This window comes from Rhinoraja longicauda, chromosome 3, assembly GCF_053455715.1.
Source record: "Rhinoraja longicauda isolate Sanriku21f chromosome 3, sRhiLon1.1, whole genome shotgun sequence".
Lineage (NCBI taxonomy): Eukaryota > Metazoa > Chordata > Chondrichthyes > Rajiformes > Arhynchobatidae > Rhinoraja > Rhinoraja longicauda.
In genome coordinates this window covers 100,382,767-100,671,124 of record NC_135955.1, presented here as the reverse complement: position 1 = coordinate 100,671,124, position 288,358 = coordinate 100,382,767, and the positions used below count along the sequence as shown (strand labels likewise).

The following is a 288,358-nucleotide window of genomic DNA, read 5'->3' as shown; positions in this document are numbered from 1 at the left end:
TGACACCTGTGTACTGCCTAGGTCTGCCCACCAGACCTCGCCTCGGCCTCTGTCCGCTCCCCGGCCCTCCTCTGACCCCAACCCCCACCTTTGTCGTGTCTTCACCACCCCCCCTGACCTCCCCCTTTCCGATGCGGAACGGTCCGTCCTCAACAGAGGCCCCGCCTTCGTTCCCCTCCACCCCCCACCTCAACGAGTTCCGGGTCCGCCACGACGTAGAGCTTTTCTTCCGTGGCAGCGTGAGGTATAAATGGAGTCAATGGAAGGGAGGTTGGTTTGTGCGATGGTCTGGGCTGTGTCCACAATTCGCTGCAATTTCTTGCAGTCGTGGGTGGAACTGTTTCTAAACCAAGCTGTGATGCATCCCGATAAACTGCGTCGTGGAAGATGTCAAATGTGCATCGTTGCAGGTCCCCTGGCTGGCACTAACTATCTCCTGAATGAAGCAGTACAGGTTGATGAGGATGTTGGTGAATACATCCTTCCTTGAGACCTTCCAATTACCAAAATTTTGTTATTTTTAAATACACATTGTTCAGTACTGCTCCTTCATTCATTTGAAAGAAGGCACAGAGCAATTGGGCGAAATGACTGGTTTCAGAGCAACAGTTCAACTCAGAGTCATAGAGTGATACAGTGTGGAAACAGGCTCTTCGGCCCAACTTGCCCACACCGGCCAACGATGTCCCAGCTACACTAGTTCCACTTGCCTGCGCCTGGTCCATATCCCTCCAAACCTGTCTTATCCTTTTACCTGTTTAACTGTTTCTTAAACGATGGGATAGTCCCAGCCTCAACTACCATCTCTGGCAGCTTGTTCCATACACCCACCACCCTTTGTGTGAAAAAGTTACCCCTCGGATTCCTATTACATTTTTTCCCCTACACCTTGAACCTATGTCCTCTGGTCCTCTATTCCCCTACTCTGGGCAGGAAACTCTGTGCATCTACCCGATCTATTCCTCTCATGATTTTATACACCTCTATAAGATCACCCCTCGTCCTCCTGTGCTCCATGGAATAGAGACCCAGCCTACTCAACCTCTCACTATAGCTCACACACCCTCTAGTCCTGGCAACATTCTCGTAAAACTTCAATTGGCACCATAAAGAATGCCTGTGATAGTGAACTGAACTTGAAGCAAGAAGAGACACAAAGTGCTAGAGTAACTCAGCGTGTCAGGCAGCATCTCTGGAGAACATGCACAGGTGACTTTTGAGTTAGGACCCTTCCTCACAGCACTGGGATCCTGATCTCGGGTGCTCTCTGTGGAGTTTATAAATGTGAGGTTATCCACTTTGGCGGCAAGAACAGGAAAGCAGAGTATTACCTGAATGGTGACCGATTGGGAGAAGGGGAGATGCAACGTGACCTGGGTGTCATGGTGCACCAGTCATTGAAAGCAAGCATGCAGGTGCAGCAGGCAGTGAAGAAAGCGAATGGTATGTTGGCATTCATAGCAAGAGGATTTGAGTTTAGGAGCAGGGAGGTTCTGCTGCAGTTGTACAGGGCCTTGGTGAGACCGCACCTGGAGTATTGTGTGCAGTTTTGGTCTCCTAACCTGAGGAAAGACGTTCTTGCCTTAGAGGGAGTACAGAGAAGGTTCACCAGATTGATCCCTGGGATGGCGGGACTTACATATGAGGAAAGACTGGATAGACTGGGCTTGTACTCGCTGGAATTTAGAAGACTGAGGGGGGATCTTATAGAAACATATAAAATTCTTAAGGGGTTGGAAAGGCTAGATGCGGGAAGATTGTTCCCGATGTTGGGGGAGTCCAGAACCAGGGGTCACAGCTTAAGGATAAGGGGGAAGTCTTTTAGGACCGAGATGAGAAAACATTTCTTCACACAGAGAGTGGTGAGTCTGTGGAATTCTCTGCCACAGAAGGTAGTTGAGGCCAGTTCATTGGCTATATTTAAGAGGGAGTTAGATGTGGCCCTTTTTGCTAAAGGGATCAGGGGGTATGGAGAGAAGGCAGGTACAGGTTGCTGAGCTGGATGATCAGCCATGATCATATTGAATGGCGGTGCAGGCTCGAAGGGCCGAATGGCCTACTCCTGCACCTATTTTCTATGTTTCTATGTTCTCCCAGTGACCACGTGGGTTTCTTCCAGGTGCTCCCGTTTACTCCCACATCACAAAGATGTGTGGGTTTGTAGATTGATCGGCCTCTGTAAATAGTCCCTGGTGTGCAGGGGGTGGATGAGAAAGTGGGATAACATAGAACTATTGTGAATGGGTGACCAAAGGTTGCGTGGTGGGCAGAAGGGGATGTTTCCATGCTGTATCTCTGAACTAAACAAAACTAAACCTCAGGCGTTGCCTATCCATGTCCTTCAGACCTCCTGGCCCACTGAGTTACTCCAGCACTTTGTGTCTTTTTTTGTAATCCAGCATCTGCAGTTCCTTGTTACACACGCCTGAAGCAAGCTACGTAAAATGCAGCAATAGTGAACCGTAAGATACAGTTTCTTAAGTATTAATAATTCCCATCAATCTTAAAAAGACCATTGCACTTAAGAGCCATGGCATGGAACTCCCTGGCCAGATTTTAGAAACATAGATAATAGGTGCAGGAGGAGGTCATTTGGCCTTTCGAGCCTGTACGCACCGCCATTCACTGTGATCATGGCTGATCATCCAGTGACCTGTGCCTGCCTTCTCCCCATATCCCCTGATTCCGCTAGCCCCTAGAGCTCTATCTAACAATTTTCTTTGAGTTTATCCTGGTAAAATGTTGGGTCATGAGTGAGAACCAACTTGCTGCCCTGTTATTTGATGGAAAAAGTCCAGCCCTGGTCGATGATTGAGAATTCAAGCTGCTGTGACTTTCCTCGCCCAATTCTGCTCATTTGAGAGCTTCACCAAGCCTGCGTTCACTGGCATACCCTGAAAGGCCCGGATAGAATGGATGTTTCCACTAGTGGGAGAGTCTAGGACCAAAGGCCATAGCCTCAGAATAAAAGCACATACCTTCAGAAAGGAGATGGGGAGGAGTGTGTTTAGTCAGAGGCTGCTGAATCTGTGTAATCTATTGCCACAAATGACTGTGGACGCCAAGTCAATGGATATTTTTAAGGCGGACATTGAATATTCTTACATCGGCGAAACCAAGCGCAGGCTCGGCGATCGCTTCGCTGAACACCTGCGCTCGGTCCGCATTAACCAAACTGATCTCCCGGTGGCCGAACACTTCAACTCCCCCTCCCATTCCCAGTCTGACCTTTCTGTCACGGGCCTCCTCCAGTGCCATAGTGAGGCCCACCGGAAATTGGAGGAACAGCACCTCATATTTCGCCTGGGCAGTTTGCAGCCCAGTGGCATGAACATCGACTTCTCCAACTTTAGATAGTTCCTCTGTCCCTCCCTTCCCCTTCTCCTTCCCAGATCTCCCTCTATCTTCCTGTCTCCACCTAAATCCTTCCTTTGTCCTGCCCCCCTGACATCAGTCTGAAGAAGGGTCTCGACCCGAAACGTCACCCACTCCTTCTCTCCCGAGATGCTGCCTGACCTGCTGAGTTACTCCAGCATTTTGTGAATAAATTGACATATTCTTGATTGGTATGGGTGTCAGGGGTTATGGGGAGAAGACAGGAGAATGCGGTTGAGGGAAAGACAGATCAACCATGATTGAATGGCGCAGTCGACATGATAGGCTGAATAGCCTGATTTTGCTCCTACAACTTATGAATGTGTGCTTAAACTGTGGGCCTTCCCTTTCACTACGCATTTATATTCAGATTTCTTTCCAAATGTCCGGTGATCTAATAAGATGTTCATAGAAACATAGAAACTAGGTGCAGGAGGAGGCTATTTGGCTCTTCGAGCAAGCACCGCCATTCATTGTGATCATGGCTGATCATCCACAATCATTAACCCGTGCCTGCCTTCTCCCCATATCCCTTGATTCCACTAGCCCCTAGAGCTCTATTTAACTCGCTCTTAAATTCATCCAGTGATTTGGCCGCCACTGCCCTCTGTGGCAGAGAATTCCACAAATTCACAACCCTCTGGGTGAAAAAGATCCTTCTCACCTCAGTTTTAAATGGCCTCCCCGTTATTCTAAGACTGTGGCCCCTGGTTCTGGACTCCCCCAACACTGGGAACATTTTTCCTGCATCCAGCTTGCCAGTGAAGTGGAATTTTATTACTATTCAATGTTGCATGATATTTCTTGGGTGCTGGTGGTTTATCATACTGCTCTGCACATGTTTTACAAGACTGTATCTAGTACCTCTGCGTTGTGGTGCCAAATGTACCAAATGGACGCGATTCCGTTGAAACAGCAATGACATGGCAATGAGGTGCGAATTGATTCATCCAGCAGCATCTTCAGCTGTTTCCTGGAAGTACTCTGCAGGATTAACTGCAAGAGTGCCATTCTACTTCATACGGCACCATTTTTCCTCACTGCTTAATGTCAAGGACATGACATGTGATAGTTGTGTAGTCTGGTTTAGAAATGAGTGTTGCAGACTGACTCCCTCCCCCTGCCCTTTCTTTTGGTTTCTCGGTCAGTGAACCCTCAGTTAGACAACCGGTCTGCGGCTCTGGCCATTTTGTTGCACCTTCCAATGTCTGTTCCGCAAAGAATATGTGAGAATAATCAACGATGTCCTTGAATTCAAGAGTCAAGAGAGTTTAGTTTGGGGATACGGCATCTAGTGATCGCCTATCCTACACACTTCGGGGCAACTTACAGAAGCCAATTAACCTACAAACCGAAGGTAGGCACAAATTGCTGGAGGAACTCAGCGGGACAGGCAGCATCTCTGGAGAGAAGGAATGGATGACGTTTCGGGTCGAGACCCTTCTTCAGTCTGAAAAAGGGTCTCGACTCAAAACGTCATCCATTCCTTCTATTCAGAGATGCTGCCTGTCCCGCTGAGTTACTCCAGCATTTTGTGTCTATTTGCAGTTTAAACCAGCATCTGCAGTTCCTTCCTGCAGCCTACAAACCTACACGTCTTTGGAATGTAGGAGGAAACCAGAGCACCCGGAGGAAACCCACATGGTCACAAGGCGAATGTACAAACTCCATACAGACAGCAACCAAGGCCAGGATTGAACCTGGGCCTCTGGTGCTATTGCTGCTCCACCGGTTTAATTGTCATATGTACCGAAAACGGAACAGCAACATTGCAGGTCTGCAAACACAATACCCAAAGATAATAATAAAACATAAAATCATAATAATAAACAAATAAAAGTTCAATTAAAAAAAAATATATATTACTGCAACCAAGATAGTTTGTAGTTCACGGTGTAGTTGGTGTTTGCAGTGTTGGGGCCTGAAGGTTGTTGGGAGGAAGCTGCTCCTGAACCTGGAGGTCATGGTTTTACAGATTCCTGTACCTTCTCCCCGATGGCAAGAGTGAAATGAAAGTGTGGTGTGGGTCTTTAATGATGCAGGCTGCCTTCATAAGGCAGTGCCTCCTAGAGCTACCCTTTGATGGTCAGTTCCTGTGATGGACCGGATGGTGTCTACCACTTTTTGTAATCCCCTTCATTCCTGGACGTTTGAGTTGCCGAACCAGGCTATGATGTAACCAGTCAATATGCTCTTGACCCTACACCTGTGCCCATGAGGTTTAAGCGAATATTCGTCAACATACCGAATCTTCTGAGGAAGTATAGACATCGATGGGCTCTCTGTATGATTGCATCAATGTGCTGGGCCTAGGAGAGCTCTTCAGAGATATCCATGCCCAGGAACCTGAAGTTGTTGACCTTCACCTCCAAAACAGTCGATGAAGACGATACAAAAGTGGGTGGTTTTGCAGATAGAGAAGATGGTTGTGAAAGATTGCAGCAGGATCTGGATCGATTGGCCCGGTGGGTTGAGGAATGGTTGATGGAATTTAATACAGAGAAGTGTGAGGTGTTGCCTTTTGGAATGTCGAACAAGGGCAGGACCTGCACAGTAAATGGTAGGCCTCTGGGTAGTGTTGTAGAGCAGAGGGAATCTTGGAGCATGGTTCTCTGAAAGTTGAGTCGCAAATAGATAAGGTGGTCAAAAATACTTTTGGCACATTGGCCTTCATCAGTCCGAGTATTGAGTGTGGAAGTTGGGAGGTCATGTTGCAGTTGTATAAGACGTTGGTGAGACCGCATTTAGAAATATTGTGTTCAGTTCTGTGCACCATGTTATAGGAAAGATATTGTCAAGCTTGAAAGGTTCAGAGAAGATTTACGAGGATGCTGCCATAGGGTGTGGGCTATAGGGAGAGGTTGAGTACGCTGGGCCTCTATTTCTTGGAGCGCAGGAGGGTGAGGGGTGATCTTATAGAGGTGTATAAAATCTTGAGAGAAATAGATCGGGTAGATGCACAGAGTCTCTTGCCCAGAGTTGGGGAATCGGGACCAGAGGTCATAGGTTCATGGTGAAGGGGAAAAGATTTAATAGGAATCTGAGGGGTAACTTTTTCACACAAAGGGTGGTGGGTGTGTGGAACAAGCTGCCAGATGAAGTAGTTGAAGCTGGGACTATCCCAATGTTTAAGAATCAGTTATACAGGTACATGGAAAGGACAGGTTTGGAGGGATGTGGACCAAGTGCAGGCAGGTGGGACTAGTATATCTGGGACGTGTTGGCCAGTGTGGGCAAGTTGGGCCGAAGGGCCTGTTTCCACACTGTATCACTCTATCACTCTAAGACAGGTTTGTGGATCTGTAGCCTCCCTCTTCTAAAGTCAACCATCAGCTCCTTAGTCTTGTGTAGGAAGGAACTGCAGATGCTGGTTTAAACCGAAGATAGACACAAAATGGTTGAGTAACAATGGGACAGGCAGCATCTCTGGAGAGAAGGAATGGGTGATGTTTCAGGTTGAAACCCTTCTTCAGACTTCTCCTTAGTCTTGTTGATGTTGAGCTCAAGGTGTTGTTCGGGCACCATTGAATCACATGATCGATCTCCCTCCTGCACTTTAACCCATAATTCGTCCAATCCGTCCGGCTCCACAGTCATGGGTACAGAGTGAGTAGGGATCTGAGAACACAGCTTTAAGGTGTAACTGTTCTAATGGTTATTGAGGAGGAAGTGTTCATAAAGTCATGAGGTCATAAGTGATAGGAGTAGAATTAGGCCATTTGGCCCATCGTCTACTCCGCCATTCAATCATGGCTGATCTATCTCTCCCTCCTAACCCCATTCTCCTGCTTTCTCCCCATAACCTCTGACACCTGTACTAATCAAAAATCTATCTATCTCTGCCTTTAAAATAGCCACTGATTTGGCCTCCACTACCTTCTGTGGCAAAGAATTCCACAGATTTACCACCCGCCGACTAAATAAATTTCTCCTCATCTCCTTCTTAAAAAAATGTCCTTTAATTCTGAGGCTATGACCTCAAGTCCGAGCCTTTACCACAAGTGGAAACATCCTCGCCACATCCACTCTATCCAAACCTTTCACTATTCTGTACGTTTCAATGAGGTCTCCCCTCATTCTTCTAAACTCCAGCGAGTACAGGCCCAGTGCTGACAAACACTCATCATAAGTTAACCTACCCATTCCTGAGATCATTCTTGTAAACCTCCTCTGGATCCTCTCCAGAGCCAGCATATCGTTCCTCAGACATGGGGCCCAAAATTGCTCACAATATTCCAAAAGCAGCCTTACCAGCGCCTTATAGAGCCTCAACATTACATCCCTGTTTTTGTATACAAGCCCTCTTGAAATGGAAACTCCAGCATTGTGTTTGCTTTCATTACTACCATTAGATTGTTCCTACCGATTCCTACAGATTGTGTTCTGATGGCGAGGAAATAAAGGATCTAGTTGCAGATTATTTTAACAAACAGCAAAAAATGAACGATAAGTCAGTTAGCTGACAACTGTTCCACTTGCATGTTCCCTGCGACAAGTTTATGAACTTGGATAAAAGTTGCTCCACGAGCACTTATTCCAAAATGGGAGCTGTTTAAGACTACCAGTGATAAAATTAGAGTTCATTAGGTTTTGCCAAAAGTTGCAAAACAGTTGTGTTTGGATGTGTTTCACTGATAACAATCCTCCCTCTGAATTGGATAGGTCAGCCTTTATTTCGGACATGAGCACATAAAACTGGACTGACAGCTAAGTGAATTATGGAACGAATGAGGCCTTGGAGTAGAAATTCATTCGTGCATTAAAAATATGCACTGATGTGATGCTGTGTGAAGCTTGCACCAATTTGACCTGATGCCACAGGGAAAATATTTTTGGTGAAACCTGCAAAAAGTTTTGCTTTCATTATCACTATGTGCCATCTGTAGTTGTGCACATTAACTATTGGTATTTTCAGAAGACACAAGGGGCGGCACTGTGGCGCAGCGGTAGAGTTGCTGCCTTACAGCGCCGGAGATCCTGGTTTGATCCTGACTATGGGCGCTGTCTGTGCGGAGTTTGTACGTTCTACCCCGTGACCTGCGTGGGTTTTCTCCGAGATCGTTGCTTTCCTCCCACACTCCAAAGACGTACAGGTTTGTAGGGTTAATTGGCTTGCAGTCAATGTAACATTGGTCTCTAGTGTGTGTAGGGCAGTGTTAATGGGTGGGGATCGCTGGTCAGTGCAACTAGGTGGGCTGTATCTCTAAACTAAACTGGACTCAAGTGTCGCAATAAGTTTAAAATAAGCTGCTGGACATCTACTAAGAGTCACAGCCACTGTCGGAAGTCATTTGGTACTTTGGGGTGCAATAATTAAAACAATAGACAATAGAATAGACAATAGACAATAGGTGCAGGAGGAGGCCATTCGGCCCTTCGAGCCAGCACCGCCATTCAATGTGATCATGGCTGATCACTCTCAATCAGTACCCCGTTCCTGCCTTCTCCCCATACCCCCTGACTCCACTATCCTTAAGAGCTCTATCTAGCTCTCTCTTGAATGCATTCAGAGAATTGGCCTCCACTGCCTTCTGAGGCAGAATTCCACAGATTCACAACTCTCTGACTGAAAAGTTTTTCCAAATCACAGTTCTAAATGGCCTACCCCTTATTCTTAAACTGTGGCCCCTTGTTCTGGAATCCCCCAACATTGAGAACATGTTTCCTGCCTCTAACGTGTCCAACCCCTTAATAATCTTACACGTTTCGATAAGATCTCCTCTCATCCTTCTAAGTTCCAGTGTATACAAGCCTAGTCGCTCCAGTCTTTCAACATTTCAACAATGCCAAGATAAAGACCCACTGACACCTTGTTTCTCTAAAGCTAATCTTGATACTGTCGAGGAATAGTTAAACAACCAGAAAATGCATCCATTCATTTTGGAGTCACCATTTGGCTGAAAAATTAACAGTTGTTCCATCACAGTGGTTGAGCTGACCCCATCGATGTTTCAGCTAATGATTCCTCAGCAAATGCAAGCAATAGAGTCATAGAGCCGTACAGCATGAGAACAGGCCCTTTGGCCCAACTTGTCCATGCCAACCCAGATGCCCCATCTGCACTAGTCTTGCCTGCCTGCGTGCGTTTGGCTCATATCCCTCTAAACCTTACTGATCCATGTACCTGTCCATACAGAAACATCGAAACATAGAAAATAGGTGCAGGAGTAGGCCATTCAGCCCTTCAAGCCAGCACCGCCATTCTATATGATCATGGCTGATCATCCAAAATCAGTACCCCATTCCTGCTTTTTCCCCATATCCCTTGATTCCTTAGGGCCTCAGAACTAAATCTAACTCTCTCTTGAAAACATCCAGTGAATTGGTCTCCACTGCCTTCTGTGTCACTACTCTCTGGGTGAATTTTTTTTTTCCTCGTGGTGACTGAGTGTTGACCCACAAAAGAAGATGAACCCACCCACCAGTCTGAGAAAGAATCCACATATCACCATTTTGGTAAAAGTGGAACCTTGTGCCAACTAAAAAATACCCAGAGTGCTGGAGTAACTCAGCGGGCCAGGCAGCATTTCTGGAGAACATGTACAGGCAATATTTCAAGTTGGGACCCTTCCTGGGTCAACAACATCGTCTACACTCCTGATTGACTCCATCGCATACTGAAAATCTGGATCAATACCATTGACCATGGACATCCTGGACAAAGCAGTCACCCAATCTGCATGTGGTTTCTCCCGTGTAGTGGAGATCACATGGTGGTTACCAAGTACTGAACACTAGAGAAGTGTGAGGTGTTGCATTTAGGGACGTCTAACAAGGGCAGGACCTACACAGTGGATGGTAGGCCTCTGGGGAGTGTTGTAGAGCAGGGGGGTCTAGGAGTGCAGGTGAATGGGTCCTTGAAGGTTGAGTTGCAGGTAGATAAGGTGGTCAAAAAGGCTTTTGGCACATTGGCCTTCATTAGTCAGAGTACTGAGTATAGAAGTTGGGAGGTCATGTTGCAGTTGTATAAGACGTTGGTGAGACCACATTTAGAATATTGTGTTCAGTTCTGGGCACCATGTTACAGGAAAAATATTGTCAAGCTTGAAAGGGTTCAGGAAATATTTACGAGGATGTTGCCAGGACTAGACTATGTGAGCTATGGGGAGAGGTTGAGTAGGCTGGGTCTCTATTCCATGGAGCGCAGGAGGATGAGGGGTGATCTTATAGATGTGAACAAAATCATGAGAGAAATAGATCAGATAGATGCACAGAGTCTGTTGCCCAGAGTAGGGGAATCGAGGACCAGAGGACATAGGTTCAAGGCGAAGGGGAAAAGATTTAATAGGAATCTGAGGGGTAACTTTTCCACACAAATTATGGTGGGTGGAAACGAGTCTTGTATGGTACACCTATTCTTTTAGCTTTTTGTGGTTTTAGAGATACAGCACGCAAATAGTCCCTTCAGCCCACCGAGTCCACACCGACCAGCAATTCCCCGCACATTAACACTATCCTACACACACTAGAGACAATTTTACAATTACACCAAGCCAATTAACCTACAAACCTGTACGTCTTTGGAGTGTGGGAGGAAACCGAAGATCTTGGAGAAAACCTACGTGGGTCATGGGGGAGAACGTACAGACAGCACCTGTAGTCGAGATCGAACCTGGGTCTCTGGCGCTGTAAGCTCTGTAAAGCAGCAACACTAACACTGGGGCACTGTGCCGACCCTGTTTGAATAGCCTGTTTGAATAGGTAGATGCACAGAGTCTCTTGCCCAGAGTAGGGGAATCGAGGACCAGAGGACATAGGTTCAAGGTGAAGGGGGAAAGATTTAATAGGAATCTGAGCGGTAACTTTTCCACACAAATGATGGTGGGTGTGTGGACAAACTGCCAGAGGAAGTAGTTGAGGCTGGGACTATTGCAACGTTTAAGAACCAGTTTGGCAGGTACATGGATAGGACAGGTTTGGAGGGATATGGACCAAGGCCAGGCAAGTGGGACTAGTGTAACTGGGACAAGTTGACCGGTGTGGGCAAGTTGGGCCGAAGGGCCTGTTTCCACACGGTATCACTCTATGATGCTATGACACTATGACTAGATTGGAAGAGGTGCAACTGTTTTGCTGCTTCTCCTGGGAGGTCAGTTTGAGGCCCTTGGGCGGTGGGAAGGGAAGAGGTAAAAGAGCAGATGTCTTAGCCACTTTCAGGTGGATTGGATTACCAGGTACATCATCCTCTCCCCTGCTCCTTCAGCATTCTGCTCTGCCCAAGACAGCAAGAAATTGCAGAGAGTTGTGAATGCAGCCTAGTCGATCATGGAAACGAGTCTTGTATGGTACACCTATTCTTTTAGCTTTTTGTAGTTTTAGAGATACAGCACGGAATTAGTCCCCTCAGCCCACCGAGTCCACACCGACCAGCAATTCCCCGCACACTAACACTATCCTACACACACTAGGGACAATTTTACAATTACACCAAGCCAATTAACCTACAAACCCGTACGTCTTTGGAGTGTGGGAGGAAACCGAAGATCTTGGAGAAAACCTACGCGGGTCATGGGGGAGAACCTGTAGTCGAGATCGAACCTGGGTCTCTGGCGCTTTAAGCTCTAACGCTGGGGCACTGTGCCGACCCTGTTTGAATAGCCTGCCAAACACAGCTTTTCACTGTACCTTCGAACACATGACAATAATAAACCTCAACCTAAACCAGCCAGTCGCTGGGCATGTCCTGTGGGTGGGAAGATTGCTACCTTCTGTCTGCTTTCCTGTACTTGCTCTCACAGAATTTAGCTGTCGTATTGGCTCTTGCTATAGAGATGTCAAACAAAGATAGACACAAAACGCTGGAGGAACTCAGCGAGGCAGGCAGCATCTCTGGAGAAAAAGGACGGGGGACATTTCTTCAGACTCAACAACTCATGACACAATGACTGATTTTGCTGCTGTGTTTCCTTCATTCTTCACAGGTATTAGTGTGTTGTACATCCAGTATAGTGTGAGTGCAAAGCACAATCTGAATGTGCACATAAAAGTGCACAAAGAGTGAGCTTGCTAGTGAAGTACCATCCTGAGTGTCATTTAGATTTTTTTTTAGATTTAGAGATACAGCGCAGAAACAGGCCCTTCGGCCCACCGGGTCCGCGCCGCCCAGCGATCCCCGCACACTAACACTATCCTACACCCACTAGGGTCAATTTTTACATTTTGCCCAGCCAATTAACCTACATACCTGTACGTCTTTGGAGTGTGGGAGGGAACAGAAGATCTCGGAGAAAACCCACGCAGGTCACGGGGAGAACGTACAAACTCCGTACAGACGGCACCCGTAGTCAGGATCGAACCTGAGTCTCCGGCGCTGCATTCGCTGTAAGGCAGCAACTCTACCGCTGCGCCACCGTGCCGCCCTTTTAATGAGATGAGATTTGAATGAGATGGCAAGTAAAGTTTTTGTCTGGAGACACAAAGAACTGCAGATGCTGGAATATTGAGCAAAACACAAAATGCTGGAGTAACTCAACTGATCAGGAAGCAGCTGTAAAGGGAATGGATGGGTGATGTTGTGGGTCGGGACCCTTCTTCAGACTGAGCGTAGAAGCGGAGAGAAAGCTGGAAACGGGGCGTGGGCCGAATACTTGGCAAGTGATTGGGGGGGATAGAAGTGAGGGGGGATTAAGGGGCATAGGGGTGGAGTAAGTGAAAAGGACTCAAAAGGGTGTCAGATAAGTTGCAGAGTGAAATGTAAATCCAGAGGGAGGCATATGGGTGGCGAAGAAGGGCAGGATAGTGGGAGAAATGGGATGTCTATTTTTCTTGAAGTATATGTGATCCCATAGCAATCTTTTAAGAAGAGTTATGGAGAATTTATGGTCTCTTAGTTGGCATTTATGCTTTTAACGACCAGTTGCAAAATCAGTTTAACTGGTTAACTGCTGCTTTTATTTAGAATATATAGGTAACTATTTTTCAAAGGTAATTCATCAGGACTGATAGACACAAAATGCTGGAGTAACTCAGCGGGACAGGCAGCATCCCTGGAAAGAAGGAATGGATGACGTTTCGGGTCGAGACCCTTCTTCAGACTGATGTCAAGGGAGTGGGCGGTATAGAGATAAAATGTAGTTGGAGACAGTAATCATCAGGATTGGGATGCAAAACATCTCAATTTTTACTGCAGTAAGCATAAAATATTTACTTGTTCATTTTCAGGCAGTTCCTTGCTTGGGAACCAATTCAATAATGCATCAGGTCCCAGGTGACACTGTTGAGCTTTTGTTCGTACAGAATCATGGAAAGCAAATGGATAAAAAAGTTTTCCAACTTCCTAGCTGTGTTGCCATTGTGTTGTCATCGTCTGAATCTTGCTCCCATGCTCAGATGTGTCTGCAGTGATTAATTTGGAACAAAATATCCTTGCTGAGGTATTTTAAGGTCTTGCTGGAGGCCAGTTGCAAAGAAGTCTTCAGAGTTTTGCAAGGGGAGTAAAGTAAGTGAAATGCAACCGTGATCTCACAACAGCCTTGAGATTTAGTTACATAAAGATTTGGCACGATCTCGCTATATATACATATATATTTGGAAAGAATTAAAAGACCGACTGGCAAAAAATAACGTGATTATTTTAGGCTGACATTTTTTCGGTTCCAAAAGAAAAATTGTCGTTCCGCAGTGAGAAGGGATCTGGAGCATCCATCAGCGGTATGTTTCAGATGATTTTCGTGATGGAAAATCACTGCTTTTGCAGATCCACAAAGGAGATTAATTTCAGGACACAGCGGGAGAGTTGCTGCCTTGCGGCACCAGAGATCCGGGTTCGAACCTGACTACTGGTGCTGTCTGTACGGAGTTTGTACGTTCTTCCCTTGACCCTCGTGGGTTTTCCCCGGGTGCACCGGTTACCTCCCACATTCCAAAAACATGCAGGTTTGTAGGTTAATTGGCTTCTGTAAATTATAAATTGTCCCTAGTGTGTGTAGCACAGTGCTAGCATACAGGGATGGCTGGTCAACATGGCCTTGATGGGCTGAAGGGCCTGTTTCTGTGATGTTTCTCTAAAATAAAATAAACTAAACTGAAGGTCAACCCTACTTACTGTAGCTATTACTGATCAATTCAGGAAAGAAATCCATCATTGATCCCTGATTAGCCAACACTTAACCAGAACCATCCTTAAACGGTAGAGTTGCTGCTTTACAGCGAATGCAGCGTCGGAGACTCAGGTTCGATCCTGACTACGGGTGCTGCACTGTAAGGAGTTTGTACGTTCTCCCCGTGACCTGCGTGGGTTTTCTCCGAGATCTTCGGTTTCCTCCCACACTCCAAAGACGTACAGGTATGTAGGTTAATTGGCTGGGTAAATGTAAAAATTGTCCCTAGTGGGTGTAGGATAGTGTTAATGTACGGGGATCACTGGGCGGCACGGACTTGGAGGGCCGAAAAGGCCTGTTTTCGGCTGTATATATATGATATGATATGATAAATTCTCTATAGAATTTATATCTCTATATAACTGGCTAGCAAGCCATTCAGTTATAGCATTGCTGCTATGTTCAAGCACAATGATAATTAAACAGGACAGATATTTCTGCTATTAACTGAGACACTAACTTTGGATATGGTAACATTGCATCGTCCAGTTGACTTTGCAAAGTACTTTTTACAAACATCTTGAGGTCGAGTGTCCATGATAAGACAATAGGCAATAGACGCAGGAGGAGGCCATTCGGCCCTTCGAGCCATCACCGCCATTCAATGTGATCATGGCTGATCATTCTCAATCAGTACCCTGTTCCTGCCTTCTCCCCATACCCCCTGACTCCGCTATCCTTAAGAGCTCTATCCAGCTCTCTCTTGAATGCATTCAGAGAATTGGCCTCCACTGCCTTCTGAGGCAGAGAATTCCACAGATTCACAACTCTCTGAGAGTTGGCCCTATGACTCATAAGTTGATAAGTGATAGGAGCAGAATTAGGCGTTTCGCCCCTTCAAGTCTACTCCGCTATTCAATCATGGCTAACCTATCTTTCCTTCTCAACCCCATTCTCCTGCCTTTTCCCCATAACCCTTGACACCCTTACTAATCAAGAACCTGTCAATCTGCGCCTTAAAAATACCGATTGACTTGGCCTCCACAGCAAACTATGGCGATGAATTCCACAAATTCACCACCCTCTGACTCAAGAAATTCCTCTTCATCTTTCTGAAGGCAAGTCCTTTTATTCTGAGGCTATGGCCTCTGGTCCCAGACTTTCCCAATATTGGAAGCATCCACTCTATCCAGGCCTCAAGCCTTTGTTTGTCACGGCCCAACAGCAGAACAGACCCGTCAAAGAATGTGATGTGGTGATATAACGGCAGGAGTGAGGAGGGCTTGGAGTCCACTACATAAATTCCAGACCCTGCAAAGTCCCATGGGCAAAGATCCTCATCCTGATTGCAAGCCATCATTCTCTGGTGAATCAGTGCTCCTTCATGTTCAACAACACATTTAAGATGTACTGAAAGTGGCGATCACATAGAATGTGCTCTGGGTGGGGGACTTCAATGTCTATTTATTATTGTCACGTGTACCGAGGTATAGTAAAAAGCATATATTATAAGAAAATAACTGCAGATGCTGGTACAAATCGAAGGTATTTATTCACAAAATGCTGGAGTAACTCAGCAGGTCAGGCAGCATCTCAGGAGAGAAGGAATGGGTGACGTTTCGGGTCAAGACCCTTCTTCAGACTGATGTCAGGGGAGCGGGACAAAGGAAGGATATAGGTGGAGACAGGAAGATAGAGGGAGATCTGGGAAGGAGGAGGGGAAGAGAGGGACAGAGGAACTATCTAAAATTGGAGAAATCGATGTTCATACCACTGGGCTGCAAGCTGCCCAGGCGAAATATGAGGTGCTGTTCCTCCAATTTCCGGTGGGCCTCACTATGGCACTGGAGGAGGCCCGTGACAGAAAGGTCAGAATGGGAATGGGAGGGGGAGTTGAAGTGCTCAGCCACCGGGAGATCAGGTTGGTCAATGCGGACCGAGCGCAGGTGTTGAGCGAAGCGATCGCCGAGCCTGCGCTTGGTTTCGCCGACGTAAATAAGTTGACATCTAGAGCAGCGGATGCAATAGATGAGGTGGGAGGAGGTGCAGGTGAACCTTTGTCTCACCCGGAAAGACCTAAAAAGCATTGTTCTTCATGTTATCCAATTAAGTCCGATTATACTAAACATTAAAACAATCAGTCCATACACAAGTACCATAGGTTGAGCGAATAGAAAGACACAGAATGCAGACTCTGGTAGCAAAGAAGCAAAGGCCAATATCCGCAATGAGGTCGTGGAGAATCAGACAGTACTCTAGCTTGTGGATGGATCACACACTGGGGAACAAACTGTCCCGGAGTCTGGTGGTGCACTCTTTCAAGCTGTTGTATTTTCTGCCTGACGGGAGCAGGGAGAAAAGGGAATGACCGGGGTGGAACAAGTTTTGATTAAGTTGATCGCTTTCCCGTGGCAGTGTGAAGTGTTGATGGGGCCAATGGTGGGAAGTATGATGGATTGGGTTAACATCCGCAACTCTTGGCAATTTCTTGCAGTCTTGGCAGAGCCAAGCTGTGATGCATCTTGGTACACAAACCAAGCTGTGATGCATCCCGACAGTATGGTTTCTATGTTCAAGTTTGTAAGAGTTATTGGAGACATACCAAATTTCCCCAGTCTCTTGAGGATGTAGAAGTGTGTTGCTTTCTTGGCTGTTACTTCAATGTAGTTGAAGTTCCAGATCATCGGAAATATTAGCACCTAGGAACACGAGGCTCTCCACCATTTCCACTTGGGCACCATTGATGCTGATTGGGGCATGTACTCCACCATGCTGGCAGTACCACCATTGCTGAGCTGGCCAAACGCTGATGAAGGGCAGAGCTGATGGATTTGGTTTGGGACAAATAATGAGTGATTAAAATATTTTGGCTCATTATCACCAACCTTCCTGTGGCATTATCACCAACCAACCTTCCTGTGGCATTATCACCAACCTGTGGCATGTGCATCTGCCTGTTGATAGCATTGGTAGAAGCAATCACATGCAGTCCTTGTGGAGACAGAGTTCTGCCTATGCTTCAAGTTCTTCCTCCACTCTCTTGTGTGGCACTATCACCATGATGAGTGAGATGGAACCAGTAGTCTTGGGATGCATGAGATGCAATAAACCTTCAGCTGTTGCAAATATTCTTGTTATTGAGGGCGTGCAGCGTAGGTTTACTAGGTTAATTCCCGGAATGGCGGGACTATCATATGTTGAAAGACTGGAGCGACTAGGTTTGTATACACTGGAATTTAGAAGGATGAGAGGAGATCTTATCGAAACTTATAAGATTATTAAGGGGTTGGACACGTTAGAGGCAGGAAACATGTTCCCAATGTTGGGGGAGTCCAGAACAAGGGGCCACAGTTTAAGAATAAGGGGTAAGCCATTTAGAACTGAGATGAGGAAAAACTTTTTCAGTCAGAGAGTTGTGAATCTGTGGAATTCTCTGCCTCAGAAGGCAGTGGAGGCCAATTCTCTGAATGCATTCAAGAGAGAGCTGGATAGAGCTCTTAAGGATAGCGGAGTCAGAGGGTATGGGGAGAAGGCAGGAACGGGGTACTGATTGAGAATGATCAGCCATGATCACATTGAATGGTGGTGCTGGCACGAGGGGCCGAATGGCCTCCTCCTGCACCTATTGTCTATTGTCTATTGTCTAAAGCACCCCACTGCACCTGTAAACTTGCATTCCTCAGATCACCATTACAATCGAGCATGGAGATCAACCCAGGTTTACTGCAGAAGGACTTGCTGGGATCAAACAAAAAGAGGTGCTCATGTTTTGAAGCTCTAGTGCAGAACTGCTTGCATGCCTCCCAGCTCCGGTGGCTTGGGTTTGATCCTCCCAGCTCCGGTGGCTTGGGTTTGATCCTGAGCCCAGACGCTTCTTCTGCAGGTTTCCTACAGGTGTTCCATTTTCTTCTCCAAAGATGGGTTAATTGATTGCTGAAGTCTTTGCAGCTTAATGACACCCGTCCTCTAGCAGGGTGGCCGAAACTGAGCACAATACTCACCAACGTGTTGTACAATTGTAACATAACATCCCAACTTCTATGCTCAATGCACTGATTGATGAAGGCCATTGTACCAAAAGCTTTCCTCATTACTCTATCTACCTGCGTCACCATTTTCACGAAACTATATACCTGTGCTCCGAGATTCCTCTGCTCTACCACACCATTCACTGTGAAGGTCCTACCCTGGTGAGAGCTTTCTTCCATCTCCCCTGATTTAGTTTAGTTTATCGAGGTACAATGAAAAGCTTTTAATGTAGCGTGCTATCCAGTCAGCGGAAGGACTGTGCATGATTACAATCAAGCTGTCCATGGTGAACAGATACAGGATAAAGGGAATAATGTTTCGTGTAAGATAAAGTTATGAAGTGTGAAAATGCACACCTCCAGTATCTTCCCAGCTGTTGTCAGGCAATTCTATCATCCCACCACAACCAGAGAGCAGTGCTGAACTACTATCTACCTCTTTGGTGACCCTCAGACTATCCTTGATCGGACCTTGCTGGCTTTACCTTGCACTAAACGCTATTCCTTTATCGTGTGATTTAAAACTGAGGTGAGAAGAAAACGTTTTCACCCAGTGAATTCTCTGCCACAGAAGGCAGTGGAGGCCAATACACTGGATGAATGTAAAAGAGAATTGGATAGAGCTCTAGGGGCTAGCAGAATCAAGGGATGTGGGGAGAAGGCAGGCACAGGTTACTGATTGTGGATGATCACAATGAATGGCGGGGCTGACAAAATGGCCTCCTCCTGCACCTATTTTCCATGTTTCTATGTATCTGTGCAGTAAATGGCTCCATTGTGATCATGTATTGTCTTTTGCTGACTGGGTAGCACGCAACAAAAGTCTTTTCACTGTGCCTCTGTATACGTGACAATAAACTAAACTGAGCTGAAGTCTGATTAAGGACTGAAGTCTGAGGGTTTCCAATGAGGTAGATGGTAGGTCAGGACTAATCTCTAGTTGGTGAGAATTGCCTGATAACAGCTGGGAAGAAACTGTCCCTGGATCTGGAATATAAAGGGTCCCTTTACCACAAGGCCTGAAATTATGCCATTTGTGGCAGTCCTTCCTTCTTGTTTTTTGCCTATTATTAATTGTGAAAAAGTAGAAAAAGCTGCTGCAGAGTAGCTTTTCACCCAGTTTTCTGCAGACGTTCCTTGTGGGCATATCAGTCGCTGCCAGAGTTGCTGTCTCCTGATTTCTCTACCAAGTCATGCTTTGATGGTTTGAATTTCCTGAAGTCATTGTGATTAATCAATGAGCTTATGTTTAAAACAAATTTGGTAAAAATGTCTTATGGGATTCAACATTCATTGAGCAACAAAAAAAACAAACAGATCAGTTACATCGACACAAAATGCTGGGGTAACTCAGTGGGTCAGACAGCAGCTCTGGAGGAAAAGGATGGGTGATGTTTCGGATCGGGATTCTTCTTCAGACCCGATCCGAAATGTCACCAATCCTTTTTCTCCAGAGATGCTGCCTGACCCGTTGAGTTACTCCAGCACTTTGTGTCTATCTTTGGTACATTCCAGCATCTGCAATCCCTTTCTACACAGTCAGATAAGTAAGCCAGGTTGAAACTACTTTGGGAATAGGATTTGGGTACATTAATTGAAAAAAATATATTCATGTCGATTGTAGAGGTGCGGTATTCAAACTTTTGGTAATATTTTAAAATGCGCTGTTATGCCATGAGGATGGATAGTCATAATGTACCATTGTGGGAGTAGGTGGCACGGTGGCACAGCGGTAGAGTTGCTGCCTTACAGCGCCCAGAGTCCCAGGTTCGATCCTGACTACGGGTGCTGTCTGTGTGGGGTTTTACCTTCTCCCTGTAACCTGCATGGGTTTTCTCCGGGATCTCCGGTTTCCTCCCACTCTCCAAAGACGTACAGGTTTGTAGGTTAATTAGCTTGGTAAAATTGTCAATTGTCCCTGGTGTGTGAAGGATAGTGTAAGTGTGCAAAATCGCTGGTCGGCACGGACTCGGTGGGGAAAAAAGGGCCTGTTTCCAAGCTGTATCTCAACACTAAACAAAATGTAACTAAAATTAAGTTAGGCTGAGAAAATCAGCTTAATTTTAATGTGGGAATAAATAGGGTAATATTTCATATAAATAAGAAACATGAAGTCTATGAACAACCTGGAGTCTATTAACAAAGGTGAGTATTGATCTTTAACTGAAACAGCCCAACTGAAGTGAAGCCGCTGTCAGTAAAGCAGGCGGAGTTCTGGGATGTATTTTGAACGGTGACTTTGTGCTATCAGTGGGGAACCTTGAACATCAAAAGCATTCAACACAAATTTGATTTGGCAGGGTGTGGGAGCTGTGAGTTCTTTAATCCCAAGGCTTGAATCTCTGAGGTATGAAGAGAGTGCTAAAGACAACAATGTTTCCACTGATTGTGAGAAGAAAATTAAGACTATTTATTTCCAGGGTGGGGAAAGAAGGTTGATGATCTTATTTAGTAACATATAAAATTCTGGGGATCTTATAGAAACACATAAAATTCTGGGGATCTTAGAGAAACATATACATTTTGTTTTAAAGGATTGGACAGGCGAGATGCAGGAAAAATGTTCTCGATGTTGGGGGAGTCCAGAACCAGGAGGCAGTTTAAGAATAAGGGGTCGGCCATTTAGAACGTAGATGAGGAAAAACTTTTTCACCCAGAGAGTTGTGAATCTGTGGAATTCTCTGCCACGGAAGGCAGTGGAGGCCAATTCACTGGGTGTTTTTAAGAGAGAGTTAGATTTAGCTCTTAAGGCTGACGGAATCAAGGGATATGGGGAAAAAGCAGGAACGGGCTACAGATTTTGGATGATCAGGCATGATCATATTGAATGGCGGTGCTGGCTCGAAGGGCCGAATGGCCTCATCCTGCACTTATTTTTCTATGCTTTCTATGTTTTCTAGTTACGATCAGACAGCTACAAGGGCCCTTGTTATTCCAAAATGGAGCACTCCTACTCCTGGTGTGAAATGTAGTGAACCTTATGTCGGCAAAGGGAGTAGCACAGATACAGCTGGCAATGCCCTGCCAAGGGTAGACAGGCTCGGGGACCTGGGGTGGAAGATATTGCACCGAGGAGTCCCCTGCAACCTGTTCCTCGCGCGGTTCACAGACTCGCCAGCCGCCTGCCACTTTTGCGGGTTGGAAGAGTCTGTGTACCACTTGTACATGGAGTGTGTGAGGTTGCAGCCCCTGTTCCAACATCTAAAGGAGCTGCTCCTTGCTTTTTGGCTGCACCTTTCACCCACCATCCTCACCCTTTGGACACCCTGTGCGTAGGGGAGAGGGTGGGGCCGAAGATGTCCTGGTTGGGTTGCTCCTGGTCCTGGCCAAGCTGGCCATCCGCGAGTCACGGCGCCAGGCGGAAGAGGGCTCTGCCCGAGCCAGCTGCCTACCCCTTTTCCGGGGTTACATCCTCGCCCGGGTGGTGTTAGAGAGGGACTACGCGCTGTCCACGGGCACCCTGGAGGATTTCCAGGACCGCTGGGCACCGCGGGGGGTTGGATGTGTCCTGGATGGGGATTGTAATATAATTGTAAAATAGTTTCAACTGGTATATTTGTTTGTATAATATTCTGGTGGTGGGTTCTGTTTTGGTTTTATTGTATTGTACATATTATTTTAATATTTAAATAAATATTTTTGATTAAAAAAATTTTTTTTTAAAAAAAGGGGTAGACAGGCAGAAGAAGCTTTTTCCCCAGATAGCAAAATCAAATACTAGAGGACATAGCTTTAAGTTGAGTTAACTTTAGTTTATTGTCACGTGTATCGTACAGGTACAGTGAAAAGCTTTTGTTGCGTTCTGACCAGTCAGCGGAAAGACAATGCATGATTGCAAACAAGTCATCCACAGATGAAAGGGGCAAAGTTTAAGTGAGATGTGTGGGGCATGCTTTTTACACAGAGAGTGATGAGTGCCTGGAACGCACTGCTGGGCTGGTGGTGGAAGCAGATATGATAGTGGCATTTAAGCGACTTTTGGATAGACACATGAATATGCAGGGGATGGAGGGATATGGATTATGTGCAGGCAGATGAGAGTTGGTGTTGGTGTACATTTAACACAGACATTGCGAGCCGAAGGGCCTGTCCTTATTCGGCACTGTTCTATGTTCTAAGAACATTGTTGCTAGCCATGCTGATCCAATGATTCCAAGCAGTGCTCCGTATTGACAATACAACTCTTGTTGAATGCTCTGTTACCATTCAGTACTACGGCTGTTCATTTTAATGCAGGTTGTTGTTTTTAGATTTTTAGATTTAGATTTAGAGATACAGCGTGGAAACAGGCCCTTCGGCCCACCGAGTGCGCGCCGCCCAGCGGTCCCCGCACATCAACACTATCCTACACACACTAGGGACAATTTTTACATTTACCATGTCAATTAACCTACATACCTGTACGTCTTTGGAGTGTGGGAGGAAACCGAAGATCTCGGAGAAAACCCATGCAGGTCACGGGGAGAACGTACAAACTCCGTACAGACGGCGCCCGTAGTCAGGATCGAACCTGAGTCTCCGGCGCTGCATTCGCTGTAAGGCAGCAACTCTACCGCTGCGCCACCGTGCCGGTTTATTCTGCTATTGTATAACCTAAAACTTGGACTTCATCCATCTTTGCTGGGCTAAATGGGTGCTGACTTTTTGCCCTAAAACCAAACAGCAAGTAACTTGGTACATCCTCACTGTTCGGAAATCGCCATTATAGGTTTCCCTCGCATATGAGGAGTGCAGAATAATTGTGTGTCCACAAATGGCAGCTGCTTCCTGGGTTTGCAAATGCTGTCTCGTTTGTGTTTGCTGTGAAGATGAGGGAAGATGGGGGTTAGGGAGAGTTTTCGGGAACAGGGCTATGGTGCAGCACGATCGGGTCAGAACTCTGACTGAACGACTGTCATAAGAATCTACAGAATGAATGAATGAATGAATGTTTATTGGCCAAGTTTGTGCATATACAAGGAATGTGCCTTGGTGCTCCGCTCACAAATGACAACACAAACATACAGTTAACAATTAAGAATAAAGCATAAACACATCAAAACAATAAGGATACAACATTACGGTCTAAACTTGTGGGTGAAAATAAACCAGAGCAAAAAAGGAAACTACAGACTTTGGTTATTGAGTAGAACTACCACTCGTGGGAAAAGAGCTATTTTTATGTCTGGCTGTGGCTGCTTTGACAGTCCGGAGTCGCCTTCCTGATTTGCTAGGTATCCCAGGTTTGCTAGGAAGTGCTTCAAAGAGTTTGGATCACAGTTTGTAGCATTGAGTGCACAGATCAGTGTGCACGTTTGCAAAAGGGCACAAACAGCAGTCACTCAGAGGGAATAGACTCAAAGTGCTGGAGTAACTCAGCGGGACAGGCAGCATCTCTGGAGAGAAGGAATGGGTGACGTTTCAGGTCGGAACCCTTCTTCGGACCGGAAGTCTGAAGTCTGAAGAAGAGTTCCAACCTGAAATATCCTTTTCTCTGGAGATGCTGCCTGACCCGCTGAGTTACTGCAGAATTTTGTGTCTATCTTCAGTATGAACCAAATCTGCATCTGCGGTTCCTTCCTACACGTTCATGGGAAAGGTCCTGCCCTGGTTTGACTTCCCAAAATGCAACACTTCACACTTGTCTGAATTAAACTCCATTAGCCCTTTCTCAGCTCATTTACAAACTAATCAGCATCCCGCTATCTTCTTTGTCTACGATTCTCCCTATTTTAGTATCATCTGCAAACTTTCTAATCATGGGACTAGTTTAGATGGGGCATTTTGGTTGGCACGGACTAGTTGGGCCGAAGGGCCTGTTTCCGTGCTGTTTGACTCTGTGGCTTTATGACCCTATGCCGGAGAAGCATTGATAAGCGTGGGAATTTTGCGATGTTTCCGAAGACAGTGTAATCTCGACCTGACTCGGCGTTGTCGTGGTCATTGTCGTCGGGTAAAATAAGATTTCGGTGATCTGCTACGACTTTGACAGTCGCCGGCAGTTGGCTAAAGAATCGCCTAAGTGGGACAGGCCCTTAAGGCTCAGGCTAGCTGTCGCTATACAAAACAACTACCCCATTCCTTTCAGTGGGTTTGCTGAACTTGCGGCAGGAGTTAAGTGCATGGGTTATCTCAGTGTTTGCAATTGTTTGTTAATATTTCAAGGTGCCTAATTAAATGGTGTCATTTTGCATTGTGTTATTTAGCTTTATCATAGAAACCACAGAATCTTTTGACTTTAGAAGCGGGAGGGTAAGGATCTGATGTCTGAAGAAGGGTCTCGACCCAAAACATCACCTGATCCTTCTCTCCAGAGATGCCGCCTGTCCCGCTGAGTTGCTAAAGCTTTTTGTGTCTATCTAAGGATCCACAAACCTGTCTTCATCGACGGGTCAGTGGTGGAGAATGTCAACAACTTTAAGTTCCTGGCCACGCATTTCTCTGAAGATCTGTCCTGGAGTCAAAGAAAGCCCGCCGGTACCTCTACTTCCTCAGAAGTACGAGGACATTCACTGAATACTCAACCAAACCTCTATAACTGTATGGGGGGGAGAGCATACTAACTGGTTGGACTGCAGTCTGGCACTCCATTTTCCTCCCATATTCCAAAGACATACAGGGTTGAAGGTTAAAAAACTGCAGATGCTGGTTTAAATCGAAGGTAGACATAAAATGCTGGAGTAACTCAGCGGGTCAGGCAGCATCTCGGGAGAGAAGGAATGGGTGACGTTTTAGGCCGAGACCCTTCTTCAGTCTGAAGAAGGGTCTCGACCCGAAACATCACCCATTCCCTCTCTCCTAGATGCTGCCTGACTCGCTGAGTTACTCCAGCATTTTGTGTCTACCAGGTTTGTAGGTTAATTGGTAAAGATTGTAAATTATCCCGAGTGTGTGGGATAGTGCTAGTATACGGGGATCGCTCGTCTGCACGGACTTGGCGGGCTGAAAGGCCTGATTCCACGCTATATCGCTGAAGTAAACTATAGTTTCTAATGTAGAATGACATTACATCCTCATCAGCTAGTGCATTAGTAATGACACTGAGCTTCCTGCTGATGCCTGTAGTTGCTGACAATAGACAATAGGCAATAGGCAATAGGTGCAAGAGTAGGCTATTCGGCCCTTCGAGCCAGCACCACCATTCAATGTGATCATGGGTGATCATTCACAATCAGTACCCCGTTCCTGCCTTCTCCCCATACCCCCTGACTCCGCTATCTATAAGAGCTCTATCTAGCTCTCTCTTGAAAGCATCCAGAGAATTGGCCTCCACTGCTGCATGGTGTAGAATGCACAAGCTGCATGTAATAATCATTATAGTGAAAAAGCAGGACAACGTTGGCATGCTGCTTGCACCAGATTCAATGGCAAGGGTCATTTGTGACTTTTCAACGGATGGTTGAACTGAACATCGCCAGAACTCTGCAACTTTTGATTTGAGTTAAAAATGTAGAATTGAGGATACGATTACAGAATGAATAAGCCTGCAGCAAGGTCAGAAATGAAAGGTGTGTGCTATGTGGTATAGACTACGTGCTAGAGTGCAGCTACACTGTCATCTTCTGGTTACCCTGAAGGTATAAAATATCTTGGCTGCTGCATTGAATATGGTTGGGAACACGATGAAAGAGTTTGGCCACAACTGCTGACAAAATTATTCAGAGATCCCATTTAACACAATTGGTAACATTAATGAAGGTAAAGAATATTGAGCTGTTCTGGGTATTTAAGCACTGAAGGGAAACTGCATAATCCTCATCGGGACAATAATTAGAATCATTCAGTGTGGAATCAGGCCCTTCAGTCCAACTTGCCCACACCAACTAACATGTCCCATCTACTCTAGTCCCACATGCCTGCGGTTGGCACAAATCCCTTTAAACCTATCCTATCCAGGTACCTAAATGTTTCTTAAATGTTGTGATAGTACCTGCCTCAAATACCTTCACCTGCAGCTCGTTCCATATACCTGCCACCCTTTGTGTGTAATAGGTTCCTATTAAATCTTTCCCCCCTCACCTTAAACCTATGTCCTCTGGTTCTTGATTCCCCTACTCTGAGCATGAGACTCGATTCCTCTCATAGTTTTTGACACCTCTATAAGATCACTTCTCATCTGCACTCCATAGAATAGAGTCCTAGCTTGCTCAACCTCTTCCTAAAGCTTAGACCTCAAGTCCTGGAAACATCCTCGTAAATCTTCTCTGCCATAAACTAAACACAATCCTCTAAGCAGTTATCATGGGTGACTTTAATCTACATATAGATTGGCCAACCAAATTGGTAACAGTGCTGAGGTGGAGGACAATTTCCTAGGATTTTTTAAACCAATATGTAGAAAAATCGACTAGAGGGCAGGCCATCCTAGCCTGGGTATTTTTTTAGATTTAGATTTAGAGATGCAGCGCGGAAACAGGCCCTTCAGCCCACCGGGTCCGCGCCGCCCAGCGATCCCCGCACATTAACACTATCCTACACACACTAGGGACAATTTTTTAAAAACATTTGCCCAGCCAATTAACCTACAAACCTGTACGTCTTTGGAGTGTGGGAGGAAACCAAAGATCTCGGAGGAAACCCACGCAGGTCACGGGGAGAACGTACAAACTCCGTACAGACGGCGCCCGTAGTCAGGATCGAACCTGAGTCTCCGGCGTTGCATTCATTGTAAGGCAGCAACTCTATCGCTGCGCCACCGTGCCGCAGGATTAGTTAGCGATCTTGTTGTGCGAAGCCCCGTGGGCAATAATGACCATAATATGGTGGAATTCTGCATTGGGATGGAGTGTGACACGGTTAATTCAGAGATTAGGTTCCTGAACTTAAAGAAAGGAGACTTTGAAGGTATGAGACGGAAATTGGCTAGGATAGACTGGCAAATTAACTTAAAGGGTTGACGGTGGAGATGCAATGGCAAAGATTTAAAGACCACATGGATGAACTCCAAACATTGTTCATCCCTGTCTGGTGAAAAAATAAAACGGGGAAGGCAACTCAACCGTGGCTAACAAGGGAAATCAAGGATAGTGTTAAATCCAAGGAAAAGGCATATAAATTGACCAGAGGAGGCAGCAAACCGGAGGACTGGGAGAAATTTAGAACTCAACAGAGGAGGACAAAAGCGGTTAATTAAGAGAGGGAAAAGAGAGCATGAACGAAAGCTTGCTGGGAAAATAAAAACTGACTGTGAAAGCTTTTTAAAATATGTAAAAAGGAAAAGATTAGTGAAGCCAAATGAGGGTCCCTCATAGTCAGAGGCAGGTGAATTTATAATGGGAAACAAGGAAATGGCAGAACAGTTAAACGAGTACTTTGTTTGTGTCTTACTTAGTGAAGACAGAACCAATCTCCCAGAAATACTAGGGGACTGAGGATCTAGTGGGAGGGAGGGACTGAAGGCAGATAAATTGCCAGGGCCTGATAGTCTGCATCCCAGAGTACTCAGGGAGGTGGCCCTAGAAATAATGGATGCATTGATGATCATTTTCCAATGTTCTCTCGACTCTGGATCAGTTCCTGTGGACTGGAGGGTAGCCAAAGTAACTCCACTTTTTAAGAAAGGAGGGAGAGAGAAAATGGGGAATTATAGACCAGTTGGCCTTACATCGGTGGCGGGGAAGATGCTTGAGTCGATTATTAAAGATGTTATAGCAGTGCATTTGGAAAGCAGTGACAGGATCGGTCAAAGTCAGCATGGATTTATCAAGGGGAAGTCATGCTTGACTAATCTTCTGGAATTTTTCAAGTAACATCCAAGAGGATGTAACAAGTAGATTGGATAAGGGAGAGCCAGTGGATGTGGTGTATCTGGACTTTCAAAAAACCTTTGACAAGGTCCCACACAAGAGATTAGTGTGCAGAATTAGGGCACATGATATTGGGGGGAGGGTATTGACATGGATAGAGAACTGGTTGGCAGACAGGAAGCAAAGAGTAGTAATTAATGGGTCTTTTTCAGAATGGCAGGCAGCGACAAGTGGGGTGTCGCAAGGCTCGGTGCTGGGACCCCAGTTATTTACAATATGTATTAATGATTTTGACGAGGGAATTAAATGTGACATTTCCAAGTTTGCGGATGACACAAAGCTGGGTGGCAGTGTGAGCTGTGATGAGGATGCTTTGAGGCTGCAGGGTGACTTGGATAAGTTGGGTAAATGGGCAGATGCATGGCAGAAGCAGTATAATGTGGATAAATGTGAGGTTATTCACTTTGATGGCAAGAACAGGAAGGCAGATTATTATCTAGATGGTGTCAGATTAGGAAAAGGGGAGGTGCAATGAGACCTGGGTTTGCTTGTACATCAGTCACTGAAAGTAAGCATGCAGGTACAGCAGGCAGTGAAGAAATTTAATGGCATGTTGGCCTTCATTTCGAGAGGATTTGAGTTCAGGGGCAAGGAGGTCCTACTGCAGTTGTACAGGGCCCTGGTGAGATCACACCTGGAGTATTGTGTGCACTTTTGGTCTCCTAATTTGAGGAAGGACATTATTGGTATTGAGGGAGTGCAGCGTAGGTTTACCAATCCCGGGATGGCGGGACTGACATATGATGAAAGAATGTATCACAAAAACCTGGAATAACTCAGCGGGTCAGGCAGCATCTCAGGAGAGAAGGAATGAGTGACGTTTCGGGTCGAGACCCTTCTTCAGATGAAAGAATGGGTCGACTGGGCTTGTATTCACTGGAATTTTGAAGGATGAGAGAGGATCTTATAGAAAAATATAAAATCCTTAATGGATTGGACAGGCTAGATGCAGGAAAAATGTTCCCGATGTTGGGGGAGTCTAGAACCAGGGGTCACAGTTTACGAATAAAAGGTAGGCCATTTAGGACTGAGATGAGGAAAACCTTTTTCACTCAGAGAGTTATAAATCTGTGGAATTCTCTGCCATAGAAGGCAGTGGAGGCCAATTCACTGGATGTTTTCAAGAGAGAGTTAGATTTAGCTGTTAGGGCTAAAGGAATCAAGGGATATGAGGAAAAAGCAGGAACAGGGTACTGATTTCAGATGATCAGCCATGATCATATTCATTGGCAGTGCTGGCTCGAAGGGCCGAATGGCCTACTCCTGCACCTATTTTCTATGTTTCTATGTTTCAATGTTTCTAAATGTGGCCTCACCAACGTCTCTGAATGCTTTCAAGAGAGAGCTAGATAGAGCTCTTAAGGATAGCGGAGTCAGGGGGTATGGGGAGAAGGCAGGAACGGGGTACTGATTGAGAATGATCAGCCATGATCACATTGAATGGTGGTGCTGGCTCGAAGGGCCGAATGGCCTACTGCTGCACCTATTGCCTATTGTCTATTATATAACTGCACCATGACCTCACAACCTCTGTACTCAATACTCTAACTGATTAAGGCCAATGTGCCGAAAGCCTTTTTGACTACCCAATCTACCTGTGGCGCCACTCTCAAAGAACAATGTACCTACACTCTTAGATTCCTCTGCACTACAACACTCCCCAGAGCCTTTACATTCACTGTGTAGGTCCTGCCCATGTTAAACTATCCAAAATGCAACACTTCACATTTCTCTGTATTAAATTCCATCAACCATTCCTCAGCCCACCTGCCCAGAGCTACTTCCTTGGTTTTACTGACTTTGAGAGCAAGGTAGTTGTTCTGGCACTGTTTGGTCAATAGATCGATCTCCTTCCTATGGCTCTGACTCATCGTAAGTCTGAAGAAGGGTCTCGACCCGAAACGTCACCCATTCCTTCGATCCAGAGATGCTGCCTGTCCCGCTGAGTTATTCCAGCTTTTTGGATCTATCTTCTGACTCATTGTAAGATGTAATTCGTCTGACTACAGTGGTATCATCAATGAATTTGAGGATGGAGTTGGAACTGTATCCAGCTATGCAAACATGAGTATAGAGCAGGGGCCTGAGCACACAGTCCTGAGGTGCTCTTGTGCTGATAGTTATTGAGGAGGAAGTGTTTAGCATGGTTTTAGTTCAGTTTAGTTTGGTTTAGACATGCAGCACAGAAACTTCGGCCCACCGAGTCCGGGCCAACCAGCGATCCCCACATATTAACACGACCCTACACACACTAGGGACAATTTACAATCATACCATGCCAATTAACCTACAAACCTGTACGTTTTTGGAGGGTGGGATGAAACCGGAGCACTCGGGGGAAAAGCCATGCAGGTCGCAGGGAGAACATACAAACTCCGTACAGACAGCACCCGCAGTCAGGATCAAAATCGGGTCTCTGGCGCTGGAAGGCAGCAGCTCTACCACTGCGCCACCGTGCCGCCCTCGTTGTTGTCAATCCTTACAGTTTGGGGTCTGTTGATGAGGAAGTCAAGGATCCAGTTGCAGAGGGATGAGCAGAGACCCAGTTCAGTGAGCTTGGTAGCTACAGCAGCTTGGAGGGGATGGTGGTGTTCAAAGCCGAGCTGGCGTCTATAAACAACAGCCTGATGTATGGCTTTTTATTGTGGTCCACTGCAGAGTGGAGAGCCAATGAGATCGCATCCTCCATTGACCTGTTGTGGCGGTAGGTAAATTGTAGTGGGTCCAGATTCTTGTTGAGGTTGGAGTTAACATGCGCCAACCTCTCAAAGCACTTCATCACCACTGACGTTAGTGCCACTGGTCAATAGTCATTGAGGCTATGGCCTCTGATCCTAGACTCTGTCACTAGTGGAAACATCCTCTCCACATTTATGGGCGGAACGGTGGCGCAGGGGTAGAGTTGCTGCCTTACAGCGCTTGCAGCGCCGGAGACCTGGGTTCAATCCTGACTACGGGCGCTGTCTGTACGGAGTTTGTACTTTCTCCCCGTGACCACGTGGGTTTTCTCTGAGATCTTCAGTTTCCTCCCACACTCCAAAGATGTACAGGCTTGTAGGTTAATTGGCTTGGTATAAGTGTAAATTGTCCCTAGTCTGTAGGATAGTGCAAGTGTGCGGGGATTGCTGGTCGGTGCTAACTCAGTGGGCCGAAGGGCCTGTTTCGGCACTGTATCTCTAAAAGACATTCACCCTTTTACAAGTTCATTCAACTGGTTCCTTTTTTGCTTGATCAATTTGTGGATGCATTGTGACGGTTAAAATTATACACTCGACCACTCGATCAGTTGATGGCTGGCTGAAGAATGGGATGAGTTTTGAATCTTACCATAATTTGTCACAGTTATAATTGTTGTGTTGTTTTAATTCGATGGCCCCGGTAAGAGGGACTGAAAGGAAGATTGGGTGTGCCTATTTAGCAGAGCAGCCAATTTAGTGAATAGATATGACATTAAATATTCGTTTGACAAACTGCAAATGAAGTTGAGAATGGAAAAATTTGCCTTTATTGTCAAACCATGATATTCCGTTTGAAGGACAGGAGATGCTTATTATTTTCAGAAAACCAACCGGGCAGCAAAAGAGAGTTACCATGGTGATGAGTATTTTTGTCAAGAGAGAAAATGTTGCTTTTGGTTTATCGGGGGATGATGAGAGGAATCTGGTTTATTTCTGAGGCAAGGGAGCAAAATGTCATCTCTCTCGTGTGTCAAACGACAACTAGTGCGGCACGGTGGCGCAGCGGCAGAGTTGCTGCCTGACAGTGCCAGGGACCCGGCTTCACGGGTGCGGAGTTTGTACGTTCTCCACCTGACCTGCGTGGGTTTTCTCCGGTTTCCTCCCACGCTCCAAAGATATACATGATAGACAATAGGTGCAGGAGGAGGCCATTCGGCCCTTCGAGCCAGCACCGCCATTCAATGTGATCATGGCTGATCATTCTCAATCAGTACCCCGTTCCTGCCTTCTCCCCATACCCCCTGACTCCGCTATCCTTAAGAGCTCTATCTAGCTCTCTCTTGAATGCATTCAGAGAATTGGCCTCCACTGCCTTCTGAGGCAGAGAATTCCACAGATTCACAACTCTATGACTGAAAAAGTTTTTCCAAATCTCAGTTCTAAATGGCCTACCCCTTATTCTTAAACTGTGGCCCCTTGTTCTGGACTCCCCCAACATTGGGAACATGTTTCCTGCCTCTAACGTCTCCAACCCCTTAATAATCGTATACGTTTCGATAAGATCTCCTCTCATCCTTCTAAATTCCAGTGTATACAAACCTAGTCGCTCCAGTCTTTCAACATATGATAGTCCCGCCATTCCGGGAATTAACCTAGTAAACCTACGCTGCACGCCCTCAATAGCAAGAATATCCTTCCTCAAATTTGGAGACCAAAACTGCACACAGTACTCCAGGTGCGGTGGCACAGTTTGGTTCAATTCAGACCACAGGTGCTGTCTGTGTGCCGTTTGCATGTTTTCCCTGTGACTGTAAGTGTTTCCTCCAGGTGTTTCGGTTTCCTCCCACATCCCAAAGACGTGTGTGGTTGTAGGTTAATTGGCCTTTTGTAAATTGCCCCATATGTTCGGGAGTGGATGAGAATGTGGGATAAGATAGAACTAGTGTGAACTAGTGTGAAGTGTGGTTGGTGTAGACTCAGTGGGTCGAAGGGCCTGGCATAAGGAGCTGACAGTTGAATCTTGTTTTCTCAGAATTGTTGCCAATAACGTGTCTTCCTGACATATTCGACACTGAAAGCAGAGTTTTCTGTCAATTCACTTTGCAGTCACATTTGTGTATCTCTGAACTAAGCAAAACTTAACTAAACCACAGAGTAGTCTTCCCGGTATTGTCTACGGGGAAATACCCTCCTGGACAACTGCCATGATGCAGATTCCATCTATCAAGGAACTGTCGGAGCAGTGAGGTTTTGAGTTTGATAACATTCATATAATTAAAGAAACAAGGACCTAAAAGCGCTGTTGCGTAATACATTTGGGATAGATTACACAGCATTAGCCATTTATTCACAAAATGCTGGAGTAACTCAGCAGGTCATGCAGCATCTCGGGAGAGAAAGAATGGGTGACGTTTCGGGTCGAGACCCTTCTTCAGACTGAATAAACGTCACCCATTCCTTCTCTCCCGAGGTGCTGCCTGACCTGCTGAGTTACTCCAGCATTTTGTGAATAAATCGATTTGTACCAGCATCTGCAGTTATTTTCTTATTCTTACACAGCATTAGCCAGCAGCATTGCAAGTCTATCACACTGCTCAATCCTGCACTGGGTGAAATTTAGTTCTTTGAATTGTGCAATAAACTGTGTAATAGGCTTGAGCAAATCAAAGTGCTGGAGAAACTCAGCAGGCCAGGCAGCATCTCTGAAGGAAATAGACAGACAACACTTTAGTTCAGGACCCTTCTTCAGACTGGAGGCTGACTGAATATTGCCTGACTCGCCGAGTTCCACCGACACTTTGTGTTTTGCTCACGTTTATAGCACCTGCAGTCTCTGTGTGAAATATAATCCAAAGACGTACAGGTATGTAGGTTAATTGACTGGGTAAAAAAATGTTTAAAAAATTGTCCCTAGTGTGTGTAGGATAGTGTTAATGTGCGGGGATCGCTGGGTGGCGCGGACTCGGTGGACCGAAGGGCCTATTTCCGCGCTGTATCTCTAAATCTCTAAATCTAAAAAAATCTAAAAATAATATGGAGAAATGTGAGGTATTGCATTTTAGAAAGTGACCATGGGCGGGTCCTACACAGTGAATGGTTGGGCTCTGGGGAGTGTTGTAGAGCAGAGGGATCTAGGAGTGCAGGTACATAGTTCCTTGAAGGGGGCATCTCAGGTAGATAGGGTGGCCAAGCATGCTTCTTCAGTAAGAGTATTGAGTATGGACGTTGGGAGGTCATGTTACAGGTATAAAATAAGTTGGTGAGGCCGCATTTAGAGAATTGTATTCAGTTCCTATCGCCATGTTATAGGAAAGATGTTGTAAAGCAGGAAAGGGTACAGAAAAGATTTACAGGGATGTTGCTAGGATTCTGGGGGGGGGGGGGCTGATCTGAGCTATAGGGAGAGGTTGAGCAGGCTGGGACTCTATACCTTGGAGAGCAGGAGGATGAGGGGGTCATCTTATAGATGAGTTTAAAATCGTCAGAAGAATAGATTGGGTAAATGCACAGAGTCTCTTGCCCAGAGTAGAGGAATCAAAAACCAGAGGACATAGGTTTAAGGTGAGGGGGGGGGGGGGGAATATTCAACAGGAACCTGAGGGGTAACTTCCTCACACAAAGGGTAGTGGGTGTATGGAATGAGCTGCTGGATGAGGTAGTTGAGACAGGGACTTTTGCAACGTTCGAGAAACATGTAGACAGGTGCATGGATGGGACAGGTTTGGAGGGATATGGGCCAAATGCAGGCAGGTGGGACTAGTGTACATGTGATATGTTGGTCAGTGTGGACAAGTTGGGCCGAAGGGCCTGACAATAGACAATAGGTGCAGGTGTAGGCCATTCGGCCCTTCGCGCCGGCACCGCCATTCACTGTGATCATGGCTGATCATCCACAATCAGTACCCCGTTCCTGCCTTCTCCCCATATCCCTTGACTCCGCTATCTTTAAGAGCTCTATCTAACTCTCTCTTGAAAGCATCCAGAGAATTGGCCTTCTGAGGCAGAGAGAATTCCACAGATTCACAACTCTCTGGGTGAAAATTGGACCATCCGGCCCATCGAGTCCATCCACCATTCGGTCATGGCTGATCTATCTTTCTCTCTCAACCCCGTTCCTTTGCCTTCTCCCAAACCGATTCTAGAAGTGTGCTTGTTGAAGAGAGGGCAAATGCATTCATTCCTGTTAGCCTTCTGCCGAGAACTTGCCTCAGTTGAAGTATTGTTTTCAAGAACAGTCTGCCTGGTTCACAGAAACCAGAAGGCGTCTTTAGTCTTAGTTTAGTTTGGAGATACCAACTTTGTAGCAGGCTCTTTGGCCCACCAGGTACACACCAACCAGCGATCCCCGCACATTAACAATATCCTGCACACATTAGGGACAAATTACAATTATACCAAGCCAATTAACCTACAAATCTAAACGCCTTTGGAATGTGTGAGGAAACCAGAAAACCCACGTGGTCACGGGTGGTCGCACAAACTCCGTACAGACAGCACCCGTAGTCAGTTGTGCCACCCTTCTGAAATTGTTCATAGACTTCAATTCATAGACTTCGATTCTTCATTGAATCGAGGACCAGAGGACATAGATTTAATCGGAATCTGAGATGTTACCTTTTTCCACACAAAGGGTGGTGGGTGTATGGGACAAGCTGCCGGAGGAGGTAGTTGAGGCAGGGACTATCCCAACAGTTAGACAGGCACATGGATAGGACAGGTTTTGAGGGATATGGACCAAACTAGCGTAGCTGGGACATGTTGGCTGGTGTGGGCAGGCTGGGCTGAAGGGCCTGTTTCCACGCTGTATCACTCTATGACTAACTCAAAAGGACATTGCCAAGCTCAGTTTCCTTAACAGGAGGTAGTGTCAGTCTCGGATTGATCGACCGCCAACTAGTTGAGTGTTAAGCAGAGTGTTTGATTGCTGGGGGCTGTGATATTTTAATAGGCAGCAGCATAAACAGTCCCTTGGTAACATCCTGTCTGCAAGAGCAGTTTTTAGAAACTCTGGTGCTGGCTCCAGCAGGCGTTCTTCATAGTCCTCCAGCTTTCAGAACCGTGCAGTTTCTGAGGAATGTACACTGAATTGATAAACTAATGGCTCGACTTCTAAAGGAAAATTTTGCCCAGAAAAGCTCCGGCGAAGAGCTCTGAGCTTCCAGCGCAGGGAGGTCAATTAAAAGATCACAAGGAACCAATTGGTCTACTTTCTTAGCAAATGTCTCGCAACTAAACGTGAAATATAGAAATCATGTGTTGAAAATGGGTTCATTCTGCAAAGAGAGGGGAAAAAAAACCCTTTAACACAGGAGGGCTGTGGTTACTTTGAGCTTCCAGTCCGTGAACAAACTCAGAAATTCAGTCCCGAGGATGTTCAAAGATCTCTCGCTAATGGTTTTAAATAATGGAAAATAAAAGGCGAGGAATTAAATAGTATTTATGTAACATAGAAACATAGAAAATAGGTGCAGGAGTAGGCCATTCGGCCCTTCGAGCCTGCACCGCCATTCAATATGATCATGGCTGATCATCCAGCTCAGTAACCTGTACCTGCCTTCTCTCCATACCCCCTGATCCCTTTAGCCACAAGGGCCACATCTAACTCCCTCTTAAATATAGCCAATGAACTGGCCTCAACTACCTTCTGTGGCAGAGAATTCCACAGACTCACCACTCTCTGTGTGAAGAAATGTTTTCTCATCTCGGTCCTAAAAGACTTCCCCCTTATCCTTAAACTGTGACCACTGGTTCTGGACTTCCCCAACATCGGGAACAATCTTCCCGCATCTAGCCTCTCCAACCCCTTAAGAATTTTATATGTTTCAATAAGATTCCTCCTCAGTCTTCTAAATTCCAGCGAGTATAAGCCTAGTCTATCCAGTCTTTCTTCATATGAAAGTCCTGCCATCCCAGGGATCAATCTGGGGCAAGCTGTCATGCTGTTGTGTTAACATCTGTCATGGGGCAAGCTGAAATGCTGTTGTGTCAACAAAGAACTTTTTACAAGATTATCTAAATATTTAGAGATCGGAATTATGGTGTGTTTGTTCCTTCCACAAAAGTAAAATCCATGAGCATCTTCTGGGCTGGAGAAGAACTGAGAGAGTGGAAGGGGGAGGATCCATTTGTCATGGTCTGCGTAGACAGCAACAACAGTGGCACAGCTGGTAGAACTGCTGCCTCACTGCGCCAGAGACCCGGGTTCGATCCCGAGCTCGGGTGCTGTCCGTGTGGAGTTTGCCTCTGACCGTGTGGGTTTTCCTCCAGGTACTCCGGTTTCCTCCCACATCCCGAAGCTGTGCGTGTCTGTAGGTTAATTGGCTGCTGTAAATTGCCTCTCGTGTGAGGCAAGTGGACATGTCAGTGGGATAACATGGAGCTAGTGTGAAGGGTGAAGAATGGTCGGCGTGGACTCGGTAGGCCGGAGGGCCTGTTTCCATGCTGTATCTTTATGTAAGTAACGTACATAGGACTAGAGAGGAGGTTCTGCAATGAGGGATTGCAAAGACCTCAGGCACAAATGGAAAGCAGAACCACCAGGGTGATAATCTCGGGAATTTTACCTAAACCACGTGTAAATTGGCAAAGGGTTTAGTTTAGAGATACACCACGGAAGCAGGCCCTTCGGCCCACCGAGTCCGCACCGACCAGCGATCCCCACTCATTAACACTATCCTACACACACTCGGGACAATTTTACACATACACCAAGCCAATTAACCCACAAACCTGTACTTCTTTGGAGGAAACCGAAGATCTCGGGGGGAAAACCCACGAGTTCACGGGGAGAACGTACAAACTCCGTACAGACAGCACCCGTAGTCGGGATCAAACCCGGGTCTCCGGCGCTGCAAGCGCTGTTAGGCAGCAACTCTACCACTGTGCCACCGTGGCCGGTAAATAGGATTAGGGAGGTAAATACATGATTCAAAGCATGCTGCGATTGAATGAGGTTCTGATTTGTCGTACGGTGGCTTCAGTACTGGGGAAGGAGAGAGCTCTTCCTTTGAGATGAGTTTCACCTGAACTGTGGTGGGACTCTGGCAAACTGCATTAAGAGGATTGCAGACAAGGCTTCAAACTAAAACATGAGGCGGACGGCTGCAACAATGGGATGTTTAATAAATCAAGGGGAACGGAGAAAGAGATGGCACGGGATAGCGAGGGGACAATTGACAAGCAATGTGTGACAGACCAGGGCCAGAAAATGTTGCACAATATTGTGCAGCGTTAGTAAAGCTATAAAGAAAATCAAAGCAACATGGTTTTATTTGAATGCATGTAGATTACACTTAGACAAGTTGACAGCACAGGGAGTGACTCTGATCTAATTAGCTCAGGGGGCAGCACGGTGGCGCAGCAGTAGAGTTGCTTTCTTACGACGCCAGGGACCCAGGTTCGATCCTGACTACGGATCAAACAGAGTTTTTACATTCTGTCCGTGATCGCGTGTGCTTTCTCCGGGTGGCTTCCCACAATGCAAAGACATACAGGTTTGTAGGTTAATTGGCTATGGTTATAATTGTAAACTGTCCCCAGTGTGTAGGATAGTGCTAGTGTACGGGGATCGCTGGTCAGCATTAGTGCTGGGACTTCTTGATTGTGGTATCTGCGAATGATTTGGATGCAAAAAAGGTGCAGTTTTGGACTGTCGTTAAAGGGCACAGTAGGATATGGATGAGTTAGATGAACGGAGAAATGACTGATGGAGGTTAATCCGGACACGTGTTAGGAGGTCAAGTGGAAGAGGAAAGTACACAAGAAATGCCACCAGGTGCATTGATGTACCGAGGAATGATCACAGTGAATGGCGGTGCTGGCTCTAAGGGCCGAATGGCCTATTCCTGCACCTATTGTCTATTGTCTTAGGGTGTGAGTCCATCGCTCCCTGGAGGTGACAATGCACACAGATAGGGCGGTGAAGACGGTGTATGGCTTCTCTTCATCAGTATGGTGCCTCCATTGTAACTCCCCTCCCATTCCCACACTGACCTTTCTGCCCTGGGATTCCTCCATTGCACTGTAAGGCAACATAAATGCTGGAGGAACAGCATCTCGTATTGTACCTGTGTAGCTTCCAACCCAACGTTATGATCATTGAATTCTCCAATTTTTGTAACCAACCTACAAACAACCCCTCCCGTCCCCTCCTCCACTTCCCCCCTCTCTTTCCTGGTCTCCACCCGGATGTGCACCCCCTCCCCCCCCCTTCCCTCCCCAATCCCCTTCCACCTATATTCATTCATCTGGCTTCACATTTCAAACCTTTCAATTCATAACTCCTATCTCACACTTTTAGCCTTTGTCCACCCACCTGACAGTAAAAAAAGCACCCCTCACCCCTATCCACTTGTAACTGGCCCAGGCTTTGTCCTGCCCCACTTCTCTTCCAAATTTCTCCTACAATGGTCTGAAGAAGGGTCCTGACCCGAAACATCACCCATCCATGTTTTCCAGAGATCCATTCACCAGAATGTTGAGCAAACCCAAACTGCTGGAGGAACTCAGTGGGTCAGGCAACATCTGTAGAGGAGAATGGACAGATAATGTTTTGGGACGACACCCTGGGTAATACATTTATTGATTTAATGGGAGAGATTACAGCTTTGAAAATAAATGCATTGACCATGGGCCATTTTGGGAGTCATGAGAACATCATTCAGTGCTGCATTGTTGCAGGTTTTCTCTGACTAATACCAGTTTATAACTGTCCACTTGTTCTTCTACAGCAAGCACTTTTCATAATACAAGGTTTCTCAGAAAATGGAGTCCAGCAGCATGATTGCCAGCATCTAATTCCACAAAAAAATTGCGGAGAATCATGGACACAGCCCAGACCATCACACAAACCAACCCCCCTACCATTGACTACATTTACAACTCACTCTGCCTCGGCAAGGCCAGCAGCATAATCAAGGACCAGTCTCAATAGACAATAGACAATAGGTGCAGGAGGAGACCATTCGGCCCCTTCGAGCCAGCACCGCCATTCAATGTGATCATGGCTGATCATTCTCAATCAGTACCCCGTTCCTGCCTTCTCCCCATACCCCCTGACTCCACTATCCTTAAGAGCTCTATCTAGCTCTATCTATCAAGTCTCACCCTGGCCACTCCCTCATCTCCCCTCTCTCATCAGGCAAGCAGTACAGAAGTGGGAAAACACACACCACCAGATTCAGAGACAGTTTCTTCCCAGCTGTTTTCAGGCGACTGAACCATCCTACCACAACCAGAGAGCGGTCCTGAACTACTATCTACCTCATTGGAGACCCTCGGTCTATATTAGATTGGACTTAACCTGCACTAAACATTATTCACGTTTTTCCCTTATCACTGTGGACGGCTCGATTGTAATCATGTATTGTCTTTCCGCTGACCGGTGAGCACACAGCAAAAGCTTTTCACTGTACCTCGTTACATGGGAAATAAACTCAACTCAACTAATTTAAGAGCCACAGGTAGTCTTAAGTTTTGTGAGAGCAAACCTTTTGTTGGTTTGCTGTGCAGGGTTGAAAAGAACCAGGCTGATTCAGTTTAGTTTAGTTTAGAAATCCAGCATGGAAACAGGCCCTTCGGCCCACCATGTCCGCAATGATCAGCGACCCCCGCACACTATCACTATCCTACACACACAAGGGACAATTTTTACTTTTACATCAAGCCAATTATCCTACAAACCTGTTTGTCTTTGGAGTGTGGGAGGAAACCAAAGATCTCGGAGAAAACCTACGCGGTCACGGAGAGAACGTACAAACTCCATACAGACATCCACCCGTGGTCAGGTTCGAACCCGGTTTCTGGCGCCGTAAGCGCCGTAATCTTACCCATTAATAGGACGTCACGGTGATGCAGCGGTAGAGTTGCTGCCTTACAGCGCCAGAAGCCCGGGTTCGATCCTGATTATGGGTGCTGTCTGTACGGAGATTGTACGTTCTCCCCGTGACCTCTGTGGGTTTTCACCGGGTGCTCTCCCACACTCCAAAGACGTACAGGTTTGTAGGTTAATTGGCTTGGTTAAATTGTCCCGAGTGTGTGTAGGATAGTGTTAATGTACGGGGATCGCTGGTCGGCGCGGATTCAGTGGGCCAAAGGGCCGGTATCCGTGCTATATCTCTAAACTGAAACTAAACTAAACAATGGTACTGGACAACAAAAACCCTAAAACAGATGTCCATATGGGTTTAATGCTCCCAATTGATCCACTATCACGTGCTTCCCTTGCTTGCAGACTTGCATTTCAACTTGATTAAGTACCATTGTAAATAACTGATGGGGACCTGCAGAATCTGGTCTAATATTTGGCAGCTACTCTTTAAACTTGAGTAGAATTGGGCTTGTCTGTGACAGGAGATGAATTCCTTCACCCACTCTGCAAACATCTTGAACCGTAATGTTCCCATCACCATCCATCACCTCCTCTCAACCATTGCTCCCAACCTAAGGAGTTTGAATGAAAGAGATACAGCTGGCAAACAGGTTTTTTTGGTTCACCAAGTCCATGCTGGACATCAATCATCCATTCACACTAGAGTCATAGAGTGATACAGCGTAGAAACAGGCTCTATTGCCCAACTTGCCGACCAACATGTCCAACATGTCCCATCTGCACGAGTCCCACCTGCCTACATGTCCCATCTACACAAGTCCCACCTGCCTGCGTTTGGCCTATACTCCTCGAAACCTGTCCTATCCAAGTACCTGTCTAATTGTTTGTTAAATATTGCACTAGTTCTATGCTATCCTATGTTATCCCTTTGCACGGGGCAATTTACAAAGGCCAATTAATCTACAAACCCGCACGTCTTTGGGGTGAGGGAGGAAACCAGAGCACGCAGAGGAAACACACACAGAGAGAACCCGCCCTTGGGTCGGCCCGCCGCGGACCCTTCACCGTCCGGCGCGGCCTGGAACGTGGCAACGACACCAGCCTGGCCGCGGGAGAAGACGGCAGGGGAAGGGAGAAGACATTGTGGGCTTCCATCACAGTGAGGAGGTGACTGGAGGAGACTCACTGTGATGGATGTTTCTTTTTTTTTGTGTGTTGGTTGGGGTTGTGTAATTTGCTTGTTTTATTGCTTTTATTATTGGACTGTGGGTGACTAAATTTCGTCCAAAAAACTTGTTTTTTGGATGACAAATAAAGATATCTTGAATCTTGAATCTTGAACATGGAGACTCCACACAATCAGCACCCGAAGTTCAGGATTGAACTCTGGTCTCCAGCGCTGTGAGGCAGCAGCTCCACCATTGAAATGAACCCATGCACTGTTACAGCTGACTGACAGTCAGATTAGATTTATAGACGTGGCTGTTGATTATCAGCCCTTAAGATTCTGCATCGAAAACAATGTTGTCCCTGGAAACTGCAGCTACATTGCTTGGATTAATGACTGACTCAGTGAATAGGGTTAATGTATGTCAGACACATCTTGAGGAAAACAGAAAATTTAGTTTAGTTTAGTTTAAAAAGTGAGAGAGTTGTTAATATGTTATTATCTTTACTATGGTAAATTGTTGGATTTTTTTCTCCAGATTTATGATTTGCATGAATGTGTGAAGTAAAATTCATGTTTCATACAAGAATATATGGATATTATTATGTGTAAGCAAACTATCTGCTGCAGGGGTCTCAACAGGTCAGACAGCATCATTGGTTGGGAAAGGAAGAGTCAATGATTTGGGTTGAAATCCTCCATCAGAACTAAGAGTGGAGATGGTCAACTGAAAGGAGGCCAGCATTCAAGAACTTCATACAGGTCCACTGCCGATTTTCCAGCAACTGATGGTCTGGCACCTCCTTTAATCCGGACAAAATCACGAGAGCCCACTCGAAATTCACTGGGCGGCCACAGATGGCGCTGTGTGTGGTGTGGGCCTATGCCCCGAAAGAGCTATTTGTTCACATTTGCAGTTGGAGGTGGTGATCCCCCAGTTTAGTGCAATTCGTAGCTTATTTTGCTTTCATTTAACCCTAGTTATTGGCTTCGAAGCAAGGTCCAAGTGACAGTCATGATGCCAAGCACATCTCATTTACATTTAATCTTTGTATTATTTAAGTTTCTAGCTGTCCATTGTGCTTTAGAGACACCGGAGGGCTAGAATTAGTGGGTCCGAGGTGTACTGTTGTGTCATTATCACATGACTCTGTTGTGTCATTATTGCATGACTCTGTTGGTCTGGCAAAATGGATAATCCTGCAAGGCCTTGAACCAAGGGTGCTGGAAGATAAGTGGTGGACCAGTCGTAGCAAGAGAGTAGCTGTTCCTGAACCCGGCCATACGTGATTTTAGTCTGTAACCTCCTGCACGATGGTAGCAGCAAAAAGAGGATATGGCCCTAAATGATAGATGCAGCCTTTTTGAGGCAGTGCCTCGTGTAAATACTTTCAGTGGTAGCGAGGGCTATGGTTAGGGTTGCCAACTATCTCACCGACAAGGTGACGTCACCGCCTCGCGCCCCACCTGACCTCACCCAGCCAGCGGCCACGTGCTCCCACTCCACCAATGGGGGCTGCCCGGGCCGGGAGGCGGGTTGCTACGCAACCTCAGTTAGGCGAACAGACTCGGCCCCGCTCCGCGAACACACTCCGCTAGCCTACACTGTCCCGGCCTACAACGGCCCGCGGGCCGCTGACAGCCCCTGGGCCGCTGTAGGATGGGACAGTGTAGGCTAACGGAGTGTGTTCGGGGAGCGGGGCCGAGTGCTGCTGCAACCTCCATTAGGCGAACACACTCGGCCCCGCTCCCCGAACGCACTCCGTTAGCCTACAGCGGCCCGCGGGCCTAATACGGGACAAGGGCGGGCCCGTACGGGACAAACCAATTTAATCCAAAATACGGGATGTCCCGGCTAATACGGGACAGTTGGCAGCCCTAGCAATGGCTGTGATGGACCAGGCTGAGTCTACCATTCTCTGCAGCCATTTGCATTCCTGTGTGTTGGAATTGCCATACCAGGCCACGATGCAACCTGTCAGGCTAGTTTCTACAGTACAGTTGTGGACATTTTTTTTTTTAGATTTAGATTTTTAGATTTAGAGATACAGCGCAGAAACAAGCCCTTCGGCCCACCGAGTCTGCGCCGCCCAGCGATCCCCGCATATTAACACTATCCTACACACACTAGGGACAATTTTTACATTTACCCAGTCAATTAACCTACAAACCTGTATGTCTTTGGAGTGTGGGAGGAAACCGAAGATCTCGGAGAAAACCCACGCAGGTCACGGGGAGAACGTACAAACTCCGTACAGACGGCGCCCGTAGTCAGGATCGAACCTGAGTCTCCGTCGCTGAATTCGCTGTAAGGCAGCAACTCTACCGCTGCGCCACCGTACGTTGAGGTATTTGTGAGATGGTGTATTTCCTTAAACTTCTAAGGAAGTATAGGATCTGGCACACCTTCTTCATGATTGCGCCCACGTGCTGGGCGCAGCACAGGTCATCTGAGATGGTAACGTCCAGGAATTTGTAGCTATTAATTCTTCCAACCTCCGACCCACATAAAAAAACTGTCACAGGGTCTCCCCTACATGCCTACAAACGGGTCCTGATGACCCTGTGATCTCCCCCGTCTGAAGTTAAGGGTTAATTCCATGGATCTGTGGATGTTGAGCGAGAGGTTGATGTTATGCATACACATCCACGTGTTTTATTTATTTCTAGAAACATAGAAAATAGGTGCCGGAGTAGGCAATTCAGACCTTCGTGCCGGCACCGCCATTGAATATGATCATGGCTGATCATGCAGAATCAGTACCCTGTTCCTGCCTTTTCCCCATATCCCTTGGTTCCGTTAGCCCCAAGAGCTAAATCTAACTCTCTCTTGAAAACGTCCAGTGAATTGGCCTCCACTGCCTTCTGTGGCAGAGAATTCCACAGATTCACAACTCTCTGGGTTAAAAGGTTTTTCCTCATCTCAGTCCTAAATGGCCAATCCCTTATTCTTAAACTGTGACCCCTGGTTCTGGACTCCCCCAACACGGGGAACATTTTTCCTGCATCTAGCCTGTCCAATCCCTTAATAATTTGAAATGTTTCTGCAGGATTCCCTCTCATCCTTCTAAATTCCAGTGAATACAAGCCCAGTCAACCCATTCTATGGCTTATCTATCTCTCTCCCTTCTAACTCCCTTCTCCTGCCTTCCCCCATAACCTCCAGCACACGTACTAATCAAGAACCTATTTATCTCTGCCTTAAAAATATACACTGACTTGGCCTCCACAGCCTTCAGTGGCAAAGAATTCCACAGATTCGCCAGTCTCTAACTAAAGAAATTCCTCCTCCTCGTTTAATTCTGAAGCTATGACCTCTAGTCCGAGACTCTCCCACTAGTGGAAACATCCTCTCCACAGCCAAGTCTACATAGGTCTATGACTATATGACCATTGCACATTGATAACAACGTGAGACAGTTTCCCTTTAAATACTGTCCTTTCAGACTGGAAGTGCCCCTCCTCTTCCGGTGCATTATGACAGCTTCTTCACTGTCTGGATAACAACATGCACAGTGTGTATGCATTAATGTTATTCAGTCGCTCCTAGACCATTCGTTGCTGAGCTGATCTAATTCTGAGGCAGAATTTCGGTGCGATGTTCATTCAGCACGTTTGATATGATCAGGACCATTTAAACAAGGGTGCATTTTGCAGCATTTGGATGGATATCAGAGTGAATAATGCAATTAGCTGTCCACCTTCGGCTGCTATTTTGGTGAAACGCTTGCTTTAAATAAGACTTGGCATCCGGCACAGTCGTAACAACCTACCCGGCTGCTAATTATTTGGTCTTTTGGATTTGCACAAAAGCCATGTCAGCTCGTTACTTGGAGCGCGAGGAACAGTGAGTAGCGCCACTGCGATCAGACGCGATGGGGGGCACGAAAGACCGGTCTACCTGATCCAGCCCTTGTACAACAGTGACAGGTAACCAAGACAGGACACCCCGAGGATGTTGCTAACGGGAAATCAGGATGGCCTCTGAGACCAGGTCAAAGGTCGAGGACTCTACCCACGTCACAAATAAGCCAATGAATGAATGAATGAATGAATTACAATCGCAGCTTCTGATGGAAGCATCGTGTTGAAATAAGAAGACCAGATGATTATTCACATGATTCATAGGGATTTTAAAGAGACATCTTCTCCCTCTTGTGGAATATTATCACAGTCATCTCTGCTGGGAAGCAAAGCAGAAGATCGATGTGAGTGTGATCTGGTGGTAAACAGCCACTGAATGATGACAAATTAATTTTCTGGGATGATATTGCTGCAAACCGGTTTGGCGATCGATTAAAGATGCACGGACAAGCCTTCGGGGCCACACGGAATTTTAATTATGTAGACGGGTTATTTGTTCACAGAGGGCACAGGAGAGGGGGGGGAAAGTGACGGGCAGAGGCAGGGAAAGGAAGTGAAAAGGAAGGGCGGTTGAAAAGACATCATAATAGATAAAAGGGAAAACCGTAGAAGACAGGGGGGAAAAAAAGTAACAGTAAGGATCAAGGTGTGTTAGTGGCGAAGAAAGGGTGGTAGATTAACTGAAAGAAGTGTGGCAATAAGGAAAGGGGATAGACATAGAGAGAGGGGGGAGAGGGAGAGAGAGAGAGAGAGAAAGAGAAAGAGAGAGAGAAAGAGAGAGAGAGAGGGAATGCAGTCCAGCTGGTGGCTGGAGCTACACTGAGAGTGATGGGCTGTGCTCCCAGTATCCATGTCTCTCAAAGCGGAGTGATTTACTGCAGAGATTCGGATGAATCAAACTCTCCACATCAGACCACCACCATTTCCCAAGGCACGGCAACAGTCCACGGCTTCTTCATCAAGGCAGATGCAGCTGAATCGCTGCCCTCTGTCCTGGCATACCAGAGTTGTGCAACACGTACCTCCTCACGCCGAGAGAAGAGGGAGAACAGCAACTGCATTGAAGCTGAGACCCAAACCAGCCACACCAGTGTGAAGGTAACGAGCCCTGTTTATTGCATTCGACAATGCCTATTCCTTTCTCAAACGCAGACGGCTCATCACAATGCTTTCCTTTCTTCTATTATCTGTTACAACTTCCATTTATAAACGTAGATTATTGACCTGGAATAATAAATGTGTGTGGGTTTTTTTTTCCTCGTGCTTATAGGTGTATACTGCATGTAATGGGAGGTTATTCCAGTTGCTTTTGGCTAATGCTGCTTTCTTGCAATTATGAGGAAAATTTGGCTGACTTTTGCCTTCAGGGAAGTGATGATGAATTTGTACAGCATTCTGCAACGGGAAAATTAAAGTGAGAACTACTGAGTATTTTGCTTGTACCAAGATGGAGGGGAAGCTTGAAGTCAAAACCCCATCAGAGTGGGGATTAAATCAGATCAACCACGACTAGTTGCAGAGAATTCTCTGCCACAGAGTGGAATCCTCTGCCACAGAAGGCAGTGGAGGAGGCCAATTCGCTGGATGTATTCAAGAGAGATTGGATAGAGCTCCCAGTGCTAACGGAATCAAGGGATATGGGGAGAAAGCAGGAACAGGGTACTGACTCTGGATGATCGGCCATGATCACATTGAACGGCAGTGTTGGCTCGAAGGACCGAATGGCCTACTCCTGCACTCCTTTCTATGTTTCCTTGTTTCTATGTCTTTTTAACCCCGTTTGCCGATCCCATCTCAAAGCCTTGCGCGTTTAGGAGGATCCTTTTGATGACTACCAGGGCTGGTGAAGATAGATATTATACAGAGAGTGGTGGGGGTACTGGAATGCACTGCCAGGGGTGGTGATGGTGACAGATAGTGGCGTTAAAGAGGCTTTTAGATAGTTACATGGATGTGCAGGGAATAGAGGGATGTGGATCATGTTCAGGCAGATGAGATCAGTTTGACTTGCCATCTTGTTCGGAATGAACATTGTGGGCCGAAGGGCCCGTTCCAGTGCTGTACTGTTCTACAGTATGTTCTCTGGTACGATAGTGGCATTTATGAGACTTTTAGATAGGCACATGAATATGGAGGGGTATGGATCATGTGCAGGCAAAGGAGATTAGTTTAACTTGGTGGGAAAATTGTGGGCTGATAGGCCTGTTCCTGTTCTGTGCCATTCTATGGCCTATGATACATAGGCGCCGCTCTCGGTAGGGTTGCCAACTGTCCCGTATTAGCCAGGACATCCCGTATATTGGTTTGTCCCATACGGGACCGCCCTTATCCCGTATTCGGCCCGGGGGGCGCTGTTAGCCCGGACACTGTAGGCCCGGACACTGTAGGCCCGGACACTGTAGGCCCCGACACTGTAGGCCTGGGGGCCTCTGTAGGCCCAGACAGTGTAGGTTCGCAGGCCCGGGGCGCTGCGAAACGGAGGTTGCATAGCAACCTGCCTCCCAGCCCGGGCGGCCGCCATTGGTGGAGCGGGAGCAGGTGGCAGCTGGCTGGGTGAGGTCACGTGGGGCGTGGGGCGGTGACGTCACCTTTTGTCCATTATTTGAAAGTGAGAAAGTCGGCAACCATAATGATACATGAGGCTAGAAGTCGTATTTCGCCATGTGAATATGTGGTGAAAATCTATGTGTTACTTGCAGTGCACAGGCCCAATTAGACCCGCTCACAAAAATATGTGAGGTTGAGCAGGAATATTTGTAGCAGCATGCAAAGAATCATACGTTACAATGGGGTACATTACAGTCTCCTTTGATGGGTGTTTGGACATTTGTGGCGTTATTGCCATTCCTATCATGAGCAAACGGTGTCAGACCCTAGAGGAACTGCTCCCACTGCAGCTGCCCTCCATGTTACTATGGAGATGATTTAAAACATCGTGTGTCTGACTATCCACTAACCAGTCAGCGGATAGACAATACATGTATTTACAGTGCATAAGCACATGATAAGCGAATAACGTACAGTGCAAGGTAAAGCCAGCAAGGGGAAGGTAAAACCATCTGAGGAAGTGCAGTGGTACAGCAATAATGCAGTTTCGTTTATTCGTTTATTGTCACGTGTACCGAGTTACAGTGAAAAGCTTATGTTGCGTGCCAACGAGTCAGCGGAAAGCCAATACATGATTACAATCGAGATACATGACAAGGGAATAAGGTTTATTGCAAGGTGAAGCTGGGAAAGCCCGACAGTGCCAGAGACCCGGCTTCGATTCCAACTGCGGGTGCTGACTGTATGGAGTTTGCACGTTCTCCCCGTGACCGCGTGGGTTTGCCCTGAGTGCTCCACTTTCCTCGCACTCTCCGAGGACATGCAGGTTTGGAGGTTAATTAATTGGTCTCGGTAAAATTGTAAGTAGTCGCTCGTGTGTAGGATAGTGCTGGTGATCGTTGGTCGGCATGGGCACGGTGGGCTGAAGGATCTGTTTCCGCGATGTATAGAAACATAGAAACATAGAAACAGAGAAAATAGGTGCAGGAGTAGGCCACATCTAACTCCCTCTTAAATATAGCCAATGAACTGGCCTCAACTACCTTCTGTGGCAGAGAATTCCACAGACTCACCACTCTCTGTGTGAAGAAATGTTTTCTCATCTCGGTCCTAAAAGACTTCCCCCTTATCCTTAAGCTGTGACCCCTGGTTCTGGACTCCCCCAACATCGGGAACAATCTTCCCGCATCTAGCCTCTCCAACCCCTTAAGAATTTTATATGTTTCTATAAGATCCCCCCTCAGTCTTCTAAATTCCAGCGAGTACAAGCCCAGTCTATCTAGTCTTTCCTCATATGTAAGTCCCGCCATCCCAGGGATCAATCGAGTCCAACGTAAAGTCTGATGGTTTTCCCCAATTAGATCCTGTGTTGGGGATTGGTCCATTGCTACCACGAGATGCAAGATAATGGAAGAGGCAGAGATCACAATATGTAACTTGATCACCCTGTTTTCAGAAGGATGTCCTTAGGATGGATAAAATACAGAGAAGATTTACGAGGAAGTTGCCGGGTCTCGAGGGGCCTGGACTATAGTGAGGGATTGTGCAGGCTAGGAGCGCAGGGGGCTGAGGGGTGATCTTATAGAGGTGTATAATTCTTGCTATTGAGGGCGTGCAGCGTAGGTTTACTAGGTTAATTCCCGGAATGGCGGGACTGTCATATGTTGAAAGACTGGAGCGACTAGGCTTGTAAACACTGGAATTTAGAAGGATGAGAGGAGATCTTATCGAAACGTATAAGTTATTAAGGGGTTGGACACGTTAGAGGCAGGAAACATGTTCCCAATGTTGGGGGAGTCCAGAACAAGGGGCTACAGTTTAAGAATAAGGGGTAGGCCATTTAGAACGGAGATGAGGAAAAACTTTTTCAGTCAGAGAGTTGTGAATCTGTGCAGTTCTCTGCCTCAGAAGGCAATGGAGGCCAATTCTCTGAATGCATTCAAGAGAGAGCTAGATAGAGCTCTTAAGGATAGCGGAGTCAGGGGTATGGGGAGAAGGCAGGAACGGGGTACTGATTGAGAATGATCAGCCATGATCACATTGAATGGCGGTGCTGGCTCAAAGGGCCGAATGGCCTCCTCCTGCACCTATTGTCTATTGTCTATAAAAGCATGAGGTGGATATATTGGGAGAATCCACTGAGTCTTTTATTCAAGGTAGGGAAATTAAGAACTGAAGCACGTAGATTTAAGGTGAGAGGGGCAAGATTTAACAGCACATTTGACGGCACTGGGCCTGTACAGGCTGGAGTTTAGAAGGGTGAGGGGGGATCTCATAGAAACTTACCGACTAATGAAAGGCCTGGATAGAGTGGATGTGGAGAGGATGTTTCCACTAGTGGGAGAGGACGTTCCTTTAGGAAGGGGATGAGGAGGAATTTCTTTCGTCAGAGGGTGGTGAATCTGTGAAATTCATTGCTGCAGAATGCTGTGGAGCCAAGTCAATGGATATATTTAAGGGAGAGATAGATATATTGTTGATTAGCACGGGTATCGGGGCTGATGGGGAGAAGGCAGGAGAACGGGATTAGGAGGGAGAGATAGATCAGCCATGATTGAATGGCAGAGTATTGATGGGCCAAATGGCCTAATTCTGCTCCTATCACTTATGAACTTTGGAATCTGAGGAGCAACTTTTCAGACAGATGGGGGTGGGTATATGGCATGAGTTGGCAGGAGAGGTAGTTGAGGCAGGTACTGTAACAGCATTTAAAATGGGCAGGTACATGGATAGGAAAGAGAGTGGATTATGGGCTAAATGCAGGCAAACTAGGTCAGATAGGGTATCTTGTTTGGCACGGACGAGTTGGTTTGAAGGGTCTGTTTCTGTGTGGTATGGTTTTATGTGATTTGTTTAAGAAGACCTTGAATATCAAAGAGACGAGGAGTGATGTCTTATTTTCATAATTCTGAGCACTGGACACTGAGGCTGGGAGAGAGAGACACAAGGAACTGCAGTGGCTGTTTAAAAAAAAAAAACACTACATGCTGGAGTAACACAGTGGGTCAGTCTGAAGAAGGGTCTCGACCCGAAACGTCACCCATTCCTTCTCTCCTGAGATGCTGCCTGACCTGCTGAGTTACTCCAGCAATTTGTGAATAAATACCTTCGACAGTGGGTCAGGCAGCATCTATGGAAAACGTGGCTAGGTAACGCTTTGAATCATGGTCCTTCTTCAGACATAAGGTCCCCACCCAACATGCCACCTATCCATAGATAGATACAAAAAGCTGGAGTAACTCAGCGGGACAGGCAGCATCTCTGGAGAGAAGGAATGGGTGACGTTTCGGGTCGAGACCCTTCTTCAGACCCTATCCATGTTCCCTATAGATGCTACATGTGCAAGCTGTGGATCTTTCTATGTAGACCCTTAAATTGTTCTCACTGCTGATCCTAGAGTCATAGAATGATACAGTGTGGAAACAGGCCCCAGAGCCCAACTTGTCCACACCGGCCAACAATGTCCCAGCTACACTAGTCCCACTTGCCTGTGTTTGGCCAATATCCCTCTAAACATGTCCTTTCCATGTACCTGCCTAAATGTTTTTTAAACATTGCGATATTAACTGCCTCAACTATCTCCTCCGGCAGCTCATTCCACAAACCCACCACTCTTTGTGTGAAATAAGTTACCCCTCAGGTTCCTATTAAATCTTTCTTCCCTCACCTTAAACCTATGTCCTCTAACTCGCGATTCCCCTACACTGGGCAAGAGATTCTGTGTGTCTACCCGATCTATTCCTTCCTCTCGTGATTTTATACACCTCCCATAAGAATACCTCTCATCCTCCTGCGCTCCAAGGAATAGAGTCCCAGCCTATTCAACCTCTCCCTATAGCTCAGACCCTCTAGCCCTGGCAACATCGTCGTAAATCTTCTCTGTGCCCTTTCCAGCTTGACAACATTGTTTCTTTACTGACAACCATCGATGGGCCCAGAAGCTTCCTTGTCTGCTGACTGTGGAGAAGTGTGGCTCGCAACCGACACAGCTTGAATGTCAGATGCCTCAGGGTACCTGGCACATGGGCAATGTCAGGGCCAATGAGCCTGACTTGAACTAAAAATGATTGCAAGCATAGTGCGCGTGAGATAAAAAACGCTTTTGTACACAATCTGCACGTAAAACATAGGCAATTTTGGTTGCCATTTTATAAGGTCGGAATTTTTGCAGGAGTTCCCAGTGTAGGTAGGCTATGAAGGTAGAATCACATACCTTCTACATACACTTCACCTCATATGTAAAAAAGACATGTCGAATAGTATATTCAATGGATTTTTTTTTAATAACCGATGAGTGCAAGGCCTGGATAGAGTGGATGTGGAGAGGATGTTTCCACTGGTGGGAGAGTCTCGGACCAGAGGCCATAGCTGAAGAATAAAAGGACGTTCCTTTAGGAAGGAAATGAGGAGGAATTTCTTCAGTCAGAGGGTGGTGAATCTGTGGAATTCATTGCCACAGAAGGCTGTGGAGGCCAAGTCATTGCTTTTTTTTAAGGTGCAGATTGATAGATTCTTGATAGACAATAGACAATAGGTGCAGGAGGAGGCCATTCGGCCCTTCGAACCAGCACCACCATTCAATTGATCATGGCTGATCATTCTCAATCAGTACCCCGTTCCTGTCTTCTCCCCATACCCCCTGACTCCGCTATCCTTAAGAGCTCTATCTAGCTCTCTCTTGAATGCATTCAGAGAATTGGCCTCCACTGCCTTCTGAGGCAGAGAATTCCACAGATTCACAACTCTCTGACTGAAAAAGTTTTTCCTCATCTCAGTTCTAAATGGCCTACCCCTTATTCTCAAACTGTGGCCCCTCGTTCTGGACTCCCCCAACATTGGGAACATGTTTCCTGCCTCTAACGTGTCCAACCCCTTAATAACCTTATACGTTTCGATAAGATCTCCTCTCATCCTTCTAAATTCCAGTGTATACAAGCCTAGTCGCTTGATTAGTACGGGTGTCAGGGGTTATGGGGAGAAGGCAGGAGAACGGGGTTAGGCGGGAGAGATAGATCAGCCATGATTGAATGGCGGAGTGGACTTGATGGGCCAAATGGCCTAATTCCGCTCCTATAACCTATGAACATTATGAACAGCACTGTTCATTCTTCAGTGTGCAAGGCCTTAAACAACGTACATAGAGTCGTACAGCATGGAAATGGGCTTTTCTGCTCAGTTTAGTGAAGTTAAAAAGTCTTGCATTTACTTTGCATCCTTCTTATCCCTTGCAGGACCTACCAGAGCACATTACAGCCAATAAAGTACTTCTGACCTATCTGTTTAATAGAGAAAGCATGGTAGCCGATTTGCAAATAGCATTGTGACAGTGATTATGTAAAGACTTTTTCTTTAACTAACATTGAATTCAGGATGGGCTGCGATAACATAGAACAACACAGGAACAGCCCCCGCTTGACCTGCAGTCTGTGCTGAACATGATGCCAAGACTGATTCTATCTGCCTAAACATAATCCATATCCCACCATTCCCTGCATATCCACGTGCCTCTCCAAATGTCTCTTAAATGCCACTGTGGTATCTGCCTCCGGGAGGTTAATTGGCCTCTCTAAATTGCTCCTCACATCTGCCGCCACCACTGCCCTCAGTAGCGCGTTCTGACATCCGTTCCGAGCCCCTTTTCCCATTAAGCAATGCCATTTCCTATCATTAATCCGAGAGAGCAGTTTTAACGTCCCATTAGAGAGATAGCATCTCAGACAAATCGGTGGAATGCTGTTGTTCCATCAGCTGTAGACTTTTGTCCTTGGCTCATTGCAGTGGGATTTAAATCGAGAACTTTATTACCCAGAGGCACAGAATAGAACATTTTGCTGAATCAATAAACTATGTTGATATCATGTGTAGGAAGGAACTGCAGATGCTAGTTTAAACCGAAGATGGACGCAAAATGCTGGAGTAACTCAGCGGGACAGGCAGCATCTCTGGAGAGAAGGAATGGGTGACGTTTCATAGAAACATAGAAAATAGGTGCAGGAGTAGGCCATTCAGCCCTTCGAGCCAGCACCGCCATACAATACAATCATGGCTGATCATCCAGAATCAGTACCCTGTTCCTGCTTTCTCCCCATATCCCTTGATTCCGTTTTGGGACGATACCCTTCTTCAGACTGGTTTAGACTTATTTGATGTTTATATCATTGTCTATACCTCTCATTTCCCTTTTCCTGAACTAGTCTGAAGAAGGGTCTCGATCCGAAACATCACCCATTCCCTCTCTCCAGAGATGCTGCCTGACCCGCTGAGTTACTCCAGCTTTTTGTGTCTATAAATGAGGTTTAGTTTGTGGCTGAGAATATACAGTGGGGGTGTACCGATCAAAGGAAAGCCTATTGCAGTTCGGCAGGTAGATAAGAACCCAGCAGAGACATCCTGTTGCATTGGTTAGGTTACTGTAAAACAGAGGCTTGGACCAACAGTCTCAGAGAGCTGAGTTCAAATCCCATCACGGCCGCTGCGAAATTTAAATTTGATTAATCTGGAATTTAAAATAAATTTGTAATTTTTATTCAATCGAATTTCCAAGAAGTTGCCTTTTCATTCTGTGTTGTCAGATAAATTTTCTTATAAAATGTGGGTCATTGGGAGGTCGGGAGAGGGAGCTGCCAGTTGTCATTGAAAACCCATTATGTCTTTCAAAAGGTGGCAATGTGCCAGCTTTATATGTGACTCCTAACCCATCAAAGTAGTTATCTTCCAAAACGGCAGCTCAGGCACTTCGATGGAAATTAATCCAGAACCAGGGGGTCACAGTTAAAGAATAAGGGGTAGGCCATTTAGAACTGAGATGAGAAAAATACCTTTTCACCCAGAGAGTTGTGAAACTGTGGGATTCTGTGGAGGCCAATTCACTGGATGTTTTCGAAAGAGAGTTAGATACAGCTCTTAGGGCTAACGGAATCAAGGGATATGGGGAAAAAAGCAGGAACGGGGTACTGATTTTGGATGATCAGCCATGATCATATTGAATGGTGGTGCTGGCTCGAAGGGCCGAATGGCCTACTCCTGCACCTATTTTTCTATGTTTCTACCAAGCCAGAGATATCACAGCCCGCAAACTAAAAACAAAGCACGCACTACCAGACTCGGGAACAACATCCACTGGAAAACAGCTTGTGAACAGTCCTTCCATAAGCTAGAGTACTGTCCGATTCACCTCTACCCCATTGTAGACATTGGACTTTGTGGAACCGATGCGCTACAATGCTGAGAACTATATTCTGCACTCAGTATCTTCCCCTTTACTCTACCTATTGTAGTTGAGTTTGATTTGGTTTTATTTTTAATAGCATTATCTAATCTGCTTGGATAACATGCATAACAAGGTTTTTCGGTACACATGACAATAATAAACCTAAAGCTAAACCTAAAAACAGGAACGGTGCTGAACAGTGTGTCTATGTTTGCGCTGATTTTGGAGCAATGAATTAACAGCTCCATGATGCTGGGGTTAACTATTTGCCGTGAAGATAGACACAAAATGCTGGAGTAACTCAGCGGGACAGGCAGCACCTCTGGCGAGAAGGAATGGGCGACGTTTCGAGTCGAGACCCTTCTTCGGACTGGGAGACGCAGAGATAATGAAGGGTAAGGTGTGAAAACAAGACATCAAAGGAGGTGCAGCTCCAGCACAATGTGGAATAGATCGTTGTTAGAAGGTGAGAACAGAGCATACAGAGATTGCATTTTAATCAGGGGGACTTTCATTTGGCAGTACCCGGACAGTGTGGTTGGCATGACTTTTCCAGGATCTGCATGATGGGGTTTATTTACTGGGGAACATCTGGGATGGAGAATGGTAGAGGATGGTAGTGATTTATTTCCATGGAGTTTTTGCTGATTTTACCTGATGAGTTTCTTTGAAGAAACTGAGCGAACTTGCACTGATTATATTTTCATCCAGGTGTTTGTTCTCTCTTTAACAAGGCTAGCTGTGTTTCTAGCTGACATAGACCACTGAGAGCCGATAACAAATTGACTTGTGTTGAAACTGTATGAACAAAATCCATTGTGGCTACGTGGAACAGCTACATGCCTTCATTTACAGCACTTTCAATGTAGAAGATTTGATGGTTGTGTTTAGTTTAGAAATACAGCGTGGAAACAGGGCCCTTCATCCCACCGAGTCTGCACCAACAAGCAATCCTCGCACATTAACACAAGCCTACACACATTAGGGACAATTTACACAGACCAAGAAGACAAACCTAACCCACAAAACCTTGTACGTCTTTGGAGCGTGAGAGGAAACCAAAGATCTCGGAGAAACCCCGCGTGGTCACGGGGAAAACGTACAAACTCCATACAGACAAGCACCCATAGTCGGGATCAAACCCAGGTCTCTGGCGCTGCAAGCGCTGTAAGGCAGCAACTCTACCGCTGCGTCACCGTGTCGCACGTGGTGTTCCTATTAGAATGAAAGAAAGTCATTGATTCAAAGTATCTAGGAATGTTGCAGCATCTAGAATTAGAACTGCAGTTCATGAGGCATAAACATCTAAGAACTCTTTTCCATATTGTAACTTTTAAGCTACTAAATATCTTAATGGAAGAGTGTTATGTTCATAATGGAACATAGCAGAGTGGTGCAACTGGTAATAATAATAATAATAATAATACATTTTATTTATATAGCGCTTTTCATATACTCAAAGACGCTTTACAGAGATTTTGAGAACATAGGGAAATGAATAAATAGATAAATAAGTAAATAAATAAATGAACAGAGAAAGGAGACAGAAGGTGAGGTGACCTTCAGTGGTTGAAGGCAGTACTGAACAGGTGAGACTTCAGCGATGTTTTGAATGTGGTGAGTGTGGGGGAGTCTCTAACGGTTTGGGGTAGTGAGTTCCATAGGGTGGGAGCAGCGATGGAGAAAGCCCTGTCCCCCCAGGATCTGAGTTTAGTCCGGATGTGGGGGGATAGGAGATTGGCAGCGGCAGAGCGGAGGGTGCAGGTGGGAGTGTGCCTGTGGAGGAGGTCGGTCAGTTAGGATGGGGCCAGGTTATGGAGGGCTTTGTAGGTTATGAGGAGGATTTTGTACTGGATTCTCTGGGGGATGGGGAGCCAGTGGAGTTTATAAAGGACGGGGGTGATATGGTCACGGATCGAGGTGTGTGTGAGTAGACGGGCAGCGGAGTTTTGAATGTATTGAAGTTTATTGATGATTTGTGAGGGTGCGCCATAGAGGAGGCTGTTGCAGTAGTCCAGACGGGAGGTGATGAAGGCGTGGATGAGGGTTTCTGCAGCTGTGGAGGAGAGGGATGGACGGAGACGGGCAATGTTTTTGAGGTGGAAGAAGGCTGTCTTTGTGATGTGTTTGATGTGTTTGTCGAAGGAGAGGGTTTGATCAAGGATGATTCCAAGATTCCGGATGTGAGGTGAGGTGGATACTGGGAGACCATCAATGTTGAGGATGAAGTTTTGGGTGGATTTGGTGAGCATTTTTGGACCGATGATGATGATTTCAGATTTGTTGCAATTGAGTTTGAGGAAGTTTGATTGAAGCCAAGATTTTATTTCAGTAATGCAGTTTGTCAGTGTAGAGTGTGTGGTGGAGGAGATTGACTTGGTGGAGATGAGGAGCTGGATATCATCGGCGAAGCAGTGGCAGTTGAGACCATGACGGCGGATTAATTGACCAAGGGGGAACAGGTAGAGGATGAAGAGGAGGGGGCCAAGGACTGAGCCTTGGGGGACACCTTGGGGGAGGGGAGCGGTGGGGGATTTACAGTTGTTAATGGAGATGAACTGGTGTCTGTCAGAGAGGTAAGATTTGAACCAGGATAGGGCTGTGCCGGTGATGTTAAGGGAGGTTTCAAGTCGGGTGAGGAGAATGGAGACGTTGAATGGTAGAGTTGCTGCCTCACAGTTGCTGCCTCACAGCACCAGAGGCCCGGGTTCAATCCTGACCTCTGGTGCTGCCGATGTGGAGTTTGGGCGTTATCCCTGTCACTTGGAGGCCCTCGAGTCCTGGCAACATCCTCATAAATCCTTCCCACAGCAGGGTGACTGAATCTGAACACAATACTCCAAATGAGGCCTCACCAACCTGTTGTACAACTGCAACATAACAATAGACAATAGGTGCAGGAGGAGGCCATTCGGCCCTTCGAGCCAGCACCGCCATTCAATGTGATCATGGCTGATCATTCTCAATCAGTACCCCGTTCCTGCCTTCTCCCCATACCCCCTGACTCCGCTATCCTTAAGAGATCTATCAAGGTTTCTCTTGAATGCATTCAGAAAATTGGTCTCCACTGCCTTCTGAGGCAGAGAATTCCACAGATTTACAACTCTCTGACTGAAAAAGTTTTTCCTCATCTCAGTTCTAAATGGCCTACCCCTTATTCTTAAACTGTGGCCCCTTGTTCTGGACTCCCCCAACATTGGGAACATGTTTCCTGCCTCTAACGTGTCCAACCCCTTAATAATCTTATACGTTTCGATAAGATCTCCTCTCATCCTTCTAAATTCCAGTGTATACAAGCCTAGTTGCTCCAGTCTTTCAACATATGACAGTCCTGGCAACATCCTTATAAATCCTTCCCACAGCAGGGTGACTGAATCTAAACACAATACTCCAAATGAGGCCTCACCAACCTGTTGTACAACTGCAACATAACATCCCAAGATAGACACAAAAAGCTGGAGTAACTCAGCGGGACAGGCAGCATCTCCGGAGAGAAGGAATGGGTGACGTTTTGGGTCAACACCGTTCTTCAGACCCTTCACGACCCGAAACGGCACCCATTAATTCTCTCCAGAAATGCTGCCTGTCCTGCTGAGTTACTCCAGCTTTTTGTGTCTATCTTCAGTTTAAACCAGCATCTGCAGTTCCGACACAATTATCAACACAATGTGCTGGAGTAACTCAGCGCGTCAGGCAGCATGTAGAGAGAAAAACGATAGTTGACCTTTCAGGACAGGACCCGTCTTTGGACCGGAAACAAAACGTCACCCAGGCTTTTTCACCGGTGATGCTGCATGACCCGTGGAGTTACTCCAGCACTTTGTGTCTCTCTTTGGTTTAAACAAGCATCTGCAGTTCCTTGTTTTTACATTCTCTACTCAATACCCTGACTGATAAAGGCTAATGTACCAAAACCCTACTTGACCACCCTATCTACCTGTGACACCACTTTCGGGGAACTATGCACCTACATGTCTGAATCCCTCTGCTCCACAACACTCTCCAGGACCTTACCATTCACTGTGAAGGGCCTGCCCTGCCATGGTTTGACTGCCCAAGCTGCAACACCTTGCATTTATCTGCATTAATCCATCAATGATTCAATAAGAGAACAGCTGTGACTGCAAGAAATAGGGTGAGAATGCACCAAAGCCTAGTAGCTCATGTTTTATGACTGAGAAACCACCACCCTACCACTCTGAGCGGGGAGGGAGACTCTGGGGTGATGTAAATCAAGGCCTCAACACTAATTCCACAAACCTGACTTTATCTGTGCAAGGTGTGTGGACAGAATAATAAGTACCAGCAATTAAACGGCAGCTCGGAATTGCCTAAACCTCAATGCTGCTTTCATTTTTCAAGTTATCCCTTAAGTGCTTTTAAAAGACATGTGCTGATATTATTAGAACGTCAGAAACTGAAGCATGTGTGCACCATTTCGCCCCTCTCCCGACTTCATCATTCAGTCTAATTATGGCTGGTTATTTACCTCAGCATGTCTTTCCTGTACTGGAAAAAGGAATATAGGTGGGGTGGTGGAGGGGGGGAGAGAGGAATTGATACGAGTCCAGGTGAGGTACAGTGGGAGGGGGGATTGGGGGAGGAGGTGGAGAAAGGCAGTGGAGGGAAGAAGGGGGGGAAGGGTTTTGTAGTTGCCTAAAATTGGAGAATTCAATCTTCATACCATTGGATCGTAAGTAGTGGTGCCAATTATCTCTCTCCCAAATAAGGGACAAGGTGACGCCACCGCCCCGCACCCCACATGACCTCTCCCAGTCAGCGGCCATGTGCTCCCGCTCCACCAATGGCGGCTGCCCGGGCCGGGAGGCGGGTTGCTATGCAACCTCCAGTCGGAAGGCTTGGGCCTCCGGACCTACACTGTCCGAACCTACAGCGGCCCCCGGGCTACACTGTCCGGACCTACACTGTCCGGGCCCACGCTGTCCGGGCCTAAGCTGTCCGGGCCTACAGCACCACCCCCCCCCTCCCCCCGGACCTAGTATGGGACAAGGGCGGTCCGGTACGGGACAAACCAATTAAGAGAGGGACAGAGGAACTATCTAAAGTTGGAGAAGTCGATGTTCATACCGCTGGGCTGCAAGCTGCCCAAGCGAAATATGAGGTGCTGTTCCTCCAATTTCCAGTGGGCCTCACTATGGCACTGGAGGAGGCCCATGACAGAAAGGTCAGACTGGGAGTGGGAGGGGGAGTTGAAGTGCTGAGCCACCGGGAGATCAGGTTGGTTAAGGCGGACTGAGCGAAGGTGTTGAGCGAAACGATCGCCGAGCCTGCGTTTGGTTTCGCCGATGTAAAGAAGTTGACATCTAGAGCAGCGGATACAATAGATGAGGTTGGAGGAGGTGCAGGTCAACCTCTCTTCCCCTCCCCCTTCCCAGATCTCCCTCTATCTTCCTGTCTCCACCTATATCCTTCCTTTGTCCCGCCCCCCTGACATCAGTCTGAAGAAGGGTCTCGACCCGAAGCGTCACCCATTCCTTCTCTCCTGAGATGCTGCCTGACCCGCTGAGTTACTCCAGCATTTTGTGAAATAAAGGACATTTACCTACACACCTGTATGTCTTTGGAGTGTGGGAGGAAACCGAAAATCTCGGAAAAAAACCTATGCAATCATGGGGAGAGTGGACAAACTCCGTACAGACAAATACCCATCATCAGGATCGAACCCGGGTCTCCGGCGCTGCAAGCGCTGTAAGGCAGCAACTCTACCGCTGTGCTACAGGTGCCGCCCATGTCTTGGGACTTGGGAAGAAACGCAAGCGTCCAGAGGAAACCATGGAGAGAAGATGTAAATTCCATGTGGACTGCACCCAAGGTCAAGGTCGAAACTGTGTCCCTGGAGCTGAGAGGTGAAAGAACCAACTGCTACCATCTGTGCCTTCCTGCGATAATTTGTGCTATTTTGGGAGCCACCATCAATGTATCTTCTTGAATTCTGCAGATGCAAGCCTGGAAATCTCTTAGACAGACACAAAATGCTGGAGTAACTCAGCGGGACAGGCTGCGTCTCTGGGGAGAAGGAACGGGTGGCGTCTCGGGTCGCGACCCTTCTTCAGACTGGAAATCTCTTGACTGTCTCCAACCCTGGCAGATGATTATTTTGTGTGTAAATCACCACACGGATTCTGCCCTCGGAAGTTCTTAAACTCTGCAAGGACCTGACACATACAGGAGAACTTCCTTGGGAAGTTGGATACATCTGCAAGGGTATCTAAAAAACGTGCAGTATATCTGGTCTGTGTAACTAAAGTAGGTACGACAATGTTGCCTTGCATGCAAACAAACTTTGTGTTCTTTAAAATTCCTCTTATTACAATGGCGCAGTCCATGGGCAATTTGATCCCACAAAACTGCTGCTATTCACTGCAAATCTGCTATTGTAAGTCTCTAAAGGCAGGCTGGTAGAATCATAGAACATAGAAAATTGAATGTAGAGCAGTGTGGCACAGGAACAGGCCCTTCGGCCCACAATATCTGTACTAAACATGATGCCAGGAACAATTCTTATCTGCCTGCATGTAATTCATACGCCCTCAAAGGAGATGTGTGGGGGCAAGTTTTGTACACAGAGTTTGGTGGCTGCCTACAATGTGCTGCCAACAGTGGTGGTGGAGGCAGAGAGGTGGCGGTGTTTAAGAGACTTTTTGATAGGTATATGGAGTGATATGGATCACAATAGACAATAGACAATAGGTGAAGGAGTAGGCCATTCGGCCCTTCGAGCCAGCACCACCATTCAATGTGATCATGGCTGATCATTCTCAATCAGTACCCCGTTCCTGCCTTCTCCCCATACCCCCTGACTCCGCTATCCTTAAGAGCTCTATCCAGCTCTCTCTTGAATGCATTCAGACCCGTTCAGACAGATTGAGTTGAGTTTATCCTGGCATCATGTTTTGGCACTGATAATGAGGGTCGAAGGACCTGTTTCTGTCCTGTACTTTTCTATGTTCCACGTTCTATGTAATATGGAATAGTTTCAGTTTTTATAGTATTTCCGTTAGTTCTTTACTCACTAAGAGGACAGCGTGGTGGCGCAGCGGTAGAGTTGCTGCCTTACAGTGCTGACAGCGTCGGAGACCCGGGTTCGATCCTGCCTATGGGTGCTGTCTGCACGGAGTTTGCACGTTCTCCCCGCGACCGCGTGGGTTTCCTCCGACATCTTCGGTTTCCCCCCACACTCCAAAGACGTACGGGTTTGTAGGTTAATCGGCTTGGTATAAATGTAAAAATTGTCACCAGTGTGTGTAGGATAGTGTTAATGTGCAGGGTACGCTAGTCGGTGTGGACACGGTGGGCCAAGGGGCCTGTTTCTGTGCTGTATCTCTAAACTAAACTAAAGTAGAATAGAAGAAGAAAATAGAATAGAAGAAAAGAAGAAGGGTCTCGACCCGAAACGTCACCCATTCCTTCTCTCCTGATATGCTGCCTGACCTGCTGAGTTACTCCAGCATTTTGTGAAATAAATACCTTTGATAAAGTAGAATAGATGTCTTGGTGGATGGCAGAAACAAATTACCGGGTGATATACAGTATCTTACTGCTGTTTTGTATGTGCTTTCACTTTTGCAAATTGGCCATTCTTTTCCACTGCTCTATGAGAGTGAATAAACAGTTAATGGTGTGATTATCGCATTGCAAATCCTGAGATATGCTGGTCGAACATAAGCCTGGGAACTTGCTCGTGATGCTTTGGACTTTGGACCATGAGTGAGCCATGTTGCTACTTCCACTATTCTGTTAGCCCGTAACTAATTTGTGATGATTCTCTAAATATTTGACTTAGCCCTGCGCCCTTCAAACATAATCTCTTGCAGCCTTTCGCTTGGAATTAACTGTTAGTATCATTAACAACAGTCCCCTGTGCAAAATAGTTCCAAGCATGGTGAAATAGCTCCTAACTTAACTCGTGAAAGCCTGGCTTTAAATTTTAGACTGTGACTTTAGTCCCAGAAAACAGTCCTAATTCCACCCCAAATTACAAAAAAATGTTTTCATGCACATGTATCATATCAGTTCTCCTCAGAACTTTAAACGTCTGATCAAATCCTTCATAGAAAGATAGAAACATCAAAAATAGGTGCAGGTGTAGGCCATTCGGCCCATTGTGCCAGCAACGCCATTCAATATGATCAATGGCTGATCATCCTAAATCAGTACCCCGTTCCTGCTTTCTCCCCATATCCCTTGATTCTTGAGCTAAATCTAACTCTCTCTTGAAAACTTCCAGTGCCTCCACTGCCTCCTGCGGCAGAGAATTCCACAGATTCACAACTCTGGGTGAAAATTGTTTTCCTCATCTCAGTACTAAATGGCCTACCCCTTATTCTTACACTGTGAAGCCTGGTTCTGGACTCCCGCAACATCGGGAACATTTTTCCTGCATCTAGCCTGTCCAATCCCTTAAGAATTTTACATGTTTCTATGAGATCCTCTCTCATCCTTCTGAATTCCAATGAATATAAGCCCAGTCGATGTATTCTTTAATTCTTTCATGCTTTGGCACACACCCTCCAGTTATAGTAATAGAGTCATAGAGCATAGAAACAGGCCCTTCGGCCCAACTTGCTCATGCTGTCCAAGATGCCCCATCTACACTAGTACGACCAGCCTGTGTTTTGTCCATATCCCTCTAATCCTTTCCTATCAATGTAGCTGTCCAAATGTGTAGAGTATTGCACAATATAATTTTTGTTTTCGAAAGCCAGTCTCGTGCTGCCTAATAACCAGATATGTTTGGAAGGGGTACTTGACAGAGAAGCACAAAATAATCTAAAGAAAAAGAAGAGAAAGTTTAGAAATAAACGATGCCAATGTAGGCTTCAAAGCCAAGAGTCAAATTGGAGATTGTGTCTTAGGAATCTGCGACTTTTGAAGTAACTAAAAAAGGTTCATAAGATCATAAGTGATAGGAATAGAATTAGGCCATACCCTCATCTGTTTGCGATGTGGGAAGAAGCGTTTTAAAATGTTGTTATAGTAGCTGCCATTCGGCCCATCATGTCTACTCTGCCATTCAATTATGGCTGATCTATCTCTCCCTCCTAACCCCATTCTCCTGCCTTCTCCCCATAATCTCTGTCACCTCTGTGTTGACTGAGGAAAAGCCATAGCCATTGTGTATATGGACTTTAGCAAGGCATTTGATAAGGTTCCTCTGCTCTGGAAGGTTATATTGCATGGGAGTCAGGAAGAGCTAGCTGACTGGATAAAGAATTGGCTTCATGGAAGCAGAGGGTGATGGTGGAAGGTTGTTTTACAGACTGGAACCCTATGACGTGGTGTCCCTCATGGATCAGTGCTGGGCTTATTATTGTGTGTGGTTTACATGAATGATTTGGATGAGACTAAAGTGGATGGTATCATAGATTGCAAAGATGGTTATCAAAAATTCCAGCAGGATCTTGATCGGCTGGGCAAGTGGGCTGAGGAATGATTATTGGAGTTTAATGCAGATAAGTGCAAGGTGTTGCATTTTGGGGAATCAACCCAGGGCAGGACCTTCACAGTGAATGGCAGGACCTTGGGTGTGTTGTAGAGCAAAGGAACCTAGTAGTGCACTAGAAACTTGAAAGTGTTGTCACAGGTAGATAGGGTGGTGTGTACATTGGCCTTCATCAGTCAGGGTATTGAGTATAAAAGTTGGGATGCTATGTTATAATTGTACAAGATGTTGGTGAGTCCACATTTAGGGTATTGTGTTGAGTTTTGGTCACCCTACAAAAGGAAGGGTGTCATTAAGCTGCAAAGAGTGTAGTGAAGATTTATAAGGATGTTTCCAGGACTTGAGGGCCTGGGGTATAAAGAGAGGTTGGGCTGGCTAGGACTTTACACCTTGGAGCACAGAAGGCTGAGGATTATCTTATAAAGGTTATCTAAATAAATTCACGAGAGGATGAATAGGGTCAATGCAGAGTCTTTTACAGAGTAGGGGGAATCAAAAACCAGAGGACACAAGTTTAAGGTGAGAGGGGATAGATTTAATAGGAACCCAAGGGACAACCTTTTCCACACAGAGGATAGTGAATATATGGAATGAGCTGCTAGAGGAGGTAGTTGAGGCAGGTACTATAACAAAATTGAAAACGTTTCCTCCCACATCCCAAACACATGTGGATTTGTAGGTTAACATTTAAAATACATTTGGACAGGTACATGGAGAAAAAATGCTTAGAGGGATATGGGCCAAATGATCCCAGGAATGAGTAGGTTAACCCAGGATGAGCATTTGTCAACACTGGGCCTGTACTCCCTGGAGTTTAGAAGATGAGGGGGGACCTCATTGAAACATACAGAATAGTGAAAGGCTTGGATAGAGTGGATGTGGGGAGGATGTTTCCACTAGTGGGAGAGTCTAGGATGAGAGGTCATAGCTCAGAATTATACGAGGTTCTTTTATGAAGGAGATGAGGAGAAATTTCTTTAGTCAGAGGGTGGTGAATCTGTGGAATTCTTTGCCACGGTAGGCTGTGGAGGCCAAGTCAATGGAGGTTATGGGAAGAAGTCAGGAGAATGGGGTTAGGAGGGAAATATAGATCAGCCATGATTGAATGGCAGAGTAGACTTGATGGGCTGAATGGCCTAATTCTACTCCTATCACTTATGGCCTTATCACCTTATGAAAGTGGGTGCGACAAGCATAGACGGGACATCTTGGCCATCATGGACAAGTTGAGCTGAAGAGCCCATTTCCATGCTCTGTGACTCCATCACTCATTGTTCTGAATGTTATTGTGAGCTGGTGTGTCAGGAACAAGATTGCAATAGATTCTCCACCATGCTGCTAGTTGAGTTTCAGCAGGACCAAAGAGGACGACTAGATTAGAGGGCTGAGTGAGAGGTTGCTCAATCAAGAACAGCAGGCCAGAGCATGAATCAAAACTGACGAATCTAGAGCTTATCGACCATTGTCCTAAACTACTATCTGCCTCTGATGTCTAGGGTAGCCAACTTTCGCACTCCCAAATAAGGGACAAAAGGTGACGTCACCGCCCCGCGCCCCACGTGACCTCACCCAGCCAGTGGCCACGTGCTCCCGCTCCACCAATGGTGGCTGCCCGGGCCGGGAGGCTGGTTGCTACGCAATCTCCATTTGGCAGCACCCTGGCCTCCAGGCCTACACTGTCTGGGCCTACAGCGGCCCCCGGGCCAAACGTGGGACAAGGGCGGTCCCGTACGGGACAAACCAATTTAGCCCAATATAGGGGATGTGCCGGATAATACGGGACAGTTGGCAACCCTACTGATGTCCCTAAATGTTTCTTAAACGTTGCGATAGTACTTACTACATGTTGTGACAGTACCTACTAAATGTTGCTGATTGTACCTGCTAATGATGAGTTTGAACTGCACAGTGGCAGCAAGAGAATTTTAAATTCAAGTAATTTAATAAACATCAAGTTGACCAGATTAGATGGGGTACCTTGGTCAGCATGGACGAACCAGGCCAAAGCCCCTATTTCCATGCAGTGTGACTCTGTGACTCTTATTATATAATTCTGGAATTTTAAAAAAACAGAATCAACAATGCTGACAGTGAGATTACTGGATTGTTGTTTGAAAACCCATCTCGCTCATTAGTCTCCCCCAGGGAAGGAAGTTGGCATTGCATCAGCCTACATGTGACCCTGGACTATTAGCAACGTGGTTGACTCTTAGAAACATAGAAAATAGGTGCAGGAGTAGGCCATTCGGCCCTTCGAGCCAGCACCGCCATTCAATATGATCATGGCTGATCATCTAGAATCAGTACCCTGTTCCTGCTTTCTCCCCATATCCCTTGATTCCGTTAGCCCTAAGAGCTATATCCAATTCGCTCTTGAATACATCAATTAATTTAATACAACATATAATGCGTTGGTGAGACCGCATTTAGAATATTGTGTTCAGTTCTGGGCACCATGTTATAGGAAAGATATTGTCAAGCTTGAAAGGGTTCAGAAAAGGTTTATGAGGATGTTGCCAGGACTGGTGGGTGTGAGCTGTAGGGAGAGGTTGAGTAGGCTGGGTCTCTATTCCATGGAGCGTAGGAGGATGAGGGGTGATCTTATAGAGGTGTACAAAATCATGAGAGGAGTAGATCTGGTAGATGCACAGAGTTTTTTTACCCAGAGTAGGGGAATCGAGGGCCAGAGGACAGAGGTTCAAGGTGAAGGGGAAAAGATTTAATAGGAATTCGACGGGTAACTTTTTCACACAGCGGGTGGTGGATGTATGGAACAAGCTGCCAGAGGAGGTAGTTGAGGCTGGGACTATCCATCATTTAAGAAACAGTTGGACAGGTACATGGATAGGACAGGTTTGGAAGGTTATGGACCAAGCGCAGGCAAGTGGGAACTAGCTGGGACATTGTTTGCCGAGTTAGACAATAGACAATAGACAATAAACAATAGACAATAGGTGCAGGAGTAGGCCATTCGCCCTTCAAACCAGCACCACCATTCAATGTGATCATGGCTGATCATTCTCAATCAGTACCCCGTTCCTGCCTTCTCCCCATTCCCCCTGACTCCACTATCCTTAAGAGCTCTATCTAGCTCTCTCTTGAATGCATTCAGAGAATTGGCCTCCACTGCCTTCTGAGGCAGAGATTTCCACAGATATACAACTCCCTGACTGAAAAAGTTTTTCCTCATCTCCGTTCTAAATGGCCTACCCCTTATTCTTAAACTGTGGCCCCTGGTTCTGGACTCCCCCAACATTGGGAACATGTTTCCTGCCTCTAACGTGATCAACCCATTACTAATCTTATATAAGAAAATAACTGCAGATGCTGGTACAAATCGATTTATTCACAAAATGCTGGAGTAACTCAGCAGGTCAGGCAGCATCTCGGGAGAGAAGGAATGGGTGATGTTTCGGGTCGAGACCCTTCTTCAGACTGAAGAAGGGTCTTGACCCGAAACGTCACCCATTCCTTCTCTCCCGAGATGCTGCCTGACCTGCTGAGTTACTCCAGCATTTTGTGAACTAATCTTATATGTTTCGGTAAGATCCCCTCTCATCCTTCTAAATTCCAGTGTATACAAGCCTAGTCGCTCCAGTCTTTCAACATACGACAGTCCCGCCATTCCGGGAATTAACCTAGTAAACCTACGCTGCACGCCCTCAATAGGAAGAATATCCTTCCTCAAATTTGGAGACCACAACTGCACACGGTACTCCAGCAGTGGTGTCACTAGGGCCCTGTGCAACTGCAGAAGGACCTCTTTGCTCCTATACTCAACTCCTCTTGGGCCGAAGGGCCTGTTTCCACACCCTATGACTCTATGACCTCTAACATCTTAATTTCCTTCCGATCTGGGGTAATTATGGATGAGAAATAAATCTTAGCCACAGTGACCACAATGCATGAATTTTAGAAATGCAAGAAAAATGTAACAGTTAGGATACAAGATTTATATCCCAGACTCCACATTAGTCCTCGTCCTGTACCGGGTATTCTGCCTTTGCCTTTCGACTGTGCAGATTACGACCCTTGCAGTTGTAGGGTGTCCCTTCACTTTAAAATCTTACTGCACAGGAGAAGGCCATTTGACCCATCGTGCCTGTGTCAGCTATTTCTCCAAGGAGGAGCTCTTGGCTCTCTCCCAAACATTCCCGATGCCGGGCAACTTGATTAAAAGACAACTGTGCCTCATCCATCACAACAGATGTTGAAATGTGCTTGGATTGGCTTTTTCACTGGATTTGATAAATCATCCTTATGAGATGGCATCAGTACAAAATAAAATCAATTAATAGACAATAGCCAATAGGTGCAGCACCACCATTCGATGTGATCATGGCTGATCATTCTCAATCAGTACCCTGTTCCTGCCTTCTCCCCGTACCCCCTGACTCCGCTATCCTTAAGAGCTCTATCTAGCTCTCTCTTGAATGCATTCAGAGAATTGGCCTCCACTGCCTTCTGAGGCAGAGAGTTCCACAGATTTACAACTCTCTGACTGAAAAAGTTTTTCCTCATCTCCGTTCTAAATGGCCTACCCCTTATTCTTAAACCGTGGCCCCTGGTTCTGGGCTCCCCCAACATTGGGAACATGCTTCCTGCCTCTAACGTGTCCAACCCCCTTATACGTTTCGATAAGTTCCCCTCTCATCCGTCTAAATTCCAGTGTATACAAGCCTAAAATTAACATTTTTATTTGCATGAAACAAAGAGAATTCAGTTTGCCTCATGGGTTAATTTCAGGATTCCTAATTTTTAGTTTAGTTTAATGCCTAGTTTAATATAGTTTGATATTTGAATATAGTTGAATAGTTTAATATAGTTGAATTTAGTTTAATATTTAAGCAAGTAAAATATATTTCGCTAGGCCAACTTTCACCCAAAGGTATGAATATTGATTTCTCTAACTTCAAATAACCCCTGCATCCCCTATCTCTCCGTCCCTCTCCCACCCGAGTCATCATACTAGTTTCACTGTCGTCCTGTTGAGTTTCATTGTCTGTTTAACTCGTTATCACCTAACACACAGCCAACCATGGACCACTGCGGGCTTCATCTTTCCTTGATCATCATCACCCTGACCCTCATTTGAAGAAGGGTCTCGACCCCAAAACGTCACCTGTTTCTTTTTTCCAAAGATGCTGCCTGACCCCCCTGAGTTACTCCACCTTTTTGTGTCCATCTTTGGTTTAAACCAGCATCTGCAGATCTTTCTTGTAGATATAAATCCTTGTCTGATATTCATTGCCAATAAAACAACAACTGAATCGTTGTTTGCTGATTTAACCCTCCAGGTTTCAATGTTCCAAGGCTAATTTTAAAACTGTTTATAACATTGTCAGACAAGAGCATTATTGACCATGTTGTTCATTTCAGTGTCACTGGTATTTTTGAAGTTATATGTGGGGCCCTGAGGAGATGCATGTTCACTAGATTTATTTTAGTAGATTTACATGCATTAATTGCTTCAAAAAGTACATTTGGACTCTTTAATATTCTACGCTTTTCCAGTACAAGTCCAGGGCAATCGTTTCGCTGAACACCGACGCTCAGTCCGCCTTGGTCTACGTGATCTTGCGTTTGCCAAACATTTAAACTCCCCTTCCCAGTCCTCTACTGACCTTTCTGTCCTGGGCCTGCTCCACTCTCGGAGTGAGCCCACGCGCAAATTGGAGGAACAGCACCTCATGTTTCGCCTGGGCAGCTTACAACCTGGCGGTATGAATATCAATTACCCTAAGTTCAAGTAACCCTTGCTTTCCATCTTGCTCCATCCCTTCCCTCCCTAGTCGTCGTGCTCGTTTCACTGTTCGTGTCCCTTCATAATCACCTGTTCCACAGCCAACAATGGACCATTGTGGGCTCCACCTTTCCTGGGTCATCGGTGCCGGCTCAGTGCCTTTTCACACGTCTACAAACATACAAACATAGGTGCAGGAGGAGGCCAGTTGGCCCTTCGAGCCTCACCCCCCCCCCCGACTCTTAGTCTGAAGAAGGGTCTCGACCCAAAACGTCACCTATTCCTTTTCTCCAGAGATGCTGCCTGACCCGCTGAGTTACTCCAGCATTTTGTGTCTATCTCCAGTGCAAGCCAGCATCTGCAGTTCCTTCCTACACAAGTCCTGTCCAATTTGATTTGGCAAGTCCCTACGTATCGCTCACATGACTGTTTCTATTTCCGGTGGTTGATGACCATCAAGAGGTAGCAGGGGAAAGATTTAAAGGGGACCCAAGAGGCAACTTATTCACACAGAGAGTAACAGTTATGTGGAGCGAACTGCTAGTAGAAATCGCAGAGGCGGGTACAATAACAATGTTTAAACTACATTTAGACTGGTGCACAGAGAGGAAAGCCGTAGATGGATGGTGGCCAAACGCAGGCAAATGGGACCAGCACAGATAGACAACTTGGTCAGCATGCATGAGTGATGCTGAAGGGTCTGTTACCATGTGGTATGACGCTATGAGTGGCTATGGCTTATTTCAATTACTTAATGAGAGAAATTGGATGAAAAGGTCACAGCCTGGAACCTTCACAATGAACAGCAAAATGAGAGCACTGTAACGGAAAACAATGAACTGTGCAGGACCTAGAATATCTTCCCTGGAATATTGCTTTCACATTCAAAAAAAGAGATTTTAAAAATTGGGATTAATGTAGTATTAGTGTAAACCAGCATCTGCCGTTCCTTCCTATACATTTTGCCTGCTCCACTGCTAAATCTCTCACGGTGTGCCTACTTTGAAGAGGTTCTCCTCCTTCTCTCCAACAAGATTTCTGCAACACCCTCTCTTGCTGCTCCCCTTCTGTGATTATCTCTCGTTTCCCCCTCCCCTGACTCGCAGTCTGAAGAAGGCTCTCGGCCCGAATCGTCACCTGTTCCTTCTCTCCAGAGACGCTGCCTGGCCCGCTGAGTTACTCCAGCATCTTGTGTCTATCTTCGGTGTAAGCCAGCATCTGCAGTTCCTTCCTGCACATTAGTGTAAAGGGTGTTTGGCGGTCGGCACGGCCGCGGGGCCTGTTTCCGGTTGTGACCTTCTGTGCCTCTTTGATCTGTGAGCTTGATGGTTACCGCTGCTGGTGCAATTATGGAGGGCCATTCGGCCTGCTCCTTGGTTTAGTTCAGTGATACAGCGCGGAAACAGGCCCTTCGGCCCACCGAGTCCGTACCGACCAGCGACCCCCGCACGTTAACATTATCCTACACCCACTCGGGACATTTTTTACGCTTACCAAGCTAATTTACCTACAGACCTGTATGTCTTTGGAGTGTGAAAGGAAACCGAAGATCTCGGAGAAAACCCACGCAGTACAAACTCCGTACAGACAGCACCTGTAGTCGGGATCGAACCCGGGTCTGCGGCGCTGCAAGCGCTGTAAGGCAGCAACCCTACCACTGCGCCACCGTGACTGCCCTCGCTGTGCCGGTTGGAGATGTACCCTTCTTCACATCCCCATGAGCTGCCATGGAGAGGTCTCTTTAAAGGCATTGAATCATTTCCCCGTGGGCGACGCGTGACTGATGCAGTAGATGGCCTTCTCGCAGACAGACGGCATCTGTGACAGACACTGACTGCGAGACCAGACTGCCACAGTGAACACATAAAGGAAGGATGCCCCAATATTAAATTTCTCTTTTGTTTTAACTCTCAGTTTGGCTTTTGCACCAAATGGAACATCAGTTGAAGTGCACTAAAACGTCCCTGGTTCGATTCCTATGCATTACTTTCCAAGAAAAGCTTTACAATTTCAAAGGTCAAATGATATTGGTGGTGCCTTGTCATTCAGAGCCATCGGCCATTCAAACTGCTGCGTGTCCCATCTTCTGCGTGCAAGTTTTCGAAGGTGGATAGTTCAGAGGGGCTGGCAAATTCCGGGACCAGGATCTGTCAAACTGCTTTGCTGCTGAATTTCAGTGGAGACCAAGCTCGCTGGAACTTCCCCCAGTGTTTGACAGCTGATCAGAAATCACCTTCCTGATCCACCTGAGGAGTCAAATCTCCCTCAATTGCCACAGAAGGCGGCGGGCACAGATTTTGGAGGCGGATGGGAATAGAGATTTCTGAAATGACTTCACCGTTTGGTCAATGGAGCAAATTAAAACTCTAGGAATTAAATAAACTTTTTATTTTATTTTAAATTTTCCAAGAATATTGATCATTTTTATTGCAGTTAGTTACCAGAACTTCAAGAGTTTCTGAATGCTTCAAAGGCAGGAAGCTCCCTCAGCGCGCTGTGGAGCCCAATGAGAATGAACCCGGCAGCCACCGAGCATGAAGATGGGCCCACGGACGATAGCAGGCCTGGTTTGCCGCTGCGAAGAAGGGCCCGGCAGACCGCTGCCTGCACTGCCGAGGAGCTCGGAAGCCACCGTGCTCGGGCCCTGGAGACCGGAGAGTCGAGGAGGAGGAGGAGGAGGGAGGAGCTGGCAACGACGGATGCAAGAAGTGCCTTGGTAGAAGAGTATTGCTTCCAGCGCCTTCAAGATCAGCTGCAGGTGTTGGCCCCCCCTCCCCCCCCCCAGGACACAGAGGAGGTCAGTCGGTTGGGAGAGGAGAGGGATGTTGGTTCACGGGCCGAGCGGGTCAAAAGCGACGGAGGAGGCCCTGCAGCAGCCTGGGGTTGACCAGGGCCTACCTGGATCGTGGGCCGCTCCAGTACATCCAGCATCTGGACCTGACAGGCCATTTTCTTTTTCTTTTGGAAATGGCGCCAAAATATGGTTATGGGTGCAATGATTTCACTGTGCTGTGCATACGTGACAATAACGAACCATCGAGCCAACGGCTGGGCCATTCAGGGTGGCCACAGTGGCACAACGGTCGAGTCGCTGCCTTACAGCGCTTGCAGCGCCGGAGACCCTGGCTCGATCCTGCCTGGCCCACTGAGTTACTCCACCATTTTATGTTCTGCACAAGATTCCAGCATTTGCATTTCCTTGTGTTTCTTCACTGTAAAAGTTTTCCTTGGTTGGCCCAGGAAGTTGGAGAAAAAACAATCGGCTTTTTTTAATCCAAAATTATGTATTGATTTCACTTCTCCTATGAAACAACAATGATAACGGGATAAGTGTGGGAAGAAACTGCAGATGCTGGTTTATACCAAAGATGGACCTAAAATGCTGGAGTAACTCAGCGGGTCAGGTAATCTTATCGAAACGTATAAGATTATTAAGGGGTTGGACATGTTAGAGGCAGGAAACATGTTCCCAAATTTTGGGGGAGTCCAGAACAAGGGCCACAGTTTAAGAATAAGCGGTAGGCCATTTAGAACTGAGATGAGGAAAAACTTTTTCAGTCAGAGAGTTGTGAATCTGTGGAATTCTCTGCCTCAGAAGGCAGTGGAGGCCAATTCTCTGAATGCATTCAAGAGAGAGCTAGATAGAGCTCTTAAGGATAGCGGAGTCAGGGGGTATGGGGAGAAGGCAGGAACGGGGTACTGATTGAGAATGATCAGCCATGATCACATTGAATGGCGGTGCGGGCTCAAAGGGCTGAATGGCCTCCTCCTGCACCTATTGTCTATTGTCTATTGTAGCATCTCTGGAGAATAAGAATAGGTGACGTTTCGGGTCAGAACCCTACTTCAGAATGGGTAACAGTAACTGGGTAACAGTAACCGGATACTTAGATTCCCAGATTTTATTCTCTAAGGAAATATGAGTTTATAAAGTTCAGAAAGTGCCAAAATTAGAATTGTATCTTTACCCCAAATCTCATAATGAGCCAGATATGCCTTTCATAGGTTCATCAGTTCATAAATTCTATTATTTGAAGGGACTATTTCAGTTTTGTTTTAGTAAGTTTAGTTTAGAAATACAGCATGGAAACATGCCCACCGAGTTCATGGCAGCCATCGATCATCTGTTCACACTGGTTCTGTGTTATTCCACTTTCTCACCCACTGCCTGCACACTAGTGGCAATTTATAGAGGCCAATTAACTTACAAAACCGCTCGTCTTTGAGATGTGGGAGGAAATTGGAGCACCCAATTGGAAACCCACAAGTTCACAGAGAGAAGGTGTAGATTTTTTTTAGATTTTTAGAGATTCAGCGCAGAAACAGGCCCTTCGGCCCACCGGGTCCGCGCCGCCCAGCGATCCCCGCACACATTAACACTATCCTACACCCACTAGGGACAATTTCGACCCAGTCAATTAACCTACAAACCTGTACGTCTTTGGAGTGTGGGAGGAAACCGAAGATCTCGGAGAAAAGCCACGCAGGTCACGGGTAGAACGTACAAACTCCGTACACACGGCGCCCGTAGTCAGGATCGATCCTGAGTCTCCGGCGCTGCATTCGCTGTAAGGCAGCAACTCTACCGCTGCGCCACCGTGCCGCCACCGTGCCGCCACCATGCCGCCACTGTGTAAAGTCCACACAGACAGCTTCTGAGGTCAGGATCAAACCTGGGTCTCTGGCGCTGAGAGGCAGCAGCTCTACGGGCTGCACCACGCTGCCCTGAGATATTCTTTACAATTGTGACTTTACATTTGCCATCCCCCGCGAGAAGGAATTTCCCCTTGTTTCAATACCGAATAGACTACCCTTTATCTTGGGTCTCGACTCCTCAGTCAAAGAAAACGTCTTAAGATCATAAACGATAGCAGAATTAGGCCATTCGGCCCTTCATATCTACCCTACCATCCAATCATGGCTGATCCAGCTCCCCCTCCTAACCCCACTTTCCTGCCTTCTCCCCGTAACCCCTGGCACCCGTACTAATCAAGAATCTGTCTCTCTGCTTTAAATATATCCACTAACTTGGCCTCCACAGCCTTCTGTGGCAAAGGATTACACAGATTCACATCCTCTTCATCCCTATTAAGTGTTAATGAGTTCACCTCTCATGAACTCTAAAAAATTTCAGGCAGGGTCTAATCAATGTCTCCTCATGTAGCAAATCGGTTACTCCTGGAACCAATCTAATCAATCTTTGTTCACGCTCTCAACAGCAAGGACATATTTTTTTATAAGTAAGTCACAACTGTGCATAATGGCGAAGCATAAAGTGCTGGAAGAACGCAGTGGGTCCTGCAGTATCGGTGGAGGAAAATACACACTAGGGACAATTTACAATTTTTACCAAAGCCGACAAACCTGTGAGGGGTTTGGAGTGTGGGAGGAAACTGGAGATCACCTGGGGAAAACCCATGCAGTCACGGGGAGAAGGTAAAACTCCGTACAGACAGCCCCTCTACTCAGGATGGAACTCGGGTCTCTGGCGCTGTGAGGCAGCAACTCTACCACTGCGTACAACTTCCCTTCCACGAGTCAATGTTGGCTTTGGCTAACTCCATTATTATTTTCCCATCAATAACGTAATCCTTTCTGAAAAACATAAGAATCTACTTTATCTGCATGTCTTTTATATAACATGTCTTGTCAGAAAAATCTGGAGAACTCTGATGGAGAGAATGAATGGGTGACGTTTTGGGTCCAGATCTGAAGGAATAGGTGACGTCTCGACTCGAAATGTCACCCATTCCTTCTCTCCAGAGATGCTGCCTGTCCCGCTGAGTTACTCCAGCATTTTGTGTCTACCTTCGATTTAAACCAGCATCTGCAGTTCTTTCCTAAACATTCTGTTATTTTAAAGTACCGAAATAAATTGTCATGTGTTATTTTGTTCTTGCAGAAATTCTTGACTTTTATAAGCTTGGAAACAAAATGGTTGGGGGTGAATTTTACACAGTGAATATTGTTGATTAGAATAGGGGAGCAGTCAACTTGAAGCTGATTTGAACCTTGGCTTCATTTACTTACATTGCCCCATACCCCATTACACCATCAAGAAAGAACTAGCTTGAGAGCTCAGTTATGTTGGATCTGGGATTTCCACCTGTAGTTAAACCTGCCCATGTGCTGAGGCTGGATGGACATAGATAGCATAGAAAATAGATGCAGGAGGAAGCCATTCGGCCCTTCGAGCCAGCACCGCCATTCATTGTGATCCACAATCATGGCTGATCATCCACAATCAGTAACCTGTGCCTGCCTTCTCCCCATATCCCTTGATTCCACTGGCCCCTGGAGCTCTATCTAACTCTCTCTTAAATCCATCCAGTGATTTGGCTTCCACTGTTCTCTGTGGCAGAGAATTCCACCTATTCACAACTCTCTGGGTGAAAAAGTTCATTCTCATCTGGATCTGGGCAGGTGATCTCCGCTCCTCCGTCTGAATATTCATAAACCAAACGCTGACGGGAAACATCTTAACATTTGTGAGATTTGTCGTGCCGGGTTTGATAGCAAATTGATTTGCGTGATCATCTAAAAATTCGCAACCAAAATATTTCAAAGACTATATTTCAAGTCTCTCTGCTCCTCCCATCTGAATATTCCTCTCTTCCAGCTTTGTTACCCACCCAACAATCGGTCTGAAGAAGGGTCCCGACCCCAAAAAACGTCACCCACTCCTCTCCAGAGATGCTGCCTGTCCCGCTGAGTTACTCCAGCATTGTGTGTCTAAAACTAGATACATGGTGAAGTCCGGACACCAACCTGACCTTGGACAACATGAGACAAGAGGCCCCAGCTCTGGAATGGCTGATGGACATTGATAGAGGCAGTCCTGAGCCTGAGCTTTGCATTCTATCCAAGCTGTAAGGATTGTAATCAAATGATGATTCTGGCATACCAAGTCATCTAAAAGTGATTAAAACAAAGAAGTTGATTAAATAAATCATGAATTATTTTTTTTAAAAGAAAACGTTAATTATAGTCAATAGTCAATAGTCAATTTATTTGTCACATACACATAAATGTGCAGTGAAATGAAAAATTACCTGCAGTTCAACAATAAGACCAATAAAAATAAGCGATAAAAATATGCAATAACACATACAATCATAAACCAACACCAAACAAAAGAAACATCCATCACAGAAAGTCTCCTCCAGTCACCTCCTCACTGTGATGGAAGGCCAGAATGTCTCTTTCTCTTCCCCTGCCGTCTTCTCCCGCGGTCAGGCTGTTGGAGTTGCCAACAACGAGTCCTGAGCTACTATCTACCCCATTGGAGACTCTTGGACTATCTTTAATCTGACTTTACTGGACGTTATCTTGCACTAAATGTTATTCACGTTATTCCCTTTATCATGTATCTGTACACTGCGGACGGCTCGATTGTAATCATGTATTGTCTTTCCGTTGTCTGGTTAGCACACAACAAAAGCTTTTTACATGACAATAAACGAAATTTTAAAAATCTAATATGTGCAGGAACGAACCGAAGATAGACACACAATGCTGGAGTAACTCAGCGGGACAGGCAGCATCTCTGGAGAGAAGGAATGGGTGACGATTCGGGGCGAGACCCTCCCACCCCACTTCTCTTCCAGCTTTCTTACCCACCCAATAATCAGTCCGAAGAAAGGTCCCGTCCCAAAAAACGTCACCCACTCCTTCTCTCCAGAGACGCTGCCTGCTGCACTGAGTGGGAGCTTATAAAAGTCACGAATTTCTGCAAGAACAAAATAACACATGACAATTTATTTCGGTACTTTAAAATAAAGGTTAAGTAGGTCAACAAAACGGAATGTTTAGGAAAGAACTGCAGATGCTGGTTTAAATCGAAGGTAGACGCAACATGCTGGAGTAACTCAGCGGGACAGGCAGCATCTCTGGAGAGAAGGAATGGGTGACGTTTCGAGTCGAGACGTCACCTATTCCTTCAGGTCTGGACCCAAAACGCCACCCATTCATTCCCCCAGCTTTTTGTGTCTAAAAAAAACTAATAAATAATTATTCAATAATACTTAAATAATTAACATCAAGCAAAATAAAACATTTTTTACTGATCATTCTTTCCCCTTTGCTGCTCAGTAGGATGACATAAAACTCACTGATTCCCACTCAGTTTTATTTGCAATTACTGGAATATTTTTACAAGCATGCTTAAGATGAAATGAATTGTCTACAAAATCAGGAATGCATCACGTCCCTAAATGAACTCCATGGGGGGGGATAATTGCAGCTGGAGAAGCTCGATTTGTGAGGACTGTGGATGGAGAGGGCAGAAAGCTTTTGGTTTACGCAATGATAAACGTGAATTGACAGGCAGCACTCTGGAGAAAACACAGAGTGGACTGTGCAGATCACACCAACTGGAAAAGATGATTTTGGACATTAATTGATGGGGCTGCAAAACAATTAGCCATTATAATTCAAAATGATTTACAATAAAGTAACTGTTGTATTTGTTAATGAAAGCTTCCTACATTGTGCTGATCAGGACTGCGGACAATACTCCAATTTTGTGATATATAGACACAAAGTGGTGGAGTAACTCAGCAGGTCAGGCAGCATCACCTGAGAACATGGATAGGTGACGTTTCAGGTCGGGACCCTTCGTCAGACTGATTGCTGGGGGGAGGGGGTAGGAAAGCTGGCAGAACGGACAAGGCATGGCAGGTAATAGGTTGATAGAGGTGTGGAGGGTTTTTTTGATAGGCAGATGGTTGGATAAAGGCCAGAGATGAAAAGACCGAAGGCGTGAGACAAAAGGATTGAAGAGTTGTGAATTGTGACAGTGGAGGAAGGAATGTAGGTGGAAGGGGAGGAGGAGGAGAGAAATGGGTGTGGGACCAGGTGGGTCACAGGGGAGAGAGAGGGTGGGCCTGAAGGCAGAAAGGGGGGTGGTTATAGAGGGAAAGAAGAGAGAGGCGGAGGATTATGTAGCTACCTAAAATTGCAGAATTCAATTTTCATACTGTTGAGCTGTAAGCTACCCAAGCGGAATATGAGGTGTTGCTCCTCCAGTTTGCATATGGCTTCACTCTTGCAATGGAGGAGGTGCAGGACAGAATGGACAGTCTGGGAATATGAAGAGGCGTTAAAATGGTCAACAACTGAGAGATATCCAGCAAGCCTCAGTGGACTGAGCGTAACTGTTTGACAAAGCGGTCACCGAGTCTACGCTTGGTCTCGCCGATGTACAAGAGACAACATCTGGAACCCCGGATATGCTAGATGGGGGTTCGACAAGGTGCACGTAAACCCTATCTCATCTGGAAGGACTTTTGGCATCCTTGGATGGAGATGAGAGTGTCAGGTATTGGGATGGAGAGGGAGAGGGAGAGGGAACGATCTCTGTGCAAGGTGGAAATGGGTTGCGGTGGAAAGACATGACTGGTGATGGTATCACTTTGGAACTAACGTGAACCAACCACCAGTTCCTTGTTTTTAACGATTTATAACATTAGCAAAGTGTGGAGTCATGCATTTTTGGTAGTAGGAATAAAGGTGCAGACCATTTTCTAAATGGGAAGAGAATCCAGAAGTTGGAGGTGCAAAGGGGCTTTGGGGTGCTGGTCCAGGATTCCCAAAAAGTTAATCTGCAAGAAACATAGAAAACATAGAAAACATAGGTGCAGGAGTAGGCCATTCGGCCCTTCGAGTCTACACCGCCATTCAATATGATCATGGCTGATCATCCAACTCAGTATCCCGTACCTGCCTTCTCTCCATACCCCCTGATCCCTTTAGCCACAAGGGCCACATCTAATTCCCTCTTAAATATAGCCAATGAACTGGCCTCAACTACCTTCTGTGGCAGAGAATTCCACAGATTCATCACTCTCTGTGTGAAAAAAAACTTTCTCATCTCGGTCCTAAAAGACTTCCCCCTTATCCTTAAACTGTGGCCCCTTGTTCTGGACTTCTCCAACATCGGGAACAATCTTCCTGCATCTAGCCTGTCCAACCCCTTAAGAATTTTGTAAGTTTCTATAAGATCCCCCCTCAATCTTCTAAATTCCAGCGAGTACAAGCCGAGTCTATCCAGTCTTTCTTCATATGAAAGTCCTGCCATCCCAGGAATCAATCTGGTGAACCTTCTCTGTACTCCCTCTATGGCAAGAATGTCTTTCCTCAGATTAGGAGACCAAAACTGTACGCAATACTCCAGGTGTGGTCTCACCAATGCTCTGTACAACTGCAGCAGAACCTCCCTGCTCCTATACTCAAATCCCCTCGCTATGAATGCCAACATACCATTCGCTTTCTTCACTGCCTGCTGCATCGGCATGCCTACTTTTAATGACTGGTGTACCACGACACCCAGGCCTCGTTGCATCTCCCCTTCTCTTAATCGGCCACCATTCAGATAATAGTCTGCTTTCCTGTGCTTGCCACCAAAGTGGGTAACCTCACAAGTCGAATCAGTAGTAAAGAAAGCAAACTCAATGCAAGCATTTATGTCAAGAGGGCTTGTATATAAAAACAGGGGGGTAATGTTAAGGTCTGTAAGGTGCTGGTAAGGCCACATTTGGAATATTATGAGCATTTACGGGCACCATATCGGAGGAAGGATGTGCTGGCTCTGGAGAGAGTCCAGAGGAGGTTTACAAGAATGATCCCAGGAATGAGTAGGTTAACCTATGATGAACATTTGTCGGCACTGGGCCTGTACTCGCTGGAGTTTAGAATAATGAGGGGGGACCTCATTGAAATATACCGAATAGTGAAAGGCTTGGATAGAGTGGATGTGGGGAGGATGTTTCCACTAGTGGGAGAGTCTAGAACCAGAGGTCATGGCCTCAGGATTAAAGGACGTTCTTTTAGGAAGATGAGGAGAAATTTTTTTAATTAGAGGGTGGTGAATGTGTGGAATTCTTTGCCACAGAAGGCAGTGGAGGCCAAGTCAGTTCATATTGTTAAGGCAGAGATAGATTCTTAATGAGTACAGGTGTCAGAGGTTATGGGGAGAAGACAGGAGAATGGGGTTAGGAGGGATTCGTTCAGCCATGATTGAATGGTGGAGTAGACTTGATGGGCCAAATGGCCTAATTCTATTCCTATCTCTTATGACTTTATGACCTCCCAACCTGCAAAACCTCACAGTTCATGGCACAGTGGCGCAGCGGTAGAGCTACTACCTTACAGCGCCAGAGACCTGGGTTTGATCCTGACTATGGGTGCTGTCTGTACGGAGTTTGTACGTTCTCCCTGTGACCTGCGTGCGCTTTCTCCGAGATTTTCTATTTCCTCCCACACTCTAAAGACGAACAGGTATGTAGGTTAATTGGCTTGGTATAAATGTAAGTTGCTAATTGGCTTGGTATGTAGGTTAATTGGCTTGGTATAAATGTAAGTTGTCCCTCGTGTGTGTAGGATGGTGTTAATGTGCGGGGATCGCTGGTCGGTGCAGACGCGGTCTGCTGAAGAGCCTGTTTCTGTGTTGTATCTCTAAACTAACAACTGGACTAAATCTGCTTGAATTAAACTGCTACCATTTCCTGCCCGTTTCTGTAGTTGATCTTCATCCCACTGTACGCTTTGACAGCCTTCCACACGATCTGCAGTTCCAGCAATTTCTTGGTGTCATCTACAAACTTAATAATCAACCCCTCTACATTTACGTACGTGTTGTTTAAATATACCTGGTCGAGGAACGTGATTTTTCGAGAGCTGGTTCATATTTAGTGCATTGCCGACTTTATACTTATGGTTTGAGTCAGTGATTCCAGGACATAATTTCAGTTCTGTCGCGGTGGATTTTTAGCACAATTCAGACAAATGGAAGAAAATGTACAGTGCAGAATGAGATTTGGTGATCTCTTCTGCTATTTTAACAAGGAAATTGGGCTGGGAATTGGCCCAGCATACAAAATAGCTCAGACAACACCCATTCCTTCTCTCCAGAGATGCTGCCTGTCATTTTGTGTCTACGGTTTAAATCAACCACCAGTTCAGTTTAGATTAGTTTATTGTCACGTGTGCCGAGGTATAGTGAAAAGCTTTTGTTAGAAACATAGAAAACAAGTGCAGGAGTAGGCCAATCGGCCCTTCGAGCCAGCACCGCCATTCAATATAATCATGGCTGATCATCCAAAATCAGTACCCCGTTCCTGCTTTTTCCCCATAGCCCTTGATTCCGTTATATTGAGTGACTCAGTGGGCCAGGCAGCATCTCTGGAGAAAAAGGATGGGTGACGTTTCGAGACTGAGCGCACGGCCTTGAGATGCCCCTGTGCTGACGATTATTGAGGAGGGAGTGTTGCTGCCAATTGGTACCGATTGTGGTCTGTTGATGAGGAAGTCGAGGATCCAATTGCAAAGGGATGTGCAGAGACCCAGTTCCTTGAGCTTGGTCACATGTTTGGAGGGAATGATGGTGTTGAATGCCGAGCTGTGGGCGATGAACAACGGCCTGGTGTATGTGTTCTTGTTGTCCATGTGATCCAGTTCAGAGTGAAGAGCCAGCATTTGGGCGGCACGGTGGCACAGTGGTAGAATTGCTACCTTACAGTGCCAGGGACCCGGGTTCGATCCTGACTACCGGTGTTGTCTGTACGGAGTTTGCACGTTCTCCCCGTGACCTGCGTGGGTTTTCTCCAAGGTCTTCGGTTTCCTCCCACACTCAAAAGATGTACAGGATTGTAGGTTAAATGGAGGCCAATTCACTGGTGGAATCAAGGGTTATTGGGAGAAGGCAGGCACAGGTTACTGGTTGTGGAGGATCAGCCATGATCACAATAAATGGCGGTGCTGGCTCGAAGGGCCAAATGGCCTCCTCCTGCACCTATTTTCTATGTTTCTATGTTTAATAGGCTTGGTATAAATGTAAATTGTCCCTAGTGTGGGTAGGATAATGTTAATATGCGGGGATCGCTGGTCGGTGCGGACTCGGTGGGCCAAAGGGCCTGTTTCCGCGCTGAATCTCTAAAATAAACTGAACTAAACTAATTAGTGTCAAAGGTCATAGCTTTAATTTACCAGGAAACTGACAGCAGTTCTGCAATCTCCCTCACTTCTTACAATACAGAAGGGGTCTGGTTGTGGAGGATCAGCCATGATCACAATAAATGGCGGTGCTGGCTCGAAGGGCCAAATGGCCTCCTCCTGCACGTCCCATCAAATCTATGCCTGTTCCCGAAGACAACAGTCAAATGTGTTTGGCTGAAACCTTCAGGAGGGTAAACAGAAAAAAAACATTCTCACAACAGGAGCAATTTTGGGCACAATTTATCCCTGTGTGGCTGATTGTACTCAGAACAGAAATTCTAACCCCAGCTGTTTCTTAACACTGTCGTGGAGAATATTTATGAACTTGAATTCAGGTGTGGGAGAGAATACTGTTGAATCTGTGTGCTGTCGATTTTACCATCAACCCTCCTTTTACACTTAAAGGCCAAATTATCAGTTTGAGTTTCAGTTTAGTTTATTGTCATGCGTACCGAGGTACAGTGAAAAGCTTTTGTCGCGTGCTATCCAGCCAGCGGAAAGACAGTACATGGTTACAATCGAGCCGTTTACAGTGTATAGATACATGATAAGGGAATAACGTTTAGTGCAAGGTAAAGCCAGTAAAATCCAATCAAAGATAGGTCATGGGAAGAAGGCATGAGAATGGGGTCAGGAGGGAGAGATAGATCAGCCATGATTTAATGGTGGATTAGACGTGATGGGCCGAATGGCCTAATTCTGGTCCATTCACTTATGTACTTATAACAGGAGTTCTCACCGTATGTTTTGCATTGTATCTGTTCTGCATGAAGTATAGTCTCATGTGAGATTACTATATCTTTTTTTATTTTGATGAAGCTATTGTTGGAAGTAACACCACATATAGATAGGGTGGTCAAAATGGCTATTGACACATTGACCTTCATCAGTCAGAGTATTGAGTATAGAACTTGGGAGGCCATGTTGCAATTATATAATACGTTGGTGAGACCGCATTTAAAGTGCTGTGTTCTGTTCTGGGCACCATGTTATAGGAAAGATGTTGTCAAGCTGGAAAGGGTGGAAGAGAAGATTTACAAGGATCTTGCCAGGACTCGAAGGGCTGAGCTGTACAAAGTAATGAGAGCAATAGATCGGATGGACGAACAGAGTCTCTTGCTCAGAGTAGGGGAATCGAGAACCAGATGATGTAGGTTTAAAGATGAGCAGGGAATTAATAGGAACCCAAGCAGTCACTTTTTGACACAAAGGGTGGTGGATATATGGAAGGAGATGCCAGGCATTTGAAGCATCACAATCAAAACACCTCTGCTACCAGTATCTACTAAATAAAGGAAGCTGCAGACAATTAGCTCACTCTAACAAATGCTAAACACCTGCATCTTATCTTCCACTAATCCTAGCCCATCATTAAGCTTGCAACATCACAAATATCACCCTTGCATAAGACTGGGATATCACAATGTTTAAGAAACATTTAAACAGGTACATGGATAGGACAGGTTTAGAGGGATATGGGCCAAATGCAGGCAAGTGGGACTAATGTAGTTGGGACTTGTTGGTCGGCGTGGGCAATTTGGCTTCGCTCTTAAAGATAGCGGAGTTAAGGGATATGGGGAGAAGGCAGGAACGGGGTACTGATTGTGAATGATTAGCCATGATCACAGTGAATGGCGGTGCTGGCTTGAAGGGCCGAGTGGCCTCCTCCTGCACCTATTGTCTATAGTCTATTGAAGGGCCTGTTTCCACTCTCTATGACTCTATGACTCTATATCGGCATAGCCAATTGAAGCTAGACGTGCAAAGGTTGCCTGATGAATTCTGAGGTAATATGTGTTTGCAGCTTTTGTTTGGGATGATGAATGTATCAGACCAAATTATGAATAATCCATTACTCAGCCTAAGAGAAAATCTTGTGTGGGGCCTTTCTCTTATGAAGATCTCGCCTGACGATGATGAGATCTCATTTACATAAGTGGTTGCTAGGAAGCAGATCATTCAAATTTGGTGCACTAATATTTTGCTGTTGCCATGGATGCTGTGTTTCTGCAAGACCATTTCCTGATTGTTGGGTTTTTAAATATAAAACAGCAGTCAGTCAATTGTGGCAATGTACACAGATGACGAAGATTTAGTGTTGTCTATGGGCGGCATGGTGGCGCAGTGGTAGAGCTGCGGCCTCACAGCACCAGAGACCTGGGTTTGATCTTGACTGTGGGTGCTGTCTGTGTGGAATTTGTAAGTTCTCCGTTCAGTTTGAGTTGATCGTCACGTGTACCGAGGTACAGTGAAAAGCTTTTGTTGTGTGCAATCTAGTCAGTGGAAAGACAATACATGATTACAATCGAGCCATTCACGGCGCATAGATAGAAATATAGAAACATAGAAACGTAGACAATAGGTGCAGGAGTAGGCCATTCAGCCCTTCGAGCCAGCACAGCCATACAATACGATCATGGCTGATCATCCAGAATCAGTACCCTGTTCCTGCTCTCTCCCCATATCCCTTGATTCCCTTGGCCCTAAGAGCTATATCTAACTCTCTCTTGAATACATCCAGTGAATTGTTGTCCACTGCCTTCTGAGGCAGAGAATTCCACATTCACAACTTTCTGGGTGAAAAAAAAAATTCCTCATCTCAGTCTTAATGATACAGGAATAACTTTTAGTGCAAGGTAAAGCCAGTAAAGTCCGATCAAAGATAGTCCGAGGGTCCCTGATGCGGTAGATTCAAGACTGCTCTCTGGTTGTGGTAGGATGACATCCTACCAATTTTTGCATGTCCAGCACCTATTGTCTATGTTTCTATGTTTCTATATTGCCTGATAACAGCTGGGACGAAACTGTCCATGAATCTGGAGGTGTGCTTTTTCACACTTCTATACTTTTTTTTGCCAGATGGGTAAGGGGAGAAGTGACTGGGGTACGACGTCCTTGATTATGCTGCTGGCCTTGCCGAGGCAGCGTGATGTATAAATGGAGTCAATGGTATACTCTCAATATGACACCCAGTCAGATGCAAGACTGTATTGACGTATGCAGTGGGGAGAGAGAGGTGTGACAACAAGCTCAGTCGATTGTGTCTTTTTATGTAAACTAGTATCTGCAGAGCGCTTCTACTCTGGGGCTGTAGAAAGCACCTTGTCCGGGAACATCACAATCTGGTTTGGGAATAGCTCTGCCCAGGACAGGAAGGCTCTGCGGAGAGTAGTGCGTTCGGCTGAACGCACTATGGGAACTACACTCGCCCCCCTGCAGGACCTATACATCAGGAGGTGCAGATCCAGAGCCAGCAACATTATGGGGGACCCCTGCCACCCCAGTAACGGACTGTTCCAGCTGCTACGGTCAGGCAAACGCCTCCGCTGTCACGTTGTGAAAACGGAGAGGATGAGACGGAGTTTCTTCCCACAGGCCATCAGGACTGTTAACTCTCATATCACCAGGGACTAATTTAATTTACTGTGTTAATTTATTTTTTGTGTTAACATTTTTTTTTCTCTATTCTGTTTTGTAGTTTAGCACAATCCGCAGGCGTTGCCACTTTCATTTCACTGCTCATCTTGTATATGTATGTGACAAATAAACTTGACTTGATTTGATCTCCAACAAATTTAGTTTCATCAGAATATTGGCATGGACTCGGTGGGTCGAAGGGCCTGTTTCCATGCTGTATCATTCAAAGTATATTTTGTAATACATTGTTTAGATTAGTTTGTTGGGATTCGGTAGGGAAATGCTAAAGTAAGCAGATGGACGAAAGAAGATAAGACTTGATTGCCATCCATCGCAGTGAGGAATGTGGGGGATGTTTATGTTAACTTTTATGTGGTTGTGTGTCTTGTTGCATTTTTGGTATGACTGCATGGCAAATCAAATTCCTTGTATGTTTTTACATACTTGGTGAATAAATTAATTACAATGACAATTGTTGCACATTAATTAGTGGGCGGCACAGTGGTGCAGCGGTAGAGTTGCTGCCTTACAGCACCAGAGATGCGGGTTCGATCCTGACTACGGGTGCAGTCTGTATGGTGTTCCTACATTCTTCCCGTGACCGCGTGGGCTTTCTCCGGGTGCTCTGGTTTCCTCCCACACTCGAAAGACGTACAGGTTTGTGAGTTAATTAGCTTCGGTAAAATTGTAAATTGTCCCTAGTGTGTGTTAGTGTACGGCGATCGCTGGCCGGTGTGGACTCGGTGGTTTCCGCCCGTTATCTCTAAACTAAACTGTACTAAAAGTTAATTCAACTGTAAGAAGCTTGGATGGGCTTGTGAAAAGAAATGTAGCTAGTTTGGAGATGATACATCTCTAGATTTTGCTTGTTGATATGCTGGTGAAAAACTGATGCTTATAATGTTGCAAAGATGTCTTATCTTTAAAAGATAAATATTATCCTCATTCTAATAAGAATGAAGTGTACGTGGTGTGATTTCCATCTGCTGGCGTGCTAACATATGACACAGATCATATGATAAAAGCCTCGGAATTAATAGGTTCAGGGGAAGTCATCGACATTGCCCAACTAAACGGACAACCTGTGTTGGAAGGAACTGCAGATGCTGGTTTAAACCGAAGACACACACAAAAAGCTGGAGTAACTCAGCGGGTCAAGCAGCATCTGGAGAAAAGGGATAGGTATAGGTGACTTTTTGGGTCGAGACCCTTCTTCAGACTGAGTCTCAATCTGAAGAAGGGTCTTGGCACGAAAAGTCACCTAATCCTTTCTCCAGAGTTGCTGCCTGACCCGCTGAGTTACTCCAACTTTTTGTGTCTGTAAACAGGCAACTGTCCTCCCATTTAGTTATTCTTTGGTCTTAGAAGCATACAGAATGGAAACAAGCCCAACTCATCCATGCCAACCAAAATACCTCATAGTTATGTTGTAAGCTAGCCCCATGTACCAGTCCAAGCGTATTCCTTATGAAAAACAGGCCTTCCTGTAGCATCTGCAAGTATCAAGAAAACAAAAACTTAGAACTTAATTTATGTCGGAAGGATCAATTGAATTCTCTTAACCTCTTCCATTATCCCATCAGTTTTTGGCTTATCCCAATTTCATTGTTCCGGGTTCCACTATGTCCATGCGGCACGGTGATTCCCGTGGCGGCACGGTGGCGCAGTGGTAGAGTTGCTGCCTTACAGCGAATGCAGCGCCGGAGACTCGGGTTCGATCCTGACTACGGGCGCCGTCTGTACGGATTTGTACGTTCTCCCCGTGACCTGCGTGGGTTTTCTCCGAGATTTTCGGTTTCCTCCCACACTCCAAAGACGTACAGGTATGTAGGTTAATTGACTGGGTAAATGTAAAAATTGTCCCTAGTGGGTGTAGGATAGTGTTAATGTGCGGGGATCGCTGGGCGGTGCGGACTCGGTGGGCCGAAGGGCCTGTTTCCGCGCTGTATCTCTATATCTAAAAATCTAAAAATCATGCCTCGTAAGTAAAATGGTACAAATTCTAGATGGATCAAGTTGTCAATTTGGAAAGGCTACAGAGAAGATTTATGAGGATGCTGCCAGGACTAGTGGATCTTGACTGAACGGAAAGATTGATCAGGCTGGGGCACTATTCCATGTAGCGCAGGAGGATGAGGGGTGATCATATAGAGGTGTACAAAATCCTGAGGAATAGATCGGATAGACGCACAAAGTCTCTTGCCCAGAGTAGGGGAATCGAGAACGGGAGGACATAGGTTTAAGGTGAAGGGGGAAGGATTTAATAGGAATCTGAGGGGTGACTTTTTCATACAAAGGGTGGTGCGTATATGAATCTTCATTCAATGTGTCTGTTGCTGTAAGGGAGAAGGTTAGCTGATTAGAATGTGCGGACTTCCACCCAGAAGGCAGAATTTACATCACTGAATACCCCATTACCAATATCCTGGCGGTTACCATTGAGCAGAAGCTGAACTGGAGTCGCCATATAACAATGTGGCTACAAGAGCAGTTCAGGTACTAGGAATCCTGTGGCAAGTAACTCAAGGGCGGCACGGTAGCGCAGCGGTAGAGTTGCTGCTTTACAGCGAATGCAGCGCCGGAGACTCAGGTTCGATCCTGACTACGGGTGCTGCACTGTAAGGAGTTTGTACGTTCTCCCCGTGACCTGCGTGGGTTTTCTCCGAGATTTTCGATTTCCTCCCACACTCCAAAGACGTACAGGTATGTAGGTTAATTGGCTGGGTAAATGTAAAATGTTTTAAAAAATTGTCCCTAATGGGTGTAGGATAGTGTTAATGTACGGGGATCGCTGGGCGGCACGGACATGGAGGGCCGAAAAGGCCTGTTTCCGGCTGTATATATATGATATGATATGATATGATCTCCTGTCTCCCCAAAGCCAGTCCACCACCATGTCACATGAGCAGAATTGGGCCATTCGGCCCATCGAGTCTGCTCCACCATTCAATCATGGCTGATTTATCTTTCCCTCTCGACCCCATTTTCCTGGCTTCTCCCCACAACCATCGACACCCTCGCTCATCAAGAATCATCAGCTTAGCTCAGGAATATGATGAACGCCTTGATGAATGCAGCTTCTACAGCAATCAAAAGCTCGATATCGCACTGGAGATAACAGCAGCGGGCTTGATAGGGACCCGTCCACAACCATTCACTCACTCCACCACCGACCCACAGTAGCAGCAGATTGTACCTTCCAGAGGAAGCACTGTCGCAACTCATCAATAATCCTTAGTCAATATCTTCCAAACCCAAAAACTCGACCAGTTAGGAGGACCAGGGTGTTGCCAGGACTGTTGCCAGGTGTGAGCTATAGGGAGAGGTTGAGTAGGCTGGGTCTCTATTCCTTGGAGCACAGGAGGATGAGGGGTGATCTTATAGAGGTGTATAAAATCATGAAAGGAATAGATCGGGGTAGATGCACAGAGTCTCTTGCCCAGAGTAGGGGAATCAAGGACCAGAGGAGATAGGTTCAAGATTTCAAGATCTATTTATTGTCACATGTACCAATTAAGGTACAGTGAAATTTGAGTTACGACACAGCCATACTAAGTAAAAAGCAACAAGACACACAGCCACATAAAGTAAAATTTAACATCAAGTCAAGTCAAGTTTATTTGTCACATACACATACACGATGTGCAGTGAAATGAAAGTGACAATGCCTGCGGATTGTGCAAAAATGAATTAGACAATAGACAATAGGTGCAGGAGTAAACCATTCAGCCCTTCGAGCCAGCACCGCCATTCAATGCGATCATGGCTGATCACTCTCAATCAGTACCCCGTTCCTGCCTTCTCCCCATACCCCCTCACTCCGCTATCCTTAAGAGCTCTATCCAGCTCTCTCTTGAAAGCATCCAACGAACTGGCCTCCACTGCCTTCTGAGGCAGAGAATTCCACACCTTCACCACTCTCTGACTGAAAAAGTTCTTCCTCATCTCCGTTCTAAATGGCCTACCCCTTATTCTTAAACTGTGGCCCCTTGTTCTGGATTCCCCCAACATTGGGAACATGTTTCAGCTTCTGGTCAGAGTTACAGCATATAAATTAAAGTTAATACAGAGAAGACAAAATTTAGTCCCTGGAGTTATAATAGTTAACAGTTCTGATGGCTTGTGGGAAGAAACTCCGTCTCATCCTCTCCGTTTTCACAGCGTGACAGCGGAGGCGTTTGCCTGACCGTAGCATCTGGAACAGTCCGTTGCTGGGGTAGCAGGGGTCCCTCATAATCTTGCTTGCTCTGGATCTGCACCTCCTGATGTTTAGGTCCTGCAGGGGGGCGAGTGTAGTTCCCATGGTGCGTTCTGCCGAACGCACTACTCTCTGCAGGGCCATCCTGTCCTGGGCAGAGCTGTTCCCAAACCAGACTGTAATGTTGCCGGACAGGATGCTCTCTACAGCCCCAGAGTAGAAGCAATGAAGGATCCTCAGAGACACTCTGAATTCACTCAGCTGTCTAAGGTGGTAAAGGCGCTGCTTTGCCTTACCCACCAGTGCGGCAATGTGTGTTGTCCATGTCAGATCCTCTTTGATGTGGGCTCCCAGGTATTTAAAGCTGCTCACCCTATCCACAGTAGACCCATTTATCTCCAGTGGCGTGGACGTCCTTGGATGTTGAGCCCTTCAAAAGCCCACAATCAGCTCCTTAGTTTTTTTGACATTCAAGAGGAGGCTATTGTCCTGACACCAGAGTGCCAGATCAGCCACCTCCTCCCGGTAGGCTTTCTCATCGTTGTCGGAGATCCGGCCCACCACCACAGTGACATCAGCAAACTTGATGATGGAGTTTGAGCTGAACCTGGCCACACAGTCATGTACAGGGAGCACAGTAGGGGGCTAAGGATCGAGGTACACGTACACAAAGTCCAGGCCACGGCACACACAGTCCATAAGCCGCTGAAAGGCTTGCGCTGCGTTCTTAAGTCCGAATGACATACGGAGGAATTCAAACAGGCCAAATGGCGTCACGATGGCCGTCTTGGGGACGTCGTCGGGGTGGACAGGAATTTGATTGTAGCCACGCACCAGATCGACCTTGGAAAACACCGTGGCCCCAGCCAGGTGCGCATTAAAGTCCTGAATATGGGGGACCGGATACCTGTCAGCGATGGTAACATCGTTAAGCTGACGGTAGTCACCGCAAGGGCGCCAGCCACCGTCTGCCTTGGGGACCATTTGGAGCGGGGACGCCCACGAGCTGTCTGAGCGGCACGCAATACCCAGGGACTCCATAAGGCGGAACTCCTCCCGAGCGAGACGGAGCTTGTCCGGTGGAAGACGCCGCGCCCGGGCGTGCAGGGGCGGGCCAGTGGTGGGAATGTGATGCTCCACCCCGTGCTTCGGGGCGGAGGAGTGGAACTGGGGGTCGAGGAGTTCGGGGAACTCGGCCAGAATGCGCGAGAACGTAGCGTCCACAGACGACAGGGGCCCATCTGGCCGCATGACCGGGTCGCCCACGTGGAGGGAAACAGGCCGCAAGGTGACGGAGTGTACCAAACGCTGCCGCTTGACGTCCGCGAGCAGGGAATGTGCCCGTAGAAAGTCCACACCCAGCAACAGCTGGGACACATCCGCAATGACGAATGGCCAGGAGAAGGGGCCCTCTCCGAAGTTGAGGGAGAGCGTGCGCACCCTATACGAGCGGATTGGTGTCCCGTTTGCCGCGGCGAGGAGGGGGCCGCATTTACCACGGCGGAGGTCAGCATTCGAAGGGGGAAGAACGCTCGCCTCGGCCCCTGTGTCCACAAGGAAACGAGCTCCTGTGCGGCGATCCCATGCAAAAACGCGATGAATCTGGCCGGCCGCCAAAGCAATCACTGACGGCCGGCCCCTGCATTTCCCGGGAACGAGCAGGGCTGCTGGCATTGACGGGCTGAAGGCCCCCAGCAGCGGTCAACGTAGCACCAGCCCCCTCTGCTGGCGTCTGTGGAAACGGGCTGATCCGACCACCAATGACCTCCGGTGGCGTGCGGAGGAACTGAAGGCAGGCTGCGCGGGAAAGACGTGCTGCCGGCTGGGTGTGCCGTTGCAGCCAGCTCCCGCCGCGAAGGACGACGAGGAACGGTGGAGACGCGGTCGATCGAGGCACCGACCTGCAGATCGTCGACGGACATCGGAGGAACGGCCAACGTGTTGAGGACCGGCTGACGGGCCATCCAGAGTTCATCGGCGCGCTCGCCCACCGCCTGCATGTCGGTGAACGGGTCGTTGGTGAGCTGCTGGTGGAGATCGGACGGCAGCTGCTGCAGGTAAGCATGTTTAAATAATAGGCAGGGCTCGTGGTCGCCCATCAGGGCCAACTTATCGCCCAGCAGTACCGACGGGCGGCGGTCACCCAGGCCAGTCATCCGTAGGATCTGGGTCGCCCGCTCGGCCTCGCTGAGGCTGAACTTCTGGAGGAGAGAGGCCTCGAGGCCCTCATACTTATTACCCGCCGGGGGGGACACGGAGGAAAGGTCGGACCCGTCGCGCGGTGGCCTGGTCGAGGGCAACGATAACATAAAGTACGGTGGCGTCGGCTGTCACGTCCCACAGTGCAAACTGCGCCTCGGGCCGGGCCAAACCAGAAATCAGGGTCGGCGGTCCAAAGGGGAGGCAGCTTGAACGCCACGGCGTGGAGAGCGGCGCGGTTGGCAGGGTCCACGGGGTGGGGTCTGGCAGCGTCCAGGGGGTGGGGTCGGCAGCGTCCAGAGGCGGCTGACCGGCAGGGCCGGGTAGTGCGTGTTGAGGAACGTTCGTGTACATCGCGAATTATAGACAATAGACAAAAGGTGCAGGAGGAGGACATTCGGCCCTTCGAGCCAGCACCGCCATTCAATGTGATCATGGCTGATCATTCTCAATCAGTACCCCGTTCCTGCCTTCTCCCCATACCCCCTGACTCCGCTATCCTTAAGAGCTCTATCTAGTTCTCTCTTGAATGCATTCAGAGAATTGGCCTCCACTGCCTTCTGAGGCAGAGAATTCCACAGATTCACAACTCTCTGACTGAAAAAGTTTTTCCTCATCTCAGTTCTAAATGGCCTACCCCTTATTCTTAAACTGTGGCCCCTTGTTCTGGACTCCCCCAACATTGGGAACATGTTTCCTGCCTCTAACGTGTCTTATATGTTTCGATAAGATCTCCTCTCATCATTCTAAATTCCAGTGTATACAAGCCTAGTCGCTCCAGTCTTTCAACATATGATAGTCCCGCCATTCCGGGAATTAACCTAGTAAACCTACGCTGCACGCCCTTGCGAGGAAATGTCGAGGGTCACCAGTGTAGTGGGTCTGGATGCAGTAGGAATCAGGCAAGACGCCAGGTAGGTATTAACAGTAATTTTAATGCAGCAACTGAACATCCACACTCCCTTTAGTCTCAAGCACGAGTTATCTATCTAGCCCCTTCAGGCAAACCCCGTAGCAGTAGTCCCTTCCCCAGCCCTGTCCAACCCTTGCCGAGGGGAATGATCCAGGGAGTGGCCTAATCCCCAGGTACCACCACAATGGTACTCTTTAAACAATATAATAAACAAACAAAAAAATCAGTATATACATATATATATTCTTATTTTTCTTTATTATATTGTTTACAGAGTACCGTGTTTATATATTGTGTTGTGCTGCTGCAAGTATTATACACACATATATATATACACACATATATACACACACATGCCAAACCTTTTTATACATTCACACATACACACACAGACACACGCACACACACGCACACACACGCACACACACGCACACACACACACACACACACACACACACACACACACACACACACGCACACACACGCACACACACGCACACACACACACACACACACACACACACACACACACACACACACACACACACACACACACACGTACATATATGCACATCATACAAACAATAATAGTGCAAAAAGACAAAACCATTGCCCTCAATTCTATGTAGTGCTCGTTTATTAGGTGGTTGTCATGTTTAATCGCCTATTGGTTATAGGGAAGAAGCTGTTCCTGATCCTGGATGTTACAGTTTCCAGGCTCCTGTACCTTGCTCCCGATGGCAGGGGTGAAATGAGTGCATGGCCAAGGTGGTGTGGGTCTCTGATGATGCTGGCTGCCTTTTTCAGACAGTGATTCCTGCAGATCCCTTCTATGGTGGGGATGGCGGTCAAAGTTGCAAATCTGCAAACTCTAGGAGCTGAGAAGCTTTGTAGCGGGTGTAAATAGGTGCGATATCACTGCTTGAAGAACTTGGTCTTAAGTGTTTAATAGTCTGAACGTGCACAGCAGAGAAATGAACTTCAGATGGGATACATCTTTAGAGTTCTCTTTTCACTGCATATTGCGTTGCATGATCTGTACATTACTTTCGGTATAGATCAGGAACTAACATTACAGGATAGACACAAAATGCTGGATGCTGCCTGTCCCGCTGAGTTACTCTGGCATTTTGTGTCTTTTTTCGGTGTAAACCAAAGATACTAGAGGAACAAGATAGACCACTCGACCCTAAAAACCGTAGTACATCATTGCGCCATTTTAGTAGGCAGAAACTTGCATAGGGGATCTTACAGAAACATATAAAATTCTTAAGGGGTTGGAGAGGCTAGATGCGGGAAGATTGTTCCCGATGTTGGGGGAGTCCAGAACCAGGGGTCACAGCTTAAGGATAAGGGGGAAGTCTTTTAGGACCGAGATGAGAAAACATTTCTTCACACAGAGAGTGGTGAGTCTGTGGAATTCTCTGCCACAGAAGGTAGTTGAGGCCAGTTCATTGGCTATATTTAAGAGGGAGTTAGATGTGGCCCTTGTGGCTAAAGGGATCAGGGGGTATGGAGAGAAGGCAGGTACAGGTTACTGAGCTGGATGATCAGCCATGATCATATTGAATGGCGGTGCGGGCTCGAAGGGCCGAATGGCCTACTCCTGCACCTATTTCCTATGTTTCTATATTTCTATGTAGAAACATTTAAAAAGAAAAATAACAAAAATCCGTGAATTGATAGATAAGATATATTCTGCATTTTAATGGTATCATCACACATACTGTTCCCCCAAAACACTGATTACACTGCGAGAGGCATAGTGAACGGCGGGTTTTGCCTACTAAAATGGCGGACGTTACGCTCCTTTGCGTACCACGCTTCAGTATAGGCGATTTCAACGGAGTGGTCCATCTTGTTCCTCTAGTATCTTTGGTGTAAACCAGCATCTGTAGTCCCTTCCTACATACTAACATTGCAGTGTTTTTGACAATGCAGTCAATAAAAGATGTGCAGGATATTCTAGTCAAGTCAAGTCAAGTCAAGTTTATTTGTCACATACACGTACACGATGTGCAGTGAAATGAAAGTGGCAATGCCTGCGGATTGTGCACAAAAAAGAATTACAGTTACAGCATATAAATAAAGTTAATAAAGTTAATATAGAGAAGACAAAATTTAGTCCCTGGAGTTATAAAAGTTAACAGTCCTGATGGCCTGTGGGAAGAAACTCCGTCTCATCCTCTCCGTTTTCACAGCGTGACAGCGGAGGCGTTTGCCTGACCGTAGCATCTGGAACAGTCCGTTGCTGGGGTGGCAGGGGTCCCTCATGATCTTACTTGCTCTGGATCTGCACCTCCTGATGTATAGGTCCTGCAGGGGGACGAGTGTAGTTCCCATGGTGCGTTCTGCCGAGCGCACTACTCTCTGCAGGGCCATCCTGTCCTGGGCAGAGCTGTTCCCAAACCAGACTGTAATGTTGCCGGACAGGATGCTCTCTACAGCCCCAGAGTAGAAGCAGTGAAGGATCCTCAGAGACACTCTGAATTTCCTCAGCTGTCTAAGGTGGTAAAGGCGCTGCTTTGCCTTACCCACCAGTATTGGGTTTTATACAGTAAGGTAACATGATAAAACCCAGTGTCCGGCACACTTTCTGCAGACGTTGGAGGTGATGCTGTGGACGGTCCCAATTGACCTTAGTTACCTTGAAGTCGGTGTGCTTGCAGCCTCTATTCTTGAAGGTTGATTTTAATTAGATCAGTCCAATGACATCCCCCTTTTACGGTGTTGGCGTGAGGCCCAGGCAAGGCTAGTTTAATTTCTGGGTCTAATTAACATTTATAGGATGAACTTGGGGGGGAGTGTCAGTAGTTGGAACAGTTTCTCAATCCTGCACCAATTTCAGGCAGAGATTGACAGATTCATGGTTAGTAAGGGGGTCCGTGATTATGGGGCGAAGGCAGGAGTATGAGGTGGTAAATGGAACCAGCTGCCAGAGGAGTTCGTTGAGGCAGATATTATCCCTTGCCTTCATTGTTTATAACCTTATACCTATCATGATGCAAACGAGACCATTTGGCCCATCAGATTAATGCTAGCTCCGAGGAGACAATCCCATTAGTCACCATGCAACTTATTCTTTCGCCACCTGCCCATCAACTTCATTTTGAACTTTCTTTTACCCATGAACGCTGTCTTAGGATGGCGGGACTGTCATATGTAGAAAGAATGGAGTGACTGGGCTTGTATACACTGGAATTTAGAAGGATGAGATAGGATAAAAACATAGAAACATAGAAAATAGGTGCAGGAGGAGGCCATTCAGCCCTTTGAGCCAGCACCCCCATTCACAGTGATCATGGCTGATCGTCCCCAATCAATAACCCGTGCCTGCCTTTTCCCCATTTCCCTCGAATCCACTAGACCCTAGAGCTCTATCTAACTCTCTCTTAAATCCATCCAGTGATTTGGCTGCCACTGCCCTCTGTGGCAGAGAATTCCACAAATTCATAACTCTCTGGGTGAAAAAGTTTTTTCTCACCTCAGTTTTAAATGGCCTCCCCTTTATTCTAAGACTGTGTCCCCTGGTTCTGGATTCGCCCAACATTGGAAACATTTTTCCTGAATCTAGCTTGTCCAGTCCTTTTATAATTTTATATGTTTCTATAAGATCCCCTCTTGTCCTTCTAAACTCCAGTGAATACAAACCTAGTCTTTTTAATCTTTCCTCATATGACAGTCCTGCCATCCCAGGGATCAATCTCGTGAACCTACGCTGCACTGCCTCACTTACAAGGATGTCCTTCCTCAAATTAGGAGACCAAAACTGTACACAATACTCCAGATGTGGTCTTACCAGGGCCCTATACAACTGCAGAAGAACCTCTTTACTCATATACTGAAATCCTCTTGTTATGAAGGCCAACATTCCATTAGTTTTCTTCACTGCCTGCTGTACCTGCACGCCAACTTTCAGTGACTGGTGTACAAGGACACCCAGGTCTCGCTGCACCTCCCCCTTACCTAACCTGACACCATTGAGAAAATAATCTGCCTCCTTGTTTTTGCCGCCAAAGTGGATAACCTCACATTTATCTATATTATACTGCATCTGCCACGCATCTGCCTACTCACTCAACCTGTCCAGGTCACCCTGCAACCTCCTAACATCCTCTTCACAGTTTACACTGCCACCCAGCTTTGTGTCATCTGCAAATTTGATAGTGTTGCTTCTAATTCCCTCTTCCAAATCATTAATATATATGGTAAACAGTTGCGACCCCAACACCGAGCCTTGCGGCACTCCACTCGCCACTGCCTGCCATTCTGAAAAGGACCCCTTTACTCCTACTCTCGTACTTCATCTTTTCAGCCCGTATTGCCCGTTTTGTTACCTTCTGTTGTCCTATGAAAGTTTCCTAATCCTCTGGCTTCCGGCTATTCTTTGCTGTGTTATACATCTTTTCTTTTAGTTTTATTCCATCCCTAACTTCCCTTGTCAACCACTGTTGCCTCCTATTCCCCTTAGAATCTTTCTTCCTGTTTGGAATGAAATGATCCTGCGTCTTCCGGATTATGCCCAGAAATGCCTGCCATTGCTGTTCCACCATCATTCCTGCTAGGATCCCTTTCCAGTCGACCTTGGCCGGCTCCTCTCTCATGCCTTCCTAGTCCCCTTTGTTCAACTTCGACACTGACACTCCGATTTAACCTTCTCCTTCTCAAATTGCAGTTTAAAACTAATCATATTATGATCACTACCTCCAAGCGGTTCCTTTACCTCGAGTTCTCTTATTCTCTTATCAAATCCGGATCTTATTGACATATAAGATTATTCAGGGATTAGACACGCTAGAGGCAGGAAACATGTTCCCGAGGTTGGGGGAGTCCAGAACCAAGGGCCACAGTTCAAGAATAAGGAGTAGGCATTTTAGAACGGAGATGAGGAAAAACTTTTTCACCCAGAGAGTTGTGAATCTGTGGAATTCTCTTTCTTAGAAGGCAGTGGAGGCCGATTCTTTGGATGCTTTCAAGAAAGAGTTCGATAGAGCTCTTGAAGACAGCGGAGTCAAGGAATATGGGGAGAAGGCAGGAACGAGGTACTGATTGTGGATGATCAGCCATGATCACAGTGAATGGCGGTGCTGGCTCGAAGGGCCGAATGGCCTACTCCTGCACCTATTGTCTATTGTCATAGCCATTCTTTTAGCCCCCCCTGGATGGGCTTTTTAAATCTATATTTTTTTAAAAGCAGGTACTATAACAACATTTAATAGACATTTGAACAGGTACATGGATAGGAAAGATTTAGGGTGAGATGGGGCTAAAGTGGCAGGTGGGACTCGTGTAGATGGAGCATCTTGGTCGGCGTGGACGTAGGGCCAAGGGGCATGTTTTCTTGCTGTCTCACTCTATGAGTCTTGCAGAGTCATGCGTATTGTAGCAAACACCAAGCCACAGCGTTCATACCCACACCACAGCATTCATAGTATTAAAGACACTAAAGGGGAATCTACCACTGCCCATTCATCTACCACTGTGGTTTTGGTGGTCGTGAAATGGAAGTCGAGAGGTGGGAAACCCACGCAGTCAAGGACTTCATCGAGGGTGGAAGCTCGTCCATGGGGAAGCAGCACTAACTGCCGTGTAACTGTGCGGTTCATTATTGACTAACCTTAACCCTAACCCTAGCCTCGTCACAGTAAGGATGTGGAGGCTTTGGAGAGGGTGGATATCTGGAGATGACATAAAGGTCCACATGACTGGTAGTCAAGAGTTGCCCACATGCAAAGGTCTATTTAATGGTGCCTGCTTGGGGGAGTTGTTAGACAGCCAGCATCAGTACCCATAGCAGGGGGGCCGGGGAGGGTGGTCTTGTGATCTTGCCTCCAGCTGTGCATTCCAACAGATCTCGCAACTCCAGCTGTGGCGAAGGGGGGGAACGGCAAGAAAAGATTGAGACGAAAACACAACTTGCCCTTCACACGGCAGCCACCTCTGTCAACTGAGATTAAGGATCCCTAGAAAGATCTGTAAAAGACTGTGGAAAGGCATGTGGGGGAATAAAAACCTGTGAAACGCCCAAATCAGAGTTGCAATAAACAAGTTGTGTCTATCACATGATCCCTCCAGTTACCGCACCATCATTGCCAGAGAACATGGTGTACCCATTCATCTTTATTTTCAAACCAGTGGCTAAGGCATCTTTCAAAGAGATGTTTAAGGCAACAAGCTACTGAAGTGGGTATTGCTGAGCATGGATAATAACATTGAGGAGAACAGATTTAATAATAGAACGTCTAAAAGAGCCAGGCAATAAGCTGGGGCTTTGGGCTGGTAACGTGTTTCACCAACACTGCGGCTTTAATAATAACTGCACTGCCTCCGTCCCAGACCCCCACCCCCACCCCCACCCCCCTCAGCCCAACCAGTTCCACAAACAGCGAGGGTGGGGGAGAGTGGGAGAAGGAGGGAGCATTGACAAAGGTAAACTGAATAGAGTGGATGTGGAGTGGATGTTTCTTTTCATTTTTTTAGAGATACAGCGCGGAAACAGGCCCTTCGGCCCACCGAGTCCATGCCGCCCAGCGATCCCCGCACACTAACACTATCCTACACACACTAGGGACAATTTACCTACAGAACCTGTACGTCTTTGGAGTGTGGGAGGAAACCGGAGATCTCAGAGCAAACCCACGCAGGTCACGGGGAGAACGTACAAACTCCGTACAGACGGCGCCCGTAGTCAGGATCGAACCTGAGTCTCCGGCGCTGCATTCGCTGTAAGGTACCAACTCTACCGCTGCGCCACCGTGCTGCCGTGGGAGAGCCTAGGACCAGAGGACAGAGCCTCAGAATGAAAGGACGAACCTTTTGGAAAAGAGATGATAGGAATCGGGGAAGACACTGTCCCTGAATCTGGTGGTGTGCATTTCCATACTTTAATAGCAGGCAAATACCACACCACCAGATTCAGGGACGGCTTCTTCCCAGCTGTTATCAGGCAACTGAACCATCTTACCACAACCAGAGAGCAGTGCTGAACTACTACCCACCTCTGATATCCCTTGGATTATCCTTTGCAAGGCTTGACCTTGCAATCAACTTTATTCCCTTATCATGTAACTATACACTGTAAATTAATTGATTGTAATCATGTATTGTCTTTCTGCTGACTGACAACAAAAGCTTTTCACTGCACCTCGGTACATGTGTTAATAAACAAGACGGAAATTGAAACTCTTTAGCCAGAGAGTGGTGAATCTGTGGAATTCTTTGCCACAGAAGGCTGTGGAGGCCTTGTCAGTGGGTATTGTTATGGCAGAGAGTGACAGATTCTTAATTAGTAAGGGTGTCAGGGGTTACGGGGAGAAAGCAGGAGAATGGGGTTGAGGGGGAAAGATAGATCAGCCATGATTGAATGGCGGAGTAGACTTGATGGGCCGAATGGATTATTTCTGCTCCAATAACTTCTGCTGTTATGAATCTGCCACATCTGTTGCTCTTGCGATGAGAGCAGGTTTTGTGATACGTGCGTGCTTTATTCTGGAGTGGCGGGACTTTATATTAATTGTACAATAGAAACATCTGTTACACTTGTGTGGGTTTCCCAAGGTTGGATGGAGTTTCCCAAAATGGGGGGGGAAGAAATGGCAGAAGGAGTTTCATTCAACCTAGGTGCCCCAGGCGGCACGGAGAGGAGAGGCATGGCTCGCTGGTGAACCGCGTGAGGGACAGAGGCGGTCTGGCCGCGGAGAGACGGTGGGCCAAGGATGGGCTGCCGAGGGGCAGGGGGTCCCGGGGGGGGGGGGGGGTGGTGACGGGGGACGATGCTGAGAACAAAGACTGGCCCTCCGAGGGGTGGGGCTGCCAAGAACAAAATGGGAGCCGGCTGGGTGTGCAAAACAAAGCACTTCACTCTACCTCGGAACATGTGACAAGAAAGTATCATTGAATCAAGACCATTAACAGCATTGTTGTGCAAAGAGATCTTGGGGCCCAAATCCATAGATCCCTGAAAGTGGCAACACAACTAGACAAGGCACTAAACAAGACAAGTCTGAAAAAGGGTCTCGACCCAAAGCGTCACCCATCCCTTCTCTCCAGAGATTCTGCCTGTCCCGCTGAGTTACTCCAGCATTGTGTGTCTATCTATGGTATGTTTGCCTTCACTGGTCGAGGCCTGAGTATAAGTGGTCAGGAGGTCACGGTACAGCTCTATAAAACCTTGGTTAGACCTCATAAGGAGTATTACACGCAATTCCAGTCATTCCGTTACCTAACCTTAGCCCTAAAGGTTAGCCCTAAAGGTTAACCCTCCAAACCTGTTCGCACTTTGGATTGTGGGAAGAAACCGGAGATCCCGGAGAACACCCATGCAGGTCACAGGGAGATGGTACAAATCCCGTGCAGACAGGCACCCGGTGGTCAGGATCGAACCCGGGTCTCTGGCGCTGTAAGGCAGCAACTCTACCACAGAGCTACCATGCCTGGTTGATTGCTAATCCTCGTACAACAGTGGACTATTTATAGGGAAGGCAGGTGACATTAATAAGCTACATTACGTGTACAATGGCTGCGATCACAGTTTGATGCAATTATGGTGGCTTGGTGTTACTGTTCTATAGCTGTGGATGATGCGAAAATGAGCATCCTTATGTTCTTATACTAAATAACCCTGCTTTGAAAATGCCACCAGCAGGAAGTCTCCCATGTATTTACAAATCCCGACTACGTCAAAGCAAGAGCTTCAAAGGTCAACAATAAATGACTCGATTGACTTCAAAGTTTTAAAGGTTAAACCTCTAAACCTTGGAGAATAATAAGCTAGTCAAAAGTTTGTTGTTTTGTTTCTCTCTTGATAAAAAGATGTGGGTTTGTGAAACAGAAGGCAAACTTAAATAAACTTAGCTCTGCCAATGGCCGTTGCAATCAGGAATAAAATTTGCCTTCAATAATAGGTGTCAGGAAAATTGTCGGCATGGTGGCGCAGCAGTGGAGCTAGGGCCTTACAACGCCAGAGACCTGGGTCTGATCCCTGACTACGGGTGCTTGTTTGTACGGAGTTTGTACGTTCTCCCCGTGACCTGCGCGGGTTTTCTTCGAGATTTTTTCAGTTTCCTCCCACACTCCAAAGACGTACAGGTTTGTCGGTTAATTGGCTTAGTATACGTGTAAAATTGTCCCTAGTGTGTGTAGATTGGTGTTAATGTGCGGGGATCGCTGGTCGGTGCGGGCTCGGAGGGCCATAGGGCCTGTTTCCGCGCTGTATCTCCAAAGTAAACCAAACTAAACTACATGAAATGAGCAACTAATAGCTGATGGTAGCATTCAGGAGCTGACTGAATGTGAAGTCTACCTCTGCTGTTTGATGTGCTGGGGATATGAAGCTGGAATGCTCCTTCGTGAATACCTGCCTTAACGTATCTGGTCACAGTATTTTGGTTGCCGCGGGGAACCTATGCTACTGTAAGCCACAGTGTCGCTACCCTTGGATAGTCCGGAGGTTTGATTAGAAATGGAACCGTATCATTCCACTTCTGTTAGTGATTTTCAGGTGCGGACAAGTACTGTTTTATTACTAGTCATAGCGGCACAGTGGCTCAGCGGTAGAGCTGCTGCCGAGCCTCGCCAGCGACCCAGGTGCGATCCTGACTACGGGCGCTGTCTGCACTGAGTTTATGCATTCTCCCTGCGACCGTGTGGGTTTTCTCCAGGTGCTCCGGTTTCCTCCCACACTCCAAAGATGTACAGGTTTGTAATTAATTGGCTTCGGTAAAAATTGTCAATTGTCCCTAGTGTGTAGGATAGTGTTAGTGTACAGGATAATCGCTGGTCGGCGCGGACCCGGTGGACCAAAGGGCCTATTCCCATCCTGTGTCTCTAAAGCCTAAAGTCTAAAGTCTATTACAATAAACCGTACACTTTGTGGGACACTTTGCCTAACAAGGGCAACACTTGAACAATGTATAGGAAGGAACTAAGGGTCTCGACCCGAAAAGTTGCCCATTACTTTTCCCCAGAGATACTGTCTGAGCCGCTGAGTTACTCCAGCACTTTGTGTCTACCTTGAACAATGGAGCCATGGGACAGATATGTTCAAAGGAATGTCCGGGTTCCCCCAATTAATAATCAACACAGTTCAAACCATGAGTTAAGTGATCCAAGTTTATTTGTTATGGCCATATGCTTTTGTTTTTGCTGATCCAGTTAATGCATGCCATTGCTGCTCGTGAGGTACATTGGGTTTCTTAAATCGATTGAAGGATCACACAAATTATTTCACACATAGCCTGGGTTGGTAGCTAAAAAATAAAAATCCTTATTCTGCCTGGAAGATCTGCAATGGTCACTTCACACTAACCAACAATGACGTTTTTGTTTTTTTTGCATGACTGCCAACTTGCTGCCAAATTTTGAGCTTTTTTGTTTTGGGTGAAATTATTTTTAAAACTCGGCTGCCAGGAGCTAAAGGTTGTGTAACACCCTCGGAACATAATTGTTTTCTCAACTCAAACCTGTTGTGCAGACCAGAACCAAGAGGTTCATGCATTTTCATTGTAAAACCAAGGAAGAAGGCCAGCAATTATACATTTGCAAACCCTAAACACTATCGTAGAAACATAGAAACATAGAAAATAGGTGTAGGAGGAGGCCATTCGGCCCTTCGAGCCATTATAGACAATAGACAATAGACAATAGGTGCAGGAGTAGGCCATTCGGCCCTTCGAGCCAGTACCGCCATTCAATGTGATCATGGCTGATCATTCTCAATCAGTACCCCGTTCCTGCTTTCTCCCCATACCCCCTATCCTTAAGAGCTCTATCTAGCTCTCTCTTGAATGTACTCAGAGAATTGGCCTCCACTGCCCTCTGAGGCAAAGAATTCTACAGATTCACAACTCTCTGACTGAAAAAGCTTTTCCTCATCTCTGTTCTAAATGGCCTACCCCTTATTCTTAAACTGTGGCCCCCTTGTTCTGGACTCCCCCAACATTGTGTCCAACCCCTTAATAATCTTATACGTTTCGATAAGATCCCCTCTCATCCTTCTAAATTCCAGTGTATACAAGCCTAGTCGCTCCAGTCTTTCAACATATGACAGTCCCGCCATTCCAGGAATTAACCTAGTGAACCTACGCTGCACGCCCTCAATAGCAAAGAATATCCTTCCTCAAATTTGGAGACCAAAACTGCACACAGTACTCCAGGTGCTTCATTGTGATCATGGCTGATCATCCACAATCAGTAACCCATGCCTGCCTTCTCCCCATGTGTGGATCCACTTGCGGATTCACAAACATTGAGCAATGAAGCTATTTTAAACAACAAAAATCATTAGGAAATTTTAAACAATTATCTGAGGTACATATTATTGGAAATTGGATATAACACAAATTATTTTAGTTTAGATATACAGCATTGAAACGGGCCCTTCGGCCCACCGGGTCCAATCTGACCACCCGTTTTTGTAGTTTAGTTTATAGTCATGTGTATGTAAGTAGAGTCCTATGTTACCCCAATTTCTGATCAACTCATGGAGCAATTTACAGAGGCTGATTAACCTGACATATAAAGAATAGATTGACTGAGCTTATATTCACTGGAATTTAGGATCATATAGAAACATATAAAATTGTTAATGGATTGGACAGGCCAGATGCAGGAAAAATGTTCCCAATGGTGGGGAAGTCCAGAACCAGGGGTCACAGTTTTTGAGAATAAGGGGTTGGCCATTTAGGACTGAGATGAGGAAAAAAACATTCACCCAGAGACTTGTAAATCTGTGGAATTCTCTGCCACAGAAGGCAGTGGAGGCCAATTCACTGGATGTTTTCAAGAGAGAGTTAGATTTAGCTCTTAGGGCTAACTGAATCAAGGGATATGGGAAGAAAGCAGGAACGGGGTACTGATTTTGGATGATCAGCCATGATCATATTGAATGGCGGTGCTGGTTCGATGGGCCAAATGGCCTACTCCTGCACCTATTTTCTATGTTTCTAACCCACAAACCTGCACGTCTTTGGGATGTGGGAGGAAAATGGAACGCACAGAGGAAACCCACATGGTCGTAGAGAGAACGTGCAAACTCCACACAGACAGCATGCTACTTTAGTTTATTGTCATGTGTTCCGAGGTACAATGAAGAGCTTTTGTTGCGTGCTAACCAGTCACCCAAGGTTGAACCTGGGTTGTTGGCACTTTGAGGCAACAGCTCTTCCAGCTGCGCCACTGGGAAATATCTCACATCAGGCAACTGCCAAGCACTGTAATTGGTATTCGGCAATCTCTGTCAACAAAATAATGAAGGAAGAGACATTTAAGTGTGATGTAATAGAATGTACTAAAGACTACAGAGTGTGGAGGAAAATCACACCATAATTTTGATTACAGCCACTTTGAAAGCTATGGCAGGGACATTTAATAAGCTGGCGTTGGGAGGTATTATTAAGCAACAAACTTTGATAGGAATGGGACATAGAGCATTATTTTACAATAATAAGAGGTCATAAGGGATAGGAGTAGAATTAGGCCATTCGGCCCATGAAGTGTACTCCGCCATTCAATCGTGGCTGATTTATCTCTCCCTCCTAACCCCATTCTCCTGCCTTCTCCTCATAACCCCTGACACCTATAGAGTTGCAGATGCATTTCTATGAGAATAATATAAGAAAATAACTGCAGATGCTGGTACAAATCGAAGGTATTTATTCACAAAGTGCTGGAGTAACTCAGCGGGTCAGGCAGCATCTCGGGAGAGAAGGAATGGGTGACGTTTCGGGTCGAGACCCTTCTTCAGACTGATGAAGAATAATGCAGTCTGTAAAAGCAACATACGTAATATGCTGACGCCATGCTTTGTGAACAGGTGCTTTAGAATCATTTTGACCTCAGTAGCAACACACTTAGTCATCCTGCTCTTTATAACAGACAGGACTGGGTTTTTTTTCAGAATTACCACAATGTTGGAAGAAAGAGGGATGAGCAGAAGGTGGGGAATTAATGAATTAATGCTTAATTGTTGAAATGAGCAGCAATTTGCTTTAATTTTCCAGGACTTTATTCACCCATAGTCAGGATCGAATCCAGATCTCTGGTGCTAAATGGCAGTAGCTCTCCTGCTGCACCACCATGCCCCCCCCCTCCCCCCCCCAAAGCCTGATGAGTGCAAAAAGTGCTTGATTAAATAAAATGATTAGGATCCCAAGCACCAGAAATATTTCCGCTCCATTTCATATCACCCACACATCTTTCCTCTTCTCAGCCCAACCCCCACACCCATCCCTCTTCACAAAACCTCTTCTGATTTGTTCCACTTAATGTGCAACAAAACGTATTGATGCCGTAGTAAGAATGCAAACTTTGCTTCGCGTTTCTATTGCATCTGATAAATGCTTAGTAATGTGAACGTCATCGGCAAAGATCAGCATTCATAGATCCTAGGAAGGCAGAGTGTTATCTGAATGGTGTCAAGTAAGGAAAAGGGGACGTACAACGAGATCTGGGTGTCCTAGTGCATCAGTCACTGAAAGGAAGCATGCAGGTACAGCAGGCAGTGAAGAAAGCCAATGGAATGTTGGCCTTCATAACAAGAGGAGTTGAGTATAGGAGCAAAGAGATCCTTCTGCAGTTGTACAGTGCCCTAGTGAGACCGAACCTGGAGTGCTGTATGCAGTTTTGGTCTCCAAATTTGAGGAAGGATATTCTTGCTATTGAGGGCGTGCAGCGTAGGTTTACTAGGTTAATTCCCGGAATGGCGGGATTGTCATATGTTGAAAGACTGGAGCGACTTGGCTTGTATACACTGGAATTTAGAAGGATGAGAGGGGATCTTATCGAAACATATAAGATTATTAAGGGGTTGGACACGTTAGAGGCAGGAAACATGTTCCCAATGTTGGGGGAGTCCAGAACAAGGGGGCCACAGTTTAAGAATAAGGGGTAGGCCATTTAAAACTGAGATGAGGAAAAACTTTTTCAGTCAGAGAGTTGTGAATCTGTGGAATTCTCTGCCTCGGAAGGCAGTGGAGGCCAATTCTCTGAATGCATTCAAGAGAGAGTTAGATAGAGCTCTTAAGGATAGCGGAGTCAGGGGGTATGGGGAGAGGGCAGGAACGGGGTACTGATTGTGGATGCTCAGCCATGATCACATTGAATGGCGGTGCTGGCTCGAAGGGCCAAATGGCCTCCTCCTGCACCTATTGTCTATTGTCTATTGTCGTATGGCCCCTGTGTTGCTCACCACCATGTTCTTGACACAGTTCCGTAGCCTGACCTATTGTGGTCGTCCAGTCAGGTAGTTGGCGATACAGGACACCAATGGAGCATCCACCCACATCTTCCTCAGTTTGCTCTCTAGCAATGTAGGGCGGATCGTGTTAAAAGCACTGGAGAAGTAAAAAAACATGACTCTCACAATGCTTCCCGGCTTATCCAGTTGAGCATAGTGTCGATGGAGTAGGTGGATGATGGCGTCCTCAACTCCCATCTTTGCTTGGTAGGCAAACTGCAGGGGGTCCAGGTAGGGTTTAACCAGGGGTCGCAGGTGAGTGAGCACCAGTCTCTCCAGGGACTTCATGATGTGTGAAGTCAGCGCCACTAGTCTGTAGTCATTGGAGGAGCTGGGGCATGTCCTCTTTGGTACAGGAACCAGGTAGGATGTCTTCCACATCACAGGAACCCTCTCCAGGCTCAAGCTCAGGCTGAAGATATGCAGTAGCACTCCACACAACTGGCTGGCACACGCCTTGAGTGCCCTAGGGCTTACACCATCGGGACCCGTAGCTTTGCCTGGGTCAGCACTGCTCAGCTCCTTCCTCACCTGCTCAGCCTTGATGGTCAGGCTCGGCGAAGAAAGGGCAGAGGAAGTGGACCAGGGGGGGTTGAGTGGGAGAGACTGTTGGGGAACAGGGGGCTGGATGGGCAGAGGCCCCACCGTCAAACCTATTAAAAAAACAGGTTTAGCTCATTGGCCCAGTCCTGTTTGCTTTCCCTCCCCAGGACACTGGTCATCTTGTAGCCTCCACACATCCCTCGTGTTGTTCTGCTGAAGTTGCAGCTCCAGCTTCCTCCTGTGGTTGTCCTTGCCCTGCCTCAGTCTCGCCTTCAGGTCTTTCTGCACCCGTTTCACCTCCTCCCCGTCACCATTCCTGAAGGCCCTCTTCTTCTGGTCGAGAAGGGCCTTTATGTCACTGGTGACCCAGGGCTTGTTGTTGGGGGAACAGCGTACAGTCTCCTCAGGGGCAAGGTTATTCACACAGAACGTTACGTAGCTGGCAACACAGTCCGTGCGTCCATCAATGTCCTCCCCATGGGGACTACAGAGTGCGACCCAGAATGTGTCCTCAAAACAACAGTCCTCAAGTCACTGTGAATCCCGTACATTTTAATCTTCTGGATCAGCTTACCATGGGATACTTTATCAAATGCCTTGCTAAAATCCATTGTAGACATCATAATAGTGCATTACATTTATATATCGCTTTTCTAGAAACCCAAAGACGCTTTACATATTAGATATAACATAAAGATAAATAAATAAACGAACAGAAAAGGAAGAATAAGGTGGAGCGACGGTCAATGATTGAAGGCGGTGTTGAACAAGTGAGACTTCAGTGATGTTTTGAATGTGGTGAGTGTGGAGGAGTCTCTGACGGTTTGGGGTAGTGAGTTCCAGAGGGTGGGAGCAGCGATGGAGAAAGCCCTGTCCCCCCAGGATCTGAGTTTGGTCCGGATGAGGGGGGACAGGAGGTTGGCAGCAGCAGAGCGGAGGGTGCGGGTGGGAGTGTGTCTGTGGAGGAGGTCAGTCAGGTAGGATGGGGCCAGGTTATGGATGGCTTTGTAGGTCATGAGGAGGATTTTGTACTGGATTCTCTGGGGGATGGGGAGCCAGTGGAGCTTGTAGAGGACGGGGGTGATATGGTCACGGGTCGGGGAGTGGGTGAGTAGACGGGCAGCGGAGTTCTGGATGTATTGGAGTTTATTGATGATTTTTGAGGGTGCGCCATAGAGGAGGCTGTTGCAGTAGTCCAGACGGGAGGTGATGAAGGCGTGGATGAGGGTTTCTGCAGCTGTGGAGGAGAGGGATGGACGGAGACGGGCGATGTTTTTGAGGTGGAAGAAGGCTGTCTTGGTGATGTGTTTAGAGTGTTTGTCGAAGGAGAGGGTTTGATCAAAGATGATGCCAAGATTCCGGATGTGAGGGGAGATGGATACTGAGAAGCCGTCGATGTTGAGGGTGAAGTTGTGGGTGGATTTGGTGTGCGTTTTTGGTCCGATGATGACGATTTCGGATTTGTCACAGTTTGTCATGCACCGCCCTACCTCCATCAATTATGTTCAATCACCTTTTGGGCAGCACGATGGCGCAGCGGTAGAGTTGCTAACCTCACAGCGCCAGAGACCCAGGTTCGATCCTGAATACGGGTGTTGTCTGTACGGAGTTTCTACAATCTCCCTGTGACCATATGGGATTTCCCCAGGTGCTCCAGTTTCCTCACTCACTCCAAGAGATTGTAGGTTAATTTGCTTTCATAAAACAATTGTAAATTGGTCTTAGTGTGTGGGATAGCGTTAATGGATATTGGAAACATAGAAACATAGAAAATAGGTGCAGGAGGAGGCCATTCGGCCCTTCAAGCCAGCACCGCCATTCATTGTGATCATGGCTGATCGTCCCCAATCAATAACCCGTGCCTGCCTTCTCCCCATATCCCTTGATTCCACTAGCCCCTAGAGCTCTATCTAACTCTCTCTCAAATCCATCCAGTGTTTTGGCTTCCACTGCCCTCTGTGGCAGAGAATTCCACAAATTCACAACTCTCTGGGTGAAAAAGATTTTTCTCACCTCAGTTTTAAATGGCCTCCCCTTTATTCTAAGACTGTGGCCCCTGGTTCTGGACTCGCCCAACATTGGGAACATTTTTCCTGCATCTAGCTTGTCCAGTCCTTTTATAATTTTATATGTTTCTATAAGATCCCCTCTCATCCTTCTAAACTTCAGTGAATACCAGCCTAGTCTTTTCAATCTTTCCTCATATGACAGTCCCGCCATCCCAGGGATCAATCTCGTGAACCTACACTGCACTGCCTCAATTCCTCAAATTAGGAGACCAAAACTGTACACAATACCCCAGATGTGGTCTTACCAGGGCCCCATACAACCTGCAGAAGAACCTCTTTACTCCTATACCGAAATCCTCTTGTTATGAAGGCCAACATTCCATTAGCTTTCTTCACTACTTGCTGTACCAGCACGCCAACTTTCAGTGACTGGTGTACAAGGACACCCAGGTCTCGCTGTACCTCCCCCTTACCTAACCTAACACCATTGAAATAATAATCTGCCTCCTTGTTTTTGCCGCCAAAGTGGATAACCTCACATTTATCTATATTATACTGCAACTGCCACGCATCTGCCCACTCGATCAACCTGTCCAGGTCACCCTGCAACCTCCGAACATCCTCTTCACAGTTTACACTCTGTTTACACCCAGTTGTGTGTCATCCGCAAACTTGCTAGTGTTGCTTCTAATTCCCCCTTCCAAATCATTAATATATATGGTAAACAGTTGCGGCCTCAACACCGAGCCTTGCGGCACTCCACTCGCCACTGCCTGCCATTCTGAAAAGGACCCGTTTACTCCTACTCTTTGCTTCCTGTCTGCCAACCAATTTTCTATCCATTTCAACACCCTATCCCCAATACCATGTGCAAATTGCTGGTGGGTGTGGACTCAATGGGCCGAAGGGCCTGTTTCCACAGTGTATCTCTAAACTAAACTAAACCTTTCCTTTAATAACTTTTTGATTAAAGCATCTGTAAGTAAGTTTGATTTAATTGGTCGTTGAATTAAAAGTTAACCTTAGTACTCAGCTTGATTGACCATAATTGATGAAGATACCCAGCACCTACAACAACGATACACCATGAGATTTTTTTTAGATTTAGATATACAGCACGGAAACAGGCCCTTTGGCCCACCAAGTCCGCGCCGCCCAGCGATCCCCGCATATTTACACTATCCTACACACACTAGGGACAATTTTTACATTTACCCAGTCAATTAACCTACATACCTGTACGTCTTTGGAGTGTGTGAGGAAACCGAAAAACTCGGAGAAAACCCACGCAGGTCACGAGGAGAACGTACAAACTCCGTACAGACGGCGCCCATAGTCAGGATCGAACCTGAGAATCCGGCGCTGCATTCGCTGTAAGGCAACAACTCTACCGCTGCGCCACCGTGCCGCTTGAGATCCTGATATTCCTTCCTTCCTTCCCCAGCTATTCATTCATCTGGTCAACAGAGACATTACACTGAGAAGTAATTAGCTTTGTACTAAGTGGGTGTTGTGCCTTAATTTTCTGACACATTCTGGAGTCGTGAGACATTATTCTCACAACTCTGAAATACAGAACTAAATTAGGAGAAGGCATTGTGTAGGAAGAGTCTGCAGCTGCTGGTTTAAACCGAAGATAGGCACAAAATGCTGGAGTAACTCAGTGGGACAGGCAGCATCTCTGGAGAGAAGGAACGGGTGACGTTTCGTGTCACGGCCTTTCTTCAGGAAGGTTGACCTCTACTGCACTAAGGCCAACATCCAACTCTCAGACACCTCTTCCTAGTTATCCTTGGACCATGATCCCACAGATGAGCACCAGGCCATAATCTCACAGACCATTTTGATGTTATCACTTCTCACTCTCCCTCTGCCCATCTGCCTCCCACAGCCTCCAACCTTATCGGTTCTTAACCCCGCACAGCCCCGTTTTATCCTCTCCCCAAAATCCATAAACACAACTGCCCTGGCAGACCCATTGTTTCTGCCTTCTCATGTCCCACTGAAATGATTTCCTCGTACCTCGACTCCATCCTATCCCCCCTGGTCCAATCTCTCCCGACCTATGTCCAAGACACCTCACATGCCCTCCAGGCATTACCAGTTTGGAGGAAATTGATTCCCTTTCACCTGCCGCATCCTGATCTTTAGAAAAAATAATAAAAGCCCAGGGAAAATCCCCAAATGATCTTTTTACAACAACAACAAAAATTCCCATTATACATCAGAATCATTATTTTGGCCAAAAAGATTTGACCTGTGCTGAAAAATATTAACACCTGAAGAGGAGGTAGTAAAGTAATAAAGAAAATTCCCATTACATTATGATCATGGACATTTGGCCAAATAACTGTTCCTCTGCTGTTTATGGTACGTAATGCAATACACCATACGCACACACATACAGATTTTTACAGATTTAGAGATAAAGCGCGGAAACAGGCCCTTCGGCCCACCAGGTCCGCGCCGCCCTGTGATCCCCGCACATTAACACTATCCTACACACACTAGGGACAATTTCTTTTACATTTGCCCAGCCAATTAACCTACATACCTGTACGTCTTTGGAGTGTGTGAGGAAACCGAAGATCTCGGAGAAAACCCACGCAGGTCACGGGGAGAACGTACAAACTCCGTACAGACGGCGCCCGTAGTCAGGATCGAACCTGAGTCTCCGGCGCTGCATTCGCTGTAAGGCAGCAACTCTACCGCTGCGCCACCGTGCCGCCCATACATGCACACACATTCATGCACACACATACATATACATATATATGTATACATACAGACTTTACTTTATACTTTATTGTCACATGTGTCAAGTCACAGTTAAATTCTGCAGAAGGGTCTCGACCCAAAACGTTACCCGACCTTTCTCTCCAGAGATACTGCCTGTCACGCTGAGTTCTATCTTCTATATACATATATGTATGCATACACACACATATATATACATATCCACATATATACAGTCTGAAGAAGGGTCTCGACCCGAAACGTCACCCATTCCTTCTCTCCTGAGATGCTGCCTGACCTGCTGAGTTACTCCAGCATTTTGTGAATGAATACCTTCGATTTGTACCAGAATCTGCAGTTAGTTTCTTATATTATTCCACATATATATATATATCTGTGTGTGGCTGAGTGTATATATATATATATATATATATATATATATATATATATATAAACATAGCACAAAAAGTAAGGAAATTTGTGTTTGGTAGATTATTTCCTTGTTGTAACAATGCTTCTTGGCAATAAATCTTATACCGTTGGAAAGCCTGTTTATTTCCCTTTTAAATGGTGCCACATTTGTAAGGAACATGCATTTGTGGGATGAGCAGCAGAGCTGAGCATGTGGGTTGCGCCCATGAAAAATCTGCCAAATCTTCTCTGCCAATGCCAAACAGCTTATTCTGCCATTGACTCTTGTTCGGTGTTGTTTGGTGGATTGGATGATTGAAGTCTGAAGAAACAAGTAGCATGTGGAAGAACCATACACAGCCACAACAGCCTGGCACCTCCTCCTCATGCTGGTCACACACTGTTGTGGGATGGCATCCCATTCTTCAACCAGCATTTGTCGCAAGTCAGCCAACGTGGTTGTGTTGGTCACTCTGGCACGAACAGCACGCCCAAGCTGATCCCACAAGTGTTCAATGGGGTTGAGGTCAGGACTGCTGGCAGGCCATTCCATCCTCTCCACTCCCAAATTCTGGAGGTAGTCTCTGAGAAACCCTGCTCTGTGGGGGCGAGCATTGTCATCTTGGAGGATAGAGTTCGGTCCCAGACTGTGGAGATATGGGATTGCCACTGGTTGCAGAATCTCATCTCGATATCTCTCTGCATTGAGATTGCCTCCAATGATGACAAGCCTCGTTTTTCCAGTGAGGGAGATGCCGCCCCACACCATCACACTGCCTCCATCAAAAGATGTTACTCTATCGGTGCAGCAATCAGCATAGCGTTCTCCGCGTCTTCTCCACACTTTGACCCTATGATCCAACTGCCGTAGGCAGAATCTGGACTCATCGCTGAACATAACGTTCCTCCACATGTTCAGGTTCCAGTGCACGTGTTGCCGACACCAGCGCAAACGGGCCTGACGGTGAAGGGCAGTCATGGCAGGCCTCCTGGCAGCCCTATGAGACCGGAGATCGGCTGCGTGCAGTCTGTTCCGAATTGTCTGGGCAGAGAGCCGTCGGCCATATCATCCTGCAAAACGTGACTGCAAATCTGTAGAAGACAGCCTACGGTTCCTAAGTGCTGACAGGGTGACGAAACGGTTTTCTTCGGGTGTCGTCTTCTTGGGACGCCCACTTCGCGGCCTGTCTCTGACATCCCCCATTATATGGAACTTGGCCTTCACTTTGGAGATGGTACTAGGGCTCACTCCAAATAATGCCGCAACTTGGTTTTGCGGAACACCAGCTTGAAGTTGCCCTATCGCACGGGCCCTATCCAGATCAGTCAAACGTGGCATGCCGATTCTTGGAGCAGACACCTACTGACCACTGTAGCAGAGCCCATGCGCACCTGATTGTCAGCACCTGGGGGTACCAGAAGCTCAAAACAAGAGTCAATAGCAACAGCAGAATAAGCTGTTTGGCATTGGCAGAGAAGATTTGGCAAATTTTTCATGGGCGCAACCCATATACTCAGCTCTGCTGCTCATCCCACAAATGCATGTTCCTTACAAATGTGGCACCATTTAAAAGGGAAATAAACAGGCTTTCCAACGATATAAGATTTATTGCCAAGAAGCATTGTTACAACAAAGAAATAATCTACCAAACACAAATTTCCTTACTTTTTGTGCTATGTTTATATATATATAATTTTTAAAATATATATATATGTTTAAAATATATAAAACTGAAGGATAAAAGGGAAAAAAACTACATGCCTAGCAAATTTTTTGTTGGTGAAAAAACATGAAGTGGTTTGCCATGGAAACTGGTTGAACATTTGATTCCAGCATCTGGAGTTTCTTGTGTCACATTTGATTCGGTACGTTGCTGAGCAAGAATGTCAAGGAAGCTGTTTGGATGAAGAGTAACAACGCTGGTAAAATGAATGAAAAGAGATATGGATCACATGGATTTGAGTGGTATTGCAGGGGCTGGAGTGAGCAATGGCTCTGTGTCTTGATCCTGGGACTGGTGGTTGCCTGAACCTGGTGAGCATGGAAAGTGCCCTTTTTTCCAAATCTCCTCCTCAACGGAGATGAGACCTTTTACGTGTCGTATCTCCGTTCGCGCTACGGCCTAACACCGTGGAGTTGGCGGCCTCCAGCTGGGATCGACCTTGAAGGCTCCGGTCGCAGGGCCTGGACTCACCATCTTACCTGGACTTACCTGGCTCTGTGGACCGCAACATCGGGAGCTCGCAGGTCCCTGGCTGGCGACCGGCTTTCGGGAACTCCAGCCATAGCAGCTTCGACCGCCCCGAATCGCGAGGCTCGATCGACCCGTTCGCAGGACCTTCATCGCCCTGCGTGGCTCGGCCACGGCACCTTCCATCGCCCGGTGGGGGCTCAGGACCTTCATCGGCCTGCTCGGCTCGGCCCTGGGACCTTCCATCGCCCAGCGGGGGTTTCAAAAGTCAGGAGCCTCGATCGCCTCGAAGCAGCAGTTTGACTGCCTGACTGCGCGGGTGAAGAACAGAGGAGGAGATGAGACTTTTCTTTGCCTTCCATCACAGTGAGGGTGTGCCTGGAGGAATCACTATGATGGTTGTCTGTGTTAAGCTTATGTAACTGTGTGTCTTGTGCTCTTTATTGTTTATTGTTTATGACTGCATGGTAACGACAATTTCATTCAAATCTATTTTTGAATGACAATAAAAGCAATTTGATTTGATTTGATTTGATTCGATTTGATATGGTTTTCAGGAGTACAGAAAAGGGAGTTTGTGCACCGAAAAGTGATGTTCATTTTCCATAATCGAAACTGCTATTTTGACCAAAATCTTGTTTGTTTTTGAGTGATGTTACTTTTCATGAATGTTCACGAAAAACCTATACATAGAACATAGAACAGCGTGGTACTGTGTAGCTCAGGAACAGGCCCTTTGGCCCATAATGTCCTTGCCAATTATGATAGCGTTAGTCTCATCTCATTGCCTGCACATGATCCATATTATCTCCAATCCCGGCATATCTGTGCCTATCGAAAAAGGATGAAGGGGTATAGGGAAAATAAGTAAAGGAGCAATGGGAATGATGGGATTATTGTTCCAACATCTTGTTTAAGCGTGATAGTCTGAGTGGCTATCTTCTGTGTACAAGTAATACATCATCTCCCATTTTATAGATAATAGACAATAGGTGCAGGAGTAGGCCATTCGGCCCTTCGAGCCACAGCGCCGCCATTCAATGTGATCATGGCTGATCATCCATAATCAGTACCCCGTTCCTGCCCTCTCCCCATACCCCCTGACACCGCTATCATTAAGAGCTCTATCTAACTCTCTCTTGAAAGCATCCAGAGAATTGGCCTCCACTGCCTTCTGAGGCAGAGAATTCCACAGGTTTGCAACTCTCTGAGTGAAAAAGTTTTTCCTCATCTCCGTTCTAAATGGCCTACCCCTTATTCTTAAACTGTGGCCCCTGGTTCTGGACTCCCTCAACATTTAACATCGAGAAGCTTGGGCGGTTGATTCAAATGCATGAGTTGAAATCCCTAAAGAGGTGGAGTGAGCTTTAAGCCCTGGATCTAAACTGGGAGAGTGTCTGTAAGTGGGCTGCCACTGTGGGTTGCATTAGGAGGAGAATCTCAGGCTGAAGATCTAAACTGTCTTCAAAAACTCTTTAGCCTCCTGCTGGCTCAACCTCTGTGGTAATGATGACTCCAAGAGCTGAATGAAAAACTGTGCATTTGGAAGTTGGTGGGACAGAGTGACATTACTAGATCTCCACTTAGGTACTTACAACTTCATAGAGCCACACCACATGGAAACATGCCCCTCAATCCACTAGTCCCACATACCTACATTTGGCCCACAACTTTCCTATCTTTCCTATCCATCTATCTGTCCCATTGGCACGGTGGCGCAGTGGTAGAGTTGCTGCTTTACAGCGAATGCAGCGCCGGAGACTCAGGTTCGATCCTGACTACGGGCGCCGTCTGTATGGAGTTTGTACGTTCTCCCTGTGACCTGCGTGGGTTTTCTCCGAGATCTTCGGTTTCCTCCCACACTCCAAAGATGTACAGGTATGTAGGTTAATTGACTGGGTAAATGTAAAAATTGTCCCTAGTGTGCGTAGGATAGTGTTAGTGTGCGAGGATCGCTGGGCGGTGCGGACTCGGTGGGCCGAAGGGCCTGTTTCCGCGCTGTATCTCTAAAAAAAAATATTTTTTTTAAATGCCTTTTTGACATTCGTAATTGTATCTGTTTCCATTAGGAACTCATTCCAGATACAGGCTATCCTCTGAGTGAAAAAAAATTATCTGCGTTCCTTTAACCTTAGTTTCCACTTAAACCTCTGCCCTCTAGTTTTGGAACCCTCTATCCTGGGAAAATAACTGTGAGCATTCACATTCACATTGTCCATGCCCCTCATGATCTAGTTCACCTCAAGAAGATCACCCCTTGGCCTCTTACGCCCTAAAGAAAATTGTCCTAGGCTTTGCAACCTCCCCCTATAACTCAAATCCATGATCACATTGAATGGCGGTGCTGGCTCGAAGGGCCGAATGGCCTCCTCCTGCACCTATTGTCTATAATCCGCAAGGTCAGGTAACAGCCCGGTGAAGCGCTTCTGCACCTTTTCAACCTAATGACCTCCTTCTTAAAGCTGTGTGACCAGAACTGCCCACAAGTATGGTCTCACCAATGACTTGCAACATGACATCCCAACTTTCGTACTTAATACCTTTAGAGTCGTAGAGTCATAGAGTGATACAGTGTGGAAACAGGCCCTTCGGCCCAACTCGCCCACACTGGCCAACAATGTTTCAGCTATCCTACTCCCATTTGCCTGCGCTTGGTCCATAACCCTCCAAACCTGTCTTATCCGTGTACTTGTCCAACTGTTTCTTAAATGATGGGATAGTCCCTACCTCCTCTGGCAGCTTGTTCCATACACCCACCACCCTCTGTGTGAAAAAGTTACCCCTCAGATTCCTACTTCAAGAGAGAGCTAGATAGAGCTCTTAAAGATAGCGGAGTCAGGGGGTATGGGGAGAAGGCAGGAACGGGGTACTGATTGTGAATGATCAGCCATGATCACATTGAATGGTGGTGAAGGCTCGAAGGGCCGAATGGCCTACTCCTGCACCTTTTGTCTATTGTCTTTTGTCTATTAAATCTTTTCCCCTTCACCTTGAACCTATGTCCTCTGGTCCTCGAGTCCCCTACTCTGGGTAAAAGACTCTGTGCATCTACACGATCTATTCCTCTCATGATCTTATACACCTCTACAAGATAACCCTTCATCCTCCTACGCTCCATGGAATAGAGACCCAGCCTACTCAACCTCTCCCTATAGCTCACACCCTCTAGTCCTGGCAACATCCTCGTAAATCTTTTCTGAACCCTTTCAAGCTTGACAATATCTTTCCTATAACATGGTGCCCAGAACTGAACACAATATTCCAACGAAAAGTGGAAACCACTGCCCAGTCCATCACGGATACTGACCTCCCCACCATCGAAGGGACCTACAGGTGTCACTGCCTCAAAAAGGCAGCCAGCATCATCAGAGACCCACGACACCCAGGCCACACATTCATTTCACTCCTGCCATCGGGAAGAAGGTAATGGGGCCTGAAAACTGTAACGTCCACGTTCAGGAACAGCTTCTTCCCAACAACCATCAAACTATTAAACACCACAACCTCCAACTAAACTCTGAACTACATAGACTTGGAAGGCATTGTTTTTCTCTTTGCACTATTATTGGTAGTTTCTTTTTTATACACTGAATTTTTTTGTAGTTTATTATGGTGTTTACAGAGTACTATGTTTATATATCTGTTCTGCAGCTGCAAGTAAGAATTTCATTGTTCCATTTCAGGACATATGACAGTAAAGCACCCTTGATTCTTGACCTGATTCTTGTCTGCCGATGGATTAGGTTCCTGTACATTTGAGCAAGACATGAGGAGCCTTTGAAGAAATCTTGACAGGAAAGAATAAATAGGACAGAGACTTAATATGCCATCTAAATTTATTTGAATTGGTATTTAATTCCAAGCTAAATCGATTTTCATTAAGCCTGTGTTCTTGAATGACTGGTACTTTGTAAATGGGATATAATTTATTATGGCTCATTTTGTTTTTGATGGCAGTGTTTAATGCAATTTCACTTCATCTTAATAATTAATTTGTGCAACTCAAAATACACAATGGAGATGAATATGTTAATGAATCCGCTTGCGTTGTAAGTGACCTTTCAGGTGACCAGCAGTTGTTGCCTTAAATACCTGTGGGATGTACCTTCACCAGCGGATAGAAATTGACCTATCTACGTTCCTTGTGTGCATTATCTGAGGTGAAGGTCGCACAATTTCCTCCGTAATGGCTTCCTGCAAGACTTCCCCCAACTCCATTTAGTATTTCACAATTGTACATTTATCCTCTTCATTTATTCAACCATCTTAGATGATGGTTTATTTCCCGGCAGTCAATAATTAAGGTAAGAGGGAATATCTTTGGCTTGGAACACGTGGTCTATTACATTGTAACTGGACATAAAACACAACTGCTCCACCATTCCGGGGTCATCGGTGTGGGTTCTGATTCGTTCTGTACCTTTTCATACCTCTAGTTTCCCCCCCCTTCCCCCCCCCCCCCCTGATTCTCAGTCTGAAGAAGGGTCTCGTGCCGAAATGTTACCTATTCCTTTTTTCCAGAGATGCTGCCTGACCCGCTGAGTTACGCCAGCATTTCGTGTCTATCTTTGGTGTATCTGCAGTTCCTTCCAACACATAAAACACAAAGTGCAGGATTAACTTAATGTGTCAAGCGGCACCTGTGGAGGGGATGGATAGGCTTGTATACACTGGAATTTAGAAGGATGAGAGGGGATCTTATCGAAACATATAAGATTATTAAGGGGTTTGACACGTTAGAGGCAGGAAACATGTTCCCAATGTTGGGGGAGTCCAGAACCAGGGGCCACAGTTTAAGAATAAGGGGTAGGGCATTTAGAACGGAGATGAGGGAAAACTTTTTCAGTCAGAGAGTTGTAAATCTGTGGAATTCTCTGCCTCGGAAGGCAGTGGAGGCCAAGTCTCTGAATGCATTCAAGAGAGAACTAGATAAAGCTTTTAAGGATTGCGGAGTCAGGGGGTAAGGGGAGAAGGCAGGAACGGGGTACTGATTGAGAATAATCAGCCATGATCACATTGAATGGTGGTGCTGGCTCAAAGGGCCGAATGGCCTCCTCCTGCATCTATTGTCTATTGTCCATAGGCAACCTTTCCAGTTGGAACCATGTGCTGGATATACATGGTGGTGGGGGGGGAGCTGATAGAAGGGTATAAAATTCCGAGAGGTATAGAGAGGGTAGACAGCCCTTTTTCTCAGGATGGAAATATCTAATACTGAGGGGCAAAGTTTAAAGGAGACGTGCGGGGCAAGTTTTACAAAGAGGCTACTGAGTGCCTAGAATATACTGTCAGGGGTGGTGGTGGACGCAGATCCGACCGTGGCATTTCAGAGGGATAGATTATGAATCATGTGCAGGCAAGTGAGAATTGGTCTTGGCATCATGTTCAGCACAGACATTGTGGGCTGGAGGGCCTGTTCCTGAGCTGTATTGTTCTACAGTATGTTCTATGTATGTTAAACATTGTTCTACAGTATGCTCCATGTATGTTAAACATTGTTCTAAAGTATGTTCTATGTATGTTAAACTACTGAAGTTTGTTTGTACATAGCAGCCTCTTTACATCCCAATTTTGGACAAATTTTGGATAATCTCATCTATATACTAAAACTCTCGTTTGTTTGTTTGTTTGTTTGTTTGTTCCTGAACTACAGCCAAAACAGTACACGATAGCATGACAATTTTAGGCCCACCTTGCTCACCGTCGTCCCTTTGGTGCTAACGGAAGTTTCATTGAAATCGGCGGAATATTTTTAAAGTTATTCACATTTTAAAGTTTAAATCTATCTCCTAGGGAGGGAGGGGGGAGGGAGGGAGTGAGGGGGGAGGATGTAAGATAAGGGGGGTTGAGGGGGATGGAGTGGGGGGGAGGGGAAGGGGGAGGGGAAGGGGGAGGGGAGGGGAGGGGGGGGAGGGGAGTGGGGAGGAGAGGGTGCTGCACCAATGCAGGGGAGGTTTGGGCACAACGGGTCCACTTGGTGTCGTGTTTACGAAAATCAACCAGGAGTGCATGGAAATCATACGTTGGAAAATAACTGTGCCAAGTTTATCATATCAGTGTGTCTTAAATATTAGTTTATAGCACAGAATGTTTTGTGCCAATAGACTTCCTTGCACCGGAATTTTGGCTAACACTGATTACTATAGTGACAATATAAGGTTTAGAATCAGAAAAAGATAAATATAAAATAAACTGATATCAGTCTCACGGCAGCAGCATCAGAATCTTGATATTTGTAAATTAAATTTCCTGGAAAGGTTTAACAAACTCTATAATGCAGTTACGCCACTTCGTAATGGAAACCAGAACAGTTCCAGCACAGATAAAACTGAGCAGCAAGTAATTGTTTGTGTAGCAGGTTGAACAACAAAGCACAAGAAAATAGGAGCAGGAGTATAGGAAGAGAAAAGGGTGAAGTCATGCAGAGTTAATGGTTCAATGGTTCAATGGTGCTTTAGTTTAGTTTTGAGACACAGCGCGCGCAGTAACAGGCCCTTCAGCCCACTGAGTCCCTGCCGACCAGCAATCACCCCTTACACCACCACTATCTGACACACTAGGGAGAATTTGCAATTTTACCAAAGCCAATTAAGCTACAAACCCGCACGTCATTGGAATGTGGGAGGAAACCGGAGATACCCACGCGGTCACGGGGAGAACGTACAAACTCCGTACAGACAACACCCATGGTCAGGATCGAACCCGGGTCTCTCTGGCGCTGTAAGGCAGCAACTCTACCGCTGCGCCACCTTGCCGCCCATTTGTCACTTGTGCAAAAGCACAAGTGAAATTCTTGTCTTACATACAGTTCAGTAAAGTATTGCCATACCTAAGCACAATTCAGCAAAGTGTACAGAAATAGTCCACTGAGACCACATACAGGAGGCGCCAGGTTTTGGTGCCATTATCAAAGTCCAGCCCGTGCTCTAGGTCTTATGAGCGGCGCCTGATCTAGGCAAACCCCAGGCTGCTGCAAGGCCTCCAGCCGTAATAGGGAGTCAGGCAAAAGATTAGAAAGCAGGATCTCTAGGGTAGTAATCTCTGGATAACGGCTGGTGCCACATGCAAGTGAAGTTAGGAATCGGGAGAAAGAATAGATGAATGCGTGACTCAAGAGTTGGTGCAGGCAGTAGGGTTTTTAGACCATTGGGATCTCTTCCGTGGCAGAGGTGACCTGTACAAGAGGGACCCGAACTGAAGGAGGACCAACAACCTTGCAGATAGATTCGCCAGTGCTACTCGGGACGTTTAAGCTAAAGTGGCAGGAGGGTTGGCGCCAGAGTAGTAGGTAAGGAATTGGAAGGACCGATAGGAAAGTAGAGGTCAGGTCTCCCTGCAACCTCTGGAAAACAATCCAAGACTGTCCAACGTCTCCCTGCAGCTCATACCCCCTAATCCAGACATCATTCTGGTAAACCTCCTCTGCATCCTTTCTAAAGCCTCCACATCCTTCTTGTAATGGGGTGACCAGATCTGCATGCAACACTCCAAATGCGGCTTAAATTTGGAGTGTTTAAATTCCAAATTTAAACACTCCAGTCCAGTAAAGACTGGAGTGGAGATATCAGGATGGAAATATCAGGATAGAAATATCTAATACCGAGAGGCAATATCCAGTAAAGCAGCATTATGACTTCCTGACTCTTAGAATTAATGCCCTGACCTATGAAAGCAAGCATGCTATATGCTATCTTCACCACACTATTACGCAGGAAATAATTATTACTAGTTTGAGGCCTGATATAGTGTTATGGTCAGTTAGTCAGCGGATAGTGTATTTTATAGAACTGATGGTGCCTTGGGAGAAACTTAGTGGATGAGGCTTATGAAAGGAAAAGGCTTAGCTATGTAGAGTTGGCAGCAGAAGTTGAGCAGCGAGGATGGAGAGCAAGAGTACGTCTGGTAGAGGTGGGTTGTAGTGATTTTATAGCGAGATCGACCACGTCGCTATTTGGAGAGCTAGGAATTCGCTGACAGAGTTTGCGTCAGGCTTTAAAGCAAACGTCAGAGGCAGCAGAGCAAAGCAGTAGGTGGATTTGGTGGAGAGGAAGTAATGTCAATTGGGGGCAGAAGGGAAACGTTTGACATGCAGTATGTGTATTTATTTGTAGCCGTAGTCTGTGTGAGTGTATCTTGGTTTTATTCAAGGGTGATATTTGTGATGTTACAAGCTTAATGATGGACTAGGATAAGTTGGAGATAGGATGCAGGTGTTTAGCATTTGTTAGAGTGAGCTAATAGGCTTGAATGAGATGAGTGTTGAGGTGAGGCGAGTGTTGTTCTGGCACACTAATGAGGTGAGTGTTGTTCTGGCACACCAGAACTAACTGTTGAGCCTTCCCGCGGTGTCATGGGCCTAACTCAACGAAACATCAGTGAAGGGAGGTGCCCACTTGACAACCCCAGTGATATACTTGCATTTATAAGATCCCTTTTTTCTTATGAGCTAGTTAACATGTAGGTAGCAAGTTTTTTTTTGCATATGGAGTAATCTATTGCCCTCAGCATAAGTTGATATATTCAGTTAGATAGTTAAATAATACTTTTAGGGTTGTTTTTTTTTAGTTAAGTGCTTATCCTGGAATTATAGTTTGTGTTTTAATTGTAATTTAACTGTTGTCTCCTTCCGTGAGCTAGGAATTGGTCCTCAAGATCCCTCTGCACTTTGGAGAGCACTTTCCCAACCCACTTCTATCAATGCAACATCCCACTCATTGACCGCAATGCTTACCAATATCTGGAAGAGTGCTACTTCTATCGGGGTGTGTTTCTCCCAAGTGTTTTGACTCCTGGGGAAATCGACCATGTACCTATGAGAATAGATCAACACAACAGGTTTAGGTTTAGGTTTACGTTTGGGTATAGGGTTGTCACGTGTACAGCAAAAAGCTTTATTTTGCACACCAGTTCCAGAGAAAATATACAATACAATACAATACAATACAATATATCTTTATTGTCATTGTACACGGGTACAACGAGATTGGGAATGCGCCTCCCAGACGATCCAATGTTCACAATGGGGTAGAGCCCTAATGACAGAGCCCAGAGTTATTTAGGGAAATGGCACTGAATTGATAGCACTGGGCCTGTACTCCTGGAGGTGGGACATCATTGAAACTTACCGAATAGTGAAATGTCTGGATGGAGTGAATATGGATTTGGACAGGATGTTTCCACTAGTGGGAGGGTTTAGGATCAGAGGCCATAGCCCCAGAATAAAAGGGTGGACAGTACCTTTAGAAATCAGGTAATACTGTACGTAATCCCAATTGAGACAAATTCAAGTACAATGGCGCAGCGGTAGAGTTGCTGCCTTACAGCGATAGAGACCCGGGTTTGATCCTGACTCCGGATACGGTCTGCGTGGAGTTTGTACGTTCTCCCTGTGACCACATGGGTTTTCTCCAGGGGTTCTAGTTTCTTCCTACATTCCAAAGATGCACAGGTTTGTAAATGAATTGGCTTCTGTAAATTGTCCCTGGTGTGTAGGATAGGACTAGTGTATGGGTGGTTGCTGGTCGGTGTGCACCTGGTGGGCCACAGGACCTGTTTCCACACTGTATCTCTGAACTAAACTAATAGGTAGAGAGAAGACAGTGTACGAAAATAACTGCAGATGCCGGTACAAATCGAAGGTATTTATTTCACAAAATGCTGGAGTAACTCAGCAGGTCAGGCAGCATCTCAGGAGAGAAGGAATGGGTGCGGTTTCGGGTCGAGACCCTTCTTCAGACGATATAGAGAGAAGACACCTCGTTTAGTTTTTTTTAAAGTTTTTAGAGATACAGCGCGGAAACAGGCCCTTTGGCCCACCGGGTCTGCACCGACCAGCGATCCCCGCATACTAACACTACCCTACACACACTAGGGATAATTTACACATACACCAAGCCAATTAACCTACAAACCTGTACGTGCTTGGAATGTGGGAGGAAACCGGAGATCTCGGAGAAAAAACTCACGGGGAGAACGTACAAACTCCATACAGACGGCACCCATAGTCTGGATCGAAACCGGGTATCCAGTGTTGTAAGGCAGCAACTCTATCGCTGCACCACCGTGCCGCCCCAAGGCCAAGATTTAATAAACGAAGGGTGGTGGGTGCATGGAACGAGCTGCCGGGAGAGGTAGGTGAGGCAGGTACTATCATAACGTTTAAGAGACAGTTGGACAGGTGCATGGAAAGGACAGGTTTAGAGGCTTATGGGCCCAGGACGGCAGGTGGGCCCTGTGGAGATGGGGCAGGTTGGTCGTTGTGTGCAAGTTGGGCCAAAGAGCCTGTTTCTGTGCTGTATGACTGTGACTTTATGAGAAGAGGAAGATACAAAGTGCAGAATATAGTGCATAGCAGTGTAGCACACCAGTTCCAGAGAGAATATCCAATGTTCACAATGGGGTAGAGGTGATATGGATAATGCCCTAACAATGACAGAGCCCAGAGTTATTTAGGGAAATGGCACTGTATTGATAGCACTGGGCCTGTACTCCTGGAGGGGGGACCTCATTGAAACTTACCGAATAGTGAAATGTCTGGATGGAGTGAATACGGATTTGGACAGGATGTTTCCACTAGTGGGAGGGTCTAGGATCAGAGGCCATTGCCTCAGAATAAAAGGGCGTATAGTACCTTTAGAAAGAAGCTGAGGAGGAATTTCTTTAGTTAGAGGATGGTGAATCTGGGGAATTCGTTACCACAGAAGGCTGTGGAGGCCTTCAAAGTATACATTTAAGGTGGAGATTGATAGATTCTTGATTAGTACGGTGTCATGGGGTTATGGGGAGAAGGCAGGAGAATGGGACTGAGAGGGAGAGATAGATCAGGTATGATTGAATGTGGGGGTGGCCTAATTATCCTCTACAACTTATGAACTTATGAAAGCCATGTGATGATCCTGATGATAAATTACATCTCTGAATAGATTTGGCAATCTTGTTGTAATCATTAGGGAGTAAAGCATGTGACACTGTGAAACTGAGCACGTTGTCTAATCTCTACAAATGCTTCCAGCATTGCCATCTGCAAATCCATTGCAGCATCAGTCTTCAGTCCTTTTCATCATCCATAATCTCTCCTGTAGACCCAATTCCAGTTTAGTACAAGATTAAAAATTCAGCCAGGCAGCATATCTGAACCTGACCTGCTGAGTTACTCCAGCATTTTGTGCCTGACCCGCTGAGTTACTCTAGCATTTTGTGCCTGACCCGCTGAGTTACTCTAGCATTTTGTGCCTGACCCGCTGAATTACTCCAGCATTTTTGTCTGATCCATTGAGTTACTCTAGCATTTTTGTGCCTGACCCGCTGAGTTACTCCAGCATTTTGTGTTCTCCAGAGATGCTGCCTGGCCCGCTGAGTTACTCCAGCTTTTGGTGTCTATCTTTGGTATAAACCAGCATCTGCAGTTCCTTCCTACACATAAAAATTCAGCCAAATGAGTGATATATCTAAATAATTATTTTTGTGTTTTTGTTCGGTGGCATGGCGATTTAAACTGAATCAAGGTAAATTTTCACCATTAGGAAGAGAAACTTTCTTGAAAATCCCTTAGTAATTGGAATCGAGGCATAAGATAATGCAGATGCTAGAATCTAAAGCAAAAAGCAACCTGCTGGAGAAACAGTGGGTGAGAGTGGGTCAGAGGTCTGAAGAAGAGTCTCGACCCGAAACGTCAACTATTCCTTTTCTCCAGAGATGCTGCCTGAGTTTTTTGTGTCTATCTTTTTTGCAGCTTTTTGGATCTATCTTCAGTCAGAGAGGGAAATGGACTGACAACATTTCGGGTCAAGAGCTTTCTACACATCTTGTAATTAAAATCTTGTTCAGGGTTATGTGAGGATTTGTATCAAAATTAGTGATAGAAGACCTACATCGATGAGTGCAGGTACCTACTGTTGTGATATTGCTAGGACTACTTTGTTGGTCACAAGGACTACTTTGTATGCCTGTGTATATAAGTGATTGGTGTGATTAGGCGGCCACTCTGGATCCAGGCGGCCTTGGAATAAACAGCCTGGAGTTAAGCTCCACCATGATAACATCTTAAACATGTGTACTCGTGGTCCTTCCAGAGTCACAACAAAGGTACAACAGGTACCGGACCACGAAGTACAACACCTACTGAATCACATCCCTGTGTGAAAGCCTATCTTTATCGAGAGAAAGCAAGAAATTCAAGAAGAAAAGCTACTCATAAGATTTCCTTTTAGGCTTTAGACTTTAGGGATACAGCGTGGAAACAGACTCTTCTTCCCACCGAGTCGGCACTGACCAACGATCACCCCGTACACTAGCACTATCCTACACACTAGGGACGATTTACAATTTTCCAGAAGCCAATTAACCTGGACGTCTTTGGAGTGTGGGAGGAAACCGGAGCACCCAGAGAAAACCCACATGGTCACAGGGGGAATGTACAAACTCCATACAGACAGCACCCGTAGTCAGGATCGGACCCGGGTGTCTGGTGCTGTAAGGCAGCAACTGTGCCGCACCCCGGGGGAGGTTTTTATCTCTAACTAGACCAAGTGGACCCGTTGGGCCCAAACCTCTCCTGCATTGGTGCAGCACCCTCTCCTCCCGCCCTCCCCCCTGCCGCCCTCTCCCCCTCCCCTCACCCCACCCTCCCCCTCACCTCCCCTCCCCCTCCTCCCCTCCTCCTGCTCCCCCTCCCCTCCCCCCTCACCCCCTCCCCTCTCCCTCCCTCCCCTCCCCCTCACCTCCCCCTCCCCTTCCCCCTCCCCTCCCCCTCCCCCACCCACTCCATCCCCCTCAACCCCCTTATCCTCCCTCCCTCCACCTCCCTCCCTCCACCCCCCCATCCCTCCCCCCCAGCAGATAGATTTAAACTTTAAAATGTGAATAATTTAAAAAATATAACGTCGATTTCAATGAAACCTCTTCCATTAGCACCAAAGGGACGACGGGGAGTAAGGTGGGCGTAATTGTCGTCCTATCGTGTACAGTTTTGGCTGTAGTTCAGGAACAAACAAAGAAACAAACACACGAGAGTTTTAGTATATAGATAATAACAAAGAGGTCATGACCAATACACGGCAAGGCCAATTCAAGGTCTCGTCAGCTCTATATTATTCGTTCCCTTAAGAAATTAATCTGAAGATGAAGATTAAGATGAAGCACCACAAGGCACTTCCCACCGCTGTAGGAGCAGGGAGGTTCTGCTGCAGTTGTACAGGGCCTTGGTGAGACCGCACCTGGAGTATTGTGTGCAGTTTTGGTCTCCTAACCTGAGGAAGGACGTTCTTGCCTTAGAGGGAGTACAGAGAAGGTTCACCAGATTGATCCCTGGGATGGCGGGACTTACATATGAGGAAAGACTGGATAGACTGGGCTTGTACTCGCTGGAATTTAGAAGACTGAGGGGGGATCTTATAGAAACATATAAAATTCTTAAGGGGTTGGAGAGGCTAGATGCGGGAAGATTGTTCCCGATGTTGGGGGAGTCCAGAACCAGGGGTCACAGCTTAAGGATAAGGGGGAAGTCTTTTAGGACCGAGATGAGAAAACATTTCTTCACACAGAGAGTGGTGAGTCTGTGGAATTCTCTGCCACAGAAGGTAGTTGAGGCCAGTTCATTGGCTATATTTAAGAGGGAGTTAGATGTGGCCCTTTTTGCTGAAGGGATCAGGGTGTATGGAGAGAAGGCAGGTACAGGCTACTGAGCTGAATGATCAGCCATGATCATATTGAATGGCGGTGCAGGCTCGAAGGGCCGAATGACCTACTCCTGCACCTATTTTCTATGTTTCTATGTTTATAAATATATTGTTTTCATCTTTAACAAATTCTGCTCTCTCATACTTGTAGAAGCACAAGTGGTGCTTGCAGTAACTGCTGTTGAACCCGTTCACTGGCTGATTGCACTGCCTGGACGCACGCAGTTGAGTGCACCTCAAGAGGAAATTGTTCAATCCTCCCATTGCTGCAGGCAGCCAATAAATCTCAGCGAAGTGGAAAAGGCAACTAGCTCCCAAATTGCTGTGTAGCCATGTGGTGAAGTGGTCATTTTGGAGAGGATGTTTGGGACAAAACTTGTTTCCACTGAGTTTTCGAGAGCAGATGATTTTTCAGGCTGGCTCGACAAAGCGTTGACCCGTGCCTGATTCTCTGCCGTGTGAAGTTGCTTAAGTCAGCCATGCATGGGATAACACTTCCAACTAGAAAATGTGATTTGCACCGCAAGCCCAAGACCCGAGGACCTTTTGCACCTGATGTAAAAATTGGAAATTTTCTAAAACAAAAAAGAGAACCATTTTCAGGATCACCTTGCCCATGTCTGCATCCTACAGCTTAGCAGTAAGGTCATCTGACCTACTTTTGGTGAGATTTTAGACTTTGTGATTCACTCAGGGATGTGCGAGGAGATGAGAATCTAACTGCCGGTCAGAGCACTACTCAGATTGAAGGTTCCTTATGGGCAGTGCAAGGAAGAAGAGAGGATCAGATCTGACGGATGATAATTGTCCTGCAATGTTAGCTCCCACTGCAGAGCCGGCTGCCTTGTGGATTGTTGACGGCATTTTCTATTTTTATTTTTTGCTACAAAGGGGAGTGGGATCGTTTTAAAGAGGATGAGACTATGTAGATTTAGAGTCATAGAGTGATACAGCGTGGAAACAGACCCTTCAGCCGAACTTGCCCACACCGGCCAACAAATCCATGCTACACTCGTCCCACCTGCCTGCGTTTGGCCCGTATCCCTCTAAACCTGTCCCATCCATGTACCTGCCTAACTTTTCCTTAAACGTTGGGACAGTCCCAGCCTCAACTACCTCCTCCGGCAGCTTGTTTCATACACCCTCCCACATTTACAGATTTTGTTTAGAGATACATCGCGGAAACAGGCCCTTTGGCCCACCAGGTCCATGCCGCCCAGCGATCCCCGCACATTAACACTATCCTACACACCCTAGGGACAATTTTTACATTTGCCCAGCCAATCAATTAACCTACATACCTGTGCGTCTTTGGAGTGTGGGAGGAAACCGAAGAACTCGGAGAAAACCCACGCAGGTCACGGGGAGAACGTACAAACTCCATAGATGCACGGGTTTGTAGATTAATTGGCTTCTGTAAATTGTCTCCATTGCTCGGGACAGAACTAGTGTATGATACTAAGCTGGGGGGTAGTGTGAATTGTGAGGAAGATGCAATAAGGCTGCAGGGTGAATTGGACAGGTTGTGTGAGTGGGCGGATACATGGCAGATGCAGTTTAATGTAGATAAGTGTGAGGTTATTCACTTTGGAAGTAAGAATAGAAAGGCAGATTATTATCTGAATGGTGTCAAGTTAGGAGTTCAACGAGATCTGGGTGTCCTAGTGCATCAGTCAATGAAAGGAAGCATGCAGGTACAGCAGGCAGTGAAGAAAGCCAATGGAATGTAAGCCTTCGTAACAAGAGGAGTTGAGTATAGGAGCAAAGAGGTCCTTCTACAGTTGTACCGGGCCCTGGTGAGACCGCACCTGGAGTACTGTGTGCAGTTTTCGTCTCCAAATTTGAGGAAGGATATTCTTGCTATGGAGGGCGTGCAGCGTAGGTTCACTAGGTTAATTCCCGGAATGGCGGGACTGTCGTATGTTGAAAGGCTGGAGCGATTGGGCTTGTATACACTGGAATTTAGAAGGATGAGGGGGGATCTTATTGAAACATATAAGATAATTAGGGGATTGGACACATTAGAGGCAGGAAACATGTTCCCAATGTTGGGGGAGTCCAGAACAAGGGGCCACAGTTTAAGAATAAGGGGTAGGCCATTTAGAACGGAGATGAGGAAGAACTTTTTCAGTCAGAGAGTGGTGAAGGTGTGGAATTCTCTGCCTCAGAAGGCAGTGGAGGCCAGTTCGTTGGATGCTTTCAAGAGAGAGCTGGATAGAGCTCTTAAGGATAGCGGAGTGAGGGGGTATGGGGAGAAGGCAGGAACGGGGTACTGATTGAGAGTGATCAGCCATGATCGCATTGAATGGCGGTGCTGGCTCGAAGGGCTGAATGGCCTACTCCTGCACCTATTGTCTATTGTCTATTGTCCATTGTATGGGTGGGAGAAAAAAACTGCAGATGCTGGTTTAAATCATAGAGGAAGCATCTGCTGAGGGCATGGATCCGGCGTTGGATAATGTACAGTTGGGGCCCGTTGCAGGTGTGTGTGAGTCAGGCCTGGAACTGTGGGGGAGTCAGAGCAAGGGCCTGCTGGTGGCATCGCAGCCAGTTTACAACGCAGGGCACGGAAGGAGAATTGTCGGGACGTGCGGCAGATCGGCTGTGTATCGACTAGGGTACGGGGTGATCGATCGCTGGTCGGCGCGGATTTGGTGGGCCGAAGGGCCTGTTTCCGCGCTGCATCTCTAAAACTACAAAGTGGAGTGAGGTTATTTTTAAATGAATGAGACCATGTAGATATGACCCCCATCCAAGGAGTAACTGGGACATGGAGAATTTTTAACTCTCTAATTGAGGTGTTACGATTGAGAGATCAAAGGGGAGTTTTATCCTAAAACTCCCAATGGTGCCTAGGCAAGTATGAAATGGAGACACAATAGACAATAGACAATAGGTGCAGGAGGAGGCCATTCGGCCCTTTGAGCCAGCACCGCCATTCAATGTGATCATGGCTGATCATTCTCAATCAGTACCCCGTTCCTGCCTTCTCCCCGTACCAATGAGCTGCAGATGCTGGAATCGTGCATAAAACATAAAGTCCTGGAGTAACTCAGCGGGACAGGCAGCATCTATGGGGGGAATAGACAGCCAATGTTTCAGGCCGGGACCGTTCTTCAGGCTGATTTTAGGAAAGGGGGGAGAAAGTTGGTAATGAGAGGTGAGGGCAGGACAAAGCCTGTCAAGCGATAGGTGGACACAAAAAGCAGGAGCAACTCAGCGGGACAGGCAACATCTCTGGGGAGAAGGAACGGGTGACGTTTCAGTGGAGAATGATAGGTGGATGCAGGTGAGAGGGGGGGGGGGGGGGTTGATGGGCTGATGGGTGGACAGAGTCCAGAGATGAAAAGGAGACAAAAGGGTGTCAGGTGAGAAGAGAAGAGTGAAATGTAAAGCCAGAAGGAGAGATTATAGGTGGAAGGGTATGGGGGGAAAAGGCAGGGCGAGATAGTGGTAGTATGGCACAGTTGCGCGATGGTAGAGTTGCTGCCTTACAGTGCTTGCAGCCGCGGAGATCCGGGTTCGATCCTGACCGCGGGTGCTGTCTGTACGAAGTTTGTACATTGTCCTCATGACCGCGCGTGTTTCCACCGAGTTCTTCGGTTTCCACCCACACTCCAAAACCGCACAGATTTGTAAATTAATTGGCTTGGTGTATGTGTAAAATTGTCCCTAGTGTGTGAAGGATAGCGTTACTGCGCGGGGATCGCTGGTCAGCGCGGACTAGATGGGCCGAAGGGCCTGTTTCCGTGCTGTATCTCTAAACTAAACTAAATAGTGGGAGAAATGTAGATTGATGATAAAAACAAAAGAATTTAATCAATTTGAAAATGAGGCTGTTAGGTAGCAAAATGTGGAAAAAGTGAAGGGGTCTGAATACTTTCTGAATGCACTGTACCTTGGAGTGTACCTGCTCAGTAAACTGGACTAGTCCAGGAACGCTGAGGCCCTGTACAAGAAGGGACAGGGCCGGCTGTACTTTTTGAGAAGGCTCTGCTCCTTCAATGCCTGCAGTGAGATGCTGCAGATGTTCTACCAATCGGTGGTGGCCAGTGCCATCTTTGCTGCCGTGTGATGGGACAGCAGGGCGAAGGCTGCGCACGCCAATAGGATCAACAACCTCATCAGGAAGGCTGGCTCCGTCCTGCGGGGCGGAGTTGGTTTCATGGGAGGTGGTCTTGGAGGGGAGGATGCTCCTCAAACTGCGGAGCATCCTGGACAATACAGCTCACCCCCTCCATGACACACTGGTCAACCTGAGGAGCACCTTCAGCAACTGACTGGTTCCACCAAAGATGCAGGACAGAACGCCACAGGAGATCCTTCTTCCCTGTGGCTATCAAACTGTACAACTCCCCCCCCCCCCTTCTGTCGTGGGGTAGACTGACTCCCCTCCTCCCCTCCCCACCTCCCCGCCCCCTCCTCCCCCTACTCCCCCTCCACCCCGCCTCCCCAATCTTTGCATATCCACAATCCTTTCCACTCGTCACTTTAGACAATAGACAATAGGTGCAGGAGGAGGCCATTCGGCCCTTCGAGCCAGCACCGCCATTCAATGTGATCATGGCTGATCATTCTCAATCGGTACCCCGTTCCTGCCTTCTCCCCATACCCCCTGACTCTGCTATCCTTAAGAGCTCTACCTAGCTCTCTCTCGAATGCATTCAGTTTCATGTTTCATGTTCCTTGTTGTGTTTTATGACTGTTGGCAGACCAATTTCCCTCCTGGGATAAATAAAGTTCTATCGTATCGTATCGCATTTCATCAGTGCAAAAGCTGCAATGTGCTAATGTTTGGAGAAAGAGGAGATACTCAGGAGAAACAAAAGTTACATTTAACGGTGGGTGGTTGAATACTGACACCTATTAAATGGGGTCGACCAATAACCACACACTTGAATCCTCGGTCTACAGATAGACGATTCTCCCTGCGGCTGGAATTCAAGACGTATGCTGACAAACTAGGGCACAATTTGCAATCCATTGTCCCGGTGCAATTTAAGGAACTAGATATTTGGGAATTGTAGACAGACACAAAAAGATGGAATAACTCAGCGGGACACGCAGCATCTCTGGAGAGAAGGAATGGGTGAATTTTCAATAGACAATAGACAATAGTTGCAGGAGGAGGCCATTCGGCCCTTCGAGCCAGCACCGCCATTCAATGTGATCATGGCTGATCATTCTCAATCAGTACCCCGTTCCTGCCTTCTCCCCATACCCCCTGACTCCGCTATCCTTAAGAGCTCTATCCAGCTCTCTCTTGAATGCATTCAGAGAATTGGCCCCCACTGTCTTCTGAGGCAGAGAATTCCACAGATTCACAACTCTCTGACTGAAAAAGTTTATCCTCATCTCAGTTCTAAATGGCTTACCCCTTATTCTTAAACTGTGGCCCCTTGTTCTGGACTCCCCCAACATTGGGAACATGTTTCCTGCCTCTAACGTGTCCAACATGTCCAACGTGTCCAACCCCTTAATAATCTTATACGTTTCGATTTTCGGTTCGAGACCCTTCTTCAGACCTGAAATGTCAACCATTCCTTCTCTCCAGTGATGCTCCAGTGATGCTGCCTTTCCCGCTGAGTTTCTCCAGCTTTTTGTGTCTATCTTCGGTTTAAACCAACATCTGCACTTCCTCCTTATGTATTTGGGAATTGTGCTAGTATTAACGAAACAGGCAAATATCAATGCCGTTGTCAAACAAATACTGCTCTTTCATTCACTGTCACGCCTGGCTTCATTACTAACATGTGAAAGACTTATTGACATTCATGATGACATTCATTCACCGTGCACTGGGCGATTTCAATCAATATGCATCTACTTCAGCTCTTATTATTCCTGTATCCAGCATAAACTCCTGCAGTCAGTTATTGTGTATATTCAAAGCAGGGCAGTTTAATTTGCAAGAAAATAAACTTGTCGGAAAATGTCCGCTGTTCTGGCAACAGTCTGAAGAAGTGTCTCGAGCCAAAACACCACCTATTCCTTTTCTCCAGAGATGCTGCCTGTCCCGCTGAGTTACTCCAGCATTTTGTGTCTCTCTTCAGTGTAAACCAGCGCCTGCAGTTCCATCCTACACATCATCATGCTTATCAGACAACACAAGAATGTCCACATCAGCAATGACAGGAGTCTCCCCCCTCAACTCCATCCAAGGACCCAAACAGTCTTTCCAGGTGAGACAGAGGTTCACCTGCACCTCCTCCAACCTCATCTATTGCATCCGCTGCTCCAGATGTCAACTTATTTACATCGGCGAAACCAAGCGCAGGCTCGCCGATCGCTTCGCTCAACACCTGCGCTCGGTCCGCGTTGGCCAAACTGGTCTCCCGGTGGCCGAGCACTTCAACTCCCCCTCCCATTCCCAGTCGGACCTTTCTGTCATGGGCCTCCTCCAGTGCCATAGTGAGGCCCACCGGAAATTGGAGGAACAGCACCTCATATTTCGCCTGGGCAGCTTGCAGCCCAGTGGTATGAACATCGACTTCTCCCACTTTAGATAGTTCCTCTGTCCCTCTCTTCCCCTCCCCCTTTCCCAGATCTCCCTCTATCTTCCTGTCTCCACCTATATCCTTCCTTTGTCCCGCCCCCCTGACATCAGTCTGAAGAAGGGTCTCGACCTGAAACGTCACCCATTTCTTCTCTCCTGAGATGCTGCCTGACCTGCTGAGTTACTCCAGCATTTTGTGAAGCAATGACAGGAATTCAGCATTATAGTATCTCAAAAGCTTTTCTAACCATTTTTCACTGTTCAGTTTGGTCTCTCTCCCAAAGATGCCAGCATTTGAATATAAATTGAGTAACCTGCACCATCCTACAAACCAAATCTAAAGTTTAGAACCTATTTTCCCACTTTAAAAATATTAAATATACATGCTGTCTATAGACATAGAACACAGAACAGAGAACAGTACCGCACAGGAATAGGCCCTTTGGCCCACAATGTCTGTGCTGAACATGATGCCAGGTTAAACTAATCACCTTTAACTGCTTGCGGCCATATCCTTACATTCTATGCAGGACTGACAATTCTTCTTCCATTCTTTCTCCGTCTATTTGGTCAGTTTTTGGTGGTGCAGCAGCCAGGGCCGTCTTAACGCATGGGCCTGATGGGCACTTGCCCGGGGCCCCACGAGCATAAGGGCCCCATGCTGATCTGTGTATGTTAAGTGACTTGCAATAAATAAATACTACTTTAAAAATGTAGGTTCAATAAGTGCTTTTTTTCGCAACATTTTCGGTCACTAAGTGCTTCTCACAGCGATCTGTAAGTGCTTTTCGCAACAATGTAGCACCCTAAGTCCATCGCTAAGTGCTTTTCGGTAAGTGCGTTTCGCCGGCACGACGGGGGGGGGCTGGTAGGGAAAGAGGGGGGGGAGAGTAACGGTAGGGGCCCCAGTACACTGCTTTGCCCGGGGGCCCATAATGCTGTAAAAACGGCCCTGATTGCAGCCTCACAGCGCCAGAGGCCTGGGTTCAATCCTGACTACGGAATGTCTGTATGGAGTTTGTACGTTCTCCCCGTGACCTGCATGGGTTTTCTCCGGGATATCCGATTTCCTCCCACACTAGAAGACGTGCAGGTTTGTAGGCTAATTGGCTTGGTATAAATTGTAAATTGTCCCTAGTGTGAGGAGGATAGTGTAAGTGTGCCGGGATCGCTGGGCAGCGCGGACTCGGTGGGCCGAAGGGTCTGTTTCCGTGCTGCATCTCTAAACTAAACTAAAAGTAAAACAATCTGGTCAGGAAAAATCAATGTCATAAAATCATAAGATCATAAGTGATCAGAGCAGAATTAGGCCATTCGGCCCATCAAGTCTACTGCACCATTCAATCATGGCTGATCCATCTCTCCCTCCAAATCTCATTCCCCTGCCTTCTCTCCATCACCCCTGACATCCGTACTAATCTAGAATCTATCTATCTCTCTGCCTTAAAAATATCTACTGACTTGGCCTCCAGAGCTATCTGTGGCAAGGAATTCCACAGATTCCCACCCTCTGAATAAAGAAATTTCTCCTCATCTCCTTCCTAAAAGAACGTCCTTTAACTCTGAGGCTATGACCTCTAGTCCTAGACTCCCCCATTGGGGAAACATCCTCTCCTCATCCACTCTATCCAAGCCTTTCACTATTCTATATGTTTCAATGAGGTCCCCCCTCATTCTTTTAAATTCTGTCAACAGAAATGTTGGCACAAAAACAATAATAAAGGACTCAAAGACCTCCTAAAGAAAGCTCTTCCCAGTCAACACCTTGCAGCCAAACTATGACTGCCAAAGACCAGGGCTGCAGTATATTTGCAAATCAGACCAGAATGAGAAAAATACTTTTTTCATCCAGAGAGTTAAGAATCTGTGGAATTCTCTGCCACAGAAGGCAGTAGAAGCCAATTCACTGGATGAATTTAAAAGAGAGTTAGATAGAGCTCTCGGGGCTAGCGGAATCAAGGGATATGGGGAGAAGGCAGGAACGGGTTACTGATTGTGGATGATCAGCCATGATCATGATGAATGGCGGCGCTGGCTTGAAGGGCCAAATGGCCTCCTCCTCCACCTATTTTCTATTCTATTCTATTCTATTCTGTTCTATTCTGATACAATGCTTGATCTCATTTGAGATCCACCATAACCGGCAAGACAATCTCGGTTTTTATATTGGAAAGCACCAAGACTGGGTTGACAAACTAGAACCAGGAGAATCAAGATCCAATAAATAGTAAGTGTAATGTGTTACCAATATCAGCTGCAGCCAAAATAGCTTCTGACAGTTCTTCAGTCAATGAGGCAGCCAGTGTCTCCAGAGGAGCAAATTAATGATCTACTCAACAAGACTCTTCATAGGTTTATAGGATATAGGAACGGAATTAGGCCATTCGGCCCGTCAAGTCTACCGCCATTCTATCATGGCTGAACTACCTTCCCCTCTCTACCAGAGGGAATTTGTGGAATTGTGGAAGGCATTCTCCTGCTTTCTCCCCACAACCCCTGACACCCGTACTAATCAAGAATCTATCAATCTCCGCCTTAAAAATGTCCATTGACTTGGGCTCCACGGCCTTCTGCGACAATGAATTCCACAGTTCACCACCCTCTGACTAGAGATCAAAGTCTTTGACCCTGACCCTGCCTTGCCCTGACCCTGTCATCCGCAACAATCTTAGAAACAGAAACATAGAAAATAGGTGCAGGAGGAGGCCATTCGGCCCTTCGAGCCAGCACCGCCATTCATTGTGACCATGGCTGATCGTTCCCAATCAATAACCCGTGCCTGCCTCCCCATATCCCTTGATTCCACTAGCCCCTAGAGCTCTATCTAACTCTCTCTTAAAGAGCAAGAGGAAACCAGGCCCAGGGACTTTAGAGATGCAATAGTTGTGACCTATGTCAAACAATGAGATTCCCGATGGTGGGAGAGTGACAATAGACAATAGACAATAGACAATAGGTGCAGGAGGAGGCCATTCGGCCCTTCGAGCCAGCACCAACATTCAATGTGATCATGGCTGATCATTCTCAATCAGTACCCCGTTCCTGCCTTCTCCCTATACCCCCTGACTCTGCTATCCTTAAGAGCTCTATCTAGCTCTCTCTTGAATGCATTCAGAGAATTGGCCTCCACTACCTTCTGAGGCTGAGAATTCCACAGATTGACAACTCTCTGACTGAAAAGGTTTTTCCTCATCGGGTGCTGCACTGTAAGGAGTTTGTACGTTCTCCCCGTGACCTGCGTGGGTTTTCTCCGAGATCTTCGGTTTCCTCCCACACTCCAAAGACGTACAGGTATGTAGGTTAATTGGCTGGGTAAATGTAAAAATTGTCCCTAGTGGGTGTAGGATAGTGTTAATGTACGGGGATCACTGGGCGGCACGGACTTGGAGGGCCGAAAAGGCCTGTTTCCGGCTGTAGATATATGATATGATATGATATGATATAAATGGCCTACCCCTTATTCTTAAACTGTGGCCCCTTGTTCTGGACTCCGCCAACATTGGGAACATGTTTCCTGCCTCTAACGTGTCCAACCCCCGATAAGATCTCCTCTCATCCTTCTAAATTCCAGTGCATACAAGCCTGGTCGCTCCAATCTTTCAACATATGATAGTCCCGCCATTCCGGGAATTAACCTAGTAAACCTACGCTGCACGCCCTCAATAGCAAGAATATCCTTCCTCAAATTTGGAGACCAAAACTGCACACAGTACTCCAGGTGCGGTGGCACAGTTTGGTTCAATTCAGACCACAGGTGCTGTCTGTGTGCCGTTTGCATGTTTTCCCTGTGACTGTAAGTGTTTCCTCCAGGTGTTTCGGTTTCCTCCCACATCCCAAAGACGTGTGTGGTTGTAGGTTAATTGGCCTTTTGTAAATTGCCCCATATGTTCGGGAGTGGATGAGAATGTGGGATAAGATAGAACTAGTGTGAACTAGTGTGAAGTGTGGTTGGTGTGGACTCAGTGGGTCGAAGGGCCTGGCATAAGGAGCTGACAGTTGAATCTTGTTTTCTCAGAATTGTTGCCAATAACGTGTCTTCCTGACATATTCGACACTGAAAGCAGAGTTTTCTGTCAATTCACTTTGCAGTCACATTTGTGTATCTCTGAACTAAGCAAAACTTAACTAAACCACAGAGTAGTCTTCCCGGTATTGTCTACGGGGAAATACCCTCCTGGACAACTGCCATGATGCAGATTCCATCTATCAAGAGATCCCACACCACACCACCCCACACCACACATCAAATAATGTAGAGGGCTACTCCCTGAAAGTGGCAACACAAATAGATAAAGATGTCATATGGTATGCTTGTCTTCACTGGTCTGGACAATGAGCATAATCAGGAAGTCATGATTTTTTTTTAGATTTAGAGATACAGCGCAGAAACAGGCCCTTCGGCCCACCGAGTCCGCGCCGCCCAGCGATCCCCACACATTAACACTATCCTGCGCTCACTAGGGACAATTTTTTATATATGCCCAGCCAATTAACCTACATACTGTACGTCTTTGGAGTGTGGGAGGAAACCGAAGATCTCGGAGAAAACCCTCGCAGGTCACAGGGAGAATGTTACAAACTCCGTACAGACGGCGCCTGTAGTCAGGATCGAACCTGAGTCTCCGGCGCTGCATTCGCTGTAAGGCAGCAACTCTACCGCTGCGCCACCTGTAGCTTTATAGGACTGTCTTTAGGCCATATTTGGAGTATTGCATGCTGTTCTGGTCGCCCCATTATAAGATGTGGAGGCTTTAGAAGGAGTGTGGAGGAGGTTTACTAGAATACCTCCCTTCTACCTCATTGGAGACCTTCGAACTATCTTTAATCGGACTTTGCTGGACTTTATCTTGCACTAAACGTTATGCCCTTTATCCTGTATCTGTGGATGGCTTGATTGTAATTATGTTTATTCTTTCACTGGCTGGATAGTGCACAACAAAAAGCTTTTCACTGTTCCTGACAAGTGACAAATTTAGTTTAGTTTTAGAGATACAGTGCGGATACAAGCTCTTTGGCCCACCGAGTCCACGCCGACCACAAATACCCGCACACTAACGCTGTTCTACACACACTAGGAACAATTTACAATTGCACCAAGCCAATTAGCCTACAAACCTGTACGTCTTTGGAGTGTGGGAGGAAATAGGAGTTCTCGGAGAAAACCCACGCAGGTCACGGGGAGAACGTACAAACTCCGTACAGACAGCACCTGTAGTCAAGTCAAGTCAATTTTATTTGTATAGCACATTTAAAAACAACCCACATTGACCAAAGTGCTGTACATCAGTTCAGGTACTAAGTACGAACATACAATGGCACACAAACATAACAGCACATACATAAACAGTTCACAGCGCCCCCTCAGAGGGCCTCAAACGCTAGGGAGTAGAAATAGGTTTTGAGCCTGGACTTAAAGGAGTCAACGGAGGGGGCAGTTCTGATGGGGAGAGGGATGCTGTTCCACAGTCTCGGAGCTGCAACCGCAAAAGCGCGGTCACCCCTGAGCTTAAGCCTAGACCCCGGGATAGTGAGTAGCCCCAAGTCGGCCGACCGGAGGGGACCTGGAGGTCAGGATCGACCCGGGTCTCTGGCACTGTAAGGCAGCAACTCCACCGCCCAATATTGAACTAAACTGAACTAAACTAGTATCTAAACAATCCACCCGCCAGCCCCATCAAAGACCACCTGTCCCACTGGTGGTGGAGTCTGAAGAGTTCTCTTTGGACTCATTCGCCACCTTATAAGCCACAGCGATGCAGTGACAGCGAATCTTCCACAATCCTACGGGACTGTCTAAGGAGAAGAATGTGGCCAAATTTAGCATCCTGCTGACGCTGGAATTACCAGCATCTGCTGATTCTGTTAACTGTGTATGCAGGGACAGTGCCTATGTTAGACGCCTGCCTCTGCTATTTTACTCTGCAGCAATTCATTATTAACAGGAAAAATATTGCACCGCGGTCTTGTAAACCAATAAAATATTCATGTCAAATGCAGGAAAATAAAAATAGGAGCTGAAAAATAACCGTAAAGGTTGGACATCCGAATCGGCTGCAATTAACTGGCAGATCAGTTCGCGCGTCTGACAAGCACGAAGAGGCTAATACTTTGGATGAACCCATAAAGGAATTTTCATTAACCTGAAACATTGGGCGGCACGGTAGCGCAGCAGCGCAGCGGTAGAGTTGCTGCTTTACAGCGAATGCAGCGCCGGAGACTCAGGTTCGATCCTGACGACGGGTGCTGCACTGTAAGGAGTTTGTACGTTCTCCCCGTGACCTGCGTGGGTTTTCTCCGAGATCTTCGGTTTCCTCCCACACTCCAAAGACGTACAGGTATGTAGGTTAATTGGCTGGGTAAATGTAAAAATTGTCCCTAGTGGGTGTAGGATAGTGTTAATGTATGGGGATCGCTGGGCGGCACGGACTTGGAGGGCCGAAAAGGCCTGTTTCCGGCTGTATATATATGATATGATATGATATGATTTAAGCCTTCTCCCCTCTCCTGCCTGGCCTGCTAATTATTTCCAGCATTCATTATTTTTACTTCAAATTTTTTTTGCGTGATACAACATGGACACGTGCCCTCTGGCCTATCGAGTCCACACTGACCACTTGCCTACAAATAATTTTCTCATAGAAATGCCTTTAACTAAATAACATTTTTTAAAGGCATACATATTTTCCCATTTCCAGTTCTAAATAAATGAAGCACTTAAAACATAGAAAACTATGAACCCCGTATGGAGTAAAAAGGCCCAATATGAATCTATGATTAAAGTGTATTAATGAAAGCAGTTCAGTAGGTGTAGTTTACATGGTCTTCAACAAGGCCTTTAGTTTGATTTATTATTGTCACATGTACTGAGGTACAGTGAAAAGCTATTTAGTTGCGTGCTATCCAGTCGGCGAAAAGAGTGTATATGATTACAATCAATCCGTCCACAGTGCACAGGTGCAGGATAAAGGGAATAACGTTTATTGCAAGATAAAGTCCTGGTGAAATAAAGATTGAAAAGAGTGGAGCGATTGTAATGAATGACAGTCGTACACTAAGCTTTTTCAGTCAGAGAGTTGTGAATCTGTGGGATTCTCTGCCTCAGAGGGCAGTGGAGGCCAATTCTCTGAATACATTCAAGAGAGAGCTGGATAGAGCTCTTAAGGATAGCGGAGTCAGGGGGTATGGGGAGAAAGCAGGAACGGGGTACTGATTGAGAATGATCAGCCATGATCACATTGAATGGCGGTGCTGGCTCGAAGGGCCGAATGGCCTCCTCCTGCACCTATTGTCTGTTGTCTATAGCAGATCCACTTCTGGGACCAGCACACAGAGAGTCACCTGGTTTTGGCGCCATCTTGTTTTCAACTTGTCTCTGACAAGGTTCCATGTGGGAGACTGGTTCGAAAGTTGGGAGCCCATGGGATCGTACACTAAGCAGTGAATTGGATCCAAAATGGTTTGGTAATCGGAGGTAGACTGGGAAGGTAGAGGATTGTTTTTGTGTTTGGAAGCCTATGACCAGCGGTGTATCACAGAGATCGGTGCCGAGACCTTTACTTGTGTAATGTTCATTAACAACTTGGGTGTGAATGCAGACGGTACAATTAAATGCCTTCATAGATGAAAATTGGTGGCGTTGTTGATAATGACGAGGGCAGTCTTGAACTACAGGACAAAAGTGATGGAGATGCAGATACTGGAATCTTGAGCAAAACACAAAGGGCCGGAGTAATTCAGAGGATCAGGTGGCATCTGGGGAGGGAATGGATTTTGGATCCATTCTCACCACAAATGTTGCCTTGCACGCTGAGTTACTCCAGCGTTTTATGTTTTGGATGAAATCGATGAGTTGGTAAGATGAACTGAGGAATGACAAATGGAATTTAGCCCTGTGTGTGAAATGATATACATAGAAACATAGTTAATAGGTGCAGGAGTAGGCCATTCGGCCCTTCGAGCCAGCACCACCATTCAATATGATCTTGGCTGGTCATCCAAGATCAGTACCCCATTCCTGCTTTCTCCCCATATCCCTTGATTTCGTTAGCCCTCAGAGCTAAATATAACTCTCTCTTGAATACATCCAGTGATTTAGATGGATGGCTAGCAATGAATGGGATTGAAATTTATAATAATCTTTTGTGGATGAACCATAAAATATTTAGAACCTTTGCAGGTTCAATGTGGAATATTTTCTTCCATCTAGATTGAATAAGTTTACTGATGTGAGATATATTATTGAAGAAATAAACTGTATGGTCTGAAAAGTATTTTCACACACCTTACACATATCTGAGTATTGGGCATTAAGAAGGCATGTGGGATAATTGGGTAACCCTGTAAAAGGAGGTGACACCTTCACGATAGTTAGTTAGTTAGTTAGTTAGTTAGTTAGTTAGTTAGTTAGTTAGTTAGTTAGTTCGTTAGTTAGTTAGTTAGTTAGTTAGTTAGTTAGTCAGTTAGTTAGTCAGTCAGTCAATCAGTCAGTCAGTCAGTCAGTCAGTCAGTCAGTCAGTCAGTCAGTCAGTCAGTCAGTCAGTCAGTCAGTTAGTTAGTTAGTTAGTTAGTTAGTTAGTCCTTGGGTGAATTAACATCAGGCCATGTACGATAAATGGTGGAAGCTTAGGGTGGATCAAGGAACAGAGGCATCCTGGTGCAAGGCCAAAGGTTCCCCATATATATATAAGATGGTTAATAGACAATAGACAATAGACAATAGGTGCAGGAGGAGGCCTTTCGGCCCTTCGAGCCAGCACCGCCATTCAATGTGATCATGGCTGATCATTCTCAATCAGTACCCCATTCCTGCCTTCTCCCCATACCCCCTGACACCACTATCCTTAAGAGCTATATCTAGCTCTCTCTTGAATGCATTCAGAGAATTGGCCTCCACTGCCTTCTGAGGCAGAGAATTCCATAGATTCACAACTCTCTGACTGAAAAGGTTTTTCCTCGTCTCAGTTCTAAATGGCCTACCCCTTATTCTTAAACTGTGGCCCCTTGTTCTGGACTCCCCCAACTTTGGGAACATGTTTCCTGCCTCTAACATGTCCAACCCCTTAATAATCTTATACGTTTCGATAAGATCCTTAATAATCTTATACATTTCGATAAGAAGGCATAGGGGATACTTTCATTCATTAACTGAGGTAAAATTAGGATCACAGCTAAAATATGATAAGCTTAAAAAATATTGTTTCAGAAACCTTAGAATTTTCAAATATTATTCTGAGGAATAAAATTCTGCTCTTGAAGTAAAAATTCAAGGTTGGCGTGCTTATTCGTCTGTAACTACAACTAAGAAAGTCACTAAAAACGGTCTTGAAGACTGATTCATTAATGCCTAACGATTTCAAATGTGGAATGCTGCTCAGTTTTTGTAACGAGAACACTGGGTCAAATATTCTACTCGCAACTGTTGATCCTTCAAAAGGACAGGACAGAATTAGTGCCGGTGTCAGGGGTTATGGGGAGAAGGCAGGAGAATGGGGTTGAGAGGGAAAGATAGATCATCCGCGATTGAACGGTAGAGAGTGGTGAAGGTGTGGAGTTCTCTGCCTCAGAAGGCAGTGGAGGCCAGTTCGTTGGATGCTTTCAAGAGAGAGCTGGATAGAGCTCTTAAGGATAGCGGAGTGAGGGGGTATGGGGAGAAGGCAGGAATGGGGTACTGATTGAGAGTGATCAGCCATGATCGCATTGAATGGCGGTGCTGGCTCGAAGGGCTGAATGGCCTACTCCTGCACCTATTGTCTATTGTCTATTGTCTATTGTCTAGACTTGACGGGCCAAATGGCCTGATGTTGCTCCTAGAACCTATGAACAGGACGTCACAGGCAGTAACTCCAGGTTTTCACTTTTAACCCTACGTATGGATGCACAAGTAGTTGGATAGTTTCATAGACTATTAATGATGGATATAATCAGTTTTCCATGATTATAGCCACAAATTATCGTCAAGAAAATGTTCTGATGGCATCCGCCTGTCTTTGGTATAACAAGATATGGTCTTCACCTGTTCCTATTTCTTGTGTTCCAATTAATAAATACCAACTGTTCCCTCTTGTCCACTTCTTTCCCCAAGCCAGGAGATGAGTGTGTTCAATAACCTTTCTTGTAAACCTTTAAGTGAAATTGGTGGCGTTGTTGATAATGATGAGAGCAGTCTTACACGACAGGAATGGGTCGACTGGGCTTGTATTCACTGGGATTACGAAGGATGAGAGGGGATCTCATAGAAACATATATACAATTCTTCAGGGATTGGAAAGGCTAGATGCAGGAAAAATGTTTGCGATGTTGGGGGAGTCCAGAACCAGGGGGTCACAGTGTAAGAATAAGGGGTAGGCCATTTAGGACTGGGATGAGGAGAAACTTTTTCACCCAGAGAGTTGTGAATCTGTGGAATTTTCTGCCACAGAAGGCAGTGGAGGCCAATTCACTGGATGTTTTCAAGAGAGAGTTAGATTTAGCTCTCAGGGCTAACGGAATCAAGAGATATGGGAAGAAAGCAGGAACGGGGTACTGATTGTGGATGATCAGCCATGATCATATTGAATGGTGGTGCTGGCTCGAAGGGCCAAATGGCCTCCTCCTGCACCTATTTTGTATTTTTCTTTGTTTCTATGTTTCCCCAGGCCAGGAGGTAAGTGTATACAGTAACATTTCTTGTAAGCCTTTAAGTGCTGGGTGTACAGCATTCAGTCATATCTATTCACTGTTATCTACAACCCATTTAGATTAATCCAAAACAAAAATACTTCCAGGCGTATCCCTTAAATATTCCTTGCAAACAGAATCCTACAATGAGAGCAGCACAAAAAAATAAATGTCATTCCTAACAATGAAAGAATGTATGGGTTTCTATAGCATGTGTAATGTTCTATAGATTCAGGATCAATTCCCGTGGATTGAAGGGTAGTTAATGTTATCCCACTTTTTAAGAAAGGAGGGAGAGAGAAAACGGAAAATTATAGACCAGTTAGCCTGACATCAGTGGTGGGGAAGATGCTGGAGTCAATTATAAAAGAAGAAATTGCGGAACATTTGGATAGCAGTAACAGGATCGTTCCAAGTCAGCATGGATTTACGAAGGGGAAATCATGCTTGACTAATCATCTGGAATCTTTTGAGGATGTAACTAAGAAAATGGACAAGGGAGAGCCAGTGGATGTCGTGTACCTGGACTTTCAGAAAGCCTTTGATAAGGTCCCACATAGGAGATTAGTGGGCAAAATTAGAGCACATGGTATTGGGGGTAGGGTGCTGACATAGATTGAAAATTGGTTGCCAGACAGGAAACAAAGAGTAGGCATTATTGGGTCCCTTTCAGAATGGCAGGCAGTGACTAGAGGGGTACCGCAACGCTCGGTGCTAGGACCGCAGTTATTTACAATATACATTAATGAATTAGATGAAAGGATTAAAAGCAACATTTGCAAATTTGCAGGTGACACAAAGCTGGGTGACATTGTGAACTGTGAAGAGGATGCTTTGAGGTTGCAGGGTGTCTTGGACAGGTTCTGTGAGTGGGCAGATGTATGGCAGATGCAGTTTAATGTGGATAAATGTGAGGTTATCCACTTTGGTGGTAAGAACAGGAAGGCAGAATATTATCTGAATGTTGTCAAGTTAGAAAATCGAGAAGTACAAAGAGATCTGGGTGTCCTTGTTCATCAGTCACTGAAAGTAAGCATGCAGGTACAGCAGGCAGTGAAGAAAGCTAATGGCATGTTGGCCTTCATGACAAGAGGAGTTGAGTATAGGAGCTGCAGTTGTACATGGCCCTAGTGAGACCGCACCTGGAGTACTGTGTGCAGTTTTGGTCTCCAACTTTGAGGAAGGACATTCTTGCTATTGAGGGCGTGCAGCGTAGGTTTACTAGGTTAATTCCCGGAATGGCGGGACTGTCGTATGTTGAAAGATTGGAGCGACTGGGCTTGTATACACTGGAATTTAGAAGGATGAGAGGGGATCTTATTGAAACATATATGATTATTAAGGGATTGGACATGCTAGAGGCAGGAAACATGTTCCCAATGTTGGGGGAGTCCAGAACCAGGGGCCACAGTTTAAGAATAAGGGGTAGGCCATTTAGAACGGAGATGAAGAAAAACGTTTTCACTCAGAGAGTTGTGAATCTGTGGAATTCTCGGCTTCAGAAGGCAGTGGAGGCCAATTCTCTGGATGCTTTCAAGAGAGAGTTAGATAGAGCTCAATGATAGCGGAGTCAGGGGGTATGGGGAGAGGGCAGGAACAGGTTTCTGATTGTGAATGATCAGCCATGATCACATTGAATGGCGGTGCTGGCTCGAAGGGCCAAATGGCCTACTCCTGCACCTATTGTCTATTATTTAGTATCTATTGTTTTGGAACTTTAGCACTTTCCATTCATAAATATTTTTGAATCGTGGGTCAATCAGGGCTTGGTTTGAGAACAGCTCTGCGTAAGATCACAAGACATTGCTGAGAGTTGTAAATGTACCCCAGTCAATCACAGAGACCAGACTCCATCTACACTTCGCATTGCTTCGGAAAAGCAGCCAACATAATCAACAACGTGTCCCAATCTGGCCATTCCTCCTTCTCCCCGCTCCCGTACAGCAGATTGTGCAGAAGCTTGAAAGCGCGCACCACCAGACTCACGAGCAGCTTCTTCCCCACTGCTATCAGGCTTCTGAATGGTCCTTCCATAAGCTAGGGTACTGTCTGATTCACCATTGCAGACATACAATGCAATACAATACAATACAAACTTTATTGTCATTGTGCAGTGTACAAGTACAGAGACAACGAAATGCAGTTAGCATCTTAACCAGAGTGCATGCGATGGAATAGTAAAACATATAATATATACATATATGCACAGTAAACAGTAGTGGAAATTCCAGTGAGCGAGATCAGTCACTGATGGGAGGAGTGCCCGGTGGGGGGGGGGGGGGGGGGGGGGAGGGGGAGGGGGGGGGAGATGGCAGCAATCACCGAAGCGCAGAGTTAAGTAAGGTAACGACCGCAGGAAAGAAGCTGTTCCTGAACCTGCAGGTCCGGGATCGGAGAGACCTGTAGCGCCTCCCAGATGGGAGGAGGGTAAACAATCTGTGGTTGGGGTGAGAGCTGTCCTTGACGATGCAGCGCGCCCTTCGCAGACATCGCCTACTCTGGATAGACTCAATGGAGGGGAGTGAGGAACCGGTGATGCGTTGGGCAGTTTTCACCACCCTCTGCAGTGCTTTCCGGTCGGAGACAGAGCAGTTGCCATACCATACTGTGATACAGTTAGTAAGGATGCTCTCGATAGTGCAGCGGTAGAAGTTCACCAGAATCTGAGGAGACAGATGGACCTTCTTTAGGCCAATTCATGGCACTTCATCTATGGAACTGATGCGCTACAATGCTGAGAACTATATTCTGCACTCAGTATCTTCCCCTTTGGTCTACCTATTGTGTGTGAGTTTGACTTGATTATAATTACATACAGTATATGTGATTTGTTTGGACAGCATGAAAAACATAGCTTTTCGCTATACCCCGGTTCACATGACAGTAATAAACCTGAACCTAACTGTGTGGAAATTGTCGTTGATGAAATAACAATCCACAAAGTATAGATTACAATTCCAAATGACTTATTTTCCACAAGAACATGACCACCTGGCTTCACCAATGAATTTTCCGTTGACTCTATTTCTTTTTTCCTTTACAGGTAGCATCAACGGAAGTACGTTTCGGGCCCATGAGACTGATACAAGATCCTTTTCAGGTGAAAACTTCTCTTAGGTGTTAAACATTTGTCCAATGATATGCCACCCAATGGACACCAATGGTTCCCATCCCACTGCCCCACCTCTAAAGTGTTCTGAGTGGCAGTAAATTGAGGTGAATGTTTTTCCTGGGTGACTGTGCGATGTGGATGTTGCGTAACTGAAAACCACATGAACAAAATAGTTCTGAATCACAGATTGGAGAAGGGTCTACTCTTGAGCGGCTCAGTGGTGCAGCTGGTAGAGCTGCCGCCTCACAGTGCCAGAGACCCGGGTTCCATCTGACCTTGGATGCTCTCTGTGTGGAGTTTGCTTGTTCTTCCTGTGACCGTGTGAGTTTCTTCTGGGTGCACGGGTTTCCTTCCAAACTCATGCGGGTTTGCAGGTTATTTGGCATCTCTAAATTGCCCTTGGTGTTTCGGGAGTGGATGTGAAAGTGGGGTGATATAGAAGTACTGTGAATGGGCGACTGATGGTCGGCGTGGACCCGGCAGATTTCCATGCTGTATCTTTAAACTAAACCAATCTTTATCACTTACAACTTTCTCTGGTTTCAAGATGCTGGCATATTTGCAACACCAAGCACGTTCTGAACCAGATGCACAGTTTTTTTGATAAAGTTTGAAATGTCAGATAGTGACGTGAATATTATTAGAACTATACGAACTCTGATAGAAGTTGATCGTTTGGAGCCAGTCTGCCATTTGTCACCATCACTGTCTCACAACATGTCATCGAGAGATCGGGCTGAAGAAGGGTCCCGACCCGAAACGTCACCCATTTCTTCTCTCCAGAGATGCTGCCTGCCCCGCTGAGACACTCCAGCATTTTGTGTCTACCTGTCATCCAGAGAAGATGACAGGTAGGAACTGTGGATGAGGGTTTAAACTGAAAATGGACACAAAACGCTGGAGTAACTCAGCGGGTCAGGCAGCATCTCCGGAGAGAAGGAACAGGTGACGTTTCTGGGTCGAGATCCTTCTTCAGACTCCTCTGCCAGGGTAGGGGGGGGGGGGACCGCCATGAGGAGGGGGGCAGAGAACAAAGGGGGACCTGGCGCGGATATTTTGTAACTTTGTCAGCGCCCTTTATGTGGTGACCATTTGCACACCTTGGGTATGCAAGCAAAGAATTTCACTGTGACTTGCCACATGTGATCATAAAGTATTCATTCATTCATTCATTCATTCATTCTGACAGGCAATTAAATGCTTTCTCAGCTTGCAAAGCCCACATCCCTTAAATGATTTGTTTTAAAGTTTGGAAGTGATTGGCCAGACTAATTCAAGTGATGAGATAGCTGTCTTACCAAGAAAGACAGCGATATTACAAGAAAGAGGGGATGATCTTATTCAAACATACAAGAGCCTAAGTGACACGACACGGGGTAAATGTTGGAATGTTTCTATTGATTGGGACAAACTGCAAAACAAGGGGGAGGTCATTTAAAACTGAGGTGGCTAGACAGTAGTGAACCTCTGGAATCCCCACTCCTGACGTTGTGGAGGCCGTATCTTTTAGGTGGAGATGGAGATATCAGTTTAATTTATTGTCACGTCTACCGAGGTACAGTGGAAAGCTTTTGCTGCGTGCTAACCAGTCAGCGGAAAGACAATGCATGATTACAATCGAGCCATCTGCAGTGTACAGATACATGATAAGGGAATAACGTTTAGTGCAAGGTAGAGCCTTGCAAAGCAAAGTCCGATCAAGGATAGTCCTAGGGTCACCAATGAGGTAGATAGTTGTTCAGCGCTGCTTTCTGGTTGTGGTAGGATGGTTCAGTTGCCTGATAGCAGCTGGGAAGAAACTGTCCCTGAATCAGGAGGTGTGCATTTTCACACCTGTACTTTTTGCCCGATGGGAGAGGGGAGAAGTGGGAGTGGCCAGGGTGCGACTGGCCCGTGATTATGCGGCTGGCCTTGCCAACGCAGTGTGAGGTATAAATGGAATCAATGGAGTTGTGTGATGGCCTGGGCTGCGTCCACAATTTGCTGCAATTTCTTGCGGTCTTTGGATGGAGCTGGTCCCGAATCAAGCTGTGATGCACCCTGATAAAATGCTTTCTAGTGTGCATCTGTAGAAGTTGGTGAGAGTTGAGGGGACGTGCCGAACTTCCTAAGCCTTCTAAGGCAGTAGAGGCGTTGGTGTGCTTTCTTGGTCGTTGTCTCAATATGTGTGGTCCAGGAGAAGTTGTTGGTGATATTCAACCATCTGCACTTCGACTCCGTCAATGCACACTGGGATATGTGTTTGGAGATAAATGAAGATGGAGGAAGGTGGCGCAGCGGTAGAGTTGCTGCCTTACAGTGAATGCAGCGCCGGAGACTCAGGTTCGATCCTGACTACGGGCGCCATCTGTATGGAGTTTGTACGTTCTCCCCGTGACCTGCGTGGGTTTTCTCCGAGATCTTTGGTTTCCTTCCACACTCCAAAGACGTACAGGTTTGAAGGTCAATTGTCTGGGTAAATGTAAAAATTGTCCCTAGTGGGTGTAGGATAGTGTTAATGTGCGGGGATCGCTGGGCGGCTCGGACCCGGTGGGCCGAAGGGCCTGTTTCTGCGCTGTATTTCTAAATCCAAAATCTAAATCTAAGAAAGATCGAGGAATTAAGGGTTATGTGGAACTGGCACAGAAGAATGGAATGGAATGGAATACTTTATTGTCACACGCGACAAGACACAGTGATGTACTTTGGTTGCATACCCAAGGTATACAAATAGCAGCCAACTTTGCGCTGGCAAAGTTACAAAGCACGCCGGCTCCTCCTTTTGTTCCCCCCCACCCCCCATCCCAGCAGTCCCTCCATGTTGGGTCCCCATTGTCCTTTGTTCTCCCACCCTCCCGTATTGTCTATTGTTCTCCCCCCACCTCCCTCACGCCGGTCCCCCCACACCGGGTCCTCCATTGTTCTTCCCCTCCCCCCTCACTCCGGTCCCCCCACACCGGGTCCTCCATTGTTCTTCCCCCCCCCCCCCCCACGGTGGTCCTCCACGCTCTCATCGACCGTCGACCACAAGTCGATCTGCGAGGCATCGCTGCCGCCGTGAGGCTTCACCACCGCCGAGGCCCCATCGTCGCGAGGCCGCACCGCTGTCGATGCCCCACTTCACACCTCCGTGGTGCCGACGCGCTCCCCAGCCGCGGGCTCCGTCGGCCGCTCCGCCAACCTAGACTCCAGCCCAGCTCCTCCGTCCGACCCGCGAGCCCCCACCCGGCCTTCTACGGGGCGATCCAGGGGGCATCGAGACCACAGCACCTCGATAAAGGCCTCCGGCCTCATCCCCAGTCCATTGCCGTGGACCGTCGGGAAGCCTTCTGGCCACTTGGCCCATCGGGAAGCCTTGAAGAAGTGCTGAAGCTAGCATGGAGCATTAGAATTATGTTGAATCATCCCAGATAGCAACTACTCTGAGTGCTATGATTCCTCTTCAGATCATTTTTTAAACCTCCTGCCTCCCACATTAAACCCGTGCCCACTAATGTTAGATACCTCTACCTTGGGGAGCAGGTGCAGTCTATCATGTCAAAGGTTTCAAAGGTCTTTTATTGTCACGTGTACCAATTAAGGTGTACCAGTGATATGCGAATTACCATACTTGACTCCTGTGTTCTTGGTAAAATAGACCTGGCTGATCCAACCACTCCAGATAACTCAATCCCTCCAATTCCCACTACATCTCTGTGAATCCTTTAGTTTAGTTTAATTTAGTTTATAGATACAGAGCGGAAACAGGTCCATCAACCAGTGATCCCTGTACACTCACACTATCCTACGCACAAAGGACAATTTATCATTTTTACCGACGCCAATTAACCTACAAACCTGTACGTCTTTGGAGTCTGGGATGAAACCGGAGCACCTGGAGAAAACCCACCTGGTCACGGGGAGAACATACAAACTCCATAGAGAGAGCACCCATGGTCAGGGGCTGGCGCTGTAAGGCAGCAACTCTACCGCTGCGCCACCGTTCTGCACTCTCTCTCTCAGTTAATAGACAATAGACAATAGACAATAGGTGCAGGAGTAGGCCATTCGGCCCTTCGAGCCAGCACCACCATTCAATGTGGTCATGGCTGATCATTCTCAATCAGTACCCCGTTCCTGCCTTCTCCCCATAATCAAAACTTTCTCGTGGTACAGGCAACCAAAACCGCACAATACTCCGTGTGCACCAATGTTTAGTACAGCTGCAACAAGACATACCAACTCTTGTAGTCAACGTCTTGACTGGCGAAGGCAAGTATGCCATACGCCTTCATCTTCATCCCTGTAAATCTATGCTCCCGTTGTAAATCTCCAGCGTTCTGTCTTTCCCTTGGTAAACCAGCATCTGCAGTTAACTTATTTCTACTCAATAGAGAGCTTATCGACTGGTTGCATCGTGGCCTGGTTAGGCAACTCAAATGCCCAGGAATGAAGGAGATTACAGAGAGTGGTAGACACTGCACAGTCCATCACGGGTACTGACCTCCACACCGTTGAAGGGATCGAGAGGAGGCTTTGCCTCAAAAAGGCAGCCAATGTCATCAAAGACCCACACCTCCCTGGTCACGTTCTCATTTCACTCCTCCCATCAAGAAGAAGGTACAGGAGCCTGAAAACTGTGATCACCAGGTTCAAGAATAGTTTTATCTCAACAAATCGTCAGGCTCTTGAACAGCACACAACACTAACCTCAGAGTGACTTTGCTTGCACTTAAGACTTTGTTATTTTTTACATGGACATTAATTTATTGCATTTTTTTAAACCGTTATATATTATCTGTGTTTACAGGCCTGTTAAGCTGCTGTAAGTAAGAAATTTCCTTGTTCCTTTGTCGGTACATATGACAATGAAATACTCTTGACATTTTGGGCGGTATGGTAGAGCAGCAGTAGATTTGCTGCCTTATAGCGCCAGAGAGTTGGGTTCGATCCTGACTAAGGGTGCTGTCTGTATGGAGTTTGTACGCTCTCCTCGTGATCTGCGTGTGTTTTCTCCAAGAGATCCGGTTTCCTCTCACACTCCAAAGATGAACAGGTTTGTAGGCCAATTGGCTTGATAAAAATTGTAAATTGTCCCTAGTGTGTGTAGGATAGTGGTAATGTGCGGGGATCACTGGTCGGCGCGGACTCGGTGGGCCAAAAGGCCTGTTTTGTGCTGTATTTCTATGATCTCTTGATCAGCCATGATCACATTGAATGGCGGTGCTGGCTCGAAGGGCCAAATGGCCTCCTCCTGCACCTATTATCTATTGTCTAAACTAAACTAAACTTGACATTGAAGTAGGCAGCAATTAGCTTCAATGAAGACAAATACAAATTACTGAACATAGTAAGAATTGTTGATGAAGTAGTCATGGCCGAACCTGAAATAAATCTCAAGGTCTTAGTAAAAATCAATATATTAACATATTGTAGTGCCTCCGAGATGGATTCTTAGAGCAGCTTGTACTGGAGCCTAGCAGAGAGAAGGCAATTCTGGATTTAGTGTTGTCTAATGAACCAGGTTTAATAAGGGAATTCAAGGGAAACGAACTATTAGGAGGTAGTGACCATCATACGATAAGTTTTAATCTGCAATTTGAGAAGGAGAAGGTTAAATCAAAAGTGTCAGTGTTGCAGTTGAACAAAGGGGACTATGAAGGCATGAGAGAGGAGCTGGCCAAGGTCGACTGGAAAAGGATCTTAGCAGGAATGACGGTGGAACAACAATGGCAGGAATTTCTGGGCATAATCCAGAAGATGTAGGATCATTTCATTCCAAAGATTTTAAGGAGAGTAAGAGGCAACCATGGCTGACAAGGGAAGTTAGGGGTGGAATAAAACTAAAAAAAAATGTGTATAAATAGCAAAGAGTAGCGGGAAGCCAGAGGATTGGGAAACTTTCAAAGGACAACAGAAGGTAACAAAAAGGGCAATACGAGGTGAAAAGATGAAGTACGAGGGTAAGCTGGCCAAGAATATAAAGAAAATGATAGTAAAAGCTTCTTTCGGTATGTTAAGAGAAAAAGATTAATAAAGACAAATGTGGGTCCCTTGAAGGCAGAAACAGGTGAAATTATTATGGGTAACAAGGAAATGGCAGAAGAGTTGAACAAGTACTTTGGATCTGCCTTCACTAAGGAAGACACAAACAATCTCCCAAATTTACTAGAGGACAGAGGATCTAGGGAGACAGAGGAGCTGAAAGAAATTTGCATTAGGCGAGAAATAGTATTGGGTAGACTAATGGGACTGAAGGCTGATAAATCCCCAGGGCCTGATGGTCTGCATCCCAGGGTACTCAAGGAGGTGGCTCTAGAAATCGTGGACACATTGGTGAACATTTTACAATGTTCTATAGATTTAGGATCAGAGAAAACGGGGAATTATAGACCAGTTAACTTGACATTGGTAGTGGGGAAGATGCTGGAGTCAATTATTAAAGAAGTAATAACGGCGGATTTGGATAGCAGTAAAAGGATTGGTCCAAGTCAGCATTGATTTATGAAAGGGAAATCATGCTTGACTAATCTTTTGGAATTTTTTGAGGATGTGACGTAAAATGGGCAAAGGAGAGCCAGTGGATGTAGTGTATCTGGACTTTCAAAAAGCCTTTCATATGGTCCCACACAGGAGATTAGTGGGCAAAATTAGAGCACGTGATATTTGGGATAGAGTATTGACATGGATAGAGAATTGGTTGGCAGACAGGAAACAAAGAGTAGGAATAAACGGGTCCTTTTCGGAATGGCAGGCAGTGGCGAGTGGATGAATGAGTTAGATGATGGGATTAAGAATAACACCAGCAAATTTGCAGATGTCACAAAGCTGGGTGGCAGTGTGAACTACGAAGAGAATGCTAGGAGGTTGCAGGATGACTTGGACAGGTTGAGTGAGTGGGGAGATGCGTGGCAGATGCAGTATAATAATGTAGATAAATGTGAGTTTATCCACTTTGGCGGCAAGAACAAGGAGGCAGATTATTATTTCAGTGGTGTCAGATTAGGATAAAGGGAAGTGCAATGAGACCTGGGTGTCCTTGTACACCAGTCACTGAAAGTAAACATGCAGGTACAGCAGGCAATGAAGAAATCTAATGGCATGTTGGCCTTCATAACGAGAGGATTTGAGTATAGGAGTAAAGAGGTCCTTCTGCAGTTGTGCAGAGCCCAGGTGAGACCATATCTGGAGTATTGTGTGCAGTTTTGGTCTCCTAATTTGGGGAAGGACATCCTTGCTATTGAGGCAGTGCAGCGTAGGTTCACGAGGTTAATCCCCGGGATGGCGGGACTGTCATATGAGGAAAGATTGGAAAGACTGGGCTTGTATTCACTGGAATTTAGAAGGATGAGAGGGGATCTTATAGAAACATATAAAATTATAAAAGAACTGGGCAAGCTAGATGCAGGAAAAATGTTCCCAATGTTGAGGGAGTCCAGAACCAGGGGCCACAGTCAAAGAATAAAGGGAAAGGCCATTTAAAACTGAGATGAGAAAAAACTTTTTCACCCAGAGAGTTGTGAATTTGTGGAATTCTCTGCCACAGAAGGCAGTAGAGGCCAATTCACTGGATGAATTTAAAAGAGACTTAGATGAGCTCTAGGGGCTAGCGGAATCAAGGAATATGAGGAGAAGGCAGGCACGGGTTACTAATTGTGGATGATCAGCCACGATCACAATGAATTGCGGTGCTGGCTCGAAGGGCAAAAATGCACCTATTTTCTATGTTTCTATGTTTCTATACTCAACAACTGCATTGCACCAACTAGCAGAGCAAACCGAGTGCAAACTCTTTAAGCAGCGAGCAGTGAATATCATGGGAAATTGTAATTAAACATCACAGGACTTTGACCAGTCTATATCTTAAGGATCACGTTCTGTGTTAGTCATCACGGCAAGCAGGGAAACATTTCAGGAATTGGAAACATTTCAGGGAACAACTGCAAGACTGATCCCCGGTGTCACTGGAAAATATGAGGGTAGATTTTGAAATGAAGTGACAGAGAGATGAACTTATAGGGAGGGGAATGTAGCATGGTGGATGGTCCAGGGAACGTATATCCATGGAAACAAAACGGGAAAACTAAAACAACCAAGGGGTAGATGAGTTCACACTACTTAAAGGCATATTTTCGAATGAACTAAAATTAGATGAAAGACATTTCTGATATTTACTTTGTGATCTTTTGATATTTACATAACTGCTTTTGGAGATCCTTGTGAGTACCCTGTAAAGTATTTTTTTACAGTTCCATGTGTATCTGATGAAAATGCCAAGGTCAGATCTGGTAGAAATTTGTCACTATTATTGTCGACAATAGACAATAGACAATAGGTGCAGGAGGAGGCCATTCGGCCCTTCGAGCCAGCTTCGCCGTTCAATGTGATCATGGCTGATCATTCTCAATCAGTCTCCACCCTTGGTTTCTTATTTCTGCCATTGATCTCAAACTTATATCTGTAAATATTCCTGACTTCAAATACGTGTAGACAACTCAGCCCTGGGTTTAGTAAACATGGGATCCAGCCACTGTTCTGTTTTGTAGACGGCAAACTTGTAAGCTTATCATCGATTATTGATAGTCAGTGCTTTTTAAAAAAATATATATTAAGCTCAAATGTTGGAGTTTGACAGATGAGTTCCAACTCAACACTTCTTGGAATTTACAGATACGCAGAGAGACCAGGACATCCTTTTATACTGTTTCTGTGATTATTTGCAAGCGTTGCATTAATGCATTCAAGAGAGAGCTAGATAAAACTCTTAAGGATAGCGGAGTCAGGGGGTATGGGGAGAAGCAGGAACGGGGTACTGATTGAGAATGATCAGCCATGATCACATTGAATGGTGGTGCTGGCTCGAAGGGCCAAATGGCCTCCTCCTGCACCTATTGTCTATTGTCTATTGTTGCATTTCAAATGTTGTTATTGACAATCCTTGATAAAGTTTCAAGGGCCAGGCAGCTGGACCATAAGGTTGAAGGGAATAAGAGCTGAAAGTTGTGAGAGGTGAATAAATGAGCAATACAGACAATAAATCAGCCATAGCATTGTCACACTTAACTTTGAGGAAAGTTCAAGAGAAATGGGAAATATCTTTGCTTCACAATAGGGTTTGTGTTTTTTGCCATTTGTTTTCAGTTGACATTCACCACCGTGAATACCTTCACAGATAATATCTCATGGCATATCATAAGACTAGAAATTCTGCCTTCATTTAATGCCACAAATGTCATTCAAAACCTTTGAGAAGGGCATCAGATAAGGAGAGAACAGGACTGGGTTTTTCAGGAAAGCAGCTGCAAGAAGTGACGGCGGCATCATAGTGCAGCAAAGTGTGGAGTCGTGCATTTTGGTCGTGGGAATAAAGGCGTAGACTATTTTCTAAATGGTGAGAGAATCCAGAAATCGGAGGTGCAAATCGGAGGTGCAAAGGGACTTGGGAGTGCTGGTGCAGGATTCCCAAAAAGTTAATCTGCTCGTCAAATCACGAGTAAAGGAGGCAAACGCAATGCTATCATTTATTTCAAGAGGGCTAGAATGGCGGATGTACAAAACAGGGGTGTAATGCATATGGATGAGGCTCCATAAGGCGCTGGTCAAGCGGCATTTGGAGTATTGTGAACAATTTTGGGCACCATTTTTGAGGAAGGATGTGCTGACCCTGGAGAGGGTCCAGAGGAGGTTTTCAAGAATGATCCCAGGAATGTGTGGGTTAACATATGATGAGCGTTTGACAGCACTGGGCCTGAACTCGCTGAGCCTTAGAATGGGGGAGGGACTTCATTGAAACGTACCAAATAGTGAAAGGCTTGGATGGAGTGGATGTGGAGAGGATGTTTCCACTAGTGGGAGAGTCTACGACTAAAGGTCATAGCCTCAGAATTAAAGGATGCTCCTTTTGGAAGGAGTTGAGGCAGAATGTCTTTAGTCAGAGGGTCTCTTCGTAATCCACTCAATTCCTTCCAGATTATACCCCTCACCTACAAGAGTAAAGGGCACTTACATTGGCCAAGTAACCAAGCAATTCGCTCAAAGAATTCTGTGGAATTCTTTGCCACAGAAGGCTGTGGAGGCCAATCAGTGGATATTTTTAAGGCAGAGATAGATAGATTCTTGATTAGTATGGATGTCAGGGGTTTTCGGGAGAAGGCAGGAGAATGGGGTTAGGAGGGAGAGATAGATCAGCCATGATTGAATGGCAGAGTAGACTCGGTGGGCCGAATGTTAGATAGAGCTCTAGGGGCTAGCGGAATCAAGGGATATGGGGAGAAGGCAGGCATAGATGATGTTGGGGTCGGGACCCTTCTTCATTCTTCACATCCATACTTGCTCATCAGGAGCCGTGACCTGTTCAAAGTACAAGCATTTCATTGTTCCCTTTCAGGACATATGACAATAAAACACTCTTGACTCTTGACGTGGTCAGGATGCTTTCCAAAGGGATTTGCTTTATGGAACCAACCAGGGAACTGGTTAGAAACATAGAAAATAGGTGCAGGAGTAGGCCGTTTGGCCCTTCTGGCCAGCACCGCCATTCAATATGCTCATGACTGATCATCCAGAATCAGTACCCCGTTCCTGCTTTCTCCCCATATCCCTTGATTCCGATAGCCCTAAGAACTAAGTCGAACTCTCTCTTGAAAACATCCCGTGAATTGGCCTCCACTGCCTTCTGTGGCAGAGAATTCCACAGATTCACAACTCTCTGGGTGAAAAAGTTTTTCCTCATCTCAGTCCTAAATGGCCAACCACTTATTCGTAAACTGTTGATCTGGTCATACTGACAGAATCGATCATCATCTCATTGTAATGGATTCTTCAGGGAAGGGTAATTATTACATGATAGAATCCCATATCCATTTCTGCCACGGAAACCCAGATGAAGCTGGTGACTTTATTAAAGCCACCCATATATGTATAAAAGCAGAGTTGGCAAACGTGGACAGGGAAGCAAGATTAAAGGGTAAGATGGTCGATAAACAGTGGCAGATATTTAAAAAGAAATGTCATAACCCTGAACAAAGATAGTTCTGATTGGGAAGTAAAGACCGCAAGGGATGAATGATCCCTTTATGGCTAACTGAGGAAGTTAAGGATGTTATCAAATTTGAAAGGAAGCACATAATGTTGTATAAATTAGTGGTAGGCCAGGGAACCTGGAAAGACTTAGTAACAAGCAAAGCCTGACTAAAAAGGATAATGACGAGGGAGGAAACAGATTACGAGAGTAAGCCTGAGAGAAATATGAAAATGGGAGCTTCACCGAGTGTGTAAAAAGTAAGAGAATAGCTAAGGATTTGGGTGGGGTGGTAAAGTGCTGAAATAGAGAATGTGCAGACTGTAAAGAATTGAATACATTTATTGGCCAAGTATGTACACATACAAGGAATGTGCCTAGGTGCTCCGCTCGCAAGTAACAACACGACATACAGTAAACAATTAAGAATAAAACATAAAACATTAAAACATTAAGAATAAAACATTATAATTTAAACGTGAAGAATGAAATAAAATACCAGAGCACAAGGAGGCTACAGACCTTTGGTTATTGAGTAGAGCTACAGCTCGTGGAAAAAAAGCTGTTTTTATGTCTGGCTGTGGCTGCTTTGACAGTCCGGAGTCGCCTTCCAGAGGGAAGTGCTTCAAAGAGTTTGCGGCCAGGGTGAGAGGGGTGAGAGATGATCTTGCCCGCTCGCCTTCTGGCCCTTGCAGTGTACAGTTCATCAATGGGGGGGAAGGTTGCAGCCAACAACCTTCTCGGCTGATCGAACGATGCGCTGCAGCCTCCGGATGTCGTGCTTGGTGGCTGAGCCAAACCAGACTTGTACAGAATAAACAGGTTGGGCCGAAGGACCTGTTCCTGTTCTGTAATGTGGAGGAAGGATCTGCAGATTGATTTATTCACAAAATGCTGGAGTAACTCAGCAGGTCAGGCAGCATCTCGGGAGAGAAGGAATGGGTGACGTTTCGGGTCGAGACCCTTCTTCAGACTGATGTCAGGGGGGCAGGACAAAGGAAGGATATAGGTGGAGACAGGAAGATAGAGGGAGATCTGGGAAGGAGGAGTGGACGGGAGGGACAGAGGAACTATCTAAAGTTGGAGAAGTCGATGCCCAGGCGAAATATGAGGTGCTGTTCCTCCAATTTCCGGTGGGCCTCACTATGGCACTGGAGGAGGCCCATGACAGAAAGGTCAGACTGGGAATGGGAGGGGGAGTTGAAGTGCTCGGCCACCGGGAGATCAGTTTGGTTAATGCGGACCGAGCGCAGGTGTTCAGCGAAGCGATCGCCGAGCCTGCGCTTGGTTTCGCCGATGTAAATGAGTTGACATCTAGAGCAGCGGATGCAATAGATGATGTTGGAGGAGGTGCAGGTGAACCTCTGTCTCACCTGGAAAGACTGTTTGGGTCCTTGGATGGAGATGAGGGGGGAGGTAAAGGGACAGGTGTTGCATCCCGTGCGGTTGCAGGGGAAAGTGCCCGGGGTTGGGGTGGTTTGGGTAGGAAGGGACGAGTGGACCAGGGAGTTACGGAGCGAACGGTCTCTGCGGAACGCAGAGAGGGGAGGGGATGGGAAGATATGGCCAGTGGTGGGGTCCCGTTGTAGGTGACGGAAATGTTGGTGGATGATATGTTGGATATGATATGTTATGATATATATATATATAAGGAACTGCAGATGCTGGTTTACACCGAAGGCAGACACAAAATGCTGGAGTAACTCAGCGGGCCAGGCAGCATCTCTGGAGAGAAGGAATGGGTGACGTTTCGGGTCGAGACCCTTCTTCAGTCTGAAGAAGGGTCTCGACCTGAAACGTTACCTATTCCTTCTCTCCAGATTTGCAGCCTGTCCCACTGAGTTACTCCAGCTTTTTGTATCTACCTCCAGAAGCTCTAATGTTCTATGTTGTAAAGAGTTTTATGAAACAATGAACAAACGTTCACCATTTTTTGTTCTGCACATAGCTACAGAGATGGCAGTGAGGGCTGGTCTAAAGTATTGATTCAGCAGTCGTTACACCATGAGAAGCTTGAGAGTATGCTGTTACCACAGTAACACGTGTTGGTATGTGGCAGCTAGCTGTGTGTAAGTGATGACGAGAGCACCATATCCCTGGGCCTATGCCAGTGAGAGCACCTTTAATGGCGGCATGTGGAATTTCGCGAGGTAACATTACAGTTCCACAGGCTGGGGAAGATGAAAGACTGTTGACATTTCACACGATCGTACCATTATCCCATATTCCTCCCTTTTCTCTGGGCATTCAAACTGAGGAAATCATCTGTGGATTTTGGACTCCACCAAGTTTAAACGGAATTTTTAGTTTGAAATCCACACTTCAAAAGAGATCAGAGCCAACGGGGGTGAATTATTTTATAATCGCACTTTAGAATGGAATGTGTAGGGTGGTAGTTTTACCTTGCCCGAATTTGCACCACAGTCATGCTTGTTGATGGTTTGCTTCCCTGCATCACCCCCCCCCCCTTGCCCCTTCCTCTCCCCTTCCCCTTCCACTCCCCCCTCCCCTTCCCCTTCCCTCTTCCCCTTCCCTCTTCCCTTCCCCTTCCACTCCCCTCTTCCCCTCCCCTTCCCCTTCCCTCTTCCCCTTCCCTCTTCCCACCTCCCCCCTTCCCCCTTCCCCCCACCCCCCTTCCCCTTCCCCTTCCCCTTCCCCTTCCCCTCCCCTTCCCCTTCCCTCTTCCCCTTCCCTCTTCCCACCTCCCCCCTTCCCCCCACCCCCTTCCCCTTCCCCTTCCCCTCCCCCTTCCTCTTCCCTCATCTCCTTCCCCCTTCCCCTCCCCCATCTCCTTCCCTCTTCCCCTTCCCTCTTCCCCTTCCTCTTTCCCACTTCCCCTTCCCTCTTTTCCTTCCCTCTTCCCCTTCCCTCTTCCCCTTCCCCTTCCCCTCCCTTCCCCCTCCCCTTTCCCCCTTTCCCCTTCCCACTTTCCCCTTCCCCCTTTCCCCTTTCCCCTTCCCCTTCCCCATTCCCCATTCCCCATCCCCCTTCCCCTCTGCCTCCCCCTCCCCTTCCCTCTTCCCCCTTTCCCCTTTCCCACCCCTCCTTTCCCCTTTCCCATTACCCCTTACCCCTTCCCCTTCCCCCCTTCCCCCCACCCACTAGGGTTGCCAACTGTCCCGTATTAGCCGGGACATCCAGTATATTGGGCTAAATTAGTTTGTCCCGTATGGGACTGCCCTTGTCCCGTATTAGGCCCGGGGGTGGGGGGGGTGGGGGGCGCTGTAGGCCCGGATGATCTGGGCCCGAACACTGTAGGCCCCGACGCACGCAACAAAAAAGCTTTTCACTGTACCTCAGTACACGTGACAATAAACTCAACTATGTGCTTCTTGCAGGACATTTGGGGGGGATGGGGGCGTATAGCCAATAAACTAAACTTAGGTAGACACGGTGGTGCAGCGGTAGAGTTGTTGCCCTACAGCGCTTGCAGCGCCGGAGAACCGGGTTCGATCCCGACTATGGGTGCTGTCTGTACGGAGTTTGTACGTTCTCCCCGTGACCGCGTGGGTTTTCTCTGAGATCTTCAGTTTCCTCCCACACTCCAAAGACGTACAGGTTTGTAGGTTAATTGGCTTGGACTGTGTGTAAATTGTCCCTAGTGTGTGTAGGATAGTATTAATGGGCGGAGATCGCGGGTCGTTACAGATTCAGTGGGCTGAAGGGCTAGTCTACGCACTGTATCTCTAAACTAAACTAAAACTTAACTGAACTGAACCACACGTCTTTGAGATATCAGAGGAAACCCATTCGGTTGCAGGGAGAACGTGCAAACTCCACACAGACAGCAGCCAAGGCCAGAATCGGACCTGGGTCCCTGGCACAGTGAGGCAATAGCTCCACCAGCTGTTACCATGAGGATGTGATGGCACAAATAATATTCTTTCTTACTTTATGTTATGCTTCTGATGCACTTACTTCACAAATCTATCTTTTCTAAAATGAGAGCGTAATGCCCATTCACATAGAGATTATGACGTAAGTCTGAAAGGGTCAGGATCCCATTAAATCCTTTATTTATAAATGCAAGTGAGCATTTTTATGATGGCAGAACAGAAGCACCTGTAGTACTGCTGTAAATCACCACTGAAGCTGTTGCTGTGGAAAGATACCATCGTGTATGTGAATGTGACAAATAAACTTGACTTGACTTGACTTGATTTTGTTCTTCACAGTTTTCAAAAGTATCTGGTTGGTACACTTCAGACTCTTTAGTTTAGTTTGGAGATACAGCGCGGAAACAGGCCTTTCGGCCCACCGAGTCCGCGCCGCCCAGCGATCCCTTCACACTAACACTGTCCTACACACACTAGGGACAATTTTCAATTTTACCAAGCCAATTAACCTACAACCCTGTACGTCTTTGGATGTGGGTGGAAACCGAAGATCTCGGAGAAGGTCACGGGGGAGAACGTACAAACTCCGTAAAGACAGTACCCCTAGACGGGATCGAACCCGGGTCTCCGGCGCTGCAAGCGCTGTAAGGCTTCAACTCTACCGCTGCGCCACCGTGCCGCACGGCACATAGGATGTGTTTCTGTTGGCAAATGGTTCACCCGTAAGTGCACCTTGCAATGCTTCAGCAAAGTCCTTTTATAATACTCACTTATAACATTTCTGCAATATTAGGATAAAGCTTGCTGGTGATCTTATCACAAAAATGCTCCACACTTGCGTATCAAATTCCTTGCTACATTATTTAATGGAGCTATTTATAAGTTCAAGATGAATGAGTTACCATGTATATTTAAATAGCACTGGGAGGAATCCACTTCAGATTCCCTCAGCTTGTATCAATGGCCACTTCCCACTCATTATATTTTGAAATGTTTATTGAAACTAAAAGCTTCATCTAAAAAGCTCTAAGATCTGCCTAGTCACGAGACAGTGACGAGAATTCATGTTCTCATCCGTGTTCTCCAGAGATGCTGCCTGACCCACTGAATTACTCCAGCACTTTGTGTCCTTCTTCGTCAACCATGAGATGGTGAAGGGAGTTCTCAGCGGTACAAACATCCTACTTGCAAAAATGAAGGCAGTTTGTGGGTTTATTTTGGTGTCCTAACTTGGAATATCAATGGTGTGGTCCAGGTCAGGTAACAAAGAAGTACACAATTCTATGAGGAGAACCAAGCAGATGCTGATTTACAAAGTAGGACACAAAGTGTTGGAGTAACTCGGTGGGTCAGGCAGCATCCCTGAAGAACACGGTGGCGCAGCGGTAGAGTTGCTGCCTTACAGCGAATGCAGCGCCGGAGACTCAGGTTCGATCCTGACTACGGGCGCCGTCTGTACGGAGTTTGTACGTTCTCCCCGTGACCTGCGTGGGTTTTCTCCGAGATCTTCGGTTTCCTCCCACACTCCAAAGACGTACAGGTATGTAGGTTAATTGACTGGGTAATATGTAAACTTTTTTTTTTTTAATTGTCCCTAGTGTGTGTAGGATAGTGTTAATGTGCGGGGATCGCTGGGCGCCACGGATTCGGTGGGCCGAAGGGCCTGTTTCGTCGCTGTATCTCTAAAATCTAAAAATCTTTAAAAAAACATGGATATGTGACAATTTGGGTCGGGACCTTTCTTCAGACTGGTTGCAGTAGGGGGGAGAAAGGTGGAAGCTGGGGGTATTCTGGGGAAAGGACACAAAGTGCTGGAGTAACTCAACGGGTCAGGCAGCATCCCTGGAGAACATGGATATGTGACGTTTCAGGTCGGAACCCTTCTTCAGACTGGAATCCGAAGAATGATCCCGGCCCGAAAAGTCACCCATGCTTTTTCTCCAGAGATGCTGCCTGACCCACTGAGTTACTCCAGCACTTTGTGTCTATCTGCACTGTTCTATGTTCTGTTCTAAATCGCTACCACTGAATGATATTACCTTCCATAGTTTGTGCGAGTTGTGGTTATGTTTTATTCATGATCTAATTCTCTCATGTTAAGAGGAAGGCAACGACAGACGTTGGGTGGGAATAGTTTGATAATATATTTGTGGAATCACATTAATCATACGATGAGCCAAATGTGCTTATCTTAAGAGTTGAGAAAGCACCCTCCTATGTCGTATGGATCATTGAGGTTCACTTAAGTGTTCAAGATTCATTATCTCCAGTGATTCAGTCAGCATTGGGTGTCGTTTCCGGTAAGTGCTTTTATTATCTATTATGTGATTCAAACCTGACTCTGTGGAGATGTGGAGCAGCAGATTAAATGAGATTGGGTCTAAGTGTTTTTTTTATCTCACCTGGTTTAACTCATTCTTTTGGTAGGTTTTGCTCGTCTTTGGAAAAGAAGACAGCCAGAGTGATGGTTTCTGGTGGGCCTGCGATAAAGCTGGATACAAGTGTAACATCGCCCGCACGCCCGAGTCCGCACTGGAATACTTCCTGGAGAAACACCATGAAATTATAATCATTGATAATCGACATACCAAATACTTCCATGCGGAAGCTCTCTGCAAGTAAGCCAACAGCCCTACTGGTGGTGAGGTGCAGCCCGGTGGACATATCTGTTCCTGACATCCAACTGCTTGGATAAGTTCATAAGTTCTAGGAGCAGAATTAGGCCATTCGGCCCATCAAGTCTATTTCGCCATTCGATCATGGCTGATCTGTCTTTCCCTCTCAACCCCATTCTCCTGCCTTCGCCCCATAACCCCTGACACCCGTACTATTCAGGAATCTGTCAATCTCCACATTAAAAATATCCAAATATACAGGGGCCACAGTTTAAGAATAAGGGGTAGGACATTTAGAACGGAGATGAGGAAAAACTTTTTCAGTCAGAGGAATCTGTGGAATTCTCTGCCTCAGAAGGCAGTGGAAGCCAAGTCTGTGAATTCATTCAAGAGAGAGCTAGATAGAGCTCTTAAGGATAGCGGAGTCATGGGGTATGGGGAGAAGGCAGGAACAGGGTACTGATTGAGAATGATCAGCCATGATCACATTGAATGGTAGTGCTGGCTCAAAGGGCCGAATGGCCTACTCCTGCACCTATTGTCTATTGTCTATTGTCTATAAAAATATCCATTGACTTGGCACCCACAGCCGTCAGTGGCAATGAATTCCACAGATTCACCACCCTCTGACTAAAGAGATGGCTTCTTATCTCCTTTCTAAAGTTATATATCTTTTATTCTGAGGCTATGGCCCCTAGTCCTAGACTCACCCACTAGTGGAAACAACCTCTCCACATCCAGGCCTTTCACTATTCGGTAACTTTCAATGAGGTCCCCCCCTCATCCTTCTAAACTCCAGCGAGTGCAGGTCCAGTTCGTTTAAACGGTTGTTGGAATGAGGATAATGGCTGAATTTGTAACGCAAGAGCTTGAGGGAGAAGCAGTGCAGAAACAGGGCTTTGGTCCACCGAGTCCTTGCTGACCACCCATTTACACCAATCCTACACTATGTTCCACTGTATGTTCCATGAACACGGGTGGGTTGGCGACTAAAGGCTGGGCCCAAAGAGTTTCTGTGTTTCGCGCTCCCTTTAAACTCACCAAGAGCACTGAAAGATTTATCGTTCTGCTGTGTAACGTGAAAGAAAAGTGAAATATCATTTGTGGAGGTATTATCATTGCCAGATGTCTGGAATATCTACTATTGGCACCATCAATGCCCCGAGCATTCCACATTTTAGTTTTTAGTCCAGAGATACAGTGCGCAAGCAGGCCCCTTCGGCCCACCGAGTCCACGCCGACCAGCGATCCCTGCACACAGCCACTATCCTCCACACACTAGGGACAATTTACAATTTTACTGAAGCCAGTTAACCCTCAAACCTGTATGTTTTTGGAGTGTGGGGGGAAAGTGGAGATTTAAAACTGCGTCAGAAGGCAGTGGAGGCCAATTCTCTGAATGCATTCAAGAGAGAGCTGGATAGAGCTCTTAAGGATAGTGGAGTCAGGGGGTATGGGGAGAAGGCAGGAACGGGGTGCTGATTGAGAATGATCAGCCATGATCACATTGAATGGCGGTGCTGGCTCGAAGGGACGAATGGCCTCTTCCTGCACCTATTGTCTATTGTCTAAAACCCACGCAGGTCGCTGGGAGAATGCACAAACTCCGTGCAGACAGCACCCGTAGTCAGGATAGAACCCGGGTTCCCTGGCGCAGAAAGGTAGCAATTCTACCGCTGCGCCACCGAGCCGCTCTTTGACGCCGTCTCACATTATTGGAGTTTTATTCTGATCCCTCAAACCTGACCTGTCATTCGGTAAGATCATGACTTATCTCCTCACTCTGTTCTGTTCTCCTGTCCGGTTCAGCACCACCCCGTCTCCCTGATCGTCCAACAGTCTAACAATCTCAATCCTGGCGCGAGTCTAATTTGGATAGTGCACCGATATCCCGTCTTTGCCAATTTGCGACATTTGATCCAACTTCCTGCAATTCATCCATTGATCTGTGTTGATCTCCCTAGTGTGCAGCCAAGGACTGAGTTGGACTGTTTGGCAGTCTGCTGAAGAAAATGCAGTCCTTAAATTGAATGCAGATGGATAGCATCTAATGTCTAAGTGCTAGGCCATTTAGAACTGAGATGAGGAAAAACTTTTTCAGTCAGAGAGTTGTAAATCTGTGGAATTCTCTGCCTCAGAAGGCAGTGGAGGCCAATTCTCTGAATGCATTCAAGAGAGAGCTAGATAGAGCTCTTAAGGATAGCGGAGTCAGGGGGTATGGGGAGAAGGCAGGAACGGGGTGCTGATTGAGAATGATCAGCCATGATCACATTGAATGGCGGTGCTGGCTCGAAGGGCCGAATGGCCTCCTCCTGCACCTATTGTCTGCTGTCTATTGTCTATTGTCCCGACTGCCAAGCTACATAGTTAACACCCTAACATCCTTCAGTGCCTGTCACCATTCCTTGTGCTTCATCAGCTTGAAGGTGCAAGGAGAACATTTTCAGGGTATTTTCCGGGCGGCACGGTGGCGCAGCGGTAGAGTTGCTGCCTTACAGCGACTGCAGCGCCGGAGACCCGGGTTCGATCCCGACTATGGGCGCCGTCTGTACGGAGTTTGTACGTTCTCCCCGTGACCTGCGTGGGTTTTCTCCGAGATCTTCAGTTTCCTCCCACACTCCAAAGACGTGCAGGTTTGTAGGTTAATTGGCTTGGTAAATGTAAAAAATGTCCCTAGTGGGTGTAGGATAGTGTTAATGTGCAGGGATCGCTGGTCGACGCGGACCCGGTGGGCCGAAAGGGCCTGTTTCTACACTGTATCTCTAGTCTTACAGCGCCTGACTACAGGTGCATTGAGGTGGTACGTTCTCCCCGTGACCACATTGGTTTTCTCCAAGTGCGCCGGTTTCCTCTCACACGTGCTGGTTTGTCGGTTCATTGACTTTCTGTAAGTTGCCCCGAGTGTGTAGGATGCGAAAGTGGGATAACAATAGACAATAGACAATAGGTGCAGGAGGAGGCCATTCGGCCCTTCAAGCCAGCACCGCCATTCAATGTGATCATGGCTGGTCATTCTCAATCAGTACCCCGTTCCTGCCTTCTCCCCGTACCCCCTGGCTCCGCTATCCTTAAGAGCTCTATCTAGCTCTCTCTTGAATGCATTCAGAGAATTGGCCTCCACTGCCTTCTGAGGCAGAGAATTCTACAGATTCACAACTCTTTGACTGAAAAAGTTTTTCCTCATCTCAGTTCTAAATGGCCTACCCCTTATTCTTAAACTGTGGCCCCTTGTTCTGGACTCCCCCAACATTGGGAACATGTTTCCAATAGGACTAGTGCACTGGCGATTGTTGGTGGGCGCGGTCTCGGTGGGCCATCGGGCCTGTTTCCAGCGTGTATCTCTAAACTAATCTAAACTAAATTTTCTCTCATTCTCTCTGATTTCCGTGGCAGTTTGCCAATCCTCGGAGTTTACACGGGCAGGGTGAGGGGACAGAGAAGTAATGTGAGCAGAAAGGATGGGTGGGGATAGGAGAAGAGAGCAGAGGAGGGCTCGGGCAAGGAGAATGTGCCTGATCAGGATGTTCTGACTACTTTGGTGCAGACACGTATGATGGAATTTCTTTTTTTTCAAACCGCAGATCAATTCGAGCGACGAACCCAGGAGAAAACGCAGTGATCCTGGTTGTAGTTCCCCAGATGTAAGTACATCATACACCACTCTCTTGAACATCTACAGGTGTACAGTAGTACAGCATATTGACTGGTTGCATCACGGCCTGGTTCGGCAACTTGAATGCCAACGAATGAACAAGACTGCAAAACGTGGTGAACACTGCCCAGCCAGTCCATCACCGTCTCTGACCTCCCCACCATCGATGGGATTTACAGCAGTCACTGCCTCAAAAAGGCAGCCAGCATCATCAGAGACCCACACCACCCTGGCCACACATACATTTCACCCCTGCCATCGGGAAGGAGATACAGGAGCCTGAAAACTGTAATGGTTCAGGGACAGCTTCTTCCCCACAGCCATGAGGCCTCCTCCATTGTCAGAGTGAGTGAGGCGAATAGCAAGTTGGATTGAGCAGCATCTCAACTTTCACTTGGGCGGCTTACAACCCAGTGTATGAATATTGATCTGTCTCTCCATCCCTCCCCCACCCAAGTCACACCAGGTTCCCATTCTCACCGAGCAAACTGCTAACAATGGCCTGTTTCCTTTATCATCGTTACTTTTTTGCATATCTTTCATTCATTTGTTCTATCTCTACATCACTGCCCATATCTCTCATTTCCCTTTCACCTGTCGAGTCTAAGAAGGGTCTCGACCCGAAACGTCACCCATTCCTTTTCTCCAGAGATGCTGCCTGTCCCGCTGAGTTGCTCCAGCATTTTGTGTCTGTCTTAGGCCAGGTCACCAGTCATGTTAACTTTTCCTTTAGTGCTTAGTCGATCTAGTGTCTATCTTAGGCTATTAAACACAACAACCTCCAAATAAGCTCAGAACCAAAGATTTGGGGGCATTGGTTTTCTCTTTTTGCACTATTTTTATTTTGTTTGTTTGTTATATATTTTTTAATATTATATTTGTTATATCTTGTTATTTTGTGCAAGTATGTGTGTGTGTGTATATATATATATATATATACACACATACACTTCGCTCAACACCTGCGCTCGGTCCGCGTTGGCCAAACTGATCTCCCGGTGGCCGAGCACTTCAACTCCCCCTCCCATTCTCAGTCCGACCTTTCTGTCATGGGCCTCCTCCAGTGCCATAGTGAGGCCCACCGGAAATTGGAGGAACAGCACCTCATATTTCGCCTGGGCAGCTTGCAGCCCAGTGGTATGAACATCGACTTCTCCAACTTTAGATAGTTCCTCTGTCCCTCTCTTCCCCTCCCCCTTCCCAGATCTCCCTCTATCTTCCTGTCTCCACCTATATCCTTCCTTTGTCCCGCCCCCCTGACATCAGTCTGAAGAAGGGTCTCGACCCGAAGCGTCACCCATTCCTTCTCTCCTGAGATGCTGCCTGACCTGCTGAGTTACTCCAGCATTTTGTGAATAAATACCTTCGATTTGTACCAGCATCTGCAGTTATTTTCTTATACTGTATATATATATATGTGTATATATATATATATGTATATATATAATTTTCTCGCTTATTATATTGTTTACAGAGTATTGTGTTTACATATTCTGTTGTGCTGTTAGCTACGAGTAAGAATTTCAATGTTCTGCCTGGGACCTATGACAATGAAAACACTCTTGACTCGTGACAACGTCACTACACGGCCACTATTCCCACTGTGGGACAGCGTCAGCCAAATCAGGGGTGTTCCCTGTTCGACCAAGCTCTATGCTCAAAAGTCGTCATGGACATGGATTGACGTATATGTTACTCTCTGCGGATTTAGCACAGTTGTATCAGCTATACTGATGGACTACAACCTCATTTTCTTTGCTCGGGGCATGAGTTCCATCAAGTTTCCAGCGATGTGTTTTATTTTTTCATATTTCCTTACAACAGGGAAGGAGACCATTTGGCCCATCTAATATAAGGTAGTATTCAGGGCAAAATCATCAGTCCCATTCTCCAATTCAGTCCCATTCCCCACTTATTCCTCCACGCGTAAAACTCAGTCCAAATCCACGCTTATTTCCCTATAACCTAATCACCCCCATCCACCCATTGACACTCTGCTTTATACCAGCCTGTTATACCAGGGGGGACATATAGGCACCAATTAGCCTAACAACTAGAACATCTTCAGGATGTGGGAGCAAACCCAAGCAACAGGGAGAACCCCATGAGGTGACAGGAAGAACATGTGGTGGCCCAGTGGTGCAGCTGGTAGAGCCACTGCCTCACAGCGCCAGAGACCTGAGTTCGATCCCAACCCCTGTGTTTGCTCGTTCTCTCTGTGAACATGCTGTCCATTTGCACCTCTCTAAGCAATGGTCCTTTTAAGAATTGCGGCTGCCGTTACGTTGAACGACCTTCACCTGCTGACTCCCATGTTGGCTGGCTCACTGCGCATCCTTCCTGTGTGCTAAGCTGCCTTCAGAGCACTCAATAACTCATCTCCCTCTGCTGAGAATGGTAGAGACTCCCAGCTGAATCTATATACTAAAACTCTCGTTTGTCATCTTGTTTGTGACTGAACTTCAGCCAAAACGGTACACGATAGCGTGACAATTTTAGGCCCACCTTACTCACCATTGTCACTTTAGTGATAATCCAAGTAGTTTTATTGAAATCGGTGTTATATTTTTTAAGTTATTCACATTTTAAAGTTTAAAAGGAGGGGAGGGGGAGGGGAGGAGGGAGGAGGGAAGGGGGGAGTGGGGGAGAAGGGAGAGGGGAGGGGGGGTTGAGGAGAGAGGGGAGGGGGGAGGAGGACAGGGTGCTGCCCCAATGCAGGAGAGGTTTGGGCCCAACGGGTCCACTTTGTCTAGTCCTTCATAAAACTAGAACAGTACAGCATAGGAACAGGCCCTTTGCCCACAAAGTCTGTGCCAAACATGATGCCAATACCAACCCTTCTCTCCCTGCACCTAACCCTAATCCCTCCATTCCCAAGTCTGTCCAACCTCACCCTGTTGTGAATAGCCAGCCATTATTCTGATAAACCTCCTCTGCACCTTTTCCACAGCCTCCACATCCTTCCTGTGATGGGGTGACCAGAACTGCACGCGATGCAATGCTCCAAATGTGGCCTAACCAAAGTCCTACAGTACTGCATCATGATTTACTGACTCTTATACTCAATGCACCGACCTCTGAAAGCAGGCCTACCATGTACCTTCTTTATCACTCAGTGAGGTATCGCAAAATCAACCCCAGTGGTTGAGTTGAGTTTGGTTTATTGTCACGTGTACCGAGGTACAGTGTAAAGCTTTTGTATGGGGAGAAGGTAGGAACGGGGTACTGATTGAGAATGATCAGCCATGATCACATTGAATGGCGGTGCTGGCTCGAAGGGGCCGAATGGCCTCCTCCTGCACCTATTGTCTATTGTCTATTGCGTGCTAACCAGACAGCGGCGAGACAATACATGATTACAAGCGAGCCATCTGCAGTGCACAGATACATGATGATAGGAATAACGTGAGTAACGTTTAGTGCAAGATAAAGTCCAGTAAAGTCCGATCAAAGATAGTCTGGTCTCCAATAAGGCAGAGCGTAGTTCAGGGCCGCTCTCGAGTTGTCGGTAGTATGGTTCAGTTGCCTGATAACAGCTGGGGGGAAAAAACCGTCCCTGAATCTGGAGGTGTGCGTTTTCGCACTTCTGTACTGCTTGCCTGATGGGAGAGGGGAGAAGAGGGAGTGGCCAGGGTGTGACTCATCCTTGATTATGCCCTGGTCTTGCCGAAGCAGCGTGAGGTATAAATGGTTTATGGTTAAATGAAATTCTATGGTTAATAAAGCTGTTAGGTGGGACGCTTTACCCAGAGAAATTATACATTTTTGTATCTTCCTACAGGTGTAATGATCAAGAGGAGACATCTGTCCTGCCGATCCTCAATGCTGGCTTTAGCAGGGTAGGAATTTCTGTAATAACTGCGTCCCATTATTTAATGTTTAATGTTTTCCGCAATGTAGCTGAAAACAGTTTGAGTTTTAGATGTAGCTGGATTGATGGTGTCGGAAGGATAGTGTAACACAATTTTGCGGCACGGTGGCGCAGCGGTAGAGTTGCTGCCTTACAGCGAATGCAGCGCCGGAGACTCAGGTTCGATCCTGACTACGGGCGCCGTCTGTACGGAGTTTGTACGTTCTCCCCGTGACCTGCGTGGGTTTTCTCCGAGATCTTCGGTTTCCTCCCACACTCCAAAGACGTACAGGTATGTAGGTTAATTGGCTGGGCAAATGTAAAAAAAATTGTCCCCAGTGGGTGTAGGATAGTGTTAATGTGCGGGGATCGTTGGGCGGCGCGGACCCGGTGGGCCGAAGGGCCTGTTTCCACGTTGTATCTCTAAATCTAAAAAACTTCATCTTTCTTCCCTGTGGTGCAACTGCATTTGACATGGCACAAAATGCTGGAGGTCGTCAGAAGGTCAGGCAGCATCTGTGAAGGGAATGAACATGCAGTTTCCCCGACCAGGTACCACAGATGCCACCTGACCCGCTGAGTTGCTCCAGCACTTGGTGATTTGCTCAAGATTCCAGCATCTGCAGTTCCTTGTGTCTGCATCTGTAATATCTCCTGTCGGTGTAAATATGGCAACGATGGTAAGGGTGGAGTCGGTCCAACCATTGGGAGAGGCTGCCTGCCAATGTGGTAGCAGGCACACTCTGGAGAAGTGGGCCTTGTTTCTGAAAGATCTATTAGTTCAAATACTGGATTATTGCTCTTGAGGGCATGCAGCGTAGGTTTACTAGGTTAATTCCCGGAATGGCGGGACTGTCATATGTTGAAAGACTGGAGCGACTAGGCTTGCATACACTGGAATTTAGAAGGATGAGAGGAGATCTTATCGAAACGTATAAGATTATTAAGAGGTTGGACACGTTAGAGGCAGGAAACATATTCTCAATGTTGGGGGAGTCCAGAACAAGGGGCCACAGTTTAAGAATAAGGGGTAGGCCATTTAGAACGGAGATGAGGAAAAACTTTTTCAGTCAGAGAGTTGTGAATCTTGTGGAATTCTCTGCCTCAGAAGGCAGTGGAGGCCAATTCTCTGAATGCATTCAAGAGAGAGCTAGATAGAGCTCTTAAGGATAGCGGAGTCAGGGGGTATGGGGAGAAGGCAGGAACGGGGTACTGATTGAGAATGATCAGCCATGATCACATTGAATGGCGGTGCTGCCTCGAGGGGCCGAATGGCCTCCTCCTGCACCTATTGTCTATTGTCCTCCAGAGCCTTGGTGTGTTATTACCCGTTGTGCCAGACGGACCAACAGAGGTCACGGCTGAGATACCAGTCCTCTAACTTGGTCCCATCTTGTGGCAGCACGGTGGTGCAGCGGTAGAGTTGCTGCCTTACAAAGCCAGAGACCCTGGTTCGATCCTGACTACGGGTCCTGCCTGTACGGAGTTTGTACGTTCTCCGCGTGACCTGCGTGGGTTTTCTCCGGGTGCTCCGGCTTCCTCCCACACTCCAAAGGCATACAGATGTGTAGGTTAATTGGCTTCTGTAAATTGTAAACTGTCCCTAGTGTGTAGGATGGTGCTAGTGTACAGGGATCGAAGGGGCTGTTTCCATGCTGTATCTCGAAAGTCTAAAAGTCTCATCTTCTCTGCAATGTAAAATGTGACTAGGATGTCCCGAGGAGGACATTGCATTTGCTTGAGTTGTTTTTAACAAATTGTTTCTTAACGGAGAAGCTAATGGTGAAACGTTCCATAAAAATCCTCTCAATTATTTGCACCACTCTGCCAGTCACTGCTTATGTCAATTTCATACATTTCAGTTTTGTTGGTTTAGTTTATTGTCACATGTACAGTGAAAAGCTTTCCTCCCTCATTTATCAAAGGTCAACTGGGAGCAAAGCAACTGCAGACTTTTTAATATTTGTTTTACATGGCCCTTGTTTTTATTTTCTGTTTTTGCCAGCTTGACTCATATTTGGTTAATACTTCAATATTCTAGAGCTGAATGTGACGCTCCTTAAGATCTGAAGGTCCCGATCCAAAACGTCACCCATCCACGTTCTCCAGAGATGCTGCCTGATCCACTGAGTTACTCCAACACTTTGTTGCCCCCCCCATTAGACTGATTTTAATCTCCACAGAACACATCTGCAGTATCCGCAACATAGGAATTGAATTCAATCATCAAATCTGGACAGGGCAAAAGCTGCTATTTAATTGATTATAGACTAAGTGGACCCGTTGGGCCCAAACCTCTCCTGCATTGGTGCAGCACCCTCCCCTCCCTCCCCTCCCTCCTCCCCTCTCCTCCCCCTCCCTCCACCCCCCCTCCACCCCCTCCCATCCCCCTCCCCCTTCCCCTCCCCCCCCACTCCATCCCCCTCAACCCCCCTTATTCCTCCCTCCTCCCCCCCTCCCTCCCTAGGAGATAGATTTAAACTTTAAAATATGAATAACTTAAAAAATATAACACAGATTTCAATGAAACTTCTTCCATTAGCACCAAAGGGACGACGGTGAGTAAGGTGGGCCTAAAATTGTCGGGATATCGTGTTCCCGATTTGGCTGTAGTTCAGGAACACACAAACAAACAAATGAGAGTTTTAGTATATAGATAGATTGCAACAAGAATAATAAGAAAACAGCTTTCATTGAGCGCTTTTGTCGAAGATGATGCATGATTTGCAATAAATTTTGTATCCTTTACTGGAGTTAAAGGTTTATAACCGAAAGTCATGGAGCTCTGTGTTCCTCACATTGTGTTAACTTTGATTTGCAACTACTACTATGTTTACGATTGGTTTTTAGCTGTCGGCTAGGATTTGAGTGGGTGCGTGGGGATGAGAATGGTGGCTATTCTGTTAATCATATGGATAGGAAAATGGAGAGGAAGAAAGATCTCAGAAGAGGCAAATTTTCATTTACATTGGACTGATGGTGAATATTCAGAGATAATACAATATTTGAATCAAATGTGTTAAAGGTGGAGGTGCTGGCTTTTGTATGATACATTAGACCAAGGTATTATCTGCCCAACAAGGTTAATCTTAAACAGACCCAAAGTGCTGGAATAACTCAGCGGGACAGGCAGATCTCTGGAGAGAAGGAATAAGTGAAGTTTCGGGTCGAGACCCTTCTTCAGACTCAACATCCTTCCCAGGAAGAAGGAAAGGTTCCGACCCACAACATCACCGATTCCTTTTCTCCAGAGATGCTGCCTGTCCCGCTGAGTTATTCCAGCACTTTGTGTCTATCTTCGAAATAAACCAGCATCTGCTGTTCCTCCACACACAAGGTTAATCCTAAAGATCCCATGGCATTTTCCCAGAAGGGAAGGGAGATTAGTTTAGTTTAGAGATACAGTGCAGAAAACAGGCCCTTCAGCCCACTGATTTTAGATTTTTAGATTTAGAGATACAGCGCAGAAACAGGCCCTTCGGCCCACCGAGTCCGCGCCGCCCAGCGATCCCCACACATTAACACTATCCTGCATACACTAGGGACAATTTTTACATATTACCCAGTCAATTAACCTACATACCTGTACGTCTTTTGGAGTGTGGGAGGAAACCGAAGATCTCGGAGAAAACCCACGCAGGTCACGGGGAGAACGTACAAACTCCGTACAGACGGCGCCCGTAGTCAGGATCGAACCTGAGTCTCCGGCGCTGCATTCGCTGTAAGGCAGTAACTCTACCACTGCGCCACCGTGCCGCCCGTCCTCACCGATCAGCAATCCCCGCACACTAACACTATCCTACACACACTAGGGACAATTTACAATTTTACCAAGCCAATTAACCTACAAAGTTGTACGTCTTTGGAGTACGTCTTTGTGAGAAGGAATTATTTTGAATATAAAATAAAGGAGTTGTTTCTAAAGGACTTAGGAAGGAGTCAAAGTACGACTTATGCCACAAGACCAAGAAGGGTCTCGACCCGAAACACCACCCATTCCTTCTCTCCAGAGATGCAGCCTGACCCGCTGAGTTACTCCACCATTTTGTGTATCCTATTGAAAGTTAGTTTGATAAAGGTATGTACCAAACAGAATCTGGTGTTTCAGACTTAGGGGGACTCTTCTTCAGACTTCTTTCTGGTTGTGGTGTATATACATACACAAAGATACACTGCAAAAGGTTGAGTGAAGAATGTTTAAAATAATTACCAATCCCCAATTATTGCCTATAACCACGGGATTAAAAATAATTTAACACATAATAAATCACTTTACCTGGAAATGTTTATTGAACGTTACATCATATAATGGAATGCATTGATATATTCGACTACTATTATTTAGGACCCTTGTGTTTAATGATATGTCAATGTAAATCACAGTGTGGTTAAGATCCCAGCAGTTATGGAATTTCTGTCTCTCTATTCATTAGAACATCTTCTGACTGCCTACGGGACAGATGGTTTCTTCCGTGTTTATCCTAAACGATTGAGCTTTTCAAGCTATGTTCAATACTGTTAACACAACTGGCCCCTGTTCTTTTTCAAGAAAACTTTGGACCATTTGGACTCTGACAAGTGCCTGACCTTGTTAAGATTAATTTTACTTGTCAATTGATACGGAGTCTTTCGGCTCCTCTGCTGTCACTGAAATTGATAAATTGAGGTTATTGTCTGCTCCTAAATCCTCACAAGTGGAGGAGCACACATGTCCCACCCCCAGTGCTGACTTCTTGATTCCTGTGAGTTTGTATTTAGCTTGCGCTCCATTGATTAAAGAGATTTAAACAGATACTTGCTGAGAGATTGGGGACCAAGGGCTGACTTTTGACTCTCTGTACAGAGGTATTCATGACAACTCTAACCTTACATCCTCTTCATCTCCCAATATCCACCTCCTGCAAATGATACAATTCTCCTGTGATTAGCATCACCCACAAAGAAAGAAAAGGGCACCATCATTAATAAGGTCTTCCAGATGATAATGAATGAATGAATGAATGAATGAATGAATGAATGAATGAATGAATGAATGAATGAATGAATGAATGAATGAGTGAGTGAATGAATGAGTGAATGAATGAATAAGTTTATTGGCCAAGTATGTGCATATACAAGGAATGTGCCTTGGTGCTCCGCTCACAAATGACAACACAAACATACAGTTAACAATTAAGAATAAAGCAAAACCACATTAAAACAATAAGGATACAACATTGTGGTCTAAACATGTGGGTGAAAATAAACCAGAGCAAAAAAGAGACTACAGACTTTATTTATTGAGTAGAACTATCACTCGTGGAAAAAAACCTGTTTTTATGTCTGGCTGTGGCTGCTTTGACAGTCCGGAGTCGCCTTCCAGAGGGAAGTGCTTCAAGGATTTTGTGGCCAGGGTGAGAGGGGTCAGAGATGATCTTGCCCGCTCGCTTCCTGGCCCTTGCAGTGTACAGTTCGTCAATGGGGGAGGGAAGGTTGCAGTCTCTGTTCAAGGAAGAGGTCATTCCAACTCAACAATATTCTGACATTGTGGAGGGCGGAACCTCAGATGCCGGTTTACACCGAAAATAGACACAAAATGCTGGAGTAACTCAGGCAGCATCTCTGGAGAGAAGGAATGGGTGACATTTCGGATTGAGACCCTTCTTCAGACTGAAGAAGGGTCTCGAACCGAAACGTCACCCATTCCTTCTCTCCAGAGATGCTACCTGTCCCACTGAGTTACTCCAGCATTTTGTGTCTATCTTCCACCCCTACCCAAGGATTGGCATTAACAGGGGGCTATCATTTTTTCCCAGTCCTTCAAACCTCCATAAACTGCTTGTAACTTAGGTCCTGCACTTCAATTGTTGAGTCTTCCTTCAACAAGTCATATCGGTGGCATGATCTACTGTTGGAATGACAATTCGCAACGTGACTCTATCTCCTATAGTTCTTGGTGTCTCCTATTTCTTGCGTGTCTTGGGATGGCGGGACTTACATATGAGGAAAGACTAGATAGACTGGGCTTGTACTCGCTGGAATTTAGAAGACTGAGGGGGGATCTTATAGAAACATATAAAATTCTTAAGGGGTTGGAGAGGCTAGATGCGGGAAGATTGTTCCCGATGTTGGGGGAGTCCAGAACCAGGGGTCACAGCTTAAGGATAAGGGGGAAGTCTTTTAGGACCGAGATGAGAAAACATTTCTTCACACAGAGAGTGGTGAGTCTGTGGAATTCTCTGCCACAGAAGGTAGTTGAGGCCAGTTCATTGGCTATATTTAAGAGGGAGTTAGATGTGGCCCTTTTTGCTAGAGGGATCAGGGGGTATGGAGAGAAGGCAGGTACAGGCTACTGAGCTGAATGATCAGCCATGATCATATTGAATGGCGGTGCAGGCTCGAAGGGCCGAATGGCCTACTCCTGCACCTATTTTCTATGTTTCTATGTTTCTATGTCCACATGGAAAATGGTGCTGTGTTAGTGATCGCTCTTCAAGGAATTGTGTGAGACATAGAGTCATAGAGCTGTACAGCATGGAAACAGGCCCTTCGGCCCAACTTGACTGTGCTGATCAAGTTGGCATATTGGGCTATTCCTGTTTACCTGCATTTTTGCCCGTAGCACTCTAAACGCTTTTTGTCCATCTATCTAAGTGTCATTCGTGAGACCTGTTACAGGCTTTTGAATATTCCACTTTGATCATAGTTTTCTTCTCCCCCACAGCGCTACACAGAGAATCCCAATGTAATCGCGTGCTACAACGAATTAATTCAGTTGGAACATGGAGAAGTGCGTTCACAATTCAAACTACGGTATGTACGTTCCTCAGCATAGTAAGACTCAATGGTCAATGGTCATTTATTTGTCACATGTACCGAGGTACAGTGAAATTCATTTTTGTATACAGTTCAGTACAAGTACTGTATCACTATACATAAGCACTTAGATACATATTAGATGGAGCTCTAGGGGACTCTAGTGGAATTCTCTGCCTCAGAAGGCAGTGGAGGCCAATTCTCTGAATGCATTCAAGAGAGAGCTAGATAGAGCTCTTAAGGATAGCGGAGTCAGGGGGTATGGGGAGAAGGCAGGAACGGGGTACTGATTGAGAATGATCAGCCATGATCACATTGAATGGTGGTGCTGGCTCGAAGGGCCAAATGGCCTCCTCCTGCACCTATTGTCTATTGTCTATTGTCTAGCAGAATCAAGGGATATGGGGAGAAGGCAGGCACGGGTGACTGATTGTGGAAGAACAGCCATGATCACAATGAATGGCGGTGCTGGCTCGAAGGGCCAAATGGCCTCCTCCTGCACCTATTTTCTATGTTTCTATAAGCTTCTCAGTACAAGTGTATAGCAGTAGTACACTGAGCCAGTATAGAGAGTCGCCAGTTTGGCGCCATTTTCAAGTCCCAGTTGTTCTAAGTGCAGGGATCTTGATCTGACCCGGAAGGTCCGTTGTCCTGGTGGTGTTGCAGGGTCGGCCTGGCCAAGCGTAGCCGTGGTGTCCTCTGCCGCCACTCCACCGCTGTGGGCCACGTTCGGTCCACGTGCTCGGCCTCTTGGCGCGGCGTCCGGTCTAAACTAGTGAAGGCTACTTAAAAGGGGATATTCAAGAAACATGCGAATAATGTCGGGAAAGAAGAATTTTTACAAATTAACTTCTCAAGCACAGGGGAAGATGCCAAGGTATTGCAGAGGAGTCTAGTTTAGTTTAAACATAGAAACATAGAAAATAGGTGCAGGAGTAGGCCATTCGGCCCTTCGAGCCTGCACCACCATTCAATATGATCATGGCTGATCATCCAACTCAGTATCCCGTTCCTGCCTTCTCTCCATACCCCCTGATCCCTTTAGCCACAAGGGCCACATCTAACTCCCTCTTAAATATAGCCAATGAACTGGCCTCAACTACCTTCTGTGGCAGAGAAGAGGGGAGTTTAGTTGAGTTTAGTGCAGTTTATTGTCATGTTTAACAAGCTACAGTGAAAAGCATGCTCACCAGGCAGAGGAAAGACTGTACATGATTCCAATGGAGAAATCCACAGTGTACGGATGCAGGGTAAAGGGAATAAGGTACAGTGCAAGGTATTGGAACAAACTGATTGGTGAATTAGCAAACCAGCATAGAATTAAGATTATCATTCCACCCTGTTTCTCAGGGAGGAAGTGTCCAGGACTTGAGGGCACAGCTTTAAGAGTCAGAGCCTATTCTCCCGGGGTGGAAATATCCAACACTGGAGGGCATGGCTATTAGGCGAGAGGGGAGGTGTGCAGGGCAGGTTTATTTGCAGAGAGCAGTCAGTGCCTGGAACGTGCTGCCAGGGGTGGGTGGTGGACTCAGGTACGACAGTGGCGTTGAAGAGGTTTTCAGACAGGCACATGGATATGCAGGGAAATGGAGGGATAGGTAACACGTACAGGCAAAAGAGATCTGTTTTTAACTTGGCATCATGTTCAGCGCAGACATTGTGGGGAGAAGGGACTGCTCCTGTGCTGTACTGTTCAAGGACGAGTCTCACTCCCTCTTCTCCCCTCTCCCATCGGACAAGAGGTACAGAAGTGTGAAAACGCACACCTCCAGATTCTGGGACAGTTTCTTCCCAGTTGGTATCAGGACCACTCTACTACAGAGGGCCCTGAGCTACTATCTACCTCCTTGGAGACACTTGGACTATCGTTGATTGGACCTTACTGGCTTTATCTTATTATTTATATTATATTTCAGATACAGCGCGGAAACAGGCCTTTTCGGCCCACCAAGTCCGCACCGCCCAGTGATCCCCGCACACTAACACTATCCTACACACACTAGGGACAATTTTTACATATACCCAGTCAATTAACCTACATACCTGTACGTCTTAGGAGTGTGGGAGGAAACCGAAGATCTCGGAGAAAACCCACGCAGGTCACGGGGAGAACGTACAAACTCCTTACAGTACAGCGCCCGTAGTCAGGATCGAACCTGAGTCTCCGGCGCTGCATTCGCTGTAAAGCAGCAACTCTACCGCTGCGCTATCTTGAACTAAGCGTTATTCAAGTTATTCCCTTTATAGACAATAAACAATAGACAATAGGTGCAAGAGGAGGCCATTCGGCCCTTCGAGCCAGCACCACCATTCAATGTGATCATGGCTGATCATTCTCAATTAGTACCCCGTTCCTGCCTTCTCCCCATACCCCCTGACTCCTCTATCCTTAAGAGCTCTATCTAGCTCTCTCTTGAATGCATTCAGAGAACTGGCCTCCACTGCCTTCTGAGGCAGAGAATTCCACAGGTTTACAACTCTCTGACTGATAAAGTTTTTCCTCATCTCCGTTCTAAATGGCCTACCCCTTATTCTTTAACATGTATCCATGCACTGTGAACGACTCGATTGTAATCATGTATTGTCTTTCCGCTGACTGGTAGCACCCAACAAAAGACTTTCCCTGTACCTTGGTTCACGTGACAATAAACTCAAACTCAAAACTCAAGACTAGATTAAATATTTGTTTCACAATTATTAGACTGTGGAATGTTGCATGGCATTATGTTTTACAGCAGAAACCCAGACCATCACTTAAAATTTGAATTAGACAACTATTTGAATAGGAAAAATATAAATAGAGGAATAGCAGGCAGTGAGATTAACATAGGCAGCTTTGGCATGGGAAAGCAGTGAGTTGGACTAGACAGCTCACATGATTCTAGACAATGTGGTAAAATAAAATCTGAATCAGTTTTTAACCTGAGAGAGCAATGGCTTTTGCTCCACACTTACAATGGTTGATTTATGGCAACAAGATACTAAGCTGGGGGGGTAGTGTGAATTGTGAGGAAGATGCAATAAGGCTGCAGGGTGACTTGGACAGGTTGTGTGAGTGGGCGGATACATGGCAGATGCAGTTTAATGTAGATAAGTGTAAGGTTATTCACTTTGGAAGTAAGAATAGAAAGGCAGATTATTATCTGAATGGTGTCAAGTTAGGAAGAGGGGATGTTCAACGAGATCTGGGTGTCCTAGTGCATCAGTCACTGAAAGGAAGCATGCAGGTACAGCAGGCAGTGAAGAAAGCCAATGGAATGTTGGCCTTCGTAACAAGAGGAGTTGAGTATAGGAGCAAAGAGGTCCTTCTACAGTTGTACCGGGCCCTGGTGAGACCGCACCTGGAGTACTGTGTGCAGTTTTGGTCTCCAAATTTGAGGAAGGATATTCTTGCTATTGAGGGCGTGCAGCGTAGGTTCACTAGGTTGATCCCGGAATGGCGGGACTGTCGTATGTTGAAAGGCTGGAGCAATTAGGCTTGTATACACTGGAATTTAGAAGGTTGATGGGGGATCTTATTGAAACGTATAAGATAATTAGGGGATTGGACACATTAGAGGCAGGAAAAATGTTCCCAATGTTGGGGGAGTCCAGAACAAGGGGCCACAGTTTAAGAATAAGAGGTAGGCCATTTAGAACGGAGATGAGGAAGAACTTTTTCAGTCAGAGAGTGGTGAAGGTGTGGAATTCTCTGCCTCAGAAGGCAGTGGAGGCCAGTTCGTTGGATGCTTTCAAGAGAGAGCTGGATAGAGCTCTTAAGGATAGCGGAGTGAGGGGGTATGGGGAGAAGGCAGGAACGGGGTACTGATTGAGAGTGATCAGCCATGATCGCATTTAATGGCGGTGCTGGCTCGAAGGGCTGAATGGCCTACTCCTGCACCTATTGTCTATTGTCTATTGTCTATTGCAGATGCTGGCTAACACACAAAAGGACACAAAGTGCCGGAGTAACTCAGCATGTCAAGCACCAACTCTGGAGAACATGGACAGGTGATGTTTTGGGGCGAGACGGTCTGAAGGAGGGTCACCAACCAAAAAGTCACTTCACCACATTATCCAGAGAGCTTATCTGACTCGCTGAGTTACTCCAGCACTTTGGGTCCCTTAAGGTTAATTTATTTAATAAATGGAATAAAAGAAATAAAAATTCATTTGTTACTCAGATGTGTTCAATATTGTTCATTTTTATAGGGCATGTAGTTCCATATTTGCAGCCTTAGAACACTGCCAGGAGGCCATTGAAATCACAAACGAGGACCACATCATTCAGGTAACCTCACCACCATACCATGAGAACTCAGTCTAAGTGAATTGTTATGATATGTTATACGTTTACTCATTGCTTTCACATTCTTTGAAGTCAATATTCTTATAATCTTATATTATGAGCGTTATTCTTTCTGAAGTTAATGTTGTTCTTTATATCAAATTGTGGAATTCATAGCCACAGACGGCTGTGGAGTCCAGGTCACTCACTGAGTATTTTTAAGGCAGGGATTGACAGGTTCTTAGGTAGATACAAAATGCTGGAGTAACTCAGCGAGTCAGGCAGCATCTCGGGAGAGAAGGAATGGGTCGTTTCGGGTCGAGACCCTTCTTCAGACTGATGTCAGGGAGGGGGGCGGGACAAATTATATTATTATTATTATTATTGGCAGATTCTTGATTAGTAAATGTCTCAAGGATTATGGGGAGTTTATGGTTGAGAGGGCAAGATAAATCAACCATGATTGAATGGCGGAGTAGACTTATAGACAATAGACAATAGGTGCAGGAGTAGGCCATTCGGCTCTTCGAGCCAGCACCACCATTCAATGTGATCATGGCTGATCATTTACAATCAGTATCCCGTTCCTGCCTTCCCACCATTCCCCCTGATGGGCTTGATGGGCCGAATGGCCTACTTCTGCTCCTATGACTTATGAACATGAAATGATTAGATAGAGATCTTGGATTGACATGGAACTGCAGTTGCTGGAATTGTTTGGCAGAAGGTAAAGTGCTGGAGTAGCTCAGCGGGCCAGGCAGCATCTCTGGAGGAGTGAGGGGAGAAAGCTGGAAAAGAGGTGGGGAGGTGGGACAAATCCTGGAATGTGACGGAGATCTTTATTCGTCAGCTGGACATCAATGGGATTTGCAACTCACAGTTCTCTCCCCACTGGCTTCGGTCCTCCTTTGAATGTGCAGATCTCGGGTTCCAATGTTAGATGGCAGACAACGAGAAATGTTGGCAAACTACACCTGCCAAGCGGGATGATATTAATACCTGTAGTCAGGGTTGTATCATATCTTGATACTTTCATCATTAATCCCCTTTTCATCTTGGAGACGTTCTATTCTTGAGCATTGTTAACAGAGAACAGTACAGTACAGGAACAGGCCCATGATGCCTAGTTCCGATCACATCTGCCTGGTGCATGATCCATATCCCTCAATTCCCTGCACTTCCCTGCGCCAATCTAAAAGCCTCTTAAACGCCACTATGGTATCTGCCTCCACCATCACCCCTGGCAATGTGTTCCATACCCCCACCACTCTCCACACATCTCCATTAAACATTTCCCCTCTCACCTTCGAGCCATGCCCTCTAGCGTTGGAAATTTCCATCCTTGGGAAAAGGCTCTGACTGTCTACCCCATCTATAATTTGCCTCCCATAATGTTATATACTTCTATCAAGTTTCCCCTCAACCTCTGACGTTGCAGAGAAAATGTTAAGATAAGTTAACTGTTTCATTTCTTTTAATGGCAGTGAGTTTTTAGATAGTGTCAACAAAACATATCACACTTTCTGGCTACAACACATGTTATCAACAGAAATACTCAATTTTTGCTTATTTTCCAAAACACACCTGGATCCAGAAGAATGAGTGGTGATCTCATTAAAACATTCAAATGTACAGTATTGTGTGCCTAAAAGGATGGCTGTAGGAATGATCAAAGGTATCACAAAATGCTGGAGTAACTCAGCAGGTCAGGCAGCATCTCAGGAGAGAAGGAATGGGTGACGTTTCGGGTCGAGACCCTTCTTCAGACTGATGTCAGGGGGGCGGGACAAATAAAAGATATAGGTGGAGACAGGAAGATAGAGGGAGAACTGGGAAGGGGGAGGGGAAGAGAGGGACAGAGGAACTATCTAAAGTTGGAGAAGTCAATGTTCATACCGCTGGGCTGCAAGCTGCCCAAGCAAAATATGAGGTGCTGTTCCTCCAATGGGCCGCACTATGGCACTGGAGGAGGCCCATGACAGAAAGGTCAGACTGGGAGTGGGAGGGGGAGTTGAACTGCTCAGCCACCGGAAGATCAGGTTGGTTAAGGCGGACTGAGCGAAGTGTTGAGCGAAACGATCGCCGAGCCTGCGTTTGGTTTCGCCGATGTAAAGAAGTTGACATCTAGAGCAGCGGATACAATAGATGAGGTTGGAGGAAGTGCAGGTGAACCTCTGTCTCACCTGGAAAGACTGTTTGGGTCCTTGGATGGAGTCGAGGGGGGAGGTAAAGGGGCAGGTGTAGCATCTCCTGCGGTTGCTGGGGAAAGTGCCCGGGGATGGGGTGGTTTGGGTAGGAAGGGACGAGTGGACCTGGGAGTTACGGAGGGAACAGTCTCTGCGGAACGCAGAAAGGGGAGGAGATAGGAAGATGTGGCCAGTAGTTGGGTCCCGTTGAAGGCATTAGAGGGTAGAGCGCCGGAATTGGTGAGGTCCATGATGGTGTTGTTGATTAAGGTCTGGTGCTCGTCGGTGGGGTCATGATCCAAGGATAAATAGGAGGAGGTGTAATAATGAATATGTTTCCCTGGCACAAATGCCAAGAGACAAGGGTCACGCTCTCAAGATAAGGGGTTGCCAATTTAGAACAAAGTTTAGTTTAGTTTAGTTCAGAGACACAGTGCGGAAACAGGCCCTTCGGCCCACCGAGTCTGCGCCGACCAGCGATCCCCGCACACTAACACTATTCTGCACTCTAGCGACAATTTACAATTTTTACCTAAGCCAATTAGCCTACAAACGTGCACGTCTTTGGAGTGTGGGAAGAAACCAGAGCACCTGGAGAAAACCCACGCGGTCACGGGGAGAGTGTACAAACTCTGTACAGACAGCACACGTGGTCAGGATCGAACCCGGGTCACTGGCGCTGTAAGGCAGTAACCACCGCTGCGCCACCGTGCCGTCCTACAATTGAAATGAAAATTCAACCGGAGGGAGTGAATCTTTGGAATTTTCTGTACAGAAGTTCTGTGGAGTCTCAGTCGTTAAGTATTTTTAAGAGATAAATTGGTAGATTGGAAATTGAAGGAATAGATCTGTCATCATCTCATTAAATGGTAGAATAGACACAAGGGCCGAATGGTCTATTCCTGCTTCTATTTCTTAAGTGTACTTTTCTCCCTGAAAGGATAGATGCAAACTTCAGGTTGACAAGTATTCTGTCGGCATTTTCACCATTGGTTGGGAACCACAGTGGTGCATCAGTAGAGTTACTGCCTTACAGCGCCAGAGACCCAGGTTCGATCCTGACCATGGGTGCTGTCTGTGCAGAGTTTGTACGCTCTCCCCGTGACCTGCGTGGGTTTTCCACGGGTGCTCCAGTTTCCTCCTACACTCCAAAGGTTTGTAGGTTAATTGGCTTTGGTAAAATTATCCCTAGTGTGTAGGATAGTGGTAGTGTGCGGGGATCGCTGGTCGGCAAGGACGCGGTGGGCTGAAGGGCCTGTTTCCGCGCTGTATCTCTAAACTAAAACTAAACATTTACACATTCTGCTACCATCAGGGATTCCTGGGCTTGTTCATCAAGGTCACTCTGTTCCTCAGAATTCCCTAAGGCCCTACCATTCATTATGTACGCCTTACCCTTATCAGCCCTCCCAAAAAAGCACCCCCTTCATTTGTCGGGATTTAATTACATTGATCGATTCATTTTACCAATGGATCAATGTCATCCTGTAATCTAAGACTACACTCCTTACTATTTTGGTCACTCTAGCGGTTCTTTGATACCCAGATCAATGATTATATCTTGCTGATGTCATAGAGAGAATGAACCAGGATCTACAGCATTTGTTACTGGTAACTGAACGGCAATATTACTAAGTTTACTCAGAACATTACTTATCGTCAACAGTTTTGGGCAGTTTTTTTAAGGTGGAGATTGACAGATTCTTTATTAGGACGGGTGTCTGGGGTTATGGGGGAGAAGGCAGGAGAATGGGGTTGAGAGGGAGAGATAGATCAGCCATGGTGGAGTGGACTTGATGGGCCGAATGGCCTAGTTCTACTCCGAGACTCATGAACTTACCAACTTTCAGAATAGCCCACCACAAATTTAAATAAGGTGAACAGTGGCAAACTTTTCTGGGTATGGAATAGATTTCTTTGTACCAATGCAAAACGGAAAACCAAAGGTTATATTTGAAAAGGGATTTAAATGTTGATTTCTTTTCTCAGTATGTGAATCCAGCATTTGAACACATGATGGGCTATCAAAGAGGGGAGCTGATCGGTAAAGAACTTACTGAGTTACCCAAAAGTGACAAAAATAAAGTGGACCTTCTTGATACAATAAATACATGCATCAAAAAAGGAAAAGTAAGTAAACATGTTAACTTTTCACATCAGTGGCATATTTACCTCACACCTTTGTGAATTCTCATTATATTAAAAATGGTAATGTATTTCTTATCTTTTAATACTGATTTTGTACTAGAATAATTTTAGTGTGGGAGGAAACCGAAGATCTCGGATAAAACCCATGCGGTCACGGGAAGAATGTACAAACTCCGTACAGACAACCCCCATGGTCAGGATTGAACCCAGGTCTCTGGCGCTGCAAGCGCTGTAAGACACCAACTCTGCTGCTGTGTCACCGTGCCGCCCACCGTTTTGTAGACTGAGATGATTTTAACATCTTGAGATAGTGAAAGACTATCTAAATGCAAATCAGTTTTTGTTTAATAAAGACACAAAGTGCTAGAGTAACTCAGCGAGTCAGGCAGGATCTCTGGAGAACTTGGAGAGGTGACATTTTGGGTCAGGACTCTTCTTCAGACTGTGTAGAGGGGGCAAAAGAAAGCTGGAAGAGAGGAGGGGCAGGACAAAGCAAGGCTGGTAGCAGGTTGATACAAGTCAGGGGGGATTTGAAAGGCAGATGGTTGGATAAATGTGAGGTTATCCACTTTGGTGGCAAGAACAGGAAAGCAGACTATTATCTGAATGGTGGCCGATTAGGAAAAGGGGTGCAACGAGACCTGGGTGTCGTGGTACACCAGTCATTGAAAGTAGGCATGTAGGTGCAGCAGGCAGTGAAGAAAGCGAGTGGTATGTTAGCATTCATAGCAAAAGGATTTGAGTATAGGAGCAGGGAGGTTCTACTGCAGTTGTACAGGGCATTGGTGAGACCACACCTGGAGTATTGCGTACAGTTTTGGTCTCCTAATCTGAGGAAAGACATTCTTGCCGTAGAGGGAGTACAGAGATTCCTGGGATGGCAGGACTTTCATATGAAGAAAGACTGGATAGACTCGGCTTGTACTCGCTGGAATTTAAAAGATTGAGGGGGGATCTTATAGAAACTTACAAAATTCTTAAGGGGTTGGACAGGCTGGATGCGGGAAGATTGTTCCCGATGTTGGGGAAGTCCAGAACAAGGGGTCGCAGTTTAAGGATAAGGGGGAAGTCTTTTAGGACCGAGATGAGAACGTTTTTGTTTCACACAGAGAGTGGTGAATCTGTGGAATTCTCTGCCACAGAAGGTAGTTGAGGCCAGTTCATTGGCTATATTTAAGAGGGAGTTAGATGTGGCCCTTGTGGCTAAAGGGATCAGGGGGTATGGAGAGAAGGCAAGTACGGGATACTGAGTTGGATGATCAGCCATGATCATATTGAATGGCGGTGCAGGCTCGAAGGGCCGAATGGCCTACTCCTGCACCTATTTTCTATGTTTTTATGTTTCTATGACAAAGGACGGAGATGAAAAGATAGAAGGGGTGAGACAAAAAGATTGAAGACTTATGAATTATGAAGTTGGAGGAAGGACTGTAGGTGGAAGGGGAGAAACAGGTGTGAGTCCAGGTGGGGCACAGGATTGGGGGAGGGAGAAGGGAGGGGGTATAGGAGGAAGGGAGGGGTGTATGGGGAAGGGAGGGGGAGTTATTTAGTTACATGGTAATGCAGTTTGTTTCTTCACTTTTTTTAAAATTTGAATATGTAAACCATTTAATTTGTCACACGGGTATTGATGGTAATGGTGTGAGGAAGAGAGAAATTATTTTTGAGTCAGCAACTCCGATAAATCCCTTCGATGGTGGGGAGGTCAGAGCCGGTGAAGGACTGGGCAGTGTTCACAACTTTTTGCAGTTTTTTCCGCTCCTGAACGTTCAAGTTGCCGAACCAGGCCGTGATGCAACCAGTCAATGTGCTCTCTACTGCACACCTGCAGAAGTTCAAGAGAATCCACTTTGACACACCGAATCTCTGCAATCTTCTCAGGAAGTAGAGGCGTTGATGTGCTTTATTTACAATTGCATCCGTGTGCTGGGTCCAGGAAAGATCTTCGGAAATATGCACGCCCAGGAATTTGAAGTTTTTGATTCTCTCCACCATCGTCCGGTGGATATGAACAGGATTGTGGGTCCTCATCCTTCCTCTTCCAAAGTCCACAATCAGTTCATTGGTTTTACTGATATTGAGAGCCAGGTTGTTGTGCTGGCCAATCAGTCGATCTCACTGCTATACTCTGATCATCACCATCATCATATCATCATCATATATCTACAGCCGGAAACAGGCCTTTTTCGGCCCTCCAAGTCCGTGCCGCCCAGTGATCCCCGTACATTAACACTATCCTACACCCACTAGGGACAATTTTTACATTTACCCAGCCAATTAACCTACATACCTGTACGTCTTTGGAGTGTGGGAGGAAACCGAAGATCTCGGAGAAAACCCACGCAGGTCACGGGGAGAACGTACAAACTCCTTACAGTGCAGCACCCGTAGTCAGGATCGAACCTGTGTCTCCGGCGCTGCATTCGCTGTAAAGCAGCAACTCTACCACTGCGCTACCGTGCCGTCCCACCATGTTGCCTGACCCACTGAGTTACTCCAGCTTTGTGTGTCTATCTATAGTTAACTATGTCTCCATCTTCTCTACACGAAATATAAGCAGGGGAAAGTTCTTCATTGTATTTGCTTTCCCTGCCATGCTTTAATCAGCTGATCTTTATGCAAGCACACAAGGCCGCAATATAAATTAAATTTGTTTGTATTCTTCTCAGGGCAGAGTCATAAAGTGAATTATTGACTGCTGTCCTCTGCCGTTCCTCACATCAATTTTGCAAGGACAAACTGGAAAGATGTAAAGGCAGCGGTAGAGTTGCTGCCTTATTGCAAATGCAGCGCCGGAGACTCAGGTTCGATCCTGACTACGGGCGCCGTCTGTACGGAGTTTGTACGTTCTCCCCATGACCTGCGTGGGTTTTCTCCGAGATCTTCGGTTTCCTCCCACACTCCAAAGACGTGCAGGTTTGTAGGTTAATTGGCTGGGTAAATGTAAAAATTGTCCCTAGTGGGTGTAGGATAGTGTTAATGTGCGGGGATCGCTGGGCGACGCGGACCCGGTGGGCCGAAGGGCATGTTTCTGCGCTGTATCTCTAAATCTAAATCTAAAAAATCTACACAGACAGTGGTGGATGCCTGGAATACGCTGTCAGGGAATAACGTGGATAATGTTTATTGCAAGATAAAGCCAGTAAAGCCCGATCAAAGATAGTCCGAGGGTCACCAATGAGATAGATAGTAGCTCAGGATTGTTCTCTGGTTGCAGCAGAATGGTTCAGTTTGGCACCATGTTCAGCACAGATATTGTGGGCAGAAGGGCATGTACTGGTATGTTCTGCGTTTTGTTTAGTTTAGTTTAGAGATACAACGCAGAAACAGGCCCTTCGGCCCACCGACCAGCGATTCCCACACACTAACACTATCCTACACTGGGAACAATTTTTACATTTATACCAAGCCAATTAATCTACAAACATGTACGTCTTTGGAGCGTGGGAGGAAATCAAAGGTCTCAGAGAAAACCCACGCAGGTCACAGGGAGAACGTACAAACTCCGTACAGACAGCACCTGTAGCCAGGATCGAACCCGGGTCTCTGGCGCTGTGAGCGCTGTTAGGCAGCAACTCTACCGCTGCGCCACTGTGCCGCCCTCGTTCAATGCATCAAGCTGCATCAAGAGCCATCGAATGTTGATGCGCGGAATGATCATTTGGGTTATCATGCGACTGCCACACTGAATAAAATATTCACAATCCAATCTCCTTGCCATCTTCTCATCAAACTGCACTCTCCTCACTTTAGCTGATCTATCTTGTTCCCTTTTGGGACTGGGCCTGAAGCCCAGGATGCTTCCTCTGCAGTGAGGAGACTGGGAGTGCAGGAGTTCTGACCTCCTGTTGCCATGGATGCAACTCCATCCCAAAGATGGGATCGTTAGTGTGTTCAACAAGACTCAGCGGGACCAGAACTCAGAAGGTCATTTGTACTGCACTGCATAGCACTGCTGAAATCCAATTCCATCGACTGTAAGCTGTTATTTAATTCAGGATCGATGAATATCATGACAGCTCTGACCCCTTTTCCTGACTCCTGAACTAGGCCCTTTTCTTCAGAGCAGGCCTCAAATCCTGATCGTTGGCCCAGAGGGAACTGTGTTACTGTCAGGATGGAAATGCCTTTAATTTGTTCAATTGCAGGAGATATTCATGTCGTTTTAACATATTTAAAACAAAGAGCTAAAGGGCAGCAAAAAGTATATTTATGTTTTGTATTGAAATACTGTATATCCTGTGCATATATCTACATATACACACACATATATATATATGTTTTATATATAGATATATATACTGTATATGGCAGATATATATAGTATATACTATACAGCATATACTATGTAGTATATATAATATTATTACTGTAGATTTAGACTGTATATACTATAGATTTGAACTTTTTTTGTTGAATATGATATTGCCAAGAGTAGGAAGGCTGGTTTACACTGAAGATAGACACAAAATACTATAGTAACTCAGCGGAACAGGCAGCATCTCCGGGGAGAAGGATGGGTGATGTTTCCGATCGAGACCCTTCGTCAGACTGAGAGTCTGGGCAGAGGGAGTCCAGAGATAGTTTCCCTCTCCCCGGACTCAGTCTGAAGAAGGGTCTCAACCCAAAACGTCACCCATTCCTTCTCTCCAGGGCAGTAATCCAAGAGGTCTGGACTAATTATCCAGAGATTTAAATTCACATCTGACAACAGCAGCTGGAGAAATTATGTTGCATGAATTAAATAGCTTTAAGTTGAGACGGGCAAAGTTTAAAGGAGATGTTACACAAAGGTGGTGGGTGCCTGCAACATGCTGCCAGGAGTGGTGGTGGAGGCTGATGCCATTGTGGCATTTACGAGGCTTAGTTCAACTTGGCATCATGTTTGGCACATAGCGGGTCACAGGGCCTGTTCCTGTGCTGTAAAGCTCTGTGCTCTATGTAAATATATCTGGAATTATAACCTAATAATGGAGATCATTTAAATGTTGCCTGGGTTTCAGCACTTAAGCTACAGAGAGAGGTTGAACAGGTTGGGTCTTTGTTCTTTGGAGCGTAGAAGGTCGAGGGGGGACTTGATAGAGGTTTCTAAAATTTGAAGAGGGACGGACAGAGTTGACGTGGGTAGGCTTTTCCCTTTGAGAGTGGGGAAGATTCCAACAAGGGGACATAACTTCAGAATTAAGGGACAAAGGTTTAGGGGTAACATGAGGGGTAACTTCTTTACTCAGAGGGTGGTGGCTGTATGGAATGGGCTTCCGGTGGAGGTGGTGGAGGCAGGCTCGATTTTATTATTTAAGAGTAAATTGGATAGGTATATGGATGGGAGGGGATTGGAGGGATCAGAGAGCAGGTAGATGAGACTAGGTCAGGGAGAGTGGTCGGCATGGACTGGTAGGGCTGAACGGGCCTGTTTCCGTGCTGTAATTGTTATATGGTTATATGGTTATATGTTGTGTTGTCATTGGGCAGCATGATTGCGCAGCGGTAGTGTTGCTGCCTGACAGCTCCAGAGAACCGGGTTTGATCCTGACTATGGATGCTGTCTGTATGGAGTTTGTATGTTCTCCCTGTGACCGTGTGTGTTTTCTCCAGGTGCTCTGGTCTCGCCCCACATTCCAAACATGTTTACAGGGTTGTAGGTTAATTAGCTTTGGTAAAAAAATGTCAATTGTCCCCAGTGTGTAGGATAATGCTAGTTTACAGGGTGATCGCTGGTCGGCGCGGACTCAGTGGGCCGAAGGGCTTGACTCTCTAAAAAAAACTAGAGGGCATAAAGTGAATTATTGACTGCAGTCCTCTGCTGTTCCTCGCAAGGACAAACTGGAAAGATGTAAAATAGGTTTGCCGGGAATAGAGCGTATTATCTATACGCAAAGGTTGAACTAACATGGGAGACACAAGGAACTGCAGTTAAAGTCATAGAGTGATACAGTGCGGAAGCGGGCCAACTTGCCCACGCCGGCCAACATGTCCCATCTACACTAGTCCCACCTGCCTGCATTTGGCCCATATCCTTTCAAACCTGTCCTATCCATGTACCCATCCACTACAGTTACTGGAATCTTCAGTAAAACAAAAAAGCGCTGGAGTGTAACATATGTTGCATTCAGGACTGCCCTCCGGTTGCAGCAGGATGGTGCAGTTTGGCACCATGTTCACCACAGATATTGTGGGCATAAATCTACAGTAATAATATTATATATACTACAGTGTAGTGGGTCTGGACGCAGCAGGAATCAGGCAAGACGCCAGGTAAGGATCAACAGTAACTTTAATGAAGCATCAGGCATCCATTCTCTTCAGTCTCTCGCATGAGAGTCAACTCTCGCCCCTTCAGGCAAACCCTGTAGCTGCAGACCCCTCCCCAAACCTGTCCACTCAATGCCGAGGGGGATGACCCAGGGAGTGGCCTAATCCCCGGGCACCGCCACAACATAGTAAATCTGTATAGTATATACAATATATATCTATCATATACAGTATACAAATCTATATATAAATCACACACATACATATATATATATGTGTATATGTAGATATATGCACAGGATATATAGTATTCCAATACAGAGGACTGCAGTCAATAATTCAGCTATAAGGCGAGAGGGGGAAAGTTCAATGGAGGTTTGCAGGGCACAATTTATTACTTAGAAAGTAGTGGGGCCATTGAACGCACTGCCAGAGATGGTTGTGGAAGCAGATATGATGAGCGTCATGGAAGAGGCTTTTAGACAGACACATAGGTGTGCAAGAAATAGAGGGGCATGGATCATGTACAGGCAGATGTAATCAATTTAACTTGGCATCATGTTCGCCACAAACGTTGTGGGCCGAAGGGCCCCATTTCCGCGCTGTAGTGTTCCATGTTCTATGGTCTACTGTCAGAGAGATAATCCCAAACATCTTTTACAGGAGTGGCAAGGAATTTACTATGCGAGGCGGAAAGCAGGGGACAACATCCAACAGGATGTCACCGTGACACCGGTGGTTGGCCAGGGAGGGTAAGTATCACTGCTTACTCCCGGAGCAAACGGACTGAACTGCGGCGTTTAATTTGACACTGCCTGCCATACACACGGCAGAGGGCAAGAGTGTTCTATTTTTAGCGATCGCGGGTTTCAAATCTATAAAAGAAGAAAGAACTCGCTTAAATTTACTCATACGCTTTCACAGGATTTATATCAAGCCAGTAAATCTTCCACGGGGTGCATTTTTCCCCTCAACGAACGGTTAATTTTTAATCTAATAAAAAAAGGTCATTCAGTATTAACCTCTCTGTTCAGCAGGTTTTAATCTTGCCCTGTTCTACACGTCAAGTTGCTGCATTGTGCACTGGGATATCGGTATAATAAAGGAGGAGGAATAAGGGTCATTGTGTGGAATGCCACGTAGAATTTTGACTGTAAAACCAAAGTAATTAATCTTGTCGCATTATTCAGAATTATGTTTTGTCTTCATTTACCATTATAGTAATCTAATCTTGTGATCAATACCGGTGATTGAGTGTGACATGTTCAATTTTCCTCCATTAAATATGAAATAGATTAAAAGCCCATATAAATCCTGGAGTGGTTTATTTATAAAGAGAGCATGTCTCGCAGTGGTTCGAACGCTTTCAGTAAATGATTGTCACTCTGACCGGATGACAGTTAATATGTGTCATTACCAGCAGTTATAATCGGAATTTCCATATGCCACAGTTTATCATAGGACTGGTTGATATTCCCGTAGGACTTACTTGTCAACTCAGTGCGGCACAGTGGCGCAGCTGGTAGAGCTGCTGCCTCACAGCGCCAGAGACCCTGGTTCGATCCTGACTATGGGTGTTGTCTGTAGGGGCCACAGTTTAAGAATAAGGGGTAGGCCATTTAGAACTGAGATGAGGAAAAACTTTTTCAGTCAGAGAGTTGTGAATCTGTGGAATTCTCTGCCTCAGAAGGCAGTGGAGGCCAATTCTCTGAATGCATTCAAGAGAGAGCTGGATAGAGCTCTTAAGGATAGCGGAGTCAGGGGGTACGGGGAGAAGGCAGGAACGGGGTACTGATTGAGAATGATCAGCCATGATCACATTGAATGGCGGTGCTGGCTCGAAGGGCTGAATGGCCTCCTCCTGCACCTATTGTCTATTGTCTATTGTCTATTGTACCGAGTTTGTACGCTCTCCCCGTGACCACGTGGGTTTTCTCCGGGTGCTCCGGTTTCCTTGCAAAGTCATGCGGGTTTGGAGGTTAATTGACTTCTGTAAATTGCCCGGAGTGTGTACGATGTGAAAGTGGGATAACATGGAACTAGTGTGCAGGTGGTCAATGATCGGTGTGGACTTGGTGGACCAAAGGGCCTGTTTCCCCACTGTATCTTTATTTAGTTTAGTTTAGTTTAGTATAGTTTAGTTTAGTTTAGTTTAGAGATACATCGCAGAAACAGGCCCTTCGGCCCATTGAGTCCGCGCAGACCAGCGATCCCCACACACTAACATTATCCTACATACACTAATTTACAATTTACAATTTAATCCACAATTTTCACCAAGCCAATTAGCCTACAAACCTGTACGCCTTCGGAGTGTGGGAGGAAACCGAAGATCTCGGAGAAAAACCACGCAGTCACGGGGAGAACGTACAAACTCCGTACGGACAGCACCCGTAATCAGGCTCTAACCCGCGTCTCTGGCGCTGTGAGGCATCAATTCTACCGCAGCGCTACCGGGCCGCCCGTCTCTGAACTAAAACTATGCAGGGTTGGGTAACGGATCTAGATTGCATCAATGCAAAGGCGGACAACAAATCAACAGTGAGTTTGCATTGCCACTGACTTTTGGTTCCTCTGGTGTCAGCGTCACCTCTCAACCAGCCACCACAGCCCCATTTGAGGCCAGCTCAAACACACAGGTCCACAGGCAAGGCTTCACTGTTGGCGTGAACCTTCCTCTGCCCTCAGCTGTTTTTCCCTTGAGATTCAGATTCTCGGCTTTGAGTTGCCATCTGTGATGATAGGAAGTCCAGTAATAGTCCCTGACCAAAGGTGGGTGACAAACACAGGAATGGATCGGGGGAATGCACCCTGAGTTTTTTGCTCAGGGTGGTGGAATCAAGAACCAGAGGGCATAGGTTTAATAGACAATAGACAATAGGTGCAGGAGGAGGCCATTCGGCCCTTTGAGTCAGCACCGCCATTCAATGTGATCTTGGCTGATCATTCTCAATCAGTACCCCGTTCCTGCCTTCTCCCCATACCCCCTGACTCCGCTATCCTTAAGAGCTCTATCTAGCTCTCTCTTGAATGAATTGGCCTCCACTGCCTTCTGAGGCAGTGAATTCCACAGATTCACAACTCTCTGACTGAAAAAGGTTTTTCCTCATCTCAGTTCTAAATGGCCTACCCCTTATTCTTAAACTGTGGCCCCTTGTTCTGGACTCCCCCAACATTGGGAACATGTTTCCTGCCTCTAACGTGTCCAACCCCTTAATAATCTTATACGTTTCGATAAGATCCCCTTTCATCCTTCTAAATTCCAGTGTATTTAAGGTGAGAGAGGAAATATTTAATAAGAACCCGAGGGGAAACTTTTCCACTCAGGGAGTGGTGGGTGTATGGAACAAGTTGCCAGAAACGTGGGGGTATGGGGAGAAGGCAGGAACGGGGTACTGATTGAGAATGATCAGCCATGATCACATTGAATGGTGGTGCTGGCTCGAAGGGCCGAATGGCCTATTCCTGCACCTATTGTTTATTGTCTATAAAAGGTGGTTGGGACAAGTGCTATAAATGTGTTTAAAAGATACTTGGATCGATACATGAACAGGGAATGATAACCATTGTTTTGCTTACAATACATAGGATATGTTGACATTGGCCCAATGGCAAGTTTTTTACATAGAGAGTAGACACATGGATATGCAGGGAATGGAGGGATATGGATCCCGTGTAGGCAGAGGGGATTAGTCTAGCACGGACATTGTGGGCCGAAGAGCCTGGTCCTGTGCTGTACTGTACTACGTTCTATGTTTACATTAACTGGGGGAGGCATCATGTAATACATGGCTTGACTGGGAAGCCCAAGAAACAAATCTAACCATGCATAATGGTGTCAACGTGATTGATGACGTGAGTATTGGCGTTTGCTTCCACGGGTGAATCATTAGAGAATGTCTTCACTGGCGGTGTTTAGCAATCTGAAGATGTCCCTGTGCTGCTTCCTGTCAAATACTGTTCATGTTTCCATCCAATCCCCTCAGGAGTAAACTGTGCTTTTTCTTAGGAAAATCAAGCACTTTGTGTCCATCAAGAAATTGTGTAACGATAGTCATAAGCAGGTAAGACACCTCCACAATGTTATCCCCACTCACGGGCTCTTTTAACGTAACGCAGCAGTCAGTGGTAGCTTGCAGTTGAAGTTGTAGCTTTTTAAATGCCGAGAAAAGTCATCTCAAACAGCGGGTGATGTTCTGTTGCCGCTTGTTAGCAATATGCCAAATTTCTATTTTATTCGATTTAACGTTTGATGGTACATCGCTTTATAATTGGGCATCTTTAATTGCGGTTTGAGTAAGTGAAACGACATTAAGATCACATTCTCATCGCAGCTAATTGCTGCTGCCGCGTCTGAAGCTGCTGTTCTCACTCCTCAATTTCTAAGCAATTAGCTTTAACTGGAGTTTCACTCAAGCAGCTCTCCATTATATCCACCACACCACGGCTGCAATCACTGTGAAGTCTTGCTGCTGCAAATCTTGTTAGCCGCCCTGTAAAATGGGCTCACTTCACCTTCCGGGAGGAAAAGGGGAAAAGCAGGCATGAGAGTCATAGTCATGGAGTGATCCAGTGTGGAAACAGGCCCTTCGGCCAAACTTGCCCACGCCGGCCAACATGTCCCATCCACACTAGTCCCACCTGCCGGCGTTTGGTCCATATCCCTCCAAACCTGTCCGATCCATGTACCTGTCTAAATGTTTCTTAAATGTTGCAATAGATAATAGATAATAGGTGCAGGAGGAGGCCATTCGGCCCTTCGAGCCAGCACCGCCATTCGATGTGATCATGGCTGATCATTCTCAATCAGTACCCCGTTCCTGCCTTCTCCCCATACCCCCTGACTCCGCTATCCTTAAGAGCTCTATCTAGCTCTCTCTTGAATGCTTTCAGAGAATTGGCCTCCACTGCCTTCTGAGGCAGAGAATTCCACAGATTCACAGCTCTCTGACTGAAAAAGTTTTTCCTCATCTCAGTTCTAAATGGCCTACCCCTTATTCTTAAACTGTGGCCCCCTTGTTCTGGACTCCCCCAACATTGGGGAACATGTTTCCTGCCTCTAACGTGTCCAACCCCTTAATAATCTTATACGTTTCGATAAGATCTCCTTTCATCCTTCTAAAGCTCGTTCCATACACCTACCACCCTTTGTGTGAAAAAGTTACCCCTCAGGTTCCTATTAAATCTTTCCCCTCCCTTAAACCTACGTCCTCTGGTTCTCGATTCCCCAACTCTGGGGCCAGAGACTGTGCGTCTCTACCTGATCTGTTCCTCTAAACGACAGCCAGTTGAGTGCGTCAACTCTTGACGTTCCTGATGCGGAAACAAGATTTGCCTTTCTTCAAAACTCTCTTTCATTCTTATGACTAATGACTTAGACGAAGGGATTAAAAGTACCATTAGCAAATTTGCAGATGATACTAAGTTGGGGGGGTAGTGTGAATTGTGAGGAAGATGCAATAAGGCTGCAGGGTGACCTGGACAGGTTGTGTGAGTGGGCGGATACATGGCAGATGCAGTTTAATGTAGATAAGTGTGAGGTTATTCACTTTGGAAGTAAGAATAGAAAGGCAGATTATTATCTGAATGGTGTCAAGTTAGGAGGAGGGGGAGTTCAACGAGATCTGGGTGTCCTAGTGCATCAGTCAATGAAAGGAAGCATGCAGGTACAGCAGGCAGTGAAGAAAGCCAATGGAATGTTGGCCTTCGTAACAAGAGGAGTTGAGTATAGGAGCAAAGAGGTCCTTCTACAGTTGTACCGGGCCCTGGTGAGACCGCACCTGGAGTACTGTGTGCAGTTTTGGTCTCCAAATTTGAGGAAGGATATTCTTGCTATGGAGGGCGTGCAGCGTAGGTTCACTAGGTTAATTCCCGGAATGGCGGGACTGTCGTATGTTGAAAGGCTGGAGCGATTGGGCTTGTATACACTGGAATTTAGAAGGATGAGGGGGGATCTTATTGAAACATATAAGATAATTAGGGGATTGGACACATTAGAGGCAGATAACATGTTCCCAATGTTGGGGGAGTCCAGAACAAGGGGCCACAGTTTGAGAATAAGGGGTAGGCCATTTAGAACGGAGATGAGGAAGAACTTTTTCAGTCAGAGGGTGGTGAAGGTGTGGAATTCTCTGCCTCAGAAGGCAGTGGAGGCCAGTTCGTTGGATGCTTTCAAGAGAGAGCTGGATAGAGCTCTTAAGGATAGCGGAGTGAGGGGGTATGGGGAGAAGGCAGGAACGGGGTACTGATTGATAGTGATCAGCCATGATCGCATTGAATGGCGGTGCTGGCTCGAAGGGCTGAATGGCCTACTCCTGCACCTATTGTCTATTGTCTATTGTCTATTCCCCTTTTCTCCCGCTTCCTGCCCTTAATGTAGTTTAACTCCACATACCTCATCCTCTGCCACACAATCCATATGGATTTCATTAGTCTGAAGAAGGGTCCTGACCCGAAACGTCACCTGTCCATGTTCTCCAGAGTTACTGCCTGCCCCGCTGAGGTCCTCCAGCATTTTGTATCTTATTCAGAACCCTAATGGGATTGAGATCCTCGTCTACCTAGCCTTGAGTGTTGGAAACACTGCAAGCACCTCTGGTACTGACTGCCTACGGTCTGCTAACTCGAGCACAAATTGTGAATCAAAACAGTTTTTGAGTGCTCGAAACAGGCCCAAACAGCGCGGAAACAGGCCCTATGGCCCACCGAGTCTACGTGAACCATCAAACACCTGTCCACACTCGTTCTATGACATCCAACATTTGCACCCACTCCCTAAACACGAGGGGCAATTTACAGAGAACAATTAACCTACAAACCCGCACTTCTTTGGAAACGGGCCCTTCGGCCCACCTAGTCCACGCCAGCCATCGATCACCCGTTCACACTAGTTCTATGTTATCCCACTTTTGCAACTGCGCACTACACACGAGGAGGCAACTTACAGAGACCAATTAACCTACACATCTGCACATCTTTGTGGCGCACCTGGAGGAACCCCTTGCATTGACGGGGGTAACGTGCAAACCCCACACAGCCAGCAGCTGAGGTCGGGATTGAACCGGGGTCTTTGGTGCTGTAAGACAGCAGCTCTACCATCTGTGCCACTGTGTCACCCTAATCTCCTGGTCGTACTCAACTGGGCCAAGTCACTTGTGTAGGAAGGAACTGCAAACGCTGGTTTAAACCGAAGACAGACACAAAAAGCTGGAGTAACTCAGCGGGACAGGCAGCATCACTGGCGAAAAGGAATAGGTGAAGACGTTCTGGGTCGAGACCCTTCTACAGAATGAGAGTCGGGGGGGAAAGGGGAAGTAACGTCTATATCTTTCGTTCCCCTTTCCCCTGATTCTCAGTCTGAAGAAGGGTCTCGACCCAAAGCGTCACCCTATCCCTTTTCTCCAGAGATGCTGCCTGACCCGCTCAATTACTCCAGCACTTTGTGTCTGTCTCAGGCCTAGTCACCAGCTGACCTATCATATTAATTTTTCCTCTGATGCTTGCAGGAATTTAACATACACTTGCTGATTAGCAAGACTGCTACTGGGGCTTTCACAAGTTCACCAGCCATGGGTGTGTAACATGCAATGCCGTAATATTCGTCTCAGTTGAGGCACTGAGCACGGCGGTGGGCTGAGCAGCGCCATGACCTGTTGGTTTCATGTGAATGCAAAGTTAAAATGGGAAAGGGTTGCATGATCACTTGAGTCTACTGTCGACACTTGGGAAAATTCATTACTGAACCAGCTTAAAGTTGATCTCATTAGCTGTACATCCAGTGTATTTTGTCAGAACACTCAGCACCTGTTCGTCTATCTAAATCAAATTTGCCTAATTAGAGGAAATAAAGGAACTGCAGATGAAATGTGTATGAATTGAACTGCAGATGATGGTTTACAAAAAACAGACACAAAGTAACTCAGCGGGTCAGGCAGCATCTCTGGAGAACATGGATAGGTGACGTTTCAGGTCCCAACCCGAAACATCATCCAACCATGTTCTCCAAACATGCTGCCTGACCCGCTGAAGACTGGAGCGACTAGGCTTGTATACACTGGAATTTAGAAGGATGAGAGGGGATCTTATCGAAACGTATAAGATTATTAAGGGGTTGGACACGTTAGAGGCAGGAAACATGTTCCCAATGTTGGGGGAGTCCAGAACCAGGGGCCACAGTTTAAGAATAAGGGGTAGGCCATTTAGAACAGAGATGAGGAAAAACATTTTCAGTCAGCGAGTTGTGAATCTGTGGAATTCTCTGCTTCAGAAGGCAGTGGAGGCCAATTCTCTGAATGCATTCAAGACAGAGCTAGATAGAGCTCTTAAGGATAGCGGAGTCAGGGGGTATGGGGAGAAGGCAGGAACGGGGTACTGATTGAGAATGATCAGCCATTAAATCATTCATCACATTGAATGGCGGTGCTGGCTCGAAGGGCCGAATGACCTACTCCTGCTCCTATTGTCTATTGTCTATTGAATTACTCCAGCACTTTGTGTCCTTTTTTGCCTGACTAGAGGCCGGCACGATGGCGCAGCAGTAGAGTTGCTGCCTTACTGTGCCAGAAACCCGGGTTCCATCCTGACTATGGGTGCTGACTGTCCAGAGTGTGTACATTCTCCCTGTGACCACATGGGTTTTCTCCAGGCGCTCCGATTTCCTCCCACCCTCCAAAGACGTACAGGTTGTAGGTTAATTGTCTTTGGTAAAATTGTGAATTGTCCCTAGTGTGTAGGATAGTGCTAGTGTACAGGAATCCCTGGTCGGCGTGGACTCAGTAGGCCAAAGGGCCTGTTTCCGGCTGTATCTCTAAAGTGTAAAGTCTAAAGGTTGTGGGTCAAATTCTTGAAGTTGATTGTTTGCTGGTATGTCTTGTAATCTCCAATGAAATCCATCCACACCACGTCAGATACTATTCAGGTTGATCAGTGTGGTTGGTGGTGTAGTGATGAAGTGATGGGTCCAGTAATTCATAGGTTTGAACCAAAGTCACAGAGGTACAGGTTCAAAACCCACCATGGTAGGAAGTTAAATAATTGTTTTTAGTGTGCAGCCACGGTGGCACAGCGGTAGAGTTGCTGCCTTACAGCACTTGCAGCGCCAGAGACCCAGGTTCGATCCAGACTACAGGTGCTGTCTGTGCAGAGTTTGTATGTTCTCCCCGTGACCGCATGGGTTTTCTCCCAGATCTTCGGTTTCCTCCCGCACACTAAAGACGTAGAGGTTTGTAGGTTAATTGGCTTGGTGAATGTGTAAATTGTCCCTAGTGTGTGTAGGATAGTGTTAATGTGCGGGGATCGCTGGTCGGTGTGGACTCAGTGGGCCGAAGGGCCTGTTTCCGCGCTGTGTCTCTAAACTAAACTAAACTAAACATGACAGAACATAGAGTTGTAACGACCTCCAGATAACATTATATCCCAGGACATGAATTTAAAAGGATGAGGGGGTCTCATTGAAACCTACCAGATAATGAAAGGTCTAGATAAAGTGGACGTGGAAAGGATGTTTCCAGTAATGGGAGAGTCTAGAACCACAGGCACAGCCTCAGAATAAAAGGACGTACCTTCAGAATGGAGATGTGGAGGGATTTATTTAGCCAAGGGGTGATGAATCGTGGAATTCATTGCCACGGATGACCATGGAGGCCAAGTCAATGGGTATTTTTAAAGCAGAGATTGATAGGTTCTTGATCGGTAAAGGGTCAAAGGTTCCGGGGAGAAGGCAGAAGAAAGGGGTTGAGAGGGAAAAGTAAATCAGCATTGATTGAATGGTGGAGTGGACTTGATGGGCTGAATGGCCAATTCTGCTCCTGTGTCTTACGGTCTCCTGATCTTGTTCCCTGAATCGTGGCACTGCTACTGCCATGAAGATAGTTTAAACTGTTTACTTTGTTCATCTTTTGAGAAATTTATTTTTTGGAGTCCAAACCTTGAAATGCTAAGACTTGCTCCGAACAAGTGCTTAGATTTGGGTCTGTGCCGACACTTTCACAATGCAGCCTGTGGCTCCAGACTGTTTCATTCTCCTGTTTAATTAAGGCAGCAAATCTGTACAGATTAGAGGAGGTTGAATTTCACTTTCAGCACTGAATAGCCAAGGTTCTTTTGTAGCCCCGTCCTTGTTGGAATCTAGCGGTGAACTGCCAGGCACAGAACAAGTGTCCCAAAGCAATTACCCAATTTGGAGCCTCAGGTTTTGGCCTGACTTGTAGAATCATAGAGCCATACAGCATGGAAACAGGCCCTTCGGCCCAACCTGCCCACACCGGCCAACATGTCCCAGCTATAGTCCCACCTGCCCAAGTTTGGCCCACACCCCTCTAAACCTGTCCTATCCACGTACCTGTCTAACTGTTTCTTAAATGTTGGGATAGTCCCAGCCTCAACCACCTCCTCTGGCAGCTTGTTCAATACACCCACCACCCTTTGTGTGAAAACGTTGCCCCTCTTTTCCACTTCACCGTAAACCTATGTCCTCTGGTCCTCGACTCCTCTACTCTGGGCATCTACCCGATCTATCTTTTTATTTATTTTTAGAGATACAGCGCGGAAACAGGCCCTTCGGCCCACCGAGTCCGCACCTCCCAGCGATCCCCGCACATTAACACTATCCTACACACACTAGGGACAATTTTTTTAAAACATTTGCCCAGCCAATTAACCTACATACCTGTACGTCTTTGGAGTGTGGGAGGAAACCGAAGGTCTCGGAGAAAACCCACGCAGGTCACGGGGAGAACGTACAAACTCCGTACAGACGGCGCCCGTAGTCAGGATCGAACCTGAGTCTCCGGCGCTGCATTCGCTGTAAAGCAGCAACTCTACCGCTTCGCCACCGTGCCGCCTCTCATGATTTTATACAACTCTAATAAGATCACCCCTCATCCTCCTGCACTCCTCGGGTGCATGCAAGGAGGCAGGAGGAGGTCATATGATCGTAAAGGTTTACGGTTATTGAGTCAGCAGAGACCCAGGTCAGAGAGGACTACTTCCAACCCCCACAAATTTTAGTCAACACTTGGCTTTGCAGGCTCCTCTCTTTTCCATCAATTAAATATCACTCCAGGACTCGTGAAGTAGCTGGGAGAAAAATAAAAACTGCAAATGCTGGTACTCTGAATTTTTTTTGTTGTAAATTACAGGAATGTAGAGCAACACCTGAGCCTGAGAGTTAATAAATGATCCTGACAAAGCTAAAAAAATAAAATACCAACCAGTGGTTCAGTAGCACAGCGGTAGAGTTGCTGACTTACAGTGCCAGAGACCTGTGTTCGATCCTGACTACGGATGCTGTCTGTTCAGAGTTTTGTACGTTCTCCCCGTGACCACAAGGGTTTTCTCCGGGTGCTCCCGTTTCCTCACACATTTCAAAGACGTGCAGGTTTGTAGGTTAATTGGCTGCTATTAAATTCTTCCTAGTGTGTAGACTTGAACTAGAGTATTGGTGAGCAGTGGTCAGCACGGACCCAATAGGCCGAAGGGCATGATTCCACGCTGTATCTCTAAAACAAACCTAAAACTGGCCCTATTTTTTGGGGTCTGAACTGACCTGTTTGTGGATCTATACCATGTTCTGTCTTTGCTCCTTCATGGAGCGACTTGTAACTTGCAAGCCATTTAGAAGTGGGGGAGCATAGTGGCACAGCAGTAGAGTTGCTGCCTTACAGGGCCAGAGAACTGGGTACGATCCTGACTAGAGGTGCTGTCTGTACAGAGTTTGTTTGTTCTCCCTGTGACCGCGTGGGTTTTCTCCGGGTGCTTCGGGTTCCTCCCACATCCCAAGGACGTGTAGATTAATTGACTTCTGTAAATTGCCCCCAGTGTGTGGGATGCAAAACTGGGATAACGTAGAATTAGTGTACAGGGTTGATCGTTGGTCAGCGTGGACTTGGTGGGCCAAAGGGCCTGTTTCCAAGCTGCATCGTTAAACTAAACTAAATCGTAACTGGCACAGTAGGAGGCCATTTGGCCCATCAGTACCTTGGCAGCTCCTCGTAGAACAGAGCTGTGCAAATTATCCCCACTCTTATACCTAGCCAGTTTCCTTTTGAAAGTACTAATTGACTCTGTTTTCACTACCTTCACAGGCAGTGAATCTTGATCTCTCATTATCTCATTGCTTTGCCTTTATAATATGTCTGTTGTCAGGACCTATTTCCAGTACTAGCTATCTGTTCCAAGAGGCACTTTTTAACATGCATCAAATTTCCTATTTACTCAAGCACTAACACACTTGATTAGTTCTTAAACGATAAAAGATATTGCTCGTGAATATTTAAGGTCAACCAAGCAGTGAGGGATTATTGAGACAGATTTATTTTTGTGTGGCTTTCATTATCTTCTGGTCTTTAGGAGTGGAGTATACTCCAAGAAATAAATTCATCGAAAATATTTCTTCAGAATTATTCCCCTTTCTATTTCCATTTTGTTCTGTCAAGGTTATTTAAAATCATGGGAACATAAAACGATAAGGAGAGTCATGGTGTCCATTTTCATCCATTCTCCGGCCCCTCATGAAGACCATCCCCACACTTAGAAACATAGAAAATAGGCGCAGGAGTGGGCCATTCGGCCCTTCGAGCCAGCACCGGCATTCAATATGATCATGGCTGATCATCGAAAACCAGTACCCCGTTCCTGCTTTCTCCCCATGTCCCTTGATTCCTTTAGCCCTAAGAGCTAAATCTAGCTCCCTCTTGAAAACATCCAGCGAATTGGCCTCCACTGCCTTCTGTGGCAGAGAATTCCATAGATTCACAACTCTGGGTGAAAAAGGTTTTCCTCATCTTAGTCCTAAATGGCCAAACTGTGACCCCTGGTTCTTTACTCTCTCAACATCGGGAACATTTTTCCTGCATCTAGCCTGTCCAATCTCTTAAGAATTATCTATGTTTCTATAAGATCCTCTCTCATCATTCTAAATTCCAGTGAATACAAGCCCAGTCGCTCCATTCTTTCATCATATGTCAGTCCCGCCATCCCGGGAATTAACCTGATGAACCTATGCTGCACTCCCTCGTGAATCTTGAATTTTAACTTTCTTCCTCCAAATTACTTCCATATCTTGATCATTCTTTACGTGGCACAGATTGCTTTGAAACAAGTTGTGGGTTTGCTTTTTACTGGTCCAACACTTGAATTTTCTCCTCCTCTTCAAGATAATTAAATGTATGTTTCAGGGATTTATTTTCCAAGAACATAATGTTTTAAAAATGCCACCTGGGGTCTCCTTTGAAAGCTGGAGTCAAATTCTTCCCGAGCTTTCCTCAAAACACAAGCTTCTAATCCAAGTAGATAGACACAAAAAGCTGGGGATAACTCAGCGGGTCGGGTAGCATCTCTAGAGAAAAAGAATAGGTGACGTTTCAGCTCGAGACCCTTCTTCAGACTAAGAGTCCACCTCAGGACTCTTAGTCTGAAGAAGGGTCTCAGTCCAAAACATCACTTATTCCTTTCCTCTGGAGATGCTGCCTGACTCGCCAAGTTACTCCAATCTTTGTGTCCATCTTTGTGTCATCCAGCATCTGCAGTTCCTTCCTACACACTTCTAAACGAAGTATCTTTTTGGTACTTCTCTGCACATCCCCCAATGTTTTGATGTTTCATTTACCTGTACACCTTAAAGACAAATAAAATGGATGTTTTACAAGGTGGCTTACATTAGTGTGTAGGAAGGAACTGGAGATGCTGGTTTAAACCAATGTTAGACACAGAAAGTTGGAGTAACTCAGCGGGACAGGCAGCATCTCTGGAGAGAAGGAACGGGCGATGTTTCGGGTCGTGACCCTTCTTCAGTGTTGGAATGAAAGTGAAATAACTCAACTTGCTGGAAATCTGAAATAGAAATAGAAAAAGCAGGAAAGTTGTACAGGGCATTGGTGAGACCACACCTGGAGTATTGCGTACAGTTTTGGTCTCCTAATCTGAGGAAAGACATTCTTGCCAAAGAGGGAGTACAGAAAAGGTTCACCAGATTGATTCCTGGGATGGCAGGACTTTCATATGAAGAAAGACTGGATAGACTCGGCTTGTACTCGCTGGAATTTAGAAGAATGAGGGGTGATCTTATAGAAACTTACAAAATTCTTAAGGGGCTGGGCAGGCTAGATGCAGGAAGATTGTTCCCGATGTTGGGGAAGTCCAGAACAAGGGTTCACAGTTTAAGGATAAGGGGGAAGTCTTTTACGACCGAGATGAGAAAGTTTTTTTTCACACAGAGAGTGGTGAATCTGTGGAATTCTCTGCCACAGAAGGTAGTTGAGGCCAGTTCATTGGCTATATTTAAGAGGGAGTTAGATGTGGCCCTTGTGGCTAAAGGGATCAGGGGGTATGGAGAGAAGGCAGGTACGGGATACTGAGTTGGATGATCAGCCATGATCATATTGAATGGCGGTGCAGGCTCGAAGGGCCGAATGGCCTCCTCCTGCACCTATTTTCTATGTTTCTATGTTTCTATGAAATACTCAGCAGGTCAGGCAGCAACTCAGGAAAGAAAAACAGAGTTAATGTTTCAGTTCAACAATCCAAGCTTCGACCTGAAATGTTAACTCTGTTTCTGTTTCTACCGATGCTTTCTGATCTTCCGAATGTTTCCAGCATCTTCTGCTTTTATTACACTAGTATTTGTCTTGTTCCTCCAGTGGAGGTTACAGTTGGTGAACTCCAGCAGGAATTCAAACCTATTAAATACAGACCAGTCTTGCAACAAACACTTTCTAAATTTGGAGTCATAGTCATACAGCACAGAAAGAGGCCCTTCGGCCCAACTCATTCATGCTGACCAAAATGCCCCTTCTAAGCCAGTCCCATTTACCCGCCCATATCCTCTAAACCTTTCCTATCCGCATAACTGTCCAAATGTCTTTTAACTATATATTTTTTTCAATTTTAACCATAGAATAGCCATGAAGCTTTGCATCATTCTATAGTTCTTGAAGAACAGAATTTGGAACAGAAATTGGGATTAGCAAAATGTCATCTCTTTTATTCCTCATGTTAAAGTGATGGTCAAACTACCAAAATATTTGGAATATATACAAGGCCGCATTAATCTTTATACCTGACTGTATAGTACATGCTGTTTTGCAATGCTACATTTTACATCACAGAATTGATGTTCAATTCTTTTACCGAGGAGTACTAACTTATAGTATTTCGTCCATCAGATCTATAATGTGCAGAGTGATGAGAAATCTACAGAAGAAAATTCTCAATCAGGTGAGAAAAATCCAATTGACATTTTTTTAATTTTGTAAACACAGTGTTTGTTCATCCCTGTTAATTGGACGTCAATATTAATATGAGTCAGTAATGTGGGGAAGAGGGAGGGGATATGGTGGGAAAATAAGATATTAACATTTTCAATATACTGTGGCCAATTCCCTTGTTCAGAAGACAGGAACTTCTCAGAGAGGCTTGGTCGAGGGTCAGGTCGAGGAATGAAAGAATCGTAGTTGCTGTTTCATATCAAAGGAGGTCCCAATGGACAGCCCCAAAGGTCTACCCAGAGGTAGAAAGTATTTCATCGGGATGCATCACAGCTTGGTTTGGGAACAGCGGCATCCAAGACCACACGAAATTGCAGAGAACTGTGGACGCAGCCCAGACCATCACACAAACCAACCTCCCTTCCATTGACTACATCTACACCTCACGCTGCCTCGTCAAGGCCACCATCAAAATGAAAGACGAGTTTCACCCTCTTCTCCCCTCTCCCATCAGGCAAGAGATACAAAAGTGTGAAACCACACGCCTCCAGATTCAGGAACAGCTTCTTCCCAGTTGTTATCAGTCAACTGAACCATCCGATCACCAACTAGAGAATGGTCCTGAGCTACCATCGACCTCATTGGAGACCCTCGGACTATCTTTCATCGGACTTTATCTTGCACTAAACACTATTTCCTTTATCCCGTATGTGTACTATGGGGACGGCTCGATTGTGATCATGCATAGTCTTTCAGCTGACTGGATAGCGCGCAAATAAAATATTTTCATTGTACCTCGGTTCACATGTCAATGAACTAGAGTAAATGAACCTATCTGAGTTAGTGTAAGGAAAGACACAAAATGCTGGAGTAAGTCAGCGTGTCAGGCAGCACCACTAGAGAACATGGAATGGTGACATTTCGAGTCGGGACTTTTCTTCGGACTGATTGCAGGGGAATGAAGAAAGGGAAAGAAAGCTAGAAGAGAGGAGGGACGGGATGGAGCATGGCCAGTAATAGGTGAATGCACGTGGGGGGTGGGGGGTGGGGGGGGGGTGAGAGGCAGGTAAAAGGACAAAGGCCAGGGATGAAAAGACATGCAGCACAGAACGCCACAGAGATCCTTCTTCCCTGCGGCTAACAAACTGTACAACCCCTCCCCCTTCTGTCGTGGGATAGACTGACCCCCCCCCCCCTCCCCCCCACCCCCGCCAATCTATACACATCCCTAATCCTGGATTTTCCACTCGTCACTTTAATTTCATGTTTCATGTATCTTCTTGTGTTTTATGACTGTTGGCAGACCAATTTCCCTCGTGGGATCAATAAAGTTCGGCTTGTACTAGCTGGAATTTAGAAGATTGAGGGGGGGTCTTATAGAAACTTACAAAATTCTTAAGGGGTTGGACAGGCTAGATGCAGGAAGATTGTTCCCGATGTTGGGGAAGTCCAGAACCAGGTGTCTCAGTTTAAGGTTAAGGGGGAAGTCTTTTAGGACCGAGATGAGAACGTTTTTTTTAACACAGAGAGTGGCGAGTCTGTGGAATTCTCTGCCACAGAAGGTAGTTGAGGCCAGTTCATTGGCTATATTTAAGAGGGAGTTAGATGTGGCCCTTGTGGCTAAAGGGATCAGGGGGTATGGAGAGAAGGCAGGTACGGGATACTGAGTTGGATGATCAGCCATGATCATATTGAACGGCGGTGCAGGCTCGAAGGGCCGAATGGCCTACTCCTGCACCTATTTTCTATGTTTCTATGTTTCTAAGTTCTATCGTATCGTATCGGAGGGTAAGCCCAAAACGAAAGGATAAAAGAGTCGCAAATTCTCAAGCCTGGGGATAGATAATGTGTGAATTGTGCAGCCATTGGAAACGATGCAGGCGGAGTGGGAGGGGAGAAAGCAGTGCCAGATCAGCTAGGGTTCAGGGGAGGGGAGTCGGCCAAGGGGAGGAAGGATGAAGGTGGGGGGGAGGTTCATGTGAAAGAAAGAACAAGATGAAGGGGGCATTTTTTGGATTACTTCCCTAAAATTGGAGAATTCAGTGAGATTTTGAAAACTATAAAATGCTTATGGTTTTGTTATTTAAAGACAGATTTAATCACCTTGGAGGAAGGTTCACTGGTTTGATTCCTTGAATGAAGTGGATTCCAACTGGGAATAATTGAGTAGATTGGGCACAGATTTTGTGGGCCGAAGGGCCCGTTCTTGTGCTGTCCTGTTTTATGTTCTTTATCTTTCTCTTTCATAGATTCACAATCATTGAGACATAAAGATAGACGAAAAGGTTCCATTGATGTCAGATCAATAACATCAAAAAGAAGTGATGGTAAGAACACTTGTATTGGATTTTTATTTATGAATGGATGAATGAATGAATGAATGAATGAATGGATGAATGAATGAATGAATGAATGAATGAATGAATGAGTGAATGAATGAATGGATAAGTTTGTTGGCCAAGTATGTACACTAACAAGGAATGTGCATTGGTGTTCCACTCACAAGTAACAACATGAACATGCAGTAAACAATTAAGAATAAAGCATAAAACAATGAAAACATTAAGAATACAACATTACGGTTTAAACATGTGAGTGAAATAAACCAGAGCAAAAAGAGATGACAGACTTCTGGTTATTGTATAGAGCTACTACTCGTGGGAAAAAAAGCTGTTTTTATGTCTGGCTGTGGCTGCTTTGATATATGTTCAAAATAACGCTGAGACCAATGGCATATGAACCTTAGGTGAAGATTGGATATGCATTTGGAACGTTATAATGACAACGAGCTGCCTGAACTGTACCAGGCCATCATTACAGTTCAGTTAAAAGCAGCAAATTGCAGACTCCCTCACCCCCAAAATACTCTGGTGTGAAGTTGCTGTACTTTTAAAAGATTGGGGAATTGAGGGCTATGGGGAACAGGCACGGAAGAGGAGTTGAGGCATTGTTTAGTTTAGCTTAGCTTAGTTTAGTTTAGTTTAGTTTAGTTTGGTTTATTGTCACATGTACCGAGGTACGGTGAAAAGCTTTTCTCTCATTGCGATCATTGATTGTAATGAGTGGCGGGGCAGGCTTAAGAGGCCTGGGTCTACTCTTGGCCCAATTTTCTTGTCCTCCTGTGTAATGTGCAGCAGGTACAAACTAAATTAAACTCACTGAAAAAAAGTTAAATCCTGTCATTTTAAGTCGAAGCATACATTGAACAAATTATAAATGCCACTTTGATCAATCACTTTGATACTGAAAATTAAGTATTACATGAGGAGGAATTTCTTTAGTCAGAGGGCGGTGAATCTGTGGAATTCATTGCCACAGACGGCTGTGGGGGCAAAGTCAATGGATATTTTTAAGGCGTAGATTGGCAGATTCTTAATGATTACGCGTGTCAAGGGTTATGGGGAGTAGGCAGGAGAATGGGGTAAGGAGAGAGAGATAGATCAGCCATCCCCACCACTTTTTGTGTATAAAATGGCACAGTAGACTTGATGGGCCGAATGGCCTAATTCTGCTCCTATGACATGAACTCATGAACTTAGTGGAGTCTCAAATCTTGATATACCAATTGTTGTCAGATATTTTTTTTAATGTTTTCTTTTTACCTATTCTTTCTCTTAATCAATTCTTTCTGTCCTATTAAAATAAGACACAAAGTGCCTGAGTAACTCAACAGGTCAGGCAGCTTCTCTGGAGAACATGGGTAGGCGACGTTTCAGTTCGGGACCCTCATTCAGACTGATTGATTGTAGTAGGGTGAAGAAAGCTAGAAAAGAGAAGTAGGGGGTGGGGCAAAGTGATAGTTGGATGAAGGTAAGGATTTTTTTAATTAGAAGATAGGTGGACAAACGCCAGCCATGGAAAGAAGACGAAAAGGTTGAGAGATAAGAGAAGATAAAATGTGCGAAATGTGAAGCCAAAAGAAGGGATATGTGAAAGGGGATGGGGAGAAGGGGGAAAGGGAGGTGGGATAATGGGAGAGTGGGTGCATATCCAGGTGAGGCACAGGGAAGAGAGGGGGATTGAAAGGGTGGGGGTGGGGGTGTTGTAGTTTTGTTATCATACATTTAACAGTGGAATTACTAACTGATTTACTTCTAATTAATTAGTTTTGGTGTCAGAGGTTATGGGGAGAAGGCATATGACAATAGACAATAGGTGCAGGAGTAGGCCATTCGGCCCTTCGAGCCAGCACCGCCATTCAATGTGATCATGGCTGATCATTCTCAATCAGTACCCCGTGCCTGCCTTCTCCCCGTACCCCCTGACTCCGCTATCTTTAAGAGCTCTATCCAGCTCTCTCTTGAATGCATTCAGAGAATTGGCCTCCACTGCCTTCTGAGGCAGTGAATTCCACGGATTCACAACTCTCTGACTGAAAAAGTTTTTCCTCATCTCCGTTCTAAATGGCCTACCCCTTATTCTTAAACCGTGGCCCCTGGTTCTGGACTCCCCCAACATTGGGAACATGTTTTCTGCCTCTAACGTGTCAGACCCCTTAATAATCTTATATAAGAGAATGGGGTTAGGAAGGAGAGATAGATCAGCCATGGCTGAATGGCGGAGAAGATGGCAGAATAGCCTAATTCTACTCCTATCACTAATGATCTTATGATCTTATGAACTCTAATTTACAATTGATTCCTAGTCTCAGGAGAGGTATAATTCATAATCCTTCAATTTGCTGGTTAAGATTCGATTAGTGTAGGATTAGTGTGAAGGACTGCTTAAGGGCAGGTGCAGTCTCGGTGGGCCTGTATGTCTCTGAGATACTTAGTTGCCTAGACTATTCAATGCTGGGATTGCACGGTGGCGCAGCGGTAGAGTTGCAGCCTTGCAGCGCCAGAGGCCAGGGTTCAATCCTGACTACGGGTGCTGTTATACAGAGTTTGCACATTCTCCCTGTTACCATGTGTGTTTTCTCCGGGTGCTCCGGTTTCCTCCCACATTCCAAAGACGTGCGCGTTTGTAGGTTAGTTGGCTTAGTCATAGAGTCACAGTGTGATACAGCGTGGAAACAGGCCCTTCGTGTCCCAGCAACACTAGTCCCACTTGCCCTCATTTGGTCCATATCCCTCCAAACCTGTCCTATCCATGTACCTGTTTTGTCTAATTGTTTCTTAAATGTTGGGATTGTCCCAGCCTCAACTACCTCCACTGGCAGCTTGTCCCATATCCCCACCACCCTTTGTGTATAAAATCATGAGAGTAATTAATCAGGTAGACGCACAGAGTCTCTTGCCCAGAGTTGGTGAATCGAGGACCAGAGGACATTTAGGTTTAAGGTGAAGGAGCTTCTGTGTTGTCCCTATTGTGTAGGATAAAACTAGTGTATGGGTGATCACTGGACAGCATGGAACCAGTGGGCCAAAGGGCCTGTTTCTATGCTGTATCTCTAAAAATGCTTTTCACCTGCTCATGCTGAGGGTAGGATCGTTATTTGAAGAGCTACCTTTGCGTTCATGGTGTATTATTGAGTTTATATTAAAGCTGTATCTATGATGTGCTACAAAGTGCCCCAATTTCTGATCAAATATGAGTATGTGATCAGTGTGAATATCTGCAACAACCTTCTTCGATATTCATTTCAGCTGGAAGTTCACACAATCGACGACATTCCTCAATGGCCAGAATTCACTCAATGACGATCGAAGCTCCAATTACAAAGGTAAGTTGGCTGAGCACTTCTTTAAAAAGGTAACATACTTTCCTTGAACCAAATATGTTCAATTGTTTAAATGATTTTATCAGGCCTTGTTGGAGGGAGTTCTGTGCTATTTTGTACGGTGGCTCAGCGGTAGACCTACTGCCTCACAGCGCCAGAGACCCAGGTTCGATCCTGATTAAGGGTGCTTGTCTGTACGGAGTTTGTACGTTCTCCCCGTGACCTACGTGGGTTTTCTCCGAGATCTTCGGTTTCCTCCTACACTCCAAAGACATGCAGGTTTGTTGGTTAATTGGCTTGGTATAAATGCATAAATGTTAAAAAAATTGTCCCTAGTGTGTGTCGAGTAGTGGTGTTAATGTGCAGGGATCGCTGATCGGCGTGGACTCGGTGGGCCAAAGGGCCTATTTCCACGCAGTATCTCCAAACTAAACTAAACTAAATTAAACGAAAGGTGTACCCTGTACCTGGCTTTAGTCAGATTGGCACAAACACAAAATAAAACAGAATTCCCTCTTACAATTGGCGTAGTCAGCAGGATACCACACAGGACGACCATCAACAATGTGGGTCCTAATCAGGTGAGTGGGTTTAATTTTACCACCCATAGTTAGAGGAGTATATTCCATATTGTTGGCAGGTTGTATTGTTTCTAAGTTGTAGTATCGAAAGAACATAGTGGAGGAAAAGAACTGTTTTATTTTGTGTTTGCGCCTATCTGTGTAAAGCCGGATACAGCGTACAGGTAATGCACAAAAATAGCATAGAATTCCCCTCCCAAAGGCCTTAACACATTTGTTAATAATTTCTCAGTGTCCTTAAAACGGTCAACCATTTTCCCACCTTGAAATTTGTATCCTGCAAACACCTCAGCCAATAACTCCATGTAGCGTCAGCTTTTGTACACACATAGGGTCGCGCAGCGGGTAGAGCTGCTTCCTCACAGCACCGGGTTCAATCTTGACCTCGGGTGCTGTCTGTGCGGAGTTTGCACGTTCTCCCTATGGCTGCGTGCGTTTCCTCTGGTTTCCTCCCACATCCAAAAGGCGTGTGGGTTTGTAGGTTTGTGAGTATTTGTATATATGTATATATATATGCACACACTGAACTTTTCTTTTCTCTCGTTTATTATATTGTTTACAGTGTACTATGGTTACATATTCTGTTGTGCTGCTGCAAGTAAAAATTTCATTGTTCTACCTGGGACATGTGACAATAAAACACGCTGGACTCTTGACTGATTGACCTCTGTAAATTGCTCCAATGGTGTAGGGAGCGGGTGAGAAAGCAGGATAACACTGAGTTAGTGTGAATGGGTGATCAATGTTTGGCATGGACCCGGTGGGCCGAAGGACCTTTTCCCTTGCTGTGTCTATCAATTAATAAAATCACATGCACCTTGCTATTGAGGGCGTGCAACGTAGGTTTACTAGGTTAATTCCCGGAATGGCGGGACTGTCATATGTTGAAAGACTGGAGCGGCTAGGCTTGTATACACTGGAATTTAGAAGGATGAGAGGAGATCTTATCGAAACGTCTAAGACTATTAAGGGGTTGGACACGTTAGAGGCAGGAAACATGTTCCCAATGTTGGGGAGTCCAGAACAAGGGGCCACAGTTTATGAATAAGGGGTAGTCCATTTAGAACTGAGATGAGGAAAAACTTTTTCAGTCAGAGAGTTGTGAATCTGTGGAATTCTCTGCCTCAGAAGGCAGTGGATGCCAATTCTCTGAATGCATTCAAGAGAGAGCTAGATAGAGCTCTTAAGGATAGCGAAGTCAGGGGGTATGGGGAGAAACCAGGAATGGGGTACTGATTGAGAATGATCAGCCATGATCACTTTGAATGGCGGTGCTGGCTCGAAGGGCCGAATGGCCTCCTCCTGCACCTATTGTCTATTGTCTATTGTCTATTGCCCTCCCACATCCAAAAGGCGTGTGGGTTTGTAGGTTCGTGTGTATTTGTGTGTATATATATATATATATATATATACACACGCACTGAACTTTTCTTTTCTCTCGTTTATTATATTGTTTACAGTGTACTATGTTTACATATTCTGTTGTGCTGCTGCAAGTAAGAATTTCATTGTTCAACCTGGGACATATGACAATAAAACATGCTGGACTCTTGACTAATTGACTGTAAATTGCTCCAATGGTGCAGGGAGCGGGTGAGAAAGCAGGATAACACTGAGCTAGTGTGAATGGGTGATCAATGTTTGGCATGGACCCGGTCGGCCGAAGGACCTTTTCCCTTGCTGTGTCTATCAATTAATAAAAGCACATGCACCTTGTTGATTCCAGATTTGAAAATGCAAAGGCCCTTTTAGCAATGTCATTCTTTTTCCTCATTTTTCATAGGTCATCAACATAATTAACACTGCCCAGGAGAACAGTCCAGTAACTGTCGCAGAGGCCTTGGACAGAGTGCTGGAAATACTGAGGACCACTGAACTCTACTCACCACAGCTCAGCACTAAGGACGACGATCCCCACACCAGTGATCTAGTCGGCGGCCTCATGACTGTGAGTTAGTAAGGAACGCCTTTCAGATTTACACATCTCACATTACACATTTACACATTTCACTCCGTACAGCACTTGGCAGTAGAGTATTTGCTTGTGGTAGAGTTTTTCCCATGATTACATTGAATGGTGGTGCTGGCTCGAAGGGCCGAATGGCCTACTCCTGCACCTAGTGGTGACCTGCGTGGGTTTTCTCTGAGATCTTCGGTTTCCTCCCACACTCCACAGACGTACAGGGGTGTAGGTAAATTGGCTTGGTGTATGTGTAAATTGTCCTTAGTGTGTGTAGGATAGTGTTAATATGCAAGGATCACTTGTTGGTATGGACCCGGTGGGCCGAAGGGCCTGTTTCCCCGCACTGTATCTCTAAAACTAAAACTAAAAAAACTATGCCTAGCCTGGATGTGCTCCCTTAACCCTCCCCCCTCCGTTCCCTTCCACCCATATTCCTTCCTTTGGTTTCACTGTACGGTGGTACAGTGGTAGAGTTGCTGCCTTACAGCGCCAGAGACATGGGAATGATCCTGACTATGAGTGCTGTCTGTACGGTGTTTGTACGTTCTCCCCATGACCACGTGGGTTTTCTCCGGGTTCTCCAGTTTTCTCCCACACTCCAAAGGCGTACAGGTTTGTAGATTAATTGGCTTTGGTAAATTGTAAAATTGTCCCTAGTGTATAGGATAATGTTAGCGTATGGGGTGGACTCGGTGGGCCGAAGGGCCTGTTTCCACGCTGCATCTCTAAAGTCGAAGTCTAAAGTAAATCATGCCTCTTCTAGACTTATTTCTTTATCGCGCATTTTTTGTCTTTTCTTTTTTGGCCTTTGTCCAACCATTTGCCTGGCAAACAATTCCCTCTCAACCGTGTCTACCTATCCCTTGGCAGACGATGTCTCTTCCCCCTCCTCTCTTCCAGCTTTCTCCCCCCACCCCCCTCACCACCCTGACAATCAGTTTGAAGGATGGTCCCGACCCGAAACCCCAAATCTGAAGAAGGGTCCCAACCTGAACAATCTCCTATCCATGTTCTCCAGAGATGCTGCCTGACCCATTGAGTTACTCCGGCACTTTGTGTCCTTCTGTGTAAACCAGCATCTACAGTTTGGTTTGTTTCAAATTAAAGTTCAACGCTTCCTAATTCCCTCAGGATTTTTCACCTGACGGAGGCAAAAATAATAGGGCCAATTAGGAGAAAAATAATGGATCATTCTGCATCATCCAAGCTCATTAAAAAAAAACAATCAAGAGATCTCTGTCTACAAATTGGATGGCATTCCACTATTTGAAAGCTGATTAAGCCCATGTCATGGCTCCCAGCAATTATGTTGGGACAAATCATGCCAACCATGAAATCTTACCTGGCACTTCTTTGCGTGAATCATCCTTGTGGCCCCAATGTTCTACCGCAGAAAAGCATCATGGCGCAGCGGTAGAGCTGCTGCCTTACAGCGCCAGAGACCCGAGTTCGATCCTGACTACGGGTGCTGTCTGCACAGAGTTTGTACGTTCTCCCCGTGACCTGCGTGTGTTTTCTCCGGGACCTCCAGTTTCCTCCCACAGTCCAAAGATGTACAGGGACTATCCCAAAGTTTAAGAAACAATAGACAATAGGTGCAGGAGTAGGCCATTCGGCCGTTCGAGCCAGCACCACCATTCAATGGAATGTTGGCTTTCATAACAAGAGGAGTTTAGTATAGGAGCAAAGAGGTCCTTCTGCAGTTGTACAGGGCCCTAGTGAGACCGCACCTGGAGTACTGTGCGCAGTTTTGGTCTCCAAATTTGAGGGAGGATATTCTTGCTATTAAGGGCATGCAGCGCAGGTTTACTAGGTTAATTCCCGGAATGGCGGGACTGTCATATGTTGAAAGACTGGAGCGACTAGGCTTGTATACACTGGAATTTAGAAGGATGAGAGGGGATCTTATCGAAACATATAGGATTATTAAGGGGTTGGACACGTTAGAGGGAGGAAACATGTTCCCAATGTTGGGGGAGTCCAGAACAAGGGGCCACAGTTTAAGAATAAGGGGTAGGCCATTTAGAACAGAGATGAGGAAAAACTTTTTCAGTCAGAGAGTTGTAAATCTGTGGAATTCTCTGCCTCAGAAGGCAGTGGAGGCCAATTCTCTGAATACATTCAAGAGAGAGCTAGATAGAGCTCTTAAGGATAGCGGAGTCAGGGGGTATGGGGAGAAGGCAGGAACGGGGTACTGATTGAGAATGATCAGCCATGATCACATTGAATGGCGGTGCTGCCTCGAGGGGCCGAATGACCTCCTCCTGCACCTATTGTCTATTGTAAAACCATGCTGACTATCCCTAATCAGCCCTTGCCCATCCAAATGCCTGTATAACCTAACCGTCAGAATACTCTCTAGTAACTTTCCAACTACAGATGTTAAGCTCACCGGCCTATAGTTCCCAGCATTTTCCTTGCAGCCCTTCTTGACAAGAGGCACAACATTTGCCCCCCTCCAGTGTTCCGGCACCTCTCCTGTATTTAAGGACGACTCGTAAATTTCAACCAGGGATCCCGCAATTTCCTCTCTAGTTTCCCACAATGTCCTCGGATATATCTGATCAGGCCCTGGAGATTTTCCTAACTTCATACACGATATTACCTTCAGTACTTCTTCAACAGTAACACTGACTGCTCTCAAGACACTTCCATTGACTGCCCCAAGTTCCTCCGTCCTACTGTCTTTCTTCTCGGTAAATACAGAGGAGAAATGGTCATTGAGGACCTTGCCCATCTCCTGAGCCTCCACACAGAGGTGACCGCTTTGATTCCTGAGAGGCCCCACTCTCTCTCTAGTTACCCTTTTCCCCCTTATGTATTGATAACATATTTTGGGATTGTCCTTAATGCCACCCGCCGGAGCTATCTATCTCCTGGCCCCTTTTTGACCTTCAGATTTCCTTTTCCAGTTTACTCCTTAATTCCCGAAACTCCTCCAGAGATGCACTTGATCCCAGCTGCCTATACCTGTCCAATGCATCCTTCTTGTTTCTGACCAATGCCTCAATTTCTCTCGTCAGCCAAGCTTCCTTACGTTTGCCTGCTTTGCCCTTGACTCTAACAGGGACGTTCACATCCTGCGTTACATTAAAGTAGTATTCATTTATTGCAAGTCACTTAACATACACAGATCAGCATGGGGCCCCTATGCTCGTGGGCCCCCGGGCAAGCGCCCATCAGGCCCATGCGTTAAGACGGCCCTGGATCCCAGTCTCAGGAGGAGGAGTTACTCCAGCACTTTGTGTCTTTTCTGGTAAACCAGCATCTGCAGTTCCTTGGGTCTACTGAGAAGAAATACTTGGTGAATTTGAATCTAAAAGTGTGTACCACCCTGTTTTGAACAGAAGGTTAACCTTTCTTTTATTTTTAACTTTTCAGGATGGATTAAGAAGATTGTCAAGCAATGAATATATTTTCTCTAAAAGTAAGTCTGAATATTCAATTATCTTTCATTTTCAAATGATGAAAATAAGTTGGCCGAATTTCAGCTTTAGTTGCTTCTGGTGTTACATTATTTGATGTGGAAAATAGAGTGAGAAATCTTAATATAAGAAAATAACTGCAGATGCTGGTACAAATCAAAGGTATTTATTCACAAAGTGCTGGAGTAACTCAGCAGGTCGGGCAGCATCTCGGGAGAGAAGGAATGGGTGACGTTTCGGGTCGAGACCCTTCCTCAGTCTGACTGATCTGGATAGGGCCCGTGCGATAGGGCAACTTCAAGCTGGTGTTCCGCAAAACCAAGTTGCGGCATTATTTGGAGTGAGCCCTAGTACCATCTCCAAAGTGAAGGCCAAGTTCCATATAACGGGGGATGTCAGAGACAGACCGCGAAGTGGGCATCCCAAGAAGACGACACCCGAAGAAGACCATTTCCTCACCCTGTCAGCACTTAGGAACCGTAGGCTGTCTTCTACAGATTTGCAGTCAAGGTTTGCAGGACGATATGGCCGACGACTCTCTGCCCAGACAATTCGGAACAGACTGCACGCAGCCGATCTCCGGTCTCATAGGGCTGCCAGGAGGCCTGCCATGACTGCCCTTCACCGTCAGGCCTGTTTGCGCTGGTGTCGGCAACACGTGCACTGGAACCTGAACATGTGGAGGAACGTAATGTTCAGCGATGAGTCCAGATTCTGCCTACGGCAGTTGGATCATAGGGTCAAAGTGTGGAGAAGACGCGGAGAACGCTATGCTGATTGCTGCACCGATAGAGTAACATCTTTTGGTGGAGGCAGTGTGATGGTGTGGGGCGGCATCTCCCTCACTGGAAAAACGAGGCTTGTCACCATTGGAGGCAATCTCAATGCAGAGAGATATCGAGATGAGATTCTGCAACCAGTGGCAATCCCATATCTCCACAGTCTGGGACCGAACTCTATCCTCCAAGATGATAATGCTCGCCCCCACAGAGCAGGGTTTCTCAGAGACTACCTCCAGAATTTGGGAGTGGAGAGGATGGAATGGCCTGCCAGCAGTCCTGACCTCAACCCTATTGAACACTTGTGGGATCAGCTTGGGCGTGCTGTTCGTGCCAGAGTGACCAACACAACCACGTTGGCTGACTTGCGACAAATGCTGGTTGAAGAATGGGATGCCATCCCACAACAGTGTGTGACCAGGCTGGTGACCAGCATGAGGAGGAGGTGCCAGGCTGTTGTGGCTGTATATGGTTCTTCCACACGCTACTGAGGCTCCTGTTTATTAAATGAATAAATTGTTAAATTGCCAATATGTCTTGTTTCTTCAGACTACAATCATCCAATCCACCAAACAACACCGAACAAGAGTCAATGGCAGAATAAGCTGTTTGGCATTGGCAGAGAAGATTTGGCAGATTTTTCATGGGCGCACCCCACATACTCAGCTCTGCTGCTCATCCCACAAATGCATGTTCCTTACAAATGTGGCACCATTTAAAAGGGAAATAAACAGGCTTTCCAACGGTATAAGATTTATTGCCAAGAAGCATTGTTACAACAAAGAAATAATCTACCAAACACAAATTTCCTTACTTTTTGTGCTATGTTTTTATGTTGCTACAGTCTTCTTAGGCCCCCTCGGTCATGGCTGACCATGGGTGATGCATCCTAGTTGGCTGCTTGCTCCACACCTCGGCTAGAGCAGCGTCGCTTGTGGCTGAAGAGACCAATGCGGGAGTGACAGTCTCTGTCGCAAAGGTCACGTTTGTGTTGCTGCAGTATACGTAGAATCAATGTAGAAGATGTCGGATACATTCAGGCATCATCTGTGGATGCCTGATGCCTGACACAGTTGACTCTCCCCAGTATAATTGTGTTCCCTGCTTTTTATTGCGGTGTAGCCAGTCGACAGATTGAGAAGTCTGACGCTTTGCTCTGGACTTCACTTGATGGGCAGGTCTTGATTGAAGAAGAACCAGGTACGGACACACAAGCATGTTTTTGCCAAATCCACAATTAAATAATTTTGGAAACTGGTTTCTTCTCAATCCCAATTTCCTGCAGTTGTCTTCCTTTCCACTTTTTCAATGAAATTCGTTATCAATTCAATGATTCAACGCTACTTTCTTGCCCATAGGTACAATGAAATGGTTTGTTTTGTATACAACCCGGTAAAGCAATAGACAATAGGTGCAGGAGGAGGCCATTCGGCCCTTCGAGCCAGCACCGCCATTCAATGTGATCATGGCTGATCATTCTCAATCAGTACCCCGTTCCTGCCTTCTCCCCATACCCCATGACTCCGCTATCCTTAAGAGCTCTATCTAGCTCTCTCTTGATTGCATTCAGAGAATTGGCCTCCAATGCCTTCTGAGGCAGATAATTCACCTCAGAAGCAGACAGCAACACCCCCCCCCCCGTCGGTTTCCCTTCGTTCCCAGCGATCCTCCACGCCGGATTTCCCCTTTCTTCTTAGCACCCGTTTACCGGGCCACCCCGCTGGGTGCCCCATCATTCTCAGTGACCTCCCACCAGCTCCCCCCCCCCCCCCCCTTCGTTCTCAATGGAGGTCTGACGTGTAGCTCTCGATGTGTAGCTCTCGACGTGTAGCTCTCGAGAGGGAGGGAAACCATCGGGGACTCTCGATGGCCCCCCTCGCTCTCGACAGTCCACCTACGCCTTCGATGGTCCACTCGCTTTTAACAAGTCCCCTTGCCCTTGATGGTTCACTCGCTCTCGACGGCCCACCTACACTCTCAATGGCCCCCCTCCCACTCGACAGTCCACCTACACTCTCAATGGCCCCCCTCACTCTCGACGGCCCACCTACACTCTCAATGGCCCCCCCTCACTCTCGACAGTCCACCTACACTCTCAATGGCCCCCCTCACTCTCGACAGTCCACTTACACTCTCAATGGCTCCACTCCGTCTCGACAGTCCACCTACACTCTCAATGGCCCCCCTCCCACTCGACAGTCCACCTACACAGTCAATGGCCCCCCTCACTCTCGACAGTCCACCTACACTCTCAATGGCTCCACTCTGTCTCGAAGTCCACCTACACTCTCAACAGATCTGTCTTCTTTTTCTTGCCACCAAAGTGGATAACCTCACATTTATCCACATTATACTGTATCTGCCATGCATTTGCCCACTCGCCCAACCTGTCCAAGTCACCCTGCAGCCTCATAGCATCCTCCTCGAAGCTCACACCGCCACCCAGCTTTGTGTCATCCGCAAACTTGGAGATGTTACATTTAATTCCCTGGTCTAAATCGTTAATATATATAATAAACAATTGTGGTCCCAGCATCGAGCCTTGCGGCACCCCACAAGTCACTGCGTTAACAGTTAACTAGTTAACAGTTAAGAGAGACAGTTGCTGACTGAGATCACGTGTTTACTGAAACAATTGTCATTTACTTACCTTTTATGCAAGGCATCATTGAGAGCAGATTAGTCATAGTATCCTGTCAAAGTCTAATTGCACTTTATAAGGTGGCAGTGAATCACGTTTTTGAACCAAGATAGTCATTCCGCTGGACGGGCGGTCACGGTGGCGCAGCGGTAGAGTTGCTGCCTTGCAGCGAATGCAGCGCCGGAGACCCCGGTTCGATCCCGATTATGAGTGCTGTCTGTATGGAGTTTGTACGTTCTCCCCGAGACCTGCGTGGGTTTTCTCCGAGATCTTCGGTTTCCTCCCACACTCCAAATACGTGCAGGTTTGTAGATTAATTGGCTTGGTAAATGTAAAAATTGTCCCTGGTGGGTGTGGGATAGTGTTAATGTGCGGGGATCACTGATCGGCGCGGACCCGGTGGGCCGAAGGGCCTGTTTCCACGCTGTATCTCTAAACTAAATTCCGATGAAGTGTCCAACATTGACAGTACCAAGAACTAAACCAAGATATCAAGAACAGTTCATCTCATTTGCCTGTGATCTGGAAAGGCGCGTTGTAATTAGTGACTTGACATGAAACAAAAAGATAAACGCCTCTTGTCCCATCCCAAAGAATATTGGTTGCCTAATAATATCCTTTTCCTGTTCACCTTGGACAAAGCATCGAGTGCTGTTATCAATGAACTCAAAACTAAACATCGTAGATAAAGCTCTTAAGGATAGCGGAGTCAGGGGGTATGGGGAGAAGGTAGGAACAGGGTACTGATTGAGAATGATCAGCCATGATCACATTGAATGGCGGTGCTGGCTCGAAGGGCCGAGTGGCCTCCTCCTGCATCTATTGTCTATTGTCTATCGTCTATCGTTTAGTTTCTCATGTAGAGTTGCAGTCATGGAGGCAGGACCCTCGGTCCACCATGTCCACGCCAACCCTCGATCACCAGTTCACGCTAGTTCTATGTTAACCCACTTTCTCATCCACTCCCGACACATTAAGGGGAATTTCCAGAGGCCAAATAGGCTACAAACCCACACGTCCTTGGAATGCGGGAGGAAACCGGAGCACCCGGAGGAAGCCTATAGGGTCACAGAGAGAACGTGCAAACTCCATACAGACAGCACCCGAGGTCAGGATGGAAGCCGGGTCTCTGGTCCTGTGAGGCAGCAGCACTACCCGCTGCGCCGCTGTGCCACGCTGCGTGTGGGAGTCTCCTGTAGAAATACCAGAATGAAGTTTAGTTTCGGTACAGATAGAAAAATGCCTCATTTCACAAAGGAATTTGTTTGATATGAAACACTAGGTATTGAGATTTACTCTCATTTGATCCTTTTCTTTAAACTACCAGACTTGCAGCAAAGTCACAGCCGCCTTGCCATCCCAGTTGCCCTTGGTGACATCCCTCCTCGGGCAGCAGAGTTGCTTGCTGACGAAGAAAACTGGGATTTCGACATTTTTGAGCTGGAGGCGGTAACTAACAAGAGGTGGGTGCCAGTATTAATCTGTGACGGCCTGCGGGCTCTACACAGGTGAATTCCTGACTTATAGAGTCACAGAGTCATACAGTGTGGAACCAGGCCCTCCCTTTGGTCCAACTTGCCCACACCGACCAACATGTCCCATCTACACTAGTCCCATCTCTCTGCGTTTGGCCCACTAAACCTGTCCTATCCATGTACCTGTCTAAATGTCTCTTATACGTTGTGATAGTACCTACCTCAATCCTCTGGCAGCTCTTTCCATACACCCACCTCCCTTTGTATGGAAATGTTACCCCCTCAGGTTCCAATTAATTCTCCCCCCCCCCCTTTAAGTCTATCTCCCATGGTTCTCGATTCCCCTATTCTGGGCAAGAGACTCCACCCGATCTATTCCTCTGGTGATTCTGGTGATCTGTAAGATCGCCCCTCATCCTCATGATCTCCAGGGAAACTAGAGCCCTAGCCTGCTCAACCTCTCCCTATAACTCAGGCCCTCGAGTCCTGACAAACATCTTCGAAAATCTTCTCTGCACTGTTTGCAGCTTGACAACATCTTTCCTATAACATGGTGCCCAGAACTGAACACAATCCGCTATTTGTGGCCTCACCAACGTCTTACATAACTGCAACATGACCTCCCAACTTTGATGCTCAATATATTCCAGACTTCACTAAATATGAGTTGTATGTTATGTGGCTACTATTCATTTTATGTTTACGTTGATGATTGAATATTTATTTAAGATCATGCTCTTTGTGGTCTTGATTCATTTTCTGAAGCTGATCTCAGCAGCATGATTCCATTTTATTCTGGACATCTCTGTTCACCAGAAATAGCCATTCAGCCCATCATGTCTACTAGCCTGTTCAACAAGATTATCCTCTGCAGGCATCAGTTTCCTGCATTCACTCCATATCCCCTGATGAACCGAATATCCAAAAAGCTATTGTTCTCTGTCTAGAAAATATTCAACAACTGTGGCTCATAGTCCTCTATAGGTATGAAATTCCAAAGATTCTGGCTGAAATTCCTCTTCCGATGATTTAGTCCCTTCACTTTGACATTGGGATCGTTGATTCTCCAAACCCTTGCCAGGGGAAACATCTATCTGGTCAAACTTCAATGAGGTTAACTTTCTTTTTTTTAAACACTAGAGATTGTAGGCCTGGTTTGCTTAACCTCTGTTCTTAGAACAAACCCACTATTCTTGGAATCAATTAGGATGTTAATTTAGTAATAATACTTTAATACTAATATTAGTATTTAATAAAGTAATCACTGACACTGAACTTTCATGAACTTGGTTTATTCACAAAAAGCTGGAGTAACTCAGCAGGTCAGGCAGCATCTCGGGAGAGAAGGAATGGGTGACGTTTCGGGTCGAGACCCTTCTTCAGTCTGAAGAAGGGTCTCGACCCGAAACATCACCCATTCCTTCCTTCCCGAGATGCTGCCTGACCTGCTGAGTTACTCCAGCTTTTTGTGAATAAATCGATTTGTACCAGCATCTGCAGTTATTTTCTTATACTATTTCATGAACTTGGGTTCATTGATGTAACTGGTAAGTACAGTTCTTTGAATTAATTTTTGAAAAAGAAGTTAAAATCAGGTTAAGATACAGGTCCACCATCAATTTTCCAGATTCCTTCATTCCAGAGCCTTGCTGGATTATCCATTTTTGGATAGAGTGGATGTTGAGAGGATGTTTCCACTAGTGGGAGAGTCTAGGACCAGAGGTCATAGCCTAGGAATTAAAGGATGTTCTTTTAGGAAGGAGATGAGGAGGAATTTCTTTAGACAGAGGGTGGAGAATCTATGGAATTATTTGCCACAGAAGGCTGTGGAGGCCAAGTCAGTGGATATATTTAAGGCAGAGATAGATAGATTCTTGATTAGTACGGTTGTCAGAGATTATAAGGAGAAGGCAAGAGAATGGGGTTAGGAGCGAGAGATAGATCAGCCATGATTGAAGGGTGGAGTAGACTTGATGGACCGAATGGCCTAAATCTGCTCCTAATACTTATGACCTTATGATTTTCCGGACCAACAGAGGTCACGTAATAATAAATCACCCAATACACCTTTGACCCACTATTTATACCCCTCCTGTGTCTCCAAAGCACCATGGACTGCTGGAAACTTAAATAAAGAATTAACAATTAACAAAGAAGTAAACAATTAACTCTTTCAGGACGGAAGCACACCTCCCGAAAGAGCGTGTGACCACACGCAAGGCTCTCATAATGTCCGGGTTAAAGGAGGTGTCGGGCCATCAGTTGCCCGAAAATCGTTGGTTTACCTGTATAAGATTTTCTGGGCAAATTTCAGTATCACAAATAATCGCCAGTGCTGCTTTACTAAAGGGCATTGGGTGTTTTGATCCTTGAAAATGTGCTCACTGGATGGCCTGGAAATTGATGGGGGAGGGGGAGAGAGGTGATGGTGACAGTACAATAAGGATTGTAAGATATGTGACTATAGACAATAGACAATAGGTGCAGGAGGAGGTCATTCGGCCCTTCGAGCCAGCACCGCCATTCAATGTGATCATGGCTGATCATTCTCAATCAGTACCCCGTTCCTGCCTTCGCCCCATACCCCCTGACTCCGCTATCCTTAAGAGCTCTATCTAGCTCTCTCTTGAATGTATTCAAGGAATTGGCCTCCACTGCCCTCTGAAGCCCGTTTGGCTTTTGTTAAAATAAAAGCAAACTTCGTGGCTTGCTTTTTTGGTAAAGCACGGTAGCGCAGCGGTAGAGTTGCTGCTTTACAGCGAATGCAGCGCCGGAGACTCAGGTTCGATCCTGACTACGGGTGCTGCACTGTAAGGAGTTTGTACGATATCCCCGTGACCTGCGTGGGTTTTCTCCGAGATCTTCGGTTTCCTCCCACACTCCAAAGACGTACAGGTATGTAGGTTAATTGGCTGGGTAAATGTAAAAATTGTCCCTAGTGGGTGTAGGATAGTGTTAATGTGCGGGGATCGCTGGGCGGCACGGACTTGGAGGGCCGAAAAGGCCTGTTTCCGGCTGTATATATATGATATGATGATATGATAATTGATTTTTCACACAATATTAATCTGAATTGTGGAGGCAGACACTGTAAATAATACTAACACTTTTCACAGTGAATGGCAGGGCCCTTGGGAGTGTTGTAGAGCAGAGGGATCTAGATTTAGATTTAGATTTAGTGATACAGCGCGGAAACAGGCCCTTCGGCCCACCAAGTCCGCGCCGCCCAGCGATCCCCGCACATTAACACTATCCTGCACACACTAGGGACAATTTTTACATTTACCCAGTCAATTAACCTACATACCTGTACGTCTTTGGAGTGTGGGAGGAAACCGAAGATCTCGGAGATCTAGGAGTGGAGCTACACAGTTCTTTGAAAGTGCCAACACAGCTATGTTGGGTGGTTAAGAAAGCTAAAATAGGTCTGAGGGACAACTTTTTCACAAAGAGGTGTATGGAAGATAGACACAAAATGCTGAGTAACTAAGCGGGTCAGACAACATCACTGGAGAAAAGGAATAGATGATGTTTCGGGTCGAGGCCCTTCATCAGACTGAAAGGTGGATGGAATGAGCTGCCAGAGGAGGTAATTGATGCAGGTACATGGATGGGAAAGGTTTAGAGGGATATGGGCCAAACGCAGCCAAGTGAGACTAGTGTAGATGGAGCATCTTGGTCGGCATGAGCAAGTTAGGCCGGAGGGCCTTTTCCCGTACTGTATGACTCTGACTAAATCACTTGTTTGACACCAGTGAGTTTGTTGAAATGTTGCTGTCTGTTTTATTTTAGGCCCTTGCTCTACCTTGGCTTAAAAATCATGACACAGTTTGGCGTATGTGGGTTTTTAAACTGTTCAGAAATGACTCTCAGATCATGGCTACAAGTCATAGAAACCAATTACCACGCATCAAATTCATACCACAATTCCACACATGCAGCTGATGTGTTGCACGCCACAGCGTACTTCCTTCGAAAAGACCGGGTTAAGGTAAGCTTTAAGATTTACGATCGCCTCATGATGTAGATGTTTAAATGCCTCTTTGAATTTCGTATTGTGCATGTCTATATGGTGGCATTATTTAGAAACACTGAAACACAGAAAATAGGTGCAGGAGTAGGCCATTCGGCCCTTCGAGCCAGCACCGCCATTCAATATGGTCATGGCTGATCATCCAAAACCAGGGCCTCGAGCCGAAACGTCACCCATTCCTTCTCTCCAGAGATGCTGCTTGTCCCGCTGAGTTACTCCAGCATTTTGTGTCTACCTTCGATTTAAACCAGCATTTTCAGTTCTTTCCCACACATCCTATCCAAAACCCGCTTTCTCCCTATATCCCTTGATTCCATTAGCCCTAAGAGCTATATCTTTCTCTCTCTCAAATACTCTCTTGAATTTAGCATGGCATTTGCTGTTTTTTCCGATGTTGGTTCACTAAATCATTTAAGTTATAATTATATGAAACACTAGTACCCCAGTGAGATAACTAGCCGTTTGATGTTGTGTGCGTATGGTCTACTTGCCTTCATTGGTCAAGACATTGGTCAAGACATTGGTCAAGACTTTAGTATAAGATTCAGGAAGTCATGTTGCAGCTTTATAAGATTTTGGTTAGGCTGCATTTGGAGTATTATGTGCAGTTCTTGTCACTCCATTACAGGAAGGACATCAGGGCTTTGGAAAGGGTACAGAAGGTTTGAACAGAATGCTGCCTAGGTTAGGATGTATTAGCTACAAGGCCAGGGCGGAACAGTGGTAGAGTTAATGCCTTATAGCACCAGAAAGCCGGGTTCGATTCTGACCTCAGGTGCTGCCTGTACAGAGTTTGCTTGTTCTCTCTGTGACTGCGTGGGTTTTCTCCTGTTGCTCCGGTTTCCTCCCACATTCCAAAGACGTGCAGGTTTGTAGGTTAATTGGCTTCTGTAAATTGTCCTTAGTGTATAGGATAGAACTAGTGTATGGGTGGACATTGGTCGGCGTGGACTTGGTGGGCCAAAGGGCCTGTTTCCTGCAATGGAGCGACCAGAACTGCACACAATATTCCAAATGCAAAATTCTGTAGAGCTGCATCATGACTTCCTGACTCTTATATTCAATGCCCTTAGCAATGAAGGCAAGCATACCATACACTTTCTTAACCACCCTATCTACTTGTGCTGCCACTTTCAGTGAGTTATGAACTTGGACTCCAAGATCCCTCTGCACATCAATGCTGTTAAGGGTCTAGCCAGTAACTGTATATGCTTTTTATTTGCGATCAGTTGATGAATTGATCATTAAAATAAAAGGCACAAAGTGCTGGAGTAACTCAGTGGGTCAGGCAGCATTTCTGGAGGACATGCGTGGATAGGCAGTGATTTGGGTCCGGGCCCTTTTTCAGACTGGAGTGAATGTTATCTGCATTGTTAGATCTTTAGTGAAACTAAGTGAGACAGTGAAACAGAGAAACATAGAAACATAGAAAATAGGTGCAGGAGGAGGCCATTCGGCCCTTCAAGCCAGCACCGCCATTCATTGTGATCATGGCTGATCATCCACAATCAGTAACCTGTGCCCAACTTCTCCCCATATCCCTTGATTCCACTAGCGCCCAGAGCTCTATCTAACTCTCTCTTAAATTCATCCAGTGATTTGGCCTCCACTGCCCTCTGTGGCAGAGAATTCCACAAATTCACAACTCTCTGGGTGAAAAAGTTCCTTCTCACCTCAGTTTTAAATGGCCTCCCCTTTATTCAAAGACTGTGTGGCCCCTGGTTCTGGACTCCCCCAACATTGGGAACCTTTTTCCTGCATCTAGCTTGTCCAGTCCTTGTATAATTTTTTTATGTCTCTATAAGATCTCCTCTCATCCTTCTAAACTCCTTCTAAACTAAGCAGTTTGAGTCTTTTGCAATTGCGTTTGCAGGAGTGCCTGGATGAGATGGACGAGGTTGCAGCCCTCATTGCCGCCACCGTGCACGATGTGGACCACCCAGGCCGCACCAACTCCTTCCTGTGTAACGCAGGAAGTGAGCTGGCCGTACTCTACAATGACACTGCCGTCCTGGAGAGTCACCACGCAGCACTGGCCTTCCAACTTACGGCCGGCGATAACAAGAGCAACATTTTCAAGAACATTGAAAGGTTAGAGTTACTGATCAATACATGCGTGGGAGCAGGATTAGGCCATGTGGCCCATCAAACTTGCTCCGTATTCCGGTAATGGCTGGCTTGCTTTTCCCTCCCAACCCCATTCTCCTGCCTTCTCCCAGTAACCTTTGACTCCCTTACTAATCAAGGACCTGTCACCTCCACGTTAAAAATACCCAATGATAAGGGCGGCACGGTGGCGCAGCGGTAGAGTTGCTGCCTTACAACGCCAGAGACCCAGGTTCGAGCCCGACTATGGGTGCTGTCTGTACGGAGTTTGTACGTTCTCCCCCTGATCTGTGTGGGATTTCTCCAGGTGCCCCGGTTTCCTCCCATACTCCAAAGATGTACAGATTTATAGGTTAATTGGGTAAAATGTTCCAAGTGTGTGTAGGATAGTGTTACTGTGCAGAGATCGCTGGTAGGTGCGGACTCGGTGGGCCGATGGGCCTGTTTCCGCGCTGTATCTCTAAACTAACTAAAGACATGTCTTTTATTATGCTGGCTGCTTTTCTGAAACAGCTTGACGTGTAGATGGTGGGGAGTCTGGTCTGTGGAGATACTACTAACACAACTCTATGTCATTTCTTGCGGTCTTGAGCTCCATCCAGCTATTGAAACCCCACAGTGCCAAGTCAGTAGATGCATTTAAATAGTTACATTGCAAAGTAATGGTCTAAGGTGTAGGTTCAGGTTTATTATTGTCACTTGGTGTGGAAAGCATTTTATTGGGATGCATCACAGCATGGTTTGGGAACAACTCCATCCAAGACCGCAAGAAATTGCAGTGAATTGTGGACGCAGCCCAGACCATCACACAAACCAACCTCCCTTCCCTTGACTCCATCTACATTTCACGCTGCCTCGGCAAGGCCACCAGCATAATCAAGGACCAGTCTCATCCGGTAGCTCCCTCTTCGCCCCTCTCCCATCAGGCAAGGGGTGTATAAGTGTGAAAACGCATATAGACAATAGACAATAGGTGCAGGAGGAGGCCACTCGGCCCTTCGAGCCAGCACCGCCATGGCTGATCATTCTCAATCAGTACCCCGTTCCTGCCTTCTCCCCATACCCCCTGACCCTGCTATCCTTAAGAGCTCTATCTAGCTCTCTCTTGAATGCATTCAGAGAATTGGCCTCCACTGCCTTCTGAGGCAGAGAATTCCACAGATTCACAACTCTCTGACTGAAAAAGTTTTTCCTCATCTCAGTTCTAAATGGCCTACCCCTACTCCCTAGCGTTTGAGGCTCATTGAGGAAGCGCTGTGAACTGTTTTGTATGTGCTGTTATGTTTGTGTGCTACTGTCTGTTTCATTTTTTCCTTAGTACCTAATCAGATGTACAGCACTTTGGTCAACGTGGGTTGTTTTTAAATGTGCTATACAAATAAAATTGACTTGACTTGACTTGACTATTCTTAAACTGTGGCCCCTCGTTCTGGACTCCCCCAACATTGGGAACATGTTTCCTGCCTCTAACGTGTCCAACCCCTTAATAATCTTATACTTTTTGATAATATCTCCAGATTCAGGGACAGTTTCTTCCCAGCTGTTATTATCAGGCAATTGAAGCATCCTATCAACCACTAGAGAGCAGTCCTGAGCTACTGTCTACCACATTGGAGACCCTCGGACAATCTTTAATCGGACTTTACTGGACTTTCTCTTGCACTAAACGTTATTCCCTTTATCATGTATCTGTACACTGTGGATGGCTCAATTGTAATCATGTATTGTCTTTCTGCTGACTGGTTAGCACACAACAAAAGCTTTTCACTGTACCTCGGTAGACGTGACAATAAACTAAACTAAAACAAATGGGACATTACCACAGGTTTCAACAATCCATAACTATGGATAAAATGCCAGTTTGTAAACGCTCATCCAATTTTTTTGCAGAAATATGTTTCGAACTTTGCGACAGGCAATCATCGACATGGTTTTGGCAACAGAGATGACGAAGCATTTTGAACATGTGAACAAATTTGTAAACATTATCAACAAGCCAATGACATCTTTAGAAGAAACCAGCTTAAATGTAAGATCTAACTTGTAAAATGTACAAATGCCTGAGACCCGGGTTCGATGCTGACCTTGCCTTGTGAGTCTGTGTGGAGTTTGCACATTCTCTCTGTGACCACTCGTGGGTCTCCTCCGGGCGCTCCGGATTCCTCTCGCATCCCAAAGACATGCAGGTTTGCAGGTTAATTGACCTCTGTGAAATTGCCCCGACTGTGTTGGAACTGGATGAGAAAGTGGGATAGCATCGTCCTAGTAGGAACGTGTTATTGATGGTCGGCGTGGAGTCTATGGGCCGAAGGGACCATTTCCATGCTGTATCTCTAAACTCAACTTGTATACAATACTGTACCATAAACTTTTTTTTTTTAAATGGCATTCTCTGCCAAATTATTTTCAATTCGCTGTCATTCTATTTTATAAAGGAAAATACCGTTCAGTGTTGAGAATAATGGCCAAATCTTCCATTCATCGGGGAGCTCAGGGTCAGCTGCCTTTGTACAGACTCTTCTCCCACCTGAACAGCAAAGGTCAGCATGGAGCAAGGTCTTTCAGAGTAAACATCGCCTTCACTTATGCTAAAATATCATCCTTCACGAGGTTTACAGGATCTTTCTGCCACGTTGCAGCTAAATTCTGCAGCGGGTATAAATTTGCTGATGTGCACGGTATAATTTCTGCCTGTGCCCTGCAGAGTGAGAGCAGTGATGGTGAATGTCCCTCCGGTATAAAGAATGCCATGGAGAACAGACTGCTCATCAAACGCATGTTGATAAAGTGTGCTGATGTTGCCAACCCCTGCCGTTCAGTCAACCACTGCATTGAATGGGCGGGGAGGATTTCAGAAGAATATTTTGCTCAGGTATCGTTGTAATTTGTATATCTGCGCACGTAATCATGTATTGCCTTTCCGCTGACTGCTCACAACAAAAGCTTTTCACTGTACCTCGATACACGTGACAATGAACTAAACTCAAACTCAAACACGCTTCAGTAAACCTCATTGCTGGATTCCAAAAGGGATGATTTTTGATTATAACCTACCCTTAAGGGTAGTCCTAAAGACTACCCCTCAGCATTTGCAGTTGTTTAGAGGCAAATAATCGACAGAGCTCTGGCAGGAAGTTCAGTTTTACCTTAAGATAGACAATAGACAATAGGTGCAGGAGGAGGCCATTCGGCCCTTCAAGCCAGCATCGCCATTCAATGTGATCATGGCTGATCATTCTCAATCAGTACCCCGTTCCTGCCTTCTCCCCATACCCACTGACTCCACTATCCTTAAGAGCTCTATCTAGCTCTCTCTTGAATGCATTCAGAGAATTGGCCTCCACTGCCTTCTGAGGCAGAGAATTCCTGCCTCTAACGTGTCCAACCCCTTAATAATCTTATACGTTTCGATAAGATCTCCTCTCATCCTTCTAAATCCCAGTGTATACAAGCCTAGTCGATCCAGTCTTTCAACATATGACAGTCCCGCCATTCCGGGAATTAACCTAGTAAACCTACGCTGCACGCCCTCAATAGCAAGAATATCCTTCCTCAAATTTGGAGACCAAAACTACACACAGTACTCCAGGTGCGGTCTCACTAGGACCCTGTACAACTGCAGAATGACCTCTTTGCTCCTATACTCAACTCCTCTTGTTATGATGGCCAACATTCCATTGGCCTGCTGTACCTGCATGCTTCCTTTCAGTAACTGATGCACTAGGACACCCAGATTTCGTAGTCAGAATCTATCCTTTTTACTGTTCGAGTATGTAATGGACAATCATGTCATAGTGTGATACAGTGTGGAAACAGGCCCTTCGGCCCAACTCGCCCATACTGGCCAACAGGCACAGGCACAAAGCTTGAAGTGGCTATATGAATCGAAATTCAAATACAATACATCTTTATTGTCATTGTACAAGAACAACGAGATTAAGAATGCCATTTCCATATCGATGCTATAAAATAAATAAAACGCGGCGATAACAAAAACAACAAAAAGGGGGAAAAAAAGGAACAAGGTAAAGTGCAAAAAGGTTCATGCAGGGTCAGTTGTGCCAGATGACCTTGGGGGCAGAGACAGTTCATGGTGGACACTCAGCAGGCCTGATTCAGAGCAGCTATAGCTCTAGGAATAATACAGTTGGCAGATGAGTTCATCAGATGTTTTACACTTTAAATTTCCTTTTCATCAAAACTGAGACTGAAGAACATTGGGCAGTCAACTAAACAAAACTAAATTTTTCAACATTTTAGAGTCCAAAAGAAACCGATATGCTTCAAAGAGTGGAATGCATTGCCACAGAAGGCTGTGGTGGCCGTCAGTGGATAGTTTTAAGGCAGAGATAGATAGATTCTTGAGTCGTACGGGTGTCAGAGGTTATGGGGAGAAGGCAGGAGAATGGGGTTAGGAGGGAGAGATAGATCAGCCATAATTGAATGGCAAAGTAGACTTGACGGGCCGAATGGTCTAATTCTACTCCTATTCCTTATGAACTTATGAGTGGGAGTATTTGAATTAATGCTTTAAACTAATGCACTCAGTTTTCTATTTTCCTTTGCATCATGTTTCCGGAGATGATTGGGTAACGTAGGATGAAAGTTTGATCGCTCTGGGCCTGTACTCGCTGAAGTTTAGAAGGATGGGGGGGTCTCATTGAAACTTACCGGATATTCAACGGCCTGGATAGAGTGGATGTGGAGAGGATGTTTCCACTAGTGGGAGAGTCCAGGATCAGAGGGCACAGTCTCAGAATAAAAGGACGTACCTTTAGAATTGAGAAGAGGAGGACTTTCTTTAGCCAGTGGGTGGTGAATCTGTGGAATGCATTGCCACAGATGGTGGTGGATGACAAGTAGATGTATATTTTTAAAGCAGAGGTTCTTGATTAGTAAGGGTATCAAAGGTTTCAGGGAGAAGGCAGGAGAATGGGGTTGAGGCAAAAATAGATCAGCCATGATTGAATGGCAGACCAGACTCAATGGACTGAATGGCCTAATACTGCTCCTGTGTCTTATGAACTTGAGTACGGGCCAACTGTCATTGCTATTTCTTGCTGGAAATATGGTAATAAATGTTTTCGAATTAACATTGGGGGAACAAATCAAATCAAATCAAACATCCTAATTTAGTCATGCAAATCAATTAGATCTTGTGTAGGAAGGAACTGCAGACGCTGGTTTAAACCGAAGATAGACACAAGAAACTGGAGTAACTCAGGGGGACATTTCCTTATTTCTGTGCCTCCTTCTCCCCGATTCAGTCTGATGGTCTCGACCCAAAACATCACCCATTCCTTCTCTCCAGAGATGCTGCCTGTCCCGCTGAGTTACTCCAGCAATTTGTGTCTATCGTCAATTATAACATATATAACAACTACAGCATGGAAACAGGCCTGTCCGGCCCTACCAGTCCACGCCGACCATTCTCCCTGACCTAGTCTCATCTACCTGCACTCAGACCATAACCCTCCAATCCCCTCCTATCCATATACCTATCCAATTTACTCTTAAATAATAAAATCGAGCCAGCCTCCACCACTTCCATCGGAAGCCCATTCCATACAGCCACAACCCTCTGAGTAAAGAAGTTCCCCCTCATGTTACCCCTAAACCTTTGTCCCTCAATTCTGAAGCTATTAGAATCTTGTGTTCCATTGTGGGCCGAAGAGCCCATTCCTGTGTTTTATTTTTTGGAAACCTCGGATACTGTGGGTGAGCTGAGGGGTCTGAGGATGAAAATCAACCAAGTCGCACACCCACATTCATTTTCTGTTGCTAATGTTTAGTTGAGGGGAAAGGAGGAAATCACGTTCAGATGCCCTGCCCCTCACAGTTAATAGTTTGCCCAAGCTTCCTGTCAATGGCATCAATTACAGTAATTTGGGCAATGGCCAGACGTAAACAAGATTCCAAGACACTAAGGAAAGGGGCAACATTTTAGAGTTAGGTTAAAATGTGAAGGTGGAACACTGGAATAAACCAGTGATCTTTATGAAGGAAGAACTTCGTGACATTTCAATTTTTTTTTAAAAGAGTAATTGATAGTTTCCATTTCTTACCTGCAGCCGAATTTTCTACTGTGTGTTAAAAATAAACCCCTTCTTGTTACTGGATGTCAAAGTCAGAAAATTCTCTAGTTGGCTTAAATCTGGCAGTTTTGTCCATTATGATGGACATAACATTGACCATCAATCGCCCAGAAGCAGAGTGAATTGCACTCTTTGTCCCCCTCACACCGAGAGGGCCAATGTTTAAAGGAGACTTTTTTAATATGGAGAGTGGCGGGTGCCTGGAACACACTGCCAGTGATGGTGGTGGAAACAGATAGAGTAGTGGCATTTAAGATGCTTTTAGCATGGATGTGCAGGGAATAGATCACTTGCAAGCAGAAGAAATTAGTTTAACTCGGCATCATGTTCAGCATGGACATTGTGGGCCAAAGGGCCTATTCCTATGCTGTGAACATGGGCACAAAAAGCTGGAGTAACTCAGTGGGTCAGACAGCATCTCTGGAGAAAGGGAAGAGGTGACATAGAAACATAGAAACATAGAAAATAGGTGCAGGAGTAGGCCATTCGGCCCTTCGAGCCTGCACCGCCATTCAATATGATCATGGCTGATCATCCAACTCAGTATCCCGTCTCCAAACCCCCTAATCCCTTTAGCCACAAGGGCCACATCTAACTCCCTCTTAAATATAGCCAATGAAGTGGCCTCAACTACCTTCTGTGGCAGAGAATTCCACAGATTCACCACTCTCTGTGTGAAAAAAAAACGTTCTCATCTCGGTCCTAAAAGACTTCCGCTCTTATCCTTAAACTGTGACCCCTTGTTCTGGACTTCCCCAACATCGGGAACAATCTTCCTGCATTTAGCCTCTCCAACCCCTTAAGAATTTTGTACGTTTCTATAAGATCCCCCCTCAATCTTCTAAATTCCAGCGAGTACAAGCCGAGTCTATCCAGTCTTTCTTCATATGAAAGTCCTGCCATCCCAGGAATCAATCTGGTGAACCTTCTCTGTACTCCCTTTATGGCAAGAATGTCTTTCCTCAGATTAGGAGACCAAAACTGTACGCAATACTCCAGGTGTGGTCTCACCAATGCCCTGTACAACTGACATTTCGGGTCGAGACCCTTCTTCAGACTGAGTCAATGCCGCTCTATGATCTAAGTGCATCTTGTGTGAGATACATTATTCTCTTTATTCTAATGATGTAACAGTAACTCTTGAATTAATAAATACTTTCTGTATCAACAGACAGATGAAGAGAAAAGCCAAGGCCTCCCTGTTGTAATGCCAGTCTTTGACAGGAATACCTGCAGTATTCCAAAATCTCAGATATCGTTCATCGATTATTTTATAAATGATATGTTTGATGCTTGGGACGGTAAGAACTTCATTAGTCTTTTTACATTTGGAAATAAATGTCAAACTCAATATATTACAATTCCCATATTGCTTTGAGCTGTATTCTTCTCAGTGAATGTATTCAATGCAGAGAAACAGATTTTTGCTGGTGTAACATTGTGGATAGTGGACTTGCAAACCCTTTTGAATGTGCTGATAGGCTTAATTGATCTGATGAAGTTTCAGCTGTCCAGTAGCAGAAAGTTGCAGAAATTGGAAGGCTTAATTTACCTTAAAGCATTGCCCACCCATTATGCAACCAGGTGGAATTATTAGAGCCATACAGCACGAAAACAGGCCCTTTAGCCAAACCCATCCATGCCAGCCAAGATCCCCCATTTTAAACTAGCCCCATGTGCCCACATCCCTCTAAACATATCCTATCCATATGTGATTTTTAATATGCTGTTATAGTACCTGCCTCAACTGCTTTCTCTGGCAGCCTATTCCATATAACCACCACCATTTGAATGGAAAAGGTGCCCCTCAGGTTCCTATTAAATCTTCCCCTCTCACCTTAAACCTTTGTCCTTTGGTTCTTGATTCCCTTACTCTGGGTAAAAGTTATTGCGCTAAATGACGTTATGATGTTTCTCCAGGGATGTAAATGGTTTATAATGAAGAGAAACTGTGCAGAATTTTCCAGGTTTTGCCCACATCAACGTATTTGGTTGCAACCCTCGCACAGGAGTATCAGATAGATGTATAGAAAGGAACTGCAGATGCTGGTTTATACCGAAGATAGACACAAAGCGCTGGAGTAACTCAGCAGGTCAGGCAGCATCTCTGGAGAAAAAGGATGGGTGACATTTTGGTTCGGGTCTGAAGAAGGGTTCCGACCCGAAATGTCACCCATCACTTTTTCTCCAGAGATGCTGCCTGCCTGTTGAGTTGCTCCAGCACTTTGTATCTATCTTCACCATCAGATAGATCCTTGGCACCAAGACACACACTGGACAGGAGACAATAATCCTGAACTATTCTTGCATTTTACTTCACAACTAGTTGTCGAATGCTATTAGCAGAGGTGTAGAAGCAGAAGACTTGCCTTCTGAGTTGACGGGGACTGATCGTGGGATTTGGAGATAATAATCCCAGTGGGCAGATAATGCCACATCAGAGGATAATAGGAACTTTACACAAATAAACAAAGTCCCACTGTAACTAAACAGAGAAAATTATTTTGATTTCAATTTACTGTCGTGTGATAATTTGAAAAGTCCAGCAAATCTTTATTTTAGCTTATTTTATAGATACAGCATGAAAAACAGGCCCACTCACTCAACTGACACTATGCCTGTGGTATCCCACTTTCACATCTACTCCCCATATAAATTAGAGGCAATTTTAGAGGTCAATTGACCGACAAACCCGCACGTCTTCGGGATGTGGGAGGAAACCAGAGCACCCGGAGGAAACCCACGCGGTCACATGGAGAACATGCAAACTCCATACAGACTGCACCCGAGGTCAGGATCGAACCTGGGTTTCTGGCACTGTGAAGCAGCAGCTCTACCAGCTGTGCCACTGTGCCACCCTTACTTCTTTTATTTCAGGAACTTGTGAGAATGGTTTACGGTAAATTAGCTATGTGTGTGTAAAATTGGTATTTTTAAATAATGTATTGCTCATTTATGAAATGTCAACTATTTTTCTTTCAGGGTTTGCAAACCTGCCTAATTTAATACATCACTTAGCCGAGAACTACAAATACTGGAAAACTTTAGATGAATCCAATTATAAAGGTCTACGACCACCATCTGATCTTTAAAGCCAACGTGAACGGGCAACATCTTTCTCATCGATCTCACTTTAAATTGTGACTCAAGCCATTAAGAGATTATATTTTAGTTCAAGTGACTCTATATTACAATGTAATATAAATCCTACACAAAGCAGGAAGCCTTGATGTACAGAATGCAGGAAAATGGTGTTGAATTATCACAGCAATGTCCCAACTACAATCAGAATACCGGAATTCTGACTTTCAAGACGGGCTTTTCTCATAATCAAGACGTTTTAGTGCCGTTCCAGACGTTCATGAATCACGCAGAAAAGGAAAAACTAAAATTTGTGTTTCTATCATAAGTAAACAAAAGCCATAAATTTATATGCTATTCGTTTACCACATTGTCCTTTCCTCTACCTTACAGGTGTGTGCAAGAAGCAAAAATTAGGGACAAGACTCTTGACTGATTTTTGCCAATTTGCCACCAATTTCAGATAAATGACAATTGCAACATTAAGCCAAGTGGTAATGACGGGTTTATGTGCTCTCTAAGTATTTAAGCCTTCCTGGTGAAGTAACAAATCAGCTCAACAAATTATCACGGGGAGGAGATTCATTAAGTTCTGTCACAGTGTATATATTGAATTAATATTTTAAGCTGTAACATTGCCAAGTTTTTTGTACCTGCAACCAGTTAGTGTGGTTGAATTAATTTTCTTTTCCAAAACCCGATTAAATGAACCAAATATCATATTTCCATATCTAAACAATCAAATGATAGCTAAAGGATGTGGCAGATCGTTCATTCAGACATGTCCCCAATTACATCACACTTTTGTTTAATACATCCTGGTGCATTTTACCTGCATTATTCTCTCAAGGAGTCCATTTGCACGTGACATAGCACTTACTGGCGCTAATTACGTGTTTACCTTTACTTGTCTGATCTGTGGCTACCAGCCAAGTCTATATATTTCTTTAATCTACATTGTATTTTCACAATCAGCCACCTAAAGCCTATGTCATGTCACTGCTTTTGATTTTTTTTTTCCTTTCAATTCATTCTTTTGTCACATCCTGACCATTGACACTAGCCCGCAGCTTGCACGTCTCTTCACTGCACTACCTCCAATGCCTTCAATAGCTCCTTTGTACCTAGAACTGGAATGTTGCCATGTTGCAGCCTGTCCAGAGCACTGAACAGTTAGATAATAATTCCCTTCAACTTGTATTCTTTTATATGTTGGGCATTCTATTGCTTTGTTGATTGGTGCAGCGGGCATACAGAGGCTAGGTCTGCTAAAATTCCCATTGCTCAGCACGACACATAAATTACATATCACTCAATCATTTGTTCTTTTGCATCGTAAATGGGAGCAGATACTACATTGTGCATGCAGAAGTTGTTTCTCAGTTGCATCAGTAGGAGTCGGCAGCATTCCATGTAAATATAATTAACGTCAACAGGACTCAAGTCAGTAATTTAAACAGGCCCACGTGCAAAGGGATTCCCTACCTGGAGTCTGTTCCACTTGTACCCGTGAGGGCGGGCGCGACAGGGTGGTTAACTGGGCACCATGCTGAAACACATCTGCAAAGCGAGACAATTTCTAAAAGGAGAAAATAATCAACACACGCGGGACCAAAAATAAGATTTTAGGCAGAGCAAGTATCAATCTCTAATGTGAAACATACATGTTCGAATATGTATGTGTGTATGTATGTAAATAGAAAAAAATTGTAACAAAATATACAATTGTTTATAGAAAATGCTGCAGTAATTTTATTCATTACTGGGACAATACGTGTAACAATAAATATAATTTAAAAGATGCTGTTTCGTCAATGAACATCAGTGTAAACTGTGTGTAAAACAACATTGTCAGCTTTTGTGTACAAGGTTATAAACCATCATTGGGTCCATGCTTTGATTGAGTTATCTGCCATAGACAGGTATCTACTCAGCAAATGTCTTTTAAGTGCTGTTATCGTATCAGCCTCAACTACCTCTTCTGGCAGCTCATTCCATATACCCACCACCTTCTAAGTGAAAAGGTTGCCCGAGCTTCGTATTAAATCTTGCACCTCTCACCTTAGGCACGTGTCTTGTTTTAAATTCCCCTACCCTGGGTAAAATACTTTGTGCATTCACCCTTTCTATTCCCCTCATGATTTTATACACCTGTCAGATCATTCCTCAGCCTACTGCACTCCAAGGAATAAAGGCCTGGCCTGCCCAACCTCTTCCCATTGCTCAGCTTCTCAAGTCATGGCAATGTCCTCGTAAATCATCTGTGCACTCTTTCCAGCTTAATGCCATCATCCTTCTTACAGCAGGGTGACCAATGGTGAATGCAGTACTCCAAGTGTGGCCTCACCAATGTCTTGCACAATGGTAATTTAACATCCTAACTTCCATAAACAATACCGTCACTGATAAAGGCCAATATACAAAATGCCACCTTGACCACCCCATCTACCTGCGGCGCCACTTTCAGGGAACTGTGTACCCTACAACACTCCCCAGGGCGCAACCATTCACTGTGAGGATCCTGCCCTGGTTTGACTTCCCAATATATATTACCTTGCACTTATCTGGTTATAAGGTCATAAGTGATGGGGGCAGAATTAGACCATTCAGCCTATCAGGTCTACTCCACCATTCAATCGTAGCTGATCTATCTCTCCCTCCTAACCTCATTCTCCTGCCTTCTCCCCATAACCTGATACCCGTCCTAATCTGCATTAAACTTCATTAGCCATTCCTCAGCCCACTTTCCCGACTGTTCAAGATCCTGCTGTAATGTTTGACAAACATCTTCACTGTCTATGAGACCACCCACTTTAGCATCATCTGCAAACTTACTAATCACGCTTTGTACATTATTATTCAAGTCAGTTATGGGCCCAGCAGTCACCACAGGCATCCAGTTTGAAATCTACCCTTCTACCAACACCCTCTGCTTCCTTCCATGAAGTGCCAGCTGTGACTTCTATCTTCCACTCCTGTGCAGAGGACTGGTGATGTAGAAATATTACAGGAATTAACAGGTTAGATGCTTGTCTGTTTGATCATCCACTGGAACCAGCACTGAGCTTCATATCCATCTCAGGTTCACGCTTGGCATGGATGCCCTAAACAGTATGGTCGCTTTCACTTGAATGGGGTTGCCAATCTTGAGGCAGAGGAATGATTTTCTCTGATAAATAAAAACAAGAGTACCCAAATGTATTACTATTTTTAATTATCTCCAATTATTAAAGGCCTTTGACAACAGCAAGCTGTCAGAAATATGATTGTCAAATTCGGCAGCATGGCTTCCAGATCGTTCACTTTAGAAGTTTATAGTTTGTTGCCTTGCTCTGGTTGAGGGACCGGCCTCTTTGGGTCAGGTTAGTGCAGGGAAACAGACATTGGGGCTGGTAGTTCAGGTCGCAGGCCAGAGACAATACGATTCAGTCCATTTGAGTTAAAACACAAATTAAACTTTATGGGACTCATTTTTGACAACTAAGATATACCTTAAAATACCTAAAATGGTAGAAGAGCAAGTCTGGACTTCTCAAAGTAATAAGGTAATCAATTCATATGATATACAATAAGTTTGTCTTGCCTTAATTTAATATAGAAAAATCTAAAGTAAATTAGTAAAGGTGTTATGAATGCACATTGATTCAGGTTAATATGGAGACAAAGAATCATTTTTGCTTGCTGCAGGGTTGGTAGTTGAAGCAAATAGTGGCATTTCAGAGACATTTGGATAAGCATATGGATATGCAGAGAATGAAGGGTTATGGATTATGTGCAAGTAGATAAGAGATGGTCTTGGCATTATGTTCGGCACAGATACTGTGGGTCAAAAAGCCTGTTCTTGTGCTGGACTGTTCTACTGTTCTCGGGACATGTAACAAGCAACATTAAAGAAGGATTTTCCAAATCCTTTTAGACTTTAGATATATAGCACAGAAACTTGCCTGTTAGCCCACTGAGGCTGTGCCAACTAGCAATCACCCCGTACACTAGCACTATCCTACACACTCAGGACAATTTGCAGAAGCCAATTAACCTACAAACCTCTACCTCTTTGAAGTGTGGGAGGAAACCAGAGCATCCGGAGATAACCCACGCGGTCACAGGGAAAACGTACAAACTCCACACAAACAGCACCAATAGTCAGGATCAAACCCCGGTCTCTGGCACTCTAAGGCAACTCTACCACTGCACCACTGTGCTGCCCTTTTCCCCCCATTAAGAGCAAATGCTAACAATTTATTTATACACACCAGCATCCGATAAAGCACTCCAAAAAAAAATTGCTGTGGGATAAATATTGTCACTTTGTGTGGAATTACCAATTTTGAAAGAAAATGGTCTAATTTTGAAAGCACTTTTATTTAACATTATTATTTACAATTTCAAATCAACAGTGATGGTGGGGGGAGAGAGAGAGAGAGTCATAATAAGGTGTTTTTGACAAATGTTTAAAATACAAAAACTAATTTTATGATAAAAGCCTGGGTTTTATTGCCAGTTTCTTTAGATGAACAATTTTAATTCTGTGATATTTGCAGTGCCAAGTTAATATAAATTCAAACGGGTAATGTCAGTAATCTTTGCAGAAAATGTACATACAATTATGGATATACATAACCAGCCATCAAGCAGCGTATTGGTAGGTCCTTAAAACCATCAGCAACATCATGAATTTACAGAAATATACGTTCCACAGGTCACTTAAAGACATCGTATAACATTCATTTCATTTGCTTCACAATTATCTCAAGATCACACATCATCTTGTTCTAATTTTTGGAATAATGCCTTGCTCCGTAACTGCGATTCCTTCTCTCCATCCTTCCATAAAATGATGAGATGGTCTGTCGAACAAGTTACTATTCCATGGTCTTTAGAATATAGGAACATCTGGGTAATGACAAAAGAAAAACAATTTATGAATCGATAGATCAAACTGTTTGGAGCACGTTAATGGGAGCTATTAATTCCAACTGAATGTAGCAATTTGAAATAATGTCACAATAGAGTTAAGTACTTCTCTTCACCTCAGTATAAACATTGATATCAAGTTGGAATATACTTTCAGAATTACTGAATATATATAGTGGTCCAGATCTTGCTGTTGCGAAACTGTTAAACCGACAATAACCTTAGATTGCAACACATGCATAGTTTACTGCAGAACTCTGTCGATGATTCCTTGCTCCACTAGAAGTTACAAAGGGATATGGTGATCTCACTGAATGGCAGAAAGGATTAGTTTAATTTGATACCATTTTCCATAAGGACATTGTGGCTCAAAGGACCTGTTCCTGTGCTGTACTGTTCTACGTCCTTGATTCTTACATTTGCTGTTCCTCAGCAGCCCAACCCTCCCTTCATATCAGTTCAGAAACAAACTGAACCATTAAAAGCTTCCTTTTCAAGATATTATGGGCAATAGTTGGGATCAAAGAAGAAATGGTCACTCTGCACAGATACTCACTTGCACTGCTCCTGAATGACCAATCAAATCACCAGTTAACACCAAGGTCTTCAACACAGAACAGTCCAACTTGCGTTTTGCCATTTGGGTTTGCTGCTTGTTTGGCTTCCCAATTCCCCACATACTTAAAATCCCTAAAACCAAACAGATATGTTATCAATCTCGTTATGCTATGAACTAAATCAATAAATGGATCATGAATGATGATCAGTTCTGCGAACATCGAGACCATAAGGTCATAAGTGACAGGAGCAGAATTAGGCCATTCGGCCCATCAAGTCTAATCCGCCATTCAATCATGACTGATCTATCTCTTCCTCCTAACCCCATTCTCCTGCCTTCTCTCCATAACCCCTGACACCCGTACTAATCAAGAGTCTATCTCTGCTTTAAAAATATCCATTTACTTGGCCTCCACAGCCTTCTGTGGCAAAGAATTCGACAGATTCACCACCCTCTGACTAAAGAAATTCCTTCTCATTTCCTTCCTATAAAAACATCCTTTAATTCTGAGGCTATGACCCATTGTCCAAGACTCTCCCACTTGTGGAAACATCCTCTCCACATCCACTCTATCCAAGCCTTTCACTATTCGGTACGTTTCAATGAGGTCCCCTCCCGCATTCTCCTAAATTCCAGCGAGTACAGGTCCAGTGCTGTCAAACGTTATCATAAGTTAACCCACTCATTCCTGGGACCATTCTTGTAAACCTCCTCTGGACCATCTCCAAGGCCAGCACATCCTTCCTCAGATATGGTGCCCAAAATTGCTCACAATACTCCAAATGCAGCCTGACCATCGCCTTATAGAGCCTCAGCATTACATCCCTGTTTTTGTATTCTAGCCCTTTTGAAATAAATGCTAGCACTGCAGATGAAAAAGATTAAAGGATTTAGCCAAAAACAAATTCTAACTGTAAAATGACCTGATGCAAAATTAATGTATGTGAAACCTTGGTTTATTTTAAGCAACAAAGTCTCAAATGGAAGCGCTCAAAATTCAAGCAGCGCACAAAATAGGATTAAAACATCCCATCTCAACCTACTTGCCATTAAAGTTCATGTTCATAAGTTATAGAATCAGAATTGGGCCATTCATCCCATCAAGTCTACTATGCCTTTCAATCATAGGTGATCTATCCGTCCCTCTCAACCACATTCTCCTACCTTCTCCCCATGTTAAATGACCTGGTTAATTGTACACATGGATATTTCATTGAACTCATGTCCAGCTTCCCTTGATCTACTTACTCTCTGCATGCTTGATGCCATCCAAAATTAGGCTACCCTTATCCTTTCTTTTCACTCATTGCTCCAGAACTTGCTGACACAGGTTCTTGCTAAACAGCAAGTCAACTTTAAAATTCGTATAAAATTTGCCCCAATCTTGACTCACTTTTGCTTCGGACCTGTCTGGACTTTTAATCCTCAGCGATATCTGCAATCCTTCACATATAACCTCTTGGAAACTTAAAATTGCTCCACCATTGGCATTTTAATGTGAATTGTATACATGATGTAGCATGGGACAGTGTGATGGAGTCCCTACATTTGTCATTCATACTAAATGGGGGCATCCTAAAGCAGCTCACCAGTTAGACTTGGTTAAGTCTCAGGCAGGGAAGCAGAAGAGGATAAGTGCCATCTGCAGCACAGACAGTATTGTCCGTTCTGTTATCACGTTAAATTAAAAAGTATAGCAAATGTGTGTAAGAAGGAACTGCAGATGCTGTTTTTTACTGAAGATAGACACAAAGTGTTGGAGTAACTCAGCAGGTCAGGCATGTCTGGAGAAAAAGGATGAGTGATGTTTTGAACCGGAATCCTTCTTCAGACTGAAAGTAGAGGGAGAGGGGTAGCTGGAGGTAGGAGAAGGTCCAAATAAGAAATATATATATTTTGTTAGCAGGCACTTGCAATCCCTCAATCACCAAGTATAACATTCAAGGAAACAAAAAGAGCTAAGCAGGACGACCAGCTCTCTCAGTGGACCAACTCTTGGAGAGGTGTTCCTGACCAGGCATTAATTATTGAGTCATGCTTATATCCAGAGAATTAATTTATATCTGATAATGTATACAAAGGTTAAGTTGAACCAACCTGAAGTAGCAGGCTCTGCTGGAGGAAGTTCTTGCAATTCCCAGAGGCGAACACTGCCATCAACAGAGCAGGAGACCAACTGTCTGCAAAATCACATTCAGACATTATTTTCAGAATACAGACAACAAATAGCCGTGACCTGATAGTGCAGTGAAAAAAGTCCTCAATGTTAATTGTGTACAAATTAATAATTCTACTTGGCACAAGGCTTTCATTAAACCAATGACAATGCATATTAAATATAACACAAAATCCTGCTTAAAGCTTTTCTCCAAGTCAATAAAAACACATTATATACTAAAATATTTGAGATATACATTTTATTCATTGGTATAGTTTAAAATAGACGTCAAATGCAAGGATAAAAAAGATATAATTAATGGCAAGACCCTTAACAGCATCAATGTGCAGAGGGATCTTGGAGTCTAAGTCCATAACTCTCTGAAAGTGACAACATAAGTAGAGTGGTAAAAACGGCATGAAATACGCTTGCCTTCATTGGTTAGGAAATTGAGTAAAGGGTCAGGAAGTCATGAAGCAGCTTATAGGACTTTGGTTAAGCCACATTTGGAAGCCTGTGTGCAGTTCTGGATGCCTCATTACAGGGAGGATGTGGAGGCTCTGCAAAGGGCGCAGAGAAGATTTACCAGAATGATGCCTGGATTAAGGGATATTAGCTACTGGGAGAGGTTGGACAGACTTGGATTGTTTTCTCTGGAACACCAGAGGTGAAGAGGAGATCTGACAGAAGTATATAAAATTATGAGAGGCACAAATAGGGTGGACAGTCAGAACCTTTTTCCCCAAGGATGGAAATGTCAAATACTAGAGGAAATAGCTTTAAGGTGAGGGGGGAAAAGTTTAAAGGAGATGAGTGGGGCAAGATTTATTTTTCTTTTTTCTTACATAACACAAAGGATGGTGAGTATCTGGAACACGCTGCCAGGGGTAGTGGTGGCGGCAGATACAATAGAGGCATTTAAGTGACTTGGATAGGCACATAGCCATTAGTTTCAATATAATTATGGAGAAGGTCAAATCTGGACCAAAGGTTGAGATTTTGGATTGGAGAAAGGCTAATTTTGAGGAGATGAGAAAGGATTTAAAAGGAGTGAAATGGAACTTTTTGTTTTATGAAAAGGATATAATAGAGAAATGGAGGATATTTAAAGGTGAAATTTTGAGAGTACAGAGTCTTTATGTCCCTGTTCGGTGGAAAGGAAAGAATAATAATTTGAAAGAGCCGTGGTTTTCCAGGGAAATTGGACACGGTTCGGAAAAAGAGGGAGATATACAATAAATATAAGCGGCAGGGAGTAAATGAGGTTCTTGAGGAATATAAAGAATGTAAAAGGAATCTTAAGAAGGAAATTAGAAAAGCGAAAAAAAGATATGAGGCTGCTTTGGCAAGTAATGTAAAAGTAAACCCCAAGGGGTTCTACAGATATGTCAATAGCAAAAGGATAGCGAGGGATAAAATTGGTCCATTAGAGAGTCAGAGTGGACAGCTATGTGCTGAGCCGGAAGAAATGGGGGAGATATTAAACAATTTCTTTTCTTCGGTATTCACCGAGGAGAAGGATATTGAATTATGTGAGGTAAGCGAAACAAGTAGAGTAGTGATGGAAATTATGAGGATTAAAGAAGAGGAGGTACGGACACTTTTGGAAAAATATAAAAGTGGATAAGTCTCCAGGTCCTGATAGGATATTCCCTAGGACATTGAGGGAAGTTAGTGCAGAAATAGCAGGGGCTACGACGGAAATATTTCAAACGTCATTAGAAACGGGGATGGTGCCGGAAGATTGGCGCATTGCGCATGTTGTGCCTTTGTTTAAAAAAGGTTCTAAAAGTAAACCTAGCAATTATAGACCTGTTAGTTTGACGTCTGTGGTGGGAAAATTAATGGAAAAGATACTTAGGGACAATATATATAATTATGTGGATAAACAAGGCCTGATTAGAAACAGTCAACATGGATTTGTGCCTGGAAGGTCATGTTTGACTAATCTTCTTGAATTTTTTGAAGAGGTTACCAGGGAAATTGATAAAGGCAAGGCTGTGGATGTTGTCTATATGGACTTCAGTAAGGCATTTGACAAGGTTCCACATGGAAGGTTGATTAAGAAGGTTAAATCGTTGGGTATTAATAGTGAGGTTGCAAGATGGATTCAACAATGGCTGAATGGGAGATACCAGAGGGTAATGGTTGACAATTGTATGTCAGGTTGGAGGCCAGTGTCTAGTGGAGTACCCCAAGGATCTGTGTTGAGACCACTGTTGTTTGTCATTTACATTAATGATCTGGATGATGGTGTGGCAAATTGGATTAGTAAATATGCAGATGATACTAAGATAGGTGGTGTAGTTAATAATGAAGTAGAGTTTCAAAGTTTACAGAGAGACTTGGGCCTTTTGGAAGGGTGGGCTGAAAGATGGCAGATGGAGTTTAATGCTGATAAGTGTGAGGTGCTGCATTTTGGTAGGACAAATCAAAATAGGACGTACAGGGTAAATGGTAGGGAATTGAGGAATGCAGTGGAACAGAGGGATCTGGGAATAACTGTGCATTGTTCCCTGAAGGTGGAATCTCATGTGGATAGGGTGGTGAAGAAGGCGTTTGGTATGCTTGCCTTTATAAATCAGAGCATCGAGTATAGAAGTTGGGATGTAATGTTAAAATTGTACAGGGCATTGGTGAGGCCGAATCTGGAGTATGGTATGCAGTTCTGGTCGCCAAATTATAGGAAGGATGTCGACAAAATGGAGAGGGTACAGAGGAGATTTACTAGAATGTTGCCTGGGTTTCGGCACTTAAGCTACAGAGAGGTTGAGCAGGTTGGGTCTTTATTCTTTGGAGCGTAGAAGGTTGAGGGGGGACTTGATAGAGGTTTTTAAAATGTTGAGAGGGACGGACAGAGTTGACGTGGGTAGGTTTTTCCCTTTGAGAGTGGGGAAGATTCCAACAAGGGGACATAGCTTCAGAATTGAGGGACAAAAGTTTAGGGGTAACATGAGGGGTAACTTCTTTACTCAGAGGGTGGTGGCTGTATGGAATGGGCTTCCGGTGGAAGTGGTGGAGGCAGGCTCGATTTTATTATTTAAGAGTAAATTGGATAGGTATATGGATAAGAGGGGATTAGAGGGTTATGGTCTGAGTGCAGGTAGATGAGACTAGGTCAGGGTGAGTGGTCGGCGTGGACTGGTAGGGCCGAACGGGCCTGTTTCCGTGCTGTAGTTGTTATATGGTTATAGATCTGCAGGGAATGGTGGGATATGGATTATGTGCAGATATGAGTTGGTCTTGGCATCATGTTCAGCACAGAAATGTGGGTGGTAGTGCCAGTTCCGTGCTGTACTGTTTGTTCTACGTTCTATTTTCTTTCACATTATACATGCTACAATTCAAGTTCATAGCTGTCTCTCTTCCACATTAGCACTGCAGATTTATTTTAATTGAAAATGGTTGTCGGAGTATCTTACGAAACAGAACTTTATAATATTTAAGTCTTTCTATCTATAATAGATCTATCTATAATCTATCTATATCTATGATCTATAATAGATCAGCGTAAATTCAAACATGCATACTGTAAAGAGACGTCCTTTGCACACAGAGTCTTTTACTGGATATTGTTTATTAATTTCACTACACACATGTTGTGCCCTAGCTGTCCGTGGTCATCACTGGAACTAGAGAGCGAGCTGGAGGTGGGGAAGCTACAATTATACAAGAGACAATGGGGAGTGGTTAGTAGTGGTGAGGTCACTATGTTAAAGGAACATGCACTGATCTACATCCTTCCTCTTGGAAACAAAAGTGACCACGGCTCATGCGCTAGGCTCAAACTACAAGCAGGGAGCAGATAGAATGCAGCACAACACAGACTACTCGTACACACCGTACCGGACAGGCGGCCTGACCACTCTCCCAGAGCGGGTGCGCAACGCACCATCCCCTCCGGTCGAAGGAACAGCATGGACGGGTGCGGGTACAGAGGCTGGGGAACCAGGGGAAGGAGGAGGACTGGGAAGCGATACACGCGCAGGCGAGGGAGGGGAAGGGGGCTGGGGCGACTGCGGATGTACCTGAGCAGGAGGCACATCAGGCACCGGGGACTGGACGGGAGGTGAATACGGGACCGCGGGAGGCGGTGCAGGCTCGTTTACCAGCATCAGGTGCTGGCGGGTACGACGATACACGGTGCCCTCGTAGTTGACCAGGTACGACCGTGGAGTGTCAGCATTGCCGACGACCACGGCCAGCCGGTGGTGACCGGAGGTGGACTCCATCCGGACAACCTGGCCAGCGAACAGAGGTGGAAGGGGACGGGACGATTTGTCAAAGGAGCGCTTCTGAATGAGCTGCTTTTCAGTGAAGCGCTCCCTGACAGCGGCAGGGCTCCGAGCCGTGGGTTGCAGGGATTGCTGGGAGACGGGGATAGGGGGTCTAGTGGTGCGGGACATGAGGCGCTGGGCAGGGGAACCGAGCGCGGGGTCCCGGGAGATGTTGCGGAGGTTGAGGAGGGCAAGGTACAAGTCCGAACTGTCAAGCCGGCAACGTTCCATCAGTTCCTTAGCGCTGCGGACAGCGCGCTCTGCAAGTCCATTGCTTTGCGGGTACTCGGGGCTGCTGGTGATGTGGCGAAAGTTCCACCGGGTGGCGAAAGCAGCAAACTCCGCGCTGGTAAACTGGCTGCCGTTGTCGGACTGGAGGGATGCCGGGGAACCAAAGGTAGAGAAGTGGCGGCGAAGCTTCCCGATGACGGCAGCAGACGTGAGGGACGGCAGCAGGTCCACCTCGAACCAGCTGGAGTAGGAGTCCACCAGGACCAGGTAGTGTTTGCCACGCCACTCGAAAATATCAGCGGCAACAGCCATCCACGGCAACTCGGGAGCCGGCTGCTGCAGGAGAGGCTGGCGCTGCTGATGAGGTAATAGGCTGTTGCAGGCAGCGCAGGCGGAGACCCTGTCCCGGATGTCCTTGACCATGCCAGGCCAGTAAAACTGTGCTTGGGCCTGGGATAACGTGGCCTCCACCCCTGGGTGTCCGTTGTGGGCAGTCTGGAAGTAGTGATCTCGCAGCGCAGCCGGCACCACAACCTTGTGACCCTTCACCACCACGCCCGCGTGCAGCACCAGTTCATCCCGAACCAGGAAGTAGGGAACGGCACCAGCCGGCAGGGAAGACCGTCGTTCAGGCCAGCCACGGCGGATGACGCCCTCAAGCTGTTGAAGGTTCGGATCAGCGGCAGTGTGTGTGACCAGTGACTGCATCTGCCAAGATGGAACGATGTTGACGTTCAACACCATCAGGTCAGCCGATTCGTACGGATGGCGGGAAGTGGAAGGTAGTGGGGCACGGGACAAAGTGTCTGCCACGAACATCTCCTTGCCTTTGCGGTACACGATTTTGAATGTGAAACGCTGCAGCTGCAGCATCATTCGCTGCAAGCGGGACGAGGCTGCGTGGATGGGCTTGTTTAAAATAGAGACCAGCGGCTGGTGGTCAGTTTCGATGGTGAAAGTTTTTCCAAGAACGTAGTCTCTGAATTTGGAGCACGCGAACACCACGGCAAGGAGCTCCTTTTCTATCTGGGCGTAGCGCTGTTCAGCAGGGGTCATTGTGCGAGAGGCATAGGAGACGGGCAGCTGTCGGTCGTCGTAGAGCTGCAGGCAGGCAGCACCAAGGCCGAACCGAGATGCATCGCAGGTGAGGACGATTGGCCTGTTCAGGTCGAAGAACTGCAAAGTGGGGGTCCGTGCGAGTCTGGACCTCAGGGCCACGAAGGCCGATTGGTGGTGCGGGAGCCAGACCCAGGCATTGTCCTTCTTGGTCAGCTCCCTCAGGGGGGCACTCAGTTCGCTGAGGTCGGGTATGAACTTACCCAAGTAGTTGACCATGCCCAGGAAGCGCTGCAGGCCGGGCACGTCAGTGGGAGCGGGCATTTTGGTGATCGCCGCCGTCTTCTCGGGGTCTGGCTTCAGGCCCCCCGCCGTGAAAACGTGGCCGACGTAGGTGACTTCCTCAACGCGGAACCGACACTTCCTTCGATTAAGCTTGAGGTTGATCTCACGAGCCTTGTCCAGGACTTGGCGGAGGTGTCGGTCATGCTCAGCGACGTCCCTCCCGTACACCAGGATGTCATCCACAATGATGGCGCACGGCAACCCAGCAAACAGCTGCTCCATCGTACGCTGAAAAACCTCGCTTGCCGAGTTGATCCCAAAAGGCATGCGGAGGAAACGGAACCTGCCGAACGGTGTGCTGAAGGTGGTCAGGAAGGAGGAACGTGCATCCAGCGGGATCTGCCAAAAGGAGCTCTTGGCATCCAGGACCGAGAAAACTGTGGCTGGACCGACCTGTGCCGCGACGTCCTCCACCGTCCGCATGGGGTAGTGCGGGCGTTTAATAGCCAGGTTCAGGTCCTTGGGGTTGATGCAGATCCTGATCTCGCTCGCGTCCTTCTTGGCAGCGACCACCATGGTGGAGACCCACTGGGTGGGGGCACTCACCTCCTTGAGGATGCCCATGTCCACCATGCCACGTAGTGTGGACTCCACGCGGCCCTTCATGGCAAAAGACACACGGTGGGCCGGTCTGACCACTGGGTCGACCCCCGGGTCCACAACGATCTTGTATGCACAGGGCAGCTTCCCCAGGACGTCATCAAATCGGTCAGGGTACTCGATCAGGGGGTCCATGGGGGCCTGCACCAGGTGGATGTCGCGGTGGAATGAGACCAAACCAAAGTCCTGGCATGCACGGGCGCCCAGCAGGGTGACGTTGTCGGATGCTAGCAGGAGGAACGTGAGGGGCCGAGAGGTCTCCAGAACAGTACAGATAACCGTTGCCTTTCCCACGGCAATCAGAACGCCTCCCCCATAGGCATGGAGGCGGGAGTTGTCAGGAGTAACCCTCTCCCCCGAGCTTATCTGCTCGAAGAGGCCCACAGACATAACATTTGCAAAAGCCCCAGTATCGACCTTGGCAGGGAAGGAATGTCCATTGACTGTAACATGCACGGATGGATCCGTTATCAATGCAGGTGCACCCAAAAGCGAAAACAGCATAGAGTCTCCATGGGAGGAAGTCGTATCTGAGCCATGGAGTTCCTCATGTTGGTACCGGGAACCGGTTGCGCTATCATCGGTCGCAAGGTTGTTTAGACTCCTTCTAGGAGCAGGGACAGGTCTCCCACGAGAACGACAAGCTGCAGAAAAATGGTTCTGCCTCCCGCAGGAATTACAAGTTTTGCCCTGCGCTGGGCAAACGTTATACCTGTGTGACGAGAAGTTGCAGTTTGGGCATCTGCGAGGGGTGACCATAGTGGGCGCGGAGGGGGTGACCCTGGTCTGCGGGTCATTCAATCGCCGGCGGCCGGTGAAATTTATGTCCTGGGGCGCCGGCCGAGATACTGAGCCAACAGCAGAGGCCATGCGTGCGGCATGTATGGCGTCCGTTAGCGACAGGTCAGGCTTCATCAGGAGCTCATCCCGCAGCTTAGAGTTTAGGAGACCGTTGACCAGGACATCCCTGATCATCTCGTCGGGTGTAATCGTTTGAAGGCGGCACCGCCGAGCCATATGTCTTAAGGATGCAATGAAGGCGTCAACGTGCTCCCCTGGAGTCTGACGCCGCGAGAAAAAGTTGAAACGTTCGATAATGTTATTGGTGGGTATATCGCACAGGGCAGTGAACTTAGCCATGAGACATACCGGGTCGTTGCGGTCCTCCGGAGGGACGAATTCGAACGACGCATAGCGTTCCATTGCCTCCGGACCAGCCAGGTTGAGGAGCAGGTGAGCTTTTATCGCAGCAGTTGCATCAGGATGGGCAATCGCTATATAGTGCTCGTAGTCCCGCTGGAAGACAGTCCAGCGGTGCACTATGTCCTCATCAAAAACAAGCGTGTCCGGACGACGACACGAGGGAGCCATGGCAAAGTGGAAGGATGGGACACAACTGGGACGAACAAATGCTAAAAATAAAAACCCGATAAACAGGAGACGCAAGTCTACCGCTCTGACACCATGTAAAGAGACGTCCTTTGCACACAGAGTCTTTTACTGGATATTGTTTATTAATTTCACTACACACATGTTGTGCCCTAGCTGTCCGTGGTCATCACTGGAACTAGAGAGCGAGCTGGAGGTGGGGAAGCTACAATTATACAAGAGACAATGGGGAGTGGTTAGTAGTGGTGAGGTCACTATGTTAAAGGAACATGCACTGATCTACACATACCTGTTTGGCAACTTGGCAATATGCAACACTCGTGAATCATGTGCCACTTGTTGGTAGGCAATAACAGTTCTTGTCTGAAGATTATACACATAAATTCCTGTCCCAATGGCAGCAAAAATATTCTAGATAGGAAATGTAAGAATTTAAGTTCAACACACCACAGCATTATTTAGTTTAATAGCAGGGCACTTTTTAAAAGAGTATGGAATCTTTATGTAATTCTGAAATATATTTTCTGAATATTAAATGTACACAGGCATTATGTCTTGAGAGAAATATCATTCCCTTCTACATTACCTCTCTATCTGCAGTCAGGTGATGAATGCAGGCTTCATGCTGATACGGAGTCCGCGATATCTTTATCTCAGCTGGTTTGTCAGACTGCGAAGTAACATTCCAGAAATGGGATTCAAAACCTTTCACTGTCCACTCCAGCGCATCCCAAATTATCAGCTCACCCACATGGGATCCAGTTGCGAATGTATCATCTATTCACACATAAAATGCGTCATGGCAAGGTCTCAGTGAAACCAGTGCACAAAATTGTCTTAAGAACACTATATACATTACCTCAGTTGAAACATGCAGTTAAAGTCACATTTTGCCTCCTTTATTTTTCCTTTTATGATTCATGATGATGCACAACAGTATTCTGACAGCACCAACGAAAGGCCAACAATGGGAAGATTAGCTGCGCAGCAGCAAATAACGAATCTGACTTAACCTCTTCCCGAGATTCAAGCAAACAAAATTATTTCTAGTTTAGTTTAGTTTAGAGATACAGCGCGGAAACAGGCCTTCGACGCACTGAATCTGCGCCGACCAGCAATCACCCTGTACACTAACAATATCCTACACACTAGGAACAAATCACAAATTTTCCAAAGCCAATTAACCTACAAACCTATACGTCTTTGCAGTGTGGGAGGAAACCGGAGCACCCGAAGAAAACCCATGCAGTCACATGGAGAACGTACAAACTCCGTACAGACAACACTTGTAGTCAGGATCGAACCTTGATCTCTGGCACTGTAAGCCGCTGTGCCACCCAAATTTGAAACTTTTCACTGGACTATACCAGAACTCAACACTTGATTAAACCCAATGCCACCAGTAACATGGTTAGCTTGTAAAACAAAATTAACCAGCATCTGCAGTTTCTTGTTATTACAATTGTTCCACTTTCATTTTTCTCTCCCTTGAAATTATCTTTTTCAAGTTCTGGATGAAAGCCAAAGGAGAACAAGACAATTTCCAGTTGCTTAACCTCATGCCAACTATTCATCTGTCATATGGATAAAGAGAATAGAGTTGGCAACCACATTTCTTCCTAACAGATGCTCAATAGGGGAAAGCTATAACACAGACAACATTGTAATAATGCTATTTTCCATAACTATAGGCAAAATATAACCAATTACATTGTGAATTTGGAATATGCTACCTTGCAAGGTCAGCTGATTTGAATAACTACTTAAAGTCACCAGAACATCTTTCAGCTTGCAGAGGCCAATCTTGGAGGGAAAGTGTGTATAACTGTCAGAAATTCAGATTTAAAAGGTTCACAGTAAGCGACTGAATAAGCAATTAGCATTTATAAAAAGCTTAAATTATTGTGGATATTTGCTTGGCGTTGGAGGTATCACCACGATCTAAAATGTATTCAGATGAGCCAATGTGGGGTCATGTGCAGAGAGCATCCTTAAAATGCAGAAGACAGCACTTCAGGCAATTTAGCAATCACTTAATACAGCATTATCAAGTCAGCAAAGTCTCCACACTCCTCTTCATAATAGGACTCTCTACTGGACATTATTGGGAAAGCAGGGTTGACCTGTGTAACCTAAAATCGTTTTGTCGCATAAGTACTTCTATCAGGACGCACATCAGCCTCTTGACATTCCAGAGAAAACAATTGACATTTATTCAACCTCTCCTCATAACTAATATACTCCAATCCAGGCAACATCCAGGTGAATTTCTTCAGCATCACCTCCAAAGCCTCCACATCCTTCTTACAGTGTGAAAACCAGAACTGTACACAATACTCCAAATGTGGCCTCACCAAAATCTTATACAACTGCAACATAGCTCATCAACTTTCATACTCAAAGGCCTGACTGATGAAGAGTGTATGTTGTATATTTTCAGTACTGCCCTATCCATTTGTGTGCCACTTTCAGGAAGCTATGGATTTGCAAACCAAGATCCCTCTATACACCCACACTCTTAAGGGTCTTGAGGCTCTAGGTTACTTCCAGTAACACAAATGGAGCACTGTTTAGCAGCTGAGAAAAGAATCAGTGAAATCAATCCCGATAACTCCAAATAAAATAAATTTACCATTTATAGAGATTAGTGCTCTAATATCATCTTCATGGTTTGATAGTCTTCGCATCTCAGTAATTTCCCAAGTGTAAGATTCTGATGATGTTACCAGCTTGAAGATAACTTAAAGAACATAACAAAGTACAGTATTACATTAAGTAATTGAAATAAGATTTTATTAATGCACAGAGTAAAATCTAGTTGACACGTGTATGCAAAACAAATTTTGAAATCGCTTTGAGATCTTATCAATTAGAATGTCATAGAATTGTGGTTAACAGGCTGTTTTCATTGTTAATTCACCCATTATTCGTTGATTAAAATGAATGTGCTCATAAAATTTCAGTTTAAAAAAATCATACTTAGCTCCTTCCTGATTACTGCAGCAATGTTGTTTTTTGGTAGTTCAATCATTAAACTCACATCTGTTTAAAATAAAACAGGATTTAATGGTCAACTTTAAACTTGTCAGGTGACAAATATAATACCCTAAACTTCACATGCACAAATCCTAACATGGCAAGAAGCAATATTCCTAGTATTCGGGAATAAATCAGAGCAGATAGAAAAGTTAAGCTTGATAGATCATCTAGATTGGAATACCAATCACAAAATTACATAATAAATGAGAGAACGATAGTACAAACATTAGAAGTAATAAAGACTAATGGAGAAATGAAAGGCTAATCACAGAGAAATACAAAGATAAAAGAACAGTGGCCAACATTTTTAACAAATTCAAGAAATATCTTCAACTAAAAACAAATTCAAATATGGGTCCAAATGTTAAGAGAACTTCAGAAATAGGCTATAAAGATAATTACAAAGGGTCACTACCACCAACTGAAGTAATTCCTCAGACACAAATGGCCTATCTTTATTTTCAATTTTTTTCCCTAACCTTAAGACTCCTCATTAGTTGATCTTTCACCATGAGCAAGCCCTGCAGCTCACAACATATCACACAATGTTTAACCCTCAGGGTTTGTGTTCTCATTCTTAAATAACCTTTCCATACATCATCATGAATAAAACCATGTTACCTTTCTCATTAACCCATAGACCAGACAACTTGTTTTATAAACTTGCAGCTTATCCCTGGGGTAAACCTGGCGGACAATCGCGATATTTCTTTTCTCCCATCCATCCTTAAAACTTAACTTCTTCTCTTTCCCAGTTCTAACAAAAGACCTTCCATCTGAAACGATAATTTGTTTCTTTACACATATGCTGCATGACCTGTTGAATGCTCCCAGTGTTTTTCAGTTTTTATTTCAAATTCTCATTTTGGTAAGATTTTTGTTAAACCAAGTGTTTAAGAAACAGGAGGCATGGAGGGTATATGAAATTGGATTGCTGTTTAACAATGGTGACATCTAGTATATATGTTGAATAAATAACTATTCCATTGATAAATAAGACAAAAGACTAAATTTAGGGGTGACCAGCCAAGTTATATAGATACATAGACAATAGGTGCAAGAGTAGGCCATTCAATGTGATCATGGTTGATCATCCACAATCAGTACCCCGTTCCTGCCTTCTCCCCATAGCCCTTGATTCCGCTAGCCCTAAGAGCTCTATCTAACTCTTAGCATACCAGTGGACATGGATTCTGAGACTGTTGCTAACTAAACTTATTGAATTTTTTTTTTTCAACTGTAGATGCTTCCTAACCTGTCGTGTGCCCCACGTTTTTCCGTTACTGACCTTATAGAATATTTAAAGCAAAACAAAATCAAAGGCAGCACAGTATGAGGAAGTAAACACTGACTTTCAAGTTATTACTGATAGCTTGTCACGTGTAAGTCTCAAAATAAAACGCAGTGTTTGCAGAGTAAGGGATCAGGCAACAGGGAAGGAATGGGGGAAGTATTCCAATACCGATGTGGTGAAGTGTCAGATCCCTTATCGATAAAGACAAGCAAAAAATGAACAGCCGAATATGGAAATGAAAGGGTGCCAAGTCTGGTCGAAGAGTCTCTGAAATTTAGATCATGCAGTGCTTAAGCACATATTTATGCATATCTTTTTGAATGTAACATGGCATTTGAAATCTCTGCAGTTCAATATTCTTGCTAATTTTGGGCCAGCAGCTGTGAGGAAATTGTTCAAGAAGCCCAGTCCATCACAGGTACTGACCTCCCCATCATCGAAGGGATCTACAAGAGTCACTGTCTGAAAAAGGCAGCCAGCATTAGAGATCCACACCACCTCGGCCACGTTCTCATTTCACTTGCCATCGGGAAGGTGGTAAAGGAGCCTGAAAAATGTAACGTCCAGGTTCAGGAGCAGCTTCTTCCCTACAACCATCAGGCTACTAAACACACAACCTTCAAATAGGCTCTGAACATTAGAATGAGAGGCATTATTTTTGACTTTGCACAATTATTGGGGTTTATTTATACACACACACTTTTTTTTCGTTGTTTATTACAGGTTTCACAGAGTATTAGCTTTACATATGTGTTGTCCTGCTGCACAAGTAAGAATTTCATTGTTTCGTGACATATGACAATAAAAAACTCAATTCTGGACTCTTCATCCACAAACGGGCAAAACAAGAAAAACCAATTTAATGGTAACAGCCTAATAGTTTTCTTGAAGTAGGAGTAATCCTATACAATGCGAATACTGTTGGACTACAGAAGGTCAAGTTTCCCAGTCACTTAAAATGAAACCCCCTTCCCCCCCTTCTTTCTTCCCCCCCCTTCTCTTTCTCCCTTTCCCTTCTCTTTATCCCTTTCCCTTTTCTTTCTCCCTTCCCCTTCTCCCTTTCTCTTCTCTTTATCCCTTTCCCTTTTCTTTCTCCCTTCCCCTTCCCCCTTTCCCTTTCTCCCTTTCCCTTCTCTTTCTCCCTTTCCCTTTTCTCCATTTCCCCTTTCTCCCTTTCCCTTTTCTCTTTCCTTTTCCCTTTTGGGGCTTTATTCCATGTGAAGATGACACATCTGAACTAGAAGCAATTGAACTGGGAACGTCTAAAATAATCTGATCAGGAAAATAATATCACTGTAATTTTAAAATTGGAGCAAATGGTGCGGAATCTTGAAACACATTACCTGCATCTTTAAAACAAGTTGTTTTGCAGAGCAATTCTGCACGATTATTCCAAACGCATATTTTGTCTGCTCCAGTCAGCCATACATCAAGCCTTTCAATAACCTTTAGGCACTGCAAAAAACAGAAAGTTCACAAGTACAATGAATTCATTGGTAAGGATCCACCTAATGTCAATCTTTTGTACAAATTCCTAGTCAAATATATTGATGTATACAAGTATAGTGGCGTACAGCAGTGTGCACACAGTGTACCTTTTCTGGCTTGACAACATCTTTCCGATAACGTGGTGCCCAGAACTGAATACGTTATTCTAAATGTGTCACCAACATCTTACATAACTGCAACTTGACCTCCCAACTTCTATACTCAATACTCTGACTGATGAAGGCCATTGTACCAAAAGCCTTTTTGACCACCCTATCTACCTTCAGTGAGTGGGCAGATGTAGTATATAATGTAGACAAATGTGAGGTTATCCACTTTGGCGGCAAAAACAAAGAGGCAGATTATTATCTCAATGGTGTCAGATTAGGTAAAGGGGAAGTGCAACGAGACCTGGGTGTCCTTGTACACCAGTCACTGAAAGTAAGTGTGCAGGTGCAGCAGGCAGTGAAGAAAGCTAATGGCATATTGGCCTTCATAACAGGAGGATTTGAGTACAGGAGCAAAGAGGTCCTTCTGCAGTTGTATAGGGCCCTGGTGAGACCACATCTGGAGTATTGTGTGTAGTTTTGGTCTCCTAATTTGAGGAAGGACATCCTTGCTATTGAGGCAGTGCAGCGTCGGTTCACGAGGTTAATCCCTGGGATGGAGGGACTGTCATATGAGGAAAGATTGGAAAGACTGGGCTTGTATTCACTGGAGTTTAGAAGGATGAGAGGGGATCTTATAGAGACGTATAAAATTATAAAAGGACTGGACAAGCTAGATGTAGGAAAAATGTTCCCAATGTTGGGCGAGTCCAGAACCAGGGGCCACAGTCTTTGAATAAAGGGGAGGCCATTTAAAACTGAGGTGAGAAGAAACTTTTTCACCCAGAGAGTTGTGAATTTGTGGAATTCTCTGCCACAGAATGCAGTGGAGGCCAATTCACTGGATGAATGTAAAAGAGAGTTAGATAGAGCTCTAGGGGCTAGTGGAATCAAGGGATATGGGGAGAAGGCAGGCACGGGTTACTGATTGTGGATGATCAGCCATGATCACAATGAATGGTGGTGCTGGCTAAAAGAGCCTACTGGCCTCCTCCTGCATCTATTTTTTATGTCTCTATGTTTAACCCCATTCCTCTGCCTCCCCCCCCCCCCCCCCCCCCCCCCCCATAACCTCCAACACCTGTATTAATCAATCTATCTATCTATACATTAAAAATATCCACTGACTTGGCCTCTACAGCCTTCTGTGGCAAATAATTCCACAGATTCACCACCCTGTAACTAAATAATTTTTTCCTCATCTCCTTCCTGAAAGGCTATGACCTCTAGCCCTAGACTTTCCTACTAGTGGAAACATCCTCTCCACATCCACTCTATCCAAGCCTTTCACTATTCTGTATGTTTCAATGAGGTCCCCCCTCATTCTTCTAAACTCCAGCGAGTACAGGCCCAGTGCTAACAAAAGCTCATCATCGGTTAACCTACTCATTCCTGGGACCATTCTTGTAAACCTCCTCTGGACCCTCTCCTGAACCAGCACATCCTTCTTCAGATATGGTGACCAAAATGCTCATAATATTCCAAATGTGAAATAAGGTGTAATTCTGATAAGATTTGCTGAATTAAGAAACAAGAAAAAAAAGCTTGGTCTGAAATTTAAAGAATTACCAATTTTACTCAAATAATTGTAAAATTGTTTTGTTTTTTTAATGTTAACGATTAGCAATCAACAAAAGTTAAATGGTGGAGCTTTACATCCATCAATATAAATCCAGTGGAGGCTTTCCCTTACCTTAACAGAAGACTGAAATTCTGCCAACAAATGTATTTGGCTGCCCGTGTCTAAATCCCACATCTGGCTACATCAATAAAGGATAATCCATTTGGAATTAAAGTTAATCACCAAATTACTTGCCTTTGCCAAACAAATAGTAAATATTAAATTCTTATCCTAGAGGCCCATGGATCAGGTCTATTTCACCGCAAGCTGCAACAGCATACTTGCAGAGAGCAACCCCAAAGAAATCTATGTCAATGTGATCTGTCGGCAGCAATGACATTGGTTTCTACAAAGCTTTCCAGCACCAGAACAAAACATATGGGCAAGCATTTTATCCAATCCAGATAATAATATTTTGGATTAGCTAAAAAGAAAAGTACTGGAGTAACTCAGCTGGTCAGGCAGCATCTGTGGAGGGAATGGGTACGTGACGTTTCAGGCCTTGAACCGTCTTAACTAATTTGTTACAAATTCAATGTTTATAGCAAATTATTGAAGAATGTCAACAATTTCAATGGAAGAATATTTTTTGAGATTATCTTTTCAACACTTAAGAGATATGTTCAACAAGCAGTACACACTACACATTTACTCTTTTGTTAAGTGTGTTGCTCACAGTTAATAGAACAGAGTTACAAAAGCAGCAAGGGAATTAGCTTAAATTTGTAGAGGACAATACAGAAACAAACTGCTTGGGTCATCTGGTGTACACTTATGTTTCCTAATATGTGCCTATATCATATGCAGGCTTTATATTCACTTGTAACTTTCTCTATTTTTCCAAGGAGCTGTATAATTACTGGTAGGCCCTTTTAGCTGGTACCTGCTTCCCACAACTGTCCGTGTCTCTCTCCTTCTGGTTTACCCAAGTGCTCTCATACACCTTCTTTCCAACCTTCCTTCCCTCCCCCACAGCCCCTATCACCCAGTTTCTTTCCCCACCCCAATCTACACATCACTCACCGATTCCTCCCACTCGGCCCCCTGACCCTTCCCTCCACTGTTCCCATCTGACCACCATCCTTTCCATATGTAATTCTATCCTTTCTTCCCAAATTCCATAATCGGCAATCCTTTGATGTCTCCACTTATCTCATCCTAGCCTCGATTTCCACCCATCACTCCCCCATTGAACTCCATCTGCCAATCAACCCCTCATCACCTGCATCCAACCATCACTTCCAGGCTCTTGCCCCACCCCTCCCCACTTCCTTATGCTGGCCATCTCCTCACTAATCCTTCAGTCCAGATGAAAGGTCTCAACTTGAATTGTTGACTGCCCGTTTCCTTCCACGGATGCTGTCTGGCCCGCTGGATTCCTCCAGCAGTTCGTTTTTTTTCTCCAATCTTCTTACTACTTATGCTATGTCTTCAGATCGACGTCTTTCATCTCCTTCTCCTATAAACAAAATTTAACCTCCTCTCCCCCCACTAAGATTATCCTGTTTTTGATAAACATCTGTAATATTATCATGGAACCCAAATTGAACATCAAACAATTTTATTGAAAAATAGGTCTTAACAAATTAATGAAATATTACAATCTGGGTATGGCTAAGAGAATGAAAATCTCCTCCGTCAAGCTAGATGAACAATCATGTATTTTCCAGACCACGTTGAAAGGATACAATAACTGTCCTATCAGAAGAAGCAGTAAGAAGATGACAACTTTCTGACTCTGAATGATACTTCAATGGAATAAGAGCAATTCCTGTGATTGGTCTAGAATGGCCACGCAGTTCATGATGTCTCTCTCCAGTCTGCAAGCACAAGATATAATCTTGGTTTATAAAATCAATTTGTGAAACCTCACTATCATTTACACAACTTTAACAATATCTCAACAAGAAAAAATTAAAACAGTTTAAAAAAGTTTTTTAAAAGTAATTGCTAGTAGTAGTTTATCCCAACTGCTATAATGAATGTCAAATGCTTAAATTTCCCATTCACCTAAAATTTTTGAAACCGGGAAATTTTGGTTCCGAGTAGTCTTTTGGATTTTCCCAATAACCCAATAGCCTTTTTTCTTTGGGGGGAGGGCAATGCATAAAAGTTTGCTTTCACAAATCAAAGTGTGATTTTGCCGTAAGATGTCTAAATTGCTATTTTCAAAAATGTATCTACAGAAATTTGAGCAGGTATGACATGTCTCATAATCGTATAAATATAAAGTTACATTGTAGAGTTTTTTTTATAATCACATATTTCTCAAACTCAATGTACAAAAAAGTAATTATTTTTTGCCCTAATTTGACTTGTGGAGCAAGTAGCCTGGTATTTGCCCCTGGTAACAGATACTTATTTAATAAATGCTGAAATCTTTCTAAAATAAATTATATCTTTGGTACTTATGCCTATTGGCAATATTCCAAGGCCTTAGACTGCTGGTTAATTCACTTTTAAAGAAAAACAAATCAAAATTGACAAGATGTTAAATATAAGCAACATCTATATTTTGGAAAAAAATTAAAATTTCTAAGAATTAAGAACTCCAGGAAAGATGGGCCACAGCGCCTCTCAAAGCTGCATCACATAGTTGCCTCTCATCCATTCCAAACTCAAGTAATAAAACAGAATGGCAGAGAACTGTTAGCAGAATTCATTGATTAATTGATCTCCAAGCCCTTAATGTAAAGATTTAAACTAAAGTAATTTTCCCCAAATGCAAACACTAATTAATTTATTTTAAAACAAAATATACTGATAAAATAATTAAAATGTATAGGAGTCAATTCACATCAGAAATATAAATGACTAAAAAAATCAATTTAAAAGATGCTTACACTGATTTGAAACTTTTCTGACCACATAGCTTAACCAAATGGCAAGTAATGAGTGAAACACACCACCTTCTGGATGCCGGTTGTATTGTGAGCTGCATGCCCCAATGTTTGCCACTAGGAATTCTTCTAATACATTTCTACACCAACAACCAAGGCATGTGTACAAATTTAACTAAGATTTCAGTTTTAGATTTCCTTATCATTTAAACTTGGAAGTATATAACTTTAAGTAAGAGATGCTTAGGAAAGAACTGCAGATGCTGGTTTAAATCGAAGGTATACACAAAATGCTGGAGTAACTCGGCGGGACAGGCAGCATATCTGGAGAGAAGGAATGGGTGACGTTCGGGTCGAGACCCTTCTTCACACCGACAAAAGAGATAATGGAGTTTAAACATTTTCTACACCCATTTTCTCACCCATTCTTGCTTGCAAATGTCATCTTACCACAGCACTGCCACATAGGTCAGTGTTATCCAGCTACATACTGTTCCAATGGCCATTATACATGTTAATGTTATCAAACTGCATCAAAAAATCATTAACTTGCACGTGGCAATAAACCAAATTCACACCATTAATATTCACATATTCCACAGCTCACTGTACATCAATTAGGACCATATCTGATTTCCCTGGGATTTGATTTTTTTTGTTCATAGAAATGTTGGCCGTAACTGATAACCCTAACAAAAAAATTACCAGGCCTTATTTTGTAGATACCCGTTAAATAGATGTCACTGCAAAATCCAAACAATATCTTGCATAACAAAATTTGTTTAGTAAATATTTACCTGAACATTCCATAAAAACACAACTCCATCATCCCCTGCTGAGGCAAATCTGTATAAATTTTTTAAAAAACAGAATTTATTCTCGTTCAATTTAATGGAAACATTTGAATAAGATAATAGAACAATGATAACCTCTGCTAACATTACCATTCCATCAGATTACTTTTCCAACATAGTGTTTTTTTTATGAATAAACTTTAGGTCAAGGCAATTCACCAGGCCTTGCATCTGGGTACAGATAGGGAATTTTAAACTGGGTCCAGGATTTAGGGAAGAAAACAACATGTATTTCCCTTCCTTTTCTGGGAGATAAAAATTCAGAGTTCAGACTCAAAGGAGTCACATCTTTAAAGGAGAACCTTATCAGCATCAAGAACAAGTTGTACGCATAACTGATATGAAACAGATGGATAATCTGAAGATGACAAACTGCTGGAGGAACTCAGCAGGTAAAGCAGTATCTGTGGAGGCAGAAGGATGGTCAATGTTTCGGGTCATTATGTTGCAACAGGGGTGAAAGTGTAAAAGGGTGAGAGTCACTATAAAGTAAGAGAGAGGGGGCAAGGCCGGGGCTGGCAAGTGATGGAACTGGGAGAGGTGGGGGTTGATGGGCAGAGAAGCGAGGGGGGGAATGGGGTGGAGTTGGAGACATTAACGGGTGTTTGATAGATAAAGATAGATAATGAAGACAGAAAAAGAGGGAGCAGATGGAGCCAGGTGGGGAGAAAGAAGGCGTAGGTAGATAGGTGATAGGTGGAGACACACATGGCTGCAGATACCGAAATTTGATAAGCGAGAAAAATGATACGTGGAACCAGATAAGGGATGAATGATGGGCAGATGTAATAAGTTGGGCAGTGTATAGAAGACCTAGATCATGAAGTGTGCAAGTAATAGGCCGGGTAGGAGAGGGTAACGAGACTGGGTGAATCAGAAAGGGAAAGGAGCATATGAGATGCGGGTTATAAAAAAATTGGAAAACTCAACCTTCACACCACCGGGTTGCAGAAAACCCAGTCGGAATGTGAAGGAGCTGTTTCTCTAGTTTGTGCTTGGCCTCATTCTAGCAGCAGAAAAGACCGAGAACAAACAGGTCAGTGGGAAATGGAAAGGAGGTTTGTAGTGGCATGCAACCAGGAACTCAAGGTGGCCATTGTAAACAGAGCACAGGTGTTATACAAAACAGCCAGTCACTCAGTCTCTGCTTCATCTCGCCAATGTAGAGGAAGCCACATGAGAGTGCCAAATGTAGTTGGAAGCCAGAAGAGAAGCATGTGAATATTTACTTGGCCTGGGTGGGCTGTTTAGGTTCAGGGAGAGTGGTGCAGGGGATAGTGCCAGGAGACACGGAGTGGTGGGTGGTAGTGGTAAGTGAACCAGGGAGTCACACAGAAAGTAGCCCTTGCGGAAAGCAATAAGGGGTTGTGACTGAGAGGGAGGGGAGCAGAGGAAATGTGACTGTTGGTGGGATCCCATTGCTGCTGATAAAAATGAAGGATAGTGCAGAGGCTGATAGGGTGAAATGGAGGACCAAGAGAACTCTATCTCTGTATCTTCTGGGGTACGAGGAGTGTTGGAATAAAAGTCTTGGAACCATAGAAAATGTTTGAGGGCTTCAGCAACCAGAGTCAAGGAACACGGGTGTAGGCAGGATCTGCAGATGTTGGTTTGTACCAAAGATAGACACACAATGCTGGAGTAACGCAGCGGGTCAGGCAGATTCTCTGAAGTAAAGGAATCCAAGGATCACAGGTCCTGATTACGGGTGCTTCCTGTAGGGAGTTTGTACATTCTCCCCTTACTGATTGAGAATGATCAGCCATGATCACATTGAATGGCTCGAAGGGCCGAATGGCCTCCTCCTGCACCTATTGTCTATTGAGGCGGTTTGCTCGAGAATTCCTAGTTCCCGCCCACTCTTCAAAGACGTACATGTTTGGCTGTTAATTCGCTTCTGTAAAATTGTAAATTGCCCCTAATCTGTAGGATAGTGCTAGTGTATGGGGTAATCGCAAGTCAGCATGGACTCAGTAGGGGCCTGCTTCCACACTGTATCTCTAGGGTCTAAAGAGAAACCACATTTCCTGAAAAAGAACATTTCAGATGTCTTTGAACAGAAAATTCAAGAAAGATACATTTTTTTAATGCACTTGGTGACCATTTTCCTGCACATCTGTGCTCTGGCCCTATTGACCATCGTGCTCCCGGTGGCAGGCCATTTCAACTCCTCTTCTCATTCCCACAACAACCTGTCGCCTATCCACTCCTGCTTGACCTGATGAGTTACTCTTGTACTTTATGTTTTACTTAAGATTCTAACATCTGCAGCTCCTTGTCTCTCTTCTGTCCTCTGCCTTTTTCAGCGCCAAGGAGTGAAGACCGAGGAGTGCAAAATAGAGGAAAAGCTCCTCGTACTTGGCCTGGATAGTTTACAATCCCAAATGGTATGACACTGAAATTTCCAGTTTCAGCTAACCCGAACCCTCAATATTCCTTTTCCTCCTGATTCAGCTAAATTCTCTTTTCCAACCACTTTCCTAGCCCTTGTTCACCCAGTTTTGTTACCTTCCACCATCTGCCTGTCACCCACATAGGAGCACACTTTACCTACTGGGTTTCCTATCTCCTTTCCCATTAGGGAGGCACGGTAGCGCAGCGGTAGAGTTGCTGCTTTACAGCGAATGCAGCGCCGGAGACGCAGGTTCGATCCTGACTACGGGTGCTGCACTGTAAGGAGTTTGTACGTCCTCCCCGTGACCTGCGTGGGTTTTCTCCGAGATCTTCGGTTTCCTCCCACACTCCAAAGACGTACAGATATGTAGGTTAATTGACTGGGTAAATGTAAAAAATTGTCCCTAGTGGGTGTAGGATAGTGTTAATGTGCGGGGATCGCTGGGCGGCGCGGACTTGGTGGGCCGAAAAGGCCTGTTTCTGCGCTGTATATATATGATATGATATATGATATGATATGAACTGATGCCACCTGGCCCACTGGGTTCCACCAGCAGTTTGCATTTTGTTCCAGATTACACATCTGCACTCTCTTGCCTCTCCAACAACCGGCAGAGAATCACCTGAAACACTTGACTGTCTAGCTTTTCCAGTTTTACTCAAGCACGTGAAAGATAAATCTTCCAAATGGTTCCAACATTCAACTTTATATTGTGAATTACACCAAAATGTTGGCCACACAATTTTGAGTAAACAGATTCCTTTTTAGTATAAAGCACATAAGAGCATTGCTCAATTTTAAATGTTTTTGGAAATAAATGTTAAAGCAAATCAAATGAAACCTGATTAAAATTGCCAGATTACCCAAAATATGTTCAGAATTAAAGTCTTTCATGATTTTATCCATAATTCACATCATCCTAAATTTTCCTGGCACATACAGGCACATTGAATTATCATTTTTACCCGTGCTTCCACAGAATTATTTTCTGAACATGTTAATGGATTTCCAAAGACAGAAGACTAAGAAACATATTACCAAAGCTTGCCCATCGGCTCAAGCTTAGTTTGCTCTCACTGGCCTTTCACCTTCATTGCTTCTGACTTCATATCAGAAAGTAAATACAGGAAAAAGAAAACAACAACTGTTATGAAGGCTGAGACCAGATCAATTTAACATTCCCAAAAGCAATCTGCGAAAATGGTCCACCTGCTGATTGTGACTAGACCTAAAAGGGTAACAGAATCCACCTGTAAAGTACGGTATAAATGAAGGGAACTCGAAGCATGAAACCCAGCTCGCCGCAAGTTGTAGTGAAGGACTGTGTCCCTGAAGTTTACTTTCATGAAATAAGCAAGTCTAATATTTCTAACAACAACCAATTTTCTATCCATTTCAACACCCTACCCCCAATACCATGTGCTCTAATTTTAGTCACCAATCTCCCGTGCGGGACCTTATCAAAGGCTTTCTGAAAGTGTAGCTATACTACATCCACTGGCTCCCCTTTATCCATTTTACTTGTCACATCCTCAAAAAATTCCAGAAGATTAGTCAAGCATGATTTCCCTTTCATAAATCCATGCTGACTTATCCTTTTACTCCTATCCAAATGCACCGTTATTACCTCTTTAATAATTGACTCCAGCATCTTCCCCACCACCGAAATCAGGCTTACTGGTCTGTAATTCCCCGTTTTCTCTCTCACTCCTTTCTTGAAAAGTGGGATAACATTAGCTGTCCTCTAATCCACAGGAACTGATCCTGAATCTATTGAACATTGGAAAATGATCACCAATGCGTCCACTATTTCTAGAGCAACCTCCCTGAGGACCCTGGGATGCAGACCATCAGGCCCAGGGGATTTATCATCCTTCAGTCCCATTAGTCTACCCAATACTATTTCTTGCCAAATGAAAATTTCTTTCAGTTCCTCTACCCCCCTAGATCCTCTGTCCTCCAGTACATCTGCATTGTTTGGAAACTCCTTAACATGTACGAAAGAAACAAAGATAATTAAATCTAACCTGGTATCATCAATCCATACCATGAAGCGAACAATATCACTGTGACCTTTTAGTACCTGGAGCTCTGTGTAGGGATTCTGTGGTTGGTCATCTCCTAAGCATAGAACCAGTGACTTCTAAAACATTAAAAAGATAAGAATTATTGTGCCAAATTTGTTATAAAAAATGAAGAAGCATGTTTGAAAGAAGATTCTGAAATTGCAGGGCATTGTAACACCAGAATAATACATTATCAGTCTGCAGAGCTAAAATACACAACCACAGCATAAATAGAAGATACCCAATCTTGCCAATGAAATATGTAAGCCAGAACCAAATATTAGAGAATATTCTGTTCTATATTCAAATGGCAAAGAGCAGATATTTACTCTTGAAGTCAATGAAATAAAAACCAAGATCATGGAATTATTATGCTGCCCTGACAAGTCACTTCCAATTATTTTAGGAACAGTTTTAATCAATGTAGAAAGGCAGAAAATATCTTAAAGATAAATATATTGTCCCTGGTTATATGTAAAAAAATGGTCGGATAAGGAACTATAAAAATATTTTGGTTTGTAAGATATTTCTACCAATGGTCGCTTTCACAAATTTAAATGAATAAAAAGACAAGGAGGAAAGCTCACCTCCACTGGTTCTTGCACATCCCTTCCTCCCAGCAACCACCGCAACATTTTTTAACACTGCAAGAAAAAGGGCGTACATTAAATAAAACCAGTCAAGGATCGGCAGCAATAACCATCCATAGTTTCAATTAATCTCAGGCAAATTAAGAATTTTATTGTTCCGTTTTCAATATTTATGACAATTAAACACTCACGATTCTCATGTTCAATATTCTGGTAAAAAGAGAGGGATCTTAATTCAATCACCTCTCAAAGTCTGTAATCCTTAAATATCAACTGTCTGACTGATCTTGTTTATGAATCATTGGTGGCTTCGGAAAGGCCATCAGCATAATCAAGTATGAGTCTAACTCCAGTCACTCCCTCTTCTCCCTTCTCCTATCAAACAAGAAGTTCAGAGGTTTGAGGCCGCATACCTCCAGATTCAGGGACGGTTTCTGAGGATTCAAGCCTTTTTCATTGGTTGTTGCGACAATAATCGACCAGACCACTGGGTTACCAAAAACGTACGTTTTATTTGAGCAAGAGTCTCTACATCAGTTACCCGGACGCAGACCAGGTAACACCGCAAAGAGTCGCTTCTCCTCTTCTTCTCGCATTACCTTATATACCTTTTTTTAAACAAAGCTTTCCTTCCCCCTTTTATAGACAATAGACAATAGGTGCAGGAGTAGGCCATTCAGCCCTTCGAGCCAACACCGCCATTCAATGTGATCATGGCTGATCATTCTCAATCAGTACCCCGTTCCTGCTTTCTTCCCATACCCCCTGACTCCGCTATCCTTAAGAGCTCTATCTAGCTCTCTCTTGAATGTATTCAGAGAATTGGCCTCCACTGCCTTCTGAGGCAGAGAATTCCACAGATTTACAACTCTCTGACTAAAAAAGTTTTTCCTCATCTCCATTCTAAATGGCCTACCCCTTATTCTTAAACTGTGGCCCCTGGTTCTGGACTCCCCCAACATTGGGAACATGTTTCCTGCCTCTAACGTGTCCAACCCCTTAATAATAATAATAATAATCCATTTATTTTATATAGCGCCTTATCACATGCTCAAAGCGCTTTACAAAAACAATTAACATAGAAACAAACAGACAAACTATCCTGACGGAAAAGCGGCGAATACTCAACGCCAGCGTCCTCTCACGTCAGGGTCCGGCAGCAGACATTAAAGAGCACAAGACACACAGATAAAAAATTTTTTTTTACATAAAACAGCCATCACAGTGATTGCTCTAGGCACACCCTCACTGTGATGGAAGGCAAAGTCTTATCTCCTCCTCGTTCTTCTCCCGTGGTGCCACGAGGTGATCGAGGCTCCCAACTTTTTGAAGCCCCCACCGGGCGATGGAAAGTCCCAGGGCCGAGCCGAGCAGGCCGATGAAAGTCCTGAGCCCCCACCGGGCGATGGAAAGTCCCAGGGCCGAGCCGAGCAGGCCGATGAAAGTCCTGAGCCCCCACCGGGCGATGGAAAGTGCTGCGGCCGGGCCACGCAGGGCGATGAAGGGCCTGCGGGCGGGTTGATCAAACCTCACGCTTCGGGGCGGTCGAAGCTGCTACGGCTGGAGCTCCCAAAAACCGGTCACCAGCCAGGGACCTGCGAACTCCCGATGTTGCGGTTTGCAGGGCCCACGGCCGAAGCCTCCGAGATGGTAAGTCCAGGCCCTGCGACCGGAGTCTTTGAGGTCGATCCCAGCTGGAGGCCGCCGACTCCACGGTGTTAGGCCGTAGCGCGAACGGAGATACGACACGGTAAAGGTCGCATCTCCGTTGAGGAGATTTGAAAAAGGTTTCCCCCAACCCCCCCACCACCCCCCTACATACACAGAATTAAAAATAAAACAAAACGTACATTTAACAACGACAATGACAAAAAAAACAAAAAAAATAATCTTATACGTTTCGATAAGATCCCCTCTCATCCTTCTAAATTCCAGTGTATACAAACCTAGTCGCTCCAGTCTTTCAACATATGACAGTCCCGCCATTCCGGGAATTAACCTAGTAAACCTACGCTGCACGCCCTCAATAGCAAGAATATCCTTCCTCAAATTTGGAGACCAAAACTGTACACAGTACTCCAGGTGCGATCTCACTAGGGCCCTGTACAACTGCAGAAGGACCTCTTTGCTCCAATTACATTTTTTTTCACGTAGTCCTTTACATCAGTCATCCATTAGCATGATGTCATTGGTCCTCTTCAAATATGGGGTTGTTTTTCACCCTTTGTTTGAGGTTGGTTATCAGCAAAATTGCTTAAAGTTGATCACCTCCAATTATGAAGTTGTTTGTTTTCCATTCTTTGCTAAAATCAGTTCTCTGCGGTTAGTCATTCTGCATGTCTGCAAGTTGTACAAGGGTAGTGGTTCTGCTATTTGTGTTAGTAGGCTTTTTGCACATGCAAGCTCAAATCTTAAGGTTAGATATTTAATAGAATTAGTGGCATTGGCTGTCTCACATTTAATAGAATTAGTGGCATTGGCTGTCTCAATCTTTCCATAGCAGGATTTAACACAACTCCTCATTTCTTCCCAGGCAACGGAACCGTCCTATCCAACTAGAGGGCGGTCCTGACCTACCATCTACCTCACTGGAGACCTTCAAATTATCTTTAACCGGACCTTGCCTTACACTAAACATTATTCCCTTTTCCGCTGCTGGACATGGGGGGCAGGGTGTGGTGGAGAGAGACGCCCCTCCAAATAAGGGATACTGGGTTAATGTCTGTAAATGTAAGTAAATGTCTGTAAATTTGGAAGTGAATGCCTGTATCGAATGTGTAACCTCCGGAAATGTCGGATGGGTTTGTTAAAAAAGATGTTTTGTAAGCGATATTTACTACTTGAATAAAGTATTTTTTGATATATAAATTATTCCCTTTATACTGTAACGATACACTGTGGATGACTTGATTGTAATCATGTATAGTCTTTTCGGTGACTAGATAGCATGCACCAAAATAAGCTTTTCACTGTACCTCAATACACGTGACAATAATAAACTGACTAAACTAAACATTCTGTGAATATATCAGACAAAAAGAACACAAATTGCCAAATCAAACCAAAGCTAATTGCAGGAAGGATTGCAGTATCAAAATGAAAGATATGTTTGAAAGACATTTTTGCAGAAGCAATGTGGAAAGACTCATTCTTTGCAGTGACAACAAGCAACAAGGGCTCCCTCCTTAAACATATGCCCCAGAATTGATGCTAGATGCACCATATCAAAGGAATCTGCAAACCACAGGAGATTCCCCACATGAAATTCCATCTATTAATTTTAATCATGAGACAATCGCGGGCTTCCCAGACTTCAAAATACGTGCTTTTAGAAAATGAGGTCTAAAAAAAGGTACTTATGCTTGGGAATTAATTAAATAGTTTGGGTAAGGGGTGGGATGGGGAGGATGTTCAAAAATTGAAAAATCATGCATTTACAGCCTGATACTACTACTAGTATGGAATAGGAAATTGCTCAAAATGTCCTATATTTCAAACAGCAATATCAACTTAGTGTAACTAGATTTTGTACACAAAGAATTAGAAGAATTATATTAAAGAAATAAATCAGTACAACATTTTCCAAATTCTTTTTTTAACATTTAAAATCCACAGGCATTAAAAAGAATACCTCCTGCAGAAAATCAAGAATATGGCCAATGGAAAGAGTTTGAATTTACATATCCACTTTTCTCAGCAATCTTCTGTGGAAGGAAATGGGCAGACATCTCAGATGTCATCTGTCTATATCCCTCCACAGATGCAGCCTGACAAGAGATTGCAGATGCCGCAATCTTGAGTAAATAAAAACAGCTGCTGAGTTCCTCTAGTAGTTTAATGTAGAAACATGGAACTCCAATATTTATTATCCATGTTTTCCATTTCCATCGAGTCTATTGAAACACAAAGTTATATCAGTTGCAGTTTAAAAAGCTGTAACTGACCTAATATTAACTGTTTGCAGAAGAAAATTCCAAATTGCTACCACCTTCTATGTCAGAATTATAGAGTTAGATGGCACAGAAACAGGCTCATGGTCTGGTACCAAACAAAGAGTAGTTATGCTTTGATTACAGTTAAATTCAGGTAACTAAAACATTTTAATCAATAAAAATTCAATGTGGTGGGCAGTTCACAAAATTGTAATATTCCCTATTCAACATACGAATATTTGGATAGAGAAACAGCACTGTTGCTTTTTAAATGGCCTTTTAATAACTTCACCCCTATTTTCATTTGAAGGAAAAGACTTAGATATTCATTTAATGTTCACTCTCGGTGCTCTCATACATTATCTAAAATATTGACTTCTATTTTCTGAAAGATTTCAGGTCCATTTTGCAATCTTAGGCCTGGAAGTTTCAATTCCTATTGGTTATGGACCAGCAGCTACAAATAAATTCTCCAAGTTCCTGATACACACAGAAAACTGTAACAAGAGAGGCAAAACAACAAACCGCAGTTTTATTTCTTGTTGAAGCAGGCATCAAAAAAAGCACAAAAAGCATTAGAGCTGAACGGTAGGTCAGCAGACCAGATAAAATAGGCTTGGTGAAAGAGAATGTATTAAACCTCTCAGGACCTTTTGTGAAAAAGAACAGGAATTGCTATCTACTGCATCATTACAACTGAACTGCTGAAAAGTAAAGGAGAAGTATACTACATTTCTATTCACGTACTTGTCATTGATAAATCCAAAAATATGCATTTAAGAATGCAAGCCAAACGAAACGTTCAAAATTGAGTAAACCAAATAGGATCACAGTGTTTGCCCAATGGTTCAGTGGGTTTATCAAGTGAGCAGCTGAAGCATATACACGGGGAAGATCTGTGCTGAAACCAATCATACAGTCAGTGATTTGTTCTGAAGGAGGCCATTCACCCCATCAAATTCACATCAGTCCCATTTCTTTGCTCTATCCCTACAAGTTTATTTTACTTCCGTCAATCCAATTTCCTGCAAAATCATTGTCTCTGCTATCCACAAGGATGGTGAAAGCAAGTCCAGGACATTATCACTCTCAGTATAAAGAGCTCTTCCGCACACACAAAACATTAAACCTGTGTTCCATGGTCCTTCTGCCAACAAATAATGGGAAATTATTTTCGGTCCTCCTCGTCTTGATACTTCACAAATAGATACCACTCAATCAAATTTAACCCCCCAACCTCCTGTGGTCCAAGAACCTCAGTTTCTCGAACCTAGCTCTGCATTTGCACTCATGTTACATGGTAAAATACTACTAACCAAATGCTTACTTAAAATTCAAGTGTAGACATTGTCCTCTGCATTCTCTTTATCAATCGTCTAAATTCAATAGTTCTATTCTTTGTCCTTCCATAAACCCCATGACGGCTACTGTTAATTAACTTGAACTTCTGTGGATAGCCATTATTTTTTTCCCTTTGATTATTGTTTCTTAACCCTCACCCGACCAATGTTAAACCTATGAGCTTCCAGTTACTGCAAGTAAAGAAGCTGATTTTAGGTCATTCCAATGCAGTGCAATTGGTTCCAAAGTTATAAAACATTAATTCTGCTGCTCTTTCCGTCAATCCTCTCTGACCCAAATACTTCCAACATTCCTAATATTTCACTTTTATACTTGCACCAATTCTTATAGGAACAATAAAATTCAATTACAATTGAACAGATGGTTATGACAAGGGCCAGGAAACGAGCGGGTAATATCATCTCCTGACCCCTCTCACCCTGGCCACAAAGTCTTTGAAGTACTTCCCTCTGGAAGGTGACTCCGGACTGTCAAAGCCGCCACAGCCAGACATAAAAACTGCTTTTTTCCCCATGAGCAGTAGCTCTACTCAACAACCAAAAGTCTGTAGCCTCCTTTTACTCTGGTATTTTATCTCATTCTTCACATGTATAAATGATAATGGTTTATTCTTAATTGTTTACTGTATATCGTGTTGTTACTTACGATCAAAGCACGAAGGCAAATTCCTTGTATGTATACATACTTGGCTAATAAAATTTATTCAATTCAATTCAACAGATCTTACATAAAGAATAGTGCTATTAATTTCAGATTATCTCATTCACAGGGGGGTTTTCACCAATTTTTTCTTGGTGAAAAGGAATGAGCCAGATACTTTTTTTTCTTTAAAAAAGCAGGCAGGATTAGAGAAGGTACAGACACGAATAGCTTCCTTCCATGGTGCAACTATTCTGGGAGTCTGTGAAGTTCTTGTCAATGAAATTGTTGTGGATAAAACTGAAAGAGATCAGGGATTCTTAGCACACTTGATGTCAAGGTAATGAAGAGCAACAATGAGCCAAACTCAAAGACAAACCATTTGAACAAATCAAAGAAAGCAATGATCAAACTTCGTAGTTCTTTGGTCAGACACAGACCAAATACTGCATTCTGTTCTCTTTGTCAATAATGGTGAAGTTACTGGAGACAGTACAGAGAACAATTACCACACTGCTCCCTTGTGTCGGGGTTTACGTTCTGAGGAAAGATTGAAGAGTCCATTTTAGAAAGAGTCAAGAGTGTTTAATTGCCATATGTACCAAGACAGAACAATGAAGTTCTTACTTACAGCAGCACAACAGATTTGCAAACAAACTCATTATATCATAATAAACAAAAATAATTCAATAAATAAAAATAATAAACAAAAATAATTCAATAAATAAAAATACAATATAGTACAAAACAAAATATCCCAAAGTCCCTAGTGCAGCAAGGCAGTTCAAAGCATTTGAGAGTTAACTTTTTGAAATGTTGATAAGGCCACAGGATTTTTTTTTAAATCACAATAATTTGGAGTTATAGCGTCATCAAGACTGAAGAATATGGAATAAAAGATGATTGCAGCAGCATGGATTAAAAATTAGTTAAGTGCAACCCTTTTTTTATTCCATGCTCTTCAGTCTTGCTGTCATTTTATCAGTCTGAAAAAGGGTTCCAACCCAAAATGGTGTTGATCCATGTTCTCGAGAGATGCTGCCTGACCCACTGAGTTTAGTTTAGTTTAGAGATACCATATGGAAATAGGCCCTTTGAGGGTCTATGTCGAGCCTGTGGCGACCATCGATCACCCGAATACTAGTTTTATGTTATCACAGTTACAAGTCCTACACACTGGGGGCAATTTACAGAAGCCAATAAACCTAGAAACCTGCATGTCTTTGGAATCTGGGAGGAAACCGGAACATCCAGAGAAAACCCACAAAGGGAGAACGTGCAAACTCCGCACAGAGAGCACCCGTACTCAGGAGCAAACCTGGGTCTCTGACACTGTGAGGCAGCAACTCTACCGTTACGCCACTGGAGTTCCTCCAGCACTTTGTGTATTATTGACATGCTGATTAGGATCTGCTCTTGTTGTTCACTTCAACCTTAAACTACCAACATATAAAGAAGAACATATTCAATTTGTTCAATATCTGCCCAAGTCCATTCTCAATCAAAAAGCAATCACCGCATGCTCACCAGCTTACCCATGCTCATTTTGGGCTCTGCCAAATACTCTTAGATCCAGGCACTAGCTCAAGAAGGACAAAAAATGCTAAGAGATCAGTTCAAAATGTCAGACCTTATCATTAAGTACAACCTCACCGTGGAGCCCCAGAAATACTGCTAAATATGGAATTAAATAGAAAACCATCCAATGCCTAGTTGTGCTTAACATAAAGAAAAGTGTTGTGGTTGTTGGAGGCTAATCATCTCAGACTCAATATATCAATGATCTTCATCTAGGGCAACATCCGAGTTCTAACCAAAGCTACTATACACTGCCTCAGCCACTTAAAGGACAGTGCGTAAAATACAAACTTCATCTCCTCCAAAATATGATGCCGCTGAATTTATACTCTGGAATTCCATCCCCAACAACAATGCTTCAAGTAGATGAAATGAGCAAGTTTAATAAGTAAGGAATATTTCACCCGATCATCTCCTTACCATAAATTAGAAATTAATACCCAGATGTTAACACCAGCACAAATATCATACCAGCATTCAATACTAATTTCAGAATGGATAGGTGGACTCTGCAAAAGAGCAGATAGACACAAGAAGATGGAATAACTCAGCAGAATAGGCAGCATCATTTGTTCATTCCTTCCACAGATGCTGCCTGACCCATTTAGTCTATGGACCTTCTGCTGCTGGACATTGAGGGGCTGAGTGGACTCTGAGCGGCTGAGGATGCTCCTCAACAAGGGAAAGTATAACACCCCTGGGGGCCCCATGAGTGGCAAAGGTGTGTTATGTAAAGATAGGTGCTAACACTACTAGGTATTACATTATTGAATGTATAGACACTGAAAATGTGCAGAGTTTTTTTTTGCACGGGTTTTGTATTATACATCCTTTAAAATTCTGAATAAAGTTTATTTTTGATATAGAAAAATCCATTCCCTCTCCAGATGTTGCCTGACCCGCTGATTTCCTCCAGTACTTTGTTTTGATCAAGATTGCAGCGTCTGCGGTTCCTCTCTCTGCAATGTCTTGCAGTATTGGGCAGCCAGAGCTGTTCCAAAACCAAGCTGTGACACAACCCAACAGTACGCTTCCCATTATCTCCTAACTCACAAAGTTACTCCAGCATTTTGTGACTCACCTGGCGGTGTTTGCAGGGTCACGGTGAAGGCTGACAACAACAACAACAGTAGCAGCTGCAGCAGGCGGTGAGTCCCGACTCTCAGGGACCCAGGCCGTGCCAGCGAGGGGGTTAGTCGTTATCCCGCTTGACAGGGACCCCGCTAGCCCTGATCATCAGGCTGATGATCGGGATGCCGAATCCCCGGCACTGCACTTGCACAAGGCAAGGCGCTGGCAAACAACAACAACAGTAGCAGTCAACGGCCAGCTCGAGCTTTGACCGTTGCCGTGCGCGCACAGCTCGACAGGCCCGCGGAGCGACCGGTAACGCGACGCGACATCCACACAGTCGGGGAACGTCACCGCGTCGGGTGCGCGCCCCCCCCCCAAAGGTTGCGCATCCTCACCGCGCCGGGCTCTTCGGCAGCGTGACGCCACCGCGTGGGGCTTCATGTTGCGTGACGTCATTGCGTCGGGTGCACCCCCCCACCAGGGTTCCGTGTCCTCACTAGGGCTCTCGGGCAGCGTGACGTCACAGCGTGGGGCTTAATGTTGCGTGACGTCAGAGCGTCGGGTGCGCCCCACCCCCGCCGGGGTTCCGTGTCCTCACCAGGCCGCCTGGTGGCTTTTCATGTCGCGTGACGTCACCGCGTGGGACTTCATGTTGCCTGGCGTCATTGCGTCGGGTGCGCCCCCCCCCCCCCCCCACCGGGGTTCCGTGTCCTCACCAGTAGCTAAGAAAATAACTGCAGATGCTGGTACAAATCGATTTATTCACAAAATGCTGGAGTAACTCAGCAGGTCAGGCAGCATCTCGGGAGAGAAGGAATGGGTGACGTTTCTCGACCCGAAACCTCACCAGTTGCCTCGGGCTGCGTGACGTCATGTCGCGTGACGTCACCGCGTATCTCCCAGGAAAGAGAACATGGAACATGGAACTGCACAGTCCACCCACAATGTTTGTGCCCAGCATGAAGACAAGTATAAGAAAATAACTGCAGATGCTGGTACAAATCGAAGGTGTTTATTCACAAAATGCTGGAGTAACTCAGCAGGTCAGGCAGCATCTCAGGAGAGAAGGAATAGGTCTGTACCTATGTAGTAAGTGTTGTTATAGTACCTGCCTCAACTACTTACACTGGTAGCTTGTTCCACATAGAGCCCTTGCACGTAAGGTCATAAGGTCAAAGGGCGTGACGCACGGAGTCGCTCAAATGCTCTGGGGGGCAGCCAAGCTTCCGGCATACACCCGCCACACAAGCAACAAGTTAGTGCTTACCTGTAACAAAAACATCCAAATGGTCCGTTTTTGGTGCTGTAAAAAAATGTGGAAATAGGGCTAACCGTGAGAGATATTTATCGTTCTTTAGAATTCCAAAAGTTAGGAGAAACGACGGTACAGAGAAGCGAGAGCTGAAGGGACAACAACAGCAGTGGTTTGCGAACATTGGCCGTGCAGATATAAAGATTGAAAAGATTCAGAATTATCGAGTTAGTTCACTGCATTTCATCAACAGTAAGGCATTCTTCGTGTTTTGTCTTGATTCCTTTGGTATCTACATAGTTTTAGAAGTGACTAATCTGGCTGTAAAATTGTTTTGAATTACATTTTACTCAGATGCAAGCCAAGGAATGGCATAATTGTTAGCTAGTAATTGAACACAATTCAACTCAGTAAATTGACAATATCTTTGAAAGGGATTGGGTGTTTAACCTTTCAGGACATTTTATTATTTTCCAAAAAATACATTTCAATTTTACTTGTTTAATGCCTACTCACATTTATTAACATTCATTTCTTTATTTATTTTTGTATTGCAGAACGCCCTGCAGCATGGAACGATTTTACCAATCCTGATTGGGCACCAACCGTGAATATGGGACGCGGTGATGACAATGCGCAGCAAAGACAACGTGCCCAAGAACGCCATGCTCGTGCGACAAGAAGAGAGAGTATGAAGGCAGATTTGATCGTAGCTCAAGCACTCGTAGCTCTGCAAAAATGATGCCGAACAGGTTAATGATGATGAAAACCTTGAACCGCAGCTGCAAGTACACCACGAACTTCACATAGAAACACAAACACCAGTCAAATAGACAATGGACACATCAACACAAACAGAAATGTGTGCAGCAGACATCACAGTACTGGAAGCACAAGCAGACAACAACAATATAGAGCTCTCTAAAGCAAGACAAGAAGCAGCCTAAATTAAGTTTACTAAAGAAAGCTTTGCCAAGGACGACAAACAGGTTAAGTTCTACACGGGTTTACCAACATTTGCCGCTTTGATGGTGGTCTTCAATTATGTTAAGGACAAGCTCCCCTCTAGACATTCACTAACACATTTTCAGCAGTTACTGATCATCTCGATGAAGCTCAGACTTGCAGTGCCTCATGAAGATCTTGCGTATCGATTCCTTGTTAGTGATTCCACAATATCGCGCATATTCAATACTGGCATTAATGCCCTTTGTGGCTTATCCAAGTTAATTGTTAGGCCCGAAAGAGAGGTTCTGTGGAAGACCATGCCCATGCAATTTCAGCGGGCATTTGGAAAGCATGTGGCAGTGATTATTGATTGCTTTGAAGTATTCTGTCATAGACCTGAGAGTTTAGAGGCGCGCGCCCAGACTTGGTCAAACTATAAACACCATAACACCATCAAATTTCTCATAGGTATAACACCATGTGGTGTTATTTCATTTTTATCTGTGGCATGGGGGGGGCAGAGGTACAGATAAAACAATTACACTTTCACTTTTTTGACCACCTGCTCCCTGGAGAGGTCATTTTAGCTGATCGCAGTTTTGACATCAAAGATGATGCCGGATTTTACAATTGTGAAGCTGAAATTCCTGCATTTACAAGAGGGAAAGCACAAATATCTGCGCTGGATGTGGAAAAGACGAGTGAAATTGCACATTTACGCATTCATGTAGAGCGTGTGATTGGTGGTCTCAGGCAAAAAAAACAAATTCTAAGTCATACTGTACCACTGGAGTACATGATGACCAACTCTGAAATTAAAGTACCCAAACTTGATAAGATAGCAAGGATCTGTTGTGCACTTTTCAACTTAAATGAATCCACAGTCTCAGAGTAGATAGATGCAGGTAGTTGTGCTTCTGTATAGGCCATGTACGTCCGTGGTCTCTTTTTGCTCTGGTTTATTTCACTCACATGTTTGACCTGTTATGTTGTATTCGTAATGTTTTAATGTTTCTGCTTTATTCTTAATTGTTTACTTGTTTGTTCGTGTTGTTACTTGCGAGTGGAGCACCAAGGCACATTCCTTGTATGTGTACATAGTTGGCCAATAAACATTTATTCATACATTCATTCATTTATTTATTCATAAGAACAATAAAAACTTTTTTTTAAATAACTTGGCTCATCAGCATTTATTATGGATGAAATTGTAGGTTTTTGGCAAAACATTGAATCACAAACAGAACGCGTTACGTAGCAACAGTACAGGTCAGGGGTCGTGACTTCACCTGCCGTGCAAGAGCTCTATACCCATCACCCTCTATGTGAAAAGGTTCATAAGGAATAGGAGCAGAATTAGGCCATTTGGCTCATCAAGTCTACTCCGCCATTCAATCATGGCTGATCTACCTCCTAACCCCATTCTCCTACCTTCTCCCCATGACCCCTGACACCCATACTAATCAAAAATCTGTCAATAGACCAGTTTATAGACCAGTTAGTCTGTGTGAGTGGGCGGATGCATGGCAGATGCAGTTTAATGTGGATAAGTGAGACGTTATCCACTTTGGTGGTAAGAATAGGAAGGCAGATTATTATCTGAATGGTGTCAAG

At 45.5% G+C, this 288,358-nt stretch overlaps 2 protein-coding genes across 4 annotated transcripts; one reads left to right on the top strand and one right to left on the bottom strand.

Moving 5' to 3' along the window:
• The first annotated feature begins 45,409 nt into the window (after positions 1-45,409).
• On the top strand, positions 45,410-246,294 carry pde8b (phosphodiesterase 8B). Its single transcript, XM_078396757.1, has 23 exons — positions 45,410-46,864; positions 150,445-150,501; positions 167,755-167,945; positions 171,524-171,583; positions 175,376-175,433; positions 182,148-182,236; positions 186,431-186,509; positions 190,682-190,822; positions 197,756-197,844; positions 201,102-201,156; positions 212,254-212,305; positions 214,545-214,622; positions 217,884-217,960; positions 220,322-220,486; positions 223,883-223,928; positions 225,828-225,905; positions 228,674-228,809; positions 232,614-232,812; positions 234,728-234,945; positions 236,851-236,989; positions 237,665-237,832; positions 242,227-242,356; positions 244,038-246,294. Exons 1-23 carry the CDS (start codon positions 46,595-46,597, stop codon positions 244,145-244,147), a joined length of 2,685 nt encoding a protein of 894 aa, XP_078252883.1. The 5' UTR covers positions 45,410-46,594; the 3' UTR covers positions 244,148-246,294.
• Positions 245,905-284,909, bottom strand: wdr41 (WD repeat domain 41). Of its 3 annotated transcripts, none has more exons than XM_078396758.1 (14): positions 284,552-284,909; positions 275,957-276,013; positions 275,331-275,446; positions 270,852-270,900; positions 268,903-269,034; positions 267,287-267,349; positions 265,342-265,453; positions 262,645-262,707; positions 262,298-262,405; positions 260,252-260,442; positions 259,955-260,076; positions 251,707-251,789; positions 249,607-249,740; positions 245,905-249,029 (listed from the first exon to the last, which is right to left on the bottom strand). In XM_078396758.1, the coding sequence occupies exons 2-14, from the start codon at positions 276,002-276,004 to the stop codon at positions 248,892-248,894; spliced, it is 1,359 nt and encodes a 452-aa protein (XP_078252884.1). In that variant the 5' UTR covers positions 276,005-276,013; positions 284,552-284,909; the 3' UTR covers positions 245,905-248,891. The 3 variants fall into 3 exon arrangements, with proteins under 3 accessions (XP_078252884.1, XP_078252885.1, XP_078252886.1); XM_078396759.1 differs by having other exon boundaries at positions 275,387-275,446; XM_078396760.1 differs by lacking the exon at positions 275,331-275,446.
• Between the last annotated feature and the right edge of the window lie 3,449 nt (positions 284,910-288,358).

Excerpts from the sequence above, each read along its gene's own strand:
- wdr41 (XM_078396758.1), bottom strand. The coding sequence starts at position 276,004 with ATGTTGCGGTGGTTGCTGGGAGGAAGGGATGTGCAAGAACCAGTGGAG. Across the intron at positions 269,035-270,851 it reads TGTTTTTATGGAATGTTCAG|ACTGGAGAGAGACATCATGA; the intron begins GTAAATATTTAC and ends TTGTGCTTGCAG. Across the intron at positions 265,454-267,286 it reads AATTTCAGTCTTCTGTTAAG|TGCCTAAAGGTTATTGAAAG; the intron begins GTAAGGGAAAGC and ends TGTTTTTTGCAG.
- pde8b (XM_078396757.1), top strand. The coding sequence starts at position 46,595 with ATGGGCTGTGCTCCCAGTATCCATGTCTCTCAAAGCGGAGTGATTTAC. Across the intron at positions 46,865-150,444 it reads CCAGCCACACCAGTGTGAAG|GTAGCATCAACGGAAGTACG; the intron begins GTAACGAGCCCT and ends TTTCCTTTACAG. Across the intron at positions 197,845-201,101 it reads CCGGTGGTTGGCCAGGGAGG|GAAAATCAAGCACTTTGTGT; the intron begins GTAAGTATCACT and ends GCTTTTTCTTAG.